Source organism: Phocoena sinus, chromosome 12, assembly GCF_008692025.1.
Source record: "Phocoena sinus isolate mPhoSin1 chromosome 12, mPhoSin1.pri, whole genome shotgun sequence".
NCBI classification, from domain to species: Eukaryota; Metazoa; Chordata; class Mammalia; order Artiodactyla; family Phocoenidae; genus Phocoena; species Phocoena sinus.
The window spans coordinates 48,517,547-48,791,456 of record NC_045774.1 but is presented as its reverse complement, the minus strand read 5'-3'; the positions used below and the strand labels follow the sequence as shown (position 1 = coordinate 48,791,456).

The 273,910-nt window shown below is 40.5% G+C and overlaps 4 protein-coding genes and 1 pseudogene across 6 annotated transcripts; 4 read left to right on the top strand and 1 right to left on the bottom strand.

Annotated features, from left to right (window-relative positions):
- Positions 1-27,115: 27,115 nt before the first annotated feature.
- GTF3C6 (general transcription factor IIIC subunit 6) lies at positions 27,116-36,465 on the top strand. The gene is made up of 6 exons (XM_032651901.1): positions 27,116-27,244; positions 27,597-27,677; positions 29,726-29,789; positions 29,894-29,938; positions 31,469-31,582; positions 34,866-36,465. The coding sequence occupies exons 1-6, from the start codon at positions 27,119-27,121 to the stop codon at positions 35,165-35,167; spliced, it is 732 nt and encodes a 243-aa protein (XP_032507792.1). The 5' UTR covers positions 27,116-27,118; the 3' UTR covers positions 35,168-36,465.
- A 4,144-nt stretch (positions 36,466-40,609) lies between these two features.
- RPF2 (ribosome production factor 2 homolog) lies at positions 40,610-77,209 on the top strand. 3 transcript variants are annotated; one of them, XM_032651174.1, is made up of 10 exons: positions 40,610-40,721; positions 42,701-42,833; positions 43,781-43,818; positions 49,140-49,179; positions 54,206-54,287; positions 54,957-55,033; positions 60,894-60,993; positions 71,229-71,331; positions 76,135-76,279; positions 77,025-77,209. In XM_032651174.1, exons 1-10 carry the CDS (start codon positions 40,699-40,701, stop codon positions 77,202-77,204), a joined length of 921 nt encoding a protein of 306 aa, XP_032507065.1. In that variant the 5' UTR covers positions 40,610-40,698; the 3' UTR covers positions 77,205-77,209. The 3 variants fall into 3 exon arrangements, with proteins under 3 accessions (XP_032507065.1, XP_032507066.1, XP_032507067.1); XM_032651175.1 differs by having other exon boundaries at positions 40,640-41,024; XM_032651176.1 differs by having other exon boundaries at positions 40,663-40,721; positions 43,741-43,818.
- LOC116763446 lies at positions 56,412-58,509 on the top strand (annotated as a pseudogene).
- Positions 77,210-130,677: 53,468 nt separating the features above from the next.
- On the top strand, positions 130,678-266,884 carry SLC16A10 (solute carrier family 16 member 10). Its single transcript, XM_032651687.1, has 6 exons — positions 130,678-131,023; positions 216,306-216,450; positions 226,376-226,838; positions 250,990-251,133; positions 261,366-261,594; positions 263,936-266,884. Exons 1-6 carry the CDS (start codon positions 130,678-130,680, stop codon positions 264,166-264,168), a joined length of 1,560 nt encoding a protein of 519 aa, XP_032507578.1. The 3' UTR covers positions 264,169-266,884.
- Positions 155,290-156,418, bottom strand: LOC116763657 (mitochondrial dimethyladenosine transferase 1-like). Its single transcript, XM_032651688.1, has one exon. It carries the CDS (start codon positions 156,415-156,417, stop codon positions 155,419-155,421), a length of 999 nt encoding a protein of 332 aa, XP_032507579.1. The 5' UTR covers position 156,418; the 3' UTR covers positions 155,290-155,418.
- Positions 266,885-273,910: the final 7,026 nt, after the last annotated feature.

Below are 273,910 nucleotides of genomic sequence, written 5' to 3'. Positions count from 1 at the left end.
TCCTAGGAAGGATGATCTGGCAGTGCGTTTTTAACTTGAGGGAATATGTAGGTAGATAGCCATATACGAAGTCACTTGTAGAAACAACCTAGATGGAAAAAAATTAGGGTCCCAGTTAATCTGGTCATAATGTCTATGCAAGTATATTAAAATTTTAAAGGAACTGTGCTCACTATACTAACTAGGTAAAACTACATGAATAGTCGGTTAAAAATACTGGGTGTGAATTAAATGCAGGACATGGTGCTAGATGCTGAGAATATAGAAGTGAGTAAGACGTAATCACTGTCCCTCCTAGGATCTCATTCTAGTAGAGGAAGTAGATTATAAAAGGTGATCTGATGTAGAGAACAAACGTATGGACACCAAGGGGGGAAAGCGGGATGGGGGGGGGTGGGATGAACTGGGAGATTGGGATTGACACGTATACACTGATATGTATAAAATAGATAACTAATAAGAACCTGCTGTATTTAAAAACAAAACAGTGATCTGATAGTGACGTGCTGCAAGAGCCTCTTACCCAGGGAGGTTAGGAAAGATTTAATGGAAGGTCATCTTTGAGCTAAGAGCTGTGGGAATATACTAAGTAACAAGCAAGGATGTAGCCTTCTAAGCAGATCTTTTTTGAAAGAGTTCCAGGTGAATTGCTTGCTATAGAAATAGCAAGAATCTCCATTTAGGTGGAGGGACTGAGTGTGGAGGGAGGAGGGAAAGTGATTAAGATGGTGGAAAGATTGCCAGTGGGTACTTTGGTGCTAAATTTGGATTTCATTTCCCCCTTGGCTTGCCCCCCACCCCCACCCCAGTACTAGCTACTGGCGGCTCATAGCTGACTCTAGAAATTGTTCTCAGCTAAAGAGTTCTGTATCATAAGGAAAATTTTTTGAAGAAACTTAACTTGGGGGCAAAAAATCCTGGAGGGAGCTTCAAAATGGATTGTAGAAAGTTAGGCTGGGGAGTTCCCTGGTGGCCTAGTGGTTAGGATTCCGGGCTTTCACTGCCGTGACCCAGGTTCAATCCTGGTCAAGGAACTGAGATCCTGCAAGCCGCACAGTGCGGCCAAGGGGGGAGAAAAAAAACTGGATGTCAGGAGACCAGTTAGACTCCTTCAAGAGGAGAGGTAAGAAATGTTACCACTAATGCAGTGAAGTCACTGCAACAGAAAATGATAAACATGAGACACTAAAGAGGTAAGTAGAAGACCTAGTGTTCTCTAGCTTGGCTCTACTGACAGTTCGGGAAAGCGAAGAGGACTGGGGTAGGAGATAACAGGTCTGTTTTTGGACATGTTGAGTTTAATGAGCCAAAAGGTGGATAAAGGAGCCCAGATTTGCTCTGCTGAGATTGTGAGATTATGGGCACTTTCATAAAGAATAAACTTTTATGCAAACTTCTTCAATTTATTTACTTATAATTTGAAAGAATTGTTTAACATAGGCCTGTGGGCCTGTAGGGAACTGGTTAAATAATCGTCCATTGAAATGTGTTGAAGCTATCAAAACTTATAAGTCCATGTTGGCATGATAACAATTTTGTAACATGTTAAGTGAGAAAAGTAAGTTACGGAGCTATAGTAAATAAGAGTATCTAACAGAAAAGCTCCTGCTGTTGCTCACAGCTCCCCTTGAGCCACCTACCATACTCTATACCATGCAGGGACAGTAGTATGAATTTAGAAGACAGCTCCCTCTGGGCAGGCACAGCCCTGTGAAGACATGCTGGGCTGAGTATATTGTGTTTCAGCCCAGATGCAAATATAGGATGGAGGCCACGGTTGCAGTAAGGCCAGGTGGGTTCAGAGACAGGCCAATGGAATTCACACATTCAAAAAGACAAGGCTGGATTGATGCAGGAATCACTAGGCCTTTTTTCTGTTGGTATTTGGGCCAAAGGGTCACCTAGAACAGTGTTAAAATTTTTGACATGAAGGACCAGTTTTTGTTTCCAATCTGTCATGGACGGATGACTGTGTAAACTGCTATAAGTCAATAACTATGAAAATGAATTTTTAAAAAGATATAGCCTGATTTTTAAAAGTTCAACCGACAAAATTACTCTGCCAAGTATTACAAAAGCTCTTAAACGCTTGCCCTCAGTTTCTTTACTTATCTGGTTGCAAGCTGGTAACAGTTTGGGACTGACAGGAGTCAGCAGACGTTTTGTAGCGCTGATAAAGCTCTGTACTTTAGAATGTAGAAACTGGGGAACAGGGGAGGGGAGACATGACACGAGTATCATTTTCCCATCTTTCTGGAAGCCGTGCCACCCTGATAAAGAAAACAGGGATCCAAATGCATTTGGGGGCAGATGCTAACCCACCACACAGCTCACTCATTCATGATGTTGTTCAAAAAACACTGAAGTTCTGGTACCGCCTGTCCTGAGGAGATGAACTCTATGCTAAGGCAGAATAGTTCTGAGTAATTTTTTGAAGATTTTATTTATTAGGCATTTATAAAACATGTTATTAAAATACACATAAACAAGTGTAACAACACTCACTTCCTATAGAACACAAAGTTCTTACAGCTGAAAAGCAGGTCATCACATTTAAAATAATTATCATTGTAGAACCTAATTAAAGTGGTTGCTTCACAGTCTAACCTTTCTTGCACCTGACAATTATGACCAATAAGTCACTAATCTAGTAACTAACTGTTCTATGCCCTGGAAGGAAATTTGATCAGATTCTTTCTTATTATCAGATCTTAACATTGTACTCTCCTTTTAAAAACACTACATTGTGACTCAGTGACACTGTATTTGTGATGCACTGCTTGTGGTCATAGTATAAAAAGCTATCATGTGTTGTCAGAGTAGACAAAGGGAAGCCGCCTTTATTTCCATTCAAAAGAATGAGACAATGGGAGTGAAGACCTTTTTTTAAGTATGTAAATTATCTTAATGGTATTTCTAAATTATTTTTAGCTACGTGGTGTAGCCTGAAGGTTCCACTATGTTTTATCTGCCTCAAAACAACTCCCCTAAAAAAAAAAAAAAAAAAAAAAATCCCCTGATTCACTTTGTTATAAAGCAGAAACTAATACACCATTGTAAAGCAATTATGCCCCAATAAAGATGTTAAAAACAAAACAGACAAAACAAACAAACCAAACAAAAAGAAAACTCCCCTTCTGGCTGCCCTAGGACTATCGGGCAGTCGTCACTATTAGTATGTAACCCTTTTTTTTTTTTTTTTGGTACGGGGGCCTCTCACTGTCGTGGCCTCTCCCATTGCGGAGCACAGGCTCCAGAGGCGCAGGCTCAGCAGCCATGGCTCACGGGCCCAGCCGCTCTACGGCATGTGGGATCTTCCCAGACCGGGGCACGAACCCGCGTCCCCTGCATCGGCAGGCAGACTCTCAACCACTGCGCCACCAGGGAAGCCCCAGTATGTAACTCTTAAGTCAGCATTTTCACATATGGCTCCCATTGGAATCAGTCCACAAATACTTACTGAACAGAAGTGCAAGACACAGTAAGAGGGAATGAAAAAAGTATAAAACCCTCTGCTCAGAATCTTCCAATAGTTCCCCATTTCACTCAATTTTATTCCCTCATCTCTAACCTCATCTACTTTACTTGCACACTCCACTCCAGGTATGCTGGCTCCTTGCTGCTCCTAGAACACATCAGGCTTGATTCTGTCTCAGGACCTTTGCACTGTGCCCTAGAATGCTCTTCCTTTAGATACCTACATAGCTCACTCTCTCCCCACCCAAAGTCTTTGTTTAAATATATCAGTAAGACCTACTGTGAACATCTTATTTTAAAATTGCAAACTGACCCCAAAGCAATCCTAATACTACTTAATCTTTATTAAATAGTTTTTTTCCATTAGTTGCTGAGTAATTTATCATGTTATTATTTATTGTCCAGCTGCTTCTACTAGGATGTAAACTTTGAGGGCAGGGAGTTCTGTCTGTTTTGTTTCTCTATTTCTCAAGTGTGGAGGCCACCTTCCAAGATGGCCCCCAGTTATTCTCACATTGATAGGGCTGATTTAAGTAGCCAGTATGATAATGCAGAAATTATAGAGTATGACTTCCAAAGAAAGGTCATAAAAGGCATCTTGGAAATAAATCCGCTAGACCCAGTCAAGCCGTTAGATAACTGCAGTCCTGGTCTTTTCTACAACCTCAGGAAACCCTGACCCAGAACCAATTAAGCTGCTCCCAGATTTCAGACTTATTGAAAGTTTATTGTTTTAAGCTGCTAAATTTGGGGCTATTTAACGTAGTAAGAGCTAATGTACCAAGCACCTAGAACTATTTCCCTGGCACATGGTAGGCATTTAAGAAATAACAGAGGAAGGAAGGAACAAAACTGCCAGAAATAACCCAACTTTCATCAATAATAGCCAGGATTATTGTCACTTAGCAGAAAGTGATGTAGGCTTTGAGGTAAGCAGATATACAGTAGGTAAATTTTAGGAAGAGAAGCTGAGTTTGAGATGTAACATGAAGTAGAAAGGAATGTTATTCTTCCCCAGAATTCCCTCCCATCTTTTATTGCCAATCATGTCTTACACCTAAGAGTTCATTAATTTTTTTTTTGAGTTCATTAATTTTTGAGCATGAATAAAGTTGCCTAGGGTACCATCTCTGCCATTTTGCCTATGTAAATTACAAATTAAATATGGCATTATAAACACATAATATTATTTCTGTAAAAGCTGGAGATAAACTTATGCTTCTGGCCAAGATGGACTAACAAGGAAAGGATTTACCCTCTCACCTGAAACAAGTAAAAAACTATGTACTTCACAGGACATTGGATAGGCTGAAGGCTTTTGCTTCAATAGTGAGCCCTTGACCAAGTGCTTCCTGCAAAGCAAGACCCAAAGGGATCTAATTGCTTCTAAGTATTGATAACTGGGTCCCAGAACAAAGCTCAAGAAATGCTATCATCCAATACATTACCAGGCATGCAAAGAAGCAGGAAAATACAACCATACTGAGGAGAAAAAATCAATCAAAATGGACCTAGAAGTAATTCAGATGATCAAATTTTGAAGACATAGCAATAGAAAAGATCCAAAATGGAACAAAAAAGACTAGAAAAAAGAGATGGCATCAGTGAGCCATAGGACAACTCCAAGAGGCCAAATGTACATGTAATTGGAGTTCATGAAGGGCAAAGATATTTGAAGGAAGACTGGCTAGAAGTTTCCCAAGTGTCATAAAAACTAAAATCTCACAGTTCCAAGAATTTTAATAACCCCAAACACAGGAAACATGAAGAAACATCAAATTGCTTAAAATCAGTGATTAAGAAAGATCTTAAAAACAGCCAAGGGAAAAAAGAGATACATTACCTACAGAGGAACAAAGCTAAAGATGGGAACAAATATCTTGTCAGTGCAAGCAAGCCGGAACGTTTTCAAAGGCATGAAAGAAAAACTTCTAAATCTAGAATTCTCTACACAGTATTTTGAAAATACCTTTCAAAAACCAAATGAAATAAATACTTTTTCAGACATACAGTATTATTAATCATTAGGAAAACGCAAACTAAAAATCACAATAAGGTGTCACTACATACCTATAAAAATGGCTTCAATTTAAAAGGCTGCAGTGTAGGGCTTCCCTGGTGGCGCAGTGGTTGAATCCACCTGCCAATGCAGGGTACATGGGTCTGATCCCTGATCCGGGAAGATCCCACATGCCGTGGAGCAACTAAGCCTGTGCGCCACAACTACTGAAGCCTGCACTCTAGAGCCCGCAAGCCACGACTACTGAACCCACATGCCACAACTACTGAAGCCTGCATGTCTAGAGCCTGTGCTCCGCAATGAGAAGCCCGCGCACCGCAACAAAGAGTAGCCCCCACTCGCCGCAACTAGAGAAAGCATGCGTGCAGCAACGAAGACCCAACTCAGCCAAAAATAAATAAATAAAATAAATTTTTAAAAAGCAAAAATAATAATAATAATTTTAAAAATTTAAAATAAAAGGCTGCAGTGTAGAATTAACACAAATGTCCATACACTAGTGGGTGGGTCTCGGGTATAACCATACAATGGAATAAACGGGAATGAAGTACGGATACATGCTGCAACATGAATGAACCTTGAAAACACTAATGTGTGTAAGATGCCAGTCACAGAAGTCCACATATTGTACGATTCCATTTACGTAAAATGTCCAGAACAGGCAAATCCACACAGACAGAACATAGATTAGTGATTGCGTACGACTGGTGTTGAGGGCTGGGGAGCGAATGAGGAGCAGTGACCTCGCTGTGATGTGGGGTTTCTTTTGGGGCTGATGAAAATGTTCTAAAATTGACTGTGGTGACAGATGCACAGCTCTGTAAATACACTAAAGACAATGTAATTGTATACTTTAAATAAATGGGTGAATTGTATGGTATGTGAATCATATCTCAAAGCTGATTTCTTTTTATAAATACATTTGTTTATTTATTTATTTATTTTTGGCTGTGTTGGGTCTTCGTTGCTGCACACGGCTTTCTCTAGTTGCAATGAGAGGGGGCTACTCTTTGTTGCTGTGCGCGGGCTTCTGATCGCAGTGGTTTCTCTTGTTGCAGAGATCTGGCTCTAGGCACGTGGGCTTCAGTAGTTGTGGCACGCAGGCTCAGTAGTTGTGGCTCACAGGCTCTAGAGCGCAGGCTCAGTAGTTGTGGCTCGTGGGCTCTAGAGCGCAGGCTCAGTAGTTGTGGTGCACGGGTTTAGTTGCTCCGTGGCATGTGGGATCTTCCTGGACCAGGGTTCGAACCCGTGTCCCCTGCATTGGCAGGCAGATTCTTAACCACTATGCCACCAGGGAAGTCCCTCAAAGCTGATTTTTAAAAAAGGTTGGAGTGTTGGAGAGAATGTGTAGCCACTAGAACTCCCATGTACTGCTAGTGGGTACAATCACTTTGAAAAAGTTTGTCAGTTACTTAAAAAGTTAAGAATACAACTACCACATGAATCAGCCATTCCATTCTTATATATTTACACAAGAGAAGTGAAAGCATATGTTCATTCAAAGACTTGTACATGTAATGCAATGTTTATAGTAGCCTTATTTGTAATAGTCAAAATCTGGAAACAACCCAAATGTCCAGCAATAGGTAAATGAAAAAACAAATTATGGTATATTCACACAATGGAATACTACTCAGCAATGAAAAGGAATAAACTGATGTGAGGGGTATGGTTGGGAGGTTGGTGAGGTTATAGGGGGGCAAAATGAGAACTTTGCAGTGATAAAACTCTTCTGTATCTTGAAGGGGGTGGTGGATACATGAACCTACTTGTGATAAACTGTATAGAACTGGTATGGGGGGAGGACAAATTAGGAGTTTGAGATTAACATATACACACTACTTTATATAAAACAGATAATCAACAAGGACCTACTGCATAGCACAGGAAACTCAATATTCTGTAACAACCTATATGCAAAAAGAATCTGAAAAAGAATGGATATATGTATAATTGAATCACTTTGCTAAAACTAACACAACATTGTAAATCAACTATACTCCAATATAAAATAAAAATTAAATTAAAAAAGAATCAATAACAAATAAATTACTCTTAAATTAAAAAAAAAAACTATAGAACTAAATGTACCCACACAAAAGACTATAAGATTAGTAGATTGAATCAATGCCAATATCCTGGTTGTCACATTGTACTGTAGTTTTATAAGATGTTACCATTGGGGGAAACTGGGTAAAGAGTATACAAGATCTCATTGTATTATTTCTTTTATTTTTTTTGGCTGCGCCATGCAGCATGTGAGATCTTAGTTCCCCCACCAGGGATTGAACCCATCCTGCAGTGGAAGCGAGGAGTCTTAACCACTGGACCACCAGGGAAGTCGCAAGCAAAGGGGTTTCTGTGTTTTTTTTTTTTAGATGTTGGGGGTAGGAGTTTATTAGTTTATTTATTTATTTTTGCTGTGTTGGGTCTTCGTTTCTTTGCGAGGGCTTTCTCTAGTTGTGGCAAGCAGGGGCCACTCTTCATCGCCGTGCGCGGGCCTCTCTTGTTGCGGAGCGCAGGCTCCAGACGCGCAGGCTCAGTAGTTGTGGCTCACGGGTCTAGTTGCTCCGCGGCACGTGGGATCCTCCCAAACCAGGGCCCGAACCCGTGTCCCCTGCATTAGCAGGCAGATTCTCAACCACTGCGCCACCAGGGAAGCCCCTGTATTATTTCTTACAACTGTATGTGGACCTATAATCTCAAATATTTTAATGAAAAAAAATTCTTGGTACTTACAACATAGATAAACCTCTAAATAATTATGCTGAGTGTAAGAAGACAAAAGAGTACATACTGAATGATTCCATTTATATAAAATTCTAGAAAATGCAAACTATTCTATAGTGATAGAAAGCCGGTCAGTGGTTGCCTAGGGAGCGGAGAGGGCCTGGAGTGACAGGAGGGAGGGATTACAAAAAGGCACAATTTTTACAGGCGATGGAAATGTCTGTTATCTTGACCGTGGTGATAGCTATACCCATACCAAAACATGCGCAATTTTTGTACATCAATTATACTTCAGTAAAGCTGTTTAAAACTCTGAAAGTTAAAATATCTGCAACAAAACTAAATTTTGTAATCATGATTTCACCAAATATGGCCCTCCTAGTTCTGTGAAAGAATAAGGGGTTTCATAATCCAAACTTTCTTTGGGACTGAGTGGATCAATTCAGATTAAAAGCTCAGTACAAGCTGTCCTGCTGGGGTTAGTTGTACAAGAAAGCACAAAACCCCTGAAGCCTTGGGTGGAGGTTGGCCACCAGCTGAACCTATTTCAACAGTGTGTCTATTGTATGAAGTGAAACTGCCTCAGGCGTCTTTTGAAACCTTATCTAGAGAATTTTGATAGCTGAGAAGTTTTTCCTACATTAGCCAAAGGCCAGAATACTTCAGTTCCCTTATTTTCACAAACACCAACATTTTTGCTTGTTTCCCTACACCAAATGTGCACACACACATACTATTTCTTTGAATGTTAAGTTTGTAACATTCTTTGAATGTTACAACTTGGAGAAAGCACGCTAGTCTATAAAGCGTGTCAAAAATTTGAGCGACTTTCTTTGTATATAAAACCTCTATTCCTAGGTTTCTGCTTACTATTTTCAAACCTCAATTTTTAAATTAATACTTATATAATATATTCAGTAACTGAATTCATAAAAGTGCAAATGATACAAAAGAGTGTAGAGTGAAAGGTCACCCTCCTACCTCTATTCCCCACCTGCCCAATTCCCCTCTCCAAGAGCATCCAGTTTTGCTAGTTCTTCTTATGAAATGCCAGAAAGTCTATGCATACAGAGGCAAATATACACAAACACATACACATATATGTCTTAGTACACAGTCTTATTATCTCAGTTTTTAAAAAACAATTATGACTTTTGAATAGATTACACATGATGTATTAAAATCCAGTAGGCATAACACTGGTTCCCCTTCTACCCATGCCTGTTTCCATCTTCTTCCCCTCCTAAACAACCAGTGTTACCAGTTTGCTGGATTCCTTCTAGACTTAGTCTATGCATATAACTGTTTTCCTGTGGTTTTTTTTTTTTTAAACTAATAACACAATCTTGCTCCATAAATGCAGGGACGTGGCCTACTTGGGTCACTCTTCCTGCCCCAGCATGGAACACAGTTCCTGGCATATAGTAAGTGCTCAATAAATATTTTTGGAATTAAATCATATAGACACAAACATCCTTACCTTCCTAATCTCTCTCTTCTGCATTTTCAAATATATCTAGCAAGTCTGATTGATTCTCCAATGGGAGAATTTTATCCCTTCCTCACTTTTTTCTGTGATCACAGTCCATGCTCAGGGTCTAATCACTATATGCCTCAGACTACCACAACCTCCTCAGGAATCTCCTAGGTCTCTATCACGTAGGTAAAGAGCTCTATGGAGGGTGGCGCAGTGGTTAAGAATCCACCTGCCAATGCAGGGGACATGGGTTCGAGCCCTGGTCCGGGAAGATCCCACATGCTGCGGAGCAACTAAGCCCATAGGCCACAACTACTGAGCCCGCGTGCCACAACTACTGAAGCCCGTGTGCCTAGAGCCCGTGCTCCGCAACAGGAGAAGCCACTGCAATGATAAGCCCATGCACTGCAACAAAGAGTAGCCCCCACTCTCAGCAACTAGAGAAAGCCACGCACAGCAACAAAGACCCAATGCAGCCAAAAATAAATAAAATGAATAAATTTTTTTAAAAAAAGAGCTTTATGGAAAGAGAGGCCACGTCACATAAGGGGTAGGAACACCAGGTTTAGAGTCAGACAGCCCAAGTTCACATTATAGGTCTGCTATATCAGAAGCACTTTAACAGATCTTTGCCTCACTTTCCTTGCCTGTACAATAGAGAGGTCAGTGTCTTCCTCATAGGGCTGTTATAAGATGAAATGGGCGAATACATAAATCACTTACATATATGCATCTGGCACATGGTAAGTGCTCAATAAATGTTAGCTATTATTGTTATAGTGCAATTCATCTTCCTCAAGTGCTGTTTTTTTTTTTCAAGTGCTGTTTTGAATACATCGCACATCTGTAAGCAGCTCCTCATAGACACTGTCCATAATTTACACTGAGCCTTCTGCTTCCTTTTCAGTTTACCTCTTCCTCCTTACTCTACCAGTCTCTTAACCTGCTGTGGCACGTGAGTGCCACTCCAGTAACCCAGTCGTTTAAATATACCACACAGACGTCATCCCCACTCACCCCAAAGCTTCACACAGCACCATCCCTCCTTCCTAGGACCCATTCTCATCTCATCTCATCTCACCTCCCCTTCCTTCCTTCCTTCCTTCCTTCCTTCCTTCCTTCCTTCCTTCCATCTTTCCTTCCTTCCTTCTCCCCTCTTCTTGCCTCTCTCCTTCCATCAGGCCTTCTTTGACTACTTCTGGCTCTGATATAGAGATAGAATTGTTCATATATCATATATACATTTGTATCTCTATGTTATACATTCTTACATATTTTCAATTGTGTGTATCCAGAGTATCCCATTAGATTATACTGAACTGCAGTGTCTATAATGTCTATTCTTTTGTTACCCTTTGTATAGTATGTTCATGATTAACCCTTGGAAAAACATTTTGACTTTTTTTTTTAACATTTGATCTTTCTCCAAATCCCCTGGCTTCCAGAAAAACTATGATAATAAAATATAGAGGAGGCTATGGCTGGGTACAAGCTGAGCCAAGGTGCAGGGATTTGGAAGGGAGGCCTGTACTGAGGAACACAGGAGCAAAGCTATCACTCCCAAAGCACTTGCCTCCTAGAAAACATGTAAGTGAAGTATTTGGGGTTTGCTATAAGCAGCTGATCTGAACCCTCAACAGTAAATCACTTATTATTGATCATTACGATCACTGAGATCATCATCCAGAAATTATTTAGCACCTATATTGTGAAGACGCCATGTTTACAGGATACAAGGAGACATTGAACTCCTCTTCCCGATGACAAACTGAAAATCTAATGTGATAGAGACCCAATATGCTCAGCCACCTGAGTGGTACAAAAAAATAAGCCAACATCAAAGGCTGTGACAACCAATTAGTGCTTCATGGAGAAGGCTGAACCTGATCTGATTCTGAAGAAAGGGTCAAATGTTTAATGAACATAAGGAAAAGCATACATTTTAGGTGGTAGGTACTATTTGAATATTATATTCCTTTATGTGAACCTCTATTTAAGAGTTCAGTTTCAAAAAAAAAACAAGGGCTTCCCTGGTGGTACAGTGGTTAAGATTCTGCGCTTCCACTGCAGGGGGCGCGGGTTTGACCCCTGGTCAAGGAAGTTCCACCAGCCACACACAGTGGCCAAAAAGGAAAATAAAAGAGGGGAAAAAAAAAAAAGAGTTCGGTTCCATTATTATTTCATTAACAAAGAGATCATTCCAATGACATTTATTGAGTACCGACTATCTGCAAAGCACTATGCAAGGTAGAATGGGATACAGACCTGAATGGGGTGTGATCCCTGCCCTGTAAGAGATTACAATACAGTGGAGAACAGCAACATTTAAATCCCGGACTAACAGCTTGCAGAGTAAAGGAAGCTCAGAAAGTTGGTCCAGGACTGAAGCAAAAGTCTCCTGACTGCCACACTGTTGTGTAGTCCATTTCCAGAACACAGTAAACCCCTTTAAGGGCAAACTCTGGCAAAATGCTCTAATTGTGGATGACATCAGGTAAATAACAAGAGGGTCTAGTACAGGGCTACAGAATGGTGATACTATGTATTTTTCTATCATCATCCTTTTCACTGTTCTCATAGGAACTGTTTTTTGTCAATTCCTTGTCTCAGCCACGAGACTTTTTTGTTCCTGAAAAAGCATTAAGCAAGCTGTGTGGAAGGGACCTTAGTATTATCCAATCCATTCTTCTCATTTTATAAATGAAACAGCTGATGTCTGTTACAGAACTTGCTTAAAGGTCATGAGGCTTTTTCTTTAATTCATTTCTTTAATGATAACGGCACTTACATTTAAGTTTTATGTTATAATTTGCCATTTTTAGACATTTTTTAAACTTATCTCATGACTAATCCAGGATGTGACACTGGTGACAGTAAGTTAGACTGATATAATTAAGTGCTCTGAGAAGCTTCTGCTGCCCATCCCCATCTCCCCACTAGTGATGCAACACTTTCTTTCCGTGACAGTTAAAAAAGAACCTTTGGTACCTCTCCAAAGAAAACTATCAAACACAATAATACATAAGAAATTTAAAATTACTTTTTATTAGTACATATTTTTCCCCCAAGCTTTAAATGACACCCAATTGGATTTGGTAATATACTTCTGAATAGAAATATATGTGGTTTTAATGTTAAGAACATTAGAAGAACTGAGGTTGCTTTATTCCCCCAAGTCAATCCTTTTTTGCCCTTATGTACTGAATTTTTATCTGCAAACTGGACTTTTGCAATGAATTGTTCCAATTCATCAAATATGTATCAATTTCCTACAATGTGTATTGTTTTATGCTTGACACTGAAGGACACAGTAATAAGTAACACATAGTCCTCTACTATCCAGTTGCTTATCAGATACTGGGCAGTGTTTCATGGAACACAAGTTCATGAGAGATAAATAGCTGCTGTTAATTTAGCATAATGTAAGTAAGATATTTCTTCTTTTTCCTAAAATATATCTAAAGTTATCAGAGGCTTATGAAAAGCCACGGGTGATACCCATTTGTGTTCCGAACCTACCAGAGTGACTTCCATATAGAAAATTATGTGATGAATCATTATAGGAATTCTGTGACACTGAAGCGAGCACCTCCCTCCAAGGGAAAAACAACCCCAACCCTCCCCCCACACAAAAAGCAGGTATATGAATTAACACCTGAGAAAATACATATAAACAAAAAACAGAACATGAGGGAATCCAGTCAAGATGATACTTAGTAGTGCTCATTGCTTACAGTCAAGATGTCATTTTAAACAAAGAATGAGGTGAAACAAAATAAGAGGAAGATCCAATGACAGCTTCTTAATCAGGTTCTTTTTTTAAAACACTGGAAATTTTCTGTTGAATGTTGGAAGCTCTTATCCTTAACTAGTTGCTATCTTGTATCACTCAAAGCATGAAAAGAAACATTATCTTCGTGGAAAAATCACAGCCTCATAAATCATAGTGCAGACTAATCAAATTGCATCATCAACTTTTAAATTTATTTCCACATTTCACGAATATGTAAAAGAGTATCTCATGTAGCAAGGGAGCTTGATAAATATTCACTGACACTACATTTCTACAAAAGGCAATAAGGATAGCTGGGAATTTTTTTTACCAGTAGCCTTTGGACTATCAACACAACAAAAATAAGGTGTATTTTACTTGTGTTCATATTATAAAGTATTTTTCTTCAGACCTTAAATAACCAAAGACACATTGCCACCAGAAAGATGGCAATACCCTCGCAATATCTGATGCTACTAAGACAGTAGGTCATGTTCTATTCATCTGGTAAGAGGCCAGTTTCACATCAGGGAGCACAGAATGATGAGGTTATAACTAAGGTTTAGACATCTTTCACAAATGTGTCCTCTTAAATATGAGAAACAATTGTGTTCTAAAGGCTTTGCTTAAAACCAGGAATAAGGGTCTAATTGTTGCCAACAATTTGTTGCTATAGAACCTTCTTGCTCATAGACATGAGCTTGGCTTACAACAGGTCATTTTGTGCTCTGATTATTTACGCTGATCTATATAGTGATGATAACTAACTTTCTACCCAAGGGTGCTTTGTTTGGAAAAGACAGCACTGGAAATTTAAATGCTTAAATAAATGCCAAGTATTATTACTGACCCTCTGTCCTCTTTTGCCCCTCAGAGCTCCTGTGGCAATTTTAATCTAAGGGCTCCAGTGTTAATTGTCCACTATACCTTTATATGATCTCAGAAACTCTATTGCTATTGATGCCAAGGTAATCAGGATTCATGTGGAGATCTGGACTGAATGTGTATTCAAGGCTGACAAGGTAAAGGGTTTCCTTAAGTACTGCAAGCATCCAGTGAATGTTAACATTATTTGGAAGACAATGCAATAGAAGCAAGTAAGAGAAACTTCTTAAAGATCTGTTTGACACCAACCCATTTCAGTGCAACTTCAGCAAAAAAGAAACAGCTTAACACAATAATGAAACTGCAGAAAGCAAAACTGAATCCTTAGAGAGTTCAGAACTGGTCGTTTTATATCTCTGATTTGATACTTTGATCGTTCATCCATAAGCAAATGCAATTTTATTTTAAATTCTCTTCTCACTCTGAAAGAAAATGTTTCAGTGTATTAGGGGAAAATAGGGGGAAATACAGAGAAATCTTTGTTGAGCTCAGCAACTCTCAAATGAGCAAACTATGAACATGTTTTATTCTTTCATTCATTTAGGGCACCAAAATACTCTTTAGTAAATACCTATTGAGCGAAAAGACTGTATTAATAATTCTTACAGCTAGATTTTTATCTACCATTGTTCAAGTCAGAAGATGCTACAATTTGAAAATGATGCTATCAACAATGATTATTATCTGCCTGAGTGGGTGTTGCTGAAAAGACCGATACTGGATTACTCTAGAGTTACTGGGTGTGGTACACTTTTTCCAGTTAAGAATTAAGGTTAGAAGGGCATCATGCCTGCAACTCACTCTTAAATGTCTCAGAAAAAAAAAAAAAAAGTGGATACGTGAATAGAACTAAAGAAATATACTATATGTATGTAATGTTTTAAGGTGAAGACTAGCCAGGAGATTCTTTATACTATTCTTGCAACTTTTCTGTATATCTGAAATTATATTTAAAAATCTTTAAGTATAATTAAAGTTCATGGAATTAAAATATACTTTTGATGAATGATGGAAAATTAGAATCATTTTTAATTGAGATATAATCATATACCATAATGAAATAATTTTAAAAAAGAATTTTTAAATTAAAACATCAATTAAAATTATGATCCCAGATTATTATGAAAAGTAATAAAATTAAAATTTTAAAATTAAAATTTTAATCACAATTAAAATTATGATCCCAAAATATTATGAAAAATATGTATTCACAGAAGCAAAGCTTCATTATATTCTCATTAGATGAAATACTAGAAAATAATTCTTTATGTTTTTATTCATTAGCTAGATTGTCAGAAATAATACCAAAAAAGTAAAATACCAATGCATTAAAATTTTTGGCCTTCAAGCAAAAATTTCATCATTTCCCCAATTTTATCCCTTTGTTAATAGCAAAATTAACTAAATTCCACATTTTTTTTTTTTTTTTTTGGCTGTACGTGGGCCTCTCACTGTTGTGGCCTCTCCCGCTGCGGAGCACAGGCTCCAGATGCACAGGCCCAGTGGCCGTGGCTCACGGGCCCAGCCGCTCCGCAGCATGTGGGATCCTCCCGGACCGGGGCACGAACCCGTGTCCCCTGCATCGGCAGGCAGACTCTCAACCACTGCGCCACCAGGGAAGCCCCAAATTCCACATGTTTTATTCCTGACCCAACCACTTATATGCTCTTTTACCTTAAGTAAGTCCCTCAACCTCTGTGGACCTAGCTTCTTTATAAAAATTTACTGAGTTGTATTAAATTCTTAGATGTTCCTTCTAGCACTAACATTCTAAGTTCCTTTTTACAAATAGGGAAATAGAAAATTCTAAGTAACTTTCTAGAAGTCACATGATAAAAGTCTAATTTTAAAAGAGCCTATTAATCATATCCAGTCTGGAGTCATACACCAACGTGAAACCCATTGTCAAAAAACCTTCCTAAACTTCCCAGGCACACCTGCTGTCAAGGACTCATCCTCAAGTCATCACTTGCCAAAGCTCATCTCACTCTATGAGGGAGAGTTATAAACTCTCTGGTTTGGTCTTGGGAATGTTTTCCATCCACCAGAGGCTAACAAGTGTCCTGGAGACAAGAGTAGGAAGGAAGAAGAGGCCCCACAGTCAAGGTGATCTCCACAGAGACTTGGGACAAGAGATGACTTGGCTGTAGGACTGTGGCTACAATAGGCTTGTTTTGTTACTCTTTGTAGCTATCCAAACACTTTCTGGTAAGTGAGAAAACATGTTAGACTCATTTGAATCCCTGCCCTTTTTATTTGATTTTAATTATGGGTAAGCTGTACAAAAGACTGAATACTGATCTCCGGCTCAACAGTATTTGGCAAAAGATCTAAGATTTCTTTGTGCAGGTTTGCTCTGCAATAAGGTAATACCCTATCCTGAAGTGTCTACTCCTTTAAAACAGAAAAGGAGAAAGGAAATAAAGAACAAACTCTGCGGGTTAGGTCTTCTTACAATAAGACAGGCTATATATAGAAATGTATCTTTTTGTTGTAAAGTACATACTTTTCTGATAATGGGAAGTATAAATATAGTATTTACACAGCCAGGCTCTGTTCCAGGCACCTTATGTATATTGACTCATATAACCCTCACAACAGCTTTCTGAGATAGACTGTTCTTCCCATTTTGTAGATGAGGAAACTGAGGCACAGAGGTTAAATAGCATGCCCAGAACATACATTTAGTGATAAGCTAAGGCAATCTGGCTTCAAGGTCTGTGCTCTTAACTGCTGAGCATTCATGGGCCTTGTTTATTAATCCTACAATACCTTGTACTTAGGGCAATGGTGCTCAGACTTATGGGAGCATCAGAATCACCTGAGGCATTTGTTAAAAGTGCATATTTCTGGTCTTTACACCCACCTACCCACCCAACCTCACCCCCAGAAGATTCTGATTCTGGTAGGTCTGTGGCTGAAGAATCTCTATTTTTAACAAGTGATTCTAATATAGGGGGTCCAGTATCACACTGAGAAACACAGACTTAGGGAAGGAAGACTCTTTCTTCTAAGGGTAAAACATTTTTCTTTGCAATTTATTCATCCACTCCAGAAACATTTATTAAGTATCCACTGTAAATTCAGAATTATATTAATTCTAAAAATTTGTGTGTGAAATTACTTCAAGTATTGGGCCCCTGCAATGAAAGAACTTGTACCATTATTGCAAAGGCAACATTAATTCCTTTTAATAATTAATAAGTGTTTTCTGAACACTTAACATGTGTCAGTCACTGAGTCAAGTCTTCTGTAGAGAAGAAATAATGTAAACAGTGAATGAATAAGGGTAAAAATTGAGTGATTCCAGTAAAAAATGCTTATGGAGGACTGCACAGTATATAGAGATAGGTCACTCAGCTGAATCATCTACAACATAACCCTCAAAGCTGTTTGGACTTAGAATGACTTTCTTTAAAAAATAAATTTATTTATTTATTTATGGCTGCATTGGGTCTTCGTTGCTGCATGCGGGCTTTCTCTAGTTGTGGCGAGAGGGGGCTACCCTTCGATGTGGTGTGTGGGCTTCTCATTGTGGTGGCTTCCCTTGTCACAGAACACGGGCTCTAGATGCGTGGGCTTCAGTAGTTGTGGCATGCGGGCTCAGCAGTTGTGGCTCACGGGCTCTAGAGCACAGGCTCAGTACTTGTGGCGCACAGGCTTAGTTGCTCCGTGGCATATGGGATCTTCCCGGACCAGGGCTCCAACCTGTGTCCCCTGCATTGGCAGACAGATTCTTAACCACTGCACCACCAGGGAAGTCCTTTGAATGACTTTTATCTAGTTAAGACTTAAATTCTAGTTAAGTATTCCCCTCAAATCCTCTGAGTTAAACCAGTTTCACATTATTTAATTCATCCATCCACCCATTCATTTAATAATCTTAATGAACCCACAGCAGTGTGCAAGGAAGCCAAAAAAATTAACTCAAGGCACTTAAAATCAAGTTGAGGGCTTCCCTGGTGGCACAGTGGTTGAGAATCTGCCTGCCAATGCCGGAGACACGGGTTCGAGCCCTGGTCTGGGAAGATCCCACATGCCATGGAGCAACTGGGCCCGTGAGCCACAATTACTGAGCCTGTGCATATGGAGCCTGTGCTCCGCAACAAGAGAGGCTGCGATAGTGAGAGGCCCACGCACCGTGATGAGGAGTGGCCCCCGCTTGCCACAACTAGAGAAAGCCCTAGCACAGAAATGAAGACCCAACACAGCCAGAAATAAATAAATTAAAAAAAAAAATCAAGTTGAGAAAAAAATACACATACATGAACTAACAAATACAAAGCAGATGTGAGCAATATGATTTAAAGTTGTCTTAAAAGATAAAGTGAAGCATATTAAAAATTTTAAGAGTTTATTTGAACAAAAATCGGGTCCCATTAGGCAGTGCCAAACTGGAAGTGGTCAGGAGTGCTCCATCCACAGAATCTGGGGACAGACTTTTTTAGAGAAGACAGGCAAGCAAAGTAAGGAATTTATTGGTTGGTTATAGCTTAAAGCTTGGTTGGCTGTTTGTGATTGGTTGTCCTTTGGTTTCAATTTCATAACCTTGAGGCATGTACAGGCTTAGATCTCCAATTGCTTACTTAGGCTGCCACAGAATTAGAACCACTTCAGTCTAATGTCCTTTTTGTTTAATTAACAGCTGCATAGAGAAATTCATAGGAAAAGTAGAGGGGAGGGTCTGGCATATATTAAGTGCTAGTAGATGTGGGTTGAATGAATGAATATACTATTAGAGTAGGCTAGTCAGGACAAGTTTCCTGGAGTATGAGAAGTAATAGGCAGAGATAGACTAAGGAGCAAAGGTCAGCCTGGAAGAGCAAATTAACATTAGGAAGGGCCCAGTGGCAAACAGAAAAAAAAAAAAAAAAAATGCAGGATGTAGAGTTTCAACAGATTGGCTTGGTTGGAACAAAAGGGTTAGTTGATGGGTGAAAAGGAAGAGTGTGAGGTTTGATAAGGTATGGTACATATGGTACATTCTGATACAAGCCAAACTGTCATAACAAATTAAAACATTTGTAACACCCTAAGTATAGCAGTTTTGTTCTTAAAACTTTGACTTCCTCTCTTGAAATGTATTGATAATAAAACGTTAATTCTGTAAGACCAAGCTATTTAAATAAGTAATATTTTGTATATAGAATAAATGCCATCAAGATGATAAAGCAAAAATATAATGGTCTAGGCAATGTCATGGATGGAGAAAATTTAGAGATTATCTCTTCTAATTTAACCCCTCTTTATAAGCTGAGGGGTCAAGGATCCAGGCAGATTAGGGTCCTAAGGTATTGACAGTGCCAAGCTAGGCTGCTGCCCTATTTACCAACAGCTGATGGAATCTTTAATGTTTACAATTCCACCTGAATTGCATAATTGTTATAATTTGAAGATCAATACAGAAAATATGAAGCATATAAATAATTAGAAAAAGAAAAGATAAAGACATCATACACAGAAGATGTTGAAATTGAAGGGTGGGAAGTTTAGACCTGGATTAGGGCAGTAGCTGAGGAAAATGAAAGGAGAGGTCAAGAGATATTCCAGCTAAAAGTACTAAAAGTAAAAAGTTTGTTTGGGTTTTTCCAAACGCACTTTTTGGCCAACCCAATACTTTTTTGAGTGACTGCCTGAATAAGGAGGCCAATAAGAGAGTAAAAACAAACAAACAAAAAACTGCAAATGTGAACCTGAGCATCAGACCTGATGGTTAAGTTTGGAAGTTGCTCAGGTGGAATGGGGGTAGTATTAAAATAGATTTCCTCAAAAATTAGTTCTTAAAAAAAAATTAGTTCTTTAAAAAGCAATTCTTTGGGCTTCCCTGGTAGCACAGTGGTTAAGAATCCGCCTGCCAATGCAGGGGATATGGGTTCGACCCCTGGTCCAGGAAGGTCTCACATGCCGTGGAGCAGCTAAACCGGTGCACCACAACTACTGAGCCTGCGCTCTAGAGCCCGCCAGCCACAACTACTGAAGCCTGTGTGCCTAGAGCCCGTGCTCCGCAACAAGAGAATCCACCACAATGAGAAGCCCACACACTGCAACACAACAAAGAGCAGCCCCGCTCGCCACAACTAGAGAAAGCCCACGTGCAGCAACAAAGACCCAATGCAGCCAAAAATAATAAATAAATAAAATAAAATAAAAAGAATAGATACCTAAAACACCTAAAATTAAAAAAAAAAAAAAGCAATTCTTTGCAAGATGAAAACGTTCTGGGAGTTCCCTGGTGGTCCAGTGGTTAGGACTCACGCTTTCGCTGCCGTGGCCTGGTTTCAATCCCTGGTCGGGGAATTAAGATCCCGCAAGCCATGTGGTGAGGCCAAAAAAACAGGAAAGAAAAAGTTCTGGCGATTGGTTGCACAACAATGTGAATATACTTAACCACTGGACTGTACACTTAACAATAGTTAAGATGGTAAATTTTATTTTAAAAAAGAATAAACTATAAGCGCATAATTTTTTTAAAAAGAATTATTTCTATTAAACTTTTGCTCCTTCTACTCTGGAGCTATATCAGCTTTTTATGTTTTAGGAGCACAGACTCACAGGTCACCTCAAGTAACTGGAAGCCTATCTATTTTAAGGATACACATGACAATAAAAGAGATAAGAATATCATAGGTACCTAAGAATAGCAGTATGATTAGGCTTCAATTGGGAACTGAAATGAACATGGAACTAGACAAATTCCATGTGCACCTAGAGACTGGGTTAACTTGTCACTCTTGGCTGCCGCAGGAATGCAGTATTCCCCAGGCATAGTGTGTCACCATTCCTGTGTCCCTGTGACTACCAGCCAACCTCATTTAGTTAGTTATAGCTCTGCTTACTCATAATTCCAGCTTACTCATAGTATCTATGGCTGACTTCCAGCTTCTCTCCCCACAAGCAACAGACTGATCCTCTCTGTATATCCATTTCAAATTCTTAAAAGGAAAAAAAATCTGGCCTAGCTCCATTTTCACCTTAAGTGTGCATCAGAATCACCTGGAGAGTTTGTTAAACCACTAATTGTTGGGCCTCATTCCCAGCGTTTCTGATTTAGTAGCCTGGGGTAGGATCTGAGAATTTGCATTTGTAGCAGAATCCCAAGTGATGCTGACTACACGGGTCTGGGGACCACACCTGAGAACCACTGGTCTGGTTAGTCCCTCTTGTATCTGTTTGGACAAAGCAGATGGGGCTCTACCTCATGTTGTAAATACCATACTTCTGACTCTCAGGCTCATAACTGGAGACTTTTTAAAACCTCCTTCTCTTAATGGCCTCTTCATTTAGGCAGTCACCCAAGTCTTATTGCTTTTTCAACTGGAATGTCTCTGACCTGCCCTTTTATTTTCCTCTGTCACTGCCCTAATCCAGGGTCTCATCTCCCCACACCTGAACATCTACAGAAAAGCGTCCTGTTCCAAGCCACGCCAAACTACCTTTCCCACTGACAGTCCCAAAATGCTTTTTCTTTTTTTTTTTTTTTTGCGGTACGCGGGCCTCTCACTGTTGTGGCCTCTCCCATTGCGGAGCACAGGCTCCGGACGTGTAGGCTCAGTGGCCATGGCTCACGGGCCCAGCCGCTCCACGGCATGTGGGATCTTCCCGGATCGGGGCATGAACCCGTGTCCCCTGCATCGGCAGGCGGACTCTCAACCACTGCGCCACCAGGGAAGCCCCCAAAATGCTTTTACCATTGGCTCCCTTTGCCCATCTCATGAAACTAATCACTGTAACACCTCTAAACTTTTCCCTTTTAAGTCAATAATATTTACATGCTTATCTTTCCACACTGACGTTTCCTTTCTATCATGACCTCCTACTCTTTCCCTTGAGAAACCCACCTATCTGAGAGCTCTTAGAACCAGATTTACTTAGGAAAAAACTTCAACTTCTTTTTTATAAAGATGACTCTAGAATTTAACCTCTAAACCCTCTCAAGTTCCATCACTACATTTCAACTACTAGCTGCTAGCTCCACCTAACTACTCTGAGAAGCTCGAACTTGGTGTCCAAAGTCAATTTCGATTTTTCTGCCCCTCTTCTTTCTACTCCCCTCACCCTACTCCATCTAATGAGAAGCCAAGTTCTACAGATTGTACCACATATCACAGGTGCTGCTGAAACCTGGCACTTTCCAACTATGAATGTCATCATGATGTTCTAAGCCATCAACCACTTTTGATCTACACCAGTATTCCTCCAATGTTTCTACAAAAGTCCCTCTAACAGCAGAGAAAATATAAACGGTGGGGAGGAGGGTACCCTTATGGAATGTAACCCTTAGCGGCTTTTAAATCTTTCTATACCCACTTTGGAGAAATTTCTTTGTGGACTCCTGTTATCTTTAAAAAGTTAGGCAGATTTCGCAACCTCCCCCAACTTTTTTTTTTAAGAATACAAAAGGCTTATTTACATATCCAGTGTACTCAGATCCTACATATGTGGACATGCTAGCTCCTTCTTTTAGAATAAACTGATGATGGGCAATAATCAATATCTGAAACTTTGTATTACTTTTTTTTTTTTAATTTACTTATTTATTTTTGTCTCCACTGGGTCTTCATTGCTGCACGCGGGCTTTCTCTAGTTGCAGCGAGCGGGGGGCTACTCTTTGTTGCGGTGCGCGGGCTTCTCATTGCGGTGGCTTCTCTTGTTGCGGTTCCTCCATCTATTTTCGCTTTAACATTCTAGGAAGCATCTAGTTAGCTGTCGGTGAGACAAACTGATGGTTTGAGAATATTTTCTACGTTTATCAGGAGCTTCACATGGGGTACCTGTGTTCTGGTTTGAGAAGAATCCCTGTAGACCCCACCTTGTCTCTCTGCCCTCGGTCTGTATGTGCCATTTTACTTCATCACACACTCCAGTAGTGCCATGCTGCTACCAAATTAAGTATAAGCTTGTTTCTTTTGATTCAAAGCCCTCCAAAAATGATCACTCCAATTTTATTTCTGATACTAAGTTACTTTTTTGCAAGCTGAAATGCTTTGATTAGTATGTTCTCAGTATTTTAATTGAATCTGGTTGTTGGCATGTGGCTTACTTCCATAGCCATTTAGCTAGCACAGTGGTTCTCAGTGTGTTCGCCAGACCAGAAACATCAGCATCACCTGAGAACTTGTTAGAAATGTGTATTTTACGTCCTGTCCTATACCAGACCTGCTGAATCAGAAACTCTGGCTGAGCAATCTGCACTCTAGCAAGCCCTCCACGGTGATTCTGATGCAGCTGAAGTTTGAGGGCCGCTGGTCTAGCATTTAGTTTTTGAATTTCAAATGGAGTAAGAGATGGATTTCAAAAAAAAAAAAAAAAGAAGAACCTAATGGAATATAAACTATTATTTAAGTGCAAAATATTTTTTTTTTTTGCAAAATGTTTTTTTAAGACAAAATGTTAACACTCACTAAAGGCTCTTTTACTAGAATTCTGCTACTAAATATAATTTTCATATAGGTTCTTCTTAATTTAGAAAATGTGTTCTAAAGGAAGAAGACCAGATTAAACAATTTTTAGTTCATTTGTCTCCTCCTAGTGGCAGGCTTTTAAATATTGACCACGACAACCTCATTTATGTTTCTCAGAAATCATAGTTCTGAATTTTTTTCATGATTCCTCTTATTAGCTACAATTAAAGTCAATTGGCCCTCCTACCAAATTACATAGATTCTTCTATATTAGCTCCAACTATGGCTGTAGAAAACCATGTAATTTCTCTCTTCCTTCGCTCTTTTTTTTCTTCTCTTTTTTTTTTTTTTTTTTTTTGCGGTACGCGGGCCTCTCACTGCTGTGGCCTCTCCCGTTGTGGAGCACAGGCTCGGGACGCGCAGGCTCAGCGGCCATGGCTCACGGGCCTAGCCGCTCCGCGGCATGTGGGATCCTCCCAGACCGGGGCACAAACCCGTGTCCCCTGCATTGGCAGGCAGACTCTCAACCACTGTGTCACCAGGGAAGCCCCCTTGGCTCTTTTTAATCTGACTTGCAAATCTTCCTTCATTTTGTTACCAACTTCTTAGCAGTAGAAATTCATTACTTAGAACATTTGAAATGAGTTTTCTTCCTTTACAGAATGTCAACAACATCCAGGTGTTTCCCTTTATTCCTCTCACCACCGCTCCCTTTCTGGCAATGCCACGGGAACCACACAAAATCTCCACGGTACTGGGAGAGCCACTGCCTCTGAATCTCTTTTCAGTGAGCACTTTGGGCCCTCAAGCTCCTAGGCTATATTGACTTAGGGTGTGAACAGATTCCTTTGACTCTTAAAATCAACAAGACAGGTTTGATTTCTTCCAAAAGATTTTATTAATATGGCAGGATAATTTATGGACATACTAGTACACTACATTTTCCCCTTGATCTCTTCCAAGCGGGCAGCCAGGCCATTTGTATTCCTTTGTCTTGGATGTCTAAAGGATGGAAAGCTGAAGCTACTTGAAGACCGTGGCTTTTCCCATCTATTGTTAGAGTCTGAGCTCACTGAAGAAATTATGCTACATGTCTGAGAGGTAAAAGGGAAGAGGTGCCTTTATTTACACTGGAGGAAATAAATGAGATTTCCTTAGGCTGGGAAGGAGTGTAAACTGGTGCATCCTCATTCCCCTAGCAGCACCCTGGAGAAGTGTCAAGACCTATGGTCTGCTTAGAAAGGCTAGACCGCTAAGCACTAACTGCCTATAGAAAGGGGTGCTGGGGGACAGGGATGGAAGGCTTACTTTTCAGTCTCTATCCTTTCGTAAATCATTCAAAGTAAAAATAATAATTATGTCTTAAATAGTAAACAATAATAACCTCGACTAGAAGTATGAGGTTTGTTTATTTGAAAGGGACATCTTGAGTCATTACACTGACCTCATAAAACATATTTTCATTCCTCAAGCCTTCCTTCACTGTCTGCTGCTCCCTCAGCTTGGATTGTCCTTCTCCTCTTTATCTTCCCTGAACCTTCAATAAAATCTGACAATTTATATAATTTTTCAATTTACAAAGCACTTTTTAAAAAAATTTTTGGCTGCGCTGCAAGGCATGCAGGATATTAATTCCCCAACCAGGGATGGAACTCTGTGGCCCCTGAATTGGGAGCAGGGAGTCCTAACCACTGGACCACCAGGGAAGTCCCCTACAGAGCACTTTTAGATACATGATCTAATCTTCAAACAAAAAAATATATACAGTGAAGATGAATAATTTTATCCCCATTTAATAAATAAGAACACAGGGGATGAGAAAGTGCAGCAGCTTGTACCAGGTCACAATTCTTATATTTCAGAGCTATAATTCAAATCTACAACTGCTAGCAAGTTCAGTGATTTTCCCACTTTTTTTAAGCTACAAAATCCTATTCATCTAATGGAGGAACTGGGTAAAAATGCACAAAGATGTTTACTGAAGTGTTGTGCAATATCAATATTGCACGATAAATACCATCACATAGATCTGTATTTATCATGGAAAATATGGACAAACATCCATAATACTACATATAGTGAGAAAAGCAAGTTTAAAACAGATGTACACATAAACAATGTGTTTATGTAGAAAGAAGCTGGAAAGATATGTGTAGGAAAATGGGTTTTTTAAACAATGTGTTTATGTAGAAAGAAGCTGGAAAGATATATTGTGTAGGAAAATGGGTTTTTTGAATAAACTTTTTTTTTTTTTTTTTTTACTTTTTATTATTATTTTTTGGCCGTGCCATAGGGCACGCAGGATCTTAGTTCCCCGACCAGGGTTCAAACCCATGCCCCCTGCATTGGGAGCTCGGAGACTTAACAACTGGGCCACTAGGGAAGTCCCCTCGTTGTTTTCTTTGTTTTGTTTGGCCACACCGCGTTACTTGAAGGATCTTAGTTCCGCGACCAGGGATTGAACCCAGGGCCACGGCAGAGAAAGCACCAAGTCCTGCCCACTGGACTGCCTGGGAATTCCCGGAAAACGTTTTTTAAAAGTTGTAATACTCTAAATTTTTATATATTATTACTAATAATAGATTAAATGCACACTAGTGCTTAATATGTGCTGAATAGTGGGATATCTCATTTAATCCTCACAATAACCAACTTGCCTAAAGGCTTACTGTTAAGTAACGCAGCAGAACCGAACGAGTATCAAACCCCAAATCTCATGCTCTTTGGAGGTAGATCATCCTGTCTCACGTACAAAGATCATTTATTTTATAATCAGAAAAATCCATGAGGTTAGTTTAAGAAAATCCTGTTCAAAACTTCACTTCTCGGAGTCTCCTGTACTCCCCAAACAATCTGGGTCTCTTACAGCACCTAGGGCCATCTGATTAGCATTGGTTGGTCCCTTATTCTACCTCTCCTAGCTGCCTGAAACCCCAGCTCACTTCCTCGCGCAGTGGGCGCCCGATACGTGGAACACTGAGGAGTGCCCTTTACTTAGCTCGTGGAGAACTTGAATTGATGATCAGTGCTCACACGACATTAGGAATTTCTTTCCAAGCATTGTAGGCTGGGGCCACACGAGGCCTCTCCATTTTCCTCGCGCACCGTAGCCTCCTTGCCTGCACCTACTTCATCCCCTCGGCTTCCACGGTGCTCTCGTCCCAGGTGGGCCGGGAGCCCGAGGGTTCCCTAGGTCGCGAGACCTGCCCGGCCGACCCGCCAGGGCCCCGGCTCCGGCTCTCGGGACAGGGACAAGGGGCCCCACGTGGGCCTGGGAGCCGCCATCTCGCGTGCTGGCAGGACCAACTGGCGCTGTCGGAGCCGCGGCGGGGCGGAAGCTGCTGCCCGTACTCAAGATGGCGGCCCCGGCGGGAGGGGCCCACGACTCGGAGACCGCGCGGAGGAGCGGCAGCATGGCGGCGGTGGCCGAGGAACCGCGTCGGGGGTACTGGGACGAGGAGGAGGAGGAGGAGGAGGAGGCAGTGAGTGCGACGGCGGAAGCCCGCGCGGCGGTGGAGAGGGTGGCCGCTCGGCTGTGTGCGGGGAAGGGAGTCGGGACGCGGCGGGCGTGCGGGGGTTTCTGGCGGGATTGTGCCTCAGGGCGCGCGGAGCGGCGGGCAGCTGGCCCCAGCCCTATATGGGCTACACGGAAGTTCGAGGGGGAAGGAGGGAAGTTACCTTAAGTAACGGCGCGCGCTTCCTCGTGTTGAAAGCAGGACCTAGTTTTCACAAAGGTGGGATCGTTGCATTGGGAGGTTTGGCTTCTCTCGTTAATGCCTGCTTCTTCCTGCACACTCGCAAGCTATCGCCTTTAACCCCTCTTTCTTCCACCAGGAGCAGTTGGTTCTGGTGGAATTATCAGGAATTATTGATTCAGACTTTCTCTCAAAATGTGAAAATAAATGCAAGATTTTGGTGAGTCTTGTAGAATTAGGGGGTTGTTGTAGATTTTATTAAATTTAAAACAAGAATGAGTGGTGAAATATACCCGTCCCTAAGATTGATATATTAATTTCACGTGAACAAAGCAATTGGAGACAGTTACAGGAGTACAGGGGCACTGTGGGAGCAGCTGGGAGAAAGTTAATGTCTAACTCTGCCTGAGTGTCTGCCTGCGTGGCTGGAGAGGTAGAGATTTGCAGGGTTAAAGCATTTTGATATGGAACATTAGGTTTTGAAAAAATACACCGTTTTATATAGTGAGGAGGGTGAGAAAAACACAAAGGGCAGAGAGGATAATTAGATATGCCAAAAAAGAGATGCAAACTGGTATATATAGAATGGGTAAACAGCAAGGTCCTACTGTATAGCACAGAGAATTATATTTCAATATCCTGTGATAAATGATAATGGAGAATATGAAAAAATGTATATATGTACAATTGAGTCACTTTGCTGTACAGCAGTGATTACGCAACATTGTACTTCAACTATACTTCAGTAAAAAATAAAATTAAAGGGGCTTCCCTGGTGGCGCAGTGGTTGAGTCCGCCTGCCGATGTAGGGGACACGGGTTTGTGCCCCGGTCCGGGAAGATTCCACGGGCCGCGGAGCCTGCGCCTCCGGAGCCTGTGCTTCGCAACGGGAGAGGCCACAACAGTGAGAGGCCCGCGTACCGCAAAAATAATAATAATAATAAAATAAAATTTTAAAAACTTCAAAAGAAATATGGAAAACAAACAAAAATAGTGTGAAGAAGGGAGAGAGAATACCTATTAAGAAAGGACTTCAGGTCTTCCCTGGTGGCGCAGTGGTTGGGAGTCTGCCTGCTGATGCAGGGGACACGGGTTCGTGTCCCGGTCCGGGAAGATCCCACTATGCCGCGGAGCGGCTGGGCCCGTGAGCCATGGCTGCTGAGCCTGCGCGCCCGGAGCCTGTGCTCCGCAACGGGAGAGGCCACGGCAGTGAGAGGCCCGAGTATCAAAAAAGAAAGGACTTCAGAGATCTCACACTGTGCTGTTGACTTGAGCTATGGTATCGTGAGTTACCGTCTGTTTTATGTTTAAAATCTTTTGAGCATTTTTTTTTTTTTTTTTTTTTTTTTTTTTGCAGTTCGCGGGCCCCTCACTGTTGTGGCCTCTCCCATTGTGGAGCACAGGCTCCGGACGCCCAGGCTCAGCGGCCATGGCTCACGGGCCCAGCCGCTCCGTGGCACAGTGGGATCTTCCGGCACCGGGACACGAACCCGTGTCCCCTGCATCGGCAGGCGGACTCTCAACCACTGCGCCACCAGGGAAGCCCTCTTTTGAGCATTTTTGACAAAACTTCCTCTCTTCTTACTTTATGTTGAAGAGGATGTTGATTGAAATAGACCTTGCTACTTGGGTATGAATTAAGTAGTCTTCAGTTTGTAGCTGCTGTGATGAGAGCAGTTTTAGCTTATCTTTTACTTGCTAGGACAAGAAGCTCTAAAGGTTCCCCAGCTTTGGAAATCAGTCTCCTTGGTAGCAAGGTTTCATGTAAAAGTCTTGGTCTTTTTTTGCCATGCCATATGGCATGCGGGATGTGGGATCTTAGTTCCCTGACCAGGGATCGAACACGTGCCCCCTGCAGTGGAAGCGCAGTCTTAACCGCTGTACCACCAGGGAAGTCCCTTGTGCTTTCTTTTTTAAATTGAGAAATAATTGACATATAACATTATACTAGTTTCAGCTGTACAACGTTTTCAATATTTGCATATATTGTGAAATGATCACCACAATGTCTAGTTAACACCCATCACTACACATCGTTACAATTTTTTTTTCTTCTGGTAAGAACTTTGAAGGTTTACTCTCTTAGCAATTTTCAAATATACAGTATTATTAACTATAGTCACCATGATGTTCTTAAACATCCCAGGACTTATTTATTTTGTAACTGGAAGTTGGTATCGTTTGAGCCCCCCCTTCAACCCATTTCCCCCACCCCCAAGGCTTTTTCTAATGATGATTTTTTTTTAATGATCCTATATTCTGTTGTAGGGAATTGATACTGAGAAGCCCATTCTGCAAGTGGACAGCTATGTCTTTGCTGGAGAGTATGAAGGTAGGAGGAAGTCAGAGAGATGAAACTCCCTTTTTTTTTTATATGCCTTTCAGAGAAAGTAGCTCTGTTACTTCTCAACAAGTTGCCTTCATGTTTTTCTGCAGACACTCTTGGGACCTGTGTTATCTTTGAAGAAAATGTTGAACATGGTAAGTGATTGCTATGTTGACTCAACTCTTTTTACTCTGAAATATTTCAAACATACTTATGTATGGTGGATATTAAAATTATAAGATCTCATGTACCCCTTGTCTAGCTGTATCAAATCCTCCTTTTTGGTTAGGTAGTTAAAAAACATTCCACATACCTTTGAAGCCCCTCGTATACCCCTCTCCAAACCTACTCCCTTCCTCTGTCTTCAGAGTTAATCACTCTCCTGAATTTGGTGTTTTTCTTTCCTATACCTGATTTTATATTACATATGTATGTATCCGCACACAATAAATAGCACTTTCTGTGTATTTTCACACTTGATATAAGTTATAGCATATTATACATATTATTCTATGTCTTTTTTCAATTAGAGATGTTTCGAGATTTATACGTGTTGATATATATCTGTTTTCCCTGTTGCTTAAGATTCCATTTGTGACTATACCACAGTTTATTCTCCAATTTATGGACATGTAGGTTGCTTCCATTTTTACCAGTAATTATTAATAACTACTAAAATTTATTGAGTGCTTTCTGTATGTCAGGCACTGTTCTAGGTGCTATAAGTATTAACTCATTGAATCCTCACCATAAGTCTATGAGGTAGATGCCATTGTTATCTTCATTTTATATTTGAAGAAACTGAAGCACAGAGAGGTAAATAACATTCCCAAGGTCATACACAAAATAAGAGGCAGAGCCAGGATTTGAACCCAGGTGGTCTGCTCCAGAGCCCATTTTCATAATTATGCTTATTAACTCACTACAGACATGCTGCCATGAATACTTTTATGTTTCCTTTTGCATATATGTAAAAATGTCTTGATGAGTGTGTATACTAGATTCAACCATATGAAATTACCAATTTGGGCCGAATAGCACCAGTTTCATGTGGTTGAACTTAATAGATGTCACTGTGTTGCTTTCTAAAGTGTAGTATCAGCCACACAGTGGCAGGGTGTGGAAGTTTTCCGTGTGCTTCACATCCTTAGCACAGAGCCTCATCCTCCCTCCTGCCTACGCCCACAGTTTTGATAAAGCTGTGACCCCCAGCAGCAGGTTGGCAGCAGTTTTTTTCTCATCTTCTTTCATGATCGGTAATGTTCTCCACTCCAGTCCGGCTTCCAGCAGTAGGTCTGCCTTTGGTCCTTCACTTTGAGTGGCAGAGTTTTCGACCTCATTACCCTGTAAGGCCAAATTCCTGGCCTCCCTTTCCTGCTTCCGGGCTGGAGCCTAATAGGCCCATAGCTTTAATCTCACTTTGTGTTTCTGTCCCCTAGAGATGTTTGTTGTCTTTGAGTTCACTGTGCCTTCTGTTCTTATGTATTTTATCTGATATTTCTCTGTGCTTGGAGCTGGAGAAATGAGTTAAATCTTTTTTTTTTTTTTTTTTTTTTATTTAAATCTTGAACTTACTACACTGTCTTGACAGGAAGTAGTTTAACTCTCTAAACTGGAATCATTGAGGCTTAACATGATTCTTTGATGGCATCAAGCAGTATAATAGTGTTCATTTTATATTCTAGTGGATGCAGAAGGCAATAATAAAACAGTGCTAAAATATAAATGCCACACAATGAAGAAGCTCAGCATGACAAGAACTCTTCTGACAGAAAAGAAGGAAGGAGAAGAAAACATAGGTTAGTTCACTTAGTTCTCTGAAAATAGGTGATTTAGTATTGGCTTTATGAAACACTGCTGCCAGGATGTTCTTTGTACTTTGTAGTAATAACTATATGTGATAGGTAAAGTATATTAAAATTGAGGGTACTCCATGAAAAGTACCAAACATAGATTTAAAATTGAGTTGAATTCTCACATAGCAGGGGGCACTGGAGACATATAAGAAATTTCTATCTTCTTTGCATTGGAAACGATTGTGAGGAGTTTGTCAAGAAACTTGACATGATTTCAACCCCAGGGAATTCAGCAACTACTCCTCTCTCTCTCTCTCTCTCTCTCTCTCTCTCTCTCTCTCTCTCTCTCTCTCTCATTAAAACTTCTTTGTAAGTGCAGAAGATATGATGATAGCAGTTCTCGATTCCCAAGGAGTAACCCCATAGGATCTCCTGAACTTTTGGCAGATGCAGTAACCTTCCCCAAGATGCTCACAACTGGAAGAAGCTGGCTTTATATGTGGGAGGAACTCTAGGACCAGAGTTGTTAGTCCTGTGTCTCATTCTTAATGAGCATCCATTTAGCCTTCTCCAGTTGCTCGTCATCCCCCACTAGAGACCTTAGGCCAGTGCTTCTTGCACCCATAGCAGGCGCACGTTTGTGGAGATGAGCAAATAAACACTTGGTGGTTTAAAAGCCCATTGTTCACCACACCAACCTCTTTCTCTTGCCCTAGGGAATTTGGGACACAGTCAGAATAAAGGTGTTTGTCCACCAAAAAAAAAAAAAGGCTTATTTTTTTTTTTTTTTTTTAAAAAAGGGCTTATTGCTCAAAGACATATTTGAAACTCTAGTAAATGAGACCCTATTGATGAATATTCATGGTTTGATTTATTGTATTTTAAGGAATAAACATTTGAAGGTACTTTAGTCATTTAGAAATTAATTATACCAGCTACACGTAACTATATAACAAATCTTTGTTCTTATATATTCCACAATTATCCCTTTTTTTAGGCACTCCAAAAATAATAGGAAGTAGGCACTTGAAGTTCTAGAATGAATTCGAAAGGCAGATACATACCAGATAGCTTAGCTATCATTTAGATATTCTTTTTTTTTTTTTTTTTTGCATATGTCTTTTTTTTTTTTTTTAACATCTTTATTGAGGTATAATAGATATTCTTTTTAAAGGAAGTTATACAATTTCCTCTCCTATAGTTCTTAATAATCTAATAGATCTTTGGGAAGATTTGTGTGTATCTTTCAATCAAATAAATTAGTAACGAACTATTCAAGGCTGTATTGGTTATCTGTTGCTGCATAAAAAGTTACCCCTAAACTTAAAGGCTTAAAACGACAACAACAGAACACCATCTTACACGTTTCTGTGAATCAGGAATTGGGGAGCAGCTTAGCTAGGTTGTTCTGGCTGGGGTCTCTCATGAGGTTGCAGCCATTGTGTTGGCTGGGCTGTAGTCATCTGAAGGCTTGAGTAGGGCTGGAAAATCTAATTGTGAGATGGCTCACTCACATAGCTGGTGAGTTTGTGCTGCCTGTTGGCAGGAGGCCTCACTTCCTCACCTCCTCACACTACTGTTTGAGTGCCCTCCTGACACGGCGGCTGGCTTTCCCAGACCAAGTGATCCTTAAGAACAACGTAGAAGCCACAATGTCTTTTATGAACTACCCTTAGAAGTCACATTCTGTCATTTCTGTGATATCTTATTCCATGTAGGAGGGGACGACACAGGGGCGTGCTTGTCAGGAAGGTGAGGATCATTGGGGACCATCTTGGAGGCTGGCTGCCAAACATGGCAAGATGCTGGAGGCAGAACAAAATAGACAGGAGATGTGGTCCTTACTTTCTAGGAACTTGTACTCTAAAGCATTGAAACAGACATGGATGACTATGACTCGACACCCATTTCACTCAACTTATTTTAAGTATCGTTATTGCCAAGTATTATGCTAGATAACAGAGTAGGCTTTACGATGGCTTTGAGGTTTTGAACTTGGTGACTAGGAGAATGAGGTTATAGCAAGAAAAAACTATGAAGTCAATAGTTGAAGCTGAACTGGAGGGAAAGAACAAATCAATTTTTGAAAGAGGGAGACTTTATAGTAGTAATACATGAGAAAAGATGTGGGATCAACAGTAAGGATGTTTCAACAAACAGCTGCAGAAGAGTTAGTTTATGATGGGGGATAGGAACAGATGGATGCGTGAACAGGGTGACGACATAGGTTGGTATATCTTACAGCTATCTAACGGAACTTTGAAGGTGAGAGTAAACAGCTTGGGCTATAGGAATTGAGGATCCATTGAAAATACTTAACTGAAAGGGTCATAAGGATGAAAGAAAAAAATGGCTAGCATTATTGGAGCAATTTTTTTTTAAAAGATTTATTTATTATTTATTTTATTTGGGGCTGTGTCAGGTCTTAGTTGCAGCACACGGGATCTTCGTTAAGGCATTTGGGATCTTTCGTTGCGGCGCATAAGCTCTTCGTTGTGGTGCACAGGCTTCTCTCTAGTTGTGGCGCGCACGCTCCAGGGTGCGTGGGTTCTGTGGTTTGCAATACACAGGCTCTAGTTGAGGCACGGGGCCTCAGTAGTTGTGGCATGCGGGCTTAGTTGCCCTGCAGCATCTGGGAGCTTAGTTCCCTGACCAGGGATCAAACCCATTTTCCCCTCATTGTAAGGAGGATTCTTTACCACTGGACCACCAGGGAAGTCCCTGGAGCAATTCTCAATTACGGGAGTTCATTGACAGTTAATGGCTTTGACTGTGAGTATGGAAAGGAACAAAAAATTTTTTCAAGGGTTTTTTTTTGAGAGGTGTCTTATTTCACAATTGGATTTTTCAACTCAAAATGACAAATAAATGTTGACTCAAGATGATAGAGTGGTATCATCCATTGTATTATGAAAACTGAATGGGTAAGGAGAAAATTGTAGGGAAGTGACAAAATTTTCTTCAAGACAAAAGATGGCAGTGGGAGCTTAGTTATCTCTCAGAATGAGTTGGGAATTGGACTCTGGGAAAAGGGCTTGGAATAGTAACTGAAGTTGATTACTTTTAGTGATTTTGATGATGCATACCCTATAGGCATTCCAAGGTCTCCATGTAAGATGGAAATTACATGATCATTTATCAGTAGGTACAGGCACCATGTTCCTTTCTTTACGTTGGGGTTTTATTTTGATAGATATTCATATGAACAATTAAATTAAAAATATATGTAAGTAACTGAAATTCCTTTTTCATGTTTCTTGGTTTGTCCCCCTGCCTCCTCCATTAGGTGGTGTGGAATGGCTGCAAATCAAGGAAAATGATTTCTCCTGTAGACCCAACATGATTTGTAGTTTTCTGCATGAAAATGAAGAGGATGAAGTTGTAGCTCCAGACCCAGATAAATCTTTGGAGTTGGAAGAGCAAGAGATTCAAATGAAAGATAATTCAAACCTGAGTTATGAACAGGAGAAACCACCGAACTTGGATATAGAGGATTCTGGTCCTCTTATTGATATCCCTTCTTCTGAGACAGAAGGCTCTGTTTTTATGGAAACTCAAGAAACTGCCTTAGAAATCACTCCTAGATGAAATGTTTCTCATAAAAACTAGTGATGAAGTTTTTAGAGTTTTTATATAAAATAACTGGCTTTGTAGTTTTCAGTTCACAATTTTATTATTTTTGTTGGCTATATACACATTTCCAATTATAATATAGTTTAATATACTAGAATCATTAAGGACCAGATACGAGTTTTTAAAAATATGGTTTCAATGAATATAGGGACCCTTCTGTGATGAGTCCTTTAAAATGCGGGTTTTACTAAGGTAAGTGTGAGTTTCTATTGCAGCCATCACAAATTACCACAGACTTAGTGGCTAAAGTGTATTAAGCTACACAAGTGTATTGTCTTATAGTTTTGTAGGTCAGCCATCTGATATGGGTCTCACCTGGGCTAAAATCAAGGTATTTGCAGAGCTTCATTCTCTTCTGGATGTGGCATGGGGGACTCCATTTCCTCGTTCATTCAGTTGTTGGCAGAATTCAGTTCTTTGCAGCTGAAGGATCACAGTCCCATTTCCTTGCTGTTGGCTGAGAGCCATTCCCAGCCAAACCACTTCTAGACGCTGCCTGCATTCCTTCACTCATGGTCCCCTTCTCTTCAAAGCCAGCAATGGTCAAGTCCCCCTCAGTCTTTGAATCTCTCCTGCTTCTTCCATAATCCTATTGATGATGGACCCTTCTGCCTTCTTTTAAAGGTCCATTTGATTACACTGGGCATATCTGGGTAACTTCCCTATTTTAAGGTCTATAACCTTAATTCCATCTGCAAAGTCCCTTTTGCCGTGTAATTTAAACAGGCATAAAACTGAGAATTATGGCATGAAAATATTTGGGGGGCCATTTTCCAGTCTACCAAAGTCAGTATTACTCCTGAGAACAGAAAAAGAATTCAGAAGTGCTTAAGGGTGAAGGTACAGTTCTGATGTTCCAGCTGTAATTTCACTTCTTTCCCACTGAAGAAAGATGATTGGAATTCAGCTGTAACATTCTACAATATTATGGTGATAACCTAGATCTACCCTAACTTGTATTTTTTAAGTAAATTAGTCACAAACTTTGATACAGGTTGAACTATATGAAATTACCAATATTTGTTTCTGACTATAAAACTCTGCAATTTTATATGGTTTAACCTGGTACTAATAAGTTGAAACACTCCTCACGTTAATTATATCTCACAACTGTTGGAGGTGTAACTTTGTTGTGACAGATTAGAGAACTAATGTTCTAGGATGAGGAATTTTTTCCTTCAGTAGGTTTTGTAAATTTTTACTGTTTATTTGGAAAACAACTTACCCTGATTAAAAGCATTTCCAAATCATAAGTGTGTATCCTCCCAATTTTTATATGACTTTAGTGTCAGCTTTTGTTTAATCAAAAGCTTATTTTTTTCTACCAAATGGTATGAAGTCTCTATGTGGAGAGACTGCTAATTACTTGAGCCAGCATCTGGTCTTCCTTTATTTGTTTGTAACAGAATCCCAGAATTTATTCAGGTTAGCAGTGTGCCCAGCTTTCCTCATGTATATGAAAGTGGCCGTATTATCTAGATGTTAGTTCTTCCCAGCTTGATCTATAGTTTCAATGCAATCTGAAATAAAATCACAGCAAGTTTTTTATGGATATTGTCAAACCAACTCTAAAGTTTATATGGAGAGGGAAAGACCCAGAATAGCCAATACAATATTGAAGAACATAGTAGAAGGACTTCACGACTTACTATAAAACTACAGTAATAGAGACAGTGGGAACTGCTGAAAGAATAGACAAATCGGTCAATGGAAGAGAATAGAGAGCCCAGAAATAGACATACATATAGTAAAATGATCTTAGATCAAGGAGCAAAGGCAATACAATGGAGCAAACATAGTCTTTTCAATAAATGGTCCTGGGACAACTGAATATCCATATGCAAAAGAATGAAGTGGGACCCCCCATCTCTACTATATGTATATATAGATTTATTCAAAATGGACCAAAGGTCTAAATAAATGTAAGAGCTTAAAATGATAAAACTCTGAAGAAAATATAGGTATAAATCTTTAGAGACTTCCCTGATGGCCCAGTGGTTAAGAATCTGCCTGTCAATGCAGGAGATATGGGTTCAGTCCCTGGTCCGGGAAGATCCCACATGTTGCAGAGCAACTAAGCCTGTGTGCCACAGCAACTGAGCCTGCGCTCTAGAGCCTGTGAGCCACAACTACTAAGCCCATGTGCCACAATTACTGAAGCCTGCATGCTCTAAGTTCTGTGTGCTGCAACTATGGAAGCCCACATGCCTAGAGCCTGTGCTCCCCAGGAAGAGAAGCCACCGCAATGAGAAGCCCACGCACCGCAACGAAGAGTAGCCTCTGCTCACTGCAACTAGAGGAAGCCTGCGCTCAGCAACGAAGACCCAATACAGCCAAAAAAAAAAAAAAAACTTTTATTATGTTGGATTAGGAAATGTCCTCTTAGATATAACACAAAAATTGCAAGCAACGGGGCTTCCCTGGTGGCGCAGTGGTTGAGAATCTGCCTGCCAATGCAGGGGACACGGGTTCGAGCCCGGTCTGGGAAGATCCCACATGCCGCGGAGCAACTGGGCCCGTGAGCCACAGCTACTGAGCCTGCGCGTCTGGAGCCTGTGCTCCGCAACCAGAGAGGCCGCAATAGTGAGAGGCCCGCGCACCGCGATGAAGAGTGGCCCCTGCTTGCCACAACTGGAGAAAGCCCTCACACAGAAACGAAGACCCAACACAGCCATAAATAAATAAATAAATATTAAAAAAAAAAAAGTAAACACCTCACTTGTAACCAAATACAGCAAACAGCTAACATAAAAAAAAAAAAAAATTGCAAGCAACGAAAAAAAAATGGATACATTGGACTTCATCAAAATTGAAAAGTTTGGGCTTCCCTGGTGGCGCAGTGGTTGAGAGTCCACCTGCCGATGCAGGGTAACAGGTTCGTGCCCTGGTCCGGTAAGATCCCACATGCCACGGAGCGGCTGGGCCCGTGAGCCGTGGCCGCTGAGCCTACGCGTCCAGAGCCTGTGCTCCGCAACGGGAGAGGCCACAACAGCGAGAGGCCCGCGTACCACCAAAAAAAAAAAAAAATTGCAAAGGTTTTCGCTTCAGAGGACACTATCTAGAAAATGAAAATGCCTATTCAATTGGAGAAAATATTTCAAATTATATATCAGATAAGGGACTTGTATGTAGAATATATTGGAAACTATCACAACCCAACAATAAAAAGACAACCCAATTTAAAAATGAGCAAAGATTTGAATAGACATTTTCCTGAAGAAGGTATACAAATGGCCAATCAGCCCATGGAAAAAATGCTCAAAATCGTTTGTCATCAGTGAAATGCAAGTGAAAACCACAATGAGATACTACTTTACACCTGCTAGAATGGCTTAATGAAAAAAGATGGACAATAGCAAATTTTGGAGAGGAATGGAGAAGTTGGAACCTGTGATTAATAGAATAATGCTCTCCCCAAAAGATGCCCATGCCTAAACTCAGGGATCTGTGAATATGTTACCTTATTCGGCCAAAGGGAATTTGCTATATGATTACGTTAAGGATCTTGCGATGGGGGTTATTATTGTGGATTATCCAGTTGGGCCACATGTAATCACACGGGTTTTATAAGAGGGATTTAGAAGTGTCAGAGAGAAAAAGAAGTTGTGGCAGTAGAAACAGAAGTTCAAGTGATGCCTTTTGAAGGTGGAGGAATACTAAGGAATGTAAACAGCTTCTATAAACTGGAAAGGCAAAGAAACAGAGTCTCCCTGGAGCTTCTGGGGGAATGTACCCCTACTGACAACTTAATTTTAGACGTGTAAAACTAATTTTAGGCTTCGGGCTTCTAGAACACTAACATAATGAATTTGTGTTATGACAAATTTGTGGTAATTTGTTACAGCACCAATAGAAAAACCAATTCCAAACCCTCTTACATTGCTAATGGAAATGTAAAATGGTGCAGACAGAAAATAGTTTGGCAGTTCCTCAAAATGTCAAACATAGAATTACCACATGCAATTCTACTCCTAGAGAACTGAAAACAAAAGTCTACACAAAAACTTGTACATAAATGTTCAAAGCAGCATAATGCATAATAGTATAAAAGTGGAAACACAAATGTTCATAAATTTTTGAATGGATAAACAAACATGGTATATCCATAGAATGGACTATTATTCAGTCCTAAGTAAAGAAATTAATGTACTAAGAAAGAAGTACTGATACATGTTACAACACAAATGAACCTTAAACATGGACACTTATGAACATAGTAAGTGAAATAAGCCAGATACAAAAGGCCACATATTGTATGAATCCATTAATATGGTATGTTCTCAATAGTCAAATCTACGGAGACATAGATTAGTGGTTGCCAGGGGTTGACAAGGGTGGAAAGTGGAGAGTGCTACTGCGTTATGAGAGGGTGATAAAAATGTTTTGGAATTAGATAGTGGTGATGGATGTACATCTTTGTGAACACTAAAAGCCAAGAAATTGTACACTTTACGGGGTAATTTATGGTATGTGACGTATACGACAACTTAAACATTGGGGGGAAAATAACAATCAGAAGTGTTATTTTCTGCATACATTTTATGTGCCAGGCACTGTGGCAGTTATAAACTGTTTATAAACTCTGCCTCACTGATCTCACAGTTTTGTCAACAGTGCATATTTCACATTGATAATTTTAGTGACTATGAGTACCTACCATGCCACCAACCTTTCTAGCATCCTGGAGGATTCCCAGATGAATAACACCTGGTCCCTGAGTATCTGAGTCCAGGTATACACATGAGACAGGCTGGGACCTGGGACCCTTTCCTGCAGTGCTGCAATGCTTGCACCTGAACAAACGTCTCCTGGAGTAACAAAATACAAAGAAACTATAAGAGACTAAAAATATGTGCATGCACAGTTGGGGCAAATTATGGGCAAGAAACAAAAAGATCAGAAAAACCCCATTGCCACTTCTGCAGAGCTGGGTGCAAAGGGAGCAAAAGCAGGGTACTGCGCATGCCCCCTGCAACCAACACCACCAAACGCATGAGCAAACCACCTAAGCTACCCCTCCAGCCCGTCCCTGGACACACCCTACCCTCACCCCATATAAGGAACCAGCTCACCTGCGCCCCACCCCCTACCTTCGGGAACTAGCAAGGGGACCTGTTGGTTTTGCTCCTTCCTGCAGCCACAGAAACCCCCCAAAAGCCTTGTCTGAATTTCTTGACTGGTCTCTTACCAATTTCTATTGATTGGGGAAGGCCGAGAACCCTGGTCTATCACACACAGGTGTGTACATCAAGCTCCAAGAGGAGCCTGTTGATTTCCGGAAAAGAGCCAAGACAAACACCGGTAACCAAGGAAACAGAGCGCTATTTCATCCCAAACGGCCGCCAGCGCCTCCAAGCCTCCACGTCGCTGGCGGTGCCAGGAAGTGACGTCACGCCCAAGTTCCGGTTCCTCCTCGGTCGTTGCGTTGCCTTATCTCCTGTAACCCTGCGGTACACGTGCGTGCGCCAGGTGGGCGCTGTGGTAGCATGGACGCTTTGGATCGAGTTGTGTAAGTGCAGTGGGTTCTTTCCCCGGTTAACGTTGGGGAGAAGGGCCTCTGTAGCGGGACGGAGGAGTAGCGCCTCTGCCTCCCGCTCCTCCTGGCCGCCCACGCTCCTTCCTCACACCCGTTGCCACTCCGTGCGGATGTATCCACTAGTTTGGGTTTCCGTCTGTTGGGGCGGCCTGCGGGGAGACGGAGAGCAGGGAAGGCCGTGTGTGGGAGCCTCGGCGTGGACGTGGCACCGAGGCGTTGGCCGCTTTTATCCTAGACAATAAGAAGTGTCTCGGCTTCCGCAGAAGTGAGAGGAAGGTGAGAGAGGTGTTCTGGGCACAGAACACCTGACTGAGGTGCTCTGAGCACAGGCCTGGGAATGTGACAGATTTAGGTGACAGTCCGGGCCCGTCCACTTAAAGCTATGCGACTGGGCCATTTAGTCCCCCTAAGTCTCAGTTTACTCTGTAAAATAGCGTTCATAATAGTCGTACTTCATAGAACTGAGGAATATTTGCGAGAATATATGTAAAGGCTTTGCGGCAGCACGTAGAGATGCTCATTAGCTTTTTTTCTTTTTCCCAAACTTGTACACTTCTCTGAGTTATCCTTGGGTAATGTCTGCTTTATATTAGTCCAGAAAATGTTTATCGATCTCATAAATAGTTCTGCTGTTATTTGCTATGGGTTTCTTGCGTTTTACCTGGGTTAACGTAATCAAAAGGACAAATTATTCTTTTGGTCATTAAATCAGCGATTTTTGCACATGTGCTGAATATTCCTCTGCAGGTGCGGGGACCGCAAAAATGAGTAAGACTAGTTTACTGTCTCACTGTGGGACAAACAGCTAATAAAACGTACAAGGTGTTATTTTCATTAGTTGCTGGTTAGTCAGAAGCAATGAAGCACGTGGAATATAGAACATATAGCACTTTTATTGGGTTATAGACACACTAAATCTCTCCTGGTTTGACTTAAAAAGTACTGTGTATCTTTATCAACCAGTAAATGATTAGAAGCTTTAAATGTGCTTGACATTTTATCTGGTGAATATTTAAAGTCTGCATGGTAAAGTAAGTTTGTGCATATTCTGTTTTGCTTTTACTTCACGAAGTGTCCGTGGGACTGGAAGGAGGGAGGGTCATAGTTATTTAAGAGAAGAGGAATTATTTCAGCAGATGGCAGAGAACTGTTGGAAAATCAAGATTCTCACTGTAGTGTAAGCAGAGGTGAACAGAGTGTATAAAAACATTCTACTCCTGCTGTCACATCATACAATCAGAATAATGGATTTGTTTTCCCTTCATATCTTGCAGAGTGATTGGTCTAGGTTAGTTTTTTTTTTTAATGCCTTTTGTATTTATTTTTTAATTTTTTGGCTGCATTGGGTCTTCGTTGCTGCGTGCGGGCTTTCTCTAGTTGTGGCGAGAGGGGGCTGCTCTTCGTTGCAGTGCGCGGGCTTCTCATTGCAGTGGCTTCTCTTAGTTGCAGAGCACAGGTTCTAGGTGTGCAGGCTTCAGTAGTTGTGGCACGCGGGCTCAGTAGTTGTGGCTCGTGGGCTCTAGAACGCATGCTCAAGAGTTGTGGCGCACGGGCTTAGTTGCTCCGCGGCATGTGGGATCTTCCCGGACCAGGGCTCTAACCCGTGTCCCCTGCATTGGCAGGCGGATTCTTAACCACTGTGCCACCAGGGAAGTTCTATCTCTTTTTAAATAAAAGGTTTAGAAAACAGTAATAAAAGAATGCTGGGAATATAAAAATGGGAATCTTTTTAAAGACCATATCTAATAAAATTAACACTTACTTAACAGTAATAGCTGAATATCTTTTACTAATATTCCCCAAAAAAGTGAGATTTTGTTTAGTGGTGGAATCCTAACTGATAAATGTCATGTAATGTCTCTGTTGATTTTTAAGAATTTGCACATAAGTCATGGTTTTGTAATATGAGGAACATGTTTTAAGTTGTTATGAATTGTGATTTTTCCGAATAGAAAGCCCAAAACAAAAAGAGCCAAGAGATTCCTTGAGAAAAGAGAACCGAAACTCAGTGAAAATATTAAAAATGCTATGCTGATTAAAGGGGGCAATGCAAGTTCAACAGTGACACAAGTACTTAGAGATGTGGTACGTATATATATACTTACTTTTTAAATGGTGTTGAAATCATTTTAGGAAATTTTTAGCATACTAGTTGGACTGCCTGAGAAATACATAGGTAAGTTTGGCTTGCTTTAAGAAATGCTAGCCTTAGAGAAAAGCTAACGTCTCACCAAGGCCCTGACTACTGGTTTTCCTTACAGCAGCTAGTTCCCTTAGTAAATTTCACCTGATTTCAATTACTAGCATTTGATTTACTCACATTTCAGGAACATATCTAATTTGTAAAACGAGGTAACTGCATATTACTGTCTATTCTTTCAACAATACCAACTACTGTGCTAGGTGCTAGGGATTAATAGTTACATAAGACACAGTCTTTCCCTTCAGTGAGCTTAATGAGGAAGACAGATAAGTAAAAGTTAACAGCATTGTGAATGAAGTGCTGTGCTGGAGGTACACACAGGATAGGATGGGAGACTGAGTTAAAATCCCACGGGGGTTGCCACACACAGGATGGACTTCCTAGAGATGACACTTAAGCATCATTTTGAAGGAGGAGTTGGAACAAGAAGGAGAAAAGGAAGCAGAAGAGAAGGGCTTCCAAGGCTGAGGAAAAAGCTTGTGCAAAAGGGCGTGTGAATGAGCATGATGCATTTGGGGAACTGCAGATAATTTGGGATGGCTAAAGGAGAGTGGGCTAGATGAAGCTAGAATTTAAGGAAATGAAGGGAATCATTTAAATTGGATAGAATATTGAAAGGGCATAGAAATTTTTAATTAGGAAAGTCCCAGCTAAGAATATTAAGCTCGTGTTGCATGTTATAAGTGATCAAAAGGGAGCCATGCAGAAGATAGCAGAATAGGATTCAGGGACCAGGATAATCTTGTATAATGACTGTTATAATGCTTGATTTTTACCTCTGCTTTTCAGAATGTGCTTTGTTTTGAAAGCTATAAATTATGTTTTACAGTATGCACTGAAGAAACCATATGGAGTTCTGTATAAAAAGTAAGTCATGATTTCTTTTATTTCACTTATTAAATTATATTGTTTCATTATAAAAGTAACAACCAACCACTTTATGGGAGATTTAGAAAAATATTTTGGTTAAAAAATACTACAGTTCCTTACATACATAGCTATGAGTATTTTATTTCTATTTAATTAATTTATTTTAAAATATTTATTTATTTGGCCACGCCTTGTCTTTGGTTGCGGCGTGCGGGATCTAGTTCCCTGACTAGGGATCGAACCCCGACCCCCTGCATTGGGAGCATGGAGTCTTAACTGCTGAACCACCAAGGAAGTCCTGCTATGAGTATTTAAAATTTGTTTGTTTCCTGTCTGTGTTTTCATTTGTACTGAATATTCTTACAGAGTTGTAATCATAGCATTATGTATTATTTTAAAATAGTAATAGACTTACAGAAAAGCTACAAAAATAGAGTTCCCATATATCCTCTCCCAGCATCTCTTAATGTTATAACTTCCATAACCATAATACAGTTATCAAAAGTAAGAAATGGACATTGGTACAATAATGTTAATTAAATCATAGGCTTGATTTGGTTTGCACCAGTTTTTCCTTTTTCTTTTTTTATAAATTTATTTATTTTATTTATTAATTTTTGTCTGTGTTGGGTCTTTGTTGCTGCGCACAGGCTTTCTCTAGTTGCAGTGAGCAGGGGCTACCCTTCGTTGCAGTGCGTGAGCTTCTCATTACGGTGGCTTCTCTCATTGTGGAGCACGGGCTCTAGGCGCGTGGGTTTCAGTAGTTGTGGCATGCAGGCTCAGTAGTTGTGGCTCACGGGCTCTAGAGCACAGGCTCAGTAGTTGTGGCGCACGGGCTTAGTTGCTCCGTGGTATGTGGGATCTTTCCGGACCAGGGCTCAAATCCACGTACCCTGCATTGGCAGACGGATTCTTAACCACTGTGCCACCAGGGAAGCCCCAGTTTTTTCATTAATATCCTTTTTCTCTTCCAGGATCCCACATTGTGTTCAGTTGTCGTGTCTCCTTAGTCTCCTCCAGTTTGTTGCAGTTCCTCAATCTTTCCTTGTCTTTGATGACCTTTAAACTTTTGATGAGTATTTGTCAGTTATTTTGTAAAATATCCTTCAGTTTGCACTTGCCTTAAGTTTCTCATGAGTGGATTGAGATTATGCATTATGGGCAGGAATACCACAAAAGTGATGTGCCTTTTTCAATAAATCATACCAGGGAGTACATGATGTCTTATTACTGTTGTTGTTAAACTTGGTTAAAGTGGTGTCTGCTGGGTTTCGCCACTATAAAGTTTCTATTTTCCCCTTTGTAATTAACAAACGTTTAGAGGAGATACTTAGAGACTATGCAAATAATCCTATTTCTCCTCAAACTTTTGTGTATTCATTTTAGCATTCATCAGTGGATCTTGTCTACAACAGTGATTACTGTGGTGTTCTAGTAGTGGTTTTCGATTTCTCTCATTCCCTCTGCGTTTATTAATTGGAATTCTGTAAGGAAAATCTGTCCCTTTTCCTCCATTTGTTTAATTACTTATTTATGTCAGTGTGGACTTACAGATATTTATTATGTTCTTTGGGGTTATAATCCAGTGCTGTCATGATTTATTTATTTATTTAATTTTTGGCTGTGTTTGGTCTTCGTTGCTGCGCACGGGCTTTCACTAGTTGTGGCGAGCAGGGGCTACCCTTTGTTGCGGTGTGTGGGCTTCTCATTGCGGTGCTTGTCTTTGTTGCGGAGCAGGGCTCTAGGCTCGTGGGCTTCAGTAGTTGTGGCATGCAGGCTCAGTAGTTGTGGCATATGGGCTTAGTTGCTCCACGGCACGTGGGATCTTTCCGGACCAGGGCTCGAACCCTTGTCCCCTACATTGGCAGGCAGATTCTTAACCACTGTGCCACCCGGGAAGTTCTGTCATGATTTATTTTGTTGCATAAATTGTTCTCCATTTGGCCATTGGGATCTCTGTCAGGTTGGCTTTTCAAAGTGCCCCCTGTGTTTGAGCACTTCCTTTCTGGCACCACAAGATGCTCTGGGTTCATCTTGTAGTTTTCATTGCCACAGCCTTGGAATCAGCCCTGGTTCCACATATTGGAGACTGATAATTTAGAAACAGATCTATGCTCAGTTGCTACTGGAGTGTCATTGTCTCTAGGTCCTCTCAGCAGACAGAGCTTGAAAATAAATATTATGTACATTAACCTATGCATGTATGCATGTCTATATTTGTTTATATTTATTTATATATTTAAAAACCCTGAGTTGATACTGATACTTCCTAAAAATTCATGAGTGCATACTAGTGCTTCCAATTCCAGTCGGATACCAGAGACTTCATTCCAGCCTTTCTCCTTTTCTTCTTTGTATCTTCTATCTTCTGACAGTATGAAACCTTGCTTTTGTTATAATATATTTACTTATTTGTGTAATTCTAGTAGTTTCAGAATTTCCAACCTTATAAGAAACAATTTTACTAACTAGAGTATGGAATTTATGTGCAGTTCTTTTTGTCTTTAAGCTCACAATATGCAGTAAAAATATTGTTTTCCAGTGTAAGTCAGGTTAGGTTATTTTTGCCCCTTCAGTGTGATTGTGTTATTCATTTATACTATAGTTAAGGTCATTTATTACAGTCTGTATTCTATTTTGGGTTTTCTATCACTTCCTGGTTGTTGGTTTTTTTTTTGCGGTACGCGGGCCTCCCACCGCTGCAGCCTCTCTTGTTGCGGAGCACAGGCTCCGGACACGCAGGCCCAGTAGCCATGGCTTACGTGCCCAGCTGCTCCGCGGCACACAGGATCCTCCCGGACCGGGGCACGAACCCGCGTCCCCTGCATCTGCAGGCGGACTCTCAACCACTGCGCCACCAGGGAAGCCCCCTGGTTGTTTTTTTAATTTATGTATGTAAAATTTACTGTTTGTGGTGTATACTTTCATGGGTTTTGGCAAATACATTGAGTTGTGTCTGCCACTGCAGTCATGGTACAGAAACAGTTTCATTATTCTGACAATTCTTTTGTGCCTTTTTCATTTGTCTTGTAAGCATTTTTCTACTGATAGGTGTCCTTTAGATATTATTTTTAATGCTAGTATAATACCTATTAAATGGTTATACTAAAATTTACTTAACTGTTTCTTAACTTGAGGAAATTTTGATTTTCTTTTTTGTTGTTGTTGTTCTTATAAATAATGCTAAAATGGCTATTTTTACACAAATGAGTTCTTCTTTTGTATTGGTTCCTACATGAGATTTCTAGACGTGAGATTACTGGGTATAGCTTCATGCCCAATCTAGCATATTAACAGTAGTGCTTTTTGAGAAGTTTGGCAGAGTAAAATGTACGAGTTTCATGGGTCACTACCTACTTTTGGTTTGTTTTTTAAAATTAAGAAGTGAAAATGACATTTTGTTTAAACTTGCATTTTCCCTATGTTTCCAACAGGTCATATTTGCCTATTTGTGAATTGCCGTTAGCTGTTAATCATAAATGCTGCAGTAATTTTTCCTGATTTGTTTGTGTTGCATCATTTTTTTAAATACTTTTTTTGTTTTTTACTGATTAAAAAAGTAATATATATTTATCTTAGATAATTGGGATAAGAGTAGTCACCCATAGATAAGCACTATGTATATTTTCTCCTCATGCAGTTTTATATCTATATATCTTTTTCTTTGAACAAAATTGAGATCATGTGTATATGATTTTATTTCTCTTTAAATTCATAAAAATTATGAACTGTTTTATACTTTACTCACATGACTAAAAATCCAAAAAATATACAGGGAAAATATAAACACACACTCTTCCCAGGACAGCCACTATCATTAGTTTCTTATATGTCTTAACAGAATTTCTTTATGCATATTTAAGCAAATAAAAATACATAATCTTATTTTTCTCCCTTTTGCATGAAAGATAGCATTCTGCGTTTCTCTACCCACTGTTTCTCCATCTCCACTACTACTATTCCTGGTCCAACCCACCATTTTTTTCTTTCTCTCCTGGATTACTGTGATAGCTCCTTACTAACCCCTTCACTCTTGCTGTGGTACATTCCATCCTTACATAGCAGACAGAGCAGTCCTTTAAAAAAGAACATTTGGGGCTTTCCTGGTGGTGCAGTTGTTGAGAGTCCGCCTGCTGATGCAGGGGACACGGGTTTGTGCCCTGGTCTGGGAAGATCCCACATGCCGCAGAGCAGCTGGGCCCGTGAGCCATGGCCACTGAGCCTGGGCGTCCGGAGCCTGTGCTCCGCAATGGGAGAGGCCACAACAGTGAGAGGCCCGTGTACCGCAAAAAAAAAAAAAAAAAGAACATTTAGGGCTTCCCTGGTGGCACCATGGTTAAGAATATGCCTGCCAATGCAGGGGACATGGGTTTGAGCCCTGGTCCGGGAGGATCCCACATGCCACAGAGCAGCTGGGCCCGTATGCCACAGCTACCGAGCCTGCACTCTGGAGCCCGTGAGCCACAACTACTGAGCCCACGCTCCAGAGCTACTGAAGCCTGCACACCTAGAGCCCGTGCTCTGCAACAAGAAAAGCCACCGCAATGAGAAGCCCGTGCACTGCAACGAAGAGTAGCCCCCGCTCACCGCAACTAGAGAAAGCCCGGGGAAAGCAACGAAGACCCAACGCAGCCAAAAATAAATAAATAAAATAAGTAAATTTAAAAAAAAAAAAAAAAAAGAACACTTGAATCCAATCATATCACTGTCTTGCCTAAAACCCCCCAGTGCTTCCTGTTACTCTTTTAATAACTTACGTTCCTTACCTTGACCAACAAGGCCCTACATATTCTGGGCCGAGTCTACATCTTTGACCTCGTACCCCGCCGTTAACCCTTTGTTCACTAAGCTCCAGTGACATTTGTCGTCTGTTTCTTAAATAGTCTAAGCTTGTTTCCATCTCAGAATCTTTTCTTACTCTGTTTCCTTTTCCTGGAATACTCTTAACCTCAAAACTTTTCCATGGCTAACTCCTCATTTATCAGGTCTCAGCTCAAATAATCATTTTCCATTCTTCACACTAACACAGTGCCCTGTTTTATTTTTGTCACAACAGATATTACTTTTTGAAATTGTTCATTTTTCCTCTAAAATGTAAGCTCTGTGAAAGCAAGGATCTTGTTTGACATGGTATTATGGTATCCCTAGCTCCTAGAACAGTGCCTGGCACATAATAGGCACTAAATAAATATTTGAATGAATAAATATTCTTCTAGCTTCTTTTTTTTGATCATCTGAATATAAAATTATCTTAATATTTATTGTTATGGTTGAATTATTAAGATTATTAAAATTAGGGTAACTTTTTTTAATATTAGGAAAAATATTACAAGACCGTTTGAGGATCAGACATCATTGGTAAGTAGAATCTTTCTGATTTAAGAAGGCATATAAGTGATTATTCAAACTAATTCATTTAATTTAATAGTACTCCTAATTTATGATTTTGAATTAGAAATCATCCTTTGTGAGGGAATTTTAATGCAGAATGCAGGGGAAATAAGACTTATACTTTCAAAAAGATGACTATAGAGCTTACATTTCACTGAATGTTATGTATTCACTGCTTGCAAGTATATTGATAGAATTTTTAAAAATTGAATTACACTTTAAGTGCATAATTAATGGATTGTCAAAAGGAAGCTTGTTATAGATCTTTTTATAGAGCAAGTTTGATTTAAAAAAATTTTACTTTTCTTTTTTTGAGTGTTTTTAGAACAAGAAACACTACCCAAATGATTACTAACAATTGTCAGTTGCTTTACTAGAGTTAATCAAATTCCCGTTTGAGTGTATTGGTAATCAAAACTAAATGAAAAAGTCTAGTGAATGAAATCAGAAGATAAAAGGTGGTATATAATAAATGGGGAATGATGAGTGTACTTTGAGTATGTGATGATATTAGTTTCTTACTAAAGAAAATCTTAAGGGAATACGTGGATTAAACTATTTAAGTTGACTTAAAAAAAATCAGAACGTGATTATGTTCTCTTGACAGGACCGCCATTGCTTGTTCTTTTAGTTAGTGAATTTAAAAGAAAAAATGTTCGAAAAGAATCTCAATAACTAATTAGAAAACTGAAATTGAGCATATCTTATCCTAATTTGGCAACTAACTGCAGTGAAAATTATATTAAGAAAATATTGTCAAAATAAATAGCTTTATTTTAATAAAATTGCTTTTATCATAGTCTTGGGTTTTTCACCGTCATTTTTGAAGAGATCATGAAAGTAAAAATGGAGGGTCTAACCTAGAAATCTCTCTTCCACACGTGACTTATCCAGGGCTGATTTTGTTTTGTGACACCATGGTGCTTTCAGTTGAGTGACCACTTTGTAGAAGTGTTATGTTGTAGAATCTGTAGCATTCTGTACTTTTTTTTCAATCCAGTGTCAATATGACAGCTTTTCTTATACTTAAAATTGTGGCATTTCCTCTCTTTGATCTCCCACTTCCAGAGACAGGAGATATTTCATTGGCTGTAATAAATCTCAGACCACTAGAGCTCAAAATGACTGTGGAAACAGTGATAATGTTGGAAATTTGGTTGAATTCCTCCTCCTGACTGCCCATCCCCCAATAGCACATTTCTTACGCTGTAATCTTGGAACTGTGCTTTAGCACAAGAGTTAGCAAATATACCTCCTGTGGGCTAAATCCCTGTTTCTGTGAGGACCACAAGCTAAGAATGGTTTTTACATTTTTAAAGTTTTTTTTTTTTTACACCATATAAAAAGTCTAAAATATATACTGTCTAGTCTTTTGAAGATAATTTGTCTACTCTTGCTGTAGAATTTTAACAAAAAGCAGACTTTATGGAGAAGGATGACAGATGAGTACTATATATATGTGAAAGGTAGTTTATGGAAAGCTTTGGGCTGTTAACATGAGAACGTAAAAAAAATTTTTTTTATTCATTGATTTGGACATTTAAAAAACATTTCTGAACACCTGCTTTGTGCCAGACACAGTGTAAGTTACTTTCCCATATGACGTGTCACATGGCCCTTGCAGATTTTTTCAGGAAGTATTATTGTCTTTGATTTACACATGATAAAACTAATTCTCAAAAAGGCTGACCAGATCCCATAGCAAATGGCAAAGCCAGAATTCTTGGCCTTTCTAACTCTGTATCCTCTACATAGGGAGTGGATAGGCAAGTAGGTAGTTGTTCCTATTTGCTTCTGCTTAAACACTGGAATGAATGATAACCAAACGAGGGGCCCATACCTCAGGGGGTCTTGCACTCAATAAAGAAAAGTTGAGGACTGTGGTTGCTTCGAATGTTCTTTAACATTTTTGTCATTAATTTAGGAAGCTTTTCCAACTATGCTAGAACTAGACAAGAACACATTCAATCTAATTTTTGTGCTAAGATTGGGAATCTCAATAAACTGAATCAAAGTATGTAGGATATAAAGTATAGGCACTAGTGTAGAAGGAGCTGTCCAGGATTGAAACCCCATAATTGTGTTTCCATCCCTCTCAAATCTGTAATAGAAGTCAATATTTTTTTTATTTTATTTTATTTTTTTGCGGTATGCGGGCCTCTCACTGTTGTGGCCTCTCCCGTTGCGGAGCACAGGCTCCAGACGCGCAGGCTCAGCGGCCATGGCTCACAGGCCCAGCCGCTCCATGGCATGTGGGATCTTCCCGGACCGGGGGACGAACCCGTGTCCCCTGTATCGGCAGGCGGACTCTCAACCACTGCGCCACCAGGGAAGCCTAGAAGTCAATATTTTTGAGAGCCAGATGGAGGAGATATCTCTTACTGGTAGGAACATCATAGATCTGTCAGTCAGTCCTGGCTTGGTACATAAAATGGAACTAGTCACAGCTGGGATGGTGTGGAGATTCTAAGGCAAGATTCCTGTGTGGATGAAGTTTGCAGTGAAAAGTAGTTGTATGCATTGTAAACTCATGAGTACAGTTATAAACATCCAAAGGATAGGGGTAAGACAGGAATAAAGACTCAGACCTACTGGAGAACGGACTTGAGGATATGGGGAGGGGGAAGGGTGAGCTTTGACAGGGCGAGGGAGAGTCATGGACATATACACACTAACAAACGTAGTAAGGTAGATAGCTAGTGGGAAGCAGCCACATGGCACAGGGATACTAGCTCGGTGCTTTGTGACAGCCTGGAGGGGTGGGATAGGGAGAGTGGGAGGGAGGGAGACGCCAGAGGGAAGACATATGGGAACATATGTATAACTGATTCACTTTGTTATAAAGCAGAAACTAACACACCATTGTAAAGCAATTATACTCCAATAAAGATGTTAAAAAAAAAATCCAAAGGAACCATATTGATTAATTCATGTAAGTCCCCAGTATATTCGTGTGTGTCCTTTTTTTTTTTTTTTTTTTTACGGTATGCTGGCCTCTCACTGTTGTGGCCTCTCCCGTTGCGGAGCACAGGCTGCGGATGCGCAGGCTCAGTGGCCATGGCTCACGGGCCCAGCTGCTCCGTGGCATGTGGGATCTTCCCAGACTGTGGCACGAACCCACATCCCCTGCATCGGCAGGTGGACTCTCAACCACTGCGCCACCAGGGAAGCCCCGTGTGTGCCCTTTGAGTGAAGGCATTTGTTCAGCAAATGGAAAACTCGGTGTGCTATTCCAAAATAACTGCATAGCTGAAAATAAAGGGCCTTTTAAAATTTATTAACCTAGTAGTTTTCATATATTTTTAGTCTTAAACTTACATCTTTTCCTTAGGTACCCCAAATCAGAAAATTTGAAGTAAAAAACTACAAATAAAGTCCTTTTTCTTTGTTTATTCTTATCTAGTTCATTAAGTCTTCTTTAATTTCCACTGAAAAAAACTGATGTACATTTTGTTTTTAGTTCAGAGGTACAATTCTTTTTCTTTTTTTTAAATTGAAGTGTAGTTGATTTACAATGTTGTGTTAGTTTCTGGTGTACAGCAAAGTGATTCAGTTATATATATTCATTTTCATATTCTTTTCCATTGTGATTTATTACAGGATATTGAATATAGTTCTGTGTGCTATACAATAGGACCTTGTTGTTTATTTTTCTAGTAACATGTTAAGAAAAACCCGAAGGAACTTCTTGGCCACCCCAATATATATAGTAGATTGTATTTGCTAATCCAAACTCCTAATTTATCCCTTCCCCACCCTCTTTCTCCTTTGGTAACCATAAATTTGTTTTCTGTGCCTGTGAGTCTGTTTGTGTTTTGTAAATAAGTTCATTTGTTCCATATATAACATACATAACACATATAACATATATATCATATGATAAGTGATATATTTTGTCTTTTTCTGTGTGACTTCACTTAGTATGATAATCTGTAGGTCCATCCATGTTGCTGCAAATGGCATGATTTCATTCTTTTTTATGGCTGAGTAGTATTCCTTAGTATAGGTATGTATCACATCTTTTTTTTTTTTTTGCGGTACTCGGGCCTCTCACTGTTGTGGCCTCTCCCATTGTGGAGCACAGGCTCCGGACACGCAGGCTCAGCAGCCATGGCTCACGGGCCCAGCTGCTCCACAGCATGTGGGATCTTCCCAGACCGGGGCAGGAACCTGTGTCCCCCTGCATTGGCAGGTGGACTCTCAACCACTGCGCCACCAGGGGAGCCCTCACATCTTTTTTATTCATTCATCTGTTGATGGACCTTTAAGTTGCTTTCATGTCTTGGCTATTGTAAACAGGGCTGCAGTGAACATTGGGGTGCATTTGAATTATGGTTTTGTCTGGGTATATGCCCAGGAGTGGGATTGCTGGTTCATATGGCAACCCTATTTTTATTTTTTAAGGAACCTCCATACTGTTTTCCATAGTGGCTGCACTAAGATTCCCACCAACAGTGTAGGTAGGAGGGTTCCCTTTTCTCCACACCCTCTGCAGCATATGTTACTTGTAGACTTTTTAATGATGGCCATTCTGACTGATGTGAGGTGGCATCTCATTGTAGTTTTAATTTGCGTCTCTTTAATAGTTAGTGATGTTGAGCATCTTCACATGTGCCTCTTGGCCATCTGTATGTCTTCTTTGGAGAAATGTCTATTTAGGTCTTCTGCCCATTGTTTGATCAGGTTGGGTTTTTTGTTATTGACTTGTATGAGCTGTTTGTATGTTTTGGAAATTAAGCCCTTGTCAGTCTCATTGTTTGCAAATATTTTCTCGAAGTCCGTAGGTTGTCTTTTTGTTTTATTTATGTTGATCAGTTCTAGTAGTTTTTGTGTGGAGTCTTTAGGGTTTTCTATATAGTATCGTGTCATCTGCGTATAATGACAGTTTTACCTCTTCCTTTACAATTTGGATACCTTTTATTTCAAAGAGGTACAATTCTTAAGGTTCTTAACATTTATGCATTGACTGAAGGAGATTTCTTTGGTTTTACAGGAATTTTTTTCAAAGAAGTCAGATTGTTCCTTATTCATGTTTGGCTCCCATAATAAGAAGCGGCCAAATAATCTAGTAATAGGTAAATATCATTTACTTTTTAATACTTTTATTTTATAGAGTCAGTTCTGTGACTCAGATTAATTGATGGTATTGAGGATTCAGGAGTAGCCAGTTAGCACTAAACTAGTTATTTATTTTCCTTGTGAGTGTGAATAAAATTTATTTTTACCTACCAGTCTTCAGGTAAAGAAGGGGCATGTAAATATCACCCTACCTCAAGTTGTGGAAGTTTTTCAAATATAAAACATATATCCTAAATCAGTATTAGAGTTAGAAAAAAAGAAGTAGCATACTCACACACACAAATTAACCCTTCCCTAATAAATACCTGTATGATGAATACATTTGAAAATAAACCCTTGCCCTGTATTGTGTATTGAGGCTTGGGCTGACATGCTCACTGTCTTAGGTAAAGGCCTTTACCCTCTGTGGGCCTTTTATTTACTCTTTTGTAAAGTAAGGGAGTTTGGCTAAGTGATGTTTTAAGATCCTTTCCAGGTCCAAAGTTGCAACAGTACATTCTAGGTAGAGTTGAAAATTTAAGAAAGAAGAGACATGTTTGGGAGGTTTAAGGAGAAAGAAAAGAGGCAGATATTAGGACATTTTGAACACGCAGATAAGTAGGTGAATATAAGGCAGCTGTTTGGGAAAAAATAAATGGTTAAAAGAAAATGTATTTTCCTTCTAGGTCGTATGTATGACTACCACGTGCTGGATATGATAGAAGTAGGTATCGAGAAGTTTGTCTCCCTTAAAGATATTAAGGTAAGATACTGATCATAAAAATAAGAATTTTATAACGTTGCTCTTGGGCAATAGTGACATCTTGTGGTGAAGGGTAAAGATACAGTTTTGTAACTTAAATAACAAAGAACTTTGGTTTTATTCTAGTGTGCTCTAAACTAAAAAGTACAATTTCATTTTACCTTTAAAAAGAGGGAGGTGTTTACAGCATATAACACATATGTAGGCAGTTAGACTTAAAGTCGTTACTAACTCTTCTTGTCTAGGCCCATAGTTGAGTTGCTCTCCTCAACCTCTGAATTATCACAGCACCCATTTTATGTAACCTCAGAAATACCACAATTTTCTTTTCTTTCTTTCTTTCTTTCTTTCTTTCTTTCTTTCTTCCTTCCTTCCTTCCTTCCTTCCTTCCTTCCTTCCTTCTTTCTCTTTCTTTCTTTCCTCCTTCCTTCCATAACCTCAGAAATACCACAATTTTCTCTTTCTTTCTTTCTTTCTTTCTTTCTTTCTTTCTTTCATCCTTCCTTCCTTCCTTCTTTCTTTCTTAATTGTATTTATTTATTTATTTATGGCCGTGTTGGGTCTTCATTGCTGTGCACAGGCTTTCTCTAATTGCAGCGAGCAGGGGTTCTGCTCTTCATTGCAGTGCGCGGCTTCTCATTGCGGTGGCTTCTCTTGTTGTGGAGCACAAGCTCTAGGTGTGCGAGCTTCAGTAGTTGTGGCATGTGGGCTCAGTAGTTGTGGTTCGCAGGCTCAGTAGTTGTGGTGCACGGGCTTAGTTGCTCCATGGCATGTGGGATCCTCCCGGACCAGGGCTCAAACCCATATCCCGTGAATTGGCAGGTGGATTCTTAACCATTGCGCTATCAGGGAAGTCCCCACAGTTTTCAAAGTGAGCCCTGTTTTAAACCTAGGAAGCTTTGGCTGATCCTACAGTATTTTGGCTGCTGGGAACCAAATTGCTAGCTCACTTTTCCCCTTGAGGACTTGCATCTTTGTGTCTCCTTTGTTTGAATGGGATTATGAAACAGAAAGGCAAGAAAACTATCCTAATGCAGTTCCTGGATCCAAATTGGGCTTCTGCTCCCTCTGACCTCTGCTCCTGGCTTAATCTAGTCCATCAAATACATTATTTCACTTAAGACCTCTTAGCTACCCTCTAAGGCTGAAATTATTTTCCCTATTATATATTGGTGATTGAGGCCCAGAGGAATTCCACTGGTGACCTGGAGTCATACATACAGTAAATGGTATAACGAAGATTAGGACTGAAGGGGTTTGAAAGAAAGGATATTGAAGTTTGTAATGGAAAGTTACATAATTGTTCTGTCTGTGGGTCTTTGTATAGTTGAAAGAATTATAGCAAATATATAATCACTCCTTTTCCTAGCCTCCCCTACGAAGAGGACATGCCTTCTAGGTTTCCTGTGTGTTTGAAAAAAGGCTCTTACCAGATCCCTACTTGGTCAGCTATACCACCTTCCTCAGGTACAGGGCAGAACAGTGAGATTGGATTTGGAGGCAGAACACTTGGGTTTGAGGCCTTTCTTGGTCAGTTAGATAGCATTTGTGACCTGACAGTCAGTTACTTCCCTGATGCACAATTGCAATCAAGTATTAAACAGGTATAACGATATCAAACGAGATAATATATGTGAAAATGCTTATCAGTGAATTTAATATATTGAAAGGTATTTTGAAAACTGTATAAACTGTGATGCTTTATTATGGATGCCATCATTTTATTACAGTTTATTACAGGTTGTGTTTGGGGCTGTGTGTGAATCCCTGGAGATGAGCAGTACCACTGATGTTAGCATGGTTACCAGTTAGTGGGTGTGAGCAGTGGCTGATGCCTGCATGCCAACCCCTCTGCTCTTTCCACTTCCCTTCCAAAGCAAAGAAATACCCTGTCACGGTGCAGCTTCTAAACTGAACCACAAAATCAGTATCGTTTGGCAGGCGTATTCTTAACAAGAACCATTTAAATTGAGTACTAGATCTTGTGGCTGTGTCGTGCGTGTGAGCCCCTTAGGGCCAGGGAGGCACCAGCTGCCGTGCAGGGAAGAGGCCGAGGCCGCAGCTTGAGGGAGGCCCCGGCCCCTCTGCACCTGTGTATGGCAGAGCTGGTGTGAGACCAAGAGACAATCCTTCCCAACCGCCGGCATCATCAAGAGTTTTGGCCGGAACTTTGAGCACACACCGAAATAGTGAGGAGCCAGGTGAAAAGCACAGACGATGGTGCTGAAATGGATTAATAGGAACTTAGTGATTTGGCCTGTGACCCTCCAGCACAATGTTTTGCAGGTTCAGTTGGGGATGATATGTTTCATTGGCAAGCCACAATTATGGGACCTAATGACAACCCATATCAAGGTGGTGTATTCCTTTGGACAGTTTCATTTTCCTACAGACTACCCCTTCAAACCACCTAAGGTTGCATTTACAACAAGAATTTATCATCCAAATATTAACAGTAATGGCAGCATTTGTCTCGATATTCTAAGATCACAGTGTTCTCCCGCTTTAACTATTTCTAAAGTTCTTTTATCCATTTGTTCACTGCTATGTGATCCAAAACCCACATGACCCTCTAGTGCCAGAGATTGCACGGATCTATGAAACAGAGAGAGATAAGTACAGCAGAATATCTCGGGAAAGACTCAGAAGTATGCCATGTGATGCTACCTTAAAGTCAGAATAACCTGCATTATAGCTGGAATAAACTTTAAATTACTGTTCCTTTTTTGATTTTCTTATCCGGCTGCTCCCCTGTCAGACCTCATCTTTTTTAATTTTATTTTTTCTTTACCTCCCTCCATTCATTCACATGCTTATCTGAGAAGACTTAGTCCTTCCAGCTTTGGACAGTAACTGCTTTTAGAAACTGTAAAGTAGTTACAAGAGAACAGTTGCCCAAGATTCAGAATTTTTAAAAAAATGGAGCATGTGTATTATGTGGCCAGTGTCTTCACTCTAACTTGCTTATGAGACTAAAACCATTCCTCACTGCTCTAACATGCTGAAGAATCATCTGAGGGGGAGGGAGATGGATGCTGAGTTATCACATCAAAGAAAGCAGCATTATTCTAGCAGCATCCATTCATGTGTAAGCCTTCCACTGTTAGAGATTTGAGGTTACATGATATACTTTATGCTCATAACTGACGTGGCTGGAAAATTGGTATTGAATTTATAGCATCAGCAGGACAGAAAATGCGATGTATTTTATGCATGTCAACAAAGGAATGACCTGTTCTTGTTCTACAGAGAATGGAAATTGGAAGTCAAACACCCTTTGTATTCCAAAATAGGGTCTCAAACATTTTGTAATTTTCATTTAAATTATTAGGAGGCTTGGAGCTATTAATCTATCTTCCAGTACACTGTTTAATATAGCACTGAATAAATGATGCAAGTTGTCAATGGATGAGTGATCAACTAATAGCTCTGCTAGTAATTGATTTATTTTTGTTCAATAAAGTTGCATAAACCAATGAGTTAGCTGCCTGGATTAATCAGTATGAGAACAATCTTTTGTAAATGCAAAGCTGTTTTTTGTATATACTGTTGGGATTTGCTTCATTGTTTGACATCAAATGATGATGTAAAGTTCTAGAGAGTGAATATTTTGCCATGTTCAGTTAAGAGTGTGCAGTCTGTTACAGGTTGACACATTGATTGACCTGATTTATGCAGAATTAATAAGCTATTCAGATAGTGTAGCTTTGTAGGCTGCACGTGATACTGGCAGCCCGGGGGTTCATAGATGGACTTGGGACCCAGCAGTTTTGAAACGTGTATATGGAGTTTAAGAAATTTATTTTCCAGGTGCAACCCCCATCTAACTAAATTTTTTCTTCACCTTGTACACTTGACAGCTGAAAAAACCATAACATGAGAGTAATAATGGGTCAAAATTTACAAAATAAAGTACTGTTTTGGTGTGGGGAAGAAAAATAAAAATAGAGTACTAAATTTTCACTCATGGAGCATATCCATAACTATAAAATTCATTAATTGATGAGAATGTGCTTACATTGGCAGTTCCTACATAGACTATTAGCCAGTCCCCTTCACTTTGACCCCGTTATTTGGCTACAGCCTCGTATTTTTAGTTTGTTTTGGAGTTGCATGTTTTGTTGCACTTTCCTTCCATATTTATTTCTTCTTTATTTCTACCTCCTCTTTTTTAAGACATCTTTACCAGATATTTCTTTTCTTGCTCACTTTTATTGCCAAGCCTCATCCCTCTGTTAACTCTTAAGCAACAGGTGATTAGATGCTACCAGGAAATAGAGTGATTATTCTAGAAGCCTGTTTTCTAAGATAGCCAAAATTCTAGGGATGGTTATTCTGCATAAAATAAGCCTAAGAAATGAGATGATTTAAAATTAAAGGTTAGTTGGGCACAGGTGGAACACAGAAGAGTCATCGGGTCTGGAAGGTCTATTCAGGCCCACAATCAGACAGACAGATTTTAGGCCCATCTCCTAAGTTTAGACAGTTCAGGTTCGTGTTGGAAGCAGAGAATGTCAACAAGAGTGGTCATAGTGAACAGGGAAGCAACACGTGACCTCTGGTCCAAGGGCAGAGGATGTTTGTTTGTTTGTGGTCCTGTCTGCCCCCACCCCCTCCACTTGGATAATCCTTGATTAGTGTCAGAGCAGAGATATTAGAATCAGTGGGAAGCTCAGACCGATTCTTCTTCCTCCATAAATTAACCCTTCAGTTAAAGAATTTTTTCTATTTGATTTTTTCTTTCACTTTGGTAAAACAAAAATTCACATTCTTTTTGGTATAGAAAATCCAGAACTAGGGAGTTCCCTGGCGGTCCAGTGTTAGGACTCCACACTTCCACTGTCGAGGGCTCGGGTTCATTCCCTGGTGTGGAAGCTAAGATCCCACAAGCTGTGTGGTGCAGCCAAAAAAAAGAAAGAAAAGAAAATCCAGAACGAGACAAAATATCTTTTAGAGTAGAGCTTCGATCCTGCTGAGTGAGGATTGCCCATATTTTCTGTAGCTTGTATAACATTATATTGCTTCCCATGTTAATGTTTAGTTGGTAGTTCAGTTTAGCTTTCATTTAAAAATACTGCTGGTGTAACATAGTAGGAAAGGCACATTGTTACAAATAATTCAAAGAAATTAAATTTATTTTGACTCTGAGATGTTGGCTGTTAGCGGGCTGTGTTTGTTTTGCCGCAAGTTTAGCTTTTTATTTTATTCTTTGCATAGAAAGTGATAAAAAGTAGCTTACATCATTCTTTAATCACTTACTAATTTGGCACTAAGAGGGAGTGGAATGAAAAATCATTTTTTAGTATAAAAATCTGTAAATTAAAAAATCCCCACTCTGGTTTTAAGTCTAAAATCAGTGTTCATAGGGACATCCTTGGTGGTCCAGTGGTTAAGTCTCCGCGCTTCCACTGCAGGGGGCACGGGTTCAATTCCTGGTTGGGGAACTAAGATTCTGCATGCGGTACCGTGTGGCCAAACTAAATAAATAAATAAAATCAGCATTCATAGACATAGTTTTAGGACAGTTAAGAAAATGTGAAAATGAGTCACTGTATATCAGCGGTCCCCGACCTTTTTGGCATCTGGGACCAGTTTCATGGAAGACAAGTTTTCCACAGATGGATGGGGGGATGGGGAATGGTTCAGGCAGTAATGCGAGCGATGGGGAGCAGCAGATGAAGCTTCACTCGCTCGCCTGCAGCTCACCTCTTGCTGTGCGGCCCGGTTCCTAACAGGCCGAGGACTGATGCCAGTCCAGGGGTTGGGGACCCCTGCTATATATAAATATTGACTGCTTTAAAATCAGCATATAAACAATTTAGACTTGATAATTATATAATTACTTTTTTTTATTTCCTAGAATAGTAAATGTCCGGAGGGAACAAAACCCATGTTAATATTTGCAGGTGATGATTTTGATGTAACAGAAGACTACAGAAGGCTAAAAAGCCTTCTTATTGGTAAGTATTTTAATACATATCTGCAGGATAGCTCAGGTAGGCATTCTATGTTGGGTCTTTGTTTCTGTGCGAGGGCTTTCTCTAGTTGTGGCAAGCGGAGGCCACTTTTCATCGCAGTGCGCGGGCCTCTCACTCTTGCAGCCTCTCTTGTTGGGAAGCACAGGCTCCAGATGCGCAGGCTCAGTAGATTTGGCTCACGGGCCTAGTTGCTCCGTGGCATGTGGGATCCTCGCAGACCAGGGCTCGAACCCGTGTCCCCTGCATTAGCAGGCAGATTCTCAACCGCTGCGCCACCAGGGAAGCCCAGGTAGGCATTCTAAGAGTTGCCATTGGTCGTGGCAGTTTGCAACTTCACTCTAGATATACAGCTTTTTCTCTTTGATCTCTTTTTCTCCTTTTCATTATTTTGTTTATTCCCCGCTAGAAGCAGGAGAGAGTTAAAAGGATGCTATATGCTATAGATCATTATTACTTTTTGATGGTATAGTAACTTTGGTAGCAACCTGTTTAATGCTTGCACCCATCTCCTGTCATTATTGGCATTATTAAATTTAGAAAATTGAAAAGTTAAATTTTCAAGATTATTATACATCATCCACTTCCAATTCAAAAACCTCTATTAGTTTTTCTTAGTCTGATATACAAGGCTTTTCACACTATAACCCGTATAACTTGCTTTCTTAATCTCCACCAATTTCATTCCTCCCTTTTCCATTTTAAAAAAAACAAAAAAAACCTTGTAAGGTTGTTTTAAAGGTGATTGGTTCTTAGTGAACTCTGCTCATTCCTAATGTTTTATCTAATGACTACATTACTTTTTATGTGTTCACAAGCCACCTTCTTAAAATCCAATATACAATATGTAGTTATTGTCTGAGATTGATGTTAAATTTACCAATTTTAAACCACTTTTTTTCTCCTTTTTTGAAAAGCTGACATTATTGTTCTCCATGGTTTCTTAACGGTTACTAATACTTAATATTGTGTGATCACATCTGCCAGCTCTGTTCTTACTCTGGAAGGTAATTTAGTTCATCCCTAGAGATATGAACTCTTCTTATACTCAGTGGCATTTTCTGAAGTTTAAATAATTTATTCTATTTGAGCTTTTCTTGCACCATTCTTACAAGCTATGGCTTAACTTTTTTGGTTGCCCTTCTTTTGGATTTTTATATACTTTGCCCTAGATGACTTTTGAAAAGTTGGTGGGGGATATATTATAAATTATATACATGCTGTTTACAAATCTGAGCCAACCAAAGAATGTTTGTGGGCAGACACATTGCTTTCGGTTTTCCTTATTGGGATTAGTTATGTTCTTATTGTTAGGAATACGGTTTTCGGGACTTCTCATTTCTCTTGTTCATAATGGCTATTTTTGAAAAACTAAGTATCACTGTTACCTGTTTAATCCTTACTAAAACTCTTGAGTTTGGTAACATTTCATTTTACAGATGGGAAGTTGGAGGCTCAGAGAGGTTAAGAGCCATTAAGTAGGTGAAGCAGAATCAAAACCCAAAGCCTGTGCTTTTCTGCTTCTGCTCTTCATCCTGCCCATGGTGAATAATTCCTTTGCAGAGTCTTTGCTATAGGTTCTTACCTCTGTTTTCCATGAATTAAAAAAAAAAAAAGAAAAGGGACTTCCCTGGTGACGCAGTGGTTAAGAATCCGCCTGCCAATGCAGGGGACACGGGTTTGATCCCTGGTCCGGGAAGATCCCACATGCCACGGAGCAACTAAGCCCGTGCACCACAACTGCTGTGCCTGTGCTCTAGAGCCTGTGTGCCACAACTGCTGAAGTCCACGCACCTAGAGCCCGTGCTCCACAAGAGAAGCCACTGCAATGAGAAGCCCGCATTGCATGTTGCACCGCAACAAAGAGTAGCCCCCACTCACCTCAACTAGAGAAAGCCCGCATGCAGCAACAAAGACCCAACGTAGCCAAAAAAATAATTAAAAAAAAATCATACATGGAAGACAGTGACCAACATTTCTTTGAATATTACATAGCCCAAAACATCAAGGGAGTTTTTTTAGCCAAGATTCCTAGTATTTGTACTGCGTTGGCTCAGATTTCCTGCTTTTTTCCCCTTGTTCTTCTGTATAATTATTATTAGTGAGGGAAGTACTTATAATTTGTTATAACAGAGCTTTGTTGCTTCTGTTTAAATGGTTTTATCTTACTATTTTGTGCTTCCACTAGATGGCAGGAATAACCACATGATGCAGTAATGAGAGGGAGGGAGTGAAAACCAAAAAGGAATTAAGAAAGAAGAAAGACAGGTAGCAGGATGGAGTGACATTGTCTGGCACTAAGCAAAGTTGAGTTTTTAATATAAATAAGAAGTAAGAAAGTTGCAGACTTCTTGGTTTGTGTTGTGTGTTCAAATGAAATAATGTAGGTAAAGAGAATTATTTCAAATGAAATAATGTAGGTAAAGAGAATTTTATCAAGGGCTTTTTTCCTGTTTGGAAGTTGTGTTTTTGTTTTCTTTTTGTAATTGGCCAGAAAGAATAGTTAACTTCAGTATTTTCATGCCAGATACCCATTTTGTTCATTCGAATTTTGCTTCTCTTTTGCTTTAAATATTATATAGACTTGTAGTTAATCTTAGCAGGTCCTGCTTTTCTTTACAGAAAACCAGTGCCTGTTTTTTGATTCAGTCCATCCTAATTTTTTTTTTTTTTTAATTCTGGTTGTGCCATGTGGCTTGTGGGATCTCAGTTCCCCAAAAAAGGACGAGGGATTGAACCCGGGCCACAGTAGTGAAAGTGCCAAATCCTAACCACTAGACCGCCATGGAACTCCCAGTCCATCCTACTTTTTATGGTTATTTTTTAGTATGACTACTCCTTGTATATAAAGATGATAATGAATCAAGTAATAGGTTAGTTTTATTAAGTGTCCCTTTAAAGCCTACCTTTAACTTAACTACCTAACTGGGTTTTTTTTTTTTTTTTTTTCTTTATTGCCTTTGTCTATATTAGTGGTCATATCTACATCTGTGGTCATTGTTTTAATTTTTTTTAACCTTTCTCATTTCCTAATTCTTATTCCACTTTAATACATATAATAATGAAAGTAACTGCCATAGATTAGGTCAGGTAATTTATTAAATTTAATCTTTTCTACAGCTCTACAGAGATAATTGTATTAGTCTGCTCAGGGTGCCATACAAAAGACCATAGACTGGGTGGCTTATAAGCAACAGAAATTTATTTTCTCACAGTTCTAGAAGTCCAGGTTTCTGGTGAGGACTCTCTTGCTGGCTTCTTGCTTTGTGCTTACAAGGCTTTTCCTTGGGGAGGAAGGGAAGGAGGGAGATAGACAGAGGAAAGAGGGGTTTAAGTTTTCTGGTGTCTCTTCTTATATGGACTCTAATCCTATGGGAGCAGACCCTACCCTTATGACATACCTCATTTAACCTTAAGTACTTCCTTAGAAGCCTCATTTCCAAATATAGTCACACTAGAGGTTAAACAAACATTCAGTTCATTATGGTAATATTATTCCCATGTTGTGGATGAAGAAATTGAGACCAGTTCACTGATGTCCAGAGTGAAGAGTTAGTAAGTGTCAGAATCAGGATCTTATCCATTCTCTGACTCCACATCTCCCAGTCTTTCCCGTCAACACCCTGGTCATCCTCCTGTGCCCTTTCCCAGTGTTTTTACTCATGGACACAGTCACACTAAAGGTGTTACTTTTGCTTGGAATTGATCCATTGAAAAAATGTCCAAACTGGGGCTTTCTTTCTAATTATAACCAATTTATCTTCTACCCCCTTATTTCTGTTTAACCAGGTTTTTCTCCTTATCCCTATTCTCATAATATCTCCCTTTTTACCTCAACCATCATTCCTGTCCAGTTTAGGGTCAGCCTTTTTGACAGTGCTCTGAGTTTCAACACATTTTAATCCATCACCCCCTTGATGTTTTAGACTCCTCTTGTACTTTAATTGCTCCAGTCCTGGAATCAGCTATTTCTGTAAAGATCCTGGGTTTTTTTTAAGTGAGATTATTTTAGAAATCACATTTTGTGTGCTAGGGAGTATTTCTGGGTTGGTCATTGTTTCTAGGCTTTTTCAGTGGACAGAACTATGAGATTTATTTGTTAAGATAAAATATATCCTGAGTTCATACTGAAACTTCGAACTCAAATTTAGGACAGAAGGATATGTACACGTACGTACCTTCTTTCATCCATGACAAAAATCCAGGTTCTCAATGACTCCAACATAATGATGCATTTACTTTATACTGTACTACACATACAACAGTCTCAGAATAAAATACTATTATTACTACTGGTAGTATGAATATTGAGTGCAACTGAAGGGTGTTTGGTTTTTTGTTTGTGTGGTTTTTTTTTGCAGCTCTATATGTCTATATATCCTATTAGGAATATGGTCAAATTACTGTGTTTTGAAGTCACTTGAAACAGTCCTTTTCTGTATGATTATGCCTTCAGCCCAATACACAGGTTCATTTCATTTTGTTTTCAATTTTTAGGGATAACTTTATTAAGTTTTTTCATTATAAATTATTTTTGGGGGTATGATTTACATACAATCAAGTGCACGTATTTATTTTTAAATTCTTTTTTTAAAAGTTTTAATTTATTTTTTGGCTGCGTTGGGTTTTTGTTGCTGCGCATGGGCTTTCTCTAGTTGCAGCAAGTGGGGCCTACTCTTCAATGTGGTACGCAGGCGGTGGCTTCTCTTGCTGCGGATCACGGGCTCTAGGCGCGCGGGCTGCAGTAGTTGTGGCATGCGGGCTCTAGCGCACAGGCTCAGTAGTTGTGGCGCACAGGCTTAGTTGCTCCGCGGCATGTGGGATCTTCCTGCACCAGGGATCGAACCCTGCATTGGCAGATGGATTCTTAACCGTTGCGCCACCAGAGAAGTCCAAATGCACATATTTAAAGTTTTAAAATTTAATGGATTTTGACATATTTATATACCTCTAAAAACACCACTGCAATCAAGATATAGAACCTTTCCATCACCCCCCAGAATTTCCCTGTGCCCTTTGGTAATCCATTATTTTTCTCTGTTCTAAGCAAACATTGATCTGCTTTCTGTCATTTTTGCATTTTTCAGAATTTAGGTAAATGGAATCATAGAGTATGTACTTTTCTTGGCCTGACTTCTTTCACTCAGTTTGTTTTGAGATTCATTCATGTTATTGTATGTATCAATCCTCCATTTCTTTTTATAACTGAGCAGTATTCCATTTATAGCTATTCTGCAGTTTGTTTATACCTTCATCTGTTGATGGACATTTAGATTGATTCCAGCTTTTAATTATTACCAGAACTGCTATGAATATTTATATACAAATTTTTGTGAGGACCTATGTTTTCATTTCCTTTGGGTGAATACCTAGGAATAGAATGGTTGGATCATTTGAATAGTGTATGTTAAACTTTTTTTTTTTTTTTTTTGCGTGGGCCTCTCACTGTTGTGGCCTCTCCTGTTGCGGAGCACAGGCTCCAGACGCGCAGGCTCAGTAGTTGTGGCTCACGGGCCCAGCTGCTCCACGGCATGTGGGATCCTCCCAGACCAGGGCTCGAACTCGTGTCCCCCGCATTGGCAGGCAGATTCTCAACCACTGCGCCACCAGGGAAGCCCTAAGTTAAACATTTTTAAGAAACTGCCAAACTGTTCTCCAACATGGTTGCACTATTTTGCATTCCCACTAACTGTAGGTGCTCCATCTCCTTGTCAATACTTGGTAGGCCATTCTTTTTAATTTTAGTTACTCTAATAGGTGTTGAATACTGACAGTAGTATGTTTCCAAAGTCAAATCTACAAAATAAAGGAGTGGTAGTGTTGCAGTTTTAATTTGCATTTTCTGGTGACTAATAATGTTGAACATCTTTTCATGTGCTTATTGGCCATTTGTATATCTTTGGTAAAGTGTCTGTTCAGATCTTTGCCTGATTTTTTTATTTGGTTATTTGTCTTTTTATTGAGAACTAATGTGGAAGAGTGTGTATGTGTTTGCGTGTGTGTGTGTGTGAGAGATAAGTCTTTTGTCTGTCTGATATATAATCTTTGAATATTTTCTCCTGGTCTGTGGCTTGCCTTTTTGTTTTATTGATTTATGTATTTATTTATTGGCCACACCATGCAGCATGTGGGATCTTATTAGTTCCCCAACCAGGGATCAAACTCGCTCCCCCTGCAGTGGCAGCACGGAGTCTTTAACCACTGCACCGCCAGGGAAGTCCCTTGCCTTTTTGTTTTTAATGATGTCTTTTTAAAAAAAAAAATTTTTATCGAGGTATAGCTGATTTATAATATTATGTAAGTTTCGGGTATACAACATAGTGATTCACAATTTTTAAAGATTATACTACACTTACAGTTATTATAAATTGTTGGCTATATTCCCTGTACTGTACAGTATATCCTTGTAGTTTATTTTATACATAGTAGTTTGTACCTTTAAGCCCGTGTCCCTCTCTTGCCCCTCCCCTTTTCCTCTCCCCACTGGTAACCACTGGTTCTCTATATCTGTGAGTCAGCTTCCTTTTTGTTATGTGCACTAGTTTGTTGTATTTTTTAGATTCCACATACAAGTGATATCATACATTGTCTTCCTCTGACTAATTTCACTTAGCATAATGCTCTTCAAGTCCATCCATGTTGCTGCAAATGGCAAAATTTCATTCTTTTTATGGCTGAGTAGTATTTCATTGTATGTATGTATGTGTGTGTGCGTGTGTGTGTGTGTGTGTGTGTGTGTGTGTATGGACACTTAGGTTGCTTCCATATCTTAGCTATTGTAAATAATGCTGCTGTGAACATTGAGGTAGTACCTGTATCCTTTCAAATTAGTGTGTTGTTTTCTTTGGATACGTACCCAGGAGTGGAATTGCTGGATATGATAGTTTTATTTTTAGTTTTTTAGGAACCTCCATCTTGTTTTCCTCAGTGTCTGTAGAACTTAGATTCCTACAAGGACTCCATTTTCTCTACATCCTCACCAACATTTGTTATTAGTGGTCTTTTTGATGATAGCCCTTCTGACTGGTGTAAGATGATATTTCATTGTACTTTTGATTAGCATTTTTCTGATGATTAGCAGTGTTGATCATCTTTTCATGTGCCTGTTGGCCATCAGTATGTGTTCTTTGGAAAAATGTCTAGTCAGGTCTTCTGCTTTTAGGTTTAAGTAGGTCCCATTTGTTTATTTTTCCTTGTGTTTCCTTTGCCTTAGGAGACAGGTTCAAAAAAAAATATTGCTACGATTTATGTCAAAGAGTGTTCTGCCTATGTTTTCTTCTAGGAGTTTTATAGTTTCTGGTCTTACATTTAGATCTTTAATGCATTTTGAGTTTATTTTATTTTATTTTTTTTATTTTATTTTATTTTTTTATTTTTTTTTACAATTTTTTTTTTTTTTTTTTTGCGGTATGCGGGCCTCTCACTGCTGTGGCCTCTCCCATCGCGGAGCACAGGCTCCGGACGCGCAGGCCCAGCGGCCATGGTTCACGGGCCCAGCCACTCCGCGGCATGCGGGATCCTCCCGGACCGGGGCACGAACCGGTATCCCCTGCATCGGCAGGCGGACTCCCAACCACTGCGCCACCAGGGAAGCCCTTGAGTTTATTTTTATATATTGTGTGAGAAAATGTTCTGATTTCATTCTTTTATGTGTAGCTGTCCAGTTTTCCCAGCACCATTTACCAAAGAGATTTTTCAACATTGTATATGCTTGCTTCCTTTGTCATAGATTAATTGACCTTAAGTATGTGAGTTTATTTCTGGGCTCTCTAGTGTGTTCCATTAATCCATGTATCTGTTTTTGTGTCTGTCTGAAGTCAGGGAGCATGATTCCTCCAGCTCTGTTCTTTCTCAAGATTGTTTTGACTATTTGGGTCTTTTGTGTTTCCATACACATTTTAAAATTATTCTAGTTCTATGGCATTGGTATTTTGATAGGGGTTGCATTGAATCTATAGAGTATTATGGTCATTTTAACAATATTAATTCTTCCAATCCATGAACACAGTATATCTTTCCATGTGTTTGTGTTGTCTTCAATTTCTTTCATCCATGTCTTACAGGTTTCCAAGTATAGGTCTTTTAACTCCCTAGGTAGGTTTATTCCTAGGTATTTCTCTGACAGTGCGCTGTTAGTGTATAGAAATGCAACAAATTTCTGTGTATTAATTTTATATCCTGCAGCTTTACTGTATTCATTGATGAGCTCTAGTAGTTTTTTGGTGGCATATTTAGGATTTTCTATGTATAGTATCATGTCATCTGCAAACAGTGATGTCTTTTAAAGAGCAGAAATTTAAAATTTTTGTGAAGTGTAGTTTATCCAATTTTTTTCTTTAATGGTTGTTCATACAGTGTTTTGTTTAAGAAACCTTTGCTTATCCCAAGATTGCAAAGATTTTTTTCTCTTATAAATATTTTTTTGAAGTCTTATAACTTTAGATCTTACATTTAGGTTTATGATCCATTTTGAGTTAATTTTTGTGTATGGTGTGAGGTAAGGGTCAATGTTCTTAAAACTTTCTACTTCATTTCATTTTTTTTGTTGTTTTTTGTTTTCTTTCTTAAAAGCTTATGGAAAAAGCACATGCCTGTAAGGTTTGCATTACAAAAACTGTTTCAGGGGAGACTGGAATGTACATATCTTGTTCCCCAGAATGACTCTGACTTCAATAATGCTGCCACAACCGTGAGTGGGGCTTTATTAACTTGGCCACTGAAGGAGAGTCAGGTTTTGGCAAAACTATGGGAAAGTTCTTCATTAATTAAAATCAATTTTTAGATCAAAATACCTTGAAAAAGTACATATTTGGTTTATAAAAGTACCCCCAAGGGATTTTTATTTGTGGTAGTAAGGAAGGGTGGTGTGTACAAGGGTATGCACACTTAATGTCTGCTTTATGTATGTTAGTGATGTGATTTTCTTTTAGTTATCTGTAAGAAGGAAAAAGCAAACTGTAAAAGATGTATATGTCCATGCACATGGAGATAATTCCCATCTTATGAGCTAATGGGAGGAGGGAAGCAAGTGCTGAGTGGCTACAGATTGGGACAGAATGAGATATTTCCTGTTTATGACATCACCTGTCTTAGGGCACCTCTTCCTAAGTAATTAATTTGGATGACCCTTTTATGCATAACTTTTTCTTAGCTAGATGTTATTCGTGTGTTCCCATTTAGCCTCCCCCCAAGTTCAATCTTTTTATCTGTAAAATGAGGTGACCAAACCTGTTTGCTGTTTTCCAAACTCTTTTCATTCATGTGCCACCTTCATAACGTTAGCCATGTCCGTGGAGTATCCATAGCATTGTTCACTGGAGATTTTTCTTTAAATTGACTCCTCTTTTTATTTTTATTTTTTGCGGTACGTGGGCCTCTCACCGCCGTGGCCTCTCCCGTTGCAGAGCACAGGCTCCAGACGCGCAAGCTCACCCAGCTGCTCCGCGGCATGTGGGATCTTCCCGGACCGGGGCACGAACCCGTGTCCCCTGCATTGGCAGGCGGACTCTCAACCACTGCGCCACTAGGGAAGCCTCTGACTCCTCTTTTTAAAAGGAAACCCTATGTCCCTACTCTCAGTGGAAAATGGTGTATGATAACATAAGTAATGCATTGTAGATTATATCTTCCTGTGTATCATTTAAAATTATCTCATATGTGCCACTTGGGTATTATTACCACTCTGTGGGAAAACAGTCTACTCATTGATCTTGATGGTTCTTTTCTGGCTTTGACACTAGATAGCTTTTCTTTGCTCATATAATTGAGATACCTTGTTAGAATTTTCTTCTTTGTTGGCGTCTGCCATATAACAAACAAACACTAGTTCAATTTAATAGTCAAAGTTTGAACAGCCATTTTTATAGACTTTTGCCATCTTAACCTGTCTGTCTTAGTTGATTAAAATTGTATACCTTGTTTTACATTTTCTAAAAAATTACTATTCACAATAAATCTGTTATACTCTGGTGCTGAGCATTGGCTTAGAGGGAGAACTGCAAAACTGAAAAATTACATGGCTCGGTGAACTAAACAGAAATACAGTCATGAGATTAAATGGTAGAGGGGCGGGACCATCAGATTTTTCAGGCATGAGTTTTTGTGCTGCTTTTTAGATAAGATACAGAGAGTTGCGTTTAGAATGCAGCTGATTTGTAACTGAATTTTAAAGGTACGTTAATCTTTTTTTTTTTTCCAAACAACCTGATTTGTGCTTTTAGATTTCTTCAGAGGCCCCACCGTATCAAATGTCCGTCTGGCTGGTTTAGAGTATGTTCTGCACTTCACTGCACTGAATGGGAAGATTTACTTTCGAAGCTATAAGTAAGTGCATTTCTTAGCATGTTTTTGTTAATCCTCAGGGTTAGCATTTTAGTGTGACTGTTTTATAGAGCTCAGACTTAGAATTGGTGTCTGGCCAAAAGTTTATTTGGAGAGTTTTCAGAATAGCAGTGACAAAGTAGCTCTGTGCTGATCCTCAGGTCTGTCACTCCCCTGCTAACTTCTGCCTCCCGGAAACCCTGCTTTTCCAGGGCCCTGGGGCATCAAACACTACACTCCCTCTGAGCTTAGAACGCTTATTCAGTCCTAACTTGCCATACTTTTATGCAGTATCTCCCTGTTTTTCTTGACTAAATTTAGAGCGCCAAGCCACAAGTCTTAGCCCAGCCAAAGCAAATCTCAAAGTCCTGAGTCTAAAAAATGGAGTCTGAAAGTAATAAGAAGATTCAGTGGCTAGATTCATTTTACGTTCTTTCTCCAGCCCAGGCCTCTACCCATACCCCCACCACAATATAAATATAAATCCTAACAAGCACATTCTGTTTTCATAAAAACCTTAATGACGTGCTGCAACTGCCTTTTGAGGTAAGCATGACTTGTTTTTTCCCTTATTTAAAATAAAGTGTTAGCGCTGATTGATGGAGCACACACTTTCCTAGAGAATACATTGACTCCCACTAACTGCCTCCCTTGGTATACTGAATTCAGCCTGACGTCTGCTTCGCGCTGTGGCGTGGCAGTGCGGCCTGAGCGCCGACAGCCCAGTGTTGACAGTGTCTTCGTGCAGTGGTGCCGTTTGTGCCACCGTTCGTGGACTTCAGCATTTCATCCATGGTTTTAATTTTGTTTTTTTATCATAATGGAATACATGGTTGACCAGCTTGTGTCCAGTGAACATCCAAATGAACTAAGTAATCACCTCTTTTTTGTTAGTAATTTCCATCTTTGTCTCAACTGTATGGAGTCAGAGATGCTCGGTTCTTTTCACCACATGAGTGGTACCACCATTTCTATTTTTCTATTTTTTTCTCATTTAAATAATAACAGGCAAAGGATTTTATAATAATTTTTAACTAGTTGAGATTGAAAGTCCCTATAATCTGTTGTTTTCATTTCCAAACTTGATTTTGGGGCAGCTAAGAATATTATGAAGTAGGTGACTCCTATTTATAGAGCAAGAGATAAAAGATGAAAAATCACTAACTTAAAAAAAAATCTTTTTGAAAACTTATGTTAAACAAGGAGACCCTGGGATACAAAGGAGCTAAAAAATAAAGATAAAAGTCTTTGAAAATGAGAAATGAATAATATCTAAAATTCATGGTGAACAATTTCAAAGGAAGTATTCTCTTGTATCAGAACTTGTATTTAGTGAAAAGAAAGATAAATTTGTAAAGAAAGAAAGAAAATACAGAGAAATAAAGCAAAATGGACAGAAAATTAGCAAATCAGTCTTAAGAACAAGGATAAATTGGCAGTGTAACTACACATATTCATCTGTCCACTTACTTTAAGAAGTATGTAATTGCTGGAATCACTGTTAGGTTAGCATGGCATCTGCCATAATGAAAAAAAAGATTTGAATTTTTTACGAAATTATTTATTTATTTATGTATTTATGTATTTATTTATTTATTTTTGGCTGCATTGGGACTTAGCTGTGGCACTCAGGGTCTTCTTTGCACCATGCAGGATCTTTCAGTTGCAGCACGCAGGCTTTGCTAGTTGTGCATGGGCTCCAGAGTGCGTGGGCTCTGTAGTTTGTGGCACATGGGCTCGCTAGTTGAGGCCCATGGACTTAGTAGTTGTGACAGGGCTTAGTTGCCCTGTGGCATGTGGGATCTTAGTTCCCCTGACCAGGGATTGAACCTATGTCCCCTGCATTGGAAGGCAGGTTCTTAACCACCGGACCACCAGGGAAGTCCCAAGATCTGAATTTTTAAGATCAGAAACCCTATTGTAAAACTTTTTTTTTTTTTTTTGCTGTACGCGGGCCTCTCAATGTTGTGGCCTCTCCCGTTGCGGAGCACAGGCTCCGGACGTGCAGGCTCAGCGGCCATGGCTCACGGGCCCAGCTGCTCCACGGCATGTGGGATCTTCCCGGACCGGGGCACGAACCCGTGTCCCCTGCATCAGCAGGCGGACTCTCAACCACTGTGCCACTAGGGAAGCCCCCCTAGTGTAAAATTTTAATCCCAGCTTTTCATATCTATATCCTGTAATACCTGCTAGCTATTGATTTGAAATAGAAAGTGGACAGTGTGATTGAGAGCAAGCTGCTACTGGGGAAAATCCCTAGATGTGGATTAGCTTAGCCTCCAAGGGCTGTGCTCTGCTTGGGAGGGGAAGGAAGAGGTGGTCCCGGGAATGAGCATCACCTCTGAGCCTAGTGACCTGGCTCTTTGCCAGGCTTTGCCACATGACATGGGCAAGTCACTTCTCAGGGCCCCTGTTTTTCCTTTGCAAAGTGTAGTAATATCATATAGGTAATTCTGAGGTCCCTCTGAGACGGATAATTCTCCTTTATGAGAGGGAGAGGGGTGCAGATAGAGGTGGGAATGTGCCGTAGAAGTGTGTCTGACCTACTGTGGCTCCTCAGGCATTCTCACAGGCTGCTCTTGGGTGTCCTGCCCTCTTCCAACCAGCCCTTAGGCAGTTGGTTAAAGGTAGTAGTTAATATTGACGCTTATTAATTTGTGAAGATCAGTAAGGCTTATAAAATGGTTTTGAGCTTCTTGTATGAAAGGAACTCTGAGCATGGAATTACATTAATAGAACCTTTGACCTTTCCTCTTTTGGGGAAAGAAATCATAGTGTTACTGGCACCTTCCTGTATATCCTATAATAATTAATTCCTTGTAGAATTTTATTCACTATAGGGCCAGAGCTATTAATATGAAACTGAAGATCTTTAGTAACTGCCACGTATGCCTTTGCCATGGCATTGGGTAGGTTTTATGGGGAGAAATATGCAAAACAGGAAGTATTAGCATACCTTAAAAAGCAAACACAACATTCTAGGCAAGGAGTTAAGTAATGAAAACAGAATGTCAACAGAAGAGAGGGATATGGAAGGGAGAAAAATAAGGAAATTGCAATTTAAACAAGAGTGGTAATGCCAGTCTTTCTCAAGAAATAGGCAAGCACAGGCTCCGGACGCTCAGGCCCAGCGGCCATGGCTCACAGGCCCATCCGCTCCGCGGCACGTGGGATCCTCCCGGACCGGGGCATGAACCTGCGCCCCCTGCATCGGCAGGCGGACTCTCAACCACTGCGCCACGAGGGAAGCCCTAATGTCACTTTTGATTTAGAGCTTATAGGGAAACAAAACAAACAAAGCTTGAGGTTAAGATCTGAAATGGAGATTTACATGGGGTGTAAAGGTTCTGGGCAATAGTTCTTAACTTTCTGTACGAGGGCTTTCTCTAGTTGTGGCAAGCGGGGGCCACTCTTCATCGAGGTGCGCGGGCCTCTCACTCTCGCGGCCTCTCTTGTTGTGGAGCACAGGCTCCAGACACGCAGGCTCAGTAGTTGTGGCTCACAGGCCTAGTTGCTCCGTGGCATATGGGATCTTCCCAAACCGGGGCTCGAACCCGTGTGCCCTGTATTAGCAGGCAGATTTTCAACCACTGTGCCACCAGGGAAGCCCAAGGCTGATCTTTTAAAACGTTATTATTTAGTCCTTTTTTTCCCCTGTATGGAGATCTGGCCACAGTAACAAATTGAGTCTTTTAACTCAAATAACCTTCAGGTCTTTGAGCAGTTCTTGTTGTATCTCTCACAAAAAAAGAATTTGTGAGTCTCCCTTCCTCCCCATTGTATCCTTCATATGCTTTCAAATCCAGAGCTATTTGGACATATGGTATCCAGAAAGTTGTGGTTTTGTTATATTAAGTTCATTACAATCTATAGAGATCAGTAAATGTCTATGCTATGGAGAAAAGTTGATTCTGAATAGGTCTTAGAGAAATAAGAATTTGTTAATCAATCATGTAATATAATGTTTCAAAAACCCCCAATTAAGATTTTTTTATAATCATGTAAATCTTGCGTAAGATGAAGAAGTCAACTAAAAGGATTCCACTTCACTTCTTAGAACTATATCACCTGCTGTTTCTCAACAATATTGCATACTCTTATGTTTTATTTTGAAAATAAGTAGACTAAAGAAAATACTTGGTCTTGGGGCTTCCCTGGTGGTTCAGTGGTTAAGAATCTGCCTGCCAATGCAGGGTACACGGGTTCGAGCCCTGGTGCGGGAAGATCCCACATGCCGCAGAGCAACTAAGCCCATGCACCACAGCTACTGAGCCTGCGAGCCACAACTACTGAGCCCACATGCCACAACTACTGAAGCCCATGCACCTAGAGCCTGTGCTCCGAAACAAGAGAAGCCACCGCAATGAGAAGCCACACAGCGCAACAAAGAGTAGCCCCTGCTCGCTGCAACTAGAGAAAACCTGCAAGCAGCAACGAAGGCCCAGTGCAGCCAAAAATAAATAAATAAAATAAATAAATTTATTTAAAAAAAATAAAAAGAAAATACTTGGTCTAAATATATAAAGTATTAAGCTTAGCCTTTCCTTTTTTTTTTAATCTTTTTGGCCATGCTATGTGGTATCTGGGATATTAGTTCCCTGACTAGGGATAAAACCCATTCCCCCTGCATTGGAAGCGCAGAGCCTTAACCACTGGACTGCCAGGGAAGTCTCTAAGCTTAGCCTTTCTAAACATTTTATGATATTTTATGGAGCTGTAATCTTCTAGAACAAAAATATTTGCGGGGAGGGCGGTGGGACTTTTATCAAAGTCAAAGCAACATTTCTTTTTTGCTATTTCATAAAGGTTGCTGTTGAAGAAATCTGGCTGCAGAACACCTCGGATTGAATTGGAGGAGATGGGACCCTCATTGGATCTGGTTCTGAGGAGGACACACCTAGCATCAGATGACCTTTATAAGTTATCTATGAAAATGCCCAAAGCCCTCAAGGTACATGACTTGTAGATTGGTGCCATATTTATTTGTATATTCCATTCTTCTTTCCAAAAAAGGATTTGTGGCATATTATATTGAAGAGCATACATAAAGAGGTCAATAAAATAGATAAAATTAGACTCTCAGAGCCAAAGAAAGGAGGAAGAAGCAAATAAGCCAACCATAATTGATAATAAAATTGTAGAAACCAAGCATCAGGTGTTGCTGGGAGCTTCCTAGTAGTCAAGACTGCCAGTTTTCAGCAAAAATAGGGCTCATTTTAGGCATTGTGAAAATGTAATTTCAAGCATAGTATGTGTAACCCATACTTGCATAAAATGTGTTTTGACTTTTGAATGGTTTTGAAAAGCAAGTAGACATGGCATCTCTGGAATGCCAATAAAGATTGAAACGATAGTTATAATCCTTAAGCTAAACACAGGAAATTCTCTCAGTGCATGACAGTGATTAGTCTGTTGTGTTGCTTCTCAAAGTATGGTCTGACAGTTTACCTGAGAATTGTTAGAAATGCTGAATTTGCAGATCCCACCGTAGTCCTACTGAATTAGAATTGGCATTTTAACAAGCTCTGAGTGATCTGTTTATACCTAAGTTGGAGGAGAAAGGGCTGTAGGGCTATAGACTCTGTATCATTAAAGGTGTGCTCACTAATGGAGATTGTTAATAGTTGTTGTACACTAGATTTTTACCAGTTCATGGTAGTAGACCCAACTAAATATAATATATTCTTGTTTCATAGCCAAAGAAGAAGAAAAATGTCTCTCATGATACTTTTGGTACAACTTATGGAAGAATTCATATGCAGAAGCAAGACCTAAGCAAACTACAAACCAGGAAAATGAAGGGGTTGAAGAAGCGACCTGCAGAAAGGAAAGCAGAAGACCAGGAGAAAAAATCAAAGAGAATTAAAAAGGATTGATGGAATATAGCCAATAACCATATTTTTATTGTAGTCTTTACTTAGAATTATCAAGCATCAATTATTTCAGAGTTTCTTGTAAGGTTTTATTGTATATTTTTATAACTTGATAATTTACCTAAATTTATTATATACATTGTGAACAGTAACATACTAGTATTAGGTTGAAAGTTAGGCTCTTACTGGAGACATTATACCCTGGTATGCCATTTTCTCTCTGTGATGTGACATTTCCCTCTGCCTACCCCATACAAAGTCTCCTATCTCATTGGGTGGGTAAGTGAGGAGGGATCTCCAGAACAATCATTGGTATTTTAGAGAATTTTGGGTTAAGCTTTAGATAAAGGGAGGAAGTTATGGAAAGTAGAAATGCTCCAAAGTAACTGTATACATGCTCAGTATGAGCTACCTGGAAAGTTGACCTCATCTCCCAGCATATACATATAACCTGACTTTTATTTTTTTACTTTCCTGTTGTTTTACCTGAAATTCTACCAGTTAGAGATTAATTTTGAGATTTTTAAGCTCTGTGTCTTAAAACAGATCTCTGAGATGTCCACTACCTGATCATTGACATACTACCTTACTATTGATTAGTTTAAGAGATTCTGCTAATAAAGGAGCCCTATTCCTCTTCTTTGGGAGAAAGGAAGTTTTGATAAGGGTTGAAGTGAGAAAAGAGAGATTAGATAAGTTACGACACACGACATTTTAGGGTACTAGGGTACTGGGTAGCCGTAGGTAGCTAAAGGTCACATGAAGGCCCTGGGTGTTTGCACACAGAGTAGGAGTAAGCCAAAGCCAAACAGCTTATTTTGAAATTTCTTGAAGACTGGCCCTGTGCCTAGGAAAGTGGGGGAAAGCTTTCTGCTTCCTGCTCCTAGTACTGCAAACTTGTGTTCCCTAAATGTACAATTTAGTTTCCTTGACTGAGTCCCTGGCAAAGAGGCTCCTTTATACAAGCACAAGCCAGTTATGCTGTAAAAGTACAAACATACATAAACCATGATGTGTTATGTAAAGTAGAAATGCTATTGTTTTCATTTCCATGTTAAGGAGCTCCTCCATGTCTATGTGTGCATGCATTTATGTGAGTTTGCTAAAAGCTAGAACCTCAATTTTACTTTTTTTTATCCTTTCCCTTCTCTTGTAAACCCATTCCTTAGCCTTCCTTCTCCCCAGCCCTTTACTGGTTAATAGTCTCTTAAAAAGGAGGGAGCTGGTATCACTCATTTGCACTTGTTACTTGATTATACATTTAACCAAAGACTACATGGTTTTAGATCGGAAGTAGGCATTTGCATTATATGTCTAAATGGGGAGAGAGGGCGAAATTAAAATGATTCATATCCTACCATCTGCAAGTAGATGGACAATGGACAATAGTTGGGGAGAAGGGGCGTCATGAAAGGGGCATCAGAAATGATGGATGCAGGACTTCTCTGGTGGCGCAATTGTTAAGAACCCGCCTGCCAATGCCGGGAACATGGGTTCGAGCCCTGGTCCGGGAAGATCCCACATGCCGCGGAGCAATTAAGCCCATGCGCCACAACTACTGAGCCTGCTCTCTACAGCGTGTGAGCCACAAGTACTGAAGCCCACGCACCTTGAGCCCGTGCTTCGCAACGAGAGAAGCCACTGTAACAAGAAGCCCACACAGTGCAACGAAGAGTAGCCCCCACTGACCACAGCTAGAGAAAGCCGTGCACAGCAACAAAGATCCAATGCAGACAAAAAAAAAAAAAAAAAAAGGAAATGATGGATGCACAGCCCTTACCCAATGTGTGACCCCTGGCTGATCCAGCTAACAATAATGAAGGTAGGCAGATTCAGGAGGCATAGCCATGGGCCCTTTTCACCAGCCACTTACAGGAAGGACCCTGCCACACTGTATGGCTGTTAGCATAACTGATGCCATCTTGGGCCTGTTCAGTTCCTCCTGTCCTTCAACTGACCCTACCTAGGGCTGTACTGTGTAGTAAATCTCTGTTGTCAGGGGCTTTGTAGTTAATAGATGTTGTTTAATGACCATTAGGTCCAGGTGGCCCCTGTGCTGTTAGTCTCCAAACAATAATGAAGAGCTTCGCTGACGTATTCCCAGTGCCCATGAGACTAGTTACCCGTTCATAAATCTGGACTTTGGAATTCACTTCCTGTTTCCAAGCACGTACCCCCATACCCTAGGTTAACTATAAAATTCTCCCAGTGGCAGTTATGGATGCTTCTGGATGTCATCCACCCTATCCCACCCTGTGAGTAAACTGCCTTATAATAAGCTGATCCACTGATTATATGGAGTGGCCTGCCTCGTTTTTCGGTTTCAAGATACTGTCTCAGTTTGGTGGGCATCTTTCGTTCCCTTTGTATTTTTCCTATTTTTCAGGATGCTAATCCTAATACCAAGCTATATATGATTTCATGAAATCTGATTCCTTTTAATAACTTAAATGCTGCTATTTGTTTTCTTGGTATTGAACATAATCCAAAGTAGAGATGTTATTACCCAAATCAATAAAGAGGGCAAAAAAGAACTTACCCCAAGTTAGTTTTCAATTATCTGATTGTCTAGCTGCTTCTGATCTCTCCTTCCTTTCATTTATATTTTTAGCCACTTCTCCTCCCCCCTACCCAAGGGTGAGGCCAGGAAAGGATTCACAGAAGCTTTAAAATGGAAGAAGTTAAAATCACTAAAACCACTGCTAAATTTGACCAAGAAGAGAAGGTTTGTTTTTTAATGGAATTTCAGGTATCGGTACTTTGTCCATTATAAAATTAAGAGCCTGCAAAAATACAGGGTCTTTATCATGTCCTTAATGCACTTTTAATAGATCATAGAAATGGTCAAAACATCCCATAATTGCATGAAAGGCGCATATATCCTAGTATATATATACATTATGAAATTATATAGAATATTATTCACATCCCTTTAAACTGCTGTAAACAAGAAGATAAATTAGGCTTGCTGGCGTGAGGTTTATGCCAGCTGTGAGAAGAAAGTTAATTTGCTTTTAAATGTATGTTGTTTTCCTCTCATACCAACAACGCAAGTGGTTCAAGTTTAAAATCAGAGAAAATAACACTGAGTTTCCTGTAAGTGGACCATGTTAGGCCATGTTAGAAAGTTTGACTGCGTTGCTTGAACTGGAGCCATTTTGCACTTTTTCCAATTCAAAACCCTTAGGGAAAAAGTTTTAGAACATGGCCAACCATGTTCTAGATAACCAACATGAATTTTAATTTTTTTCTTGTTCTGCTGCTTCCTTTAAACAACTTCCCTCCTCCTTTCCCCAACGCATTCTCACCCCCCACCCCAACCCTTCACATTCTGAGCATCTGAAAATAGGTTCTAAACACAGGGAGAAAAGTCTGGCGCTGGGCAGGCACCTGCTACTTAGTGGGGTTGAGGCCTATATGAAAGAAGGTTAAAAAGGAAATGGCAAAGCCTTTAGAACTCAGCAGTTAAGGCTTTTGCCAAGCAAAGATCAAAGCCCTTGAGCTTTTAAGTCTTTTACTGGATTGGGATTGATTCCTCAAGCTCAAAACAGGCTCAGCTAGAAGTGGAGTGGCAGGTGTTGGATCTGTGAGGCATGCCCTCTGGCTAAGCTGGAACCCAGAGCTGCAGAGGTGCTGGCTCTGGATGCCAGATCCGGGGAAAGGACCTGTAACCAGAGTCAGAGTTGAGCTTAAGCAGAGACTGTGTTCAGGGATCTCCTCTGTCCTTCTCAAACACTGCAAGCTAGCTCAGAAAGAGGTTCCTGGAGGGCAGAGCACAACCTATTTAACGGGTGCATCTGAAATGGACTTGGAAGATTCACACCCATCAACTTGAGAAGTTTATTTTCTCAATCCCTTAGCCAGTTCCCCAGAGTCAGCTGACAAAGCAGATGGCAAGGTGACCTGAGTAGAGTTATCACTTTAGATGACAACCTGCAACAGGGCCTCTGGCTTGACACTCAGAGGCAGCCCTAGGGTTTATGGCACTGTGGGAAAGAGCACGAGAATTCATTGCTGTCCCCTTAAGCCCCATTTCCATCCATTTGACTCACCACTTAAAGCTAGTCTGTGTCACAAATGTGTCTGAGTTTTATGCCCAGCACCTTCCTTTGCATAGGGAGACCTTGGGGAAGGATTAAACTGAATCTTGAAAAATCAATAAACAATGCTCAAGTGGCTAGGAGCTCCTCAAAAGTGGAATATGTGGGAGAGAGGGACAGCAGGTAGTGCAGTGTTGGGGCCGAAAGTTGTGGCCTTAAAAGAAACTGACAGGGCTTCCCTGGTGGTGCAGTGGTTAAAAGAATCTGCCAATGTAGGGAACACAGGTTCGAGCCCTGGTCCAGGAAGATCCCACATGCTGCGGAGCAACTAAGCCCGTGAACCACAACTACTGAACTTGCGCTCTAGAGCCCGTGAGCCAGAACTACTAAGCCCGTGTGCCACAACTACTGAAGCCCGTGCACCTAGAGCCCATGCTCTGCAACAAGAGAAACCACTGCAATGAGAAGCCCGCACACTGCAATGAAGAATATCCCCCACTCGCCACAACAGAAAAAGCCCACATGCAGCAACGAAGACCCAACGCTGCCAAAAATAAATAAATATTAAAAAAGAAAGAAAGAAACTGACATCCTCTCCTGATGCTCTCTGAGCCCTCAGCTAAGACTTAAAAGGACAAGGACCCAATTAAAGACAGGCAAAACCATTGGCAATACCAATTAGTGGTATGGTTCTCTAATGTTAGAAGTGTTAGTTCCCAGCGTTTTTCGAGAAATGCAAAGAAAATAAATGAGACTTTATTTTGTTTTGTGGTAGTAGTAGTAGTAGTAGTAGGACAAATAATTTTTTTAAAGGGGACCTGATAAGGCAAATGGTACAATGCTAGCTGACAGAATTCTTATCTGATTTCAATGCTTAGAAACTGAGAAGAGCAGCCATCATGGTTGAGAAGTGGTGCTCCATAGTCCTATCCTAACCTCAAGATGGGTGAGATGTGGTATGGAAAGCACCAGGCTGATTGAAATGACTTGGAGTCTTAATCCCAGAAAAGGACAATCAGCTAATCTTGAAGGAATTGTGAGGAAGCAGAGTGAGGTAGAGATTTGGTCCTGGCAACATTTTGGGAAAAATCATCACATAGGTGGCTTGTGAGCTCTTACTTAGACATGAACGTAGTCATTGCTAAGAGCCACCATGGGTTTCCTGGGAGCTAAGAGTGTCAACTGATCACATTCCTGTTTTGAAAGGAGTCCTTCCCTGATAGATAGGGGAGTAGTCATTCACTCCACATTTATCAAGCATTCTGTTTCAGGCATTGTGTATGTTTACAATTTAGAAAGCATTTTCTTTAAAATACAATTTAGGGAATTCCCTGGTGGTCCAGTTGTTAGGACGCTGTGCTTCCACAGCAGGGGGCCTGGGTCTGATCCCTGGTCAGGGAACTAGGCTCCCACAAGCTGGGCAGCCTGGCCATAAATGAATGAATGAATGAATAAATAAATAAAATACAATTTTGATTTTTTTCCTGATTATAAAAAACAAATCATTTTTCTGATTTTTTTTGGGGGGGGTTGCTGTGTGTCATGTGGGATCTTAGTTCCCTGACCAGGGATCGAACCCACACCCCCTGCATTGGAAGTGCAGTCTTAACCACTGGACCACCAGGGAAGTCCCTCATTTTTCTGATTATTGAAGAGAAACTTGCAGAGAAGAAATAAAATTATGTGTAATCTTACAATCCAGAATACCACTATTAACATTTTGCTGTATTTTTTACCACTTTAAAAATACAGGTTCTTGGGCTTCCCTGGTGGCGCAGTGGTTGAGAGTCCGCCTGCCGATGCAGGGGACAGGGGTTCGTGCCCCGGTCCGGGAAGATCCCACATGCCGCGGAGCGGCTGGGCCCGTGAGCCATGGCCGCTGGGCCTGCGCGTCCGGACCCTGTGCTCTGCAATGGAAGAGGCCACAACAGTGAGAGGCCCGCGTACCGCAAAAAAAAAAAAAAAAAAAATACAGGTTCTTAAAATAAGAACATGATCTTACTATATTATTTGGAGTTCTGCTTTAAAAAAAAAAAAATAAACTTTTTAAAGTTAAAAATTTTAAACTAATACCACAAATGGGGACGTGTTCAGATGAGTAAATGCAATGAATTTTTACAAAGTGAATGTACTGTTGTAACCATTATCCAGATAAAGAAATAGAAATATTGTCAAGACCTACAGAAGCCCTTTGTACCGCCTTCAGTCATGAGCCAGTTAACTACTAAGTACCCTGCTCTTAAAATGAATATTAAATTGTAAGCATTTTCCTGTCATTAATTTTTTTTGAAAACACTATTTTTGATAGCTACACAATACTTGGTTATATGGATGTGTTAAAATTTTGTCATTCTACTATTGGGCATTAATGTCAATTCCTTTTGGCATTGTTACATGTAATGTGATGTATATCCTTTCAGAGAAATATTTTTAGAAAATATTTTCACATGTTGATTTTGTTTAACATTTAAAATAACCTGTGAGATGTATAGTGCAGCTGGTATTATATATAATTAGGCTCAGAAAGATTAACTTGTCTGAAGTTACACAGCTTAAGAGCTAAAGCTGGACGTAGAACCTCTGTTTTCTAATTCCTAGTTGCATAGATTCTCAACAGGACATCTAAGTCTCAAGGTATTCTTGTGAATCAAATGGGGAAAGGTGATATAACTAAAAAAGCAGTTAGGCTAATGCAAAAACGATTCGAAGGACTAGTATACCCAAAGAGTGTTGATGAATGATGCATAAATCTGTGGTATCTACAAAGGAAATCTTTATTGGCAAGCCTCAGGGCTCTGTCCTTGACTTCCCACCAGGGAAGCCCTGTCCTTGACTTTTGTTCCTTAAATAAGTTTATCTTCCACTTGAATGAAGGCAGGACACATTTGTTAAATTTGTGGATGACAAAGCAGTGAGAATATTAGAGGACATAAATGTAAAATATCTTAACAGGCTTGAAAGGTGGACTGAAGCCAAAAGGAGAAATTTAGTAAGATAAATGAAAAGTTCAGTACTTAGAGGGGAAAATGTGAACATTTTTAGAATAAGGGAAGTGTAGATCTACAGTTGGGAAATGACCTAGGGGACAAACTCTATGTCAGTGATCAGTGTGAGCAGACTTCCAGAAAGGTCCACAGAAATTTAAGCTGCACTGACAGAAGTAGAACATTCAGGTTGACTGAAACAGAATACATGAGATAGACAAGAAAGTCTGAAAACAGCAAAGCCTGATATGAATATACAGTAATAAAAAAGTGGAGGAACAGAGACCCATTGTACTCTAATCTGCTCAAACCACATCTGCAGTATTTGTCCCAGTTCTGGGCACACCCTTGGAGGAACTTGAGCTCCCTGGACTGTGTTCAGAAGATGGTGATGAAGGTAATGAAAAATCTCCAAACCTTGCCAGATCAGGCAGAGATGGTTTACCAGGGGGGAGAAAGGCAGTCATTGAACAAAATTTGTTTTTATCAGCTTAATTGGAATATAATTTATGTACACTAAAGTACATCCACTTAGAGTGTATGATTTGGTGAGTTTTGACATTTGTATAAACCCATGAAAACACTAGCACGATAAAGATGGGAACATTTTCATTACTCTGAAAGGATTCCTTATGCCTCTTTGTAGTCCATTCTCCCTCTACCCCAAGGCTTAGGCAACCGCTGATCTGCTTTCTGTCACTATAGATGAATTAATATTTTCTAGAATTGTATATAAATGGAACAGAAGAGCAGAACTCTTGTGATTGGCCTCTTGCACTCGGTCTGAAGATTTTGAGGTTTGCACATCTTGCTTCATCTATCCGTAGTTCGTTACTGAATGGTATGTCATCATATGGATGTACCACATTTTGTTTATTTATCTGATTTTGGACATTTGAGTTGTTTCCAGTTTGGGGCCATTATGGAAAAAGCTGCTATGTACATTCATGTTACAAGTTTTTGTGTGAACAAATGTTTTCATTTCTTTTGGGTAGATGCCTAGGAATGGAATGGCTGGGTCCTGTTGAACACTCAGTTCCACTAGGAACTTTATGAACAAGAGAAACAGTTTCCTAGACTCACTTTCTAGGGGGGAAAGAGGCAGTAAAACATGTCAACAAATGGTAAGTTCAGAAAGTGATAAATGATATAAGGATAGTAAAAGAGTTGCTGAAAGTGACTAAGAAGGGTTTATCTTAACTAGAATGATGAAGGAAGATCTCTCTGTAGAGCTGACATTTAAGTTGAGCTGAGTCCCGAATGGGACTTGGGCTCCAGAGTGTGCGGGCTCAGTAGTTGTGGCATGTGGGATCTTAGTTCTCCAATGTATGAAGCAATGTATGAAGGTTTGAGGGAGCACATTCCAGGAACTGGGAACTTTAAGAGCAAAGTCCTTGAGAAAGGATGGAGTTTGACTTAAGAAGGATGTAATAGTTGTCTCCAGAGGTTCAAAAGACAATCAGGAGGAAAAGGGATTACATTTATTCTATGAAATTTTAGAGGCATAAATATGACCAGCGAGCAGACATTAGGTAGAGAAGAGCTTGGGTTCAGTTGAAACTTTTCATAGTGGGATGTTTGGGGGTAGGAAAAGGACCAAGTTTTAAGTCCTTTTCTGTTGTTGAGGTTTTCTTTTCGTTCTTTGTTTCTTTTTGTTGTTGTTCTTAAGACCTTTCCTACTAATATGAATAACAACTACAACTAGATGGACATGGAACTAACTAGGGACTTTGGTCTCTAGTTAGAGACCAAATAAGTGGTCTTACTTTACCACTTATAATAAGTGAATTATTGAGCAGATATAAATCCAGCTTAAAAACTAATTACACTGGCTTGTGGCAGCCAAGTGTTAAGGAAAAAAACTGCAGTAATTTGCAAGGCAACTGATAGAAAAAAATATTTCATTTTTCTACTAATTTTGGGCTTAACAATAGGCACTCAGAAAACATTCAAGTGTTCCTTGAGAGGCCAGAAAAAGAAGGATGCATTATCTTCTTTCAGTTAAATGACACCTTCTATGGTTAGTGTACAAGGAAGTGTGAGGACATGTTAATAAAAATAGAGGTAATCCTTCAGCATTTACCTACATCTGTCCATTTAAAAATAATAATAGTGATTTGAAATTAAATGATATCTACCAACATATTAATGCAGATAAAAGATGCAGTCTTTTTGAAAATGTATTAGAAGACTAAATTATATAATTACTTTTAATTATTGTGCAAACTTAAGAACAATAAAGGAACAGAAGAAGGAGGAGAAGGAGAAAGGAAAGGAAGAGGAGGAAGGCAGAGAGGAGTAGAAAACCATCTATTTCACTGACTTAAGAAACTGCTGCTTTCATCCTTCCATGATATCCTCAGTCCTTGTCTAGATGCTTCTGTAATCATCAGGTAAGAGTGCAGGCATGTTTTCAGTACTATACGGCTTTGTGTCATATCAATTCAATAAAGCATATCATCAATTATTGATTCCTTACATGAATGAACAATATAGGGTCATCAGCAGGAGGATTTCTTGCCAGCTTCTTTGCTATGGGAAGGGTGCATAAAGGATAGGGGTAAGGTAAAACTCTCTAAGGCAGGGCTCCTCAAGCTGTGGTCCCATCACCTCTAGGGGATGTGGTATGACCTACTTTTCCAGCCCTTGTCATTCTCAGGGTCCTCAATTTGTGCAAGAAGACAGTTCATTTACCAGTAGCAGAGGACAGCTGTTCTCCATGAACTTGTCAGAGAGTATAATCTTTATTGGGACATATTCATGTGTCATAAAATTCACCATTTTAAAGTGTATGTATCAGTGGTTTCAGTATATTCAGAGAGTTGTACAACCTTCAGAGCATTTTTATCACCTCCAGAAGAAGTACCATATCCATTAGCAGTCACTCCTCATTCTTCCCTCCTCTGACTAATCCACTTTCTATCTCCATGGATTTGCCTATCCTGGATATTTCATTTAAGTGGAATGGTACAATGTGTGGTCTTTTGTGATTGGCTTTCATTTAGTGTAATATTTTCAAGGTTCATCCATGTTGCAGCATGTGTAAGTACTTTACTCCTTTTTATGGCTGAATAATATTCCTTTGTATGGAGATACCAGAGTATAATCTTTTTAAAAATATTTTTATTTATTTCTTTTTTCTTTCTTTTTTTTTTTTTTTTTGGTAGACGGAGCTCTTACTGTTGTGGCCTCTCCCGTTGCGGAGCACAGGCTCCGGACGTGCAGGCTCAGTGGCCATGGCTCATGGGCCTAGCCGCTCCGCGGCATGTGGGATCTTCCTGGACCGGGGCACGAACCTGCGTCTCCTGCATCTGCAGGCGGACTCTCAACCACTGCGCCACCAGGGAAGTCCTAATATTTATTTTTATTTTTAAATTTTTGGCTGCTTCACGTCTCCATTGCAGCACATGGCATCTTTCGTTTCTGCGTGCAAGCTTCTCTCTAGTTGTGGCGCTCGGGCTCCAGAGTGTGCGGGCTCAGTAGTTGTGGCATGTGGGATCTTAGTTCTCCAACCAGGGATTGAATCCGCATCCCCAGCATTGGAAGGTGGATTCTTAACCACTGGACCACCAGGGGAGTCCCCAGAGAATATAATTTTGAACTCACTCTCACTCAGTATTCAACAGTTAGGCCCTTGGAAAAATGGGTGAAATACTGAAATATATATGAAAAACAATGCTCTGTATGGAATTGTGCTGCAAAGGTCAAACAATGACATGAAGATTGTCTAGTCAAGTTATCAAACAAATATGTTAATAAAGTTACACATCTCTAAAATGGAAGTTTGATTCACTCATATTTGTAAAAACAATATAAATTGCATAACTCTTCATAATTTTTTGTTTTATTTTTTAAGAGAGTATCCGAATCAAATCTTTCCTTCCCCACCCCACATACTATTTACTATGAAATGTTGGCTCCTGTTTTAAATGGATTTCTTTTAAACAACTTTTTTCCAATACTGATTATCTCCAACTTCAAAAGCTAACAGTGATCATTTCTAGGTGGTAAAATTATGGGAGATTTTGATTTTCTCTTTTCATTTGTCTCTGGTTTCCTCAATAAGCATGCATTATATTTTTAAATAAGAGGGGAAGGAAAGAAAAAAACAGACAAAAAAACAGGCTGAAAGAAACAGTTATGGAAGTTCTCCTGAAAGATGTGTAGTCTGTCCATTTTCTTTAGTGCGCTACCCTGTGTTAAAGAGTATTCTAAAAACATCCTTAAGTTGTTGCATTTCTTGAAGGATATCACTGAGACTATCACTTACTACATCTTACAGGATATACTCTGAACATCTGTCTTAGTCTCTTCAGTCTTGGTACCAGAAATAGTAGTGCTTCTTCCAAGGAAGTAGCTTACTTTTTTCTAAAAAGCACTTAGTGTTAATTTTTTAAACAGTTTTATTGAGCTAGAACTCATATACCATACAATTCATCCATTTAAAATGTATGATTCAATGGCTTTAGAATATTCATAGAGTTGTGCAACTATCACTACAGTCAATTTTATAACATCTTCATTATCCCAAAAGAAACCTTTCTCCTCTAAGCCATCATCCTCCAGTTCCCCTCTCCTTCCCCAGTCCTAGATGACTACTAACCTATTTGCTCTATGGATTTGCCTAATCTGGACATTTCATATAAATGGAATAATATGAAATAGGATCCTTTTTCACTTAGCATAATGTTTTCAAGACTCATCCATTTTGTACAATGTATCAGTACTTCATTAATTTTTTAATTGTCAAGTAATATTCCACTGTATGGATATGCCACTTTTTATTTATCCATTCTTCTGTTGATGGCCATTTGGATTATTTTCAGCATTTGGCTATTGTAAGCAATGCTGCTATGAATGTTTATGTACATGTTTTTATTTGAATACCTGTTTTTAATTCTTTTGGGTGTATAACTAGGGGAAGAATAAATGAATTATGTGGTAATTCTATGTTCCAATTTCTCCACATTCTTACCAAAACTTGTTATTTTTCATTTTCCTAATGGATATTAAATGGTATCTCATTCTGTGTTTTTGTCTTTTGTGTTATTTACTGGCAAAGAAAGATATTTCTTTGCCAGTAAATAACAGGTTGCGGGACTTCCCTGGTGGCACAGTGGTTGAGAATCCACCTGCCAATGCAGGGGACATGGGTTCGAGCCCTGGTCCAGGAAGATCGCACATGCCGTAGAGCAACTAAGCCTGTGAGCCACAACCCCTGAGCCTGCACTCTAGAGCCCGTAAGCCACAACTACTGACCCCGCATGCTGCAGCTACTGAAGCCTGCATGCCTAGAGCCTGTTATCTGTACAAGAAAAGCCACCACAATGAGAAGCCCGTGCACTGCAACAAGAGTAGCCCCTGTTGGCCACAACTAGAGAAAGCCCCCATGCAGCAAAGGAGACCCAATGCAGCCAAAAATTTAAAAAATAATAATAATAATTTTTTATAAACAACAGGTTGCCGTAAGCTGTTTTCAGACCGATTTGCTTTTCATTGTGGTTTTTTTTTTTTTTTTGCAGTACGTGGGCCTCTCACTGTTGTGGCCTCTCTCGTTGCGGAGTCCAGGCTCCGGACGCACAGGCTCAGCGGCCATGGCTCACGGGCATAGCTGCTCCGCGGCATGTGGGATCTTCCCGGACCGGGGCACGAACCTGTGTCCCCTGCATCGGCAGGCGGACTCTCAACCACTGCGCCACCAGGGAAGCCCCTTCATTGTGGTTTTGATATGCATGATCAGTGATGTTAAACATCTTTTTATGTGCTTATTGGCTATTTGTAAATCTTCCTTGCAGAAATATCTATTCAGATCCTTTCCTCATATTACAATTGGGTTGTCTTTTTATTACTAAGTTGTATGGGTTCTTTAGATATTCTAGAAACAAGTCCCCTATTATATACATGACTTGTAAATATTTCCTCCTATCCTGTGAGTTGTCTTTTCATTTTCTTTTTTTTTGCGGTACGCGGGCCTCTCACTGTTGTGGCCTCTCCCGTTGCGGAGCACAGGCTCCAGTCGCGCAGGCTCAGTGGCCATGGCTCACGGGCCCAGCCGCTCCGCGGCATGTGGGATCTTCCCAGACCGGGGCACGAACCCATGTCCCCTGCATCGGCTGGTGGACTGCCAACCACTGCGCCACCAGGGAAGCCCTGATTACTGTAGCTTTGTAGTGAGTTTTGAAATGGAGAAATGTGAGTCCTCAAATTTTGTTCTTTTTCAAAATTATTTTGGCTATCCTGGGTCTCTTGAAGTTTCACATGAATTTTGGGATCAGCTGCCAATTTCTGCAAAGAAGTCAGCTGTGATTTTGATAGGGATTACTTTGAAACTGTAAATCAATTTGAGGAATATTTCCATCTAAACAATTTAAAGTTTTCCAATCCATGAACATGAGATATCTTTCCATTTATGTAGGCCTTTTTAAATTTCTTTCAATGCTGTTTCATAGTTTTTTAGTGTAAAAGCTTTGTACTTCTTTTGTTAAAATTAGTACTAAGTATTTATTCTTTCTGATGCTATTGTAAATGGAATTCTTTTCTTTATTTCATTTCCTCCTTTCCAATATGGGTGGCTTCTATTTCTTTCTTTTTTTTTTTTAATATTTATTTATTTTGGCTGCACCAGGTCTTTGTTGTGACACATGGCCTTTTTAGCTGCGGCACGCATGTGGGAACTAGTTCCCTGACCAGGGATCAAACCCAGGCCCCCTGCACTGGGAGCGAGGAATCTTACCCACTGGACCACCAGGGAAGTCCCTCTTCTATTTCTTATTGTTGCCTAATTGCCCTGGCTAGAATGTCCCACACAATGATGAATAGATATGGGGAGAGCAGACACGCTGGTCTTGCTCCTCATCTTAGAGGGAAGGTAGCCAGTCTTTCACCATTAATTTGATGTTAGCTGTGGGTTTTTTGTAGATGCTTTATATCAGGTTGAAGACATTTCCTTTTCTGTACATGCTTTATATCAGGTTGAAGACATTTCCTACGTTGTTGAGTGTTTTTATCATGAAGGGGTCTTGAATTTTGTTAAATGCTTTTTCTGCATCTATTATGATGATCCTGTGGGGTTTGGCCTTTATTCTATTAATGTGATATAATACATTAATTGACTTTTGGATGTTAAAAGCCAATCTTGCATTCCTGGGTAAATCCTGTTTGATCATGGTGTATAATCCTTTCTTTAAAAAAAAATAAATTTATTTATTTATTTTTGGCTGCGTTGGGTCTTCGTTGTTGCACGCGGGTTTTCTCTAGTTGTGGCAAGCAGGGGCTACTCTTTGTTGCAGTGCATGGGCTTCTTATTGTGGTGGCTTCTCCTGTTGCAGAGCACAGGCTCTAGGCATGTGAGCTTCAGTGGTTGTGGCATGTGGGCTCAGTAGTTGTGGCTCGTGGGCTCTAGAGTGCAGGCTCAGTAGTTGTGGCACACAGGCTTAGTTGCTTTGCGGCCTGTGGGATCTTCCTGGACCAGGGTTCAAACCCATGTCCCCTGCATTGGCAGGTGGATTCTTTTTTTTTTTTTTTTTTTTGCAGTATGCGGGCCTCTCACTGCTGTGGCCTCTCCCCTTGTGGAGCACAGGCTCCGGACGCGCAGGCTCAGCAGCCATGGCTCATGGGCCTGGCCGCTCTGCAGCATGTGGGATCTTCCCGGACCGGGGCATGAACCCGTGTCCCCTGCATTGGCAGGTGGACTCTCAACCACTGTGCCACCAGGGAAGCCCTATAATCCTTTTTATACTCTACAAGATAAACAAATGTGAGCCTCTAAAATCTACTTTTACAAAGATGGAAGAATTAGAAAGTGAATATTTTCACTGCAAACACATTTATTATATTTTTAAAAATTCAGGATAAGGACCCCTAAAATAGTCGGCATCTTTAGATATTATATGATTTCATTTCTAAAAGTATTGTTTGCATACATCCTTCCAGGAACACAATGTCTTTTAAAATAAGGCACACCTATGGTTACAAAATGAGAAAAAGGGAAAGCTAATATTTGGATTTCTTTTAGAGGAAAAGTCCTGATCTAATTATTGAGAGGATTAGCCAACTCTGTCCACATTTTATTCGTTTAGCAGAAACATGCAAACATAATATTTTTGCTCCCTTTCAACATGTTCAGAGGCCCAGAAACCTTTGGGACAGAATACCTTTTGGGGTAGATTTTATTTATTTATTAAAAAAATTTTTTTAATTAAAAAAATTATTTTATTTTAGTTTTCGGCCACATGGCATGTAGGATCTTAGCTCCCTGTCCAGCGATCAAACCTGTGCCTCCTGCATTGGGAGTACAGAGTCTTAACCACTGGACCCCCAGGGAAGTCCCTTGAGGTAGATTTTATTAATGGAACTCCAGTAACTCTTATTATATCCTTATTTTTAATTAGTCTCTCTGTATTTGCATAATCATGGATGTTTTGAAATAATATTGCATTGTTCCAACAATCTGGCAGGCATGAATTTTTCAGACCAGGAGATATTTATGGCTGGCTGAGGCAGGGCAACCACTGCTCTGAATCTTAAGATTTCACCTTAGACGTAGAGACTCTAACATACTCTTTTTCTTTTTTTTGGCTGTGTTGGGTCTTTGTTGCTGTGCGCGGACTCTCTCTAGTTGTAGTAAGCGGGGGCTACTGTTCGTTGCGGTGTGCAGACTTCTCCTTGTGGTGGCTTCTCTTGTTGCAGAGCATGGGCTCTAGGCACATGGGCTCAGTAGTTGCGGCTCACAGGCTTAGTTGCTCCACGGCATGTGGGATCTTCTAGGGCCAGGGATCGAACCCATGTCCCCTGCATTGGCAGGTGGATTCTTAACCACTGCAGCACCAGGGAGGTCCCTATAACAGACTCTTTTTACTTCTGGCTCAGCGTTAGAGACTTGGACTAGATTCCAATTTCCATTTGATAGTCCTTTGTGGAACGTTCAGCCTTTGTGATATGTGATGATTGGAATAATCGTCCCCTCTACAAAACTTATAAAAGTAGCTTGGGTTTTGTTTTTTGTTGCTGGATTGTTACAATGGGAACACATAAGAATTTGAATACATTTGGATGTCTTCATTTAATGAACTAGGTTGAGTTTGGCTTAGAGTTGGAAAAGGATGCACTGCAGCTGATGAGATTCTGACCAACTTTAGGTCACACGATTACTTCTAACCTCTTCCTTCACCAAGTTGTTACTAGAACCACTAACAAGCAAACTGCTTGGAAGATCATCTTCACTCCATGCCAATGAGTGTTAAATGGCTTAAAGGAAGCAGGAGAGTGCCACTCTCCCCCAAAACCCCAGGAGCATATTTGTGGGTGGTGATTGTATCCAACTGCTACCCATCCTCCATCCAAAATGGCCAGACTTGCTCTTCCTCCTCTCATTCCACACATAGTTAAAAATAAATTTAACCAACAGAGAATATCAGATAACATACATCCTATTCACTCTTTCAGAAATTATTTATGGAAGGTATAGGATGTGCTAGGCCATAGGGACACAAGTAGAAACTAGACATCTTCCTGCCCTGATGAAGCTTGAGGTCCTCTACTGGAAAAGACAGACAAAGAACATGACAAAAGTAAACAAACAAAATTATTATAAATTATAATAACCTTTCATAAGATTTATGAGACCTGTGGGACAAGAGGTTGGTCATGTAAAGAGCAGGGGGAACAGGGCTTCCCTGGTGGTGCAGTGGTTAAGAATCCACCTTCCAATGCAGGGGACACGAGTTCGATCCCTGGTTCGGGAAGATCCCACATGCCACGGAGCAACTAAGCCCATGAGCCACAACTACTGAGCCTGTGCTCTAGAGCCTATGAGCCACAACTACTGAGCCCGTGAGCCACAACTACTGAACCCCGCATGCCTAGAGCCCATGCTCCGCAACAAGAGAAGCCACCGCAATGAGAAGCCCGCACACTGCAATGAAGAGTAGCCCCTGGGCTTCCCTGGTGGCGCAGTGGTTGAGAGTCCGCCTGCCGATGCAGGGGACACGGGTTCGTGCCCTGGTCTGGGAAGATCCCACATGCCGCGGAGCGGCTGGGCCCGTGAGCCATGGCCACTGAGCCTGTGCGAACGGATCGTGTGCTCTGCAACGGGAGAGGCCACAACAGTGAGAGGGGCCCGCGTACCACACACAAAAAAAGAGTAGCCCCTGCTCACCGCAACTAGAGAAAGTCCGCGTACAGCAACGAAGACCCAACGCAGCCAAAGATAAGTTAAAAAAAAAAAAAAAAAAGCGGGGGAACAGAGCCCTAGGGAGAAGGAACAGTGCATGCAAAGGTCCAGAGCCTGGAACAGGACTCACCTGTTCTAGTAACTGAAGAAGGCCAGCTTGTCTGGAAGGTAGTAAGCAAGGGAGAATGGCACTGGAGGGAGCCCAAGGTTAGTGGGCACCCAGATCATGCTCAGCTCTTCTAAGCAACTGTATTAGTTTACTAGGGCCTAGGATATGTGGGGTTTGTTTCGTTTTTCTCTATACCATGAAGCAAGTAACTCAATTCTGACACTGTCTACCTGCAGATAGGCTTAGATCCCACAGGTTAAGGGCTTAGTCTTACAAGATGCACCCCCCTCCCCCGGGTTCAATTAATTTGCTAGAACAATTCACAGAGCACTGAGAAACATTTTACTTACTAGATTGCTGCTTTATTATAAAAGGATATAACTCAAGAACAGCCAGATGGAAGAGATGCTTAGGGCAAGGTATGTGGGAAGTGGGGAGGAGCTTCCATGCTCTCTGGGAGCAACACTCTCCCTGCATTTCCATGTGTTCACCAACCCAGAAGCTCTCTGAACTCGGTCCTTTTGGGTTTTAACGGAGGCTTCATTACATAGGCAAGATTGATTAAATTATTGGCCTTTGGTGATTGAACTCAATCTTCAGCCCCTCTCCCCTCTTTGGAGGACTGAAATTTCCAATCCTCTAATCCCTTGGTTGGTTCACCTGGCAACCAGCCTAGATCCTTAAGTTACCTAGGAGCTTTCCAAAAGTCACCTTATTAACATAACAAAAGACACCTTTATTGCTCTCATCACTTTGAAAATTCCAAGGGTTTTAGGAGGTCTGTGCTAGCTAGTGGAGGAAAACCAAATATCTAGTTCTTATTATAAATCACAATATCACAGGCTACCATAACAAAATAGCACAGACTAGGTGGCTTCAGCAACAGAAATTTATTTCTCACAGGGGAGAAATGGAGGCTGGAAGACTAAGATCAAGGTGTTGGCAGTGTGCTTTCTCCTGAGGCATCTCTCCTTGGTTTGCAGGTGGCTGCCTTCTCTGTGTCCTCACATGGCTTTTCCTCTGTGCACATGCATCTCTGGTGTCTCTGTATGTTCTAATCTCTTCTTATAAGGACACTAGTCAGATCTGATTATGGCCCACCCTAAAGGCATTTTAACTTAATTACCTCTTTAAAGGCCCTATCTCCAAATACAGTTACATTCTGAAGTAGTGGGATGTTAAAAAACAAACAACAGGCCCAAAGTGGAGTTGCTTATACTAAGCCCCATGTCATCAAACTGAGACTTAATTACAGTTTCGGCTGTCCCAGAAATGGAAACTTAAACCAGTCAATCAGGAATTGTCTGATCAGCACTAGTTAGATAATCTGCCCAAGAGACCTGTGTCATCCCCTAAAGGAAAGTGACCTCACAATAACTAAACCGCTTTTTTGCCTAGTATAATTTCCTTGATCCTGTTCCCTTCTGGCTATAAAAGTCTTTCATTTTGTACAGCTCCTTGGAGCTCCTTTCTATCTGCCACATTGGCTGCTGCCCAATTCTAATTGATTTTTGCTCAAATAAACTTAAAAATTTTAATATACCTTAGTTTGTCTTTTAGTCATATGAACGTATGAACTGGGAGGGCGGGGGAACACAATTCAGTCCATAATGGCAACATTAAGGATTTCAGATTTGCTCCTAAGAGCAATGGAAAACCATCGAAAGATTAGAAGCAAGGGCTATGTTAAAGGGGATGTAGCCAATGCTTCCAGACATCATTTTTTTAAATTAACAAAACCCTGTTTTTTGTTCAAGACTTCAATGTGTTCAGTCAAAAATGCAAAATTGATTGGTTCCCTTGGCACAGGGAACCTCTTGGGAGGCCATGTGACAGTATAAGTGGCTAAAGAGATATAATTTGGAAGTCTACTGAGTGGGCTTCAATAGTCTCAGGGGAGGCTATTGCTTTACTGAAAAAAGGTATGTTCCTTTATCCTACACTCTTTCTTCTTCTTCCTATCTGGGAAAAGGATACAATGCCTGGAGGTACAGCAGTCATCTTGCAACCACGAGGATGAAGGTTTCATGCTAAAGATATAGAGCAGGCAGGTAGAAACAGCTTGGTTTTCACATCACACCCCTGAGCTGCTACATAAGCTCTGGTCAGTCTACATCCAGACTTTTTGTTACATGTGAATAATAAATCCCTACTTATTTAAACCACTGAGGTAGGGATTCCTGTTACAGCTGAACACACTACTTCCTGGTACAGAGAGCTAGAGGAGAAGAAGGAATACCAGTTTAGAGACCTTTGCTAGAGTCCAGAGCAGAGATGACAAGGACCTGCATTAGAATGGCAGCAATGGCCTTGGCGCAAAGTGGACGGATCCCAGATGCAAGATGCATTGCCTGAGCAGCCCGCACATTTGATCCCAAGAATTTCCCCTCCCTTGTTAGGGCCTTTGAGTTTGCTTTATTTGCCTTCTCTTAAAGTCCTATAGGGGCCTCCCTGGTGGTGCAGTGGTTAAGAATCTGCCTGCCAATGCAGGGGACATGGGTTCGAGCCCTGGTCTGGGAAGATCCCACATGCCACGGAGCAGCTAAGCCCGTGCGCCACAACTACTGAGCCTGCGCTCTAGAGCCCGCAAGCCACAACTACTGAGCCCACGTACCACAACTACTGAGCCTGTGCTTCTAGAGCCTGCAAGCCACAACTACTGAGCCCACGTGCCTAGAGCCTGTGCTCCGCAACAAGAGAAGCCACTGCAGTGAGAAGCCCGTGTACCGCAACGAGAAGCCTGGGCACTGAAACAAAGACCCAACACAGCCAAAAATAAAAAAACCAATAAATAAATAAATTTATAAAGTCCTATAGCATGCACAGCCTCAATAAACATTTTTGGAGCACCTGCCTCTGTGCTGGGTCCTGTATTTTTGAGGTGTTTTTCCCTGGCTGCTCACTAGTACGTTGATCACTCTTTCCTATGAAATCAGTTGTTTTCAACTTTATGTCTGTAATCCACAGTAATAAATATATTTTATATCATGACCAAAACACATGCAACTTGATGTATAACTGAAAAAGAAAAGCTTCACTTAGCAGTATTTGTAATACGTGCCACAAGCTTCATTATTTTTCATTCTATTCTACTGTTCACAAAAAGATCCTGATCACATCTACCACTCACTAAGTTTGCTTTCATGATCCTCCAATGACCATGGTTTGAAAACTCAATCTCTATCATTCTTATGGCCTCCATTCTTCACTACCTAGTGATATCTCTCGAACTGATGTTTGTTTTACCATCTGGACCATGAGCCCTTCCCCACCGTATTGTATCTATCCATAGTGCCTGGCACTGTGCCAGGCACATAGTGCATTGCACACTCCTTGAGATCAAGAGCTGCAGAGTGTGACGCTTTGGGTCCCCTCAGCACTATGAACATGAGAAATCCACCCTTCCCATTTGTCTGGGCTTGGCTAAGGGGTGCTCTTTTTTTTTTTAATTTAATTTAATTTATTTTTTATACAGCAGGTTCTTATTAGTTATCTATTTTATGCATATTAGTGTATATATGTCAATCCCAATCTCCCAATTCATATCAACACAACCACCATCCCCCTGTCCCCCACTTTTACCCCCTTGGTGTCCATATGTTTTTTCTCTACATCTGTGTCTCTATTTCTGCCTTGCAAACTGGTTCATCTGTTCCATTTTTCTAGATTCCACATTATGCGTTAATATACGATATTTATTTTTCTCTTTCTGACTTACTTCACTCTGTATGACAGTCTCTAGGTCTATCCATCTCTCTACAAATGACCCAGTTTCATTCCTTTTTGTGGCTGAGTAATATTCCATTGTATATATGTGCCACATCTTCTTTATCCATTCGTCTGTCGATGGGCATTTAGGTTGCTTCCATGACCTGGCTATTGTAAATAGTGCTGCAATGAACATTGGGGTGCATGTGTCTTTTTGAATTGTGGTTTGCTCTGGGTATATGCCTAGTAGTGGGATTGCTGGATCATATGGTAATTCTATTTTTAGTTTTATAAGGAACCTCCATACTGTTCTCCATAGTGGCTGTATCAATTTACATTCCCACCAACAGTGCAAGAGGGTTCCCTTTTCTCCACACCCTCTCCAGCATTTGTTGTTTGTAGATTTTCTGATGATGCCCATTCTAACTGGTGTGAGGTGATACCTTATTGTAGTTTTGATGTACATTTCTCTAATGATTAGTGATGTTGAGCATCCTTTCATGTGTTTGTTGGCAATCTGTATATCTTCTTTGGAGAAATGTCTATTTAGGTCTTAATGCCCATTTTTTGACTGGGTTGGTTGTTTTTTGATACTGAGCTGCATGAGGTGCTTGTAAATTTTAGAGATTAATGCTTTGTCAGTTGCTTCGTTTGCAAATATTTTCTTCCATTCTGAGGGTTGTCTTTTGGTCTTGTTTATGGTTTCCTTTGCTGTGCAAAAGCCTTTAAGTTTCATTAACTCCCATTTGTTTATTTTTGTTTTTATTTCCATTCCTCTAGGAGGTGGGTCAAAAAGGATCTTGCTGTGATTTATGTCATAGAGTGTTCTGCCTATGTTTTCCTCTAAGAGTTTTATAGTGTCCGGTCTTACATTTAGGTCTCCAATCCATTTTGAGTTTATTTTTGTGTATTATGTTAGGGAGTGTTATAGTTTCATTCTTTTACATGTAGCTGTCCAGTGTTCCCAGCACAACTTATTGAAGAGACTGTCTTTTCTTCATTGTATATTCTTGCCTCCTTTATCAAAGATAAGGTGACCATACGTGCGTGGGTTTATCTCTGGGCTTTGTATCCTGTTCCATTGATCTATATTTCTGTTTTTGTGTGAGTAGCATATTGTCTTGATTACTGTAGTCTGAAGTCAGGGAGTCCGATTCCTCCAGCTCCGTTTTTTTCCCTCAAGATTGCTTTGGCTATTCGGGGTCTTTTGTGTCTCCATAAAATTTAAAGATTTTTTTGTTCTAGTTCTGTAAAAAATGCCACTGGTAATTTGATAAGGATTGCATTGAATATGTAGATTGCTTTGGGTAGTATAGTCATTTTCACAATATTGATTCTTCCAATCTAAGAACAAGGTATAACTCTCCATCTGTTTGTGTCATATTTGATTTCTTTCATCAGTGTCTTATAGTTTTCTGAGTACAGGTCTTTTACCTCCTTTGGTAGGTTTACTCTCAGGTATTTTATTCTTTTTGTTGCAGTGGTAAATAGGATTGTTTCCTTAATTTCTCTTTCTGATCTTTCATTGTTAGTATATAGGAATGCAAGGGATTTCTGTGCATTTTGTACAACTTTACCAAATTCACTGATTAGCTCTAGTAGTTTTCTGGTGGCATTTTTAGGATTCTCTATGTATAATATCATGTCATCTGCAAACAGTTACAGTTTTACTTCTTCTTTTCCAATTTATATTCCTTTTATTTCTTTTCTTCTCTAACTGCCGTGGCTAGGACTTCCAAAACCATGTTGAATAATACTGGTGAGAGTGGACATCCTTGTCTTGTTCCTGATCTTAGAGGAAATGCTTTCAGTTTTTCACTGTTGGGAATGATGTTTGCTGTGGGTTTGTTGTATATGGTCTTTATTATGTTGAGGTAGGTTCCCTCTATGCCCACTTTCTGGAGAGTTTTTATCATCAGTCGGTGTTGAATTTTGTCAGAAGCTTTTTCTGCATCTATTGTGATTATCATATGGTTTTTATTCTTCAGTTTGTTAATATGGTGTCTCACGTTGATTGATTTGCATATATTGAAGAATCCTTGCATCCCTGGGGTAAATCCCACTTGATCATGGTGTATGACCCTTTTAGTGTGTTGTTGGATTCTGTTTGCTAGTATTATGTTGAGAATTTTTGCATCTATATTCATCAGTGATATTGGTCTGTAATTTTCCTTTCTTGTAGTATCTTTGTCTGGTTTTTGTATCAGGGTAATGGTGGCCTCATAGAATGAGTTTGGGAGTGTTACTCCCTCTGCTATATTTTGGAAGAGTTTGAGAAGGATGGGTGTTAGCTCTTCTCTAAATGTTTGATAGAATTCACCTGTGAAGCCATCTGGTCCTGGGCTTTTGTTTGTTGGCAGGTTTTTAATCACAGTTTCAAGTTCCTTACTTGTGATTCATCTGTTCATATTTTCTATTTCTTCCTGGTTCAGTTTTGGAAGGTTCAACCTTTCTAAGAATTTGTCCATTGATTCCAAGTTGTCCATTTTATTGGCATAGAGGTGCTTGTAGTAGTCTCTTATGTTGCTCTGTATTTCTGTGGTGTCTCTTGTAACTTCTCCTTTTTCATTTCTAATTTTATTAATTTGAGTCCTCTCCCTCTTTTTCTTGATGAGTCTGGATAAAGGTTTATCAATTTTGTTTATCTTCTCAAAGAACCAGCTTTTAGTTTTATTGACCTTTGCTATTTTCTTTGTTTCCATTTCATTTATTTCTCCTCTGATTTTTATGATTTCTTTCCTTCTACTAACTTTGGGTTTTGTTTGTTCTTCTTTCTCTAATTGCTTTAGGTTTAAGGTTAGGTTGTTTATTTTATGTGTTTGTTGTTTCTTGAGGTAGGCTTGTATTGCTATAAACTTCCCTCTTAGAACTGCTTTTGCTGCATCCCATAGGTTTTGGGTCATTGTGTTTTCATTGTCATTTGTTTCTAGGTAATTTTTGATTTCCTCTTTGACTTCTTCCAGTGATCTCTTGATTATTTAGTAACGTATTGTTTAGCCTCCATGTGTTTGTGTTTTTTACGTTTTTTCCCCTGTAATTTATTTCTAATCTCATAGCGTTGTGGTCCGAAAAGATGCTTGATATGATTTCAGTTTTCTTATATTTACCGAGGTTTGATTTGTGACCCAAGATGTGATCTGTCCTGGAGAATGTTCCATGTGCACTTGAGAAGAAAGTGTAATCTGCTGTTGCGCCCCTCCTACGATCTCATTGCAGCTTCTCCTTTGTCTTTGGATGTGCGGTATCTTTTTTGGTGAGTTCCATTGTCTTCCTTTTCAGCAGTTAGTTGTGATTCCGGTGCTCTCACAAGAGGGAGTGAGCGCATGTCCTTCTACTCCGCCATCTTGAACCAGTCTCCACGGGGAGGTCTTAGAAGTTCAGGAAAACATGAAAATCTTGTTTCCAACAAATATTTTAGGACACTGTCCACATCTCTCATCAATAATCTCCCTCTTTTTAGGACTTTTAATATTATTATGATAATATCAAACCTCAGATTTTTGGTGTCTTTCTGAATATTCAGTGCATGGACTAGTTGATTTAGTAATGTAAGACAACCTAAAATACTAGCAGGATAGAGCTAGGGCAGAAGGCTTTCCTCTAACTGGGAAACGTCAAGAAAACTAAGAGAAAAGGACCATGGCTAGGAGATGGAGGGCTGTTTGTGGCAAGGTTGTCACACCATCCCTGGAGCAGCCCATCTTTGAGGCATTGGAGAGACCGAAGGCTGGAGAGTTCTGGGGAACTTTCCTAGAGCATGTAGACTTGCGCAAGCCAGTGAACATGAGACAGAAAACAACCTCATATCTGGAGCAAATTTCAGTCTTCCAGTCTGGTTTTCTCTGTACTTGCTGCCTCCATTTATCAACAAGACACATTGCTGCCTCCTGGGCTTCTGAGTGCCCCCACCCTGTGGGCCGGAGATGGAGATATCAGACTTGACATTCCTGGCAGACCTGTCTGGCGGGCCACTTGCTGCCTGTCACTTTGGCTCAAGGGAGGGTCCCACTGCTCCTGGGAGAGCCACCATTTGTTGCCTGCTAAGAAATTGCTTTTCCAATAAAAAGAACAGGGCAGCTTTAATTGTAATCTGGAACAGACTCCAAGATACACTGATAAGTGAAAAAAACAAAGTTCAGAGAGTGTGTATAATATGCTATCATTAGGGGGAGAAGAAGGAAGATTATTTATTTGTAAATGCTTATTTGCATATATGTAGAATATCTCTGGAAGAACACACAACAGACTGGAACTAGTACTATGTTTAAGGAGAAGTGAGTGGCTGGGAAATAGGGATGGGAGAGATATTTTTTATGTATACCTTTTTTGCATTTTGAATTTTTTACCATGTACATGTTATAACTGATTCAAATAAATGATTATTTCCAATCAAAGCAATTTATGCAGCCACTAAAAGTGGTATTTATGAAACACATGTAATAGCGTAGTTTATAATATCATTTTAAATGAACCATTATATGTATGCTAACACTAAACAAAACTTAACAACCTCATCATTTACTAACAATAAGCAAAACTCTTAGGTATATAGAAAACGACTAGAAGGAGATGTACCACAAGGTTAATGGTGATTTCTGAAACTATAGGTATTTTCTCCTTTTTTTTCATTATTTCCAAATTTTCTTTTATTATATCTTTTATTGCATAATGGTGAAAAAAATAAACCTTAGAACAAAGAAACTAAATTGCTTTTCCTTTTCAGGTTGCAGCAATTGAGCTATCCAGGAAAGGACTAACCTGTCCACTCCTTGACTTGTGGTCTTGACTCCCCTTCTGGCTGCAGGGGTAGATTTGAACCAGAGATGAGGCCTAGAGGCATTGGGAAGAGTCAAACAAAGAAAGAAAAAGGAAGGATGTCAGCTGCTTTCTACCTGATGGATTTTCTTCACTTTCATCACAGATGTGTGTGGGAGTGTGGGAGTCAGGTATTCCTGGCTGAATATACCTGCTCCTTGGAGCTTTCTCCATCTACTGTGCTCCAGCCTCCTGGGTCACCAACTCTTCTAGGTTCTTTCTCATTTGTAGCTCATCATGTCATATTTAACTCCTATACTGTGCCCATCTCTTTTTTTTTGGCCATGCCACATGGCATGTGGGGATCTTAGTTCCCTGACCAGGGATCCAACCCGTGCCCCCTGCAGTGGAAGCGTGAGTCCTAACCACTGGACAGCCAGGGAAGTCCCCAGTAGTGCCCATCTTGATTCTTGACTTGTGGGTGGATCTCCTCCTGTAGGTCTGTCCCCTCCTGTGCCACAAGTCCCAACCTCCAGCTCTGCAGTCTTGTATTGTCAGCTACCTCCGAGTTTCTTGCGGAGTGCTCCAAGGTGCATTAAACAGGTTTGGAGTGAATGTGAAGTTCCCCTGCCAAACCTGCTGCCAAACTTTGTACTCCTCAGTTCTGTTAATAGCATTACCACCCATGCAGTTGCCCAGCCAGGGATCTTGGCAGTTCACCTCGACTCTTTCCTCTCCCTCCCTTCTGCTAGTTTTCCTTTTCCTTCCATGCCATCACCTATCACCCTTCATCCTTAGTCTCCCAGCTTTTAGTCCAGTCTATCACCAAGCAGCTCTCCTACTTGACTCCCAGCAGAGCTCCATTCATGGGATAAAAACCCAAATTTCTTGCAGGGTAGAAAAGGTTCTTCATAGAATATTCCCAGCCTGCCTCTCTGGCCACATCCCATACCACTGCCTAAATTACACCAGCCTTCAGCTTCTTAATGTTCCTTGGACAAAATGTGTTCTTGGGCTTCCCTAGTGGCGCAGTGCATGAGAGTCCGCCTGCCGATGCAGGGGACACGGGTTCGTGCCCCAGTCCGGGAAGATCCCGCATGCCGCGGAGCGGCTAGGCCCATGAGCTGTGGCCGTTGAGCCTGCACGTCCGGAGCCTGTGCTCCGCAACGGGAGAGGCCACAACAGTGAGAGGCCTGCGTACCGCAAAAAAAAAAAAAAAAAAAAAAAAAAAGAAGTGTGTTCTTTAGAGCTCTGTACTGTAGTGCATGCTGTTCTAATACTTAGCAATCTTCTACTCTTCCTGCAGAATTACCTGAATTATCACCTCCTCCCTGAAGCCTTCCCAACTTCCGAAGGCAGTATCTGCAACTCCCTCCTCCGTGTGCTTTGTCCAGGCCTTAATCCTAATCCTACTGCAAGACAGAGAATGTATAGTACTCTTTTTTATATTCCCAGAACTCTCCTTACTCAATGCCCAATGCATAGTAGATGCTCAAAACGTTGAATGAATTAATGAAAGATTTGCATTTCTTCTGTACTCCTCATGTGTTATACTGGCCTTCAAATGTTGTGAAGTCACTGGGCAACACAGAGCTGTGGACAAGAGGAGCACAGGAGACTTCCCTTTCACCGGTTTCCCTGGTTCTTCCCCTCCGGCCCTTTCCCGCTTATCTTTCAAATCAGCAGACCTGGGCTCCCTGGGTGGCGGTATGCATAATAAAACACCTAAGCTTTGATTTGCCTCTGTTCTTAATTTTCATCCTACTTTATTCTTTGGGAAGTTTTGATAAATAAGCATGAATTCTTTCTTGGCATGGGGCTGCAAGTGGAGTAAGAGGATTCTATTACATCTAAGAATCATCCGAGCAAACAGAGAGCATCAAGATTGTGCTGGAAGAAAAATGGCTTTCAGGCTCTTGGAAGAGTTGCCCACCCTGATCCTCTGGCTTTGATCTCCAGGCTCCATTAGAACAAGGTATTAGCTTTAAGCAGCTCTTTGTTTCTATGCCAGGAATGTAGACAAAGGGGTTGTACTTAGAAATAATAAAGAATAACAACAACAAATTGCTGTCAAAGTAAGACATAACACAACATTAGGGATGTGTCCTTACCCAGCAGAGACAAGAAGCGGGAGCAGCCTTGGCTGTGATCTACCTTCACAGGGGAGGAGGTAATCCCCTCCAAGGGAACCTTGAGCCACGGCCCCTGCTGAGCAGAGGAGACCCAGACTGAGGACTTCCTGAAGGCAGGTGCTGTGGCCACACCTCCAGAGGAAGATCATCACGTGGGCAGAGTGGGGACAGGTAAGGGTGGAAGCCACCATCCCAGAAATCGACCACACACACGGTCACACACACACGGTCACAGTCGTACTCTTTCTTTTTTTTTCTAATTTATGGCTGTGTTGGGTCTTTGTTGCTGCACGCGGGCTTTCTCTAGTTGTGGCGAGCAGGGGCTACTCTTCATTGCGGTGCGCGGGCTTCTCATTGCAGTGGCTTCTCTTGCAGAGCACGGGCTCTTGGCGTGCGGGCTTCAGTAGTTGTGGCACGTGGGCTCAGTAGTTGTGGCTTGCGGCCTCTTGAACACAGGCTCAGTAGTTGTGGTGCACGGCTTAGTTGCTTCGAGGTGTGTGGGATCTTCCTGGACCAGGCCTCGAACCCATGTCCCCTGCACTGGCAGGCAGATTCTTAACCACCGCACCACCAGAGAAGCCCTATGTGCTCTTTCTTTTGAGGTTTCTTCCAATTCTGTTTCATTGTCTGTGGCCAACTCAGGTAGAAGGTTTTAATAGCCAGGATTATGATGCAGAGATATGGTTCAATTTAATTTATGGTTCATATATGTATATATTTAATATACATATATGGGGTGGGAGAGAAAAAAAATGATAATACAAATTTTTCTCAGCCCAAGAAAACCCTTTAGCAGACAAACCACACTGATGCCCAAAGAACACACCGGGACTTCCCCGGCAGTCCAGTGGTTAAGACTCCGAGCTCCCAATGCAGGGGCCCTGGGTCCGATCCCTGGTCAGGGAACTAGATCCCACATGCCACAACTAAAGATCTGGCACAGCCAAATAAATAAATAAATATTTAAAAATACCCCCAAACCCTCTTCTAGCCCAGCAAAGACCAGTGCTAAACTTGGTCTTTTGAACCTCCTCTCTTTCATTCCTAAACTTCAGAAGACTTCTCTTCTGACCACCTCTACCTCCTCACCACAAACTCAGTCATCACTTTGCAGCGTGGCCCCCTCCTCCACTTCTTTCCTGAGAAGACACGCAGCCTCCTGAATCTTCTCAGACCGTGTGCTCTTCTTCTTGGGGAGAATGGCAGTGCCAGCCACGGGACAGGGAGGTCAGTGGTCGCTCATTTACTGGCTGTGAAACCTTCGAGTCCTCTTTGCCCCTTTTGTCCATGTCCCCTTCCCCTCACCGTCCCATCATCTAATGAGTTGCCAGGTCCCACTGAGTCCACCTCACGGTCTCTCTAACGTCTACCAACCCTCTTCATCCTCATTGTCTTGGCAAAGCACGAAAGTGGGAAAGGGGACGCTGCCACCATCAACCCCAACTCTCCAACCATGACCTTCCTCCTGTCTGTATTCATTTCCTAGGGTTGCCGTAACAAATATCACAAACCGAGTGCCTTAAAACAACAGAAATTTATTCTGTCATAGTTCTGGAGGCTGTAAGTCCAATATCAAGGTGTCAGCAGGTGGGTTCCTTCTAGAGACCCTTGAAGATCATCTGCTCCATGCCGCTCTCCTATAGCTTCTGGTAGTTGCCGGCAATCCTTGGTATTCCCTGGTTCCTATACCCGCGTCACTCCAACCTCTGCCTCTGTCTTTATAAGACATTCTCCTCTGTGTGTGTGTATTTCTGTGTCTCTCTTTTTTATGAGAATACCAATCACTGAATTTAGGATCCATCCTAATACATTATGACTTCATCTTAACTAATTTCGTCTACAAAGACCCTGTGTCCAAATAAGGTGACATTCTGAAGTTCCTGGTGGGCATGGGCTTTTGGAGGAGACTACTCAGCCCAGCACAGCGTTTTTCCAGTCATCACAGTCCCACTCCTCCTGCACTTCCTCTTTCCGCTCACGGGGACCTTCAGTCTCACTGTCTCCCTGCTTTGTCTGAGTGTGTCAGTCTTACGTCCTCCAACTTTCCTATCCAGGCTTGACCACACAGTTGATGACCTGAACCTTAACACCCTGCCTCCGACTTCCTGTTACTCACCCTACAGTGTGTCTCCCTCAACAGGACGCAGCGGCCCTGTCGTTTGCTGGAAGAAACTGCACACCCCTGAGGTCTAGGGCCCTAACAAAACCTCTGTTTCCAGCTGCAGCCAGGCCCTCCATGCCCATCAGCAGTCTTCAATGACTCTTGCAAAGCGTCACCTCTCTCTCCAAGCCCCACGCGACCCTCCTTCATTCTATCTCAGGAATGGACTCCCTACTTCATGGAGAAAATTGAGCCGGGAAGCTACAAGGACCTGAAAACCCTGCTCCCCTTCCATTTAACCTACATCTCCAGCTAAGCTCACCTCCCCGTCACAGGAAGTGCTGCCCCCTCTGCTCAGGCCCATCCAGCTCCCTCACAGCCCCTAGGGGAACTTGCTCCTTCAGCCAACTCTGCTCTGGCTCTCAGCCTACACCCATGCCCAAGTCACTCTGGTGTTAAAACACACCCTCCTCTTAGCCTATTTTCTTTTAGCTAATTCTCAATCTCTCTGTCTCAGTAAGAGCTGCTTGAAAGATAGCCTCTGTGGTAGACACACCCTCCCTTTCCATTGACTCGGAAGCCACTTGCCCCATGGAGCATCCCCATGGGACGCGGTCACTGCCCCCGCCCGTTTCCTCTAACCCCCAGTGCTCCTTTGTACCGCTGTCCAGTTCGGTGTCATCGTATCTTCCAGATTTGCACTTGCAGACATTTGATAACTATTTGTGGCATGTGTAAAGACTGTAAAGTCAGCAGGTTCTGAGCCACACTGTGTTCCTCTAGGCCCAGTTAAAGTGTCCGTTTTCCTCGGACACCTTACCTGGACGAACAGGACGGGCTGAGGGAGACAGCAGCAGCGTAACAGGACAAGTAAAGAGACCCCGTCTCCCAGCGTCTCCTCCCTGTGGGGGCCGCCCTGTCAGTGCCTTCAATGAGCAGCAGCTAGTGGCAGTATGGCCGGGGAAAGGTGGGGAGGGGACTGGGAGGGTGGCTCTCTCAATGGTGCCAATGCCCTGCTTACCTCCCTTCTGATCTGGGGCTTACATGTGCACAAGATGGCAGAGGAAGCGTGAATTTCACTTAACGCATGGCCTGGCGGGCCCAGCCTTCGCCAGCCCACCCCTTCTCCCACACCACCACTGTAACCTCTCCCCACCTCCACATCCAGGTCTCCTCTCCTATTCTCTGGGGCAAGAAAAGCCACCCATTATCAAACACAGTATGTCCGGCTCTGAGCCACGCGCTTTACGTACCACTTCCTTAACAGCAACCCAGTGAGGTAGGCATTATTTCCCCCATTTTACACATGAGAACTTAAGACTTAAAGAGGATAAGTAACTTGCCCAGAGTCATGCTGCTCGTCAGTGGCAGAACAGAGCCCCAAACCCCGGCCCCGATGCTTGTAGTCAGCCACTCACCCAGCCTGTCTTCTTTTTTTCCAGAGGCCAACCTCCATCTCAGTTTGCACCTGATCTCATGCATAATGGTTCTGGGGTGTGTTTATCAGGCGTGAGCAATTCTCCCTCTTTCCATGTGTCTCACCCCCAGTTCTCTCTTCCATTATCTATCACAGAAATACACGAGGGGCATAGATGGAGAGGGAGGGATTAAAAAGGGGGCAACAGATAAGAGCTCTTACCAGATTCCCTCCTACTTGACTAAGGACAAGGACTGGGGCTATGTTCTGTTTTCATATCTCTAATGCCCATAAATATGTGCTGAGAGAAGGAATACACTTTTACTCCTGATCAAAATCTACAGGCACATTTATTTGCCTTGGTGGTGAAAGATGTTGTGGAAGACCCTAATCTTGACACTCTTCCTGCCACATCATCGGAGTGTCATTTCAACAGGGCACAGTCCTGTAGATGCCCTGGGAGAGGGAGGCCTTTGAAGTCTTACAGATGGTTTAGACATAAAGTTTTCATGGTGATTTAATGTGGTAATTTAGGTGAAAGCTGGCACAATCTTTATTAACAGGGAAGAGGTTAGTGAAGTAACAAAACATAATGGCAATGCTAATCCTCTACAGTAGTATCCAGATGAATGAGGCAAAGGGGTTGGTCAGTAACTTTTGTGCCACTTGAGATGGCCATTTTTTCTTAACGTTGTTCCAGCCACGGAATGTGGCACAGATAGAAACCCGTCAGACGCTGCCACTCCACTGCTCTTATGGCGCGCCATCGTCCTCAGAATAAACCCCACTGCCTCTGACTTCAAGCCCTTCTCCCTCTGCCTCCTGCCTCCAGGATCTCATCTCACACCCTCTCCCTCTCTGGTCTCTTGGCTGGGGGAGCAGTATCTCCTTCCCTGACCACCCAGTGGTGTCTTTGTTAGTCTTTTTTTTTTTTTAAACCACTGTATCCTCAAGGATGCCTGGCAGGACTTCCCTGGTGGTCCAGTGGTTAAGAATCTGCCTGCCAATGCAGGAGACACGGGTTCGAGCCCTGGTCCAGGAAGATCCCACATGCAGTGGAGCGACTAAGCCGTGCGCCACAACTGCTGAGCCCGCATGCCACAACTACTGAAGCCCGCATGCCTAGAGCCTGTGCTCTGCAATAAGAGAAGCCACAGCAATGAGAAACCTGCACACCACAATGAAGAGTAGACCTCGCTCGCCGCAACTAGAGAAAGCCCACACACAGCAATGAAGACCCAACGTAGCCAAAAATAAATTTATAAAAAGCAAAAAAAGAATGCCTGGCAAATAGATGTTCAATAAATAGTTGTTGACAAGTGCAGGAAGGAACTGGACCATTGTCACTTTAGGTGGGAAAGGTAGGTCTTATTTTCTTGGAGTCTTATCTGTCCTCAGGGCTATTTTCAAGGTGATGCTCTGGAACGTTTTAAAATTTTGGTGGATCTGGAAGGTACTTAAAAAAAAACAACACCTTTCTGTTTGTGAGGCTAGTAGATAATTGCTTGAAATATTTTTAGCAATCCCTGAACACCATCCATTTCCTGATTTTGCCTGTTACCCTTACCCTGAGCACTAAATGTACATCAGCTTAGCTGATGGTTTCCATCACAGTTTTCTTGACATGTTGCTTTCTAATCTAACAAGGAAAACCTAGTTACACAGATTTTTATCCCAATTAAAATTATTCTACAACAGTAATAGGAGTACAGAATTTGCATCTTAATCCAATTGACAAACTCTTCATAAGAGTTGGCCAGTTTTGGGAATTCCCTGGTGGTCCGGTTGTTAGGACTCTGTGCTTTCACTTCTGGAGCCTAGGTTTGATCCCTGATTGGGGAACTAGGATCCTACAAGCCCTGCGGCACAGCCAAAAAAAAAAAAAGTGTTCATTCGTTTTAAAAAAAGAGGCCAGATTGGGACTGACCTACGGTGTCACCCAGAGGTTGTTAGCAGCCGATGGCAAGGAGAGGCAGAAGGTTTAGGGATTTCTGGGGAGCTGAGGTGTTGCCTCTGAGCATCATTAAGAGATGCTCTACAGGGGAGAAAGAAATGAGAGGGACCAGAGAGCTTTTCCAAGGGAAAAAAGAGTTAAGGAGAAAAGCGAATGAATGCTTGGTAATCCCGTGAAAACAAAAAATGCATAAACCAGGGATATAAGGTTTTATATATTCATTCCTCATTCTCTCCTACATTTATGCATCCATTCAACAAACATTTGGTGCATTGAGCAGGCACCAAACTAAGTCCGAGATGATGCAAGTGTGACTGAGTCTTGGTTTACATTGTAAATAGCTCACATTACATGGCCAAATGATACGATGTTGGTGAAAAGGGCTTGTGAATGGCCCAGCACTACATGTTGGTTATTCTTCCAACATTTAATACAGTGCTGGCACAGAGCAGGTGCTCAAAAATGCTGTGGAATGAAAGAATAAGGAGAGAGTCTGAAACAACAAGCTATAGTATGTGAGAACTGGAGACTGTAGGGGCTGAAAACTGAAGAGGAGATCTGTGTGATTCATTAAAACACCAAACAGGGCTTCTTGATTATTCCAGAGACTGGGAACTCGATGTTCTCAAGCCTCCTTTTCTTGTAACCATGTGACCTCGAGTGACTTAATCTCTCAGGGGTTGAGTAAAGGAGTACAACCGTATCAGACTACTACCATTGATATATTTTATTTGTGAATTGGGCTCATCCTGAAGTTTGTTCAAGACAGTAGCTGGAGTTAGAATAATACATTGTAAATTCCTTCAAATCCCATGGAAGAAAACAGATAAAACTGTTGAACAAACATTTCCTTTTCTGTGCAGGAATGTGGTCATTTCAAATGGGAACCACTGGTTAAATTATAACCTTACGTGGGTGCTTACGTTAGCTCTGTCTTTCCGGGTTGACCTTCAGGAAGCTGCAATGAGGATTTAGTATCTAATTTGGGAATCAATTAGCTTGTCAGGTTTTGAAACTTGCTAGTTTCAAGAGATTTACAATAATTGTGCCAAATTAACTCCCTCAATTTATTTATAACATAAAGTGACCATTAGTGGATATAAATATAATAAACAGAAAGATTTCAAAGGCTATTTGACCATTAAAGCCCATATCTCTCTTAATTTGTGCCAGGTCAGGGAAAAAAAAAATCCCAGAGTGAAATGTGGCCAGAAATCACAGTACAGAGAAGTTTGACAATTCCCCAAGTTCCAGAATGAGTTGGAGAGGAGTCAGAACTTAATCTTACAATCTCATAAATGCTTTATGACTATAATTATTACTTGAAGCTATCAGGTGGTATAGACATCCACTACTATTGTGGAAATTGAGTAGTGTACATCTAATTTTTCCAGCAGAAAATTACATTGAAGGTTAATTTGTCAAAATGGTAAGGATCTATTTATTTTTCATCAAAACGTTTTGACATATTTCCTTATATGGGAAATAAATGTTCATTATTGAAAAATTAGAAAATGTAGGTAAATGAAAAAGAAAAAAAAATCACTCAAAATTCCACCCTGTAGAGGAAAAATCACAACATACTTTTTAAAATTAAAAAATGGGATTATACTATTTGTAACAGAAAAAACACTCAGAACCTAAGACCAAAACTTCTGCTTTCGAGCTTCCCTGGTGGCACAGTGGTTAAAAATCTGCCTGCCAACGCAGGAGACATGGGTTCGAGCCCTGGTCCAGGAAGATCCCACATGCCGCAGAGCAACTAAGCCCGTGCACCACAACTAGTGAGCCTGCGCTCTAGAGCCTGTGAGCCACAACTACTGAGCCTGCGTGCCACAGCTACTGAGCCCGCATGCCTGGAGCCTGTGTTCTGCAGCAAGAGAGGCCACCGCAGTGAGAGGCCCGTGCACCACAATGAAGAATGGCCCCCACTAGCTGCAACTGGGGAAAAGCCCACTCACAAGACCCAATGCAGCCAAAAATAAATAAATTAAAAAACAAAAACACACACACAGAAAAAAAAACTTCTGCTTTCATATTCCTTTACTAGAAGAAGCATCACCTGGAAAGGGATACAGATGGAGGCTGACACTTTTTTCATAAATTATAAATAAAAAGGAAAAGGACTTCCCTGGAGGTCCAATGGTTAAGACTCCACGCTTCCACTGCAGGGAGTGAGGGTTTGAGCCCTGGTCGGGGTACTAAGATCCCGCATAATGCTCGGCGCAGCCAATAAATAAATAAATACAAAGGAAAATGAAAACTTTGGGGAAAAAAAAAGCAACTTGATCTTAACGCATGTTCATATGTATTATATTTATATGGTATTGCTTGAGGTCAGAGCACTTGAGTTCTTTATTTCCTGTGTTTAGTCCCCATAGATGTTTATTGAACTGTATGCTAACTGGTAATGTTCAAGTGTTCCATTTAATCTATTAGGTATTAGTCTTTATTATACTCAAGAACCAAGCTTGCTAGGAATTAGCCTAGCACAGTGTTTTGTACCTAGTTGGTTCTCAATGAATGTTTGTTGAATATATGAATATATGTATTTAAATAATAGTTTCAAATATTATTTGAGGAAACAAGCCTAGGATGTTGTACTCACATGAGTTCAGAGGTCTTAACAAACTTCAGAACATTGTTTTCTTAGGAGACTTGATTGACATACAGAGTGCAGACTAACACCATCACAGAGACTAAGTGACATGCTTCACAAAGTGCCCCAGAGTTTGTCTGGAAGCCTGGACCACTTGGCTACTAAGAAAAAAATTTGTTTCCTAGCGACAATGAATGAACTGCTAACTTTTAGGGAAAATTTATGCCCTTTATCACAAGGAAAAAAGAATAGGCCAAGAACACAGGTTCAACAATTTCCCATTGGAGAATGAGTTTATTTCATAAGCAAGGAGAATTCCAGAGAAGAGGTAGTGACTTACTCAAGGTCATACAACTAGCTAATGGCAGTGATAGGACAAGAACCCAGGCCCCCAGAATCCTGATTATTGCTTTTTCTACCACCATGCTCCCTAATAATAACATATGTCCTACAAATACTGGGTCAGTGGCCTCAATTTCAAATACTCACATGACATTTCTAACTATGAAAAGCAGATGCTTACCATCCTTATGATAGACAAAATAATGGTTTCCCAAAGAAGTCCTGTGAATATGTTACCCTACACAGTAAAAGGGACTTTGAAAATGTGAGATGGGGAGATTATCCTGGATTACCATGTAGCTGTGAGCCAAGGGATGCTAGCAGCCTCTAGAAGTTGGAAGAGACAAGGAACAGATTTTTCACCTGGAGCCTCCAGAAGGAACCAGCTCTGATGACATCTTGATTTTAGTCCAGTAAGATTCATTTCAGACTTCTGACCTCCAAAACTGTTTGAGAACCAATTTGTGTTGTTTTAGACCAGTGAATTTGTGGTAATTTGTTAAAGCAGCTAATAGGAAAATGATATAATCTTTATTTCAAAATAGTTCTTTTATTTTTATTAGACTATTAAAGGCTAGAGATTGAATATGTGGTAGAAGAAGAAACCTTTTGGCTCTGTGGGTGGTCAAATCTCTGCTTTGCTGTTTCAGAACCTTTGTAGTATTTTGTATTTATCATATTCATCTGTTTTTGTCTCTCCTTTTAACAAGCTCTCTAGTTACATATCTGATTCTAATTTTTTCTATTCCTATTTAAGCAAACTTTTTAAAATTTTATTTTATTTATTCTTTTATACAGCAGGTTCTTATTAGTCATGAATTTTATACACATCAGTGTATACATGTCAATCCCAATCGCCCAATTCAGCACACCACCATCCCCACCCCCCCATGGCTTTACCCCCTTGGTGTCCATACGTTTGTTCTCTACATCTGTGTCTCAACCTCTGCCCTGCGAACCGGTTCATCTGTACCATTTTTCTAGGTTCCACATACATGTGTTAATATATGATATTTGTTTTTCTCTTTCTGACTTACTTCACTCTGTGTGACAGTCTCTTGATCCATCCACGTCTCAACAAATGACTCAATTTCGTTCCTTTATATGGCTGAGTAATATTCCATTGCATATATTTACCACATCTTTATCCATTCGTCTGTCAATGGGCATTTAGGTTGCTTCCATGACCTGGCTATTGTAAACAGTGCTGCAATGAACATTGGGGTGCATGTGTCTTTTTGAATTGTGGTTTTCTCTGGGTATGTGCCCAGTAGTGGGATTGCTGGATCATATGGTAGTTCTATTTTTAGTTTTTTTAAGGAACCTCCATACTGTTCTCCATAGTGACTATATCAATTTACATTCCCACCAAAAGTGCAAGAGGGTTCCCTTTTCTCCACACCCTCTCCAGCACTTGTTGTTTGTAGATTTTCTGATGATGCCCATTCTAACTGGTGTGAGGTGATACCTCATTGTAGTTTTGATTTGCATTTCTCTAATAATTAGTGATGTTGAGCAGCTTTTCACGTGCTTCTTGGCCATCTGTATGTCTTCTTTGGAGAAATGTCTATTTAGGTCTTCTGCCCATTTTTGGATTGGGCTGTTTGTTTCTTTAATATTGAGCTGCATGTGCTGTTTATATATTTTGGAGATTAATCCTTTGTCCATTGATTCATTTCAATATTATTTGAAACGAATCAATTATTTCAATATTAATTCAATATTTGATTCGCAAATATTTTCTCCCATTCTGAGGGTTGACTTTTCATCTTGTTTATGGTCTCCTTTGCTGTGCAAAAGGTTTGAAGTTTCGTTAGGTCCCATTTGTTTATTTTTGTTTTTATTTCCATTACTCTAGGAGATGGATCAAAAAAGATCTTGCTGTGATTTATGTCAAAGAGTGTTCTTCCTATGTTTTCTTCTGAGAGTTCTATAGTGTCTGGTCTTACATTTAGGTCTCCAATCCATTTTGAGTTTATTTTTGTTTATGGTGTTAAGGAGTGTTCTAATTTCATTCTTTTACATGTAGCTGTCCAGTTTTCCCAGCACCACTTATTGAAGAGATTGTCTTTTCTCCATTGTATATCCCTGCCTCCTTTGTCATAGATTAGTTGACCATAGGTGCACGGGTTTATCTCTGGGCTTTCTATCTTGTTCCATTGGTCTATGTTTCTGTTTTTGTGCCAGTACCATATTGTCTTGATTACTGTAGCTTTGTAGTATAGTCTGAAGTCAGGGAGCCTGATTCCTCCAGCTCCGTTTTTTTCCCTCAAGACTGCTTTGGCGATTCAGGGTCTTTTGTGTCTCCATACAAATTTTAAGATTTTTTGTTCTAGTTCCGTAAAAAATGCCACTGGTAATTTGATAGGGATTGCATTGAATCTGTAGATTGCTTTGGGTAGTATAGTCATTTTCGCAGTATTGATTCTTCCAATCCAAGAACATGGTATATCTCTCCATCTGTTGGTATCATCTTTAATTTCTTTCATCAGTGTCTTATAATTTTCTGCATACAGGTCCTTTGTCTCCCTAGGTAGGTTTATTCCTAGGTAATTTTATTCTTTTCGTTGCAATGGTAAATGGGAGTGTTTCCTTAATTTGTCCTTCAGATTTTCCATCATTAGTGTATAGGAATGCAAGACATTTCTGTGCATTTTGTACAACTTTACCAAATTCACTGATTAGCTCTAGTAGTTTTCTGGTGGCATCTTTAGATTTCTCTATGTATAGTATCATGTCATCTGCAAACAGTGACAGTTTACTTCTTCTTTTCCAATTTGTATTCCTTTTATTTCTTTTCCTTCTCTGATTGCCATGGCTAGGACTTCCAAAACTATGTTGAATAATAGTGGTGCGAGTGGACCTCCTTGTCTTGTTCCTGATCTTAGAGGAAATGCTTTCAGTTTTTCACTGTTGAGAATGATGTTTGCTGTGGGTTTGTCATATATATGGCCTTTGTTATGTTGAGGTAGGTTCCCTCTATGCCCACTTTCTGGAGAGTTTTTTTTTTTTTTTTTTTTTTTACGGTGTGCGGGCCTCTCACTGCCGTGGCCTCTCCCGTTGCGGAGCACAGGCTCCAGACGCGCAGGCCCGGCGGCCATGGCGCACGGACCAAGCCGCTCCGCGGCATGTGGGATCCTCCCCGACCGGGGCACAAACCCATGTCCCCCGCATCGGCAGGTGGACTCCCAACCACTGCGCCACCAGGGAAGCCCTGGAGAGTTTTTTATTGTAAATCAATGTTGAATTTTGTCAAAAGCTTTTTCTGCATCTATTGAGATGATCATATGGTTTTTATTCTACAATTTGTTAATATGGTGTATCACATTGATTGATTTGCTTATATTGGAGAATCCTTGCATCCCTGGGATAAATCCCACTTGATCATGATGTATGATCCTTTTAATGTGTTGTTGAATTCTGTTTCCTAGCATTTTGTTGAGGATTTTTGCATCTATATTCATCAGTGATATTGATCTGTAATTTTCTTTTTTTGTAGTAACTTTGTCTGGTTTTGGTATCAGGGTGATGGTGGCCTCATAGAATGTGTTTGGGAGTGTTCCTTTCTCTGCAATTTTTTGGAAGAGTTTGAGAAGGATGGGTGTTAGCTCTTCTCTAATTGTTTGATAGAATTCACCTGTGAAGCCATCTGGTCCTCGACTTTTGTTTGTTGGAATATTTTTAATCACAGTTTCAATTTCATTACTTGTGACTAGTCTGTTCATGTTTTTTGTGTCTTCCTGGTTCAGTCTTGGAAGGTTATACCTTTCTAAGAATTTGTCCATTTCTTCCAGGTTGTCCAATTTATTGGCATAGAGTTGCTGGTAGTAGTCTCTTAGGATGCTTTGTATTTCTGCAGTGTCTGTTATAACTTCTCCTTTTTCATTTCTAATTTTATTGATTAGAGTTCTCTCCCTCTTTTTGTTGATGAGTCTGGCTAATGGTTTATCAATTTTGTTTATCTTCTCAAATAGCAAGCTTTTAGTTTTATTGATCTTTGCTATTGTTTTCTTTGTTTCTATTTCATTTATTTCTGCTCTGATCTTTATGATTTTTTCCTTCTGCTAACTTTGGGTTTTGTTTGTTCTTCTTTCTCTAGTTCCTTTAGGTGTAAGTTTAGATTGTTTTTTTGAGATGTTTCTTGTCTCTTGAGGTAGGCTTGTATAGCTATAAACTTCCCTCTTAGAACTGCTTTTGCTGCATCCCATAGGTTTTGGATCATCGTGTTTTCATTGTCATTTGTCTGTAGGTATTTTTTGAATTCCTCTTTGATTTCTTTAGTGATATCTTGGTTATTTAGTAATGTTTTGTTTACCCTCCATGTGTTTGTGTTTTTTATGTTTTTTCCCCTGTAATGTATTTCTAATCTCATAGCGTTGTGGTCAGAAAAGATGCTTGATATGATTTCAATTTTCTTAAATTTACTGAGGCTTGATTTGTGACCCAAGATGTGATCTATCCTGGGGAATGTTCCATGTGCATTTGAGAAGAAAGTGTAATCTGCTGTTTTTGGATGGAATGTATAAATATCAATTAAATCTATCTGGTCTATTGTGTCATTTAAAGCCTCTGTTTACTTATTTATTTTCATTTTGGATGATCTGTCTATTGCTGTAAGTGAGGTGTTAAAGTCCCCCACTATTATTGTGTTACTGTCGATTTCCTCTTTTATAGCTGTTAGCAGTTGCCTTATGTATTGAGGTGCTCCTATGTTGGATGCACATATATTTATAATTGTTATATCTTCTTCTTCTTCTTTTTTTTTTTTTGCAGTATGTGGGCCTCTCACTGTTGTGGCCTCTCCCATTGTGGAGCGCAGGCTCCGGACGCACAGGCTCAGCAGCCATGGCTCATGGGACCAGCTGCTCCGCGGCATGTGGGATCTTCCCGGACCGGGGCACGAACCCATGTCCCCTGCATCGGCAGGCGGACTCTCAGCAACAGCACCACAAGGGAAGCCCTATATCTTCTTCTTGGATTGATCCCTTGATCATTGTGTAGTGTCCTTCCTTGTCTCTTGTAACATTCTTCATTTTAAAGTCTATTTTATCTGATATGAGTATTGCTACTCCAGCTTTCTTTTGATTTCCATTTGCATGGAATATCTTTTTCCATCCCCTCAGTTTCAGTCTGTATGTGTCCCTAGGTCTGACGTGGGTCTCTTGTAGACAGCATATATATGGATCTTGTTTTTGTATCCATTCAGCAAGCCTGTGTCTTTTGGTTGGAGCATTTAATCCATTCATGTTTAAGGTAATTATCGATATGTATGTTCCTGTGACCATTTTCTTAATTGTTTTGGGTTTGTTTTTGTAGGTCCTTTTCTTCTCTTGTGTTTCCCACTTAGAGAAGTTCCTTTAGCATTTGTTGTAGAGCTGGTTTGGTGGTGCTGAATTATCTTAGCTTTTGCTTGTCTGTAAAGCTTTTGATTTCTCCATTGAATCTGAATGACATCCTTGCCAGGTAGAGTAATCTTGGTTGTAGGTTCTTCCCTTTCATAATTTTAAGTATATCATGCCACTGCCTTCTGGCTTGTAGAGTTTCTGCTGAGAAATCAGCTGTTAACCTATGGGAGTTCCCTTGTATGTTATTTGTCATTTTTCCCTTGCTGCTTTCAGTAATTTTTTGTCTTTAATTTTTGCCAGTTTGATTACTATGTGTCTCAGTGTGTTTCTACTCAAGTTTATCCTGTATGGGACTCACTGTACTTCCTGGACTTTGGTGGCTATCTCCTTTCCCATCATGTCAGCTTCCCTTGTGTCCCATTTGCCACGAAGGTTTCTTTTGGTGTATACACCTCCATGGCCGATACACCAGCAGTCAAGAGCCCGAGCAGCACCGCAAGCACCGACCACAGCCAGCGCCTGCAGTCTGGGGATGCAATCAGTGTCCCGGCCCCGGCGGGCGCTGCCATCGTCCTCCAGCCGCAGTTGCCACGGCTCTGGGCCCCGGTCCCCACTGCGGTTAGCTCGGCTCTGGCCCGGGGGCTCCAGAATGGCCGCTGCCCGCGTCTGCCAGCATCCCCATGCCGCGATCCCCACTCGCGGCCCCAGCCGCTGCCTGCCAGCCCTCCGCCCAGACCTCTAAGCAAACTATCTTAAATAGAGCTTATTTGGTCATTTTTTGAGTTAGGGAGAGTTAAAATTGAGGCTTCTATTTGTGCCTTTTTTCACAAACGTCCCACACATGTATCATTCTTTCTCCCCATACCATTCTTTCTTCTCTTTGTCTTTCTTTTTCTCAGGATCCCCCTTTCCTCTTGCACCTTCTTTTCTGTCCCTCTGCTCCATTTTTTTTTTTTTTTTGGTGGTGGTACGTGGGCCTCTCACTGTTGTGGCCTCTCCTGTTGCGGAGCACAGGCTCTGGATGCGCAGGCTCAGCGGCCATGGCTCATGGGCCTAGCCGTTCCACGGCATGTGGGATCTTCCCGGACCGGGGCACGAACCCGTGTCCCCTGCATCGGCAGGTGGACTCTCAACCACTGCGCCACCAGGGAAGCCCCCTGTGCTCCATTTTTAATTCCAGTTAAATTGCTTCATCATCCACTTTCTTCCTCTCTTTTTCTCTGGAGCTCTCTGTCACCCTGTCTCATTCTTGAATTTCCACCTGATCTTGCTGAAAATGGTACAGACAGTTTCCCTACTCCCCATGCCCTCCTGAATTTCTTACCCAGTGGCTGAAAAACAACCCTAGGAGTCAGAGATTCTCAGAATTTGAAGGGGTTTCAAAGATCATCGAGTTTAACTGCTCATTCATGTTTGAATTCATACCTCCTTCCTGATATATTTGACAAATAACCTTTCTTTCACAAGATTTTTTGTTTTTTAATATCTGTGTGTAAGGCATGTGCTCAGCCTTTGCTTGAACACTCCAAGTTAGAGGGCTCATTCCTTAATGAGGCAGCCCATTTTGCCTTTGGATAGCTCTGATGGGAAAGAAGTTTTTCCTTCTCTTGAGCTAGAATCTTTTCTAACTCTGACACGTGGGTTTAAGTCTATCCCTTAAGTCACATGGAACAATATGACAGTTCTTTAATATTTGAAGTTAGTCTTCATATTTACTCTGGATTTTCCTCCTCTCCAGACTAAATATCTCTAGTTCTTTGAAATATTCCTCAAATAATGTCTTTTTAGCTTTGCAGTTATCCTCTTTTGAAGTTTTTTGTTTGTTTGTTTGTCTATATTTTATTTGAAGAGTGATGCATTCTGAATGAATGCACCAGAGCAGGGGGAACTATTAACTTGCTCATTAGATCAGCACTGTCCAATAGAACCTAATGTTATGGTCGAAATGTTCTGTATCTGCGATGTCCAATATGGTAGTCACCAGCCACATGTAGTTGTTGGGCATCTGAACTGTGACTAATGAGAATGAGGAAGTTTTAATTTTTAATTTAATTTAACTAATTTATTTTTTGGCTGCGTTGGGTCTTTGCTGCTGCACGTGGGTTTTCTTCAGCTGCGGTGAGCGGGGACTACTCTTCGCTGTGGTGTGTGGGTTTCTAATTGTGGTGACTTCTCTTGTTGCTGAGCAGGGGCTCTAGGCACGTGGGCTTCAGTAGTTGCAGCATGTGGGCTCAGTAGTTGTGGCACACGGGCTTAGTTGCTCCGTGGCAGGGGGGATCTTCCCGGACCAGGGCTCCAACCCGTGTCCCCTGCATTGGCAGGCGGATTCTTAACCACTGTGCCACCAGGGAAGTCCGGAAGTTTTAATTTTATTTAACTTTAATTATTTTAAACTTAAATAGCTGCATGTGGCTAGTGGCTATCACATTGAACATCACAATTCTAGATATTATAACTCTAAAAATATAGAATAATTTTGCATTGTTTCAGAGTAGCCATAGATTCATTTTGAGGGTTTTTTTCTTTACTGAAAACCTTCACTTCTTTTAACTGATGCTGAGCCAATCTATCGTCATTGGTCATATAAGTATACCTGCTGTATAATGGGAGAAAGCCATTTTGTGTTAACCAGGGAAAGGCTGTTCTCTGCTATTTTTGATTCTGACTTGTGACTATCTATGAATTCTGAGTCAAGCTCAGTCTTCTCTGCTGATTGTCCTTCCTGGTGTCCAGATTGCATTCCTGGAGTCTGGAATCCAGTGTCTGAGCTGATTTTCTATGGACCTTCTGCTTATTCTCATATTGTATTTGTCAATTTTTTTTTCTATAAGAATATACAAAACACCTACCAGGTGCCAGGCAGGAGCTGCATTGCGTTCTGAGCAGAGAGAGATAAATAAGACAATTCTTTCTCCAGGATTCACATGTCTCTGGCTCTAACCTGCCAATTTTGCAGTTCTGCTTCCCGTCCTTGACTCCTTATCTCAAGTTCTGTATCTTGGTCTTAAATCATTGTTTGCAAGTGGGATGGGCTGGGAAGATGGGTGGGGAGAAGAAAGAAGAACTAGGAAAAGTATTGTGGTACTCTAGGGAAAAACAGATCAAACTTCCTAGAGTCTGCACATTCTTTTTCTAGGAAGAGATAAGCAAAAATCTCCCAGTCATAAGCTTTTCATGGCCGGTAGTCAATTTGTCTGTCTTCTCTAACAATTTCCTCCTCCTTGATATCTCCACAGCCTTCTCCTTCCTGTTCAAAAGTATGGCCTGTGGAAAAACCAACAACAAAAAGAGGCTCTGGATTTTGTTCCTTTATTTGTTTTCCTGACTCCTTTAAATAACTGTATATAAGATAGTGCCCATCTTATCAGGGATTATTGGTTGAAAAATATACGCCCTTTAAAGGCCCCCTCATGCAGGATAGGCAAAGGGGAGTAGAGCAAAGAGATGGAATGACCTTAGGGCAAGAGGGCAGAGGTAGCTATTGCTTGAGGGTAAACAGGTGCTGTCTTGCTTCTCTGAAGTCCATCACAACTAGCTTTGGGACATGGGTTCCCCATCAACAGTGCCAAATTGCCCCAAACAGCTTTTGATCAACCAGAGTTAGTCATGGACCAGTCTCTGCAGGATCCTCCCCACATCCCATCTTTCCCCATAGAAAAGAACTACCCTTTATTTTAATTTCCTGAGGACAGACTCTCAGATGACATTTCCTAGGGGTTGGCAAACTAATCCAAAGAAAAAATCCCCACAAGCATAAGACTAGGGGGGTAATAGACACCTATAAGGGGAAATAGATACCTATGCATCTCCCCCCCCCCCGCAAGGGTCTCTCTTCTGGGGTCCCTGGTATGTTAGGTTTTTGGGAAAAGAGCTTGCAGGGGCCCCTGTTGCAGCCACAACAATGGGGGGCATCCAGGGAAGATGGGAGAGAGGAGGACATTTCCTCCCCTCTCTGATAGAAGACTGATATCTTGCTCCTAAAATAGAGATAGGCAATATTATATCTCTATACAAGAAGACAGGAGGGCTTCCCTAGTGGCACAGTGGTTGAGAGTCCGCCTGACGATGCAAGGGGCACAGGTTCATGCCCCGGTCCGGGAAGATCCCACATGCCGCGGAGCGGCTGGGCCTGTGAGCTATGGCCGCTGAGCCTGCGTGTCCGGAGCCTGTGCAACGGGAGAGGCCCCAGCAGTGAGAGGCCCGCGTACCGCAAAAAAAACCCCTAATTCTTTCTTTCTTTTTTAATTTTGGCCACGCCGCACGGCTTGCAGGATCTCAGTTCCCCAACCAGGGGCTGAACCCGGGCCACAGCAGTGAAAGCACCAAATCCTAACCACTAGACCACCAGGGAACACCCAAAAACCTATTTCAATGAGACATCAACAACTGGCAACTGCTTACTGACAGCCAAGTAAGACCAAGAAACAGGGACCCTAATCTTTCAGACCTCTTTTCTAACGCCAGGATTCTCGGTATAGTACTCAATCAATTTCTAACACTTGAATTAACCAAACATAAAGAACACTGGATTAGCAGAATGTTATCTAGCCAATGCAATATGATCAAGCATTAAAAACCTAGCTTCTGAAGTCACATAAACCTGAGGTTGAACCCTGGCTCCACCACTTACTTAATCTCTATAAGCCTGAGTTTCCACATCGGAAAAGAAAGATTAAATAAAGCCTATCTCGGGACTTCCATGGTGGTCCAGTGGGTAAGACTCCATGCTCCCAATGCAGGCGGCCCGGGTTCAATCTCTGGCCGGGGAACTAGATCCCACATGCATGCCGCAACTAAAGATCCCGCATGCCACAACGAAGACCTGGCACAGCCAAAATACATAAATAAATTAAATAAATAAAAGCTCAACAGATAAGTTTCTTTAAAAATAAATAAAGCCTATCTCATGGAGTTGCAGTAAGGTTTAAAATAGGAGTGCATGTAAAGTGCTTAGCACTGGGCCTGGCACATGTGAAGTTCTCGAGAAATATGAACCATCATTTGGAAGCCTAGGTTCCCATTCCAACACCACCTCCCTGTGTATCCTTGGGCTTATAATTATAAAGAAGCTAATGAACACGTGGAGACTGCCCTCTAATGCCGGAATTATCAATCATGAATAACGTAATAGAAAATGGACCGAGGGCTTCCCCGGTGGCACAGTGGTTGAGAATCTGCCCGCCAATGCAGGGGACATGGGTTCGAGTCCTGGTTTGGGAAGATCCCACATGCCGCGGAGCAACTAAGCCCTTGCGCCACATCTGCTGAGCCTGCGCGTCTGGAGCCCGTGCTCGGCAACGAGAGGCTGCGATAGTGAGAGGCCCGCGCACCGCAAAAAAAAAGACAGGAGAAGTAATAGGAGGTTCTGAGGGAAGGCCATGACGAGGATCAGGAGACCTGGAGCCTTGTCACTGTCGTGCTGTAAATGTGTGTGTCTTTGTGGAATAGTTAGCCATTTCCTTTTTCCCAGACTCAGTTTCTTCATTTGTAAGATGGGAGCATTGGATAGGATCAGTGTTTTTCAAACCTCAAACCAAAATTCATTAGTAGGTTGTAAAATCAATTTAGAGTTTTTACCAGCAGGTTGGGTTTTTTTCAATGAAATAAAATAGATCAGAATGTGCTGTTGTACTCAGAATGTGCTGTATCATAAAAAATTGTTTTGTTAAACTTTTGTTCCAGTTTGTGTGTGTGTCCATGAGTGTGTGTGTATGTACTGGGTTGAGACATCAAATGTGGTTCTAACTGTGGATCACAGTAAAAATATTTTTAAAATTCACGATTCCTGAAGTTCCCTCTGCCTGGTGTTTTAGGTTTCCCTGTGTCTGCAGAAGGCACTCCACAGGGATTTACTTCCATGGTGATTTGGGAGAACAAGTTTCCATGACACCATTCCACACCTTCAACCCAAGCAGCCAGTCTTTGTACCGAGCCCAAGAAGAGCACAGCCCCTCAGAAAGTGAGGAGGGGCTGAGGTGTAACCATGAGCCACGTTGTTACACAACGGATTCCATGACATCATGTGGGCTTTTCTATACATGGACACAATTTCTCACACATCGTACACTCTTTGGTTTTGCTGTGATGCTTTAGAAGAGACTCTTGCTTTAAGCAGGAAGTTGAACAAAGTAATAAGATCCCTTCTCTAGAGGTAATATCGTATGATTCCAAGAATACAAAATTTCAAGAAATATTTACAACTAAGGACATTCTTCCAGCAACAATAATGCCACAGCCCCTCCACAGGGAGGCACAGGTCACAGACAGCTTCTGGTCATTATCCTACTTCATCTCCTCAACAGTCTTAGGGCCTTGTGTTGGCAGCTTGTGAAGGGTCGAGCCAGGACTTGAGTTCAAATCTCCTTCCTCCAAAATCCTCTTAAATTCCATTGTACCACAGGGAAAGGGACTCTTATTACCAAATTTAAATTATCAATATGTTTTCCCTTGTCATGACAGTAAATTTAATTCCATTTAGTATGCTTCAACAGTAGCAGGGTGCTAATGGTAGGACGCTGCAGTTGACAGATCTGTGTTGGGCATGCTTTGGGGACACTTGGTGTAGATGGTCAAAGCATGGGGAGCCACAGGCCACCAATAGGACACACTCCTACAATTTGGGATAGGGTTGCACAGTGTTACCCTCTGCAAATGAAGCTGATTAAGTATCTAATCCACAGTTCTCGTTCCAGAATATTTGCAAAGAAAATGCTGCTAAAGAATGGGTTTCCCCAAACCTCTTTAGTGATACTAAAATATATCTGAGGTAAACTGTAGTATGACTGAGGTAGCGCTGTCAGTATGGAGTGTGGGGTGGATGGATTGGGGTTAGAGGCCGAGGAATTGTGTTTGGGTTTCAAACACTGACCTGTGGGCTTCCCTGGTGGCACAGTGGTTAAGAATCCACCTGCCAATGCAGGGGACACAGGTTCGAGCCCTGGTCCGGTAAGAACCTGCAGTCTGCAGAGCAACTAAGCCCATGTGCCACAACTACTGAACCTGCGCTCAAGAGGCTGCAAGCCACAACTGCTGAGCCTGCGGGCCACAACTACTGAAGTTCGTGTGCCTAGAGCCTGTGCTCTGCAACAAGAGAAGCCACCGCAATGAGAAGCCCATGCACCGCAACAAAGAGTAGCCCCCACTTGCCACAACTAGAGAAAGCCAGCACACAGCTATGAAGACCCAACTCAGACAAAATTGAATAAATAAATAAATTAATTAAAACAAAACAAAAACAAAAAAAACTGACCTGCAGTTAGGCAAGTGACTGGGCCAAGGTCACACAGATGGTGAAGTGACAGAGCTCATCTTCTGATTCCAAGTGCTCTTGCCACCATAGCCTGTGTCTTCTGTTGGAGGGTGTCAGCATAGCATAGTTTGGAGACATCTTCTCTGAAGATTATTCAACCTTCTTAACCTGGTTTTGGATCCCCTAATAGGGGTTTGAGAAGACTTATTGAACAATCAACAGTATAAAAACTGATGCACAGTGTTTGCTTTTAAAGACATTTTATATAAAAATAAAATATGTGAAGGGAGAAGTCATTGCATTAGAAGTTGTTTGCATTAGAAAAAAAATGTTGAAGTTACTTTCAATTAGGAATGTAAAATGGGTAAATGTGTACACATAGTTAAAACTTATCCATTTAAGATGTAGGATTGGATCTAACAAGCTATAAAATGATAAGAGGTTTCTTTTTTTTATTAGGCTGGTGTTCATTATCTTAATGTAGTCGATAATGCTTTACCGTCAAAGTTAGACCAAAGTAAAAATAAAAACTTAATTGTTTTTTACTGTATTAGCAACAACCAGTTAGAAGCTCTCATGGAAAAAAATTCATTCACAAAAGCAGTGACAACGACATCAGCAGCAACAACAACATGAAAGTGAAATGTCTGAAAATAATCCTAATGAGAAATGCATGGAACTTATATGAGAAACATTAGTAAACATCACTAAGAAAAAAACATCAATTTCCCTGTTGGGAAAAGTGGAGAATGACTATCAAGAGACCGTTTATAAAAAAGGACATTCAGATGATTAATAAATATATTTGTCACTTATAGCTAAAGCTTTGAAAAATAAACTAATAATGAAATTTCATTTTAATCCTAAATTGGCAGGATTTAAAAATAATCATATTATTCCATACTTCCTGAGGAGCACTAACATGGCATTCTCATATAGTGCTGGTGGGGTTATAAACTGACAAAGTTGCTTTAAAATTTATCAACGTGTTTAGTGTCTTAAAATATGCATGTGCTTTTCACCAGTAATCTCACATCTAGAAATTTATTTTAAAAAATTATCACAGGGCTTCCCCAGTGGCACAGTAGTTGAGAGTCCGCCTGACGATGCAGGGGACACAGGTTCGTGCCCCGGTCCGGGAGGATCCCACATGCCGCGGCGCGGCTGGGCCCGTGAGCCATGGCCGTTGAGCCTGCACGTCCGCAGCCCATGCTCTGCAACAGGAGAGGCCACGACAGTGAGAGGCCCGAGTACTGCAAAAAAAAAAAAAAAAAAAAATCACAGATGCTGATAAATATTTGTGTGTAAGGATGTTTATTACAGTATTATTTATAATCGTGAAAAACCGGAAATAAATTATATGTGCAGTGATAGGAAATGGTTAAATCAGTTATGGTCCATCTCTATAGTTGAAGCCTATATAGCCACTAAACATGTTTTTGAAGAATATTTAATAACATGGGAAGTTATTTATGATACAATGGCTTAAGTGAAAAGAATGCAGTGTACAAAATTTTGCTTAGTTATGTATATTAGTTTACTAGGGCTGCCATAACAAAATATTGAGGACTGGCTGGCTCAAACAATACAAATTTATCTCTCACAGATCTGGAGGATAGAAGTCCAAGATCAAGGTGTCAGCAAGTTTGTTTGTTTTCTTCTGAGGCCTCTCTCCTTGGCTTGCAGATGGCTGCCTTCCTCCTGTGGCCTCACATGATTTTCCCTTGTGTCTCTCTCTTTCTGTGTCATAATATCCTCTTCTTATAAGGACACCAGTCAGCTTGGATTAGGACCCACTCTAATGGCCTCATTCTAACTTATTCTAACTTAATTACCTTTATTATAGGCCCTATCTCCAGACACAGTCACATTCTAAGGTACTGGGGATTAAGGCTTCAATACGATTTTTTGCCTGGGTGGGGGGAGGGTACACAGTCCACAATACCGTGATTCAGATTTTATTTAAAAATGTAAAGAGAAAAAAAAGACTGGAAGGAAACATAGTAGATTTGTAGCTTTGTGAGCAGTCCTGAAGACTCATAACATGTGGTAACTGGTAAATAACTTTGCTGATGTACAAATCTAAGTCACATGGACCTTTGAAGATGGCCTGCGGCAAAGTCTACTGGGCATCCTCATCTCATTGGGCTTCTTTATGTTTCATTCATCATCTTGGATGTAGCAATTTTCATTAAGGGTTAAAAGACTCGTAATTTTTTTTATGATGCCATACCGTAGTTTATAGGGGAAATATGCAATAATGGTAGTTACAAAACTGATGCTCTATCTTCCATGAATACACAAATAATTAAAAACTATTAAATGTTAAGAGAGGTTATATGAGTGGTGTAATAATAAATTTTAAAAATTTTATTATTTTTTGTGGTATCTACTATAGTGAGCATGTATTACTTTTATAATTGGGAAATAAATTCATGTTGTTTAAAAAATACTGACGATTTTCCACCTGAAAATATGGGATGAAGTTGATGTGATCAATTTCATGCTGTGTGATTCTTAAAAAATTTTTTTCAATTCAATTCAGTTTGGTTCAACAACTATTTGTTGTTCACTTACACTGTGCGTGGTGCTGTGGTTCAAAGCTCCATGAGACATCATCTGACCGTCTGAAAATTCTTACTCTAGTTAAGGAGACTGAAAACCACTCTGCTGACTGTGAGAAGTGTTATAAATAAAATATGGAAGCCTGGAGGGAGAATTGATAAAGGTGACTTCCTTTTAGAGTTAAGCCTTGAAGATATAGTGAGAATTCACCATTCAAAAGAGGGGAAAGAAGGTCAGGCAAGGAGGTGTTTGTTCCCCCCTTATTTATGTACTTAATCATTTACTTATATCAATGTTGACTCATGGATATCTATTTTATATTTTGTGTTATAATCCATACCATGTTTTTTTTGGATGTGCTTTCTTTGCTCAATGAAATGTTGTGACTTTCAAAGTCAAGAGGTGAACATCATAACTTTTAGTGGTTATATAGTACATATTTAATCAATTCTCTACTGATGCACACTTTTGCTTCCACTTTTTATTTCCAACAGTGCTCGAATAACATCCTTGTACATTCATTTTTGTGCACTTGGGCGACTGTTCTTTAGTTTACCATTCTAATCCCATCCCTAAGACATATACTTGAGCTTTGTTCCCTGTTCCTCAAGTACACCCTGCTTTCCCTTAGCTTCTGCTATTTACCTAGAAGGCTCTTCCCCTATCTTTGTCCACTGAAGTTCCCTGTATGATTCAGGGTTCAGCTCAAAGGCTATTTGCTGTATAAGTTCTTCTCTAGCGTTTTGAAGAGAATTTAATGGTTCCATCCCACTTCTCTTTGTTGTATATGTGTTGTAACACTTATTATCCGACACTCCTATCCCAGGACTTCTCTCTACTAGATTTTGAACAGATAGAGGCAGAAATGTGATCAATCACACTCATTTGTGTACTCCATCATAAAGTAACTAGCATATTTTGACTTTGAAGTGAAGAATTTGAGTAACTGAGAAATTAAGAATTGTGCTTAAGGGACTTTTCTGGTGGTCCAGTGGGTAAGAATCCGTGCTCCCAATGCAGGGGGCCCAGGTTTTATCCCCGGTCTGGGAACTAGATCCCCCATGCATGCAGCAACTAAGACCCCGTGCAGCCAAAAAAAAAAAATTGTGCTCAATGTTGCGCAGCTAGTTACTCTTCATTTCTTTTACATACATTGTTGCTCCATGCTTCAGGGAGACACAAGAGTTGAATACAGGTGCTAGTGTTTGTTTAAAGTACAAACAACTGTGCTGTAGTTTAGTGTTTTTCAGCTGTCTGTCAAAAATGTTTGTTATTTGAAGACTGGTATAACAGTCTTCCAAAATGAGCCTGTTCATTATGCCAAGTATTCACAGGAAATTGCATGTGAATGCAGGAGAAATTAAACAAGGCCTCTAATCTTTCCGACTTCCTTTTTAAGTCAGCAGGTGGCATAACGTATGTTATGTATTAGAATTAGTAATAAGAGGTGAATGCCAGAAAACAAAACAAAAAGAAAACAAAGAGACAATGTTAGTTTAGTCGTGAGGCTGTCAGTGAGCTGAGGCTAAAGAAGGTCCCGCACTGTGGTCCTGATGATCCACCCAGCGTGCACCTAGGAGGAGACGCGCCCCTTCCGTTAACACTTTGTGGCGGGGTGACCTACACATCTGTGACCCCCGCCGGGTAGGAGGAGGCCCCGCTGCAAACGCGCGCGCAGATACAGCCACCCGCAGGCACCTGGCTCCGCGCGCCGCGGGGTGGGGGTGGGCCGGGGCAGGTCCCACCGCCGACCACGCCCCCAGGAGGTGGGGCGGGGGGGCGGGCGTCTTTAAGACCGGGCTACCCAGCCGCCTGCTCAGTCAGGGTGCGGGGCTGTGGACCGGGAGGCTTGAGGCTTATCCCTGCGCCGCCTGCCCACGGGGGCCTCCACCACCCTCACCTCGGCCTCCCTAGCCCGCCAACCCAACTCGGCGGCTCCTCCGCGAGCCTGCCGGGAACTCGCGTCCCTCGCGCTCCCTGGCCCCCGAGGGGGCCGCCTCGGGCCATGGTGCCCTCCCAGGAGGAGCCCGCCGCCGCGCGGGGGCCGAGCGAGGCGCAGCCGCCCGGCCCTGCGCCCCCAGGGGCCGCTCCGCTGCCCGGCCCGGGACCCTTGGATGGCCCGGAGGCGGCGGGGGCCGAGAAGGTGGAGGTAGAGCTGGCGGGGCCGGCGGGGCCGGCGGGCGCTGAGCCCCTTGAGCCCCCTGAGGGCGGCTGGGGTTGGCTGGTGATGCTGGCGGCTATGTGGTGCAACGGGTCGGTGTTCGGCATCCAGAACGCCTGCGGGGTGCTCTTCGTGTCCATGCTGAAGACCTTCGGGTCCAAGGACGATGACAAGATGGTCTTCAAGACAGGTGAGGCACAGCACCCGTCGCGGCCATCCCCGAGGGGGCTGGCGCGGGGACCCCCGGGCATCCCGCGTGCGGAGCGAGCGTCGGCGCCGCCTAGTGCGCCTCTGTGGGTCCGTGTGTGCGGAGGTTGTGAGGGGTGGGTCTGTCCAGTTGCAAAAGCAGCCTGCTCGGTGCGCCTGTCTTTGTGTTGAATCCAGATGTAGGCACTGTATTTGGAAACAAGTCGCAAAACTTATTTGCCTAGATCTTCCTGCTTTCCTCTCTGCAGAATAGGGGCTAAGAGTCTGCGGTAGACTTTCTCTTAATTTTTGAAAACAAACAGACCCTTCCAAACCCTATTACACCGCTCCGTCATTTTTACGGTCTCTTTCGTGACCGTGACGGTTGGGTTTTTGTTCATCTGCTCCCGGCGCTGCAGAGGGCTGTTTGTGTTGCGGGGAGGCAGCGTTGGCGAGATGAAAGATATGTATTCCAAGGTCACGGGAGTTCGGAAGGGGGCCCTGAAGGAACCACGGTTTCGTGGCGTTTTTTTTTTTTTTTTTGCGGTGGGGGGAAGGGGTTGTCACTCTGCTAAATATAGGAGACAGCCAGATCAGGGACTGGGAAGAGGGAGGTGAAGGGTTGCCCTTTCCTAGTGTGTTCTTTGTCATATTTAATCATATACCAAATTAGATGAAAAAGGTGCAGACTTAAAATTTTTTTTCTGTGTAGAGGGTTGGTTATTACCTGATCTACCAAATCCAAGACCTTCTGTATAATGCCTTTACATACATTATTTCATGTCATCCTGCAAGGCGGGCGTTGTCAACCCCATTTAGGTGAGAAAAGTGAAGCTTGTTGAAATAAAGTGTCCTAATGAGCCCAGAATGGAGATGAGACACACATCTTATGACTTAAAGGGCCAAGTGATTTCCATTACTAAATCAGGCTCCCTCTTTGCCATTTGGGCAACTATATGGTTAATGGTCCTTTTTTTTTTTAACTTTAATTTTCGTTTATTTTTAGAGTTTTCCTTAGGTCTTTAGTGTGCATACAAAAAATACACAAGACTCGTAACAAATTCTAAGAGAGAGGTAATGTTGGGAGTTTTAAAGCCTTATATATAAAGAGTATTATACTATATGTATCATTATTCAGCTTTTCTTCTACTCTGCATTGTTTGCAGTTTATCCCCATAATACCTCAATTTGAGCTGGTAGCTTAAATTCTTTACATTTTAACTCATAGTTTTCCATTGTATGAATATATTATACTTTATATGCATTTTTCCTTTAATAAACATTTAGGTTACTTCCAAATTTACTATAGACAATGCTGCCATGCATATTCTTGTACATTGGCTCCTTGCGCATGTGAATCAGGTACCATATTTAACCTGGAATTTCTGTTCCTTAAATAGCTTTTAAAGCTGCTGTGTTCTGCAGGTCACAGGATACAAAAGTGTTCAAAATGTAATATGATGTACCTGCTTGGAAGGCAACTATTGTACAGTTTAGCAGGATAGATATGCATATGTAGTAGTAAACAAAAATTATTTTGTGTCTTTTCTCTATGAGTATCGGGTATCTGGGAGGGAAAAGCCCAAGGAGGCAGAATTCACAGAGTCAACATTTTAAGACTAGGTCCTTCAGCATTTAGCATATTCTTGCCTGGGATTACAGACGTTTATTGAAGTCAAAACACCAAAACAAAACAGTCTTTTGTTTACCACTGGTTTTGCAAACTCAGGTGAGTAGATCCATTGCTATCTGTGGAGTGTCTTATTTTTTCTCCTTCCTAACTTTTTTTGAGAGAGAGTGAGCAACTGCTGGAGAGAGACCATAGCTTTACCAGGGATCAGAGTTTTGCAGTGTCGAAGCCTCTGTATCTACCGTCCCCAAGGTTCCCATTGCTACAACAGGCCAATTCTGGGTAGCTGAAGGGGAGGGAGGCCACAGGGACCTGCTCTCTTGAACTTTTTGAAACTCTCTATTTTCAGTTTTGTTGAATGTCTTTCTCCATTTACTCATTTAAATCCTTGATGGCTTTCAGCTGTGTTTGTGTGTGTGGGGGTGTGTACCACACAAACAAGTATACAGGGGTGCCAGCTAAATACTGAAGATCTTTGTGCTCATCTGCATGACTGCCATGTGCGGTTGGTTGTGCCCTTGCACAAAGGTACACAATTCAGGGTCAGTGGTGACTGGAAACCAGCCTGTGCTCTGGGTGCCTTTTACTTAATTCCTGCAGAGGGGCCCTGTGCACTTGTAACGGCCCTGTGTAACACCCCAGCTAGATGGCACAAAAGCCTGTACTTGTACTTGGTCGATATGTGAAACATGTACAGCAGATAAACTTTAAGGTCTGAGGTCACCTCATCGGTGAAAAAATGGTGACAGGATAGTCTTTTAGCCAGTTAATGTTGAGATCCACCCCCCTTCTGTCTCTCTCTCCTTTCTTTGCTCCCTTCTTCCTTCCTCTCATTCTCTCTCTCCCCACTTTCTCTTTCCCTCCCTCCCTCCATCTCTCACACTCACTCACACACACGCGCGTGCGCACACGCACACACACACGTGTTTCATATAAAGTCTCATCTACAGTAGGCCCTGAAGTGTTTGAGAACACCTGCTTTGAAGTTTGACTCTTCAGTCTTTTTTATTTGGATATTCTAATGCTGAGTCATCTGTGATCAAACGTATGCTAACTTCAAGTACAACGTAAAACATATCTGGAACTGTTCAAGGCTTTTATTTTTTCAAAGTTTCGAAGTCTGGAACAGAGAGACTAGAGCCCGTGCATTCCATATCCTCTCCCTCCTTTTCTCTTTCATTTTTAAAAAATTAATTAATTTATTTTTGGCTGTGTTGGGTCTTCGTTTCTGTACGAGGGCTTTCTCTAGTTGCGGCAAGCGGGGGACGCGCTTCATCGCGGTGCGCGGGCCTCTCACTATCGCAGCCTCTCGTTGCCGAGCACGGGCTCCAGATGCGCAGGCTCAGTAGATGTGGCGCAAGGGCTTAGTTGCTCCGCGGCATGTGGGATCTTCCCAGACCAGGGCTCGAACCCGTGTCCCCTGCATTGGCAGGCAGATTCTCAACCACTGCGCCACCGGGGAAGCCCTCGGTCCATTTTCTATTACGTTATTCATGATTGATAATTCCGGCATTAGAGGGCAGTCTCCACGTGTTCATTAGCTTCTTTATAATTATAAGCCCAAGGATACACAGGGAGGTGGTGTTGGAATGGGAACCTAGGCTTCCAAATGATGGTTCATATTTCTCGAGAACTTCACATGTGCCAGGCCCAGTGCTAAGCACTTTACATGCACTCCTATTTTAAACCTTACTGCAACTCCATGAGATAGGCTTTATTTTTAAAGAAACTTATCTGTTGAGCTTTTATTTATTATTTATTTAATTTATTTATGTATTTTGGCTGTGCCGGGTCTTCGTTGTGGCATGCGGGATCTTTAGTTGCGGCATGCATGTGGGATCTAGTTCCCCGGCCAGAGATTGAACCCGGGCCGCCTGCATTGGGAGCATGGAGTCTTACCCACTGGACCACCATGGAAGTCCCGAGATAGGCTTTATTTAATCTTTCTTTTCCAATGTGGAAACTCAGGCTTATAGAGATTAAGTAAGTGGTGGAGCCAGGGTTCAACCTCAGGTTTATGTGACTTCAGAAGCTAGGTTTTTAATGCTTGATCATATTGCATTGGCTAGATAACATTCTGCTAATCCAGTGTTCTTTATGTTTGGTTAATTCAAGTGTTAGAAATTGATTGAGTACTATACCGAGAATCCTGGCGTTAGAAAAGAGGTCTGAAAGATTAGGGTCCCTGTTTCTTGGTCTTACTTGGCTGTCAGTAAGCAGTTGCCAGTTGTTGATGTCTCGTTGAAATAGGTTTTTGGGTGTTCCCTGGTGGTCTAGTGGTTAGGATTTGGTGCTTTCACTGCTGTGGCCCGGGTTCAGTCCCTGGTTGGGGAACTGAGATCCTGCAAGCCGTGCGGCGTGGCCAAAATTAAAAAAGAAAGAAAGAATTAGGTATTTTTTTTTGTGGTATGCGGGCCTCTCACTGCTGGGGCCTCTCCCGTTGCACAGGCTCCGGACGCACAGGCTCAGCGGCCATGGCTCACAGGCCCAGCCGCTCCGCGGCATGTGGGATCTTCCCAGACCGGGGCACGAACCTGTGTCCCCTGCATTGGCAGGCGGACGCTCAATCACTGCGCCACCAGGGAAGCCCAGAAAGAATTAGGTTTTTGAAGTATAGGGAGATGTTCACGGAGAAGCAAGATAATTTCACATGGCATTCAAGAAGAAGTCTGGGGTTTCCTTTGAAGAACCAGGCTCCTTTAGACTGATCCATACCAGGACAGTACTTCAAGGCAGAACTGAAGAGGAACCTTCCTCAGGCTTTACTTTTTCTCTTCAGGGCTCTCTTACCTCTTTCTGTGTCACTGACGATCCACCCAAAATTTCTCAGGAAAAGGGCGTGGAGAAATTCATTCACACTAAGGTATAAGCGAGTTTACACATCTTAATGTTACTCCTTATTCATTCTACAAATGTTTACCAAGTATCTGACACCCTCTGTGCTGGGCACTGGAGGTGGTAATAGAGAGAGGAAGTCAGCTGTTCCCAAGGAGAACAGCTGATTCCCTTTTGATCTGCTGTGGGATACAAATAAGTAAACAGAGTACTTCTCTTTGCAGTATACCAGGACTCAGTCTTAATGTAAGAGGCTGAAATTCTAAGGAAATTCCCACCAACGGTGGAGGCTGGGAACGGCATTGGATGGCCTCTTTCTCTGTGGCAATAAATCTCACTTGGTGAAATTAAGACTTTGGAAAGGGGAAGAAAGCCGAACTCTGATTTAGGCAGTAGATCCAATTAAAAATGTTGAGTGCATCACAGCCCTATTACGTTATTTTGGCTCCTGTTGACATGGCACTCAGAGATATGCCTTGCACATACTGCTGTGTTAGAAAGGTCCATCAGAGGGAGCAAGCTGAGCTTGAGTTATCGTTTTATCTGTTCATATGTACGTGCTTCTTGCCCGGATAGGGGGAAGTCAGACACTTTTGGGAAAACTAAAACAGATACTACAATTAACTGGAACATTGTTTTCCCTTAGAAATTGCAACTTTGCTTTAACTGGTTATTGGAAAACCTATTTTTAGTTCCTTCATGGAACTGAGAAAGATTCTAGGGTTCTTTTAGCTTCCTGACACAGTGTTGTGGATATTCTCTGGGATATTACTAGGGTATTAGTCTAGTTTCCTTATCTACTTTCTTCCTGGAAAAAGAAAAAAATATTTTAGTGGTATATTGATGTTTAAAAACTATTTAAAACAAGTATGTTTTCAGAATCAGTATTTAGGGTCATTAGTGATATTCTTTTTTTTTTTTTTTTTTAGTGATATTCTTTTGAAGAAATTATGTCTTTGTGGTCCAGAGGCCTGGTCAAGAAGACCCCTACTTCTTTTAGTAATTCCCAAAATGTGTTCTTTAATAGCCTTTCTTTAAAGAAGAGGCCTGTGGTTAAATAAGTTTGAGAAACACTGCACATTATCTTCCTCTTTTGGATATTTTCAAGTATAAATCAAGGTATTAAAAATTCAATTCAGTTTTAAAGGAAAGTAGGCAATCAAAAAGTCCAAAAAGGGACGCTCTTTGGTTATAATCATTAACGCAACTCTGCCTTCCCTGTGTGGAGGTAGATTGCTCTTCAGATAGTTATAATCACAAAGTAGGAGTTTTAGTAGCATTTAGGGATGAGTGCATCGTGCAACACCTCTCAACGTGGTCTTACTAGCACCTCTGAAAGTTTAAGTCAGTTAGCTCTTCCTGAAGGTTTTTTTTAAAAAAAAGCTTTTGCATTTACATACTGATATTATGCTGATATATACATACTGCAATTGTATGCTACACCTGAACTTACAGGAGGTTTTGGCTATAGCTCAGAACTGAACTGCTATGTCTGGTTTTTATGGAGAGGGCTTTATTTTTGGTGGGGAAAGCTGTCTGCATAGCTAACCATTTCTATGTCATAGGACAGTTTTTGGTAATGGTGTTTTCTTAAGATGGTTTCAGTGAACGAATGATCTGATTCGTGGTCCTATACTATATACATGTTTCACTATAAGGAAAATACCTGACTCTTATTTGCACTCAAAGAGAGGTTGAAAAGCCAAGAGAACTCACTTATGGCAGCTGTTACGATGCTTGAATTTCCTTCATTCTCTTCCATCTTAAAACATCCAACCTTATATTCCATGTGAATTCATCTAAACTGCCTGTTAAAATAAGTTATTAGACCACAAAAATTGTTCCGGGATTTTGGAATAATAAAGACATGAGCATGGTGTGAGCATTTCATACTCTGTTTCCAGAATGTTTCTGAGTTCAGAGCAAGACTGAAAAGTGTAAATAGTGTGTAGTGAATTCTGATTAAGTACAACAATATGAGTATTTCTGTCATGTTTTATCGTAGAATTTTTATCAATAGAATTAACAGTCTAAAGAACCAACTCAACCAAAAATAAAAGTGTATGAATTATTTCAGGAGAGGTTTTGAAGTATCTTTTAGAATAAATTGTACTCTGTTCTCTTGATGTGATTTGTTGTATCATTTTTATATGGGTCCTTGTTTTTTTTTTTTTTTTTGCGGTACGCGGGCCTCTCACTGCTGGGGCCTCTCCCGTTGCGGAGCACAGGCTCCGGACACGCAGGCTCAGCGGCCATGGCTCACGGGCCCAGCTGCTCCGTGGCATGTGGGATCTTCCCGGACCGGGGCACGAACCCGTGTCCCCGGCATCGGCAGGCGGACTCTCAACCACTGCGCCACCAGGGAAGCCCTATGGGTCCTTGTTGGATCCATGTTGCAGTTCCTTGAGGCTTGGTCCCAGGCCATGTGCTTGCTTCACTTTTCTTGCCTTCCCTGGGTGTCTTATATGCCCTGTGGCTCCAGCCACTATCTTGGGGTGTTATTTCCAAATTTCTTCTTTGTGTTCAAGACCCATATTACCTATTTCTAGAAAATTCCATTTGGATGCACAGGTACATCATACTTAGCTAAAATGAACTCATTTCTTAGCCACCCCACTTAGTGTTCACCTGCCACCAAAAACAACAGCCCACCTGTGGATAGGCGTAACCTTCCTTCTGAATTCTCTCAGTGCATAACACCTCTGATGGCTCATGTCAGAAACCTGAAATCCATCTTAATTTCTTATTTCTCCTCTTTCCTTTCCTATTTCATTAAATTAGACAGTCCTTTTGTGTTTACCTCCTTAATGCCTCATAAGTCAATCCCTGTCTTTTCCTTTAGTGCTGTGCCTTAATTCATGCCTTCATTACTTTTGGCCTCAATTATTGTCATAACCCATTAACTGGTCTACCTGTCCTCAGTTATACAAGTGAGTGGTTTTCCTGAAACATTGGACCATATCATTTTTCTATTTAAAAGCCATCAGTGATACCCATTAGTTCTGGGAAAACCAAATGCCTTTGAGCACTGGCCCTTGCCTGACCCTCTAGCCTTGCTTCTCACCTCTCTCCCATCTTGCGCGGCATGCAGGATCTTAGTTCCCTGACCAGGGATTGAACCCGGGCCCCCTGCAGTGGGAGCGTGGAGCCCTAACCACTGGACCGCCAGGGAATTCCCTCTCCCTTCTTGCTTTTTACGCTCCAGCCTAGCCGAAGGTCTTGCACTTTTCCAAATCTGTCCTGCTGTCTTTGCCTCTGTGACTTTATGTGTGCCACTCCTCTCTTCAGTGTGGTTGTTGGTCCTTATAAGGTTCTGATGAAATGGTTGGCCATTTTATTTCTTTTATCACAACTATGGGATAAACAATGTTTTTATGCAACTGTTATGTTTTGGGGGGATGCATGTGGAATGTTTTGGGGGTAGCACGAATTCAAATGAGTTACGAATTAAGCTTAGAGTAGAGTGGAAGAAATAGAACCTAATTTCAACCCATCTAATCTAGCATTCTGTGAAAGGCACTTTTAAGATAATCCATATTTGTTTAAGTGATAATTTGCATAGTTCTTTACCATAAAGAAAGGGTTTTCATATACATTACTCAATTTTATTTTTTTAGAGTAGCATTGTAGTGTGTCATTACCTCTATTTATAGATAGTGAAGTTGCAACTTGCACGGTTTAAGGTTGGGACACATGATATCAGTATTTACATCCGTTAAGTTGAATTTAAGAGCATCTTTTTATCTGGACAAAGATTTATCCTTCTGTTAAAATTGTCTTGAAATGTAGAATACTGCCTTTTTATCCCCTTGAAACTATTTTCTGCATATTTACCTAAATGTTCGCTAGAACCTTTAGTGTCTCCTACCCAAGTTATCAGAAATCCTGTGAAGTCGTCCAATCCATTCCATTTAGAGTTATCGCAACCCAGCTAGAGATCTGATCTCATATTGAAGTGAAACAAACCTTAACGAAAACAAACGAAACCCCAAACACTGCTCCAACAGTCAGCTCACCCCAGCTCTGAGCACCCGTCTAGGCTGGTGCCACCCAGGCACAACTGTGGGTGTTTTTATTGGCAGTGTTTCAGAAGGAACAACTCCAGCTCTCCTGGGACCTGTGCAGAAGCACTACACAGAGCCACCCTCTAGGACTGGAGTAATGGAGGAAAGCAGTGCTCCTAGTTATCTGTGTACCAGATGTGTGTGATCATACCTTAGCTAAGTTATCTTCATTAACAGCAAAATGACTGCATTCCGCCTTGCATGTAGGAACTAGAACTAGGAAATTGAGGAGGTGACTTGCCTTATTCCCAAATTGAAGTCTTTTTTCATTTCACTAAGTTTTTAAATTTTATTTTATTTTATTTCATTTTTTTAAGAAGGTGGCCAGATGGAATTTCTAACTTTATTACATGCTTATATTAATGTAGTCATGATTTTCTTTTTTTTAAATTTAAAAATTTTTAAATTTTTTGGCTGTGTTGGGGCTTCATTGCTGCACGCGGGCTTTCTCTAGTTGCGGTGAGCGGGGGCTACTCTTTTTTGTAGTTTGCGGGCTTCTCATTGCGGTGGCATCTCGTTGTGGAGCACGGGCTGTAGGCATGCGGGCTCAGTAGTTGTGGTACGTGGGCTCCGTAGTTGTGGTGCGTGGGTTCTAGAGCGCAGGCTCAGTAGTTGTGACGCACAGGCTTAGTTGCCCTGTGGCATGTGGGATCTTCCTGGACCAGGGATCGAGCCCGTGTCCCCTGCATTGGCAGGTGGATTCTTAACCACTGTGCCACCAGGGAAGTCCCACTAAGTTTTTTTAATTGAAGTGTAGTTGATTTACAATGTTGTATTAATTACTGCTGTACAGCAAAGTGATTCAGTTATACATATAACTGAATTATTTTTTTTTATATTCCTTTCCATTATGGTTTCTCATAAGATATTGAATACAGTTCTTTTTGCTATATAGGACCTTGTTGTTTATCCATTCTATATATAAAAGCTTACATCTGCTAACCCCAACCTCCCACTCCATCCCTCCTCCAACCCCCTCCCCCTTGGCAGCCACCAGTCTTCTCTATGTCTGTGATTCTGTTTCTGTTTCATAGATAGGTTCATTTGTGTCATATTTTTAGATTCCACATACAAGTGATATCATATGGTATTTGTCTTTCTCTTTCTGACTTACTTAACTTAGTATGATAATCTCTAGTTGTGTCCATGTTGCAGCAAATTGCATTATTTCATTCTTTTTAATGGCTGAGTAGTATTCCATTGTATATATATATATATATATTGGGTTGGCCAAAAAGTTTGGGGTTTTCTGTAAGCTGACTCTAACAGTGCTTAGTTGTCTTTAAGTTCATTAGAAACAATTTTGTTGGATTGTATTGTGACAGCTGTCATATCAGCGTGCACTTAAAAAAAAAACTTATCAAAATTGGTGAATTTTTGTGTAGCCATTTCAATATTGAAGATGGAAGAAAAAAGGCAATATTTTCGGCATATTATGCTTTATTATTTCAAGAAAGGTAAAAATGCAAATCAAATGTAAAGAAAAGATTTGTGCAATGTATGGAAAAGGTGCTGCGACTGATCGAATGTGTCAAAAGTGGTTTGCGAAGTTTAGTGCTGGAGATTTCTCACTGGACGATGCTCCACGGTTGGTAGTCCAGTTGAAGTTGATAGTGATCAAATCGAGGCATTGAGAACAATCAAAGTTATACCATGTGGGATATAGCCAACATACTCAAAATATCCAAATCAAGTGTTGAAAATCATTTGCACCAGCTTGGTTATGTTAATCGCTTTGATATTTGGGTTCCACATAAGTTAAGTGAAGAAAACTTTCTTCACTGTATTTCTGTCTGCAATTCTCTACTTAAGCACAATGAAAACGTTCCGTTTTTTAAAATAAATTGTGACAGGCGATGAAAAGTGGATACTGTACAGTAATGTGGAACGGAAGAGATTGTGGGGCAAGTGAAATGAACCACCACCAACCGCAACGAAGGCTGGTCTTCATTCATAGAAGGTGATGTTGTGTATATGGTGGGATTGGAAGGGAGTCCTCTAATTATGAGTTCCTTCCAGAAAACCAAACGATTAATTCCAAGAAATACTGCTCCCAGTTAGACCAACTGAAGGCAGCACTCGACGAAAAGCATCCGGAATTAGTCAACAGAAAATGCATAATCTTACATGAGGATAACGCAAGGCCGCATGTTTCTTTGATGACCAGGCAAAAACTGTTACAGCTTGGCTGGGAAGTTCTGATTCATCCGCTGTATTCACCAGACATTGCACCTTCGGATTTCGATTTATTTTGGTCTTTACAAAATCCTCTTAATGGAAAAAATTTCATTTCCCTGTAAGACTGTAAAAGGCACCTGGAACAGTTCTTTGCTCAAAAAGAAAAAGTTTTGGAAGATGGAATTATGAAGTTGCCTGAAAAATGACAGAAGGCAGTGGAACAAAACGGTGAATACATTGTTCTTTAAAGTTCTTGGTGAAAATGAAAAATGTATCTTTTATTTTTACTTAAAAACTGAAGGAACTTTTTGGCCAACCTAGTATTACATCTCCCTTATCCATTCATCTGTCAATGAATGACATTTAGGTTGTTTCCATGTCTTGGCTATTGCATTTCACTAATTTTTAATTATGGGGATACATATGAAATAAAGATTTGAAATAAGGTATGTGGACCAAAGCAGTGTTTCTAACCCGCTTTGTTCCCAAACATAAAAGTCCCATAGCTGTTGAAAATTTTGATACACACCTCCAAGGGTAGTTTAACTTTTGAGTGAGATTCCCTAATACCCGGAAGATAAAGCCATGTTTCTTTATTTTTCCACCAGCTAAGATTTTGTCCCTTTACTTTTAGTGGTATTATGGAAATAATTAAGATTTTTTTTTTTGGCCGCACCACGTGGTATGTGGAATCTTATTTCCCCCACCAGGGATTGAACCCAGGCCCCTGCGGTGAAAGTGCCGAGTCCTAACCACTGGATGGCCAGGGAATCCCCTAGGATTCTTTATTTGTTGTTTTGAAGACAAAAGTATAATACTGAATACGCTTTTTAAAACTAAGTGTGGAGCTTCCCTGGTGGCGCAGTGGTTGAGAGTCCGCCTACCGATGCAGGGGACATGGGTTCGTGCCCCGGTCTGGGAAGATCCCACATGCTGTGGAGCGGCTAGGCCCGTGAGCCATGGCTGCTGAGCCTGCGCGTCTGGAGCCTGTGCTCCGCAACGGGAGAGGCCACAACAGTGAGAGGCCTGTGTACCGCAAAAAAAAACCCCAAAAAACTAAGTGTGCCTCTCTGATATGCTCCTCTTGGTGAGGGGGAACTGTGCTGCCTTCCTCCTCCAGTCCCCCAACTTGAGAATCAGTGACTGGAGTTTTGAATTCAGTTCAAGGTATGCGTTTCTATCATTAGACAGTTAAATCTAAGGTCAGTGGTTAAATTAACGTATAAAACTCAGGGAAAGGTGCATTGGTCTGTGGTTCAGCTTTACCCTTTTTTTTTTTCTTTGCTAAAGAGTAAATTGCATCAACAGTGTTCTGCATGTGTTCAGAAAGTCAAAATTTATTTAGTCTTGTGACCAACTTAGACTGGATCCAAAAAACAATTCTGAGATACGTTTCATTAGAGTAGAAAACCACTACTCATTAAACAGAGGTATTTATTGACTTTTTCTGTGTAGGTACTAATGCCAAGTGGGGTGGGTTGCTCTGGTGACTGGTTTTAATAGTAAAAACCTTTTCATCTTGCTTAATTATCCTTTTTATTAGTTTTGACTTCAAGTTCCAATTTCAAATGTCAGCATCTCAAAGGATTCACATTTGTCAATGGTTGTTTAAACAATGGCATTCCACAAAGTTAATTGATGTTTTAGCACAGATGGGGGCAGAAAATTGCAGTTGTTTTCCTGCAGTAATGTAACACTTGAACTTTGGCAGCAGTACCCCCAACTCCAAAGTTACCTCCCAGTGCCAGGTTTTTGGACTTCTTAGTCTCTGTTGGTTTATCTGTAGCTTCTAGTTTTTCTATGTTGAACAAGTGTTGCTTTTATAATAGTAATAATTAACCATTAGCATTAGATGTATTAACTTTAATGACTGTAATAGTAAATTTGGCCTAAGATGAAGCGGTTTTGTGGGAATAAATGATAGATGTATGGAGTTTTCATCGTAGTTGTTAGGTTTTGTCTCTTCTCAGAGAAAAATGTTAATTATGGAATAGGCTGGAACTGGTAAAGGGAACTGATTTTAGTTTTATAATGACAATCTTTCGTTAATTGTATATAAACAGATTAGGAGGAGAGGCTTTTTTTTTTTTTTGGCTGTGTCGCACAGCTTGTGGGATCCTAGTTCCCCGACCAGGGATCGAACCCGTGGCTCCTACATTTGAAGTGTGGAGTCTTAACCACTGGACCACCAGGAAAGTCCCAGGGAACTGATTTTAAATCATGTTACATTATTTGACCACATTTTGTTTTGGATCAAAATGGAGATATTTAATATCAGATGGACAGTCACTAAGAGCTAGATCATGCGATGCTAATCATACCTGAGCCCCAGCCAGACACAGCGCAGAAAATTATTATTGATATTTCTCTTTTGAGGGACGGGTAGAGGGACTAGAGAAGGGGCAGAAGAGATAATAGATGAATATTTGTGTTTGTATGCATAATTTTAAATCCAGAGTGATAAATAATTACTAATCAAGAATCCTCTTGTTTGGTGGTTCTTTTGTGTTTCTGGTACACAGGCTACTTGTATGAGGGCAAAGGCAAATAGAGCATTCCCCACAGTTTGCTGCTGGCCACCAGAAAAAAAAAAGCTCAAAGCCGCATTGTGTTGCCACCAGAAAAAAAAAAATCTTTGCCTGGATAAAAATGGTTACATATTAAATGACTATTTAAACTAAAAGATTTAAAATGATGCTTTTAAATGACCTAAATTTTAGCTCAGTGTTCTTTATAAAAATATGAGAGTTTATCATTTCTTTCAATAAATTTGTGTCTGTAAAATGATGCTCAGTAGGACAGAAGACTGACCCTTTTCCAGAAATGTGAAATCTTGAATCTAAGCAAAAAGAAATTGTAATTAGTTCAGTTTTATTGGTTTGGAATTTGTAATTATTTGGAGAGGGGTTTGGTTTGTCTTTTCACACACTCCTGCAGTTGTAGCATTATAAGGAGTCTTCCTGAAAGAATGCATGCCTTTCAGACACTTTTTAAAAAATATATATTTATTTTATTTATTTATTTTTGTCTGCGTTGAGTCTTTGTTGCTGCGCTTGGGCTTTCTCTAGTTGTGGCAAGCAGGGGCTACTCTTCGTTGCAGTGCGTAGGCTTCTCCTTGCAGTGGCTTCTCTTGTTGCAGAGCATGGGCTCTAGGTGCACGGGCTTCAGCAGTTGTGGCACGAGGGCTCAGGAGTTGTGGCTTGCGGGCTCTAGAGCGCAGGCTCAGTAGTTGTGGCACACGGGCTTAGTTGCTCCACGGTGTGTGGGATCTTCCCGGACCAGGGCTTGAACCCATGTCCCCTGCATTGGCAGGCAGATTCTTAACTACTGCACCACCAGGGAAGTCCCTCAGACACTTTTTTCAACAAAGCTGAGGAATACCAAACTTTAACTCTTTAAATTTACAATTGATGTCATTAGCACAGAGCCACAGTTCCTTATCTGAAATTCTTGGGGCCATATGTGTTTTGGGGTCGAATTTTTTTGATTTTAAAAAAGTAACCTGGTTCATACAGCTGTGTTTTTTACCCCCTGTCCCTCCCCTCCCAGGGGAGTCTGAGGCAGCACCCTATAATCTAATACACTGATATTTCTGCAAAAAAATGTATGGCTATTCAGAGTAATTGGGACAAATAGAGACCATAAGTACCCTCATGTCAGTTCAGATCATGTTTTACTTCCAAGTGAGTATTGATGCCATCTTATAAAAAAACTTTGGGTTTGGGATTCCAAAGTTGGAAATAAGGAACTGTAGATTTATATGTGAATATTTTGCTTTCTGTTTCTCAGTGAACAATATTTTTAAGGTACATTTTTCTTTATTAGGTAGCGTACCTGCTTCATGTTTTCAGTAAATGTGATATTCGGCTATCATACTGATCTACCCTAGATTACTCAGCCAGACCTCCTTTTGCTGGGTGTTTGAATCGCAGGCTGTGTTATGCAATGTAAATAATATATCTGTAGACATCTTTTTTTGCTGTACGCGGGCCTCTCACTGTTGTGGCCTTTCCCGTTGCGGAGCGCAGGCTCAGCGGCCATGGCTTACGGGCCCAGCCGCTCCGCGGCATGTGGGATCTTCCCGGACTGGGGCACGAACCCATGTCCCCTGTATCGGCAGGCGGACTCCCAACCACTGCGCCACCAGGGAAGCCCAGGACCCAGGTTCTTTAATACTCAACTATACACTGGGCTCATTAAATGAATGACAAGGAATTTGGTTTGGCAAGAGCCTAGGAATTGTAGAGGAAAGTCCCAGAAGATAAGGCTGGGAAAGAATGGGGAATGGAAGGTTTGAGTGCCGAGTTAAGAAGTTTGCATGTGATTTAATAGGCAATGGGAAGATATCAAGGATGTCTGAAGTGTGCCTTAAAAAATTGTGACTGGGTTGCAGAGGGAAAGAAAGAGGAGGAACATCAATTACGGAGGTCTTGGCTGAGAGCCGGGGTAGATTTGAGGCCCAGCAGTGGAAGTGGGAAGGAAGGGGTAGATGTGAGACATTTCAAAGGACAGACTGAGGGAAGTCTGGCAAGTGATGCGTGTGGACAGTGACATGGAAACAGATGATGCTTATGCCTGGGGACAGCATCTAAATAATTTTTGAACTAGGAGCCCCACATTTTCGTTTTGTACTCAGCCCTGCAAATGATATAGACAGTCCTGGATGGTGCCACTGACAGGACCAGGGGCATGTGGGGGAGGAGTTGACAGGGAAAGGCTGACTCAGATGTTAGACATATGAGTATGAAATGCCAGCAGGACATCAGGGGATGATGTTAAGCAGATAACTGGACACGTAAACCTGGAGCCTCAGAGTGGAGCTGAGGCTGGAGGTAGAGCTTTGGAAAGAGCCCATCTCTTTATGAGGAATGTGATGTTATCATAGAAACTGAGAAATTCTGTCTCAAGAAGCCCCAGGGGCTGCTCCTAGGTAGCTTAGTTGGTTTCCATTGAAATCATCTTATTTAAAAGTAACAACACTTCATCCTTAAAAAAAAAATCTTTCCAGCATTTAGATTTCTCTAATTCAGATTTGCAACTTTCCAAAGGTCAGATTGTATTTTTTACTGTCATTGTCTTAAGTATTTCCAAAACTTAGTCCTAAGACTTGTTTCTTTTTTTCTCCCTTTAGTTTTACGTGGCCTCTGAGACTATCTGCATTTACTGTTTCTTGCATTCACTGTATGATTAATTAAACCAGTCTGTAAGTCTTATTTTCAAGATGTTCTAGACCAAGAGCCTGTGGGAGTGGCTTAGAATCATTTCAATTAATTTATATATTTCTAATTTAAATGTAAAGTATTGATAGTGGTGGAAAACTTGTTCAACAGGAAGATGTTATCTTGTAGATCAGCCATCACAGAGTTTAGGAACTGAGTCAGCTACTCAGTTCCTCAGTTGTAGCAGTGAGACTCAAGTAAGATAAAAGAATGTCAAAGTGCTTTGGATGCACAACAGATATGTCAGACACTCTTGTTACTGAGTAGGTTGGCACAGTCCCTGTATGTGGGCGTGTGTGTTGACTCACGTGCTGTGCTGTAATCTCTCAGAATTCAGGTTCTGAATTGCTCTCTTGTGATTGAAGCCCAGCTGAAGGTGCTGGAAGTGCAGTGACCCTGGAGGAAGAACCAGTAAAAGCAGGGGGTGGGTGAAAGGGAATTGATGATTGTGCAAGAAGAGGGTATCTGCCTTATTTCATAAGCCAAGACACCCCTACCCCCTACCCTTCCTTCCAGTAACTGTTTCATCTTTTAGTACCTTTTGGCTTCACTTGCAAGGTCTGTATTAAAGCACATGTCAGGGTTTAAGGCAGTGTTTCGACCATGCTTGTCTACTGTTGTGCTTGTGGGGTTGAACGCAAGTACTGGCCTGATGACAAGTCAATTTGATATCCAGTGATCATGGGGAGGGGAGGCAGAGGGAAGGCCAACTCAAGTATTTTTTCCTCAGAGTTTGAGAAACAGAAGCCATATAGTCTTTTAAATCCCATGCCAACACACCAGAGAGATTTGCTAATACCAAAGGTCAGGAATCACGAAAGAGCAATGTATGTTTTTTGGTGTTGACTTGAAAATACACTGTTTTGTATAACTTAGTGTTCATTATGTGTATGCTATTATAATTAGTTGCTATACATGGTAGTTTTTTTTTGTAGCTTTGATTAGGAAACAAATATTGAGACACTTAAAGCAAAAGGCAGACTATTATTATTTTTTGGAAAAAAATCAGATAAAAGTAATGCTTAATCCAATTAAACTGTCTCTTCCTCTAATTCATCTTGATGACTTTGGGTGTCTGGTGGCAACTGAGAATGGGTTATGGAAAAATGTAAAGGCAATGTAATCCCTATTATTTATGGTCACTTAAGAGGATAAATTAATCACCAGCCACTAATCTTTGGATAATTACTCTGTTTAGCTGGAAATATCCTTAATTTCTGGAAAGCAAGTCAGTGAGTTAGTGGAACTGTCATAATTAATCAGCCTTTGTAAGACTAATTATAAGTGAATGGAAACTAGTTGCCTTCACCCTTTTCTCCCCTGCATTATAGCATGATCATTCTGTAACTCTGGAAACTGTATGTGGAACCACAGGGAACATACATTAATACACTATCTTGTGGTTTTTAATACACTATCTTGTGGTAAGCATTCATAGGTTTACCCCAGCTAAGGATTCACAGAACTGCCTTAACAGGTTAAGGCTTGCAACTTGTGTATGTATTTCTGGTTACTAGGACTAGACAAGAATTTTTTTTTTAAGATTTTTTTTTTGATGTGGATCATTTTTAAAGTCTTTATTGAATTTGTTACAGTATTGCTTCTGTTTTATGTTTTGGTTTTTTGGCCACGAGACATGTGGGATCTTAACTCCCCAACCAGGGATTGAACCTGCACGCCTTGCATTGGAAGGCAAAGTCTTAACCACTGGACCACCAGGGAAGTCAAATTGTTAGGATTAGGCAAATTGATAACATTATAAAATTGGTTTGAATATAGATTGTTTAGGAAGTGAGTCTTTTGCTGACAGCAGTTCCATTTATTTATGCCTTAAATATTTTGAAGGAGTCAACATAAACTACTGTATTTATTAGGTGCTAGTGGTGGGATGGGAATAAAGAAAAGTACACATTTCGATCCCAAGGGAATAAAATAAGGAGGAAGTCCTTGTCTCATGTTTTCCACATGGGTATAGTGTCTCAAAGACAGACCAGTGTTCACCTTTTGGAGTTTGAGGTCTTCATTCAAGAGGTTCCCAAAGAACCTTTTTGAGAGTCAATGAAATTGCTATGCAGGTGGAATCAGAGACATACTACTTATTTATCACAATCAGGATACTCCCATTTTGATAATAATAAAATTCACACACTTAATTGTTGCCTTGATAAGGTTTCTGGAAATAAAACAGAATTCTATGTATTGTTTCCAGTCAGTTAGAGAAGGATTTGTATTATTATGAGAAACACAATACTCTATATAGGACTGAATTACCATAGAACTAAAATATGAATTAGGACTATGGAAAACAAATGCAGACACAGAAATCTTTAGTAGAATGCATTTTATTTTTTATTTTAAAATATTTTTTATTTTAAAAATTTATTTATTTTTGGCTGCTTTGGGTCTTCGTTGCTGCTCATGGGTTTTCTCTGGTTGTGGCGAGCAGGGGCTACTCTTCGTTGCGGTATGTGGGCTTCTCATTGCGGTATGTGGGCTTCTCATTGCGGTGGCTTCCCTTGTTGCGGAACATGGGCTCTAGGTGTGCAGGCTTCAGTAGTTGTGGCATGCGGGCTCAGTAGTTGTGGCTCGTGGGCTCTAGAGCACAGGCTCAGTAGTTGTGGCACATGAGCTTAGTTATTCCACGGCATGTGGGATCTTCCCGGACCAGAGCTCGAACCTGTGTCCCCTGCATTGGCAGGCACATTCTTGAGCACTGCGCCACCAGGGAAGTCTCTAGGATGCATTTTAGAAGACTCACTTTAACTTTTGAAAGTCAGCTTTATTGAGGGATAATTTACATATGATAAAATTCACCATTTTAAGTCTACAATTTGATGAGTTTTGACAAATGTATAAGGTAATGTAATCACCACTGCAGTCATGATACAGGGCCTTCCATCACCCCACGATGTTGCTGCATGCCCCTTTGCAGCCAGTCTATCCCTGGAACCTCTGCCCCTGACAACTGTTGATCTGCTTTCTGTCACTATAGTTTTGCTTTTTCTAAAATTTTCTATAAATGGAATCCCACAGTATGTTTTCTTTTGTGTCTAGCTTTCACTCAGCATGGTGTTTTTGAGACTCTACCATGTCGTTGCATATGCAGTTGGCCCTCCATATCCATGGTTTCTCTATCCTGGGTTCAACCAACCACAGATAGAAAATATAAAGAAAAAAAATTCCAGAAAGCTCCAAAAAGCGGAACTGTAATTTGCCACATGCTGGCAACTGTTTACATAGTATTTACATTAGGTATTATAAGTAATCTGTTACTGAACCAAATTGGGTCTGCCGGAGGCAGGTCGTAAAGCCAATCCACTGACACTGGGTTGTGGTGAAAGAGAGCACAGTGTTTATTGCAGAGGCTTAAGCAAGGAGTCTAGGACAGCTTGTGTCAAAACGCCTGAACTCCCCATGGGTTTCAGCGAAACATTTTTAAAAGCCAGGTGTGGGAGGGGAGTCCCAGGGTGTGTGATCAGCTCATGTACAACTCTCTGATTGGTTGATGGTGAGGTAACAGGGCAGGGTCACAGGGGTTAACATTATCAATCCTCAGGTGCCATTAGGTCTGGGGGCTACATGCTCATGGTCAAGTAGTTAATTTCTTCCATTTGGTGGTGGCTTTAGCATCTGTAAAATAACTCAGGAAATGTGTGTCAGACACTATTATCTGCACTTCAGAGAGGAGCTAAAGCAGAGGATATGGGGGAGAGATCTGTCCCGGGAAGGCCCCAGAGGGTCCTGCTGGGTTACAACCTAGAGATGGTTTAAAGTATGTATACAAGAGGATGTGAATAGGTTATATGCAAATACTTCGTCACTTTATATAAGGGACTTGAGCATCTGCAGACTTTGGTATCTGCTGGGTTGCTGGAACCAACTCCTCTTAGATACTGAGGGACAACTGTGCTAGCAGTTCAGTCCTTTTTATTGCTGAGTAGTATTCCGTTGCATGCCTGTACTACAATTTTTTATCCATTCACATGTTGATGGACATTTGGGTTGTTTCCAGCTTTTGCCTGCTATGAATAGTGCTGCTATGAGCATTTGCGTGCAGGTCTTTGTGTGGACATATGTTTTTGTATCTCGTGCACCTTATTTTAATTTTCACTTTATTCTATAAGCTTACCTGTGTTTTTTAATTTAACAAGAGGATAATACTATGTATTTTTGTGTGTGTACGTGTGTGTGTATGTGACTGAATGAGGAGGTGAAATAGTATGCAAGGACTCTGGAAAGGCAGGTTTTTCACTTGGGTGATTTTAGGTGAATGGTGGTACTGCCAATCAAGAGAGTCAAATATGGCTGAGATTTTCTATTTTTAAAAAAAACTGAAGCGGGTCCATTGAAATGAGTCATTGGGAAATCACTGATGTCTTCAGCTAGCGTACACTCATTGGCCTGGGTGTGCAGGGAGTGGAGCAGTGACTGGGAGGTAGGGATGGTGGTGCAAGCTTAGAAGTGAGAAAGTGGAGAAATAGGGTGGTAGCTAGAAGAGGATTAGGGTCAGGGGTGGGGGGAATAACAATTTTTTTTTAAACATGGGAGTAGCTTGAGGAGAAGGAGCCTGTACAGAGGGAGAAGGTCAGGTTACCGAGTGGCTAGTTGATGGAGTAAGATTCATGAGCAGGTCACAGATGCGGGAATTCAGAGCACAGCTGCTGCTGCTGGTGAGGGGTGGGGGCAGTGCATTTGCCAGAGATGCCACCTATTGAGGACCTGGAGAGGGGAAAGTAAGAACGGAAACAAATGGAGGGGTAGGGTTGGTGAGGATCAGGAAACTGAGGGGGCCTTTGCTTCCTCTGAGAAGGAGGGTATGTGTTAAGCATAACGTGGGATTTAACAGCAGATTTGAGAGAGTGGCAAAGGTTTGGGAGCTGATTACTGTTAAGGAAAAGGATTGAGAAGAGTTCTGAGAACTGAACCGAGATTGGAAATATTGGAAATTGTGCATTTATAGTGAAAACCGTTTCTAAGGTTGTGGCTTTTTTTTTTTTTTTCTTTTTTTCCTTCTTAGCTGTGCTCTACAGGCTGTGTGAGCAGAGCAGGTGAACTGAACAATTCAGTAAGGTTAGAAGAGAATTGAAGCAAAGTAGTTTCACATTTTCTGTCTGCTTTCAGCTGTGTGCTGCATGGCTTTCTCTTCTCTCCACCTTTTATGCACCATTCTGAGATGCGGAAGTACTCACGTGCTCTAAGTCTTTGGTGAAGTTGATTCAACATTTAACAACCTAATACGATTTTTAAATGCTGTTTATTTTATTGTAGTAAAATATATATAACAAAATCTATCGTGTTAACCACTTTTAAGTGTACACTTCAGTGGCATTAAGTACATTCACAGTGTTGTGCATCCATCACCACTGTACCACAGTTTAAATTTGAAGCATGACTATCATCTCTTTTCCTCCCTTTCTATCACTTCTGATTTATAACTTTAACATAGTTCTTTTCTGGGTAGACTATTTGTATTTTTGAAATTGAGGTAGTGATAACAGTATGTACTGAGCTTAACTTTGGCAGGTGCTGTGCAAGGCACAAATTGTGGCATTAGCTTTCTCTCTGTTTGGTTGTAATTATGTGTTAATGTCTGTCTTCCTTACTAAATGTATAAGGCCCATGAGAGCGGAGGCTATCTATGTCTGCCTTGTTTACAATTATATCTCTACTGTCCAGCACAGTGCTTGACACATAGTGGGCATTCAGTGAAGTTTTTGAACAACTGAAAGTCCTTCACTGAGAGGATTTATTTGTTTAATAAGTTCTTTCTGAATGCTTCATATGAAGTAGGCAAAACTTGTATTCACTCATTAATACAGATTATACGGCATGGCACTTTCCAATGTCTAGTTAATGAGTAAAAATCAAAAAGGGTTTATATTTGCAGGTTCACCATGGAAGGTATTAGAGCAGACTGTGCATTAAACAAATGGCTGTACAGAATTGACAGCAATAATCCCAAAGCTTGAAGGCTGTGGGTTAATTAGGATAACTTGACAGAAAGTGAGTCAATCAAACTTGACAGTTGAAAGAATGTTCCAATAATTTATGTTCAAATACACATCAAATATGTCAGCAAGTAACAGGAACTTAAGTTGCAGAATGCTCCAAAACACCAGAATACCTGCAGAGTTTATGGCTTACAGAATGTTTTGGAGAAAGAAAATCAGTAAAATGGTTGGGGCTGTTTAGTTCTATTACGTTATACTAAATAAAATACACTAGAGTTTAAAATATTATCTTTCTTACAGGTAAAAAGATATAGTTTATTAATAAATTAATTGAGGAATTCTGTGTTTCTTTAAAGGTACATTTATTAATGAATTCAGTAATACTTTTATTTTTTAAGAAATATGCATAAATATGGGTGTTTCTGTTAGCTGCTATTAGATAAACTAGTGTCATAAGCTTGTGGTTAAATGGAGATAAAGGGGCAAAATACAACCTAAGTGTTAATTCTTACAGGGATGTATTATATTGCTACTTATCACAGTACGCCTCTGATTCTGGAAGGTAAGGACTCTGTATGTGTGTTTGGCCACTGAGGCTCTTTTTAGAAATAAAATCTGTCTCCATCAAGGTATTTTTGTATCATATGGAAAGAGAAAAGAAAAAGCTATTAGGAACTCTAGTCCTATTATTTTCTTACCTTTTAAAACTCCGAATAAGCTAAAACTGGGGTTTGGCTTCAGGAACCAGTAATGGAAGTTTTCTTACGTCTCATCAGCAAAATCTAGTACGGAGTGATCATCATGGCTTTTCACTGAATGATTGTGCGTGTGTGTCTGTGTGTAGGAGAGCAGACAGACAGACAGTGGACACAGGTCTTCGAGTAGACTTCCTCGAGTAAAGTAATAGAAAGGAGAAACATAAATGAGCAGGGGAGGGGAGTGGAGAGAGGAGGTGGGATGGAGGGGCAGGGAGGAGCAGAAGCAGAGGAAGCAGACTGAGACTGCAGTCCCTGTTGCGTAAATGCCACTTGTTTGTCATCTCTCCGTCCCTGGGGCCTGCCCTGTCCTGATGCTGGTTTTGGGCCCCCTTGGAGTCAGTGAGCAGAGTTGGCTGGGTAAAGGCGGGTGGGGCCTGGGGTCTTAGTGCCTGCTTGGTTGACGTGAGCAGACTGCATCTCCAGCTGGGTTCTGGAGTAGCAACAGCACAGATTTCCAGGGAACAGTTCCTCCTGTCATTGTTTTTTTTTTGAGAGAGAGAAAAAGCATTTTTGTACTTTTAATTGAGCAGCAAGGGAAATAAACAGGTGAGAAGGTGGGCAGAGAAATATGGTGTAATCTTAGTTCTCAAACTACAAAGTACTTTAGTGAAAGAAAGGAACCTAGATTTTATTAGCAACTGACTTTTAAATTTATTCATTAGTAATAGGAATCTAGCCCTTATGATAGTTTATAGCTTATTGTTCTCAGTAATTAAGCTCTGGTAATTGGTCCTCTAAAAATGCCAAATTCCAACTTAAAATTTCAAATAAGCATAAATAAAAAATGTCCATATTTGCAGTATCTACACTTTTTTTTGCCCAAGTACCAGGATAGTCCCAGGATTGAAGTGAGGTGATAAAATTTTAATTAAGATGTTAAATCTGATAACCTACAAGGCAAAAATGAACACATTGTGGAATCGGTTCCTCTATCATAAGGGAAAATGTGCTTTTCTCACTGCAGCTTCTTCCAGGTCCTTAAAAGTCCTTAAGAATTCCTCCAGCAGCGAGTGGCCCGGGGAGCCAGGCAAGGGCAGCTCGCTGGACTCGGATGAGGGCAGCCTGAGCAGTGGTACCCAGAGCAGCAGCTGCCCCCTGGCCGGGAGCAGACAGGACGCCCAGAAACACCCCCACGAGGGCCTGGCCAACTTCTCCGACAGTCTCATCAAGGAGAGCGACATTCTGAGTGATGATGAGGAGGACTACCACCAGACTGGGAAGCAGGGCAGCCCTACCACAGACATGGAGATCCAGTTCCAGAGACTGAGGATCTCGGAGGACCCGGACGCTCGGCCGGCTCAGCAGCCGCCCGGCAAGGACGGGCAGCCCAAGCTGGTCCGGGGGGCACTTCTGCGCCATCAGACGAAAAGCCAACAGCACCAAGAGGGACAGGGGAACTCTGCTGAAGGCGCAGATGCGTCACCAGTCCCTGGACAGTCAATCGGAAAATGCCAACCTTGATCTCAGCTCCGTTCTCGAGTGAGAATTCAGCGTCCAGAGCTTAACGTCGGTTGTCAACGGGGAGTGTTTTTATGAAACAGAGAGCCATGGAAAGGCACAATACAGGTGTAATTCAGATATGGGTTAAGTTGCTGATTTCACTTTTAAATTTATTTGATGATATTTATTCTCTTTACCAAGCTGTAAAAGGGGAAATAAGTCACACCTGGGGAGCACACATATGAGAAGTTCAACACTGTGAAAATCAACATCCAGTTGGCTGCCAGCCCCTGAAGTAGCAGCTACAGTCTGTAACTCTCCTTGTCATCCCCTTTTTTCTGATTTTTGCTTGAGTTCTTCTCTGAAATTGTAAGCAAAGTGGTGTGGGTCTTCATCACACATTTTTCGGTATGCATCACAGAGGCTCTTAAAATGTAACACAGAGAGCTGGGTGGGTCGAAGAGTAGGGTCCACATCTGCCAAGCGTAACAGTTTCCCAGTGCTTTCTAATCGCCGAGCTTCAGAGAATAACATTCCAAGCCCTCGATGGCAGTATTTCCTTCGGAACTGAAAGGCATTCTGAACGACTCTCTCCACCAACCTGAATGGCTGCTCTATCCTGGGCTGGGTCAGGGGGGTGAAAGGCACCACCCCCGAGTCCACCTCTGGTTTGGGGATGAAAGCCTGACCTGGAATTGTCAAGATGTGCTGAACGTCGCAGAGGTACTGGGCCGTGATGGAGAGGCGACTACGCTGCTTGCTTCCCGTACTGGCTGTAAGTCTCTCTGCCACTTCCTTTTGAAAAGTCATCTGGGTTCTGCCATAAGCAGAAGGTCCATTTCTATAAGAAACATTTTCAAGCCATGTGATAATCAGTGGAGTTGATACACTAAAAGGCAGATTTCCAATAATATGTACATTTGGAAGATCATCCTTCCACTGTCTTTTGAGACTTTCTGGAAAAGCCCTTTCTATCTTAAATGTCAAGACATCTCCATGGACAATTCTCAGTTTTCCAGGTGCTGCATCAGAAAGCATCTGTAATCCAGGAATAAATTGACTATCCTTTTCAACCACCAGAAGTTCAGCAACACCGGCATTGAGAATGGATCTTGTGATTCCCCCAGGCCCAGGGCCCACTTCATAAACATAAGCATTTGTCAGACTGCCAGCTTTCCTTACAATTTTATCTGTCAGCCTCAAGTCCAAGAGAAGATTCTGGGATAGCTGCTTCACGGCTTGCAGTCTAAACAACTTAATGATTTCTGGAATCGTGGGTAACGGCAGGAGACGGAAAGTGCTGAGCGTCCTGGAGGCGGCCATGAGCCCCGGCCTGGCCGCACAGGTCTCATGCAAGTCCTTCCCCGCGGTTCCTTCCTCCTGTCATCATTTTTATTCCTGAATCATCATGTTTAGTTATGCAGTTGTCTGCTGTCCCCAGCTACTTACGTATCAAGGAAGCATCTTCTGTTTATCTTCTTTCCTTCCCTTTTTTTCTTATTTCCATCTCGTTAACTCCTTTTCTTTGTTTTAGCCAAGCACACACATTTGAGCAATAATGGTTGCCATTTTCACTAGCTAGCATAGGACTTGCTCCTTACCTAGAGGACTCCTAATCTTGTGGTATGTAGTGGTGAGTTAAGAACATTTAAAGATGCCACATACATGTAACAGTATTGGTAAATCTCATAGTATTGGTTGAAAATATGAAGTTGTAGAATGTTTAACATGATACCATTTACATTTCATTAAAAAAAAAACTAAGGAAAAAATACTACCACATTTCATAGAATCTAAAACACTGTTGCTGAGATGCACCCCCATTTTATGTACACTGACGAAGGGGAAAACCTGCAGATTAAATTGTGATGTAGTGCTTTATTGTGGATTGTAAGGTGCATCTCAGTTTTAGAGATATAATATGAAAAGGCATGCGTTTTAGAATTGAATAAGGTAAATATATTTTATTGAAACATGCTTATGTAATAAAAATATAAAAACACGCATTGAAATGATATATAGCCAATTCAGGATATGATTTATCTCTATGAAGCGAGGGAGGGAAACAGATAATGGGGGCACACGAGGGGCTTCAACTCTCTATATTTTTATTTTTTTTAATTTTTTAAAATTTTTGTTTATTTATTTTGGTACGCGGGCCCCGCACTGTTGTGGCCTCTCCCGCTGCGGAGCACAGGCTCCGGACGCGCAGGCTCAGCGGCCATGGCTCACGGGCCCAGCCGTTCCGCGGCATGTGGGATCTTCCCGAACCGGGGCACGAAACCGCGTCCCCTGCATCGGCAGATGGACTCTCAACCACTGCGCCACCAGGGAAGCCCTATATTTTTAAATCTAAAGCAAATATTGCAAAACGTTAGATAAAGTTGGTTGGGGACTTCCCTGGTCGCGCAGTGGTTAAGACTCTGTGCTCCCAATGGAGGGTCCCTGGGTTCGATCCCTGGTCAGGGAACTAGATCCCACATGCATGCCGCAACTAAGAGTTCGCATGCCGCAACTAAGAGTTCACATGCCAAAACTAAGGAGCCCGCCTGCCGCAACTAAGACCCAGCACAACCAAATAAAAATAAATAAACAAATAAATATTAAAAAAAGATAAAGCTGGCTGGTGAGTTCTTATAATTTTATGTATGCTGTAAATATTTCCTATCGAAAAGTATATATTTAGAAGCTACATAAAAAGCAAGTTGCAAAAGCCTATATATATAGTGGATCTTGTTTTACTTTCTAGTATAGTATTGTTGGCCTTCCATGTCTATGGTTCTGTATCTGCGAATTCAACCAACTGTGGATCGAAAATATTCCGGGGGGAAAAAAATTTCCAGGAAGTTCCAAAATGCAAAACTTGAATTTGCCGCATGCCTGGCAACTATTTACATAGTATTTACATAGTATTCACAACTATTTACATAGCATTTACATTGTATTAGATATTATAAGTAATCTTATTTAAAGATTTAAAGTATATGGGAGGATGTACACCATTTTATATAAGGGACTTAAGCATCCCTGGAATTTGGTATCCAAGAGGGGTCCTGGAACCAATCCCCTGCAGGTACTGAGGGACGACTGCATTTGATTTTGTGTTCTTTCAGACTTTTTCCTATATCTATCATACCACAGCAGTGGGGCTTGTTGTTGTTGTTGGAAGGCCAAGGGCTTTCTACATCTCCATTTTTGTGTATGAATTAAAAGATAATACTGAAGCCCATGCGCCCTAGAGCTTGTGCTCCACAGCAAGAGAAGCCACCGCGATGAGAAGACTGTGCACGACAATGAAGAGTAGCTCCCGCTCGCCGCAACTAGAGAAAGCCCGCGCACAGCAATGAAGACCCAACGAAGCCAAAGATAAATAAAACAAATAAATAAATTTTTAAAAAAAGCCAAATATAGTCACACCACTTAACCCAGAATCTCATTCCCTAGGACCTTGCCTAATGACCCCTAAGAAAAAGCTTTATGCATGAAGATCTTCACGATACCATTACTGTAAAAGAGTAAAACTTTGGAGTCAAATGCCCCCAACTATAGAAGTGGTTAAATAAATGATGTTGATCTACTTTATGAATTATGTTGCAACTGATAATGATAATGACTTCTATGTAGCAACATGGAAAATGTTTGATGGTGATACATAGTCAGGATGTATCACCCGACTGTGACTCTAAAAATGTGCATGAACATGAACAAAGATGAAGGGAATATGGAGAAACAAACAAGCAATAGTTGTACTAGAATGGTAGAATTTTGAGTGGATTTCTCCCCTCACCATTTGTAAAAAAAAAAAAAAAAAATTGTACTTATATTTTTGGGGGAGCCAGATCTTTGAAAGAAAAATTTGAATTTCTAAGAAAATAGCAGATATTAGGATGGGGGATACTAGAAAATGCAAAATAGTGGCCCTTTTTTTTTTTTTTTTTTTTAGTGGCCCTTTTGATGATAAAACTAAAACATTCGAAACCAGCTTTGCTTTAGCAATGCACAAATTGATTATTTAAATTTTGTCTTTTTAGAAGTAAGTTGGCTGAGGGCAAGTGTGTGGAAATCAGAATAGTGAAGAGGATTGGTACAAGAAGTGGGAGGATCAGAGCTGATGTGACTAGCTTATTCATTTGCACTACCAAATAAACCAAAATTTTGGACTGTGTCTGCTTTAGTCAATATTTGGTTATTTGCTTTGAAGCTATTTGTTTGCAATAATGCCATTAACATCCTCAACAGAGCCAAAGTCTGACCCTGAGATGGTAGAATCTTAACTAATTTTATCATTTACAAAGAAACTGAAACTTCTGAGGGCATGAAGGACCATTTCTTTTCTCTGTACTTCTTACTTTGATTTTTACATCACCAGTGATTTATGGCTACTAAAAAAAGTCTTATAATTAACTCACAGTTAAGTCATCTTACCATCATAGGTAGAATGAGGCTGGTGATGATTGGGGAGGGAATAGAAAAAGACTAAAGAATTTTAGACATCTAAGGCCTTGCTGACCAGTTAATCCAGCCCCTTCACTTTATATGTAAGTAGATAAATCCCAGGGACTCAGCAATGAACCTGCGTTTTAGGCCTCCAAATTTAGTGCCCTTTCTACTAAACCACAAGGAAAGAAGGAGGGAAAGGGAGAGAGAGCAGAACCAAATTATTGACATTTTAGGGGCCATTTTTTCAGGATGGACAGAACATTGGATATGATGTCATTATTATCTTAACTTATAGATTTTACGAAGACTACCACTCCAAAACAAAAATAGGTAAAGAACATCAACAGACAACTCACCGAAGAAGAAATATAACACGAAAAAATATGCAATGTCGGGCTTCCCTGGTGGCGCAGTGGTTGAGAGTCCGCCTGCCGATGCAGGGGACACGGGTTCGTGCCCCGGTGTGGGAGGATCCCACATGCCGCGGAGCGGCTGGGCCCGTGAGCCATGGCCACTGAGCCTGCGCGTCCGGAGCCTGTTGCTCCGCAACGGGAGAGGCCACAGCAGTGAGAGGCCCGCGTACCGCAAAAAAAAAAAAAAAAAAAAAAAAAAAAAAAAAAAAAAAAATGCAATGTCATTGAAGAAATGTAAAATATAAAGTAAATGCATCTTGCTGCCTCAAGGTGAAACATTTACAGATGAACTTTATCATTCAGACCATTGGCCTTGTAGGGCTTCTTGTTGACAATCTACTCTATTTTTAGGAAATTAATTATAATTGAAAAACTGATGCAAACAGTAAAAGGCAAAGTACAACCTGGAAAGTGAATTTCATGAAAGTTGTGGTAGCCTTACACCTCTTTTTATTCATTCACTCAGTCCTGTGTGGCACCCATAGATGATTTAGCCCAGGTGGTTTTGCTGAAGTGGACCACTAGGAAGGAAGCTGTGAAGGGCTCAAAGCAGTTGAGAATAGGTATAATTGAGCACATAATTTTACTTTCCTCTCCTGCCCCACACAACTAGAGAAGCTGGTTTAGATCTGACTAAGGAAATGTCCTCATCCCCACCCAGAAGATACTACAGGGCCCCAGGAGGACGAAACCAGGGAAAGAGAATCATCAAAACAGGACTGGGACCAAAGGCAAGCACAGTAACAGATGTCCTGCTGAAGAAGATGGGGGTGGGACTTTGCTGTGACCCTGAAGGCAAGTGTGGTTCAGCGAAGCCAAGATCAAGGGGACTGAGTGGGCTGTCTGTCCTTGGTAACCATGTGCCACATCTTCTGAACAGACCTTATCATCTGGGCTAAATCAGCCCAGGAGTTCTGAAAAGAGGGTTGAACTTAATATTACTGACACACAGGGACTTCCCTGGTTAAGACTCTGCGCTCCCAATGCAGGGGGCATGGGTTTGATCCCTGGTCAGGGAATTAAGATCCCACGTGCTGTGCAGTGCAGCCAAAAAAAAAAGAAAAATCACCGACACACAAATAGGTCCCCTTAGATTCTAATTGGAAGTAAACAGGGTAAAAGTAGTAAATACTCAATGTTGCTTTCTAAACTAAATTATATATTTTAGAGATGGGCCCAGTCAGACCACATAGAGATGCTTCATTCTTTTTCATCGTCTGTAGCAAGAGTTGACAAATGGTTTTATATCCTAAAAGGGAAAGTTATGGGTCAAAGGGTATGTGCATTTTCCCACACTTTTAAAAATGTTATTTAACAATAAAGTTGCAAGAATAAGAATAGTATAAAGAATTGCTGAAAACCCTTTATCATCTCCTAACATTTTATTCCATTTGCTTTATCATTTGCTCTCTTCTCTCTCTTGTGCTCTCTGTGTCTGTGTGTGTGCATTTACATATACATACATGTATTTGACGAAACATTTTTTCTGAGCCATTTAAGTATAAGTTGAATATATTATTGCCCTTTTCTTTTAAACGCTTCAATGTGTATTTTCTCAAAATAAGGATATCCTCTTATATAGCCACAAGTTATTAACTTCAATAAATTGAACATAGATACAATATATTTCTCTAATATATGCCATCTGAATTTAATTTCATCATTTGACCCAATAATATGCTTTTTGGTATGTATTTATAATTTTAACAAAAATTACCATATTGTCTCCATAGAGGTGGTGCCACTATACATTCCCAAAAGTAGTATATGAGAATGCACAATTTACCCTCAATTGCACTAACACAATTAGTTAACAGCTTTTGACAGTGTGTTAGAAAAAGAGTGGCATTTCATTATAACACGTTTCTCTTATTCTGGGTAAAATTATATTATGGAAAATTGTAATTGGTAATCATTATGGTATCTTATATGGGTAATTTTAATAATAATTATGGATAAGGTTGAGGATCTTTTGTGTTCAGAGAGTCACTTATTTGTATTTCCTTCTTCTAAACTGTCCCTTATATCCTTTGTTTTTCTACTGGGATGTTGGCTTTTTTATTGATTTGTAGGAATTCCTAATTTATTGAGAAGCTCAGCCATTTGTCAGTGATATGAGCTGCAAATATTTTTCCCAGTTTGTCATTTGTTTTTTGTCTTTATGGTGTTTTTGTTTTTTTAAAAAAATATTTATTTATTTAGGCTGTGTTGGGTCTTGGTTGTGGCACGTGGGATCTTTAGTTGCAACCTGTGGGATCTAGTTCCCTGACCAGCGATCGAACCTGGGCTCCCTGCATTGGAAGCACGGAGTCTTACCCACTGGACCACCAGGGAAGTCCCCTACAGTGTTTTAAAAATTGTTGCTGTTTGTTTGCATTCGGGACATTTTGAAGTCATGGCAGGAATATTTTGTATTATATTTAGATTTTATAATCAAATACACAGGTGTGCTTAGATATCAGTAGATATCCTAATATAAGAAAGGAAGAGGCAGATTTTCACCTCTTAGTATAAGGAGTGAGTAAGCCAAATAAAATAGGATGCATTTATTTTGGACTTAAATAATTGCTGTTAACCCCACTGTGCCATGGGTTGTTAACTCTGGCTCTCAGAAAAAAATGAAAAACAGTTGTGGTGAAAATATTTAAAGTTGTCTGAAACTTGATTGTATCCAGGCCTTATCTAGGACTTGGAATTTTGGAAACTAAAGAGCACTACAAAAGAACTCCATAACCTTACTAGTTTGGAAACCATGGTACTGGTAGGATTTCTGGTCTTTATTTTTATTATTTTGGATGTCTTCCTTCATATATTTTATGTATCCACACTCATAATTTCCATGATAAAGGAATTTCTTTTAAAGCTGATTAGGGGCAGTTTTTTTTAGATTTTTTTTTTATGTGGACCATTTTTTTTTTTTTTTTTTTTGGCGGTACGCAGGCCTCTCACTGTCGCGGCCTCTCCCGTTGTGAAGCACAGGCTTCGGACGCGCAGGTCCAGTGGCCATGGCTCACGGACCCAGCCGCTCCGTGGCATGTGGGATCTTCCCGGACCGGGGCACGAACCCGCGTCCCCTGCATCGGCAGGCGGACGCGCAATCACTGCGCCACCAGGGAAGCCCTGGACCATTTTTAAAGTCTTTATTGAATTTGTTACAATATTGCTTCTGTTTTATGTTTTGGTTTTTTGTTCCTGAGGCATGTGGGATCTTAGCTCCCCTACCAGGGATCGAACCCGCGCCACCTGCATTGGAAGGTGAAGTCTTAACCACTGGACCACCAGGGAGGTCCCATAGGGGCAGTTTTTAAATATGTAGCTGGTTTAAATCATTAAGTAGTATTAAGGGGAACATCCATCATAGAAATTAACTTAAAATATTTAGAAATATTAAAAATATGGTCACAACTGTATTGCTTGCATCTGTCTCTATAAATGCTGATTTGCACGTTTTCATATTGCAGAATCACACTGACATTCAGAGAAAGATGCCGACATTGTTCTTCCAACATCTCTAGTTTGGGTTTCATGAAGCATTTCTTCCATTTCTCCTTTTCCTCTGTGTAATACTTTCTCAGATTCTTGGAAAAATGATCAAGACATTTTGCTCTGGGTCTACTTATAATCACTGGCATAATACCAGTGTGAAATCTGCTCATTAACATTGTTTTTTTTTTTTTCATTTTAACATCTTTACTGGAGTATAATTGCTTTACAATGGTATGTTAGTTTCAGCTTCACAACAAAATGAATCAGTTATATATATATACATATGTTCCCATATCTCTTCCCGCTTGCGTCTCCCTCCCTCCCACCCTCCCTATTCCCACCCCTCCAGGCGGTCACAAAGCACCGAGCTGATCTCTCTGTGCTATGCGGCTGCTTCCCACTAGCTATCTACCTTACGTTTGGTAGTGTATATATGTCCATGCCTCTCTCTCGCTTTGTCACAGTTTACCCTTCCCCCCCTCCCCATAGCCTCAAGTCCATTTTCTAGTAAGTCTGTGTCTTTATTCCTGTTTCACCCCTAGGTTTTTCATGACATTTTTTTCCTTAAATTCCAAATATATGTGTTAGCATACGGTATTTGTCTCTCTCTTTCTGACTTACTTCACTCTGTATGACAGACTCTAGGTCTATCCACCTCATTACAAAGAGCTCAATTTCGTTTCTTTTTATGGCTGAGTAATATTCCATTGTATATATGTGCCACATCTTCTTTATCCATTCATCTGATGATGGAAACTTAGGTTGTTTCCATCTCTGGGCTATTGTAAATAGAGCTGCAATGAACATTTTGGTACATAACTCTTTTTGAATTATGGTTTTCTCAGGGTATGTGCCCAGTAGTGGGATTGCTGGGTCATATGGTAGTTCTATTTGTAGTTTTTTAAGGAACCTCCATACTGTTCTCCACAGTGGCTGTATTAATTTACATTCCCACCAACAGTGTAAGAGGGTTCCCTTTTCTCCACACCCTCTCCAGCATTTATTGTTTCTAGATTTTTTGATGATGGCCATTCTGACTGGTGTGAGATGATATCTCATTGTAGTTTTGATTTGCATTTCTCTAATGATTAGTGATGTTGAGCATTCTTTCATGTGTTTGTTGGCAGTCTGTATATCTTCTTTGGAGAAATGTCTATTTAGGTCTTCTGCCCATTTTTGGATTGGGTTGTTTGTTTTTTTGTTATTAAGCTGCATGAGCTGCTTATAAATTTTGGAGATTAATCCTTTGTCAGTTGCTTCATTTGCAAATATTTTCTCCCATTCTGAGGGTTGTCTTTTGGTCTTGTTTATGGTTTCCTTTGCTGCGCAAAAGCTTTTAAGTTTCATTAGGTCCCATTTGTTTATTTTTGTTTTTATTTCCATTTCTCTAGGAGGTGGGTCAAAAAGGACCTTGCTGTGATTTATGTCATAAAGTGTCCTGCCTATGTTTTCCTCTAAGAGTTTGATAGTTTCTGGCCTTACATTTAGGTCTTTAATCCATTTTGAGCTTATTTTTGTGTATGGTGTTAGGGAGTGATCTAATCTCATACTTTTACATGTACCTGTCCAGTTTTCCCAGCACCACTTATTGAAGAGGCTGTCCTTTCTCCACTGTACATTCCTGCCTCCTTTATCAAAGATAAGGTGACCATATGTGCGTGGGTTTATCTCTGGGCTTTGTATCCTGTTCCATTGATCTATCTTTCTGTTTTTGTGCCAGTACCATACTGTCTTGATTACTGTAGCTTTGTAGTATAGTCTGAAGTCAGGAAGCCTGATTCCTCCAGCTTCGTTTTTCGTTCTCAAGATTGCTTTGGCTATTCGGGGTCTCTTGTGTTTCCATACAAATTGTGAAATTTTTTGTTCTAGTTCTGTGAAAAATGCCAGTGGTAGTTTGATAGGGATTGCATTGAATCTGTAGATTGCTTTGGGTAGTAGAGTCATTTTCACAAGGTTGATTCTTCCAATCCAAGAACATGGTATATCTCTCCATCTATTTGTATCATCTTTAATTTCTTTCATCAGTGTCTTATAATTTTCTGCATACAGGTCTTTTGTCTCCTTAGGTAGGTTTATTCCTAGATATTTTATTCTTTTTGTTGCAATGGTAAATGGGAGTGTTTTCTTGAATTCACTTTCAGATTTTTCATCATTAGTGTATAGGAATGCCAACATTGTTTTAAAGTATACATAAGTACACAAAAATGGGCCCGTGCACCAGAGATTAGAGTTGAGACATGTTAGTTTTCCTACATGTCACTGTTTTACAGATTTAACTTAGTTTAATTTAGGGCCAGATAACTCTGGCAGCGTTTGCATTTTCAATATGTTTTTCTGCACTTAAGAGTTTCTACACAGGGGCTTCCCTGGTGGTGCAGTGGTTGAGATTCCACCTGCCGATGCAGGGGACACAGGTTTGTGCCCCGGTCCGGGAAGATCCCACATGCCGCGGAGCGGCTGGGCCCGTGAGCCATGGCCGCTGAGCCTGCGCGTCTGGAGCCTGTGCTCCGCAACGGGAGAGGTCACAACAGTGAGAGGCCCACGTACCACAGAAAAAAAAAAAAAAAGAGTTGAGTTTCTATACCGTATAAATTTCATACCTTAAATGGAAGTAAAGTAAAATGCCAATAGGAATCTGTTATTGTGTGTATATCTCCAGTCCAAAATTACTAAAAAAGGAAAAAAAGCAACATATAATGTTGGATTTGTATTTTTTCTTTTATAATAGTGTTTATTTATTTTTACTTGTTGACAGTTTGCTTTATTTATTTATTTATGGCTGTGTTGGGTTTTCGTTTCCGTGTGAGGGCTTTCTCTAGTTTTGGCAAGCGGGGGCCACTCTTCATCGCGGTGCGCGGGCCTCTCACTATCGCGGCCTCTCATTGCGGAGCACAGGCTCCAGACGCACAGGCTCAGTAATTGTGGCTCACGGGCCCAGTTGCTCCGCGGCATGTGGGATCTTCCCAGACCAGGGCTCGAACCCGTGTCCCCTGCATTGGCAGGCAGATTCTCAACCACTGCACCACCAGGGAAGCCCCGGATTTGTATTTTATATTATAAATCTATCAGACATAAAACTCCCCTTTCAAATTGCTATAAACATTTCTAAACACTCTCAGTTTCTTTAGTTATCTTGTCGTGAACTGGTAATAAGTAGCTGATGGACCAGCACCCATCCATGAACCATTTTAAGCACTGGTCTTGGTAACTTTAACTTATGCTGTGTGCCAACAGGTACTGTAGTTCACTTGACAACCTTTTTGGAAAGAGGATGGCCATCATATCATAGTGATGATTATTAGTATTTGAACAAGATATTAGAGTTGTTGCAATCATTGCAGAATGGTTAATTTTTTTTTTTTAAGAATTGGTGGGACTTCCCTGGTGGTCCAGTGGTTAAAGACTCCGAGCTTCCAATGCAGGGGGTGCAGGTTGGATCCCTGGTCGGGGGAACTTGGATCCTGCATGCTGTGCAGAATGGCCAAAAAAAAAAAAAGAAAAAGGAAGAATTGATTTGACAAAATCTATCTTAAGATGTCAGGGTTATTTTTACTCTTTAGAACTTCTGGTATAATCTGAGCCACTCTGAAACACAGCTTATCTTGTGGGGAAGAATTTTTTTTTTTTTTTTTTTTTGCGGTACGCAGGCCTCTCACTGCCGTGGCCTCTCCCGTTGCGGAGCACAGGCTCCGGATGCGCAGGCTCAGCGGCCATGGCTCACGGGCCCAGCTGCTCCGCGGCATGTGGGATCTTCCTGGACCGGGGCATGAACCCGTGTCCCCTGCATCGGCAGGCAGACTCTCAACCACTGCGCCATCAGGGAAGCCCATGGGGAATAATTTTTAAATTGTGTGTGTGTGTGTGTGTGTGTGTGTGTGTGTATATGAGGCAAGTGGGAGTTTTGTTTTCCTAATGGAAAAAATATAAAGTGTTTAATCAAATATTTCTATTCATTTATTTATTTATTCAAAGTGTATATGGAATGATTATTGCCAAGTGATTTTGTGTATGCAATACGACCATCTTCTTAAACCTCCAGTTTAAATGAGTCACAGGTCAAATAATGACCTGGCAAACAGAATGACACACATGCTTCCCTCACTCTGTTGGAGGAGTTGAAGCAGTCTAATTACCCTGCAGGCCCGGATTAGTTTAATTCTTTGGCACCAGCATTATCAAGATTTCATTGTATTTGGAAGAACATATTTTTTAGAGAAATTGTGTTGTTATTCCATTTCCATTTAAAGCGTAGTTTAAGGAAACTTCGTGGAAAGCTACAGACTAGCCTCCTTTAAAATTTTTTTTCATGTTATAGCAAGGAATCAGGCAGGGCTGGCTTCCTGGACATGTGGCCTGTGCAGTCCCAAAGGGCTCTGTGCTCAGAAGGGTTCTGTGCTTGGTTTAATGTTTTGCTGTCAGCATCTTGAAATTCTTGATAATTTTATATTTGATCTTATTTTGTAAATGAGGTCCAGTGGGACAGTGGAGCCTGTGCTGGAGGTTTGGGGCCTTGGCTCATGTGCAGTTCTACCTTTCCATATCCCTAGGCCCTGTTCTGCTTCCCCTTCCAGCCAGTGGCCATGTCCACTGCTACCCTTCACCTGGGGTGCTGACTGGCTCATGTTGGGGAGGAGGAGGCCCATGTTCTGCTGTCACCCTCTACCTCCTGCTGGGGCCTGGGTACAAGTTCGGGGAGGGTTGGGGTCAGGTGCCTACGTCTCGCAGCGTTGTGGGGAGTGGTGACAGCCAACCCCGCCCCAGGCTGGCAGCACGCTGACACGTTTGGTGTGTCCGCCTCTAGCTCGCCCCCAATCCAGGTGTCTACTCTGTCCAGGTGTGGAGGTTTAAAACCCCTTGGGTGTCCCTTAGCATGATTGCAGTGACTGGCCAATGGGCAGGAGAGACGCCTGGCTCTATTTCCCCACAGCCTTGGTCTGGTTGGTGGTCAGAAGAGAAAAGCCAGCAGCCATCAGGCCTGAGCATATGCTTGCAACACTGCCCCGCTTCCCCACCCGCCCCTGAGAGTCCATGCTCTTCCCATGAGAACCCTTGTGCCCAGAGGAGTGCTGTTGCTTTGGCTGCACGCACACAGCACCTTCTCTTCTTCCTTCCAACCTTCTTGAGCCTGGCTTGAATTGGTCTCTTCTGGCTAGCTCCAGGTACCTTCTGGGGATGGGCTGTGAAATGTAAATTGTGTAATTTCAGTGATTCTACATATGAGTTAAACATTCTTATATTTGCATTTAAGCCTGGCATTGCACAGCATAAAGATAGTTATTAGAATGAATTTTATCGTCAAAACTTTTTATTTTTCTTTACTGTGACTGCACAGTTTCAGTGGCCTCTGTTGATTTGTTTCAGATAGAAAGGTAAGCTCTCTTCAAGTTGGATCATACAAACATGAAATCTAATGTGTGATGAAACGGACCTGTGAAGCTTTTTGGTCAGAAGAGTAATTCCCCTGAATTTACTATATTCCCACTGTATATAGTAAATTCTGCAGGAACACATCTTTACTATACTAAGCAGGTGGTTTTTACGTGAGCATGTAATGCCAGGAATGATTTCTGCTCCAAACTAAGTTTCCTTCCTGTCCCCCTGTCCCTGTGCCTGTCAACGTCCTGGTTTCTCACTTTGGGAGCCCATGGGGTTTTTGACCATGGCTTGCCCTTACGGTTGCTTGTGAGTCTCTTGGCCTTGATAGATACGGCCCTTCGCTCATGCATTCCCCTCATTGACAGCCTCCCGTGTCTTGCTCTTATATGTCCTAAACCTGGACCTGACTCTGCCCCTTTGCTTCAGTCTAGTCTGCTTCTTGGTATTCCCTAGAAACCCACATCAGTTGCATAGACAAAGGAGATGATTTGGGATTTTAAAGATGGAACCCAATACGCTGTCAGAAAGTCCAGCGATCCTGGCTGGACTGGGTCACTGATTTTGCAGGCAAGAGAAACTTTAATGCTTGTTGGACTGTGCACCAGTGAGAACTCCCTTCTCCGCAGTGGCTGGCTGGGGAGGAACTCTGGCCTTCTGCCTCACTCTGCTCTGATTGAGATCATTCAGGTGCAGCACTTCTATGCAGACATAACGCCTGGTTTAGGTGAGAGCTCTTGTTGCCCGGTTCTTGTCAAGTTCTTAGCACACTCAGCACAGCTTCTGCTTCCCCGAGAGAATTGGTGGGTTCTTTTTAGGCTGTTTGCTGGGTTGGATTCACCCTCAGTTGCTGACCATTGCCCATCTCCTGGGAGAGGGGTGCTGAGCATAATGACTAGATACTGCTGTTGGTATTTTATTTACTACCAGTTCTTCATCACTGAGAATCATTTCATTTAGAAAATAAACATTGCCTCACCTGTTCGTGGCATAATATTTTTCACCTTTGCCTTTTACTCACATGTTGCATATTAACTTTCCTTCTGAAAAGATCAGCATGATCTTGGAGCTGGTGTGAGCTGGATCTTATTACTCCCCACGTGTGTGTTTTTATCTTCAGGCGTTTCTTCGGACTCTAGCCCATTCCTCCCACCTGTCCCCATCCTAGCAGGCTGATCTCTGCCTGGTTCCACAATAACTTTGCTTCTGGATTTTTATCTCTTCTTCTTCAAAGAAGTCTCTTCAGATGACTACAGTGTAATGGAACCCTTTCCCTTTCAGCCTCTGGATTAATTATTTATTCACTTGTGTAATTCATGCCCACGCTCACGTATGTGTTAGTGTTGCTCTGAGACTGTTGCTCCCTCTGGAGAAGGATCTGTGTCTGACAGTCTCCTTCCTCGGTGTCTAATTCAGTGAGGATTAAATCAGGGAGACCTCCTGGCTGAGGCTCACTGCCCCTCAGTTACTTGGTTCACTGTTTGGACCCCAGAGTCAGGAGTTGGCAGTAACTTCGTCTGATTCTGTTGTATTCCAATAGACTAACAACCAGTAAAAGTTCCTAAATATTCTGATATAGGTCTAAGGGGCAAATAGGAATCGGAGCTCCTCATCAGAGATAGTTTCCCTGGGGTGCTGGATTTGTTTTTGTCCTTCTTCATACTAACTTCTGTGACCCTCAGCTCGAAGGGTCCTTTCTCACCTAAATGCCCTCCCGAAAGGAGGCACCAACATTCATTCATCAGAAAAAGAGCAGTACAGTTTCTGTGGTGTTACCATCAGAGAGACACTGGCTTAAATCCCACCTCCTCCCTTTTTTTCCTTTTTAAATCTCCAAGAAGGCCCAGAGTTGGGGGTCAGGACTGGATGAGAAGAAGCAGGAAAGTTAGCCGGTCAGAGGTGGGAAAAAGCCATGGGCTCCAGGGCTCTACTCCAGGACACACTGACAGGAAGCAGTAGGGCAAACCAAACACTCTGAGGTCCTAAGAGAAAATTGGTCTAAGTCCAGGGTGATCTCATCCTCAGACATAAGATGGAGGGGTTCTTGATTAGCAGTGGGCTTTGTAGTTGCCATGAAGTAAGTAAACTTTGGGTGGTGGGATTGGCCATAGAAATACAGAGGGCCCTATGCTTTCAGCTCTTAAGTTAGGGCCTTTTATCTGCTCATTCTGAACCTAATTATTCAGGGTTGGTTGATGGCTGAGAAATAGACTTTTGTACTTATAGCTTGAAAAAAAAAAAAACCACTTTAAAAGTTTTTCAATTTCCCCAGTAGAGTGCTTTTCCTTCGTTGAATCCCTAAAACTTTATTCTGGCTTTTGGGTTATTGAGTGGGAGTGGCAGAGAGTGATAATTTTTAGTGTGATCTTTAGTATGATGTAAAAATAAATCTCTGAAGACATGAAGTAGGAAATGTTCCTTACAGACTTTCTATAGGGAAAACAAATGTTTATAAACTCTGCTTATCAACTGTTTTTCCTACCTCTGCAGTTTCATCCATTGATAACTGTCAGAGTTCAGTTCATTGTGCGGTATCTGGAAATTTTCCTCACTGTCAATTAGTAAGACTTTGAATTGCAAGTGTGCTCATGTGCCCGTGGCACAGAAAGCCAAACTCTGACAGCGGGTGTCTGCAGCAAAGTGAGGGAGGGCTTAGTGCAGGGCGCCAAGCAAGGGAGTGTGAGACAAGCCTCAGATCTGCTTCATCATGGTCTTAGAGTTGGGGATGTTTCAAAGGGGAAGAACAGAGAAGCTGGGGTTCCTCATCGTCTTGTGACATCTCTGTGACATTTCTCAATTGTGGTTTCGGAGTCAGGATGTCTCCGGTTTACAAATCTCTTGCCAGGTGGTCTTTGAGCTCACCTGGTCCTGGAGAGACAACGGAGAGTTTGTACTTTAATGATAATATCGACAACAGCAATTTTAGTACATTAACGATGTTATCTACAACAGTGAGTTTGTACTTTAATGATAATACCGACAACAGCAATTTTAGTACATTAACGATGTTATCTACAACAGCAACCTTAGTCATCGGACTCTGCTTGATTAGTGTTCAGTTAGCACAGGACTGAGTTCAGAGGGGACAAGAAAGGGAATAAAGTTTTGGATAGAGAGAGTAGTTATAAACTTGGTAAGGGAACTCAGTTTTAGGGGCACTTGGTTTCATAAGTGCTGATGGCTAAATAGCACAATTCATTAGAGATAATCATACTTTAACCTTGGAAGATGAAATATAGTTAGAAAAGTATTTTATTAAAATATCTTAAATTTTATTTTATTTTTAGATGTTGGGGGTAGGAGTTTATTAATTAATTTATTTTTGCTGTGTTGGGTCTTCATTTCTGTGCGAGGGCTTTCTCTAGTTGTGGCAAGCGGGGGCCACTCTTCATTGCGGTGCGCGGGCCTCTCACTATCACGGCCTCTCTTGTTACGGAGCACAGGCTCCAGACGCGCAGGCTCAGTAGTTGTGGCTCACAGGCCTAGTTGCTCTGTGGCATGTGGGATCCTCCCAGACCAGGACCTGAACCCGTGTCCCCTGCATTAGCAGGCAGATTCTCAACCACTGCGCCACCAGGGAAGCCCTTAAATTTTATTAATAAAAATAATTTTAACTCTGAATTAGTCTTTATTTTTGTTTCTAAATTCCTCAACTAGATCTAAATAGATCATGAAATCTGCAGAGACTTATTATAATCCAAAGATCTTTCTGTTTCTATAACCGCACTAAAGCTCACATTATCGACCTTCAAAGCAGTGTTATTAAGTTACAGATTATTAATTCATCTCCAGGGCTAATGGAAGTAGTTTGGGGTGAGCCTTTGTAGAATTGGTAGTACGTTTTGATAAATGTATATGGGCATGGAGTGGTTTTCACTTACCTCCCTTGAAATTTCTGGAAAGACATATTCTGGAAAACCAGGACACACAGTAAGACGTTAAGATTAATATTCATTGAAAAAGTATCTGACTTGACGAGTTTGCCAAAAAACTACTCTCTCGATGTCTCACCAAATTGCCCTTGAGATCTTTTTGCCTCTATTAAGTTTTCTAGACAGTCTGAATAAGGGAGTGTATTACTTGGATATTTCTATGGTTAAATAAGATATACTACAACTCTCTTCATTCCTGAATATCAATAAAAGTTTTTATTTATACTGGATATTTGCTGTTAGAATTGCCAATTTCTGTATAAAAAATGTAAAGTCTGCTTTATGCTTTCTGGTATATTTTTGCATAAATAACACCCTTAATCCTAACTTGACCAACATGTTGGATGGTGGTGGTATTACTATTGTCATCGTCATTATCATCATCCTCACTGTGCAGTTGAGGAAACTGAGGCTCAGATTGACTAGATCAAACAGGAGGTACCTGCACACCCTACGACGCAAACCTAGACCTTTGGACTCCAAACTCCAGGTTCCTTCTTCTTCTCTGTACCGATTGACTTACATGATACATTCTTAGCGAAGACACGCATGGCAATTGTAACTTGAATCATTAGTGGCTTTGTTCAGACACAGGCACATGTACATTTTATGGCATACATTTATGTGTATATCAGATTTTTCATAAATGTTAGAATTATAATCAATAGTGCCTTATTTTTAGATTTGCAGTTAAGAACCACTTACTTTAGTAAAAATTATCTTAAAGTCATAGAATCAGAGATACTTAAGATTTTGAAGACTGTTCCAGTTATCTCATGTTTTCCCACATGATGAATGAGGAACCAGTTTGCTGGTGTTTGGTTATAAAGGTGAAGCTGACTTCACCAGGGGTATTTTCTTGGTATTTATAGGTCCTCTTTTTAACATCAATCCTTTGGTTGGCTTCTTCCCATACTTCATAGTTATGCAGTAGCAGCAGAAGGGTAGGTGGGTAGAACATGCATTGAATTATGCTGAAATATATCTAGGAGTGTCAGATTCATGCCACTGCTGACAGTTGTACCAGAGATGAAGTGTGAGATTAAAGAATTTTATTGCTTACCGAGTTTCTTTTTGACCTAGTTAGATGTATCCTAGGCAGTTCGTGACTATTTTAGGATATTGTAATATATCTGTGTAGCACTTTATATTTTCCAATCTGTTCTTATATATTTGTTCCTCATAATAAACATGTTAAGTCATGTGAAATGACATGGTTATTATCATATTACAAATGAAGAAATCTGACTTGGAGATAGTATAGCACCATGGCTAAGAATATACATTTTTATATTCTTATATATATATATTTAAAATTTATTTATTTTATTTTGCTGCATTGGGTCTTCGTTGCTGCACGTGGGCTTTCTCTAGTTGCGGTGAGCGGGGGCTACTGTTCGTTGTGATGCGTGATCTTTTCATTGCGGTGTCTTCTCTTGTTGCGGAGCACGGGGCTCTAGGCATGTGGGCTTCAGTAGTTGTGGCTCGTGGGCTCTAGAACGCAGGCTCGGTAGTTGTGGCACATGGGCTTAGGTGCGCCGTGGCATGTGGGATCTTCCCAGACCAGGGCAGGTGGATTCTTAACCACTGAGCCACCAGGGAAGCCCCTATTCTTATATTCTTATATATTCTTTTATGAATCAGACCAGAATCCTGGCTCTGCCAATTACTGTCTGAGTGACCTTACAGCAAGTTAGTCTCTCTAAGCCTTGGTATTCTAATACGTAAAATGGGAAACCTTGTAATGTTGTCTGAGTGTTTAAATGAGATAATGAGTACAAAGTATTTAGAACAGTGGAGGCAAACAGTAGGCAAACAATAATTATTAGGTAGCATTATCATCTTCAGAGGTTATCACTCTTTTATTTATTAACTCCACAAAAATCAAGAGTCCTTTTCTATGTGCTAGTCACTAGGCTAGGGATCAGGGACACAGTGGTGAACTAGACAGATAGGGTCCTTACTCTAATCGAAGTTACATTTTAGTGGTAAAAATGGTAAATGAGTCGATATGAAGTTCATGGAGTGGCAGGGACTTTGAGGAAAGTAATGGGACAATTCTTGAAAGGGGCATTCTTAGTTGGGAAGTCCTGTTGGAGAAAGTGCTGTTTAATCTGAGACCCGAGTGGCCGTAGCCATGTGAAGATCTGGGGAAATAGCCTTCCAGGAGGGGGAAGACAGAAGTTCAAAGGCTGAGTGAGAGGCAGGATGAGGGTGGCACAGAACAGAAAGGCGTTGTCCAGTGTAGAGAGGTGGAGGGGCCAGGGTAAAGAGCTTGATTTTCTTCTAAGTGTGGGGTTTTGAGCAGGCAAGAGATGTGTCCAACTGGGGACAAGCCCAGGCCAGGTGCTGTGAAACAAACAAAGGTATGGATGAAACATTTATTTCTTCCTGTAGCTAGCAGTCTTCTGTGTCATGAGACTAGTGTACAGCAGATTAGCAGTTTCAGCCCTGCACAGTGTTCCTGCTGGTGTACGCCTTATCTGATAAGGGATGCTGTTTATCATGTATTCTCACAGAGTCAGCTCTCCAGTGACACGGTTCTCGTTATCTGCTTCTCTAACAATTTATATAAAGGGCACGGAAGGTAGAGACAGAGTGGGAGAAAAGGGTAAAGAGGCTATTTCTGAACACTGGGTACAAAATAGAGATTAGGAAGTAGAGGAGTGAAGGGAAAAGCAAGATTCTGTTGTGCACAGAGATGAGGGATGCTGTTTAAACTGGCTCCTTGAGGTGGCCTGAGTGAGCCTGCATGGGCTGGACCACTTCTCTCCCAGGTTCCCTGTGAATTCAGCCAGCACAGCCCCTGATGCTGCCTCCTTGGCTCTTGGCCTGAGACTCTGTCAGTATCTTTTCTCATCTCCACCGAGGCCAAAAGGGGCAGGGATACTCTTGTGTTATCTTCTCAGAACAGGGTTCTAGTCCCTTGGAAGTTTGTTTCTTTGAATCATTTCATCAGTTTAGCTATGACAATTATCAATTAACATTATAATAATATATAATATGATATTAGCTAACATTTACTGAGTGCTTACTGAGAACTAGTTATACACTTTTTTACCTACATTATTCTACTAATCCTTGCAAGGTAGGTGATATCTTTCCACTTTTGAGGAAAATGAGGCATAGAGAGTTTAATTAATCTGCTTGTGGTCGCAGAGTGGGTCAGTGAAGCCAGGACTCAAACCCATGCTTAACTCTAGACTAGAGACTATGCTGTTAGTCACTTTTTCACAGTTTTATATATTTATCGGTTACTAATTGGTTATTTAGTGGTCTGGTAAGAAGTCGGGGGGTGGCACTCTTCTATTGGAAAAAGGCTAGCTGATCAAGACAATACCAGTTGGTTTTAAGAAGGAGTATAGATGTTCATTCCATGGACCATATAATACACCTCTCTATTCTGAATAGTTTCACCTGTATACACATGAAGTACAATCTTTTAAGAAAGGCTATTTATTGAGGAGAGAACCAATACCTCTCTTTCTTCAAAGAGGATGTGTTGTCCCTTATAGAAGGGTGCTTAACCAGTGACAGATTGTGATTTTTACCTCTTTAGTGGTTTCTTTATTGCACAAACAATATAATAATAATAGGATTTTATAAATCAAGAAAAATCTTTACCCCAGCAAATTAACTGCTTTTAGTTTTTCACATTCACTTCCAGTTCTTGTGTTTATTTGTGTATAGTTTGTACATAGTTTAGCATATTAATTTTTCATTTAACATTATGTTATAATGGGTTTTTAAGTTAAGCAGTAAGCCTCTCCCGTGAAAAGGAAAAGAGTGGAATGTGTAAAGGCTACAAGGCATTAATAATTGATTGGGGTGATGCCTACGAGGCAGCCACGTCAGTTTTAGAGCTGGCCTTGGAAGGAGCAGCTGTACGTTTGGACCTTGGAAAGCCTTCATCTTTCCATGCAGTCTGTCAGGCTTCCAAGAAAGCCAGGTGGAAATGGAAAAATACAGTGATTTAGAACCATGTGAAACTTACAATATGGTTGAGTTCAGTGTTGGAAAAGAGGAAAAACAATCCCTACCTGATATGGTACTTTGAGGGTAAAGCTTTAGCCAGTAGGCAGTGCATCAGAGTCTGTCAGAATTATCAATATTTTGCTCTTTTCGGTGGCTTTAATAGTTACTTATTGTTTATAAAACCAGTTTTATCAGAGTGGAAGAACAAAGTACATACTTGACAAATACGATTTTAGTGATAAAGCTGTTATTCTATATTTAAATTCAGTTTAATTCAAAGTGATTTTTAAGTTTCAGATTTGTATAACTACAGACTAACCACTTGGCACTCAAGTCCTCCATGATCTAAATCCAAACACTCTGAGGATGGAGTCCTATGTTCAGAATGTTTACTGATAGCTCCCCTACCCAAATTGCCCTTTCTCGGGCTTTTGGACATGACAAGAGGTAAGGGAAAGGCGATGGGACAAGGTATAAATCCTGTTAAACCTGTTTGGAGGAGGCCTGAGACAGTTGATAGAGACACTTGTTTCCTCTTTTCGCCTTCATAATTACTTTGAATTTTACTTTCTTTCTTTTTTTTTTTTTTTTTTGGCTTTGGCACATTGGATTCCATCTGGTTGAGAGAAAATAATTTATATAAACTAGAATTCCAAAATCAGGTTTTATGTTAAGTTCAGGCCATCACACTTTAAATTAAGGAAGCCTACATTTGAGTGATGAAGTGGAATATTTAATTATGAGACACATCACTGTATCAAAATACGTAGTTTACTTTAAAGCACCTCTTTGTATGCCCTAAGGCTTTGCCCCCTACTTCTATCACAACAAAAATGTGAGCCAAACATTGGTACTGGAGCATATATATTGATATATAGGTCAGGGGAATGCGTTCTAGATGAAATGCACCGTAGTGGAGTCAGCACAGTGAGATTTCCAGGGGAGCAGATCTTCCTGTTAAATTCACAGACAGGCTTTCTTCCGTAGTATGGAAACTTGTTTATGTGACAGTCTTCAGTGAACCTGTCACTGACATGTGGCCATTTCCTTGATGTTTACATATGAATAGTGCCTGGAAGGAAGCATCTTTCCCCAGGCTGTTCTTTTTTGGGTGGCCTTTACCTTTTCTGGGTGCCCTGGTTGATTTACTCTCAGCACCAGGCATCCTGATGTGCACGTGTAGAGCTGCCTTGTGGTCTGGTAGGCATTACATCTGCCCTCAGGGAGGCTGCAGTCTTATCAGGCAGAAAGGCCACTCTTGTTTGCTGCTGCTGTTAACGAGGTACCTCTCTTTCTGTTAGTGTACCCCCCATCCCTGGGCCCCAGACTTGAGCTCCATTTAGCCATCATCCATGCTGCCACCTGCCCATCTCTGCTTTGTTTGAGTCCTCTAGGATAATAGAGTAGCTTTTTCCCACCAGGATAGTCCGGTTTGTTCTGTTTTGTTTTTCAGGATAATCTGTTTTTTAATAGACAGGTAACAATGTATAGCAGTTAAGAGCAGGATCCAACTGCTTGTGTTTGAATCCTGGCGAGGTTACTTACTAGCTATGTAATCTTGGGCAAATTAATTTCTCTATTCCTTGGTTTCCTTAGGTAAAAGGGGGATCCTAATGATGCCTTCCTCATAGGGCTGTTATGAGGGTTAAATGAGTTAATATTTAAAAAAACACTTAGAACTTTGCCTGGTATATAGTATACATTATATGAGCATAAAGTGAAACAAATACTTTTTTTTCCAATCATAGAAGTAATACACTAACATTGTAGAAGACTTGGAGAATTCAGAAAAGTTGTATTACCTAGTAAGAGTTGGAATAAATAAATAAATGGGGTATAGGATGGCAGGAGTGTATTTCAGGCAGGGAGGTGTGTGTGTCAAGGAGCTAAGACTAGAATCTGGTCTTTGAACTCCTAGCCTGGTTGTCTTATTCATCTTGATGGTTTGCTGGTTTTTCCAATTCCTAGTTCTTTATACCATCATTGATGAATCAATGATGAATCAAATTGGGTGTATTTGATGAATGAATCTTCAGCACACTGACCTTGAGCCAGCACCCTACTAACCAGCTCTGTGGCCTTTCGGAGAATAAATCTTTGTGAGCTTTAGCTTTCCTAGCAGTGAAATGGAGCCCGTGCTCCCTGTCTGGCAGAGTTGCTGCAAGGATTAAATGACATATGTATGTGGAAAGCCCTTGGCTCTGTGCCTGGCCTGCCACGGTGCTGTTTGGATGGTTGCTTTTCCCTTGGTTCCCTCCCAGCTCTTCTGATAGTATTGAAGTTGATCTATGTAGAAGGTCCCTGGTTGCCTCAGGGAGCAATGATCCTGGAGAGTTGTACGTTTGATTCAAATCCTCCAGAAGCTGAATTCACATATAAACAAAGTGAGCAAAATGACTCTACTTCACCCATTCTTTTTTTTTTTTTTTCCTTTTGCCGTGCTACACGGCACGCGGAATCCTAGTTTCCCAACCAGGGATCGAACCTGCACCCCTTGCAGTGGAAGCGCGGAGTCTTAACCCCTGGACCGCCCAGGGGAGTTCACCCATTATTTATGCCAAGTTTAGTTGGAAGTTGTATAGTGTTCATTAGGGTCATGTAATGTGATTTTCTGAGCTGCTTTTTTCCCTTTCCTTTTCTCTTTCTTTTACTGTGAAATATAACCTATGTATAGAAAAGAGCAAAAACTTACCTGTATAGTTTGAAGGATAATTACAAACATACTTATGAAGAAACAGAATGTTGCCAGCCCAGCCTGCTTCTAAAGTACAAATGGGACTTCCCTGGTGGCACAGTGGTTAAGAATCCGCTTGCTAATGCGCAGGGGACATGGGTTCGAGCCCTGGCCTGGAAAGATCCCACATGCCACAGAGCAACTAAGCCTATGCACCACAACTACTGAGCCTGCGCTCTAGAGCCTGTGAGCCACAACTACTGAGCCCACGTGCCACAACTACTGAAGCCCGCAGGCCAATGAAGAATAGCTCCTGCTCGCTGCAACTAGAGGAAGCCCGTGCACAGCAATGAAGACCCAGCGCAGCCAAAAATAAATTAAAAAAAAAAAAGTACAAATGGAGTCCTATATACCTTATGTCTAAAAACGGTTAAAATATGCTCTCTACCTTGACAACCTTCATAGCAACAAAACTAGGAAATATGTAAAGTTATGACTTTAAATAATTGAAACTTAGCAAAATGTCAAAGATGACTGAATTCAATTATTATTTAAAATGTCTTAGTATTCTTTTGATAGGCCTGTGATGTTTAGATGAGTAATAAAGTAAAATAAAGACAGATATTTAAAAATTACTATGTAATTATTCTATACAATTAATTACTTTGTTTCAGCAAAATCACTATGTTATTAAGATATTTCGGTGTACTAGTAACAAGATCTAGTCATGATGATTTAAGGATTAAAAAATAATGTATTTGTATTCAAACCACAGTCTTTGAATAATTTTCTATAAAGTGTAAATTAAAGTAACTGTAGGAATTCCCTGGTGGTCCAGTGGTTAGGACTCCATGCTTCCGCTGCAAGGGGCACGGGTTCAATCCCTGGTCTGGGGGACACAAGAGACCCAGAATAGCCAAAGCAATTTTGAGAAAGAAAAACGGAGCTGGAGGAATCAGGCTCCCTGACTTCAAACTATACTACAAAGCTACAGTAATCAAGACAGTATGGTACTGGCACAAAAACAGAAACGTAAATCAATGGAACAGGATAGAAAACCCAGAGATAAACCCATGAACCTGTGGTCACCTAATCTATGACAAAGGAGGCAAGAACATATAATGGAGAAAGACAGTCTCTTCAATAAGTGGTGCTGGGAAAACTGGACAGCTACATGTAAAAGAATGAAATTAGAACACTCCCTAACACCATACACAAAAATAAACTCAAAATGGATTAAAAACCTAAATGTAAGGCCGGACACTATAAAACTGTTAGATGAAAACATAGGCAGAACACTTTTTGACATAAATTGCCACAAGATCCTTTTTTTTGCCTTTCTGAGATGTTTCTTTTTATTTTTTCAATGAGTAAGCATTACTTTTAAGATTCCTTAAAAAGATTCCTCCACTTTGGATGTGGCCTGGGAGGAGTGGTTAGCAAGATCTTTTTTGACCCACCTTCTAGAGTAATGAAAATAAAAACAAAAATAAATGGGATCTAATTAAAACTTAAAAACCTTTGCACAACAAAGGAAACCATAAACAAAACGAAAAGATAGCCCTCCGAATGGGAGAAAATATTTGTAAAGGAAGCAGCTGACAAGGGCTTAGTCTCCAAAATATACAAATAGCTCATACAGATCAATATAAAAAAAAATGAACAACCCAATGAAAAAATGGGTGGAAGACCTAAATAGACATTTCTCCAAAGAAGACTTAGAGATGACCAACAAATACATGAAAAGATGCTCAACATCACTAATTATTAGAGAAATGCAAATCAAAACTACAATGAGGTATCACCTCACACCCGTCAGAATGGCCATCATCAAAAAATCTGCAAACAGTAAATGCTGGAGAGGGTGTGGAGAAAAGGAAACCCTCCTACACTGTTGGTGGGAATGTAAATTGATGCAGCCACTATGGAGAACAGTATGGAGGTTCCTTAAAAACTAAAAATAGAACTACTGTGTGACCCAGGAATCCCACTCCTGGGCATATACCCAGAGAAAACCATCATTTGAAAAGATACATGCACCCCAATGTTCATTGCAGCACTATTTACAATAGCCAGGACATGGGAGCAACCTAAATGTCCATCAACAGAGGGATGGATAAAGAAGATATGGTACATATATACAATGGAATATTACTCAACCATAAAAAGGAACAAAATAGTGCCATTTGCAGAGGCGTGGATGGACCTAGAGACTGTCATACAGAGTGAAGTAAGTCAGAAAGAGAAAAACATCATGTAATATTGCTTATATGTGGAATCTAGAAAAATGGTACACATGAACTTATTTGCAAAGCAGAAATAGAGACACAGATGTAGAGAACGAACTTACAGATACCAAGGGGGAAGGGGCAGTGGGATGAATTGGGTGATTGGGATAGACATATATACACTACTATGTATAAAATAGATAACTAATGAGAACCCAATGTATAGCACAGGGAACTCTACTCCTTGTTCTGTGGTGGCTTAAATGGGAAGGAAATCTAAAAAAGAGGGGATATATGTATACATATAACTGATTCACTTTGCTTTGCAACATTATAAAGCAACTATACTCTAATAAAAATTAATAAAAAATAGAATAAGCTAAAAAATGTATTGGTATTCAAACCACAGTCTTTGAATAATTTTCTACAAAGATGTAAATTAATTGTAGGAATGTAATTAAATGTAAATAAATGTAGGAATTCCCTGGCAGTCCAGTGGTTAGTATTCTGCACTTCCACTGCAGTGAGCATAGATTTGATCCGTGGTTGGGGAACTAAGATCCTGCGTGCTGCATGGCATGGCCAAAAAAGATAAATAAATAAAAATATAAGTAAATGTAAAAGTAAAAACTAAAATAGATATTGTATGATTCCATTTATGTAAAAGTTTAAAACATGCAAACTAATCTATAGTGACAGAAAATGAATCAGTGTTGTCTGGCGAGTGACAAGAGGAAGGAATTACAGTGGGGCATGAAGAAACTTTTGGAATGATAGAAATATTCATTATCTTGATTGTGGCAATGGTTTCATGAGTGTATACACATGCCAGAGCTTCTCAATGAGCACTTTATGTGCAGTTTATTGCATAACAATTATGTCTGTAAAAAATAAATGAAAATCTTGTTTTCAAAATGCTATGATTTTTGTTCTAAATATTAAAAATTATTAAGATAAAAAAGCAAGCCAAAACAATTCAGTGGGGGAAAGGATAATCTTTTTAACTAATGACATTGGGAAAACTGGACAGCCACTTGAAGAATGAAGTTGGACTCTTTTTTAATAAATTTCTGTTTATTTATTTATTTTTGGCTGCGTTGGGTCTTTATTGCTGTGTGTGGGCTTTCTCTAGTTGTGATGAGCGGGGGCTAGTCTTCGTTGGAGGGCACAGGCTTCTTATTGCAGGGGTTTCTCTTGTTGCAGAGCATGGGCTCTAGGCACACGGGTTTCAGTAGTTGTGGCGCATGGGCTCGGTAGTTGTGGCTTGTGGGCTCTAGAGTGCAGGCTCAGTAGTTGTGGCACACGGGCTTAGTTGCTCTGAGGCATGTGGGATCTTACCGGACCAGGGATCGAACCCATGTCCCCTGCATTGGTAGGCAGATTCTTAACCACTGCGCCACCAGGAAAGTCCCTGAAGTTGGACTCTTTATCTCACACCATATACACAAATTAATTCAAAATGGATCAAGGACTTAAATATAAGAGCTAAAACTATAAAACTATCAGAAGAAAACATAGGCATAGATCTTCATGACCTTGGATTAGGCAATGATTTCTTAGATATGACATCAGAAGCACAGGCAACAAAAGAAAAAATAGATAAATTGAGCTTCATCAAAATTAAAAACTTCTGTGTTTCAAAGGACACTATGAAGAAAGGGAAAAGAGAACCCACAGAATGGGGGAAAATTTTTTGCAAATCCTGAATATATAAAGAACTCTTACAATGCAACAATAAAAAGGCAAGTAACACAATTTAAAAATGGGCAAAACATTTGAATAGACATTCCTCCAAAAAAGGTGTACAGATAGCCAATGAGCATATGAAAAGATGCTCAACATCAGTAGTCATTAGGGACATGCAAATAGAAATCCAGTGAAGTACACTTTACTCCCACTAGGATAGCTGTAATAAAAAAAGGATGGACAGTAACAAATGTTGGCAAGGATGTGGAAATATTAGAACCTTCATACATTACTGGTGGGAATGTGAAATGGTGCAACCACTTTGGAAAATAGTCTGGCAATTCCTCAGAAAGTGGCCATATGACGCAGCAGTTCTACCCAAGAGAACTGAAAATACATGTGCATGGGACTTCCCTGGCAGTCCAGTGGTTAAGACTCCACACTTCCACTGCAGCGGGCATGGGTTCGATTCTTGTTAAGGAATCTTGTTAAGGAATCTTCCCCCATGCTGTGTGGCATGATCAAAAGATTAAAAAAAAAACAGAATAAAGAAAATATATGTGCGCACAGAACTTTGTTCGCAAACATTCATAGTAGTGTTATTCATAATAACTGAAGAGAGGAAACAACCTAGGTGTCTATCAGTGAATGAGTGGATAAATGACATGTGGTATATTCATAAATGGAATATTATTTAGTCACAAAGAGGAACAAAGTACTAACAAAGTACTAACACAAAGTGGATGAGCTTTGAAAACATTATATTAAATGAAAGAAGCTACACAAAAATGGAAGCATGTTTTATGTCCAGAATAGGCAATTCTGTAAAGAAAGAAATCAGATTAGTGGCTGCCAGGGGCTGTGGGGAAGAAGGAATGGGAGTGACTGCTACTGGGTACAGGGTTTCTGTGGGGATGAGGAAAATGGTCTGTAATTAGATCATGATGGTTGTACAACTTTGTGGATATACTGAACACCACTGACTTTACTATTTTAAAAAAAGTTCAAATTTTATGGTATGTGAGTTATATCTCACTAAAATAGTTACGTGAGGAAAAAAATCAAGGCAAAACAAAGAATGTAAATCAGAATTTTAATTTTGAAATACATTTATAGCTGAATTTATTTTTGAGAGTTATTAAAGTCTTATTAAATAGTTCTGTAAACTCAGAACTGTTTGAGCATTCATTGTCTGTTAATTCCCAGCATAAACTGTCAGTGTCATGTGTCACTCATATTAGATTCACCAAGATGTGTATTTATTTAAGAGTAATAGCTATGACTACCACGCTACTTAGTACGCCAGAACCATGAATTGCACAGGAAATGAACACTCAGCAGTACTTGGAAGTAAAGCTTCATTATGCAAGAATCTATTGCAGGACTTCCCTGGTGGTGCAGTGGTTAAGAATCCGCCTGCCAGTGCAGGGGACACGGGTTTGAACCCTGGTCAGGGAAGATCCCACATGCCGCGGAGCAACTAAGCCCGTGTACCACAACTACTGAGCCTGCACTCTAGAGCCCGCGAGCTGCAGCTACTGAGCCCGTGTGCCTAGAGCCCAGACTCTGCAACAAAGAGAAGCCACCGCAACGAAGGGTAGGCCCCGCTCGCCGCAACTAGAGAAAGCCTGTGCGCAGCAACGAAGACCCAGTGTGGCTAAAAATAAATAAATAAGTAAGTAAATAAATAAATTTATAATTAAAAAACCACAAAGAACCTATTGTGTTTGGGCTGTCATAGAGGAAGGGCTTTACTTGTCTCTTACCTAAGTGCTTCCACTGCTCATATCCTCTGCACACACTCAAGCCCTCTGTGGTGCCAGAGTTTGAGTGTGGCAGTGGCACAGCCACAACGTCATGACATTTAGGCAGAATCCCTTTTGTTTCATGGACACAGGACAGCAGGTGTGGAGATGTGCTTCTCTGAGGCCTGAACAAGGAAAAGTGTTAAGAGTTACGAGTCTCACTGTATCAGCGCCAAGAGTCCAGGTTTTGTTTGATGAGATTTCTGTGAGAGTGTGTATCTGTGATCTGTAGGGGACCAGGGCAGGGGTCATTCTTGTGGGGCTCTAGGGAGTGCTACTCATCACATCACACCCATTTTAGGCCTTACTTGGTCATCTGTCTACCTTTTCACTCTTAACACTTTCCGTAGCCTGTTATGTTTGATTTTGAGATTAAACAGAATGGCAGAGATAATTTTGATTTGGTTAAGACAAATCTTTCTTTCCTTTCGTGCTGTGGGCAAGAAGATAAAGATTTCTATCAAAACTACAATGAGATATTGCCTCATACCAGTCAGAATGGCCATCATCAAAAAGTCTACAAGTAGGGCTTCCCTGGTGGTGCAGTGGTTGAGAGTCCGCCTGCTGATGCAGGGGACATGGGTTCGTGCCCCGGTCCGGGAAGATCCCACATGCCATGGAGCGGCTAGGCCCGTGAGCCATTGCTGCTGAGCCTGCGTCTGTGCTCCGCAACGGGAGAGGCTACAACAGTGAGAGGCCCGCGTACCACAAACAAACAAACAAAAAATAGTCTACAAATAATAAACGCTGGAGAGGGTGTGGAGAAAAGGGATCCCCCCTGCACTATTGTTGGGAATGTAAAACCTATGTGCCACAGCTACAGAGCCTGTGCTCTAGAGCCCGCGAGCCACAACTGCTGAGCCCACGTGCTGCAACTACTGAAGCCCATGCACCTAGAGCCCATGCTCTGCAACAAGAGAAGCCACTGTAATGAGAAGCCTGTGCACTGCAACGAAGAGTAGCCCCACTCACTGCAACTAGAGAGAGCCTGTGTACAGCAACAAAGACCCAATATGGCCAAAAATAAAAATAACTTAAAAAAAGAAAGATACACGCACCCCAGTGTTCATTGCAGCACTGTTTACAATAGCCAGGACATGGAAGCAACCTAAATGTCCAACAACAGGTTAACAGGATACCATTCAGCCATAAAGAAGAATGAAATAACGCCATTTGCAGCAACATGGATGGACATAGAGATTATCATAGTAAGTGAACTGTCAGAGAAAGACAAATATCATATGATATTACTTATATGTGGAACCTGAAAAAGTGATACAATGAACTTATTTACAAAACAGAAACAGACTCACAGGCGTAGAAAACAAACTTATGGTTACCAAAGGGGAAAGGGGGTGGGGGAGGGATAAATTAGGAATTTGGTAATAACATATACACACTGCTATATATAAAATAGGTAAACAACAAGGACCTATTGTATAGCACAGGGAACTATACTCAATATTTTTTAATAACCTATATTGGAAAAGAATCTGAAAAAGAATATATATATATATGTGTGTGTGTGTGTATGTATAACTGAATCATTTTTCTGTACACCTGAAACTAACAAAACATTGTAAATCAACTATACTTCAATTTAAAAAAAAGATCAAGATTTCTAGAACATAGTAGAACAGAGCAAAGGGTGAATGGTTTTGGTATCCTTTCTATCTTTCTTTTAGGCTATTTTTTTCCCCTCAATCATTCATCAACTCAACTTGTCTTAGTAAATCCTTTTGTATAAAAGATGATCTGCGTCCAATATCCACTGTCAGGGAGGAATGTGAGTGAGACCCTTGTCTTGCAATCCAGTCTATACATGCATTTTATGGTTTATTTTGGCAGTTTATATGTTATCTCTTAATGTTCTGCTACTTGATAGTAACTCACTCCCTGGCAGAATTACCTGTGGCTAGGAATGCTGTTATTACAGCATGTTTGTTTAGTTGGTACTTAGGACAGGGCAAGGAGGCACTGGTTTTACTGAGATGGGTTTCTGCCTAACAGATGGATTCTTATCTGTGTGAGTCGATGCTTTCTTAGATAATCAAGATATGTTTGTATGTGACAGTTTCAGGCGGAGGTGCTCCCGTGTGTCTCCAAAGGTTTGCTGTAGCTCTTTACAAGAACTTGGCTGCTGTTGGTGGGGAGTGTGGTGGTGAAGAACACGGCCTCCAGACTGTCGGGTTCCCTTCTTCTGCTCTATCTTTGGGTCCTTGGGCAATCGGTTGAACCATTCTTTGCCTCAGTTTCTTCTGCTGTACAAGGATAACAAGAATTAGATGAGTAATGCATACAAAGCACTTAAACAGTGCCCTGCACATAGTAAGCACTTAATAAAAGTTACTTAGTACAAAACTATAGGAAATGTATGCATAGTTCTGTGTTGGGCTGCAGAAGGGGTGATGGTTTGAGATTAACTGGAAATTTTACCCTTGAGTTTGTCCTAGACCTACCTAATTTACTTGTACTCAGGTAAACCCCTTTGAGTGGAGAAGGCAGTTCTTTCTTCACTCTTGAAGGGAATGGGGAGAATGTAGCTGTCTAGAATGACCTTATTACTCTGAACTCTGCGAGGTGTAATATTCCTCTTTATTTTTTAAAACAAGTCATGCTGTTGTTCAGTATTAAATAGCAAGATAAAGTTTTATTATTTTAAATCACTTTTAAATTCTCTAGAATCTCACAAAGTGCTTTTTTTGGGAAATAATTGTCTTCCTTTGCTTGTGCTGGCCTGATAGCTACCCTCTTCAGCAGAACTGATGATTTGCTTAACAAAGCAGCCTGTTCATAGTCAGGACCCTTCTCTGGCTTGCTCTCTAGCTATTACTTTAACCCTCCATTTTCCCTTCACATTGCAAATATTCTTATTGTTAAAGGAAGGATAGTTGTCTTTACGCTTTTGAGGGTTAGATGTTCTGGCAAGTTAGTAATTGAACTAGGTTTCTAGCTCAGACAAAACTAGTTATAAGCATAAGGCTGCTTTTTATTACCCACCTGTCTGCTCCCTGATCAGGAGAAACTGTATTCTGACTGTGGCTAGGGAAGACTGCTCTGTCTTTGATATCTGACCCACAGATTTAGTCTATGCCTAGGAATTTTTTTTTTTTTTGCGGTATGCGGGCCTCTCACTGTTGTGGCCTCTCCCGTCGCAGAGCACAGGCTCAGCAGCCATGGCTCATGGGCCCAGCTGCTCCGCAGCATATGGGATCTTCCCGGACCGGGGCATGAACCTGCATCCCCTGCAACGGCAGGCGGACTCTCAACCACTGCGCCACCAGGGAAGCCCCGCCTAGGAATATTTTTTTAAAAATTTTATTTATTTGGCTGCACCAGGTCTTAGTTTGCGACATGCAGGATCTTTTTTTTTAATTTTTAAAATTAATTACTTTATTTAAATTTATTTATTTATTTTTGGCTGCGTTAGGTCTTCGTTGCTCTGCGCGGGCTTCTCTAGTTGCAGCAAGTGGGGCTACTCTTCATTCTGGTGCGCGGACTTCTCATTGCAGTGGCTTCTCTTGTTGTGGAGCACGGGCTGTAGGTGTGTGGGCTTTCTCTAGTTGTGGCTACCGGGGGCTACTCTAAGTTGTGGTGCGCGGACTTCTCATTGCAGTGGCCTCTCGTTGCGGATCACAGGCTCTAGGCACGCGGGCTTCAGTAGTTGCAGCATGCAGGCTCAGTAATTGGGGCACATGGGCCCTAGAGTGCATGGGCCCTAGAGTGCGTGGGCTTCAGTAGTTGTGACGTGTGGGCTCAGCAGTTGTGGTGCATGGGCTTAGCATTTGTGGTGCATGGGCTTAGTTGTTCGGTGGCATGTGAGGTCTTCCCGGACCAGTGATCAAACGCATGTCCCCTGCATTGGCAGGCAGATTCTTAACCACTCTGCCACCTGGGAAGTCCCAGGAACATGGAGTCTTGACTAGTGGTCCCCAACCTTTTTGGCACCAGGGACTGGTTTCGTGGAAGACAGTTTTTCCACGGACGGGGGAGGGGGGATTGTTCAGGCTGTAATGCAAGGGATGGGGGAGTGGCAGATGAAGCTTCGCTCACTCCGCCCACTGCTCACCTCCGGCTGTGTGGCTGGGTTCCTAACAGGCCGTGGACTGGTACTGGTCCACGGCCTGGGGGTTGGGGACCCTTAGTCTTAACCACTGGACCACCAGGGAAGTCCCTAAAATTAATTTATATGTTTAAAGTTATATATGTATGTAGTATAAAAGATCCAATTTCTGTAAGGCTTGTAATAGAAAGTAGCATTTCCCCGTCCCACTCCACCTCATCCTGGGCATCCTGCTCCAAAGGCAACTGCTTTCAACTCTTTCAGCTATTTCTTCATATTTTTAAATGAAATGCTTATATGGCTGTATTATGAATTTTCAAATTTATCTATAGACCTCCGTCTATGGAAGGTGAAGATTTAACTCTTTTATTCTACCTCTTTTCTAATCCTTCTAATATAGACTGTATTACAGTTTTTGGTTAAATCATTTCAAAGGCAGAATAGCACAGTGGCAAAGAGTGAGGGCTCAGGGCTCGAATTCCAGCCTCACCATCCACTAGTATTTTGTGATTTGGAGCAAGTTTTTTAATCTTAGTGCCTCAGTTTCCTCAAGAATAACCTACCTCAGGATTGCTGTGGGTTTTTAAAATTTTCTCTCAATTCTTTTTTTTTTTCTTTTTCAAAGATCTTTATTGGAGTATAACTGCTTCACAGTACTGTGTTAGTTTCTGCTACACAACAAAGTGAATCAGCCGTGTGCATACACATGTCCCCATATCCCCTTCCTCTGACTCTCCCTATCCCACCCCTCCCACCCTGCTACCCACCCCTCTAGGTCATCGTGAAGCACCGGGCTGATCTCCCTGTGCTATGCTGCTGCTTCCCACTAGCTATCTATTTTATAGTTGGTTATACATATATATATGTTGATGCTACTCTCACTTTGCCCCAGCTTCCCCCTCCACCTCCACCCCCCCACCGTGTCCTCAAGTCCATTCTCTATGTTTATGTCTTTATTCCTGCCCTGATACTAGGTTCATCAGTACCATTTATTTTTTTTTAGATTCCATATATATGCGTTAGCATACGGTATTTTTCTCTTTCTGACTTACTTCACTCTGTATGACAGACTGTAGGTCCATCCACCTCACTACAGATAACTGAATTTTGTTTCTTTTTATGGCTGAGTAATACTCCATTGTATATATGTGCCACATCTTTTTTATCCATTCATCTGATGATGGACACTTAGGTTGCTTCCATGTCCTGGCTATTGTAAATAGAGCTGCAGTGAACATTGTGGTGCATGACTCTTTTTGAATTATGGTTTTCTCAGGGTATATGCCCAGGAGTGGGATTGCTGGGTCGTATGGTAGTTCTATTTTTAAGGAACCTCCATACTGTTTTCCATAGTGGTTGTATCAATTTACATTCCCACCAGCAATGCAGGAGGGTTCCCTTTTCACCACACCCTTTCCAGCATTTATTGTTTGTAGATTTTTTGATAATGGCCATTCTGACGGGTGTGAGGTGATACCTCATTGTAGTTTTGATTTGCATTTCTCTAATGTTGAGCCTTTTTTCATGTGCCTCTTTGCCATCTGTATGTCGGCTTTGGTGAAATGTCTATTTAGGTCTTCCACTCATTTTTTAATTGGATTTTTTTTTTTGATATTGAGCTCCATGAGCTGTTTGTATATTTTGGAGATTAATCCTTTGTCTGTTGTTTCATTTGCAAATATTTTCTCCCATTCTGAGAGCTGTCTTTTCATCTTATTTATGGTTTCCTTTGCTGTGCAAAAGCTTTTAAGTTTCATTAGGTCCCATTTGTTTATTTTTGTTTTTATTTTCATTACTCTAGGAGGTGGGTCAAAAAAGATCTTGACATGGTTTATGTCAAAGCGTGTTTTTCCTTTGTTTTCCTCTAAGAGTTTTATAGTGTCTGGTGTTATATTTAGGTCTTTAATCCATTTGGAGTTTATTTTTGTGTATGGTGTTAGGTAGTGTTCTAATTTCATTCTTTTACATGTAGCTGTCCAGTTTTCCCAGCACCACTTATTGAAGAGGCTGTCTTTTCTCCACTGTATGTTCTTGCCTCCTTTGTCATAAACTAGGTGACCATAGGTGTGTGGGTTTATCTCTGAGTTTTCTATCCTGTACCATTGATCTATGTTTCTGTTTTTTGTGCCAGTACCATACTGTCTTGATTACTGTAGCTTTGTAGTATAGTCTGAAGTCAGAGAGTCTGATTCCTCCAGCTCCGTTTTTCTTTCTCAAGATTGCTTTGGCTATTTGGGGTCTTTTGTGTTTCCATACGAATTGTAAAATTTTTTGTTTTAATTCTGTGAAGAATACCATTGGTAGTTTGATAGGGATTACATTGAATCTGTAGATTGTGTTGGGTAGTGTAGTCATTTTCACAATATTGATTCTTCCAATCCAGGAACGTGGTATGTTTCTTCATCTGTTTGTATCATCTTTGATTTCTTTCATCAGTGTTTTATAGTTTTCTGATTACAAGTCTTTCGCTTCCTTAGGTAGGTTTATTCCTAGGTATTTTATTCTTTTTGTTGTGATGGTAAATGGGATTGTTTGCTTAATTTCTCTTTCTGATTTTTCATTGTTAGTGTATAGGAAAGTCAGAGATTTCTGTGCATTGCTGTGGATATTAAACAACTTAATAAGTATGGAGCATCCAGAGTGTCTGGCACACAGTGAGTTTTAAGTAAATTTCAGCTATCATCATCATCATCATCAATATCATTATGATCTATGGCCATCTAAATGTCTCTCTTTGCATTTAAAGGATGGGGCTGGTGTGGTGGCATTTACAGTTGAAGTGGTCAGCTGTAAATCTCTCCTGCAGACTTTGCCCTGTAGGCTTGTATCCTGAATGATCAGAGAATTTGGACCTCCTGAGGACAAGCCACTAGGAAGGAGGAGAGAAGCCCAGAAGGGAGCTGACTGAGCATGCTCAGTTCCTTCTACCAAAGGCACCTAGCCTATAGTCATCTTCCCCAGGAGTAGTTGCTGAGGGGTGGAGACAGGCCTTGAGTTGACTTCCCTGGGAAGCCCCTGAAGGGAAACTAGAGGCTGGGGAATAAAGAAGGTTCCTTGTGGCAAGTCCCTACCCAGACAACATTAGGACAGATGCTTTTGTCCTATGGATACCTATTTGTGATCTCTGCAACATATCTGCTTACTATGTAGCTTTTTGAAATTTGAAACATTTAAACATGCAAATGTGAGGTATGCTCCCAGGAGAATTATAAATTGGTGTTAAGTTTCTTTGCTCCTGTTTTTTTTTTCTCCTTTTTTTTTTTTTTTTTTTTTTTGCGGTATGCGGGCCTCTCACTGTTGTGGCCCCTCCCGTTGCGGAGCACAGGCTCCGGACGCGCAGGCCCAGCGGCTCATGGCTCACAGGCCCAGCCGCTCCCACGGCATGTGGGATCTTCCCGGACTGGGGCACGAACCCATGTCCCCTGCATCGGCAGGCGGACTCTCAACCAGTGCGCCACCAGGGAAGCCCTCTTTGCTCCTGTTTAACCAATTCCAACTATCAGGTGAGCTCAGGTAGCATCAGGTGATCTCAGGTAGCAACAGTTGAGGTAGTTTCTGGCTTATTTGTCTTCTCCAACAATAATTTTTCAAAATATAGAAATTGAGAAAGTGCCCCATGTTATGGAAACCTTTGAAAGAGAATTTAATATAAAGCAACTACATCTTCCCTGAGGAGTACTTTTGGAAAAAGAAACTTACCTTACATTCAGGTATATTAAGTTCCTGGCATTTTCAAACCAACTCATCATCTTCCCCTTTCTCTACTCCCCAAATCCGTTCATTTTCTTTATTCTTAGACTCTGTCTCTGCCCCTCCCCGACTTTGTCACCTAGTCAGATCTCTTAAGTGTCAACCTTGTTGCCACTCCCTCCATCTTTTTATATCTAAAGAATCATAAGTTCTGTTGATTCCATCACTCACATCTCTTCGGTCTGTCCCTTTGGATACCCCACTACTTCTGACTTCAGATCATTGCCATTTGTCACTTGTAGGAGCCTTCCTGCTGCCTCCCTCCCAGTCTCCCCCATGAAGAGCCCACTCTCCAACCTTGGCAGAGTGAAGTTTTTTAAAGGATCATCTGATGATGTGAATTCCCAGGTTGAAACCTAATGATGACTCCGTAACATCTAAAGGATAAAGTCTGTATTTGACAGGCATGGCTGTGCTGTGATTCTGGCTGCACCCTTAGACAACCACTTACTGATACTAATTTTGCTCATGCTTTTTCCCCTCTACTTGGAATGCTCCTGCATCCTCCCCCCATCCCCCCCACCCCCCAATCCTTGCCTGATTAAGGCCAGTTCATTCTCCAAGACAGTTTGGGTGTTACCCTGAGGAAAGAGTGGATAGGTCTTTCCCTCCCATGTCTGGGGTGGGTACCCCTCCTAAGCGGTCCCATAATACAAGTTTCACACCAGGGTCAGTTATCACACTGTACACTGTTCTGTCCTTGTCTGTCTGTTTTTTGTTTTATTTGCGGTACGCGGGCCTCTCCCTGTTGTGGCCTCTCCTGTTGCGGAGCACAGGCCCCAGACGCGCAGCCTCAGTGGCCATGGCTCACGGGCCCAGCCACTCCGTGGCATGTGGGATCTTCCAGGACGGGGCACGAACCTGTGTCCCCTGCATCGGCAGGCGGACTCTCAACCACTGCGCCACCAGGGAAGCCCTGTCTGTCTGTTTTGATTATGAGCTTCTTGAGATTAGAGACTTGAGATCTCCAGTGCCCAGAAGTCTAGGACTCAGTACATGTTTTTGCATGAATGAAGTTGTATTTTCCACTCATATTTGTCCATTTAATTTCCTGGACTCTACATGTAAAATGCTATATTTTTTCTCCATTAAATTTGATGTTGTTGCTTTCAGTTTTTTCTTTGTATGGATTTTGAGTCCTGATGTTGCCAACCAGCATGTCAACCATTCTTCCTAGGTTTTTATTCCCTAGTTTTTTGCTCTGAATATATTTTAAGTGTTCCTGTTGACCATCATTAGTTATGATTTTAATTCTTGGTGTAGCTACCACTCTTACAGTTCCAGCAATTAAAAAAAAAGACAAAGGTTTACCATGAAGGAGAAGAGGTGCACAGAATTGGGTGTAGGGAAAATGGATGTTTGAAGGGGATCTAATTAGGAAAGTATTTTTCTTGATAGTCTAGAAAATGATGGTCAGGTGAAAAACAGCTTATTTCCTTGCAATTTTGGAGAATATTTTATATATGAATTTAGTAAAAAATGTTACTCTTAACTAAGTTTCCCACTATAGGCCATTAATCCTGTTATTACTGCAAAGTTTAAACAACTGTAGTAATAATAGGATTATATGTGTATTAATTTATACTACCACATTCCACAAAGGATTTGAAGTCGTTTCAGAAGTATAAAACACTACACAAAATAAAAGGATAATGTGGGAACAGAAAATAAGAAATCAGGAACCATTGAAAATATACGGTATGTGGGGAAGACCAGGGGGAAAATTGTACCTAATCCGTAAGTCACAGGGCCTATGTTGTTGTAATGCAAGAACAAATTTGACTGTAAGCTTCCTGGCAACCAAAATGAAAAGGGAAGCACGGTGGAGGTGTACAGAGAAGAACGTTTACCTAGTACTCACGGAAGCCAAGTGTTCCCTAACTCTTAGCTTTTTGTAGGAAGCACTGAGTAATGAAGGAATGTTGGCATTACCCTTACAGTAGATGTAATAATGGATTTCATCAGGCAGTTTCTCTAAGTGTCTCCTGATGAAAGCCAAGACTATGACTTCAAGACACAGCTCTGAAAGCAGCTATACCAGAGGCCAGCGTGATCCAATCCAAGCTCATAGGTTCTAGGGCAGGCTGGATCCAAGGTAATGTGGAGGGTACACTGTACAATTTTCCCAACTTCTTTACATATGCTTGCTTTCAACAGGTCTTTTGATAAGAGCTGTCTAGGAGTTTAGGACCTGTATTGTGGGTATTTTGAGGGATCCTGGGTTAATCTCCTTTAGAGATCAAACCAGCAGACTGTCAGGTTGGCATCCTCTTGTGGAAACTGAGAACCTAATCAACACCCACATTTAGCCATATGACTAGCACACTGCCTTATGGACATGGGCTGGGGGATTTTATCTTCTACTTTAAACAGTGGTAAGGTTAGAAAGTGTTCAGTACTCTTGGTGTAAGTTTTAATAAAGAAGAAGTGAGGAGCTTTGTATTAGAGGCCAGAATTGTGAATCTAAGTTAGGAGTGAAAAAAAAAATCCTCAAACTCAAGGCTGTAAGTCTACTACTTTGAATTTCTCAGAGCCATCAATTAAAGGTGAATCCTGGAGACTTAGCCATTGATATGGGTATGAGACACCCATATTTTTTAACCGTGAACTTTGTTACTTTTCATATATTAGGAGGAGTGTGTGATACACAATTCCAGAAATCTGTGTAGTAGTGCTTAGAGCTATGTTACTTCAGTTCAGTGCTTCCCAGGCGAGGTGAATGGTTACGGGTGAGCATCCCTGTTGATTCCCTCAGTGCTTCTGAGTCCCAGGTCCCCGATCCATTGCCTCCAGCCATTGCCTCCAGCCATGAGCAGCCTTGTCTATCTTGCCTCAGTGGGCTGTACAAATGTTATTATTTTCTGTGTATGCCATGACCTGGAAGATATGGGGAAGAGAAGTTTTAGTTTACTTTACATTTGGGTGATCAGTGTTGCTTTAAAGTTCTTTATTTATAGAGTCGATATTATGAACAAGACAGAAAAATATGCTTATTTGGAGAAGTGATTTCCTTTCAAAGCATAAGTTCATTTCCCCTTTTACTTGTGTAACTTTCTGAGGTGAAAAGTAGGAGATTTTCAATGTAAAAATGGAAGGTACAGACAAGCAAGGGAGAAGGTTAGAATGACTCATGCAATAATGGATTAGAGTTGGAGATAACAGTACGAATTCATGTTTAGTTTAATATAGATATGAATAGTAACATATAGAGAATATTTATAGATATGTGTATGTACATGGGTATTTGTAAATACATATGTGTAAATACATTTACATATGTGTAAATACATGCTTGTATTTCCAGCTCTGTCAGTTAAGCAGGCCTAGAAGCAACAGCACCTCTGTAGCAACAAGCACACCTAGCACCGAGGTCTTGGTTTCTAACACCATTCTCTAATACGAGGAACCAGGGCTCTTTAGAGAAATAGGGCTGGAGCAGAAAATATACACGATGAGCCTGGAGCATGTTATAGTACCAGAAAGCCAGGAGGAAGTACTCAACAAACAAACAAAAAAACAAACCCAAAACAAAACCAAAAAAACCCTCACAAAAACCCACAAGAAAACCCTCCTCCACAATAATTGGGGTATGTCAAAGGGTGATGGGAGCCAACTGAAAGAGCTCCCAATGGCCAACCAAATAAAGCAGTATTGGATTATAAGTCAAATTGTAAAATAAATATCCATGAGTCCAAATTGATATAAGTAAATGATTGAATAACTAAGTAAATGTAGGAGAATAGAAAAATCTCCCATGCAGAAGAATTCCAAATAATTTATGTAGGTAGGTACTTTGCCCTCAAGGAAGTGGAGTATAATTCCCTGTTCCCTAAATGTGGGCTGTGGTTAGTGACTTGCAAGAATGCAGTATGAAAAGGGGGAATAGAAGGTAAACTTTACAGTGGGAAAACATGACAGATACTATCTCAGCCAGGTGATCAAGGTTAATGTCAAAAGTGAAGTCATGTTAATACTATGGATTCTTGATATGAAGCGATGATATGGCACTTCTGTGGTCTAACTTCTAAAAACCTCCGATCTGCAATCTAATGAGAAAAAAAAATCAGACAAATCCCAATTGAGGAATATTCTACAACATGTCTGATCAGTACTTCTCAATACTGTCAAGGTCTTCAAAAACAAGGAAAATGGCAAACTGTCACAGTCAAGAGGAGCCTAGGAGACATGATGACTTAAATGTAAGGTGGTGTCCTTGATGGGATCCTGGGACAGAAAAAGGACATTAGGTTAAAACTAAGGAAATCTGAATGAAGAATGGACTTCAGTACAGACTGAATAATGTACCATTATTGGTTCCTTACTTATGACAAGTGTACCATACTAATGTAAGATGTTAACAGGGAAACTGGATGGGGAGTATATGGGCACTCTCTATACTGTCTTCATGATTTTTCTGTAAATCTAACAATATTCTAAAATAAAATTCTTTTTTTTTTTTCGGTACGCGGGTCTCTCACTGTTTGGCCTCTCCCGTTGCGGAGCACAGGCTCCGGACGCGCAGGCTCAGCAGCCATGGCTCACGGGCCCAGCCACTCCGCGGCATGTGGGATTTTCCAGGACAGGGGCACGAACCCGTGTCCCCTGCATCGGCAGGTGGACTCTCAACCACTGTGCCACCAGGGAAGCCCTAAAATTCGTTTTTAAAAAAGCAGAAAAGTCTCAAGTTTTGATCTTATGGGTGAGATAAGACTTGGGTGTTTTTATCTGAGAATGAGGTTTCTGAGAATTGTAGACACAAGTTAGCCAGGCAGTCAGTATGAGTGAAACCATAGAATATAACCTCAAACTACTTGTATTGACACTTTTAAGGCAAATGTATGCCTTAGATCATAATCAGAACTATGATCCTAACTGCCAGCATTTAGGAATTTGTAGTCCCCAAAGGTGCTTTTCTCAACTGTAAGCATCATGAAATGCTATTGGTATACAGAAATGATGGAGGGGGTGGGGGGGATAACAGATAGCTTTTCTGTTTTTTCCTTTTTTTAAAAAACATCTTAATTGGAGTATAATTGTTTTACAGTGTTGTATTAGTTTCTGCTGTATAAAAAAGTGAATCAGCTATATGCATACGTATATCCCCATATCCCCTCCCTCTTGCGTCTCCCTCCCACCCTCCCTATCCCACCCCTCTAGGTGGTGGCAAAGCACTGAGCTGATCTTCCTGTGTTATGCAGCTGCTTCCCACTCGCTATCTATTTTACATTTGGAAGTGTACATATGTCAGTGCTACTCTCTTACTTCATTCCAGCTTACCCTTCCCCCTCTCCGTGTCCTCAAGTCCATTCGCTACGTCTGTGTCTTTATTCCTGCCCTGGTCCTAGGTTCATCAGAACCTTTTTATTTTAGATTCCATATATATGTGTTAGCATACAGTATTTGTTTTTCTCTTTCTGGCTTACTTCACTCTGTATGACAGACTGTAGGTCCATCCACCTCACTACAAATAACTCAGTTTCGTTTCCTTTTATGGCGAGTAATATTCCATTGTATATATGTGCCACATCTTCTTTATCCATTAATCTGTCGATGGACACTTAGGTTGCTTCCATGTCCTGGCTATTGTAAATAGTGCTGCAGTGAACATTGTGGTACATGACTCTTTTTGAATTATGGTTTTCTCAGGGTATATGCCCAGTAGTGGGATTGCTGGGTCATACAGTAGTTCTATTTTTAGTTTTTTAAGGAACCTCCATACTGTTCTCCATAGTGGCTGTATCAATTCACATTCCCATCAACAGAGCAAGAGGGTTCCCTTCCCTTTTCTCCACACCCTCTCCAGCATTTATTGTTTCTAGATTTTTTGATGATGACCATCCTGACCTGTATGAGGTGATACCTCATTGTAGTTTTGATTTGCATTTCTCTAATGATTAGTGATGTTGAGCATCCTTTCATGTGTTTGTTGGCAAACTGTATATCTTCTTTGGAGAAATGTCTATTTAGTCTTCTGCTCATTTTTGGATTGGGTTGTTTGTTTCTTTGTTATTGAGCTGCATGGGCTGCTTGTATATTTTAGAGATTAAATCCTTTGTCTGTTGCTTCATTTGCAAATATTTTCTCCCATTCTGAGGGCTGTCTTTTTGTCTTTTTTATGGTTTCCTTTGCTGTGCAAAAGCCTTTAAGTTTCATTACATCCCATTTGTTTATTTTTGTTTGTATTTCCATTTCTCTAGGAGGTAAGTCAAAAAGGATCTTGCTGTGATTTATGTCATAGAGTGTTCTGCCTGTGTTTTCCTCTAAGAGTTTCATAGTGTCTGATCTTACATTTAGGTCTTTAATCCATTTTGAGTTTATTTTTGTGTATGGTGTTAGGAAGCGTTCTAATTTCATTCTTTTACATGTAGCTGTCCAGTTTTCCCAGCACCACTTATTGGAGAGACTGTCTTTTCTCCATTGTATATTCTTGCCTCCTTTATCCAAGATAAGGTGACCATATGTATGTGGATTTATCTCTGGGCTTTCTATCCTGTTCCATTGATCTATATTTCTGTTTTTGTGCCAGTACCATATTGTCTTGATTACTGTAACTTTGTAGCTTAGTCTGAAGTCAGAGAGCCTGATTACTCGAGCTGTGTTTTTCTTTTTCAAGATTGTTTTGCCTATTCGGGGACTTTTGTGTTTCCTACAAATTGTGCAATTTTTTGTTCTAGTTCTGTGAAAAATGCCATTGGTAGTTTGATAGAGATTGCACTGAATCTGTAGATTGCTTTGGGTAGTATAGTCATTTTCACAATATTGATTCTTCCAATCCAAGAACATAGTATATCTCTCCATCTGTTTATGTCATCTTTAATTTCTTTCAACAGTGTCTTACAGTTTTCTGCATATAGGTCTTTTGTCTCCTTAGGTAGGTTTATTCCTAGGTATTTTATTCTTTTTGTTGCAGTGGTAAATGGAAGTGTTTCCTTAATTTCTCTTTCAGATTTTTCATCATTAGTGTATAGGAGTGCAAGAGATTTGTGTGCATTAATTTTGTATCTTGCTACTCTACCAAATTCATTGATTAGCTCTAGTAGTTTTCTGATAGCATCTTTAGGATTCTCTATGTCTAGTATCATGTCATCTGCAAACAGTGACAGTTTTACTTCTTTTTCGATTTGGATTCCTTTTATTTCTTTCTCTTCTCTGATTGCTGTGGCTAAAACTTCCAAAACTATGTTGAATAATAGCGGTGAGAGTGGGCAACCTTGTATTGTTCCTGATCTTAGAGGAAATGGTTTCAATTTTTCACCACTGAGAATGATGTTTGCTGTGGGTTTTTCATATATGGCCTTTATTATGTTGAGGTAGGTTCCCTCTGTGTCTACTTTCTGGAGAGTTTTTATCATAAATGGGTGTTGAATTTTGTCAAAAGCTTTTTCTGCATCTATTGAGATGATCATATGGTTTTTATACTTCAATTTGTTAATACGGTGTATCACATTGATTGATTTGCATATATTGAAGAATCCTTGTATTCCTGGAATAAATCTCACTTGATCATGGTGTATGCTCCTTTTAATGTGCTGTTGGATTCTGTTTGCTAGTATTTTGTTGAGGATTTTTACATCTATGTTCATCAGAGCTATTGGCCTGTAGTTTTCAGTTTTGTGACATCTTTGGTTTTGGTATCAGGGTGATGATGGCCTTGTAGAATGAGTTTGGGAGTGTTCCTCCCTCTGCTATATTTTGGAAGAGTTTGAGAAGGATAGGTGGTGTTAGCTCTTCTCTAAATGTTTGATAGAATTCGCCTGTGAAGCCATCTGGTCCTGGGCTTCTGTTTGTTGGAAGATTTTTTTAAAAAAAATAAATAAATTTATTTATTTTTGGCTGCATTGGGTCTTCGTTGCTGTGCACAGTCTTTCTCTTGTTGCGGTGAGTGGGGGCTACTCTTCTTTGTGGTGCCTGGGCTTCTCATTGCAGTGGCTTCTCTTGTTGTGGAGCATGGGCTCTAGGTGCACGGGCTTCAGTAGTTGTGGCCCTCAGGCTCAGTAGTTGTGGCTCTCGGGGTCTAGAGCTCAGGCTCAGTAGTTGTGGTGCATGGGTTTAGTTCCTCTGTGGCATGTGGAAAATTCCCGGATCAGTTCTCAAACCCTTATCCCCTGCATTGGCAGGCGGATTCTTAATCACTGCGCCACCAAGGAAGTCCTATTGAATGATTTTTAGTCACATTTCAATTTCAGTGCTTGTGATTGGTCTGTTTATATTTTCTACTTCTTCCTGGTTCAGTCTCGGAAGTTTGTGCTTTTCTAAGAATTTGTCCATTTCTTGCAGGTTGTGCATTTTATTGGCATATAGTTGCTTGTAGTAATCTCTCATGGTCCTTTTTTTTTCCTCTGGTGTCAGTTGTTACTTCTCCTTTTTCATTTCTAACTCTGTTGACTTGACTTTTCTCCCTTTTTTCCTTGATGAATCTGGCTAATGGTTTATCAATTTTGTTTATCTTCTCAAGGAACCAGATTTTAGTTTTATTGATCTATTGTTTCTTTCATTTCATTTTCATTTATTTCTGATCTGATCTTTATGATTCCTTTCCTTCTGCTAACTTTGGGGGTTTTTTTGGTTCTTCTTTCTCTAACTGCTTTAGGTGTAAGGTTAGGTTGTTTATTTGAGATGTTTCTTGTTTCTTGAGGTAGGATTGTATTGCTGTAAATTTCCCTCTTAGAACTGTTTTTGCTGCATCCCATAGGTTTTGGGTCATCGTGTTTTCATTGTCATGTGTTTCTAGGTATCTTTGATTTCCTCTTTGATTTCTTCAGTGATCTCTTGGTTAATTAGTAGTGTATTGTTTAGCCTCCACGTGTTTGTATTTTTTACAGTTTTTTTCCTGTAATTGATTTCTAATATCATAGCGTTGTGGTCAGAAAAGATACTTGATACAATTTCAATTTTCTTAAATTTACTAAGGCTTGATTTGGGACCCAAGATATGATCTATCCTGGAGAATGTTCCATGAGCACTTGATAATAAAGTGTATTCTGTTGTTTTTGGATGGAATGTCCTATAAGTATCAATTAAGTCCATCTTGTTTAATGAATCATTTAAAGCTTGTGTTTTCTTATTTATTTTCATTTTGGATGATCTGTCCATTGGTGAAAGTGGGGTGTTAAAGTCCCCTACTATTATTGTGTTACTGTTGATTTCCCGGTTTATGGCTGTTAGCATTTGCCTTATGTATTGAGGTGCTTCTGTGTTGGGTGCATAAATATTTACAATTGTTATATCTTCTTCTTGGATTGATCCCTTGATCATTATGTAGTATCCTTCTTTTTCTCTTGTAATAGTCCTTATTTTAAAGTCTGTTTTGTCTGATATGAGAATTGCTACTCCAGTTTTCTTTTGATTTCCATTTGCATGAAATATCTTTTTCCATCCCTTCACTTTCGGTCTGTATGTGTCCCTAGGTCTGAGTGGGTCTCTTGTAGACAGCATATGTATGGGTCTTATTTGTGTATCCTTTCAGGCAGTCTATGTCTTTTAGTTGGAGCATTTAATCCATTTACATTTAAGGTAATTATCAATATGTGTGTTCCTATTACCATTTTCTTAATTGTTTTGGGTTTGTTATTGTAGGTCTTTTCCTTCTCTTGTGTTTCCTGCCTAGAGAAGTTTCTTTAGCATTTGTTGTAAAGCTGGTTTGGTAGTGCTGAATTCTCTTAACTTTTGCTTATTTGTAAAGGTTTTAATTTCTCTGTTGAGATCCTTGCTGGGTAGAGTAATCTTGGTTGTAGGTTTTTCCCTTTCATCACTTTAAATATGTCCTGCCACTCTCTTCTGGCTTGCAGAGTTTCTGCTTAAAAATCAGCCGTTAACCTTATGGGTATTGTCTTGTATGTTATTTGTTGCTTTTTGCTTGCTGCTTTCAATATTTTTCCTTTGTATTTAATTTTTGATAGTTTGATTAATATGTTTCTCGGCATGTTTCTCTTTGGGTTTATCCTGTATGGGACTCTCTGTGCTTCCTGGACTTGATTATTTCCTTTCCCATGTTAGGGGAGTTTTTGACTATAATCTCTTCAAATATTTTCTCAGACCCTTTCTTTTTCTCTTCTTCTGGGACCCCAATAATTCGAATGTTGGTGCATTTAATGTTGTCCCAGAGGTCTCGGAGACTGTCCTCAATTTGTTTCATTCTTTTTTCTGCTCCCTGGCAGTTATTTCCACCATTTTATCTTCCAGCTCACTTTTCCATTCTTCTGCCTCAGTTATTCTCTTATTGATTCCTTCTAGAGTATTTTTAATTTCAGTAATTGTGTTGTTCATCACTGTTTGTTTGCTCTTTAGTTCTTCTAGATCCTTGTTAAATATTTCTTATATTTTCTCCATTCTGTTTCCAAGATTTTGGATCATCTTTACTATCATTACTCTGAATTCTTTTTCAGGTAGGTTGCCTATTTCGTTTTCATTTATTTGGTCTGGTAGGTTTTTACCTTGCTGCTTCGTCTGTAACAAATTTTTTTGTCATTTCATTTTTTTTTTTTTTTTATGAGTGGTGCTGTATTCCTGTCTTACTGGTTGTTTGGCCTGAGATGTCCAGCACTGGAGTTTGCAGGCAGTTAGATAGAGCTGGGTCTTGGTGCTGAGATGAGGACCTCCTGGAGGCCTCACTCCAATTGATATTCCCTGGGGTCTGAGGTTCTCTGTTAGTCCAGCTGTTTGACTTGGAGCTCCCACCACAGGAGCTCGGGCCTCACCTCCGGCCTGGGAACCAAGATCCTGCAAGCTTCGTGGTGTGGTAAAGAAGAAGAAGAAGGAAAAAAGGAGCAGTACAATATTAAAGAATAAAAAACATATTTAGAAAGATAAAAAATAGATTATGAAAAATAAAACTATAATTGAAACAACTGCAACAAGGTAAAATAAAACCACAACAGAAAAAAGAAAAAAAAAAAGAAAGGGGGGAGAACAAGCCAAAAGGAGAGATCACTAACAAAGTATAAAGAATAAAATAAAATTAGAAAAATAAAATATTTATTAGGAAAAATAAAAATATAAAAGAATCAACAACAATGAATCAGCAAGGTAAAACAACCCCAATCTAAAAGAGGAAAAAAGGAAAAAAAAAGCCTTGTCTATGGGGGTGGAGTTTAGGCAGGGGTGGGACTTAGGCAGGGTCTGGTTTTGGGTGGGGCGGGACCTAGGTGGGTGTCGGGGGGTGACGTTTGAGCGTGGGGTGGGGCCTAGGCGGGGCGATGTTGAAGCGTGGGTCTGGGCCTCTCCTTAGGACCTGCGTGGAAGGGGAGAGGCAGCACGTGGGAAGGAGGGCCTCTGGAGTGTGGAGTTCCAGAGTTTGGAGGTAGGTCCCTGAGTGAGGCTGTGTGGGCGGGGTTTAGGCCTAGCGTGTTGGAGGGGGTCTTGGAGTGTAGAGGTAGGGCCCTAGTGGGGGTGTAGGGGCGGGGCCTGGGTTCTGCGCGACAGGAGGCACAGGATTAGGCCTGGGAGCCCAACAAGCTTCCCAGTGCCTAAGTTGACAGGGAAAGCACTGGCCCTGTTCCCTTCCGTTCCTTTGTGCCCTTCCTCCACCATCTCCCCCAGGGTTTCTCCCGTCACCACTGGACCCCTAACCATGGGTGGGTCTTGCTGGGTGTAGGAACTCCTCCCCTCCCCCAGCCACCCCTCAGGGGTGCTCGTCTCGGAGGTCTGGCCTTTACTTTTGCTCCCCCTTCCCTTCCTTCAATTACCTCAGGACCCGCATGGCTGGAGGGGGCTTTGGTGGGCAGAGAGTCAGGCCCGGGATCTCAGCAGGCTTCTGGGTGCCCAAGTGGGCAGGGAAAGCCTGGCCAAGCTCCCTTTTGATCCTCTGCCCTCCCAATGGCCCCCCAATTTCCCCCTTAGGGCGTGGGATCCCTTCCCCTCCCCCAGCCACCCCTCAGGGGCACCAGTCCCATCTCGCCTCCACTTCTCTTCCCCCCTCACCCCCCCCCATGCCCCACGTCCTACCTTGTCGCTGGGGGTTCCTCCCGTCCCCTTAGGTGTCTGTGGTCCCCCACCGTTGGCCTGGTAGGTGCCCTAGTTGTGAGGAGACGCGAATTCCGCGTCCTCCTAGTTTGCCCTCTTGACTCCACTCTTTCTGTTGTATTCATGTTTTAAAAGAACTAGTAGGGCTTCCCTGGTGGCGCAGTGGTTGAGAGTCCACCTGCCGATGCAGGGGACGCGGGTTCATTCCCTGGTCCGGGAAGAGCCCACATGCCACGGAGCAGCTGGGCCCGTGAGCCATGGCCGCTGAGCCTGTGTGTCCCGAGCCTGTGCTCCACAACGGGAGAGGCCACGGCAGTGTGAGGCCCGCATCTAGTAAGTGAGATTTGAAGGTTTCCATTTTGCCAGAATAGCGTCTCTCTCATTTTTAAAGCAAGCTTTCAAATGGAGGGAGTTTGAAATTGTCTCTGTTTTTGGCCCTTTCTTGTAAAGCTATTTTGCCTCTGCTAGAATAACCTTTTGAGGATCTGAAAAACTAACTTTATGTATCTTTTTTATCAGTATTTCAGACAGAGGAATGTAGGGAATAATATAACAAATGCCTGTTCTATATAACTACTTAGTAGTCAGATTCTAGTGTTTTCTCCTTTTAAAAAGATGTGAAACATTACAGAATCAATTGTAGTCCCCTTTGTACCCTTCTCCATTCCTAATCTTTATGCCTTCCCAGAGGTAATCACTATCCTGAATTTGTTTTTATTATTTCCATCATGTTTTATACTGTTACTTCATATGTGTGAGTCCATATTCCATTGTATGTGTTAATACATTTATTTATTTGTTCTAATGCTGATGAGCATTTAGGTTGTTTCCAGTTCTTTTACTATTACAAACAATGCTTTGGTGAACATTCTTAATCATGTCTCCTTGTGCACATGTGTTCGGTTTCTCTGGTGTACACACCTGGGAGTGGAATTGCTAGAATTTGGGTATGCACATCTTTGGCTTTGCTAGATGTTGCCAAATTACTGTTCACAGTGGTTATTTCAATTTACGTTGGTATGCATAAGAGTTCTTATTTTCCCATAGTCTCGCTAAAACATGGTGTGGTCAGACTTCTTAATTTTTGCCAAATTATGGTGATTTATTATTCTTTTCATTTGCATTTTTCTGATTGCTAATGAGCATCTTTGTAAATGTTAGTTGGCCATTGTGTTTTCTCTTTTGTATATTTCCTCTCAACTCTTCTGCCTGTTTTTCTGCTGCACTGTCTTTTTCTTAATGACTCACAGGCTATTTTTATAAATGCAAGATGATAATTTACTAGTGATATGTACTGCAGTGATCTCCCATTCTGTGGCTCATCTCTTCTTGCTTTGATTCTAGTGTCTTTTGTTGCACAGAATTTGTATTTTAGTGAGGTCAGATTTTATCCATATTTTCCTTCATGATTTATGCTTATGTCTAGAAGTCCTTTTCTATCATGAGATTTTCTCCTTTATTTTAAGATCCTAAAGTTTTTTTTTTTAGCTTTGTAATCTGGAATAAAAAGTTTTTTCCATTATTGAATTTTTTAATTTCAGTGACTTTTTTTTCATATCCAGAATTTCTGATGAATACTTTTTTATGCACTTGTTTTAGTTTTGCTTGTTTCATTGTTTTTGTTCATTTTTAATGTACTTGTTTTATTTTTGCTTATTTGTTTCATAATTTCTTATTTTCTAAAATAAGAAAATTATTTTATTTCTTCAAAAGTTGTAAACATAGTCATTTTGGAGTGGTCAGATGGGTCTATAGAATTAATTTCATCTGGAGTGACTGTATTTGCTAATTGGTGATTTTGTTGGCTGTCTTAGCATTGGATTGGCTTCAGTTGTTTGGAATTTGAGTTTACAGAATCATTCTGAGTAGGAGGTATATTGTTTTGTTTGATTCTCTCCTTTTTTTACCCTTCCTACCTAACAGTTTATACTTTCTTCCACCTGGCTCCCTGAATTCTCAGTTTAGAATTAGGCCTTTTAAGTTTCTGAAAGTCTTACAGACCCAGCCAGAGAGCCAGTGGGTACCTTGTTTCAGGGCCTGGTCATGAGGCTGAGTCTGTATCCTCCTCCCCTAGAGGCTTGTAGGGTTTCAAATGTTTTTTTTTTTTTTTTTTTTTTTTTTTTCTGTACGCAGGCCTCTCACTGTTGTGCCCTCTCCCGTTGCAGAGCACAGGCTCCGAACACGCAGGCTCAGCGGCCATGGCTCACGGGCCCAGCCACTCCGCGGCATGTGGGATCTTCCCGGATCGGGGCACGAACCCGTGTCCCCTGCATCGGCAGGTGGACTCTCAACCACTGCGCTACCAGGGAAGCCCTCAAATCTTTAATGTATATAGGAATCACTAAGTTCTCACCTTTAACCTCCTGTCACAAGGTGTGGGGGGAGTTCTGCTCTCACCTCAGCCGGTGAGCTTGGCTCTCCTTTTCTATGTCACAGGGAGCACGTTCTGTCCTCTTTACAATTGCCAATGCCTGCTTCCTGACCTGGGCCCCAGCAGGCAGGCTCAACTTACTGCCCCATCCCTTTTTGCAGCTAGTCTGTAGCTCATGGCTAGGTGTTTTTTTTTTTTTTGTCAGTATCCTTTTCTTTTTTTAAAAAATATTTTGACTTTATTGTTAATTTGTGTTTGGAACAGAGGATGAATTCACTGTGTCATCTTGACTGAGGTCTAGATTTTGTAATTAAGTTAGATTGTGAGCTTCTCTGGGGAGGGATAGCTTTTCATCAGCATCAAGCATGGTGCCTGGCTCTGAGCGCCTGGTGGGATTTTTCTATTTTTTTGAGGTGTACAGTGTGTTTATTTTATATACATACATAGTGTGAAATGATTACCACAAATAGGTTAGTTAACACATCTATCATCTCACCTAGTTACAATTTTATTTTTGTGGTGAGCATTTTAGGATTTATGCTCTTAGCAACTTCCAAGTGTACAATAGAGTACTGTTAACCTATAGTCACCATGCTGTACATGTACCTTTACAATATTATTTGAGTCCTGTCTTTTTTGTTTTTTTTGGTTAGTCTAGCTAAAGGCTTCTCAGTTTTATCTTTCTAAAGAACCAGCTCTTAGTTTTGTTAATCTTTTATATTGTTTTCCTATGCTCTCTCTTATTTCTTTGCTATTTAATGAAATTATTATTATCATTATTATTATTATTTTTTTGTGTGGTACGCGGGCCTATCACTGCTGTGGCCTCTCCCGTTGCAGAGCACAGGCTCCGGACGCACAGGCTCAGCGGCCATGGCTCACGGGCCCAGCCGCTCTGCGGCATGTGGGATCTTCTCGGATTGGGGCATGAACCCGTGTACCCTGCATCGGCAGGCAGACTCTCAACCACTGCGCCACCAGGGAAGCCCCTGAAATTATTATATTTAAAATTGAAGTATAGTCAGTTTACAGGGTGTTAGTTTCTGGTGTACAGCACAGTGATTCAGATGTATATACATGCGTATATATATAGTATATATAATATATATATATATATATATATATATTAATATAGTTTCTAGTGTACAGCAAAGTGATTCAGATATATACATATAAATATATATTTCATATTTTTTCTTTATGATTTTATTACAGGATAGTGAATAAAGTTCCCTGTGCTATATAGTAGGACCGTTTTGTTTATCTATTTATATATAGTAGTTTTTATCTGCTAATCCCCAAACTTCTAATTTATCCCTCCCCCACCCCTTTTCCCCTTTGGTAATAAGTTTGTTTGTTATGTCTGTGAGTGTTTCTGTTTTGTAAATAAGTTCGTTTGTATCATATTTCAGTTTCCACATATCAGTGATATAATATAGTATTTGTCTTCCTCTTTTCTGTTTACTTCACTTAATATGATAATCTCTAGGTCCATCCATGTTGCTGCAAATGGCATTATTTCATTATTTTTTATGGCTGAGTAGTATTCCATTGTGTGTGTGTGTGTATACACATATATACCACGTCTTCTTAACCATTCATCTGTTGATGGACACTTCGGTTGCTTCCATGTCTTGGCTATTGAAAATAGTGCTATGAATATTGGGGTGCATGTATCGTTTTGAATTAAAGTATTTGTTTTTCCAGATATATGCCCAGGAGTGGGATTGCTGGATCATATGGTAACTATTTTTTGTTTTTTAAGGAACCTCCATACTGTTCTCCATAGTGGCTACACCAATTTACATTCCCACCAACAGTGTAGGAGGGTTCCCTTTTCTTTAGTGGATATTTTTTAAATTAAATAATTAATTTATTTTATTTTTGGCTGTGTTGGGTCTTTTTTGCTGCACGAGGGCTTTCTCTAGTTGCAGCAAGCGGGGGCTACTCTTCACTGTGGTGCGCAGGCCTCTCATTGTGGTGGCTTCTCTTGTGGAGCGTGGGCTCTAGGTGTGCGGGCTTCAGTAGTTGTGGCACATGGGCTCAGTAGTTGTAGCTTGCAGGCTGTAGAGCGCAGGCTCAGTAGTTTAGGCACATGGGCTTAGTTGTTCCGTGGCATGTGGGATCTTCGCGGACCAGGGATCAAACTGTGTCCCTGGCATTGGCAGGCGGATTCTTAACCACTGTGCCACCAGGGAAGTCCCTGGATTATGTTTTTGATGTTGTATCTAAGAAATCTTTGCCTAACCCAAGGTCACAAAAGATTTTCTCCAATATTTTCTTCTAGACGTTTTATACTTTTCAGTTTCACATTTCAGTTTTGTGATCCATTTTGAGGTAATTTTAAAATATGGTATAAGGTAGGGATCACACTTCCTTCCTGTATTTCTGAAGCTGTGTTATATTAGCTGTACATAAGCTTGTCATTGTTATATCTTCCTGATGTGTTGAGACTTTTATCATTATGAAGTAGCCCTCTTTGTTTCTAGTAATACTACTTGTCTTGAGGTCTATTTTGTCTAATATTAGTACAGTCACTCCAGCGTACTTGGGGTTATTATTTACATGACATCTTTTTTATTTCCAAGTTATTTGTATATTTATATTTAAAGTGCATCTCTTTAAACAGAATATAATTGATTCTTGATTTTTTTTTTATCCAGTTAGACAATCTTGTCATTTGATTGGAGTCTTTATTTAATGTCATTACTGATATGGGCATATTTAGGTCTGACATTTTGCTATTTGTTTTTTATGTGCCTCATCTGCCTCTTGTTCTTCTGTTCTTTCTCTTCTGCCTTCCTTTAATTAATTAACTAATTTTTAGTAATCAATTTTAATTTCTCTATTGGCTTTCAAGCTGTATCTCTTTGCATTTTTTAAAGTGCTTTCTCTAGGGATTACAGCATACATCTCAGTGTATTTTAAGTTGATATGAAGTTGCTTCAGATGAAATATAGGAATCTTGTGGCAGTAGATTTTCATTTACCTTCATCTTTAGCACTGTCATTGTCATGTATATAATACATCTATATACGGTGTTATAATTTTTGCTTTAAATAGTCATATACTTATAAAGAAATTATGAGAAAACAGTGTGTTGTGTGTGTTTGTATGTTTCAGTCCTTCCTTTGGACCCAAATTGCTAGCTGGTATCATTTCCCTTCAGTCTATAGAACTTTCTTTAAGATTTCTTGCAGTGGAAATCTGGTGACAGAGTCTCTCAGTTTTTATTTTCTGAAAATATCTTTATTTTGCCTTCACTTTTTTTTTTTTTTTTTTTGCAGTACACGGGCCTCTCACTGTTGTGGCCTCTCCTGTTACGGAGCACAGGCTCCGGACGCGCAGGCTCAGCGGCCATGGCTCATGCGCCTAGCCACTCCGTGGCATGTGGGATCTTCCCGGAGTGGGGCACGAACCCGTGTCCCCTGCATCGGCAGGTGGACTCTCAACCACTGGGCCACCAGGGACGCCCTGCTTTCACTTTTTGAAGGCTAGTAGCTGTTTGTAGAATTCATGATTGACAGTTTATTCTCTTTCAGCCCTTTTATTATGACAGTTCCAGTGTCTTCTGTCCTCCATTAGTTCTTATGAGAAGCCAACTGATAATGGTATCATTGTTCTCCCTCGGTATGTCGTTTTTCTCTGGATGCTTTCAGAATTGTCTTTTTATCTTTGGCATTCAGAAGATTAACCATGATGTGCTTAGGAATGGTTTGCTTAGAGTTTATACTGCTGGCATTTCTCTGAGCTGCTTAGGTTTGTAAGTTAATGTTTTTTGTTTTGTTTTTGTAAGTTAATGGTTTTCACAAAATTTGTGATTTTGGGGTGGGGGGCATTATTTCTTCATTATTTCTACGTATACAATGAGGTATCACCTCACACTGGTCAGAATGGGCATCATAAAAAAATCTACAAATGGGGACTTCACTGGTGGAGCAGTGGATAAGACTCCGCACTCCCAATGCAGGGGGCCCTCGTTCGATTGCTGGTCAGGGAACTAGATCCCACACACTCACTACAGCTAAGGAGCCCACCTGCCGCAGCTAAGACCTGGCACAACCAAATAAATAAATATTTTTAAAAGACCCTACAAACAGTAAATGCTGGAGAGGGTGTGGAGAAAAGGGAACTTTCCTACACTGTTGGTGGGGATATAAATTGGTAGCCACTATGGAGAACAGTATGGAGGTTCCTTAAAAAACTAAAAATAGAGCTACCATATGACCCAGCAATTTCACTCCTGGGCATATATTCAGAGAAAATCATAATTTGAGAAGATACATGTACCCCCAATGTTCACTGCAGCACTATTTACCATAGCCAGGACATGGAAACAACCTAAATGTCCATCAACAGAGGAATGGATAAAGAAGATGTGGTACATATATACAGTGGAATATTAGTCATAAAAAAGAACAACATAATGCCATTTGCAGCAACATGGATGGACCTAGAGATTGTCATACTGAGTGAAGTAAGTCAGACACAGAAAGACAAATATCATATGATATTGCTTATATGTGGAATCTTAAAAAAAAAAGGGTACAAATGAACTTATTTACAAAGCAGAAGTAGAGTCACAGGTGTGGAAAACAAACTTATGGTTACCAGGGGATAAGAGGGGAAAGGATAAATTGGAAGATTGAGATTGACATACACACACTACTATATATAAAATAGATAACTGATAAGAGCCTGCTGTATAGAACAGTGAACTCTACTCAGTACTCTCTGTAATGGCCTATATGGGAAAAGAATATTAGAAAAAAAGAGTGGATATATGTATATGTATAACTGATTCATTTTGCAGTACACGTGAAACTAACACAACATTGTAAATCAACTATACTCCAATAAAAATTTTTTAAAAAATGAATTTCTTGAATTTCCTGGTGATCTAGTGGTTAGGACTACCTGCTTCCACTGCAGGGGGCATGGGTTCAGTCCCTGGTTCGGGAAGTTAAGATCCCACATGCAGTGCAGTGAGGCCAAAAATTAAAAAAAAAAAAAAAGAGTCTCGCTTAATCTTCACAAGAATTAATTTCTTCTTGAATTTGCTCAGAAGATAGACCTAACCTCATCTGTTCCTAATTTTTATTGTAACATAAGATGTTGGGGAGGGGCTTCCCTGGTGGCGCAGTGGTTGAGAATCTGCCTGCCAATGCAGGGGACACGGGTTCCAGCCCTGGTCTGGGAAGATCCCACATGTCGCGGAGCAACTAGGCCCGTGAGCCACAACTACTGAGCCTGCGCGTCTGGAGCCTGTGACCTGCAACAAGAGAGGCTACGACAGTGAAAGGCCCACACACCGCAATGAAGAGTAGCCCCTGCTTGCCACAACTAGAGAAAGCCCTCGCACAGAAACGAAGACCCAACACAGCCAAAAGTAAATAAATTTATTTTAAAAAAAAATGATGTTGGGGGACTTCCCTGGCGGTCCAGTGGTTAAGACTCCCCACTTGCACTGCAGGGGCACGGGTTCCGTCACTGGTCGGGGAACTAAGATCCTGCATGCCGCGTGGTGTGGCCAAAAATTAAAAAAAGAAAAAAAAGATGTTGGAACTTTAGCAGAGGCATTAAAGTACAAGAGTGTGAAATTTGGAAGTGGGGTATTTCATGTTCAAGAACCAGTTAGAGGCTCTAAAACACATAAGAAGGATACTTACGGGTCATGGAAGAACATTTTGTGAGGATTCTTTTAAAAATTATGCTGTTGCTTCCCCCCCCCACACACACACCATGGGAGAACTGGGGGTACAGACTCACTTGTTATCTAGTGAGAGGAGCTTTAGAGGGACCACTTAGAGATTTAAAGAATTCTCTTCAGTTAGGGTGTACAGAGGACTGAGGTCTGGATCCCCTGAGAAATCTGTCAAGGAGAGAACTGTAGCTGGCTGACTGCTCCCACAGCAAGAGGTAGGCTGTGTTGGAATTTGCCTACACTCCAGTGTTTGTCAGGGCAAAGGAAATATGAATACTTCCTGCAGAGCAGAGGCAGGCCTAGTGGAGGAGAGAGGCGGCCTGGAGCTGTTTTAATTCCTGCCCAAATAAACTGCCTAGAAGGGCAATGAGGCTCCAACAGTGAGTCTTTTAAGTGACAGCCAAAAAGCCAGGAGGAGAATGAACTATCCACTGAACTGTCCATGTCGGTGGAGCTATAGCCAGAAGAAACTCTGAGGTGAGACTCTGAAGAACCCACAGAAGTGAATCTGAGGAAAAGAGTCCACTTCAGACATCACCAGACAGGCCTTTTGGCAGGACCTCTTAAGTTGGAATCTCGTTGCCTTCTGTCTCCCAGCACTCCTCTCTCTCATATCCACTTTGGAGACAACAGCAGCTAGGGAAGGGGAGAAGGGTCGTGGAAAAGAGACATAGCTGAGCTTACTCTTTCCCAGATGGGGGTGGGAAAAGAGATTTGATTACCTAGTGAAGATTGGTTTGTAACCTAAAGTGACTGTAGGACTTTGTTACTTAGCACTGGCTAGAAGAAACGTGTGGGGCTGCTGAGTGGTCATCCAGTGCCAGGGGAACATTTTCTCCCTGCATACATTTTAAGAGGATAGCCGAGACAAAAATAAAGTTATATTTGGTTATATCCTGCAGTTAGTGCATGTTCAGTGGACATAAAAATTCTGTAAAAATTTTCACGTTTGGCATTGCAGTAGTCCGAAATCTATGGTAATGCATTAAGTGTTGTTTTTATTCTTGAAAAGTGCCTTGACTTATGTGAGCATTACATGCAATGCTGCTGTATGTTCTTAAGATTTCTTTTTTTTTGGCCGGACCACACGGAATGTGGGGTCGTAGTTTCCTGACCTGGGATCGAACCTGTGCCCCCTGCAGTGGAAATGCGGTGTCCTCCTAACCACTGGACCTCCAGGGAATTCCGCTCTTGGATTTCTTAAAGTGGGCTCCTATTTAGTGCTGGTGTTTCACTTAATTGTAAAAGCACCTTTATCCAAAAATAAAGGTTAGGATGCTATTCTTCTAGTCTGCCTAGGTTGTTTAGGTTGTTTCATAAACAGGATAGATGACTAAACTTTTTTTGAATAAGATTAAATTATTATAAATCAGTGACATTTTTATATAACATAGACTAAAAAATTTGCACTTCTTCTTGAGCAAGCCCATACTAAACAGCTCTGCACATCTGGGGTTGAGGTTGTGCTAGTTCATCTGGCCAATCGCCTCTCTGCTGTCCACTTCTGAATTCCCCCACCAACACCTAAGCCAAGACTGCATTGTTTGTACAGTCTCTTCATTGTGTGTGTGTGTGTGTGTGTGTGTGTGTGTGTGTTTTATTGAAGTGTAGTTGATTTACAGTGTTGTACCAATCTCTGCTGTACAGCAGTGACTCAGTTATACACATATAGACTTTCTTTTTTTATATATTCTTTTCCATTATGGTTTATCACAGGATATTGAATATAGTTCCCTGTGCTATACATTAGGACCTTGTTGTTTATCCATTCTAAATTTAGTAGTTTGCGTCTACCAACCCCAAACTCCCAGTCAATCCCTCTCCATCTTCCCTCCGCCTTGGCAACCACAAGTCTGTTTTCTATGTCTATGAGTCTGTTTCTGTTTTGTAGATAGGTTCATTTGTGCCATATTTTAGATTCCACATATAAGTGATATCATATGGTATTTGTCTTTCTCTTTCTGACTTCACTTAGTATGATAATCTCTATTTGCATCCTATTGTGTTTTGTTTTAAGATCATAGTCTCCTTTCTGGTAAGGGAAGAAAGAAAAGAGAATTATGGCTGATTAAAATATACATAACTAAAAAATAATTTAAAAGGTAAGAAGGCAAAGAATTAAATGAAATTGTTAGTCTGATGAAGATCCATTTGGACCATGTTATTAAGAAATGGTCATTAGCACAGGATCTGCACTTAATTCCTTTGCTGAGGAAATAGAGTAATATACTAGTAGACTGTCAGAGCTGGATGGAGCATTGGAGATCATCTGTTTCATTTTATAAGACAATTTGTTGTTGTTGTTAAAACTCTGAATTATTAATTGTTCCTGTGCTAGATGCAGAGGTTTAGATACATTTTCTCTAATCCTTAATAATTCTGGAAAAGTCTGTGTTCAATTCCCTTTCCAGATGAGAAAACAGACTCAGAGGAAGTGACCTGCTGAAGGATATATTGTAGTTACAGAGCTGGGAGATTTGGACCCAGGTCTGTTTGTTTTATAGCTCATGTTCACTTAGGCCCCACTAGTTTATATACTTTTTAAGAATTTACAGACTTGATATCCTATAAGATCAGTCATTTCTTGGGCACAAACTTATGATCATTTGTACTCAGTATGTTTCTCTTTTTGGCTTTCCCTTTGTTTTGGTCTTTACAGATCAGAACAGGAAATTATGTCCTGATTCTTAAATCTTTTCTATTGTGAAAGATAGCATACTTTCAGAAAAGAAGATAAAATGTATGTATGGTTTTATAAGTAAAGTGAATACACAGTAACTGTTACCCAGGTCAACAAACAACCTACCTGTGTACTACTTGATTCCTGTAACAAAAGCACAAAGCCCAGACTCTAGGCAAATGTTCAGTTCTTATCTACTGGGTCCAGATGGTTATAATTGCTTTTTCTCCCCTGAGTTTCACCACTGTATTGAGTTCGGTGGTCATCATTTCTTTGCAGTTTGATCACCTAGGCATGTGTTCCTAAACGTATCTCAATTTTTTGAAATAAATTTCTTTCCATAGATTAGAAGTTGCTTAAAATTAACCGTAGATATCAGGATAGAGATTAGTAGTGATTAGGTCACAGGAGAATGTTTGATTTATTTAAGAATACAAATTTTTCAAGAGTTCCATTAAACACAAATAATTGCTTTGCTAATTATAATTAGTATTGGTCAGTCCTTTCATGTGTGATTCAGATTTGTTACTTATTCCAACTTCTCCCCATTCATCAATCTGGGTAATATCTTTTCTGCATTAATACTTTTCTGAATATATATTATATCTTATTAGGTAAGGACAAATAGGATTTACCATGTCATAATGTCCCTTTGTTTCCTCTTTTACAGCATGGGTAAGTTCTCTCTCCATGGGGATGATTTTCTTCTGCTGCCCAATTGTCAGCGTCTTCACAGACATGTTTGGTTGCCGGAGAACAGCTGTCGTGGGTGCTGCTGTTGGATTTGTTGGACTCGTATCAAGTTCTTTTGTAAGGTAAGGACTTGGCTTCTTCATGTCGCTTTTCAAAAACTGTTAGCTACCTTAAAGATTTCCTTTCAGAAACTTTGCTGTTTACAGGGAAAAATCCTCCTTTTCAGTACTTAAACTAAGCAGCGTAACTTAACGCATTGTTGTCTACAGCAGCAAATCAGAGCTTGTGAATTTGAATGCTTTTGCTTGCAGTGCCTCAGAGGTAGATGTCAGTCAGGATACATACGTTCTCTGGAGCCAAGAAAAAATGTTTCTCCTTTTGTTTTTTCCATTCACAGAAGAATCTTAACTCATAACAGTAAGTTGTCTAAAACAATAAGCTTAGTTTAAAGTCAACTCAGTCTGAGCCCCAAAGGGTACGAGAAGTGGTATTTTGAAGTGGTTGTTCATAGGCTTGATATGAAATATTTTCATTAATGAAATCCAGACTTTGCTATTCATTTCAACCCAGGTAGAGAATTCCTGCCTGCATTCTTTTTTTAATTTTATTTATTTATTTTTAAAATTTTATTTATTTTTTTATACAGCAGGTTCTTATTAGTTACCCATTGTATACTTATTAGTGTATACATGTCAATCCCAATCTCCCAATTCATCACACTACCACCCTGCCCCCCGCCACTCTCCCCTCTGGTGTCCATACGTTTGGTCTCTACATCTGCGTCTCTGCCCTGCACACCAGTTCATCTGTACCATTTTTCTGGGTTCCACATATATGTGTTAATATACAATATTTGTTATTCTCTTTCTCACTTACTTCACTCTGTATGACAGCCTCTAGATCCATCCACGTCTCTATAAATGACCCAATTTTATTCCTTTTTATGATTGAGTAATATTCCATTGTATAAATGGACCACATCTTCCATTTTATGATTGAGTAATATTCCATTGTATAAATGTACCACATCTTCTTTATCCATTCATCTGTCGATGGGCATTTAGGTTGCTTCCATGACCTGGCTATTGTAAATAATGCTGCAATGAACATTGGGGTGCATGTGTCTTTTTGAATTATGGTTTTCTCTGGGTATATGCCCAGTAGTGGGATTGCTGGGTCATATGGTAATTCTATTTTTAGTTTTTTAAGGAACCTCCATACTGTTCTCCATAGTGGCTATATCAATTTACATTCCCACCAACAGTGCAAGAGGGTTCCCTTTTCTCTACACCCTCTCCAGCACTTGTTGTTTGTAGATTTTCTGATGATGCCCATTCTAATTGGTGTGAGATGATACCTCATTGTGGTTTTGATTTGCATTTCTCTAATAATTAGTGATGTTGAGTAGCTTTTCATGTGCTTCTTGGCCATCTGTATGCCTTCTTTGGAGAAATGTCTGTTTAGATCTTCTGCCCATTTTTTTTTTCTTCTGCCCATTTTTTGATTGGGTTGTTTGTTTTTTAAATATTGAGCTACATGAGTTGTTTATGTATTTTAGAGATTTATGTATTTATAAATCTTTTTAGAGATTAATCCTTTGTCCATTGATTCATTTGCAAATATTTTCTCTCATTCTGAGGGTTGTCTTTTCGTCTTGTTTGTAGTTTCCTTTGCCTTGCAAAAGCTTTCAAGTTTCATTAGGTCCCATTTGTTTATTTTTGTTTTTATTTCCATTACTCTAGGAGGTAGATCAAAAAAGATCTTGCTGTGATTTATGTCAAAGAGTGTTCTTCCTATGTTTTCCTCTAAGAGTTTTATAGTGTCTGATCTTACATTTAGGTCTTTAATCATTTTGACTTTATTTTTGTGTATGGTGTCAGGGAGTGTTCTAATTTCATTCTTTTACATATAGTTGTCCAGTTTTCCCAGCACCACTTATTGAAGAAGCTGTCTTTTCTCCATTGTATATCTGTGCCTCCTTTGTCATAGATTAGTTGACCAAAGGTGCGTGGGTTTATCTCTGGGCTTTCTATCCTGTTCCATTGATCTATAATTCTGTTTTTGTGCCAGTACCATATTGTCTTGATTACTGTAGCTTTGTAGTATAGTCTGAAGTGAGGGAGTCTGTTTCCTCCAGCTCCATTTTTTTCCCTCAGGCTGCTTTGGCTATTTTTATGGGGTCTCCATGCAAATTTTAAGATTTTTTTTCTAGTTCTGTAAAAAAAAAAAATGCCATTGGTAATTTGATAGGGATTGCACTGAATCTGTAGATTTCTTTGGGTAGTATAGTCATTTTCACAATATTGATTCCTCCAATCTAAGAACATGGTATATCTCTTCATCTGTTAGTATCATCTTTAATTTCTTTCATCAGTGTCTTATAGTTTTCTGAGTACAGGTCTTTTACCTCCTTAGGTAGGTTTATTCCTAGGTATTTTATTCTTTTTGTTGCAGTGGTAAATGGGAGTGTTTCCTTAATTTCTCTTTCAGATTTTTCATCATTAGTGTATAGGAATGCAAGAGATTTCTATGCATTAATTTTGTATCCTGCTGTTCTACCAGATTCATTGATTAGCTCTAGTCGTTTTCTGGTGGCATATTTAGGATTCTCTACGTATAGTATCATGTCATCTGTAAACAGTGACTGTTTTACTTCTTCTTTTCCAATTTGTATTCCTTTTATTTCTTTTTCTTCTCTGATTGCCATGGCTAGGACTTCCAAAACTATGTTGAATAATAGGGGCGAGACTGGACATCCTTGTCTTGTTCCTGATCTTAGAGAAAATGCTTTCAGTTTTTCACCATTGAGAATGATGTTTGCTATGGGTTTATCATATATGGCCTTTATTATGTTGAGGTAGTTTCCCTGTGTGCCCACTTTCTGGAGAGTTATTATCATAAATGGCTGTTGAATTTTGTAAAAAGCTTTTTCTGCGTCTATTGAGATGATCATATGGTTTTTATTCTTCAGTTTGATAATATGGTGTATCACATTGATTTGCGTATATTGCAGAATCCTTGTATCCCTGGGATAAATCCCACTTGATCCTGGGTATGATCCTTTTAATGTGTTGTTGGGTTCTGTTTGCTACGATTTTGTTGAGGATTTTCGCGTCTGTATTCATTAGTGATATTAGTCTGTAATTTTCTTTTTTTGTAGTATCTCTGTCTGGTTTTGGTACCAGGGTGGTGGTGGCCTCATAGAATGAGTTTGGAAGTGTTCCTTCCTCTGCAATATTTTGGAAGAGTTTGAGAAGGATAGGTGTTAGCTCTTCTCTAAATGTTTGATAGAATTCACTGGTGAAGCCATCTGGTCCTGCACTTTTGTTTGTTGGAAGATTTTTTTTTTCTTTTGCGGTATGTGGGCCTCTCACTGTTGTGGCCTCTCCTGTTGCGGAGCACAGGCTCCGGATGCGCAGACTCAGTGGCCATGGCTCACGGGCCCAGCCGCTCCATGGGATGTGGGATCTTCCTGGACCGGGGCACGAACCCGTGTCCCCTGCATCTGCAGGTGGACTGTCAACCAGTATGCCACCAGGGAAGCCCTGTTGGAAGATTTTTAATCACAGTTTCGATTTCCTTACTTGTGAGTGGTCTGTTCATATCTTCTGTTTCTTCCTGGTTCAGTCTTGGAAGTTTTAACCTTTCTAAGAATTTGTCCATTTCTTCCTGGTTGTCCATTTTATTGGCATAGAGTTGCTTGTAGCAGTCTCTTAGGATGCTTTGTATTTCTGCAGTGTCTGTGGTAACTTCTATTTCATTTCTAATTTTATTGATTTGTGTCCTCTCCCTCTTTTTCTTGATGAGTCTGGCTAAAGTTTCATCAGTTTTGTTTATCTTCTCAAAGAACCAGCTTTTTGTTTTATTGATCTTTGCTGTTGTTTTCTTTGTTTCTATTTCATTTATTTCTGCTCTGATCTTTATGATTTCTTTCCTTCTACTAACTTTGGGTTTTGTTTGCTCTTTCTCTGGTTCTTTTGCGTATAAGGTTAGATTGTTTATTTGAGGTTTTTCTTGTTTCTTGAGTTAGGCTTATATTGCTATAAACTTCCCTCTTAGAACTGCTTTTGCTGCATCCCATAGGTTTTGGATCATCGTGTTTTCACTGTCATTTGTCTCTAGGTACTTTTTGATTTCCTCTTTGATTTCTTCTGTGATCTCTTGGTTATTTAGTAACGTATTGTTTAGCCTCCATGTGTTAGTGTTTTTTACATTTTTTTCCCTGTAATTTATTTCTAATCTCATGGTGTTGTGGTCAGAAAAGATGCTTGATATGATTTCAGTTTTCTTAAATTTACTGAGGCTTGATTTGTGATCCAAGATGTGATCTAGCCTGGAGAATGTTCTGTGCACACTTGAGAAGAAAGTGTAATCTGCTGTTTTTGGATGGAATGTCCTATAAATATCAGTTAAATCTATCTGGTCTGTTGTATCATTTAAAGCTTCTGTTTCCTTATTTATTTTCATTTTGGATGATCTGTCCATTGGTGTAAGTGAGGTGTTAAAGTCCCCAACTATTTTGTGTTACTGTCGATTTCCTCTTTTACATCTGTTAGCAGTTGCCTTATGTATTGCGGTGCTCCTATTTTGGGTGCATAAATATTTACAATTGTTATATCTTCTTCTTGGATAGATCCCTTGATCATTATGTAGTGTCCTTCCTTGTCTCTTGTAACATTCTTTATTTTAAAGTCTATTTTGTCTGATGTGAGTATTGCAACTGCAGCTTTCTTTTGATTTCCGTTTGCACTGAATATCTTTTTCTATCCGCTCACTTTCAGTCTGAATATGTCCCTAGGTCTGAAGTGGGTCTCTTGTAGACAGCATATATATGGGTCTTGTTTTTGTATCCATTCAGCAAGCCTGTGTCTTTTGGTTGGAGCATTTAATCCATTCACGTTTAAGGTAATTATCGATATGTATGTTCCTATTACCATTTTCTTTTGTTTGTTTTTGTTTTTTTGCGGTACGCGGGCCTCTCACTGCTGTGGCTCTCCCGTTGCAGAGCACAGCCTCCGGACGCACAGGCTCTGGACACGCAGCCTCTGGATGCGCAGGCTCAGCTGCCATGGCTTACGGGCCTAGCCGCTCTGTGGCATGTGGGATCCTCCCAGACCGGGGTACGAACCCGTGTCCCCTGCATGGGCAGGCGGACTCTCAACCACTGTGCCACCAGGGAAGCCCATATTACCATTTTCTTAATTGTTTTGGATTTGTTTTTGTAGGTCCTTTTCTTCTCTTGTTTTTCCCACTTAGAGAAGTTCCCCTAGCATTTGTTGTAGAGCTGGTTTGGTGGTGCTGAATTTTCTTAGCTTTTGCTTGTCTGTAAAGCTTTTGATTTCTCCATCGAATCTGAATGACATCCTTTCTGGGTAGAGTAATCTTGGTAGTAGGTTCTTCCCTTTCATCATCACTTTAAATATATCATGCCACTACCTTCTGGCTTGTAGAGTTTCCACTGAGAAATCAGCTGTAAACCTTCTGGGAGTTCCCTTGTATGTTATTTGTTGTTTTTCCCTTGTTGCTTTCAATAATTTTTCTTTGTCTTTAATTTTTGTCAGCTTGATTACTATGTGTCTTGGTGTGTTTCTCCTTGGGTTTATTCTGCCTGGGACTCTTTTTAAAAAAAGAACAATGCTGAAATTTAAAAAGATCATGACAAAATGAAGTGGTCAAATGCAGCTTAAAATATAACTTCCTATCAACACTCTTTTCCCTGTGTCTATTAAAAGCTGTTGTGCACTGCAGGGGAACTAACTGCAAAGAGCTGGTGGGCACATTACCATAGAAGCACCTCTCCCTCCAGCTCCAGTTCTACCTGTAAATACCCTTTCATTGTCAGAATAATCCCCAGTTGGTGAAACACTGGTTTAATAGGTAGGTCTGGCTAACAGGAGGTGATTAACAAGAAAAACCTTGAGATGATTTTCATCCTGTCTCTACTTTAGTAGTTTATTTTCATCCCGTGCCTTTCTCTTCCCTAGCTATCTTCATGCTCTAGTTGAAAAGCATTATTGTAGTTATTAGAAAAAAAAAATCAAACTTATGTTGCTTGCCATCTTTATTTTTTTTTAAATTTATTTTATTTTTGGCTGCTTGGGTTTTCGTTGTTGCTTTGTGGGCTTTCTCTAGTTTTGGCGAGTGGGAGCTACTCCTCGTTGCGGTGCGTGGGCTTCTCATTGCAGTGGCTTCTCTTGTCGCGGAGCGTGGGCTCTAGGCATGTGGGCTTCAATAGTTGTGACACACGGGCTCAGTAGTTATGGCTCATGGGCTCTAGAGCGCAGGCTCAGTAGTTGTGGCACATGGGCTTAGTTGCTCCTTGGCATGTGGGATCTTCCTGGACCAGGGCTCGAACCTGTGTCCGCTGCATTGGCTGGTGGATTCTTAACCACTGTGCCAACAGGGAAGCCCCTACCCTGTTTTTTTGTTTTTTTTTTGCAGTACACGGGCCTCTCACTGTTGAGGCCTCTCCCGCTGCGGAGCACAGGCTCCAGACACGCAGGCTCAGCGGCCATGGCTCACGGGCCCAGCCGCTCCGTGGAATGTGGGATCTTCCCAGACTGGGGCACGAACCCGTGTCCCCTGCATTGGCAGGCGGACTCTCAACCATTGCGCCACCAGGGAAGCCCTATTTTTATTTTATTTTTTTGTTCCTGTAATCTTTATTTATTTGTTTATTTATTTTGGTTGCACCACGCAACATATAGGATCTTAGTTCCCCAACCATAGATCAAACCCAGGCCCACTGCAGTGGAAGCATGGCATCCTAACCACTGGACCGTCAGGGAATTCCTGCCATGTTTATTTTTAAATATTCAGGATTTAATCAACAGAATCCTTGGTTTGCTAATTTTACCCCCATTCTCCCCATATATACCCCTTTCTGAACTCTAGAGTGAGCCTCTTTCTTTCACCTAACTTAGACATTTTATTTGGCTTCTAAACAATTATTTATTTATTTATTTATTTATGGCTGTGTTGAGTCTTCGTTTCTGTGCACGGGCTGTCTCTAGTTGTGGCGAGCGGGGGCTACTCTGTTGTGGTGTGTGGGCTTCTCATTGCTGTGGCTTCTCTTTTTGTGGAGCATGGGCTCTAGAGCGCAGGCTTCAGTAGTTGTGGCACGCGGGCTCGGTAGTTGTGGTGCACAGGCTTAGTTGCTCTGCGGCATGTGGGATCTTCCTGGACCAGGGCATGAACCTGTGTCCCCTGCATTGGCAGGCGGAGTCTCAACCACCGTGCTGCCAGGGAAGTCCCTAAACAATTATTTTAATTTTTTGTTAGAAAATAAATATTCTACCTTTAAAGTGCCTTTGTGTTTTGTTTTTTTTTCTTCTTCTAAAGTTTCTTTTTTAAAGAAACCCAGTTTTGTTTGGAATAAGATTCTGCTTAGATAGCTCTGTGAGATCATTTACTTTTAGTTCTTCTTTATCAGTAATACAGCATTGCGTGATAACCACCTTGTCAGAAACCCCCTTGGTCTGGAAGCTTCCAGGTACCCATTGTCAGTATTCTTAGCGCTTGCTGAAGTGTTAACACTCAGGCTTTGGTGGAGAGAGAAAGTAAGAGATAGAAAATCCATGTAACTTATTACCTAATTTGGTAGACAAAACACATATACACAAACCTGCTTACAGCAAGCAGTGTTTCTCAAATATTTTTGACCGCTGAGAAATAAAAATTATGAAATGTATTTTACATTGTGACCTAGTTCTTTCTTTCTCTTTCCCTCCCCCATCCCCACCCCTAACTAAAACAAAATGTCTTGAAGCCATCTTTACCTTACTATATGTAATGTTGTCATGTTTTCTATTCAGTTTCATTATTTAACCCCCCACCGATCAAAAGCTGCCAAACTTTCAGAACAATACACAGGCGCAAGGGGGAGATGTAGTGTAAATTCCAAGTGTCAAACAGTGAACCAACCCTCTTTTCCTCTAGTTCAAGTTCTGCCTTTTTAGGAAAGCCTTCTCTAGCACCCCCAGGTTGCATCAGTGTCTCTTCTTTGAATCCTTTTTCCACACATATTTGATACCTTACTGATTTACACTGTACTTATTCAGTTGTCATACTTCAATAGTTTGAACCACCTGTTACTAAGGTGAAAATTTAGAAGTAAAAAAGGTTCCAGCAGCAGTGAAAATGCCATCACAAAGCTTATGTACTTTACTCTGTGGGAGAGATACAAAGTTAATCTTACCCAGCACTCTCTGTTTAAATGTTGTGCAAAAGAATGTCTGTGATTTATGTCAGTGGCTCTCTGGTTTTCCAACTGACAGCTTTATAATAATGTGGTATAATTGTGTAGATACTGGTGTTCATGATGATACTTTGCTGTCAATACTATTTTTAATATACACTTTGAAGAAGGCAGAGAAATGTATTTAGATTTAGATTTTTCCTTTAAAATTGTTAAATAAAAATAAATTAGCACCTTAAGAAGTAAGTTGTAGTTACCTGGAAAACTACTTATGTGGAAAAACTGATGCAGAATGAGTGAAGTATTATTTATATTTTGTTCTGTATTCTTATTATCTGGCGTAGATGTCTTGTTTCACTAAGCAGACTAGAAGTAGGGCATAACCACATTTTAAATATTCTTTTCACCAAGCATCTGGAACATAGTAGCTGTTAAATATATGTTTATTGAATAAAGAGTGGAGTTTCAGTAAAGGGTGATCAGAGTGAGGTAGGGTTAATCTGGGAGAGTCTGGGAGTGGCTCTTGAGCCTGATTTGAAGATGGTTCTAACTGTGGATTAATAGAGGGGGAAAGGGCATCTCAGGGAGAGAGGATTGACAACCTGCCTTAATTTTATCAGATTCTAGAATTCCTTGTGATTACCTCAGCATATTGCTAGGCTAGAATTATTGTCCAAAATTTAATTATTAACCAACTTTATCTATCTTAGTTTCCAATAAATAGCTTGCCTTTACTACTGATAAACAGCCTTTTGAATTGAACTTTTCAAAAGAAAAAAAACTTTAGTTTTCTTTCACTCCTTACCTTAATTGTTTCAAAGAATTTGATGCTGTATGTTCCTTTACTGTTTTGTTTTGTTTTTTTACTTTCTTCCATCTGCAGCCTCCTCTTGCTTCAGCCCTCTCTTTTTCTTTTTTTTTTTTGCCCCACCGTGAGCTTTGTGGGATCTTAGCTCCCTGACCAGAGATCGAACTCAGGACCTCTCGGCAGTGAGAACGAGGAGTCGTAACCACTGGGCCGCCAGGGAATTCCCTGTGTTCATTTACTTTCATAAGAAGTGTATAATTAAGTTATTTGGTTAAAATAAAGAATTCTTAATCCTTTATTATTTTTTTGAGACATACACGGCCCTAAAGCTTACAAACTGGGATCACTAGTGAACACACTTCATTTAGTATTCCTGCAATCAGAATATGATTCCTCCTTATCTTGCACAATACCAAGAACAGTGCAGTACAGGGCGAAGGTTGGTCTGCAGCCCTTAGGCCAGCAGAATGCAACAGAACTGCTCCCCTGTGCAAACGTTTGTGACATAACCTTGTGGAGAAAATATCAGATGCAGCCTTTTCTTTGAGTAGATTGCTTAGTAAGTGCCTGGGAAAGCTCCATTAAAAAAGTGAGCTTTCATAGTTAAATTATACTTTTTAAAAACTTTTATCACGACTAGTTTTTTTTTTTATTTTTAATTTTAATCATTGTCAGTTTTACTGAGGCCCTTCCTGGCACTGTCTTTTATTTCTGAGTTGCGGAGAACACAATGGTTTTTACCCAGTGTTGCATGGTTTGCCTGAAATCCATAGAAAGAGAAGGAGGAATCAAATCACTGATGACCTTAACGGTCATTTTTTCACATACTCAAGGCATTTTTTATTATCCGTTCACATTAAATTAAAATATTTTAGCGTTGTATTCTTGACTTATTAAGTTTTTCACCTCTGTTTTTGGTTGATTTTTATTTGTAGAAAATATTTTGATTAACTGAAACCCAGTTTTAAAATAAGGTTTTATTCTACCAAGCACATGATAAAAATAATGAAAGCTGCTTTCCATCTTTTTCGTCTTTACACAGCTCCATCGAGCCTCTGTACCTGACCTATGGAATCATATTTGCCTGTGGCTGCTCCTTTGCCTACCAGCCTTCATTGGTCATTTTGGGACACTATTTCAAGAAGCGCCTTGGACTGGTGAATGGCATTGTCACCGCCGGCAGTAGTATCTTCACAATTTTGCTGCCTTTCCTTTTAAGGGTACTGACTGACAGCGTGGGCCTCTTTTATACCCTGAGGGTCCTCTGCATCTTCATGTTTGTTCTCTTTCTGGCTGGCTTTACTTACCGACCTCTTGCTTCCAGTGCCAAAGATAAAGACAGTGGAACCAAAGGAGGCAACAGATTCTCCCTCTTTTCCAGGAGAAAGTTCAGTTCTCCAAAAAAAATTTTCAATTTTGCCATCTTCAAGGTGACAGCATATGCAGTGTGGGCAGTTGGAATACCACTTGCACTTTTTGGATACTTTGTGCCTTATGTTCACTTGGTAAGTATGCTTCTCTGGCTTTGCTGGTAATGGATATTATTATTTCATACACAAAAACTTCTTAGAAGAGCAATAGAGATCAGGTTGAAGTTGGCCTTAAATAATTATCTTGTTTATAATTCAGGGACTCTTGAAATTCAAGGTCTCCTAAGATGAGGTCATCACATCATCAGATCATTAAACAGATAATATGTTTTATGGTGTGCTTTGGTATTTTTAGAAATCGCCAAACCTACACAAACAAAAACAAGTTCTTTAAAAAAAAAAGACTAAAATGTTGGAACAAATGTCATCAGTACAAATAGGTCACTTTTCCTTCAAGTGGCTTACAAATCATAATCAGGGACAAAGATGGTGCAATGATTTTGTCAACATCAATAAATTATTTTTCAACAGAAGGGTACAAAAATTAAGTAAATAGTAAAAGCCAATGGCCTTGACACAAACATTTTGTCTACTTGTGGGACACTTCTGAGAAAATGGAAATTCTACTCAGAGGATTATTTGAGAAATGTTAGCAAGTTCCAAATGATGGGAGAGAGCAAGGGTTTCACAGGAAATTAGGATTTCAAGTGCTCAAGCACTTTATTATCATCATTATTATTATTTTTGTTTGATAGGTAAGAAATGGATTTATTTAGAGAGAAACACATTCCACAGAGTGTGGGCCATCTCAGAAGGCAAGTGCGGCCTCAAGCACTTTATATTGTTTGTTTATATTGCAAAGGCAAATTTTGGCCTCTTTATAATGAAATAAGAGTAAGCAGTGTCTAAAGTATTTGCCCCTGGCAGAATTTCCTCAAAAGTGCTTATTATTGGGCTTCCCTGGTGGCGCAGTGGTTGAGAGTCCGCCTGCTGATGCAGGGGACACGGGTTTGTGACCCGGTCTGGGAAGATCCCACATGCCGCAGAGCGGCTGGGCCCGTGAGCCATGGCCACTGAGCCTGCGCGTCCGGAGCCTGTGCTCTGCAACGGGAGAGGCCACAACAGTGAGAGGCCTGTGTACCACAAAAAAAAAAAAAAAAAGGTGCTTATTATTATGTTTCTTCCTTTTTTCTTACTGTTATGACTGAAAATGTATATACAGTTCAACATAGTTGATAAATGATCAACAAAAATGGTAGTGGGATAAATTTTTCTTTTGTGTGTATACTGTGTGTGTGACTTGAAGCCTTTCTAGCTTTCAGTCTACTTTTGGACATCTGTGCAATTTTTCTTTAGTTAAAGTTCTGGTGCAAGTTGGCAGTATAGTTCAGAGAATTACTGGGGTCAGGGGGTCAGCCAGTAAACTACATCATCAGTCTTTTGTGGGTTCCTGTGCTTAGTTCAGAAAGGAATTAGGTCAAGGAAACCTAAAGAGGGGTGGTAGGCATGTCCTGTATCTAAGATAATTTTGAATTCTCAATTCTCCTTATTTTCTTTTTGCCAGAGGTATTGAGGAAGCAGCTGGGATGACCAGTGGGGAGACAAAGAGAGGACTAGTTTTTAGTACTCTGAGCCACATGGCATTTTGCAGAGACTGAGGTACTAGGTAAAATGACCTAGTATGTGATGCTTGTCACATATGAAGTCTCTGGCTACATCTTGATCTGATACTCCATTTTCACACTTTTAGAAAGGCATAGCTGAACCATTTGAAGATATTTTTTTAAAAAATATATAGATCCATTGTGGAAAGATCAGCTTTACCAGTTACCTCTTCCATAGCTCTGTAGATAAGAAAGTGTTTGTTGTGTCCTTCTCAGAGACGAGTAGATTATTTATTTTTTTAAATGCCTGCTGTGTTTTTTTTTTTTTTTGGCCACGCCCTGAGGCTTGTGGGATCTTAGTTCCCCAACCAGGGATTGAACGCAGGTCCCTGGCAGTGAAAGCCTGGAGTCCTAACCACTGGACCCCCAGGGAATTCCCAAGTAGATTTTTATTTTCTTATTTTATAGTTCTTTTCATTTTTTTAATTTAATTTAATTTTTTGGCCACGCTGCACAGCATGTGGGATCTTAGTTCCCAGACCAGGGATCAAATCTGCACCCCCTGCAGTGGAAATGCGGAGTCTTAACCACTGGGACCACCAAGGAAGTCCCCCGAGTAGATTTTTTTAAAAATTCTCTTTGTTACTATAAGGTGAACACACTCAGAGAAATCTGTACGTCAGCTTTGCTAGTATGTGACATTTACTAAAGGACAAGTGGTAGGTGATTATCTAGCTATTTCTGGTAATATAATTTGTAAATTAATTTCACATATATTATTATTTCATTTGACCTTCACAGTAAACTTGTGAGGTAGGCAAAATAATATTAGCTCATGTTTTACAGAGTGGAAAACAGATCCATCATTAACAGAGATGTTAAGTGGCTTCCCAAGAATCACATATCAGCAGAGCAGGGGCTGGTTCCCTTCCGCTGTGCTTACTTGGTAGCAAATCTAGCACAGTCTTAGTCTGGGGCATATTGGCTCCCATCCCTGGATATACTGCTAGATATGTCCATCTTATTGAGGGGGATGTGAGTATGCCTAAGGAAATTTAATAAATATGTTATTGGTCTTTTTCTTAAAGTAAATGAAATTTCACAGTGAGTAATGAGTTAGACGGTGTTATAGTTACTACTGTCATCAGGAGGCTGTAATTCAGATAGTACACAAAACAATGAGGTCTCTGTTAACTCGGATAACAAATCAGGCCTTATTCTGCTCTCCCTCCTTCCGGGCACGTTTTCTTACAAAATGTGTTGATATTTTTCATTTGGGATTTTCCCCCTTTTGAACTGTTATGGCACTAAAGCCACGTTGGAAAGGAAACACCAGACAGTTAAATGTCATGGAGGCTGTTTAAATCTCATGTTTGATGGGTACACTGAGTTTGTCACTATGTTGTAATTTAAGGTTCGGATTACGGATACTTAATCCCAGGCTTCATGCAATGGGACACCACTTACTTTCCTCCTTAGAGGGGGAAAAGGTGTCTCAAATTTTTCCAAAGCCTAGTAGATGTTCAGTTCATGTTAAACCCTTTACTGCGTGTTGAAGGGAATATGCATGTAAGACATAAGAACCTGTTCTGAAGGAGCATAAAATCTAGTACATGTAATAATATAAACAATTATAGTCTATAAAGGACTTTTACATACATTATCTTATATAATCTTCACCACAGTGCAGTACCTGTAATGTATTATCCTCATTTCATGGATGAGAAGAATGAGGCACTGAGAAGTTTAGAAACTTGCCCAGGGTCACAAGACAGAGCAGCTGGTAATTATTAGTGTTATACTTTCATGCAAGAGGTAGTACTGCATAGTGGGTAAAAGTAAAGGCTCTGAAGTAAAACAGGTCTGGGTTTAAATGCTGGTTTTGTCCCCTACTAGTTGTGTAACCTTGGGTAACACACTCTAAGCATCAGTTTCTACATCTATAAAATAGGGATAGACCCAATTTTGCAGAGTTGTTGTAGGATGAGAGAAAATGTCTGTAAAGCATCTGTTCAGTTCTGGTATAAAAATGAGAGTTATTTAAATTTCAGACAACGTGATTGTGAATTGCTGGTTTTAGTGGGGCTGTGGAAGAGTCAGAGGAGAAAGTGTCCCTTTGGAAAAGTGGTTAGTAGAAGTTTCATAGGACTGGAGTTGGTCCTTAAGCCTGAGACTTGTTGTTGAAACTGGATCCTTAATTAGCTAGGGAACTAACTTATCTATCTAGGCCTCCTTTGAAGATTCTGAAATACAATGAAGCGCTCTCATGGTTATGTTAAAAATCCTAAGATCTTTACTTATTTATTACATTATACATGATTTGAGAGAAATATGAGAGAAAATATGTATGCTTTGTGGCATTCTTTTTCTCTGAGCAAGGTTGGAAGTTTTCTTTTAGTAGTTGACTTTTAAACATGAAGAATCATATTGCTTCATGGAAGGGGTCAGTGATCTCTTTTAGGCCTACCCACTTGTAATCTCTATTGTAAGGGTATGGATCTTTTTTTTCTTCTACTGTTATTGAGATACAGTTGACATACAGCACTGTATAAGTTTAAGGTGTATAGCATAATGATTTGACTTATATACATCATGAAATGATTATCACAGCAAGTTTAGTAAACATCCATCATCTCATAGATACAAAATTAAAGAAATAGAGTACGTGTACAAATCTTATACATCAGTTTAGGTGAGACATAACTTTCTAAATAGCCATTCCCAGTAACAGCAGCTTTAGTTGTTGTGAATTGCCCATTTTGCTTGAGAATTGTTTTGTTTTGGTTTTCTGGATTCAGTTTTTTTTTTTAATTGGAGTATAGCTGATTTACAGTGTTGTGTTAGTTTCTGCTATACAGCAAAGTGAATCAGTTATACATTATAATACATATATCTACTCTATTTTTTTTTAATCTACTCTTTTTCAGATTCTTTTCCCATATAGGTCATTACAGAGTATTGAGTAGAGTTCCCTTTGCTATACCGTAGGTTCTCATTAGTTATCTATTTTATATATAGTGGTGTGTATATGTCAATCCCAATCTCTCAGTTTATCCCTCCACCCTTCCCTTTGGTAACCATAAGTTTGTTTTCTACATCTGTGACTCTATTTCTGTTTTGTAAATAGGTTCATTTGTACCATTTTTTAAAATTCTGCATATAAGCGGTATCATATGATATTTGTCTTTCTGTGTCTGACTTAACTTCACTCAGTATGACAATCTCTAGGTCCATCCGTGTTGCTGCAAATGGCATTATTTCATTCTTTTTTATGGCTGAGTAATATTCCATTATATATATGTACCATATCTTCTTTATCCATTCCTCTGTTGATGGACATTTAGATTGCGTCCATGTCCTGGCTATTGTAAATAGTGCTGCAGTGAACATTGAGGGTACACGTATCTTTTCAATTATGATTTTCTCCAGATATATGCACAGGAGTGGGATTGCTGGATCATATGGTAGCTCTGTTTTTAGTTTTTTAAGGAACCTGCATACTGTTCTCTGTAGTGGCTGTACCAGTTACAGTCCCACCAACAGTGTAGGAGGGTTCCCTTTTCTCCACAACCCCTCCAGCGTTTATTGTGATGCTGGCCATAATGGTGATCGCCATTCTGACTGGTGTGGGGTGATACCTCATTGTAGTTTTGATTTGCATTTCTCTAGTAATTAATGATGTTGAGCAGCTTTTCATGTGCCTCTTGGCCATCTGTATGTCTTCTTTGGAGAAATGACTATTTAGATCTTCTGCTCATTTTTTGATTGGGTTGCTTGTTTTTTTGATATTGAGCTGCATGAACTGTTTATATATTTTGGAGATAATCCCTTGTCAGTTGCTTGGATTGAAGTTTCTTTTAAAAATAAATTTATCCATTCATTTATTTTATTTTTGGCTGCGTTGGGTCTTCGTTGCTGTGCACAGGCTTTCTCTAGTTGCAGCTAGCGGGGGCTACTCTTTGTTGCGGTGCGCAGGCTTCTCACTGTGGTGGCTTCTCTTATTGCGGAGCACGAGCTCTAGGCATGAGGGCTTCAGTAGTTGTGGCTTGTGGGCTCTAGAGCACAGGCTCAGTAGTTATGGCGTGGGGCTTAGTTGCTCTGCGGCATGTGGGATCTTCCTGGACCAGGGCTCGAACCCGTGTAACCTGCATTGGCAGGTGGATTCTTAACCACTGCGCCACCAGGGAAACCCAGGATTGAAGTTTTTTTTTTTTTTTTTGCAGTACGCAGGCCTCTCACTGTTGTGGCCTTTCCCGTTGCGGAGCACAGGCTCCGGATGCGCAGGCTCAGCGGCTATGGCTCATGGGCCCAGCCGCTCCGTGGCATGTGGGATCTTCCCAGACCGGGGTACAAACCCATGTCCCCTGCACTGGCAGGTGGACTCTCAACCACTGCGCCACCAGGGAAGCCCAGGATTGAAGTTTTTATGGCTCTTCCTTATCCAGTTTTTCCTCATTAGCTTCCAGAAACATAATGTGCTCTTTTCCTCCTACCTCTCTATCACTCCTTCTTAGTTTCTTTTCTGGTTCCTTATTTTTCACCCTGACCCTGAATATCAGTGCTAGGGCTTACACCTTGATCTTTTTCTCTACTCATTCCAAATGATGGTTTCATCTAATTTCCTGTGTTCAGACATCATATATATGCCAGTGGCTCAAAATTTATATTTAGCTCAGGCCTCTTTTCAGTTCTTCACCAGACTTTTATAGCCATCTGCCTACTTAATATCTCCACTTGGATGATTGTTAGATGTTTCAGATTTAACATGTCCAGCCCCAAAGTCCTGATTTTACCCCCATCCCCAAAACCTGCTCTGCCCTCAGCCATCCTTATCCCAGGAGATGGCAGTTCCATCAGTCCGCAAACCTTGGAGTCCTCCTTGGCTCCTGTTTATTTCATACAACACTCCTGATCCAGGCCAGAAATCCTGGCGGTTCTCCTTTCAAAATGTATCCTTCCCTGCCCCCTGTAGTCTCTTCTCTACACAGAAGCCACAGGTGTTCTTTCAACACACAAGTCACTCTGCTCAAAATCTTTGGGTGGCTCCCCATTGCTCTGAGAGTAAAGACTAATGTCCTTATAGTGGCCTACAAGGTCCTCCATGGTCTGTCCCCTCCTATCTCTGATCTCATCAGGCCCGGTCCCCATCATTCACTCTGCTCTCGCCACTCTGCTCTCTTTGCTATTCAGCTTTTAGTGAGGCTCACCCTGACTACCTGGTTAAAACCCCCTTCTTCCCTCTCCCCTCCGCATACTCCCAAACCCCCTCACACTGCTATTTCTTTTTCCATAGCGCTTCATACCTTTTTTTTTCTTTTGAATATATTTATTTATTTATTTGGCTGCGTAGGGTCTTAGTTGTGGCATGTGGGATCTTTCTTTGCAGTTAGTGGGCTCTTTGTTGCACCTTGAGGGCTTCTCTCTAGTTGCGGTGTGTGGGCTCCAGAGTGCATGGGCTCAGTAGTTGCAGCACATGGGCTTAGTTGCCCCGAGGCATGTGGGATCTTAGTTCCCTGACCAGGAATCGAACCCGCGTCCCCTGCATTGGAAGGCGGATTCTTAACCAAGGAAGTCCCCATACCTTCTAACATGTTACATATTTTACTTGTGATGATTACTGTTTGCTCTCTGTGTGTATACCTCTGCTAGAATGTAAACTTCACGAGGCTAAGGGTCCTTCTCTGTCTTGTTCAGTGAATGAACCCAAGCATCTACCATGGTGCCTAATGTACAGTGAGTGCTCAAATATTTGTCAAATGACTATCTTATGGATAAGTCTAAAGTGACACCATATAAGCAGTATTCATTTTTTCTCCATTTTGATCTTTAAAATTCTCTACTTTGATACCAGAATGATGTTTTACATGTTATACCTATAGGACATGATGGTATTCATATCCATTCAACACTTAATAAGCTCAAATTTAGCAAACCTAAGACTAAGTAACACTAATGCCATCTGTTGATGGGGAAAAGAGTTGATGTGTTTTGCTTTTGACCCATAGCTTTATCTGCATGTTGAAATTGAAACTTTATAAATGGAAGAAATTTCTGTGTCTCTGTCACTATTGTGTAAGTGTATGGAAGGAGTGAATGGCTATCCCCATTAACAAGGAAGTCTAGACAACTGGTGTCTTCTCTACGGTGTAGCAGCTGAAAATCTTGCAGAGCCTTGGGTGGTGTGTGTGAGAACAGTATGAGGATGCAGGACCAGAGCCTGACCACAAGTCTGCATTGCTTTGGTAGAGCACTGACCACAGGGCCACGTCAGCCGGATGACTGATAAATGCCTACAAAATGACAACGATGATGCAACTCTTCTCAGCGGCAGTGTTCCATCCTCAGTACGAGAATGATGACTTAGTTTTTATTGCTTTCACATCCTGTCCACCACTACTCGCCTTGAAAAGCTGCACCTGTGTTCTTTGACTCCAGAACATATGGCAGTCAAGTTTTGGTTTTTAAGCTCTGATCCACATAGTTCTCTATCGGAGAGAAGATGACTGACTCATGCGTTGAAATCTGCAACATACATGTTTATTAGCCCATTTTGAAAAAACTCTGTAAGTTATAAGTGTGTCATTTTTGTGGCAGATGGTAGTTGTTCTCAAAAGAAACTCTGATCTGGTAGGGAAGATCCCACTTTTCTGAGACTATGATTGAAGGCACCATCATTTGCCTGCTGACAGGGCACTTAAGTGGACACCAAGTCCAGCTGTAATTGGGAACAAACAAGTTGTGTTTTTATTTTTTAAAAATATTTATTTGGTTGCTTTGGGTTTTAGTTGCAGCACGTGGACTCCTTTGTTGCGGCTTGCCGGCCTCAACTATTTGTGGCATGTGGGCTCTTAGTTGTGGCCTGCGTATGGGATCTAGTTCCCAGATGAGGGATCAAACCTGGGCCCCCTGCATTGGGAGCACAGAGTCTTAACCATTGTGCCACCAGGCAAGTCCCAACAAGTTGTGTTTTATTTTATTTTATTTTTAAATTTTTTAAAAATTTATTTATCTTATTTATTTATTTTTGGCTGCACTGGGTCTTCGTTGCTGTGCATGGGCTTTCCTAAGTTGCAGCGAGCGGGGGCTACTCCTCGTTGTGGTGTGCAGCCTTCTCATTGCAGTGGCTTCTCTCATCGTGGAGCATGGTCTCTAGACATGTGGGCTTCAGTAGTTGTGGCACACAGGCTCAGTAGTTGAGGCTCGTGGGCTCCAGAGCGCAGGATCAGTAGTTGTGGTGCATGGGTTTAGTTGCTCCACGGCATGTGGGATCCTCCCAGACCAGGGCTGAAACCTGTGTCCCCTGCATTGGCAGACAGATTCTTAGCCACTGTGCCACCAGGGAAGTCCCCACAAGTTGTGTTTTAAAACTAGAAATGAAATTTTGAGGCAAATAAGCCAATAAATGGGACATGTAGTACCTTGGGAGATATTTTATGGCTTTGGTTAATGCCAGATGCTCTATGGCTCAGTACAGGAATGTAGCTGTTAGACCTCACTGGCCAGGTCACCTCTGGCCATGTTGTAGTGACAGCAGGAATATTATCCCAAGCCAGAGCTCAGGGCGCTGAGCCATGCAAATAGGAACAGCAGACATGCTTTCATCTCTTTTGCGGCTTCCTCAGAGGGAGATTCAGGTAACATTTGTCAAGAATCTGTCATGTGCCAAGCATCTCCACAAAATCTCAGGTAACCATCATAAGGATGAGTGTAATAAGTGTAATAAATAACTACATACTTGGAGCTAAGGAAACAACTCCGCTAAGTTAAGCTATGCTTAGTCGAGGTCACTCACTGAGTTTGCTCAGAGCTGGGATTTGAACATAGATCTTGGACTCTAAGTCTCATATTCTTTTCGTAAAATAGTCTGCTGTTCCTTTATCGGATCACCTCAGAGGTGGAGTGCTGCCTACTGTCAGCCACACTGGGCCTGGACCAGAGTTTTCTTTGCCTTGCAAGTTTCCCTCTATCCTCTCAGAATGAAGCACAGAGGCAGGGTTGGACCATCCTGGCACTCAGAGGATGCTGCGCAGCCATGGAGAGGACTCCTGAGGAAACAGGCTAATGGGGATGATGGGATACCACCTAACCTTTCTTCCAGACCCCACATCTCCTCTTTTGCTCTTTAGTACGTTGTGAATATGAGAAAACTGAATTGCTTTTCACAGCCTGTGACAAGCAGAACATGGAATATACATAGTTTTATGTTCAATTTTGTTCCCTATAATAAACATTAAGCATAGCAGAAGAAAAAGTGGACAAATGTATACATTTATAGCAAGAGCTATCTTATGTTTGATTAATAACATAAGTACTATTAGAGGAAAATGGAAAAAAGCAAATTGCTTGAATTTTAGAGTTATATATAATAACTCTCTGAGGCCACTGATGTCATTAAGTGTCCTGAGAAGGCCTTAAAAGCCTTGGAAAAGCTGTTCCTTCTGTCTTTTTTTTTTCTCCCCCCAGCTATATCTGTAATGTTTTTCTTCTTTTTAAAATGAAGTATAGTTGATTTACAATATTATATTAGTTTCGGGTGTACAGCATAGTGATTCAATATTTTTATAGGTTATACTCCATTTAAAGTTATTATAAGATATTGGCTATATTCTCTGTGTTATACAATATATCCTAGTAGCTTAATTATTTTATACATAATAGTTTGCACCTCTTCATGTCCTACCCTCTATTTTGCCCCTCCCCCCATCCTCTCCCCACTGGTAACCACTAGTTCGTTCTCTGTCCTTCTGTCTTGTTAATGTGTAAAATTCACCAGGTGTTTTGTTTTTTTTTTAATTAATTAATTTTTATTTTTGGCTGTGTTGGGTCTTCATTTCTGTGCGAGGGCTTTCTCTAGTTGTGGCAAGCGGGGGCGACTCTTCATCGCAGTGCGCAGGCCTCTCACTATCGCGGCCTCTCTTGTTGCGGAGCACAGGCTCCAAACGCACAGGCTCAGTAGTTGTGGCTCCGGGCCCAGCCACTCCGCGGCATGTGGGATCTTCCTGGACCAGGGCTCAAACCTGTGTCCCCTGCATTGGCAGGCAGATCCTCAACCACTGCGCCACCAGGGAAGCCCCGGTCTTTTGTTTTTAACTGTCTCATGTTTTATTTGTTAAAATATAATATACTTTTGAATAATCTCAGAATTTAACTGTAGTATGGATATTTGCTTATCCCTCAACTCATTGTATTAATATCAAATTAAAGTTTGTGCAAGTTTGAGGAACCTAAATTTAGCTGATAAGGGTTCTATCATGATTTTTATATCAACTAGAAAATAAATTGTTATGATAGAGGATTAATAGAAATAGAAATCTTAATTTGAAGAATGTTCCTTTGTGAGGCTATACCTGGACATTGACTTTTACCCCACATTTACCAGGTGGCTCTGGTGAGGGGAAAGAATTGTCTGATCCATTGAGAGTATATTTCTGCTAGTTTAACCTTATCTCTAAGTTCTGACACACCTCTTTGGAAAAGCCCTCACAGACACTAACTCCAAGGATTACAGAGCACCAGGAGAAAAGGCCACTTTATGTATTCATGCTGTAGGGAAGAGTCTTGAGATCCAAAGGAAGTTTGAGGGCTGCACATCTCTTATGTATTAGCTCCCAGATGCCCTGCCACTTTCCATTTTCCCCACTTTCTAGCCCCATTATCTGTATCTAGTTTTTTTCACCCCTCTACTTGTTGGCAGCTCACTTGTAATCAGAAAGTTTATATTCCCTTGTAACAAATTGGAGAAAAGCTCATTTAATGGTAGGTAGTGCCTACCATTTGGAGGCAAAATTGCAAACATGGACAACTGGTGTGCAGTTATGTAATCCAGCTGTGTCTGCATCCATGTCAAATTCAACTGATTTATTCTCAGAGTAACATGACCAGAACAACTGTAGCATTCAGTCTTCAGAGCACGGTTTAAGATTCTGTGTGCCCAGTCCTCACAGCCATGCAAGGGTTTGTTTTAAATCATAAGTTTCTTTTAAACACATACAGTATTTTTTATTTCCCACATGTTTAATTAACATTTAGTTTATAAGAAGCTCCCACAAATATTCTCTCTCACTGGAGCCTCAGGGCCACCCTATGAGATGGGCAGGAGCGGTTTCCATTCTGCAGGAAAGGAACCAGACTTGGGGTTGTTAAGACAACTTGCTTAGGGTTGAAAGGCCAGTGCCTGGTGCAGCTGGGGCTTGAACCTGGTCTTCTTAAGAGTGTGGCTTTGAAGTAAGATATTTAAATGCCTGCAAAAAAAAGGACAGTAATTTAGGCGTTGAAGGGATTGTACGGGTCACTTAATTGCACTTTTCTTTTTTTTAAGTCTGGTAGAGGGACTAAGACACAGAAAGGTTAAGTTGCTTGCCAAATGTCACATAGTTATAAAAGTGGCAGAACCTGGTGTAACATGCAAGAATATCCGTGGAAAATGAATGGAAGCTTATCGTAGCCTAAAGTGTAAATGTGTATGTAGTAGAAACTGAATCATTAGAGGAGTGAAGTTGTCTCACCTTACATAACTCTAGTCAATTTATAGGGTTCATTTCCCAATCGGGAGGTTGCTTCCCCATTTTGACACAGTCTAGTTCTTCAAAGCTGCCAGTAACAGTTGTACTGGCTTTGTCGTCTTTCTTTCATGGATATATTTAGAGCTCAGGGTTATGGTTATTGTGTGGCAGAGCCCTGAGAATGCAGGATTCATAGCAGAATCCATGTAAACCAAAGGTTACTGTATATTGGGCCAGGACTGGGCTGCTGAGCTGACCTCTCCGGTTGTGTTTATCTCTGTTCATTGTAAGGTTCTGGCAGAAGAGCCTTGGTGCCCATTACATGTCCTCAGCCCTGGGATGATGATTGCAGAATTTTGGAAACATTTTAAAAATGATTTCCAATGGAGTTGCATAATCTGAAGAGTTGCCCTATCTCAGTCTTCTTGGCACTGCAACCAAATAAAAGAGGCAGAGTTGACGTTTTAATTTTGTTTTTAGCCTGGACACTAAACACTAGAGGCTAAGTACTAGGGGCTAAAGTTTCATTATTTCCTCCCTCCCTCCCTTCCTTTTTTTGTTCTTGATTTGGTTTATTATTCTGATTATTGTTACTTTAACACTTATTAGCTATGCAGAATGCTATGGTAGTTTGCAGAATAAAAAGTAATCACATTGCTTTTTCACCAAGATTTTCTAATTTAAGTAATTTTTCTTCTATTTTTCATTCAAAAATAGGCTTATAAAATTTCTTTGACACAAGAATAGTTCTTTGTATAGTGTATTAATTTAAATATCAGAAGTAACCATTGAGATTCCCTGTGTGCTGATTATATACACATGCACAACTCCTACATTTTTTCCCTATTATGTGGTCTGGAAATGTTTTGTTTGTTCACTTATTTTCATTTCATTCATTCATTCCCATCCCAGTGAACTTCCAGAAAGAATATAAAGGTATTTCCTTCACACATATATTTTCTGATTCAACTCTCACAGCAGCCTTTTATGAGGAAAGCAGTGCTAATACTGGTTTCTCCCACTAATAGATAAGAACCTTGACCATCAGAGAGGTTGTATTTTGCTCAGAGTTGCACAGTCAGTGGCAGGGATGTTATTAGAGTAGAATTAGAATGGGTTATTCCATTCTGTCACTGTTGTATTTTCTTACACATATGTGACTTCCTCTAATTACAACTCAGTTGTACAGATTCAGGTTGAGCAGATTCAAGCATTCAAGTGAATATCTGACAAATATTCACTGAGCACCTGTTGGGTGCCTCTAGGTGTGGGGATGCAGTGGTGAGAACAGACGTGATCTCTGCTTTCACGGAGCTCAATAAATAAGTAAGCACATAAATAAACAAGGTAGTTTTCACATAGTGATATTTTCTTTGAAGAAAATAAAATGAGATGGAAGGTGATGGTGGGACGTAACCTTAGTTTGTAAAGTCAGGGACAGCCTCTTTGAGAATGTGCCAGTAGGTGCCTTCTCTCAGTGAAGGGTAGCGTTAGGTATTTGGAAGATACAAAAATGATACAGCTTCCTATTGCCCTCAGGAAGCCTGTGACATGGAATTTCCCTAGTTTCCATCTTTAAGGCCAGCCAACAGTTGATGAATTTTTTTATTCAACTTATTTTTATCTGATATATTCAAATCTGCATGTTAGAATTTTAAAATTCTTGCATAGGACCCAAGCGTTGCTTTTTCTCCAGACTCTTCATTCACGACTTATAACTTCTGATAATACACTACAGTTTCTCAGTTCTCATGTGATTATTACAGGAGTGAATAGACATCCTCTCTCCATCACTTTATCCCCACTTTTCAGATTTTTTTCAATGGTGTCTATGCTTTTCTTGCTTTTCTAACCTTGCATTTATTTCCCTGCAGATCTCAACATCTGCTGAAATTTGACTACTCAGGTTAGTGAAAATTTGCCCATTTATCAGTTTTGTGCCTTAGGCAGTATTCACCAGCATTCTCCTACTTGAGATGAATAAGAATCTTTACTTCTCTGGCCACTTGTGTGTGACTAATTAATGGCAAAGTTAAATATCTGCAGAACATTTTCATCAAAAAAAAAGCTAGCTGGGTTGTTTTTGGGTTTTTTTGGAATTTTTTTCTTTCGAATTGCAATACACTAGCATAGGAACATGATAGGAAGACATTATGTAATTAATACATAAGAAATCTAGAAAACTGATTATTTACAAATAAACTAAAACAGAGCTGCTGCTTTTAGTAAGGTAGAGTAAGTTTGTCATGTGTTCCAAATTGTATTTATTTAGCCAAAAATAAGTATTTACAAGTAATTCAACAATAGTTTTTAGAAGTGATGCATGGTTTATTCAGGCATGAAAATTATCCCTAGAATGTAGGCCCCAAACTGCTAAAAGATTTAAAATTTGGAGGGAGAACGAAATCCACAAACATTTAAGAATATCTAATTTTAACTTAAGTTGAAAAGCAGCAGTAGCGTATTTTTGTTAGGCCCTTATCCTGTATAATGTATTCAATGTAAGTATGGGAAAGGCTGGTGAAAACTGTGGATTTATCTACAAAATACATTGGGGAGTTTTGTGTGGGGAGTGTCCTAACACCTCAGGAGATGATAAAGAAGAACCAGGTAAGGTAGATCAGACAAGGGTAGGGACAGAGCCTCCTTTCCATTGCTCCATCCCCAGCACCGAGCATGTGCCTGGCACACAAATACTTTTTGACCAGTTTGAGGCTGAGCTATAGGTTGGTTGAATTGCTGGAATATGATGTCTACTAATTTCCCTACTCGTGACTACTTTTCATTCTAATAATACTTTATGTTCTTCAAATTCTTTTTTCTTTGATCCTCAATATACAATCCCTGGAGGTGAGAACAGTTTTATCTCCATTTTATAGGGAAAGGAGTTAGTTGCTTTTGAGACTTTCTCTGGCCACATACAAATAGTTAGTGACAGGGTGTGGTTTAAAGGTTAAATAATAGAAGTAAAAGTATGCTTATCTAGACTAGTGTCAATGTGGAGTAATTTAAAGATACAATGGGTGGCTCAAGGTACATAGTCAGCGCTGCTGATGTGAAACAACACCTCTTAGGCCTTGTACCATCTTCCAAGCTGCTTCCAGGAGAATGGGATGCCTAGGTGACCACAGCCCAATAAGTAGCCTAACAGATGACCCACGCTCTTGACCCATGTACCCATCTGTGCAGTTTAAAATGTTGCCATATGTTGATTATTTAATTTATGAAGCATTATAATAGCCTCAACGTACATCCGGTATCCCTATTCCTACTTAACTGTATCTGCTTCTGTGAATACATTTTTTCCTTTTATGTTTCTTTCTCCTCGGGAGCTGTCTCAGGGACTTCTCACGATTCCCTGCCAGTGTCTCCTGTTCTTCAGTCAGCTCTCGGGGCTGCCCTGGATCCTAGAGTAGGGGTTGCCCAGTCCTAGGGTTCCCGTCCTACCTCTTCCTTGTGAGGTGCTTTCTAAGTTCTGTATCACGTTCACCTTCACAGCCACCCTGTCACACATCTAGAGCAGTGTGTCAGACCCAGTGCCTCCTTTTCTCTCCTGAAACAAAATTCCTAGGTCATGAAACCTACCTATATACATAATTTAAAAATAATCAGTAATGCCCCACTTGTAATACAAGGAGAAATAAAAAGTAATTCTTGAATAAAATAAAGGTAATGCTTGGGATATATGTGACAACATAGAGGAACCTTGAAGACATTATGCTAAATGAAATAAGCCAGATACAAAGTCTATGATTCCACTGAGATGAGATACCTAGAGGAGTCGAATTCATAGAGATGAAAGTAGAATGGGGGCTGCCAGGGACTTGGAGAAGGGGGGAAAATGGGGGTTATTATTTAATGGGTACAGAGTTTCAGTTTGAGAAAATGAAAAAGTTCTGGAGATGGATGGTGGTGATGTTTGCACAAGAAGGTGAATACTTAATGCCAATGACTATACACACTCAAAACTGGTTTAAATGGTAAATGTTATGTGATATAAATGTTGTTAAAATAAAAAACAATAATTGGAAAAAAGGTAATGCTTGGACACAACTATATCAGAAAGATAAAAATAGCCTCCACAGATTTCCGAAACAGCCCCAAGGGAGTGGTACTGCCACTATTGTGAACCAGTGTGCAGTATTGGTTTGAAACTAAGAAACTGATGCCCAAGATCTTAGACTCAGTAAGGAGTAGAGCTCATAATTTGACTCCAAAGACTTTTTTCTTCCTACTATGCCTAGGCCTTCCAACTCTCAGTCCACAAAAGTTTTCTCTTTGCCATGCCAGCTGCCTTAATCCAGACCACTCAGGCTTTGTACTTCCTTATCTGTCCTAAAGGGGTGTGGTCCTTTTCTTCCTGAACACTAAAATCACAAGACAGAACTGAACATGTTTAAAATAATGTTAATCACCAACACCCCCAAACTCTGAAATAGTCTTATTCTTAAGAAAAGGGTAAAAAATCAGGGTAGACAATCTCAGAAGTATGAGAAAGTGACAGCAGTGGAAGGAAAACTTTTCTGGGCCTAATCCTAACAATTGCTTTTTTTTTTTTTTTTGGACGCGCCCCGCAGCATGCGGGATCTTAGTTCCCCAACCGGGGATTGAACCCATGCCTCCTGCAGTGGAAGCTCGGAGTCCTAACCAGTGGACTGCCAGGGAATTCCCTAATCCTAACAATTTTTAATCTTCATTCAGATAAAATTTTTTTTGAATTTTATGTGATACTAGGGAGAGAGTTGGCAATTAGATAACTCTTAGAATTAATAGAAAAGACACTCACTATGGTGTGCCTTACGAAGACTAGAGGAGAAAGGAGGCCAGATGGCTTTTGGTAAAAGGGTTCTCTAGCCAGCACCACTAGTCTGAGGGAATCTTAGTGAGGAGAGGGTAGAAGAAGGTAGAATTTTCATGGAAGGATCAATCTTTTTTCACTTTAGAATTAAGGGCAAAATTAAGCCGAATAAGAACTAATAGTGCTCTAATTTCTCTCAAAAATTAGATCTACCTTAAACAAATTAAAATTTCAGTAAAACAACAGTCTACACATCTTTCTGTGTTCAAGAAGAAATAGAACCAATTATGATAATTTACAAAATATCTGGCTTATTAGCATTATAGCCAGGGTCATTAAGTAAAGTTACCCAGGAATCCTAGTGATTTAAGTAATACTTTCTGAAATTATCCCTTTCTATTTTAAGATGAAGTCTATCTTAAACTTCTAAAATTTAACCTTATTGAACTAGCCTTTTGTTGGGTATATTTGTTCAATTTGGACTACTTTTCCAAATTCATGCAATTCAACTAATGACTGCAGACTCCATAACCCACACCTATCTATTTGCATGTACATTTAGCTGATAGGTGATTTTATCACCAGATAAATCCAGGAGTAAGTTTAAAAGAGCATATCCCCCCCCACCTTTTTTTAAACAAATACAAACATAGAAACACATGATGCCTCAGAAGAGCATTAATCACAACCAGGAGTCCACATCTTCGGAGACCTTTCTATCACCGTGTATCTTCAAAGTACTCTACTAAAGCGTTAGGCGGTCATGAAGTGGACCATGGCTGAGACCTCCCGAGCCATCTTGACCAGAGTAGAGACAGTCTACCTCCTTCACAGATGGGCACTGTCTTAACAATTCACAGTCCATTGTGTTCATCCCAACTATCCAGGAACCAAGGGTCTGAGAGAGTGGTGACCCTGGTGTGCCAATAATGAGACTTCAAGAAAGAAACTCTTCAGAATCATATTTGAATTTAGGTGGAATGAATAAAAGTTTTTTAAAAAATGGATTAAACATCTTTCATTGTTCTGGAAGGACTAGAATAATTTTTGATAATTTGAGAAATATCTGACACAGAAATTATTGTCAGGGTCACTAAATAATTTCAAGTTACCTAAAAATCCTAGTGACTTATTTTTTATTTTAAGATGAAGTTCATCTTAACTTCTGTGATTCAGGATTATTTGAACTGGTATCTGAATCCAAATTGGTTTTGACAGACACTTCCTCTAGAACATGTTGCCAAATCTTGATCTGATCTAAATAATGCTATGTTAAGGATGGACTTTTCTTTTTTAATCTAAGGAAAATTATTTTTCAAAAAAACAAAAAGAAAAATGAAGGGTTTAAAGAATTTTTAGAGTTAGAAAATGTTTTCAAAATCAGACCAAGGTTTTCCAAACCATTAGCTATCTTCCTTCCGAACTCTTTTTCTACCCCTTGGTGGCTGTTAAATAATTTTCCTGGAAACTCTTCCCTCTTTTTTTCTCAGTCCTGACATTCATCTGTCTTAACAGCGCCATGTGTGAATACTTGCACTATGGAAACCCATCTTAATGAAATGGAAAGACTGGCCGTTTAAAAAAACAAACAGAACCAACTACCCATGCCTCCTAGAGTCCTGCCAGGCCAAAGGTCTGCCCTCTACTGGGTCAGCTGCTGAGCAGGCAGGCGGTACCCGCACCACGGGTTTCGTCATGTCAGATATCTTACTAGTATAGAGACAGTGGGCTGCCTAAGATGTTAGTCCTTAAAAATGTTGGCAGGCAAGGAAATTCTGCGTTTTCACTTCAAGTACATCTTGGAGCTGTTTTATTTCAAAGCACAGTTTATCAAATTTAACAAGTTAAAATGATGTTTTGAGGCTGACCTAATCAATGACTGTCTTATGGCTATAGAGTCCGATTTCAGTATTATATGATATAAAGGGCTTAATTTTATGTACCCATATCTATGGACTTAGTTCCCTGCTATCTTTAGTCACCTCACTGGGCTTGCTGGTGTACACTACCCATGTAAAACTTCCTCAGGGAATGAATGCCCTTTCTTCCTTTTCTTAGCAAAAACAGAGATAGAGAAAACACAGTTGTTTAAAAAAGAAAGAAAAAAACCAAACCAAACCCTCGTTCCATTCAAAAGATTTCTGTTCATCTTTCTTTGAAGTCAAAGGGTAATATAAAGTTTTGATTTGCAGCAAAATCTGAGATTATCCATTAACCACTCTAGCAGGCCTTCTACTGCCTTTCAAATGTACATCTAATTTTTAAAGGGACCAGGCTCTTTTCTTTGTGTTTACCTTTCAAAAAGTATATTTAAGTAGAATGGTCTTTTAGAGTTACGGAGTAGCTTTTCAGATGTTGAAAGGATATATTCTTAGAAAAACTGCATACAAATGAGAGGTAACAAGCTGAAACTTCATGCAAATGAGAGGCAACAAGCTGAAACTGCTAATCTCAGGAGTGAACAGCAAGTGAGAAGTACTCTGAATGCAGCATCTCTGTTGGGAAGTAGGAAGCTGCAGAAATCATTCTGAATTCCACAACCCCTGAAAATACTGTGTAGCATTTACTATCCCATTTTTGAATGTACTGCGTAAATGTAAATGATACAGGTCCCCTGTCCTCGCCAAGAGTTTATTCTCAGACACAGAAGGAGTGCACGTGACTACCTGTTGCCCACCTTCTTTTCAGCTTGATGGTATGGATCTGAAGAGGAGGGCAGAGGATCAGGGAATCAAATGCTCACAGACAAGGACAGATGATGACTGCTGTCTGGAATCTGTTAATCTCCCAAAGGGCGTAGTAACTGCAACAACAGTGGATGATAAATATTGTCGTTTTGTTTTGTTTTTCCTCAGTCCTGCAAAGGCAGTTGTAGTTTCATTAGTCCCATAGCCTGCAGTGCTCTATGGGGCCTGGACCGGGGCACAAACCCGGGTCCCCTGCATCGGCAGGCGGACTGTCAACCACTGTGCCACCAGAGAAGCCCTCCCTTCTTTCTTAACTACTATACACCCCCAAAGATGTATAGTTTAAATTGTATATGCCAAAGTTTTATCATGTTTTTATGTAATAAGTTACATAAAAGATATTAAACAAAAACCACCCATCCCCTTAAAAAGTTGTGTGTGTGGAAGGACAGGAAGGCTAATGACCATCATGGCATGGCCAAATAACACAATCTTAGAAAACAGAACTATAAGTAATTATTAGACTTTTTTTTTTTGGCTGCACCGTGTGGCTTGTGGGGTCTCAGTTCCCTGACCAGGGATTGAACCCGGGCCCTCGGCAGTGAAAGTGCCGAGTCCTAACCACTGGACCGCCAGGGAATTCCCTAATTATTGGACCTTTTGGACCAGTGACCTCCTTGTTTTGCAGATGCGTAGCATCACTGGATTTCAGGGGCTTCCGTAAAGTGAGTTGGGATGCCCTTCTGTTGGGCCATCTTCTGTCGTGAAACCATTTGTCAGGGAGAAGCTTGAGTTTCTAATGCACTTACATCAGCTGTATTGGACCTGGTTTTGTACTATGGCCACCCCAAACTGAGCTTCCTTCATGGTTGACTCTCTGACAGCCAGAGGACTCAGTCTGGGATCTCAGTGGAAGAGCACTGTCTGATGTCTCCAAATGTCTGGTACTGAGGCTCTCTGTAGGGAAGAGGTAGAGAGGGGAGAAGCCAGGGCTAGGCCGATCCAGCAGGAGGGTCACTTTCTTAGGCTGCTGTCCTCGACCTCTCAAAAATGGCTCTGCCTCTGGGCTCTAGTGAGGGGGGAGGAACTTCTCTCTTCATTTGGCTGGTCAGAAACATGTCATCTATAGAGAGAGGCTGAATCACCATTTACTTGAAGTGGGGATGGTTAGGAGGAAAGGGGGTAAACTGTGAGCTAGTGTGTCTTTCACCCGTGGATAAAGAATGAGCAGATATTATGGAATTTAAGTTCTTGGTTATTTTTGGATAACAAAACAATAAATAGGGTTTCACACAATCCAAAAATGGCTTCTGTGATTAGCGAAAGTTGTTTGAATGATGGAAAATGTTTCAGGAGCAGGCAGCGTTCAAGCTGTCAGTCAGCAAGGCTCTGGTAATCCCTGAAAGGTGTGCAGCCCTGGAGTAAACACATGTTTAGAATAGAAACAAAAGACTAATTCCCTAAAGGCACTTGCACATTTGGATAAAGTCCACTTTAAACCACTGCCGTACAAAATGGCGTTATCCCCTGTGTAGATAGTGGCTTCTAATATAAGCTTTGCATCGGTTTAAATAAGTTAGGTTAAATACGGAAACATCTGTTCAACGTTTTCATGTCCCTTTCCATGTGACTCTTTATGGGAAGTAATCAGTTTTGCCCAGCGTTCATGCATTCTGCTAAACTAAAATGTGTGCCAGTCTCCAGAGGATAGAGAGATGGGCAGGGATTCGTAGAATAGTTGGTGGCAGTCATGGGAGGCCCAGGCTGCAAGTAGAACACGCCAGCTTTCCTGGGTACTACTCCCTCACCAAGAAAGGCTCTCTAAGATCCAGAGATGCAGCCTCCCCCGATTCCATTCTCCAATCACCCGGATTCCCTTACTTCCTGACAGAAATCCAAAAAACAAAAACAAAATAAACCTCAACTTTATTTTGCAAATTTTGGCTGAGGGTGGGGAAGGAGGTATTAGAAGCTGTAGTTCTTGCTTTACTTAAACAATGACAACAATAATAAAATTCAATGAAATAATGCCCCTTATAGCTGAAGAAGTAAGTTTCCACTTAAGTGTAATTTGAATTTACCAAATTTACCTTATTTCAGGAGACGCAAAACATTTCACCTCATTATTTCTTTTAAGGATTACAAAGTGTAGAGCAGGGGGAAAAAATAAACGACTGATAAAGGATAATAGCAATTTGGCAGGCAGGTGTTCTTAGTTTCATCAAAAGAATGACTAGCATATTCAGTCTTATTTGAATACTAAAGAATGTCTTAAAAAGTTATTCTAGATCCTTTGGGTGTTTCCTAAAGTGGATTAATACATCAGAGTCTGGATTCAAATTCCAAATAAAGCTGGTGAATACACATAATTATTATCTCACCTGCCTTAGATCAGGTTATTCATTTTCTTCAGAATTGAGCTGGAATCCATCTCTGATAAGGACTTGGAGGAATTAGCCAGTTTGAGGTCACTTTTATCAATAGCTGTTTTATCTTTGTGACCATAAGTGAATTTCTTAGACCAGCACTGTTCAGTAGAAATATAATGCAAGCCACATATGTAATTTAAAAATTTCTAGTAACCACATTTTTAAAAGTTAAAAAAAAATGAAATTAGTTTCATAATATATTTTATTTAGCCAATATAGCCAAAATATTATTCTAACATGGAATCAGTATTTTAAAATTATTGAGATAATTTTTGTGTTTTTTTTTCCACTAAGTTTTCTAAATTTTTTTTTTTTGCGTTTTACACTTAAAGCACATCTCAGTTCAAACTAACCACATTTCAAGTGCTGGATAGCCCACACGTGGCTAGCACCTACTGTACTGGACAGCACAGTGCTGACATGGTGAGGCTCGGCAGCAAAGTAGGGAGGCTTTATCGGTCAAACCAGGAGTTTGAGCTTTACCCTGAAGGCTGTGGGGTCATAGCAGAGCAGTGTTATTTTTAATTTTGAACTTAACCAGGTGGTCTCAGAGAATGCAGGTTAGAGATTCAGGAGTTGGGGGCTGTAGCATGAAGCACGTTAAAGGCTGTTGTAGGGGTCCAGGTGAGGAGTGACAACCCAGACTCAAACACTGGGGGGCACATGGACCAAAGGAAGAGTGTCTGAGAGATTTAGGAGGTAAAATCATCAGAACTGGGTGGTGACTGCTGGATCTGAAGGGAGGGAGGGGATAATCTAGGATGGTTGTCCAGTTTCTAAACCTGGGTAGCTGGGCCAGCAGTAGTGGTGGTAACTGAAACGGAGGGAGGCAGGCTGTGAGGGGGTGAGTGCGGCAGGGTACCAGTTGGGCCATTGTGCTTTCCAGCAAATTTGCTTTGCAGATTTTCAGAATTCAGGCCAGCGTTTGGTGTAGGGAACAGTGAGTCTGTTTGAAACAACTGTTTGTTATAATAGCTCAGTGATTTCAGAGAAAGCAGTGGGAGTACAGACATGCGTTTTCTCCTTGCTGTGAGCACAGATAGGTGATCACTGAGAAAGTGGAAGCGCTGAGCAAGAGGTGGGAAGCGCGGAACTTAGGGGCCATGGGAGCAAAGCTTGTGTTAGACAGTGGGTGCTGAGCCGCAGGTTTTGTCACCCATTATAACACCTGCTAGTCACACTCTTTTTAAAACGTTGGGTTGTAGATTTGCAGTCACTATTCGAAGTAGACTGTAAATTGAGGGAAAAGGTCCTTTAAAAAAAAAAAAGGCTAAAATTAATATCACTATTAACTGTGTGTCAGGCACTAAGTTCTTTACAGAGATACTTAATCCTCACAAACACCCTCTTGAAGTGCTGTTGCTGTCTCCAATTTACAGACAAGGAGACTGAGGCCCTGGAGATTAACAACTTACCCAAGGTCACAAGGCTAGCAAGGAATGGAACCAGGACTTAAATGCAAACATTCTCTCTCCAGGCCTTTCTTCTTTCTGTTAAACTGACTCTATTTTTATCTGTTCTAATGCCACACAAATAGGCAAATCCTCAGGCAGAGAACCTTATGCTTTTATCCTGTAAGCTCCAGTATAACTTATTTCAGTTTGGTTCAGGTCCTCCTAGAAGAGATGAAACTCCAGAATTGAGCCTTAAACTACCTTTCAGGGGAGCAGATGATGACTGGATCCTCGGGTGACCTTGTGAGGACAAGGTGGCACGGTGTGTTCAAAGGTCTCTTCCTTTAGCTCATGGCCCAGTGGTAACTGATAAAGGGTGTGCTAGTTACTTTTTATTAAAATTTTTTAAAACCCCCTTATAAATATTCTTTTTTTTTTTTTTTTTTTTGCGGTATATGGGCCTCTCACTGTTGTGGCCTCTCCCGTTGCGGAGCACAGGCTCCGGACGCGCAGGCTCAGTGGCCATGGCTCACGGGCCCAGCCGCTCCGCGGCACGTGGGATCTTCCCGGATCGGGATACGAACCCGTGTCCCCTGCATCGGCAGGCGGACTCCCAACCACTGCGCCACCAGGGAAGCCCTATAAATATTCTTATTTATAAACAAGCTAAACCATGTTAGCTTTTCTTCATGTGTTCTCATGAAAAATTTTATAAATTTTTTTTTTACAGAACAAATTTTATAAATATTTGAATTTGGAAGGGGATGAGAGTCCGTAACATGGTAGAGACACAAAGGCATTTGTACAAAGCTTCAAAACTTGTCCAGTTTTCCTACCATATTCAGTGTGGCTTCTTTCTCTTTGGTCTACAGATGAAACATGTGAATGAAAGGTTTCAAGATGAGAAAAATAAGGAGGTGGTTCTCATGTGCATTGGCGTCACTTCAGGAGTTGGACGGCTGCTCTTCGGCCGGATCGCAGATTATGTGCCGGGTGTGAAGAAAGTTTATCTACAGGTACTTTCTTAATAAGCCTTTTTTCCTCCAGCAAAGTTATCCTTACCACCTAATGGCTCATTATATGTACTTATTTGCTTAAATTCTTCTGTAAAAATGAGAAATATTTTCTAGAACCTAACTTTTACAAGCAGTTTTTCAAGGGCAAAATCAGTTACGAGTTTTGGGTTTTCAACATGAGAAATTGGCGAACAAACAACAGTCTTTGTCTTGTCATGAAACTCCACCGAACCAAAATGGTGTTTGCCCATTGTTTTTTCTAAGAATGATTTATTTTTGGCATAGTTCTCACAGTCACGTGCCTTTTGCAATACCCTGTGAAATTCAGGGGTGTGCGTGTCTTCTGAGTTTCTTTACTGCAGATCGCCTCCTGGGTATTGTGGGGTGTGCTATTCCAAGATCACGTCGACACTTATTTGACAAGTATTTAAGTGACTCCTCCGTGCCAGACACTGTGCTAAACGGTACAGATGAAATATGGTCTGTGTGCTCAGTAGTTAATGGTCTCCTGGGAAGAAAGATAAAGCAGTGCTGCAGCACAGTGGAATAATGGTATGCTAGATGGGTGCCATAGAAACATAGGCACAAAGCATCTAAATCACTAGAGGAGGTTTGAGCAGGCTTCCTGGGCTGGTGGAGTGTTAAGAGGTGAGTAATAGTTAAATAGATAAGGAAGACAGAAAAGGGTGTTTGTTGCAAGCAGAGGAAGCCACATGGGCAAAGAGATGTTAGGTCTGGGAAACAATGTTTGAATGGACCAAAGAGAGAATAGTAGATTGATTGGCTGAGGGATAGGCAGGAGTCCAGTTGGGAACGGCCTTTATGAGCACAGAAGAGGCCGAACTCTATCCTGAAATCTACTAGGAGCCATTAAGGATTTTAAGCAAGGGAGTGACATGACATGAGTTGTATTTTTTTTTTTTTGGTGGTGGTACACGGGCCTCTCACTGTTGTGGCCTCTCCCGTTGCGGAGCGCAGGCTCCAGATGCTCAGGCTCAGTGGCCGTGGCTCACGGGCCCAGCCGCTCCGCGGCATGTGGGATCTTCCTGGACCAGGGCATGAACCCGTGTCCCCTGCATCGGCAGGCGGACTCTCAACCACTGCACCACCAGGGAAGCCCGACATGAGTTGTATTTTATAAAGCTTAACCTAGTGACTGTGAAGGGTGGAATACAGAGGAGGAAGGGCGAGAGTTCATACAGTCACAAAAGGCCACATATCATGTGGTTCCCTTTATATGAAGTGTCCAGAATAGGTGGATCCTGAGACAGAGAGTGCAGCCTAGTGGTCGCTAGTGGCTGGGGGAAGGAGGGTATGGGGAGTGACTGCTCCTGGGTATGGGGTTTCTTTTGGGGTGTTGTAAATATCCTAAAACTAGGCAGTAGTGATGGTTGTACAATCTTGTTGTTAAACTAAAACCCGCGGTGAATTGTGCACTTTAAATGGGTGGGTGAATTCTTTGGTATGTGAATTTATATTTCAATAAAGCTATTGTTATTATTTTTTTTAAAAAGCGGAGGCACAGGGACTAGTTGGAGAATATTGAAATAGTCTAGGCAGGAGGAACCAGGGCAGAGACGTTGGGATCAAACAGGGAGTAAAACAGGGATACAGGAAATGAGAATTCAGTGGAGCCGCCTAAGCTGGGTCTGAGATTTGTGGCTCAGGTAACAGTGGAAGGTTTTGCTGTTTTATCAAGATCAGTAATTCAGTAGAACAGAGTAAGATGATGAGTTTGTTTTTGCCATGTTAAGTTTGTAGTGCTTGTGGGAAAGCCAAGTTGAGTTTGGAGCTCGTGGGAGAGCGTGGCTAGGAGACCTGTGGGACTTCGGCATTCGTGGGCTTGTATGAGGTGAGTAGAGCGTGTGCAGGGGACACTGAAAGGGAGTGGCCAGCCTGGTAGGAAAAAAGCGAGGCACATAGTGTTTCCAGGGGCAGGAGTGGTCAGCGGTGTCAGTAACTAGTGAGAGGGCAGGCACGTTAAAGACTAATAGGTTTTCACTGGATTTAGCAACAGAGGGGAGTTTCAGTGGAGTGACAGGTGCAAAAGACTGATCATGATCAGCTGATTAAATGGAAATACAGGCAACTTTGTCAAGGGCTTGGCTGTGGAAGGAAGGTAAAGGAGAGACAAAGTGGGGGCTTGGGACTGGGGATTGAGCACGTCCGTTCACTGTAGAGATAAGGGGCAGTATCTGAGCAGGGCCTTGAAGGAAAGGTAGAACTTGGGCGAAGGACATGGTTGGAAAAGACATTTATTACAGATAAATTGCCTTTAATTGATTTGAAATAATAGCCATCCCCATTTACTGAGCACTTCCGTGTGCCAGACGATGAACTGAATGCTGTACGTACATTATCTTCTTTCCTCCTTGCCCAGCCCTTCGAGGAAGGTACTGTCGCTGTTTCCACTTACGGATGCCAACACGGAAGAACAGAGAAGCTCCCTCACTGTGGGTGTTTGTGTATAGGGCCAGGCAGAGAGCTGCAGGAAGGAGTCTGGTCACACGGCTAGAAGGAAGTGCAGACAGCTAGTAGAGTGCTACTTTTTAAAATATTCACTGTGTTAGGATCATTCCCCCTTTTATTAATACCCAACTGTGGATATCCCTGTCGAACACTTAGCAGAACATTGTCTTGTTCTCAAGTGTCAAGGGAGCCCTCTAATGGAAATTGGTTGTATTACAGACTTTTGGCTTCCTTTCATTTATTAAACTAAAGGAGGAGTGCCCATTGTGCCCCAAGCACCAGCCCAGACCCTGGTAGGGGTGATACAAACAAGACAGACGTGGTCCCTGAGTTCCTGGAGCAAGACTTGAGGCAGGAGAAAGCTGGGAGTGAATGGGAACTCAAGAAGACAGGGAGAGTGGCGCCCAGATTAAACAGGGCCTTGAAATCCCTGATGCAGACATTTTACTTGAAGTATAGTAGGTCTTTGTTGGGGAATGACGTGATTTTACATTTTAGTCGCTGTGGTCGCTCTGTGTGTGGAGGCTGTATTACTGGGAGGGAAGCAGGAGTGCTGGAGGGAGGGAGACCAGTTAGGAGGCCAATACAGTGTCCCGGGTCGAGGCGATTGGGGCCCAGACTAAGGTGCTGTGATGGATGAAGTCATGGTGTGTTTTATACATCAGCACTTTACTCCAGAACAACTATAACTTTAGAAAGTTTCCCCCTACAGGCAGGGCAGTCGGGTCACTTACAACATACTGGGGGCACATACGTTAGTATTTCATGTGATTTATGAAAGAAAATATAGCCTTTCCTAGCTTGTCCCATGTTTGGTCTGCAGTTACACGGCAGTGCGTTAAGAATCAGTAATTTCGTTTTGGATGAAAGGTTAGTCACAGCCTGGCTTCTTTTAGGTCGCATCTGATTTTTTTCATCCAAATGTGCAGCGTGTGTAGCACCTGGTAGTGCGGGCTGAGTCACAGGCGAGATGACTGCAGTCCAGCCCGAGGAGGCCCGTGGAGGAGAAAGGCGGCCTTCGGTGTGTCCTGTGCTGCTGGGAGCCACTGACAGCACAGGGGCCAACACAGGCCTGCCCCACACAGGCAGCTGGGCTCACCACCCCGCTCTGTCTCTCCTTTTTCCTGGCTTCCCTGCCCCAACTCCCAAACATTCAGTGTGGGTTTTGATTCTTGGCTCTTTCTTCTCTGCTGCGACCAACTCCAGCTCTGCCTGTTTGCTTATTCTTCCTTCTCTCCCTGTCTCCCTGCCTGGCTGTCCGCCCTTTGGCGGCCTTTAAGGGTTGGAAGGCTTCTGCTGCTTATCTTCCTCTTCTGCCTTTTGTTGGTGCTGTGTTTTCTCAGACGTGCCTGTTCCTTGCTTTCGTCTGTTACAGCTCAGCCTAGTGGGGCCATGGCAGTTCCCCTCCCTCTTTGTCCCCATCACATGGGTTTTGAGTAGCCTCCGGGCCCAGAACACACTTCACAGCCTCCCACATGTTCTACTTTTGGGGCACAGTCATCTTGGGTTTGGGAGGCCGCAGAGTAGAAAAGCACAGGCTCTGGAGTGTGATATGACTTGTCTCTAGATCCGGCAGAGGGCTGTGTGAGGACTCATGGTGACAGCTTGCTTGCTTATTTATTTATTTATATAAATTTATTCATTTTATTTTATTTATTTTTGGCTGTTGGGTCTTCGTTGCTGTACACAGACTTTCTCTAGTTGCGGCGAGTGGGGGCTACTCTTCGTTGTGGTGCGCAGGCTTCTCATTGCGGTGGCTTCTCTTGTTGTGGAGCACGGGCTCTAGGCACACGGGCTTCGGTAGTTGTGGCTTGCGGGCTCAGTAAGTGTGGCTCGCGGGCTCAGTAGGTGTGGCTCATGGGCTCTAGAGCGCAGGCTCGAGTAGTTGTGGCGCACAGGCTTAGTTGCTCCACAGCATGTGGGATCTTCCCAGACCAGGGCTCGAACCCGTATCCCCTGTGCTGGCAGGCAGATTCTTAACCACTGTGCCACCAGGGAAGTCCTGGTGACAGCTTATTTAAAGTGCCAGCCCAGAGTGGATCATTAATAGATCCTTGCTTTTATTGTTTTAGTATTCTATTAAATACTGAGGCAGATCCTGGTTTGGAACAGGTATCAAGAAGGAGACCTTGGTTATCCTGATTTGGGGATCTTTGCTTATAGGTAACAGAGTTTAGGAATATATCTTACACTTCTGCTTAAGAGTTCTGAATTTAAACTTCCATCAGGGTCCTGGGTTCCAGGTATTTTCAGCCTAACAATTCTAAATGCCGAGCAAAGAGATGACCAAACTGCATTAATGATGAATAATGATGGTTAAAGAAAATCTTTGCAAGGGTTCCTGGAGTACTTTATTAGGAGAGGAAAGGCTATGTCCTGGTATCTTCTCAGCCATCTTTCTTAACTTCACAGACCTGTTTTTCTAGTCATCATTAAATTCCTGCAGATTTGTGTGTTTAATATGTAACTGTTGTAAAAGTGTGAAAGTGTTTTTCAAAGGTTTGGAAGTTGTAACTCTAATGACAGAATCAAAAACTTTGGGTTTAGATCACTTTCCCATCGTGTCAGATTTCTCTGTGCCATGGACATACTGAAGTGTGGACCTCATATCCATGTATGTAAAGCAGACAAACCCAAACAACATGTGTGTACACAGAAAAGGTCTAGGAGGCTCACCAAATTGCTGAGCGGTTATTCCTGACGAGGAAAGTGGGAATCGGTTGAGGGTGGGAGGGGCTTGAAGGGAGAGTTTCATATATTACTTTATATATTTTTCTAAGGTTTGAAATTTTTCAAGAATGTATTCATGAGTTACTTTTGAAATTCAGAAACTTTTTTTGTAATTTAGAAAAATTAATCACTTTTGGATCCAACTTCCTGTGTAAGCTTCCTCTTCTGGTTGAAGTAGAATGAACTGATCAGCGTTGTCCAGTTTTCTTTTTTTTGTTGTTGCTGTTGTTGTTGCTTTTTGTTCCCTTTTAGCATTTTATGTTTTCCTGAAGATACATTGGGATAAAGGTACATGCTTTACCAAACATAAACTATTTCCCAAATGGTATCCAAATATTTAGTAGTTCCCCAGCCTGAGATTCTCTGTTCTTGCCTGGGCTGTGGCACTGGGGCCAGTTCCCCCTCCAGGCAGAAATGGTGGTACTCACGTGCCGTGGGGAAAGTTGAACAGACTCCCTGTGAAGCACTTCCAGAGAACTGTGTGCTTTAGAAGAAGCCAGCCACTTGGCTGTGCCCTAAACACTTCCCTTTAGTGTGATGGACCTGCAGATCTTTGCTGCCAACTACTGGGTTCCTAGCCAGAGGCTCTGAAAGTCTGGAAACTTTATAGTGAATAAATTTATAGGAGCAACCCTTGATTCTAACTGTGGCCAATTGTGTGCCCGCCTCTGAAAGTGCCTTCTGTTATTCAGGTGAAGCTCATTTTTCCTCTTCAGTCATATACTTAGATTCCTGAGCAAAACTTCCCCTGACAGTTCTCGAAAAATGCTCTTTGTGACAGAAATGGGAACGGTAATAGCAAAAAAACCCCCATTTTTTTGGTTTGTTTGTTCTTAGGTACATAAACTAACTAAAGCGGGGGTTATTCTTCTAGAGCCTGTTAAATTATGACAGGAGATATTTCCTTGTATGGTTTTAAGAAACAAAAGCAAGGAAGACATCTCAACAGTCAATGCCTTATTAAATGTCAGTGCCAGAGCCTATAAGAGGATTAGGAACCTTTGAATCTCTTATTTAAATCTAACCAGAGCTACTGCGTTTGGGGCGGAAAAAAAGATTGTATGTAACACTAAATTTATTCACCTTTCAAACTGGGGCCTAGTATCTATAGATCAGTAGATGTTTGGGGAAGTGATGAACCTCCTACACGCAGTGTGTTAAATAAACCTTGGCCTGTGCTCCTTGTGGCTCAGATGTCCCTGCATGTGGGGAATATGTATGTCCTCACCAGCTTGGCCTGCTTACCTCCTAATTTAGCTACATTTGGGGTAGTTACATCTGCTGAGAAAGAGCAGTGTTTCTCACTACTATAGCTACAAATAAGGCAGAAGTAGCTAGGTATTTTCTGAGAAATGCTAAAGAATAAATGTGTAAATTTCTATAAATTCAATTCTTAAAGAAAAACCAAGAAATTTTACTTTTAAATAACAACTAATAATTTTTATTTAACAATTGTTATTAAAATTTAACAGTTATAAATATTTGAAAAAGAATATAAATTAACATAATTTGAATTGAGAAAAGGAGAACTTGCAGTCAGGTAAAGTATTAAGAAGTAATATGGCTCAAAATATATAATAATAAATTTGAAACTCTTATATGATTTCTATTTTTACAAAATCCATTGTGTATCTATACACTAGCAATCCTTTTTTAAAACAATTAATTAATTAATTAATTTTGGGCTGTGTTGGGTCTTCGTTGCTGCCCACAGGCTTTCTCTAGTTGCGGCGAGTGGGGGCTACTCTTTGTTGCAGTGCGCAGGCTTCTCATTGCGGTGTCTTCTCTTGTTGCAGAGCACGGCCTCTAGGTGGGTGGGCTGCAGTAGTTGTGGCACTTGCGCTCAGTAGGTGTGGCTCATGGGCTGTGGAGTGCAGGCTTGGTAGTTGTGGCACATGGGCTTAGTTGCTCCGCGGCATGTGGGATGTTCTCGGACCAGGGCTTGAACCCGTGTCCCCTGCATTGGCAGGCGGATTCTTAACCACTGCACCACCAGGGAAGCCCCTCTTATATGATTTCTTACAAAACTGACGAAACAACAAAAAGTTGAAGGGGCCAAAAATGGATAGAAAGATCAGGATAACTAACATAAGTGCCTCGGTCTCGTGTTACATAAATTGGTCCAAGAAAACATTTGTTTATTGAGCAAAAATGACTTTGGGCTAAGCTTTCAACAGTCACTCTGGTTGTCTTACCTTGGAAGAGATTTGTTCTGAACAAAACAGTAAAAGAATAGGAAGCACATTGAAAGCTTATCTAGTAGAATTACAGTTGTGTGGTTGGGAATATTTGGTATGTGGCTTTACCAGTTAAACCCATTCCATCTGGCCCCGTGATGTCCTAACATTTTACTCCAGGTTCTCTGGAATTGGTAATGATAGATACCTTTCTAAAATTCAAGTATTTATCTTCTTTTGTGTTTGTAGATAGAGTAAAAATGTATCTGATTAATAATATTAGGATTTGTCTTTATTAGTTTTTCAATAAAAATAACTCAAATCTTTACTTACTTGCTAGTTTCAACCCACTTTCTACATTCTGATTTAGCTTTAAATCTCTTTTTGTGTAGATGGGCAGCATCAGGGAGTCTTTTTATCAAGGTCACAGAGAGCTAGAACCCGGTCTGTCCCTCTGAGCCTTATTAGTTCTTTAAAATCTATAGGCTGCAAACCCAGTAATTACCCACCACTAAGAAATTATGCTTACGCTTTGAGGGAAATTGGATTGGAGAAAAAGATGTTTAAGTAGAACATAGAAAATCAGAATGGGAGATTATGTTCTTTAGAAAATGTGAAGTGCCAGACTTATTTTTCAAATAGCCAACTCAGAGTCTTAAACTAATTATAATTCTACCATAAAGCTATATTTTAATAATGAAGAAGAAAAATTGATTCAGCTATATAATATGTTGCTGTCAAAAAGCAACCAACTTGGAGTTTAAAACCTTTTTCAACAGTGTGTTTCTTATTGTGGGGTCAGTGGACAACTTGTGTCAAAGTCACCTGGGGAGCTTGTGAAAATCACCGTTCCCAGATCCCTGTTCCTCAGGTGATCTTGATGTGCACTAAGGTTGTGAGGGGCTGCCCTGAGGCATGCAATCAAGCTTGGTATGCCATAGACGTGCCTAGTGGGTCCTGGGAAAAACAGAGCAGATGAAGACGGTGATCCAGATGGCTGCTTTATGTGGCCTCTCCCTTCCTCCCCAGCCCCACGGTCATCGGAGGGTACCCTCTAGAAATTGTTCCACCGTTCCCTGCTACCTACTGCCCAGGCAGACCATGGGTTCCAGGCTGGCTCCATCCAGGGTTACTAAACCTCCCAGCATCATTCTCTTCATCTGTAAAATGGGGAAAACATTAGTACCCATCTCATAAAACTGTTATGAGAATCACGATCTAAAGTCCTTAGAAAAACGCCTGGCATTTCATAAACATTAAATAAATAATAGTTGCTATTATATGAATACTTTTTTAAAAAGCTGATTCTTTTTAAAACATTTCTTCCACTAATGAGTGAATGATCCAATTTTAATTAGTTCTTTGCCTAAAAAAGCTATTGAATTGGCCACTCCTTCCTTTTTTGTACCCACCATACTTTGAATATACAACAACAGCAACATCTAGAACACTTCATGTGCATTTATTTATTTACATGGTCATCTCCCCACAACCCAAGGGTAGGAACCAGGTGTTATTCACATAGCACCGTACACAGAACATAGCACAGTAGCTACCAAATGGCAGGGAAAATCAAGTGTTGGATTCTATTAATTACTCTAACGCCAAAATGAAAGTGTTCTGTGGTGCAAAATATTTCTCAGCCTTAACTCTGGGGTGCTTAAATAGGGTATATCTATGACTTAGCATCAAAAGACAATGTTTGAAAATATTCTCTGGCAATAATCGTCATTTATTTACACTGTAAACAAAACTGGATTATATAAATTAGTTCTTAGGATGTTATAGCAGAACGTGTTCACTGTTGTCACTGCATGTTATGCATCATATATTTCCTCTGACAGTCAAAATTTCATTGGAATTTGAATAATCAAAATTCAGTACACATTTATAGAATATCAAATCATAGTTACTTATTTTAATCTCTCTCACTTGATCTACCTATGCTCACCATGTCTGGAATATTAGCAGGCACTATATTCTAAATTGATTATTTAAATATCTAAAACTTACATCTCTGTATTCTCCAAACTGGAAGCTCTGTGATGTGAAGGACGGATCTGGCTGGCATATTTTCATTATGCAGAGGACTAATACCAGTAAAGTGCATATAATTTCAAGGGTAAAAATTTTAAATCATGTTTGATGAGTGAATTTGAGCTGATATTCAAAGAACAAATATGTATTGAGCAGTGCCCAGGTACAAGATCCTTAAACCTTATAACATGTAGTTCAAAGATGACTTTTGTACAGATTCTGATCTCAAAGAGCTTTCAGCCTGGAAAGAAAAGTAAGTATATAAAAATCGTTACTTTTGGGCTTCCCTGGTGGTGCAGTGGTTAAGAATCCGCCTGCCAATGCAGGGGACACGGGTTCGAGCCCTGGTCCGGGAAGATCCCACATGCCATGGAGCAGCTGAGCCCGTGTGCCACTACTACTGAGCCTGCATGCCACAACTACTGAAGCCCGCGTGCCTAGAGCCCATGCTCTGCAACAAAAGAAGCCACTGCATGAGAAGCCCACGCTCTGCAATGAAGAGTAGCCCCCGCTCGCTGCAACTAGAGAAAGCCCGTGCAACAGTGAAGACCCAATGCAGCCAAAAATAAAATAAATAAAAATAAATTTATTAAAAAAAAATCCTTACTTTCTTCTTGTCCCTTAATGGAAATATTGAGAAAGTGCTGGGGGAACTTGGGGGAGATGATTATGGGAGTTGATTATGTATATAAAATCAAGGCAAACTGGGCTGAGGAGGTGACTGACCAGTAACCACTTAAAAGTCCTAAGCCTGTTGCTCAGTAATAGTGATGTTCACTTTTCCCGAGAGCAGAGTTGACATTGTGGTGTCTGTCCTAGGTCCTGTCCTTTTTCTTCATTGGTCTGATGTCCATGATGATTCCCCTGTGCAGCCTCTTTGGGGCCCTCATTGCTGTCTGTCTCATCATGGGTCTCTTCGATGGATGCTTCATTTCCATTATGGCCCCCATTGCCTTTGAGTTAGTTGGTGCCCAGGATGTCTCACAAGCAATTGGATTTCTACTCGGATTCATGTCTATACCCATGACTGTGGGCCCACCCATTGCAGGTAAACTATATTAATTCATAGCATTTTCTACTATAGGTCCTAAGTCTCACTTATATGTTAAATATATTATGATTTATTGGTTTCTGGTGTCTTGCTTTGTGTGTGCCTTATCTATAACATTTTTAATAAGACCAGCTGTAGATGGCATGTTGGAAAAATTTGCCGATGAGTCCTCTTATTCTTACTGATATCTAAAACTCTCAGTGAAATGTATAGCAGTTAGGTTCTGGACTTTGAGCTTTCAGAGTTCCTGTATTTCACTTAGTATGTGTTTTGGAGGAATAGCAGTGTGATTTCTTTTTAGGAAGAGGTGAAGATTCTGAAAGATTTCTAAATATGTATGCTTTGTGTAACAGATCATAGCCCCCTGAAAAGTAGTTAATGAAAAATAACAGTTAGTAGAAACAACCCAAATGTCCGTCAGCAGATGAATGGATAAACAAAATGTGGTATATCCATACAGCGGAGTATTATTCAGCCATAAAAAGGAATGAAGTGCTGTACTGATACATGCTACCAGGCAGATGAACCTCAAACACGTGCTAAATGAAAGAAGCCAAATACAAAAGGTCCCATATTATATGATTCTGTTTCTGTGAAATATCCAGAATAGGTAAATCCATAGAGACAGAGAACAGATTGGTGGTTGCCAGGGGATGGAGGGAAGGGAGATTAGGGAGTAACTGCATAATGGGTGTGGAGTTTTCTTTTGGTGTGATGAAAATACTTTGGAACTAGAGAGAGGTAGGTGGTGGTTGTACAACATTGTTAGTATACTAAATGCCATTAAAATGGTTAATTTTATGTTATGTGAATTTCACCTTTAGAAATCTTCTGAATGATAGTATAAAGATGTTTCACGTTCAGTATTAGTTGGGTGCCACTGTAAATTATTATAAGATTTGATAAAATTATTATAAGATTTGATAAAATTATTATAAAATTTAAATGTATGTACTGTCATCTGTGTCTGGTATCTGAGTGGCTCAGTGAAAGTTCAGTTCAATTCATTCTCATATTCAGAACCACACATATCACCAAATTTGCCAGTCGGGAATCTAGTCGTGTATCAAGCAAGCAGAACCACTACTGAGCAGACCAAATAAAAGATAAGTTCTCAAGATCACAGTCTCTTTTTAGGGAAAACCCTCCAGTCCTTCCCCTCTCCCCCAGGTAATACACTATTTTTACATCTTACAAGCTTAGTTTGTTAGGGTTTCCAAGTCCACAGCAAATTACAAGCAGCACTTTCGTAGAAACGGTGTTTGCTACTAGAAGTGACTATAACAGATCAAGAATGAAGGAGTTAACAGGAAACTTTCAAAGCAGGCAGAAGAACAGCAGGAGGTTCTGAGGGATCATAGTATTACAACCAAACATATTAATTTATGTTCATAAGGATGAAAGGTTCAGTTATATGTGGAATGTTCTGATTCAGGGGATAGGAAAAGCATATATTTAGATATGTTGTATATTTTAGGTTTCTATTTGGAATGACCATACACCTTTTTCCTTTTTTTTTTTTTGATGTTGGTACTTACCTGAACAAATCCTCAGCTGTTTACTTAGCAGAGTCAGATATTCAGTACAATGTGTTCCTAGAACATTTCAGATAACTTAGGTTATATAGTAAAAGTTTAAAACACTAAGATAACTTTTAAAATCTGGATTTGGTTAGAGAAATTAGAAATAAGGAGTATTCTGACAGTTTTTGGAAGCAGAGCCCTAGGATCTATTAGAGCACCACACATATATTCTTATATTTTCCTCCCATGTGCTGACAAACCTTAGTTTCTTTCCAAAATGTATTTAACAACCTAGTTTTTTCATCCTGACTCTTAGATTTATAATTTTTCATGATTTTGGATTATACTTTTAAGTAGTTTCATGTTATTTCATAAACAGGCCCAAGAAAGGTTTAAAACGTAGACATTTTGAGGTCTGTGTGTATGAGAGAAGTTTCAGCTTGACGGTCCGTCCACCTTCAGCTAAAACAGGACCTTTACACCATGTGTCAGAATATCCCAAACGGCCCCTGAAGGGTTTTGAGAAAGCCAAAGCTTGGTTGAAAATATTTTTTCCGTGTAATATCTTGGTAGGAAAACTCAAAGGCCTGTCACAGACTTGCAACAAGATTGAAGAAATGAGATCTTTTCCTTCCTCATATCAGAAAAGGTTTATATTTCAGACCCATTTCCTTAAAAATGTCTGATATCTGAGATGTTTGAGCTATCCTGCTGAGATGAAGATACTAGGTTGGCAGTAGGCCACCAGAGTGACTAATCTGAGACCCCAAGAGCCATACTTGTTCTCTCTTGGTGACAGTTTTTTCCCTTCCCAGGGTTACTCCGTGACAAGCTGGGCTCCTATGATGTGGCATTCTACCTCGCTGGAATCCCTCCCCTTATTGGAGGTGCTGTCCTTTGTTTTATCCCATGGATCCATAGTAAGAAGCAAAGAGAGATCAATAAAACCACTGGAGGAGAAAAGATGGAGAAAATGTTGGAGAACCAGAACTCTCTGTTGTCAAGCTCATCTGGAATCTTTAAGAAGGAATCTGACTCTGTTATTTAATAATGTCTTATATACCTCCACCAGACTGGACTTGCTTTTAGAAGTTTAAGCAAGTTTTCCTTTTATATGAATTGCAAATTTCTTATTTTTTTAATCACATCCTAGGAATAGCACAATAATTGGGAAATAGAACCTTATTACTACAAGAATCATTTTCTGCCACTGAAAGCTGTCCAATATTTCCATGAGTCTGAGGCCGGAGACTCAGACTCAATTTCATGTACAAGAAAACCTGTCTGAAAGTCAAATATTATGAGAATATGAAGCTATCTCAGTAAAAAGTAACTTCAGAAACTGTGAGCGCTATTTAGCTTATACAAATATTTAAAAATACCTCAAGCTGTATTGAAAGGGTTGCAGTTTGGTTAGGACCGGAAATATTGTTTGTTGTCTCACTTGGCGTTTTTAGTTTTGGTATCTTTGTTTTAATTTCTTCTGCTGTTTGGAAACAAAATTTAAGCCTGGATTCTAGATAATATCAGATCTACTTAAATCTCAAGTCTATGTTAAAATTGCTCGCCTGCTCTTAAATAAGCTTTGAAAGTAAGTTATTCTGACTTGCTCCAGTGTCAAGGGACCTTCTTGGAGCAGGTACTGACAAGGTGTTCAGAATCAAGGTGTGAGATGAACAGGATCATGTTCATAAGGGCAGAACAGTTCAGAAATCAGACATTTCTTCCATTTACATTTTTCCCCTTTGGATTTGCAGTGTGTTTTACTCAAGTAGCCAGAAACACCCCAGATTTCTGAATTTGTTTAAATTGTAACAATAAAGTGAAATAGAAGAATTGAAAGATATTCTGGCATTTTAACTTAGAATTTTTCTGACTTCTGATTTGTTGCTCAGTAAGACTTTGTTTAAATATCAGGTCCTAGTGTATGTCATCAAGTTGCAGTTTTAGGCACAAATGGGAAAAAAACATCTTTGTGAAGAAAATATCTATTTCTGATAAAAGAATTGCTCAAATTGGTAAAACTTTCTGACAAAAATTTGCGTTCATATGTACTTATCCTATTGTGTTCCCCTTTAACATTGCCTGTATTTTAAAAAATATTTTTATACACAGACAAAATATAAGAAGGCTATTTGAGTTCTAAAGACTTAAAATTAAAACCGAAGTCATGACGTGACCCATATTCATCTAAAAAACATCAGAACACGTCCCTGAAATTATATTTTAGTACATTTTTCTTTCTTATTTAGGTCTTTAAGTTAATAATGTGCAAAGCATATTTAAATCCTAAATACATATGTATTTTAGATCTTCCTCAAATGTAGCTTGTTCACCTGGGAAAATGCTGTTTTTATAAAGCACCTCCAGGATTCACCTGTTTCTAAAGTCTCTGTGCTGAGAGAAATGAAACCTATTATCTCCCTACTTCTCTTTTCAGCTTCGATCATTTGTGAAAGGCAAAGTCCTTCCATTCCTGTCTCTAGCTGAGGATGGAGATGCCTGGAAAGCATATGGATTTGCAATTGTTGATGGGAAAGGAGGGCAGGCAGGGGGAGGAGCAAAGTGAGGCTGTTAATTAAACATCTAGAAAACCCAATAACTTTTCCTTTTAGTATCAGCTTTCTCATCTGCAACCTTGAAGGTTCAAAGTGTAAATACTAAATATGGAATTTATTTCTAACAGAACTTTAAATAATTTTGATCTTGGAGACACTCTGCAACTTACCTACTTCCGATTCTTCCACATTTCATATTCAGGGGACTTAGATAATTTGTTTTTTGGAAGGTTCTGTTGCATTAAAAAAAAAAATCTATAGTTTGACCATGCTGCCCTTTGATGTTCTTATTTTATTTAAGCTTTTACAAAATGACTTAGAAATGATAATGTAATACATTATTAGTTTCTTCATTTATTCATGCCCAGTTATATAAAACATTATTTCCTCATTATTATCAGTGCTTTTGAAATTAGCAAAACCATACAACTAAGTACAATCATCGAACCTACCATTATTTTTATTTTTCCTACAGTTTCAGCACAAACTCCTGACTACCTCCCAATTTTACAGAAAGACTAGATCTAAAATAGAAAATTTATTTTGTAAAGACCTCCAAAATGTTTTTCCTTTCAAAATGTTGCTGATTTTAGGGGAAGAAAAGTAATAATCTGAAACTCAAAGACTTGATCTTGCTTATTTTCCATGATAAAAGAGCAACATGACAAGTACTTATAATAAAACTTAGATCTCAGAATATTGTGTTTGTGTATAATATTATACATATGTTAGTTTTCAGTCTAATGGAATGAATCAAACAGGATCTACAACACTGAAAAGGCTCCACTAACATAGACTCTTATGGGGAGTTCTGTGCTGTAATAATATAAAGTTAAAAAGTATGAAAGGTAAGATGCTAAATTCCATAAAATGCATATTTAGTAATATGTTTGGTACAAATAGTTATAAACATCTAAAATATATACTAAGAAAATAAAAAATATTAATATTCACAAAGATTTGTTTTAGACCAAGAAATATTACTTTAATATTTCAAAGTAAAGTAAATCTTTCAAAGTAAATCCTTTCTAATTTCTGAACAGAGTGTTACTATTGCAGTAAAGTGACCTGATGGGCCTACATTTTTTTTTGTTCAATCCAAGACACTTGTTTAAAAGAATAGATACAAACTGTCACTTTGCTGTACAGCAGAAATTCACACAATGTTATAATACAAGTTTTTTGTAAACACAATAAAAGTTTTTTGTAAAAAAAATAAAAAATAAAAATAAAATACCTTTGTTTAGCTCACAGGAAACATCCTGACCAGGCCCACCAGTGAATGACTGCAGGGAGGAAGAAATTAACACATCCCCTCCGGAGGCTGAACAGAACCAGGAAATGTTTGACTTTACTCCCTCCCCTTTTAGTATAAAAGAAGCCTGAATTCTAACTCAGGCTCAATGGTTCTTGGGACACGAGTCCACCATCTTCTTGTTCGGCTGGCTTTCTGAATAAAGTTGCTATTCCTTGCCCACTCCCCACCCCCAAAAAGGAATAGATACAGAACTCTACTTTCTCATCTCATCCTCCTAATTCTGATAGGACTAAGCGAACTCAAAAGGTTCTGGCATTTGAGGCCAACAATAGCATAAGAAGAGGAGCAACTTTACAGAAAGGCTGGATTGGGTATTGTAACAGATGCCCAAGGATCTTACAGAAACATTCTGGTTAAATTTTATTGCAGTAGACATTGCTGGGATGCATCCATTTAAGTAATAATAAACCACCCAGATTATTGATACTATATTCAAAATTTATAAATCTCTTTGATCACGGTTGTAATGCTTCGTCTATAGCCCTACTACAAGATGTGTAATTTACACTGAAAACTGCATAGTGCTTGCATTAAGCTTCAAATTCTATTCATAAATAGAAACAGGACTTCATTTGCATTTCATGATCATGCATTATCTGTTTATACATGTTTGCAGACCCATGGGCTCTGCCCAAGTATGGAAAAAAAAATAATTCTATTAGCTTCAACTTCCCACTTTTAAAGTCAATGTACACTTGGTTGTAAAGTAAACATGTTTACTTCCGGTAATTATACTCCTTTTAACTGCACTTAAGAACATTCTAATTTGTGCTATTGTTATTTGTAAGCTGTCCCATGTCCAGATAACTCTTGATGTTAAATAAGACTGAATAGAAAATGTGGTATGAGATTTGAGGTAGGCAAGCTATAGCATGGGTGCCTCTGAGGACTTCCTGGTGATGGTAAACTTTCAGACCCTTTAGTATGCCTCTTTTTATATTATCTTTATCATTTTTCCCTTTACTTCCCCACATCCTTCAAAAACCTGCTGAAAAGTCCATTAATATCCTTGCTTAGTGCTACTGGTTGCTTAGCTGCACTGCTTACCAGTCCCTATGATTTCAGAGGATGGAACTCCATCCAATTTTGTGTAACCTGGAGAATGGCTTGCTCTTAACTTTCAACTTAGAGTTCTAATGATACACCGAAAAAAATTTTAATTACATGATTAAAACTGGGAGGGGTAATAAGTTTCATATAATTGTCATCTTTTGTGCTAACATATAAAACTTTAAATGTTTAAGGTAAATACTTTGAGAGAAAAGACTGTCAAGTTCTTAATATAAATATTTTCAGAGAGCTCACTTTTTAACTTTGATTTTCATATTCCATTAAAGTTTTGCTAAATCATAGTCCTGAAAGCACATCATGGAGGATGCCTTAGAATGTAGTGGGCCTCTGGGATGCAGTTCCTAATGAACCTGCCTTAGGCTGGGTTACACTTTACAGTGAATGGTATTAAGAGTAACTTCCCAGAGTCTAGAGATACAAGTGAAAAGTATAAGCTAATGAAGTCCGTAGTTTTTAAATATGTGAATAATTTATATAAGTATTTAAAACTCTGTGGGAAATTTCTAACTGAAAACTTCATTGTAGCTGGCAAAGAAGGAGCAAAGAATAATAAGGTGGAGAACAGGCACACACAGCTCCCAGGTTCACTGTAATGGGATAGCCGCAGCCATATTTTATCACTTTATTTGTTGGCAGAGACTAATGCTTTGTTTTATAAATATACTACAAGTGATAGGCTACAGTTTTCAAGAATAAAGGGCCAAATGCCCATAGCTAAATATGAAACCTGCACATAACTTAGAATCATAATTCCTGATAAATACGGATTTTATCAGATAACTCCTTATGACCCATGAAACAATTCACTGTCACATCTTTGAATCACCCAAGCCTTGATATTTGGGACATAGTAGTCTATTTAGCTTGTCCTTTTAAAAATTAATTTTGGGGGACTCCCCTGGCGGTCCGGTGGTTAAGACTCTGCACACCAATGCAAGGGGCGTGGGTTCGATCCCTGGTCAGGAAACTAAGATTGCGCATGCCGCCTGGCACGGCCAAAAAAAAAAATTATTAATTTTTTTTAAAGTAAACATTAATCATCTTGGCCTCTATACATTCAAGGAAATTCTCCATGGTACTATTTTTTTTTGACAGATATAAAATAGGAGGCTACCTCACTTATGAAACAAGCTTTCAATCTTTTATTAGTATGTTGGAAAGACAGTGGGAATGAAATAAAACCTTTCTAAGTGCTCATGACACTCACTTGATGATGGCAGTCCACCTACCTCAGCTTTCAGTGTCTGACTAAAAATCCAGCTTAATTCTTGCCTTGTCAGTGAGTTAATGGTGATTCTGGGATTAAAAGGCAAGGGAATACAAGATGTTAAGGGGGTCGAAATATCGATAAAATTTAAGTGTCTTTCTCTGATAAATGGATTTAAAAGGAACAAAAATGGAGTATTAACTATTGTGGCCTGTGGATAATCTGAAAAAGGAAAAAAGTGAAGAAATTTATAATCTATATATAATAATGAACACTTACTAATATGCTTCACCAGTGGCTTTTCAAATTACACTGGCAGCTTGATGATGAGGTCGTTTTCATCTGTTTTCTTTGGCAGGAAGATGGATGATCACTGACAAAAGATTGTATGCTGTGCTTTAACCTTACAGCTTACATGTTAAACAACTCCTGTAAGAGGCACCCCTTTCCTAGTGGAACAGGGACCGTGGCAATGAATTTTTGTCTTGCTGGAGTTATCGAAAATGCTACCATTGAGTGTGGCAATAGTGTAGGAGTTAACCCACAAGTTCCCAATCTAAAGATGTTTCTAGCCTTTCTATATGGGTGCTGTAAGAATATTTTGGAGTTGAATGTCACTAAGCATGTATGTGATATCACTATCAATATAAAACAACATTTAGAAATCAAATCATATCTGTGACACTATTTTGGAGCCTCTGATATATGATTTTTATTCTTCATCAGATAATACTTTTCAGTATCTGTCAGTTATTAGAAGAGTCCATTTGTTAAATATGTGTGTAAACACGTAAACCTTTTCTACTGTTATCTTCACCAAATGTAATCTTCTATAGTATGTTCTAAAATGCTAGACAGTAATGGGTCAACATATCTTTTGTAATTTAGCCTATATTGGAATATTATTTCAGGGACCCAGGGTTTGTTATCAAGAGTGCTGTATTTTGACCTGAGGCTATGAACTGACTGTATTTGGTGCCTTTTTTTCCTACCAGAGAAAGATCAGATCAAGATTGGTGCTAAATTTCATATTCCTTGCAAAATTATTTTTTTCTTTTTAAATATATATGTCAATAAGAAATGTGTAGATCTAGCAGTATTATGCATGTTGCATTTTGTATATATGAGGAGAAAAACCTCCTATAAAACAATTACTAAGTTCAAAATCTACTTAGAGGTATGCAATTTTTGTTAACACAGAAGGCGTTCAGTATGAAAGTCAAAAAATGATCACCAAATGAAAACTTAATGATGAACACAGCCCCCCAACATAATGCCTTTAAAGAAAAATCCCTGGTCAATGTTTCTAGCATAGTTAGCTATTCAAAGTATTCTGTGACTCGGAGGGTATATGAAAAAAATGTTATGTATATTTTATTATACATATAGCTATATATACAAAATAGTTTTCTATTGAGCTTGTTTAAGTAGATATTTTAAGCTATTTTTCAGGCTAAGATTAGAGTTTTGGGAGTCATCAATCTTAAAACTTGGACAATGAGTTACTTTTTTAAAAAAATGACACAAAGTATCACTGTTCATCTTTCAGATTTAACATAAAGAAATTAGAAAGGACTGTGTCTGGGTCAGTGTCAGCAAATCTCAGACCTATGATTATCAAGGGCTCTCAGCATCATGGTCGTGGCTGACTGTGTGACATGCACCTAAAACTCTACCCCAAATTCCACGTGGGTCTCTGAATCCTAATGTACCTGTAAGTAGTATTCACAGGAAGTGGGGACCACAGGTTTTTATTTAACCTTGCTGTCTTTATAGACTTTGCCTTAACTCTATTTTGTGAAGATTTTAAAAATATACATTAGGAAAATAATACACACTATCGTTTTCCTAATTAGGAAAACCAGACATTTAGAATCTACTGGAGCGTACTGGATTCTCTGTTAACTAATGATAATTCCATTCTACTGTTAACATTAGTTGTATGTGGAAGGGAGAACGGGGACTTGTTAATCTGAAGTTACAGGGGGAAGATAAATTGGGAGATTGGGATTGACATATCACACTATATATAAAATAGATAACTAATAAGGACCTACTGTACAGCACAGGGAACTCAATACTCTGTAATGACCTATATGGGAAAAGAGTCTAAAAAAAAAGAGTGGATATATGTATACGTATAACTGATTTACTTTGCTGTACAGCAGAAACTAACACAACATCGTAAATCAACTATACGCCAATAAAAATTTTTAAAAAAACCTAAATTTAAAATTTTAAAAAAATTAAAAAAAAAACTAAAGGGATGAAATATCCCTTTAGTAATAACTTCTCATGTAATTGTTAAAATATTGTGGTTTGAGAAATGTAAGCTTATAAAGGCATTGCCCAATGCTTGATTAATTTGCATTTTGTTCTCCTACGAGTTTATTTTAGCCTGAAAGTTATAGCTATGACAAACTGAACCCTGCAGTATTACTGAGAGAGAGCTTGGATATTTAAACTATCTCCTAGTATAACATGATATTTTTAATGTCAACTTGTTTTATTTTAATGTTTACCTGGAAAGTAATTTTTAAATTAGTTTGCATATTTTCAAAGTTAGATGTTTTATTTTAGACATCAAAACCAAGTTGTTCCAAGTGCACGCTGCACACTGCAGTGAGTCTGCTTCTCTACCTACCTACACAGGATGCCATTTTTGGCACAGTGGTTGTTTCAATATAGATCACTATGTGAAATGATTATGCTGGGTTTGATCAGTGTGCAGTATTTTAGTACTTGCCTTATGTTTCTTTTTAAAGAGTATGATTTATAACTGATTTTTTTATAACGTGCAATTTAATACAGATAACCGAAACCTTTTTAATGAAAAGTGCTTTGTAATCATTTGGAGGATAAGATCATTTTACTGTGGAACAATGTGATGTTCTCAGTAAATACAATAAAAAACTTTTAGCAAATTTCTATAAGGCTTTGTGATTATATTTATGAAATTCCCTGGGGAGAAGGGGGAAGGAAAAATTACTAAAGAAAAGGAAACAGTCTATGTTGAATAAAAGAGAAATAAGCTGTGTGCTTTTAAAGCTTCCTATATGTATTTCAAGTGTGTTTGGGTATTGTTATTTATCTAGGGCAAAGAACACAGATAGAAATAAACCAAAAGCACCGGATAGTCCAGAAACTATTTATATTTGATACTTTTTTTTTTTGCAGTTTACTTATATTATTGCTTCTTTTACATACACTGATTAAACTGATTAAATTCAGCTGGTACTAAGTGATCTCCTATTCACTGAAAATTTCAGGGGATGATCAAGAGCCAGGCTGGAACTTTTTAAAAAATCCCCTGCTATTGTGGATTACTCACTTGGAGAAAAACTGGCTGCAGTCAGAAGATGTTTATTATTTGATGAGACCTAACTACAAAGCAAATCACTATTGATGTTTAATGGTGCTAAATAGATTTTATACATCAAACATGAAATTCGCAATATGAGTTGAATATATTAATTATTTATATGCCTGTAAATAGGTACCAGACGTACAGGCCATTGGAGGGCTTTTGAGGGAAATGGAAGAGAATGGATATGACAAATTGTTACTGATCCTAAGCAGGATAAAATTCACTCGCTTTTTTTTGTTAAAATGATAGAAGATTGCTTACTTCGCAAAGTAAACTCATTCCATAGTTGAGCAATTCTTTTTTAAATTTTATTTTTTTATACAGCAGGTTCTTATTAGTCATCCATTTTATACACATCAGTGTATACATGTCAATCCCAATCGCCCAATTCATCCCACCACCACCCCCACTTTCCCCCCTTGGTGTCCATACGTTTGTTCTCTACATCTGTGTCTATTTCTGCCCTGCAAACAGGTTCATCTGTACCATTTTTCTAGGTTCCATATACATGCGTTAATATATGATATTTGTTTTTCTCTTTCTGACTTATTTCACTCTGTATGACAGTCTCTAGATCCATCCACATCTCAACAAATGACCCAATTTCATTCCTTTTTATGGCTGAGTAATATTCCACTGTATATATGTACCACATCTTCTTTATCCATTTGTCTGTTGACAGGCATTTAGGTTGCTTCCATGACCTGGCTATTGTAAATAGTGCTGCAATGAACATTGGGGTGCGTGTGTCTTTTTGGATTATGGTTTTCTCTGGGTATATGCCCAGTAGTGGGATTGCTGGGTCATATGGTATTTCTATCTTTAATTTTTTAAGGAACCTCCATACTGTTCTCCATAGTGGCTGTATCAATTTACATTCCCACCAACAGTGCAAGAGGGTTCCCTTTTCTCCACACCCTCTCCAGGATTTGTTGTTTGTAGATTTTCTGATGATGCCCATTCTAACTGGTGTGAGGAGATACCTCATTGTAGTTTTGATTTGCATTTCTCTAATAATTAGTGATGTTGAGTAGCTTTTCATGTGCTTCTTGGCCATCTGTATGTATTCTTTGGAGAAATGTCTATTTAGGTCTTCTGCCCATTTTTTTTTTCTTGTGGTATGCGGGCCTCTCACTGTTGTGGCCTCTCCCGTTGCGGAGCACAGGCTCTGGACGCACAGGCTCAGCGGCCATGGCTCACGGACCTAGCCGCTCTGCGGCATGTGGGATGTGGGATCTTCCCGGACCGGGGCACGAACCCGTGTCTCCT

Bases quoted from the DNA above. Each gene is read 5' to 3' on its own strand.
- GTF3C6 (XM_032651901.1), top strand. From the start codon at position 27,119: ATGGCGGCCCCGGCGGGAGGGGCCCACGACTCGGAGACCGCGCGGAGG. The intron at 27,245-27,596 runs GTGAGTGCGACG...TTCTTCCACCAG, and splicing joins AGGAGGAGGAGGAGGAGGCA to GAGCAGTTGGTTCTGGTGGA. The intron at 29,790-29,893 runs GTAGGAGGAAGT...GTTTTTCTGCAG, and splicing joins CTTTGCTGGAGAGTATGAAG to ACACTCTTGGGACCTGTGTT.
- RPF2 (XM_032651174.1), top strand. From the start codon at position 40,699: ATGGACGCTTTGGATCGAGTTGT. The intron at 55,034-60,893 runs GTAAGATACTGA...TTTATTTCCTAG, and splicing joins TCTCCCTTAAAGATATTAAG to AATAGTAAATGTCCGGAGGG. The intron at 71,332-76,134 runs GTAAGTGCATTT...TATTTCATAAAG, and splicing joins ATTTACTTTCGAAGCTATAA to GTTGCTGTTGAAGAAATCTG.
- SLC16A10 (XM_032651687.1), top strand. From the start codon at position 130,678: ATGGTGCCCTCCCAGGAGGAGCCCGCCGCCGCGCGGGGGCCGAGCGAG. The intron at 226,839-250,989 runs GTAAGTATGCTT...TTTGGTCTACAG, and splicing joins TTGTGCCTTATGTTCACTTG to ATGAAACATGTGAATGAAAG. The intron at 261,595-263,935 runs GTAAACTATATT...TTCCCTTCCCAG, and splicing joins TGTGGGCCCACCCATTGCAG to GGTTACTCCGTGACAAGCTG.
- LOC116763657 (XM_032651688.1), bottom strand. From the start codon at position 156,417: ATGGCCGCCTCCAGGACGCTCAGCACTTTCCGTCTCCTGCCGTTACCC.